This window comes from Jaculus jaculus, chromosome 5 (genome assembly GCF_020740685.1).
Source record: "Jaculus jaculus isolate mJacJac1 chromosome 5, mJacJac1.mat.Y.cur, whole genome shotgun sequence".
Taxonomy (NCBI): Eukaryota; Metazoa; Chordata; class Mammalia; order Rodentia; family Dipodidae; genus Jaculus; species Jaculus jaculus.
In genome coordinates this window covers 23,685,042-23,973,399 of record NC_059106.1, presented here as the reverse complement: position 1 = coordinate 23,973,399, position 288,358 = coordinate 23,685,042, and the positions used below count along the sequence as shown (strand labels likewise).

Sequence of the window (288,358 nt, the reverse complement as noted above, 5' to 3'; positions counted from 1 at the left end):
GAGAGAGAGAGAGAGAGAGAGAGAATGGGTGCATAGGAACTCTAGCCACTGCAAACGAACTCCAGACACGTGTGCCCCCTTGTGCACAGGACCTGGCTAACGTTGGTCCTGGGGAATTGAGCCTCAAACTGGGGTCCTTAGGCTTCACAGGCAAGCGCTTAACTGCTAAGCCACCTCTCCAGTCCTGTCCCTGATCCTCAAAGGTCTTCAAAGTCATTTCATAATCCAAAATACATTTAGTTTAACTTCAAAAGTTTCTATAGTCTTTTTTTCTAAGATTTATTTATTTAATTTATTTATTTATTAGAGATAGAATGAGAATGGGTGCGCCAGGGCCTCTAGCTACTGCAAATGAACTCCAGATCCATGCACCACCATGTGCACCTGGCTTACGTGGTACCTGGAGAATCGAACCTGGGTCTTTTAAGCTTTGCAGGCATGTGCCTTAACTGCTAAGCCATCTCACCAGCCCTCCTATAGTCTTTATATAGTCCCAGTACTGTTCAAAAATCCAAAGGCTCTGAGACTCAAGTGCTTAACCGCTAAGCCACCTTTCCAGGCACTCAAGACCAACTCTTAACCATGAGCCCATATAAAATGAAAAAAACAAGTTCCACACTTCCAGTACACAATGGCACACAGCCACTCCAAAAGGGAAGATTGTTCATAGCAAGGAAAGATCAGAGCAGCACAAGACCAAAACACAGGAGGGCAAACAACAAACCCTGTAGCTCCATGTTCATCATGTGGGCTCTTGGTGGCTTCGGTGGTTTGATTCAGGTGTCCCCCATAAACTTAGGTGTTCTGAATGCTAGGTTCCCAGCTGATAGAGATTTGGGAATTAACATTTCCAGGAGGCAGTGTATTCTTGGGGGCAGGCTTATGGGTGTTATAGCCAGTTTCCCCATGCCAGTGTTTGGCACATTCTCCCGTTCCTGTTGTCCCCCTTATGTTGACCAGAGGGTGACATCCACCCTCTGCTCATACCATCGTTTTCCCCTGGCACCATGGAGCTTTCCCTTGAGCCTGTAAGCCAAAATAAACCTCTTTTTCCTACAGGTTGCTCTTGGCTGGGTGATTCCTACCAGCAATGTGAACCTGACTGCAACAGTGGCACATCTCAGTTCCAACAGCCTTAAGTATGCATGCCCTTCCAGCTATGCCACCTGCTGCGCATGCAACTTCTCTCAGGCCAGCTTGGTTCTATACCTGCAGCTTTCTTTGGCATATATCTCATGGTCCAGGCATCTCCAACATCCTGGAGTCTCCAGTGCAACTAATGCTTCAGCCTTCCAATTTCATGCAGTGGCCTCTCAGGGCTTCCTTGCAGGGAATCTGTCCCTGCCACACACTGCCTCTCTCTCATATTTTGCATGACTGTAAAGTTAGGACCATGTGGACAATGATAACAAGTTCTGCTGCCATCTTGGTATGCAAGCTTGCCCCCTTTTACTACATCTGTTGTGGCTTCTGTGTGCCCTAGTGCCTTAATTTGGGAAAATATTACCCTAGGTGGTTGTTTTCACCAAGGAATAGCTTCAGCTGTGTTTTCAGTTTAGTCTCCTTTCAAATGAATTAGAATCTTTTCAAGCTGTCAGGCTTTAAAGCAAGAGCTTTTAACTGCTGAGCCATCTCTCTAGCCCTAAATACTAAATTTATAAACTAGTTCCTTTTCTTGTTACTGTGGCCAACCTAAGGGAGGAGGGTTTATTTCAGCTCACAGTTTAAGTAGCGCCCATCATGGCATGACAAGCATGGCGGCAAAAGTGTAAGGAGAAAGCCACCCCATCATACCTCAAAAGGGCCCCAGCTGAAACTAAGGAAAATTGTTGAAACAAGCAAGGGTGCTGTTTTCCTGATGAACCGGATACCAGCACAAGGGGGAAGGAGACCAACACAGAGAAAAATCAACTCCTACCAAATCAGAGAGCCAGAGCCTCAGAGGCCCCCAATACCTCATCACTGAAGCAGACCAAAAATGAACCCAACATGGCTCAGGGAAATTTTGTGGAAGAGGGAGTGGAAAGAATGTCAGAGCCACATGTTGGGTCATGATATGCAGAGACATTTATCTTACCAGTAACTGTGGACTAACTCCACAATGCATGACCCATATATCTCAACAAGGAGGGGGCAATGGGGAAGAGGTAGATCACAGATGAGCCTAATAATGGTACCAAAATGACTGTATTTGCTGAATCAAAACTAATTAATAAAAAAAAATTAAAAAAAGAAGTGTGAGGTTGCTGGTCATAGATTGCATGTGCAGTCAAGAAGCAGAGAGAGATGAACACTGTCAATCAAGATTCTTCTGATAAGGATAATTAGCATAGTGGTTTTGCTCTTCTAGAAAGACATCATTTTATATAAATGCTTATTCTGGGCTTTACTGCTGAACACAACTTCTCTAAAGCATGTTTTTCTTGCAAGTGTCTCTTAACTTTTTTGTTATAACTAGCCTTTCTCCTCAGCCAAAACTAAAAATGTTGAGGAAACCAGTAATGATGGCTTTTATAGTCTTTTTCTTGCCTTTTCATGCACTAAATTAAGTATGTTACTATCTAAATGGTAGCTTTAGTACAATGGGAAGCAAGGGGATACCCTCAGGCTGTTTTCATGCTATTAGCAAAGATAGGCAGCTACCTTTCTTAAAATTTCTCTCTCTCTCTCTCTCTCTCTCTCTCTCTCTTTTTGATTTTTCAAGGTAGGGTATCACTCTAGTCCAGGCTGACCTGGAATTCACTATGGAGTCTCAGGGTGGCCTCAAACTCATGGTGATCCTCCTACCTCTGCCTCCCGAGTGCTGGGTTTCTCAAAATTTCTATAGAGCCTGACATAGCATACCCTCTAAAGGATTTTAAAGATATGAACCAAAAACCGGGGGTGGGGGGGAGGAGAAGGGAGAGGAGCACAAGACTGAATAAACTGCAGGAAAGGGGAAGTCCCAAGAAATAAGGAAAAGTCCCAATGACTCTTAGAAACATGGTATATGAGCATTGGAAGAAGCAACCTATCAACCCATCCAACCACCAAAAGCCTCTAAGAAGTGGCTGATTTTCATCTCAGCCTGAGGTAGCTCCATATAGACCAGTCCACCCTTAAGGGTCACCAAGCTTTAGTCTCCACCCCCCCTCAAGGTAGGGTCTCATTCTAGCTCAGACTGACCTAGAATTCATGATGCAATCACAGGGTGGCCTTGAATTCATGGTGATCTTCCTATCTCCGCCTCATGAGTGCTGGGATTACAGGCATACACCACCATACCTGGTTTTACTCTTCTTCAAATTCATTCCAACCCTCCATTAAATTATGTTAAAATAACATTAACCATCTAAAGCTTTCAATTTATGTTGTGTTTCTGCCTCTGCAATCCCCTGCCTCACAACAATAGTAAACAAGCCAACACTGTGAAAGTAGAGACAAACAGAATAGAAAAATACTGAAGAGGGACCAGGAAGATGGCTTAGTGGGCAAGAGTGCTTACTGTGCAAGCATAAGGTCCTGAGTTTGAGCACTTAGCACTACTACAAAAAGTCAAGAATAGTCATGCATTACTGTGACCCCAGTGCTGAGTGGGGGCAGAGACAAGAGGGTCACTGGTCAGTCAGTCCAGTTGAAAAGTGGGAGGCCAAAGATTTTGTAGAAGATGATACCACACATAGGTAATTGAAAATACGGCCTGCTGTTATGGAAGATGTGAATAGTTATGTGGTTCTCATATCCAAGAACTGTAAATTTTAAACCTAAATATTTGGTCATTATTAAGTTTTTGGATTTAAAACACACAGTCCTTTTATACTTCTGTCTTTGTATTTTGTAAGATACTCTGTAATGTTACATTTCTACTTATAGTTTAGGAGTTTTATTTCCCATACAGCTTTTTCGTAAAGTGTCCTCCTGTTTCAAATCTACAGAAATAGTCTTCCAAATTATTTGCTCAATTATACTGCCTCTTTTTTATAGCTTCAATTAAATAATTGTTTGTGACTAAAAAAAAGTGAGAGGCTTCCAGTTCAGTGAGAGATTCTGTTTTAGGGAAGTAAGGTGGAAGAGTAGCAGGGGTCATCTGATATCTTCTTATGGCCTATACAATCATACACATGGGGCATGCATGTGCATACTGAACATATACACATAACATACTAAACACACACACATACACACAGACACAAGAGGACTGGAGAGATGGCTTAGCAGTTAAGGCACCTGCTTGCAAAGCCTAATGACTCATATTTGACACTTCAGGTCCCATGAAAGCCAGACCCACAAGTGCCACAAGTGCATAAGCTCACACATGCACACAAGGTGGCACATGTCTGGAGTTTGATTATAGTGGCTGGAAGTTCTGGCATGCCAATTTTCTCTCTCTCTCTTGCACAAACTCTCTCACATAATAGTAACAGTAAAAAAGGCCAGTCTATTGGGTTTGCCTCAAAAAAAAAAAAAATTAAAGGTTGAGAAAATGGAAGGCCTGCCTGAAATCTAATCAGCTACTAAAAGGTTTCTAAAAAAACATATTAGACAGTGTGATAGTTTGAATGGATGTTCTCCCAATAGATTCAGGAGTTTTATTCAACTTATAACTTGGTGTCACTATGGGTGGATCCTACGGTCCATCCCTAGGGTGTGGGCAGATCTGAATTCCAGTCTAAGATAAGCAGAGTACTTGAGTTCTGCTAGGCTTCCTGGAGAGAGCTTGCTTTTCTCTTTTTGCATGGACCTGTGAAAGGTGACCAGCTTTTTTCGTCATTGTGGAACTTCACCTGGAGATATAAGCTTCAAATAAATTCCCTTCTTCCCATAACTGTGTCTGGTCTGGAGGTTCATCCCAGGAATATGAAGCTGACTGTGATAGACAGGAACAAAAATGTTGGATCTATAAGGTTTGTTTTAATGACAATGCATGAAAGAAAATTCACTTTCTATTCTATACTGGTTTTTGAAGAAATTCCAGGTATCTAAGGATGACAGAGAACCACAAATTAGCTAATCTCTTTTCCTCTTTAAAACAATAATATAGTGTGCCTGCCTAGAACGCACAAACCCTAGTTTCAATCCCTAATGTCAGCACCATTAAAAAAAAAACAAAAAAACAAAAAATAGTTGTTACTGTAAGGCCAAGTGTGGTCAGTTGCACATGCCTTAGTCGAGGTAGAGGCAGAAGGATCAGGAATTCAATGTTACCTTCAGCTACATATTAAGTTTGTGGCCCGCTTGGGCTGCACTATCTCAAGTCACCTGGCCTTGTTACTGTTTACAGATAGGAAAAAAGAAAGTATCTCCAGGTCATTATTTAAGATTCACTTATTCTGGGCTGGAGAGATTGTTTAGTGGTTAAGGCATTTGCCTGAAAAGCCAAAGGATCCCAGTTCGATTATCCAGGACCCACATAAGCCAGATGCACAAGGGGGCACATGCATCTAGAGTTTGTTTGTAGTGGCTGGAGACCCTGGTGTGCCTATTCTCTCTTTCATAGATAAATAAATAAAATTTTTAAAAAAGATTCACTTATTCTATTTAAGGGGCACATAACTATAAAATTTCTATCTAATTCAATTTATTTTAGTCACCCCTCTAAGTTATTTAATGTAGAAATAAGAAAAAAAATGAAGATAAGAGCCTCACTGCATAGCCTAGACTGGTTTCTAATTTGAGGCAATCCTCCTGCTTCATGCTTCCAAGTGCTGAGATTATAGGTATAGGCCACCACACTAGCTTAAAGAAAAAAACAATTAAATTATGAACAATTAACCAAGTTGAATTGGTATGGATCCCTGAAACCACGTCAAAAAAATCTCAAGAATGGGAGATAGAAAGAAATAAAAGATGACGTTGACCATATGAGAGTCTAATTTCTTCCTTGTTCATATCTCAGAGCAGTTCTCATTCAAGTAAATCCTCTATATTTTCAGAAGGCTTTTAGCTAGAGGCTTGATGCACTTAATCAAAATATCAGGTTTAAAAGCAACAATGTTTCTTTCACCGTGTGTTTAAAAAACTATTATGAGATGAACTTCAAGTTCTTAATATTGCAGTGTAAATTTTCTTCTCTCATACATATCCACACATCTCACAGCGTGTAAGAGCACAGACCATTTTCTACCCAGTGAAATGAGAACATATCCCTGGAGTTCTGGAGATGGTAACAGGCAGAAGTAGGAAAGATCTACATACCTGGCTGTTGACATTAATGTCAATGGTGGGCCTAGGAGATGGCAAAGGATTGCACTCTGTCTCAAGCTTCTTAAGCTTCTCTGTAGCATCTTTAAATGCTGGGGAGGGGGCGGGAAGGGGCAAAATTGTCAATCAGTCAGCTAGGCTGTCACAGCTACATGAGGGTAACACTTAAGCTTTTTTTTTTTTTTTTCGGTTTTTCGAGGTAGGGTCTCACTCTGGCTCAGGCTGACCTGGAATTCACTATGTAGTCTCAGGGTGGCCTCGAACTCTCGGCGATCCTCCTACCTCTGCCTCCCGAGTGCTGGGATTAAAGGGGTGCGCCAGCACGCCCGGCTAACACTTAAGCTTTGATCTTCCTCAAAATCAGCTACCATCATTAACAAGAAAGAATTCAGATGAATACTAACATTCTGAGTGAGCACTGTCACGTATCTACTGCCAACAGCATGTGTGCTTAGAGACTTGGATTCTCACCTCAACACTTTATCACCTTCACTCTTAGTCCTGACTATACATTGCCTAAAACTAAACTTATCTGGACAGACTATGAAAGGGCATATGTTTATTCATTTACTAATTCAACATTTTATATATGCTATATTATATAACTATCAGATGTGAGGCAGAACAAGCATGTTGTCTTCAAAATGTTCTTCCTAGCTGCAAAATACATTACAAACAGTTCCTTAAGTACTGAAAAATGCAATTCATTTTAAAATGAGCTCTCTGTAAGTGAAGTGCCCTGAAATAATCTTACATTTTAGGGACTAATTTAATAGAATGCCTCTGATTTTTATATAATCAGGTAGAAGGAGGGGGAAACTATGAGGGATCAAAGGTACTATCTAAAAGTGCCCAACTGGGCCTGCAATGGAACATTTATTTAGCAGGACATTTGTAGTATTTTTGAGAACTTCAGCCCAGTTACCAGAAGTACTTTAGTGTGTTCTACTAGCCTGAAGCACTGATGCTACTTATCCTAAATTATTAAATACTACTCCTGTACTCTATCTATGGCCTCCAGACAACAGTAAAGTTTCTGTAAGTTGTTTAAAGTTGGCATCTAATTTTAGCACACGACAGAATCAGAGGCACATAAATACAAGCTGTTTTAAAACGAGTCCCCATTACACTGAATTCAACAGGAAATTTCTGTTTCAAAATATTTTGTATTACTATCAAACCAAACTTTTGAATATATAGACATTTTCAATGAGCAATTTACTTTCTCTTTTTAGTCTCTGAAAAAATTAAGGAAGGCAGTATTCATTATGTATTACTTCTTTTTTATGCATTATTATTATTAACAAAATATTTCATATGGATATATCATATGTTAGTACTCTCTTTTCCCTCGTCCCTGCCCCAATTCTGCTGGGGACACTCCTGAGTGGGTTTGCAGATATTCCCCATGGGGTTGTGGGTTATGCACTGTAGGAACAGCAATCAGTTATTTTGGGGGGAGGGAATGCCTTTGGGCATGATGTCTCAACCTGTGGATCTTACAATCTTTCTGCCCCCTCTTCACAAAATTCCCTGAGCCATGGTGGGTGAGTTTTAAGTCTACTTCAGTGATGAGCTCTTAGGAGCCTCTGGGTGTCTACTTTGGTAGGTGTTGAGTATCCTCAGGGTCTGTCTCCTATGCCCTGGCACTGATTATCATTTTCAGCAGGGAAGCAGCGCTCTTGCTTGTCTCCTCACTTCCCCTGTGGATTCAGCTGTGGCTTGACTGAAGTAGGTAGACATCTCCTCTGTTCTCACAGAGGGACTGCACCTCTGTGTGCATACCCTCCGGAGCAGGGTATCCAGGAATTGGGAGCCCCAGGGCACCTCAATCAGGAAGGTGGAGCAAGGGTCCTGCTTCTGCAGGGTCCCCATTTTGTATTTCTTTTTAAGGACTAGGCATTAGTAACAAAATGCTTTCTAGGAGGTAATGGAATGTTCAAAAAATTTATTCAATACCATTCCCTACAAAAATCTTTTTTTTTTTAATTATTTTAAAATTTTTATTAACATTTTCCATGAGCCTACAAAAATCTTTAAGGAAACTTTTTTTGAGGAGACAGGGTCTCAATATATATATGCATATTCAGGATGATCCGGAACTTATAATTCTTGTGCCTCCACTTCCATTACCTTTCTGTGTATATATATGTGTGTGTGTGTGTGTGTGTGTGTGTGTGTGTGTGTGTGTGTGTGTGTAGTATGTGTGGTATGGCATGTGCAGCGTATGTACATGTATGCTGATGCAGCACCTTGTGCATGCAGCTTTGGAGACCAGAGGAGAAAGTCATGTATCGCACTCCATTACTCACCAGACTGTTTCCTTGATACAGCGTCTTAACTGATTCTAGAGCTTGCCATTTTTTTGCAAGCCTGTGTGATCTTCCAGGCTTAGCTCCTTACAGGACTGGGGTTACAGATGTGTGGCCATACCCAGCTGCTTATGTGGGTTCTGGGAGACTCAAACTCAGGCTGTCTCAGGGCCTACATGCTTGCACAGGAAGCACACTTAACTGCTGAGCCATCCCTTTATCCTCTCTATTACCTTTTTAATTTGTACCCAAAGAGCAAGTACAATCCAAGAAACATACAGTCATTCATACATGATACGTAGGTTTAATGTTACATTATCTTGAATTTTTTTGTGTGTGTGTTCTCTAAAGCTAAGAAAAAGTAGGATGCACTGGAGAGAGATGACTCAGTGGTTAAGTACACTTCCTGTGTAAGCATGAGAGCCTGAGGGGACCTAAATTGTCCAAGTCTCTAGAGCTTATGTAAACATCTGGGAGTAGTCACATGCACTTTAACTCCAGCTCTGCAAAGGAGAAAAGAGACCACAGAACTGCCTGGGCTTAAGAAAATAGCAGGATCCAATATCAGTAAGAAATAGACCCAGGCTCATATAAGAATTGGCAGGCCAGGCATGGTGGCGCACGCCTTTAATCCCAGCATTCGGAAGGCAGAGATAGGAGGATCACTGTGGGTATGAGGACTCCCTGAGACTACACAGTGAAATCTAGGTCAGCCTGGCCTAGAGCAAAACTCTACCTCAAAAAGGGGGGGTTTGCAGAAAAACCATGATGTCGGACACCCAACATTCCACTCTAGCCATGCCAGCTCAGCACTCCCTGCTGCAGGCGAGTGCCTGGGGTGCTGCAAGGGGACATACACATGCAACCCCATCCTTACCCCACATACATACATACAACAAAGAAGGGCAGGAAGGCATAGCTTTTGAATTATGATACCACATAAAATATTCCTTGAGGAACTGGTTTAAATGTATCAAAGGGAGATATGATAAAATGTCTCACTGATAAATTATAGAACATTTACTTACTTCCACATTCAATTTTGGTCTCCTCTAATCCAGTTGGCTTGGTTGCTACATTAATGTCATCCAGTGCTGGTAATGACTCCATCATATCTGATGCCACAGTTACATTACCAATAGTTGTTTCCAATAAGTCTGGGCTGTTTAGCAAATCCATACTCAGAGGCAAGCTATAAAGGTAACAGAAAACTTACTTAAACAACACATTTATCATAAAAAATACTTAAAATAGTAACAAAATAATCTTAGAAAAATATTCATGTGGACTGGAGAGGTGGATTAGCACTTCAGGTGCTTGCCTGCAAAGCCAAAGGACCTGGGTTTGTTTCCCTAAGACTCATTTAAGCCAGATGCACAAGGAGGCACATGCGTGTGGAGTTCATTTGTGGTGGCTGGAGGCCCTGGCATGCCCATTCTCTCTGTCTTCCAAATATATAAATAATATATATACATATATATATATATTTGATTTTTTAAGGTAGGGTCTCACTCTAGCCCAGGCTGACCTGGAATTCACTATGTAGGCTCAGGGTGGCCTTGAACTCACAGCATTCCTCCTACCTCTGCCTCCTGAGTGCTGGAATTAAAGGCGTGTGCCACCATGCCCAGCAAAAATATTTTTAAAATCATTCCTAAAAATATCATATTTAATTGGCTTCATTCATCTCTCAAAACCTTTGGGTAGACTTCTAGCTAGGATGCAGTAAAAGGGAATGGGATAGTCAGGAAACATAAAAAATGTGCCTTATGCTGCCTTGAGAAACTTTCCAAGCTGCCACAGCACCAAGGTAGGCTCAGGAGGCACAGCAAAGCACTTTGCATTGGAGCTGACAGGGAGGTCAAGGTAGCTTGAGGTCTGTGATGGTTTAATTTGAACTGTTCACTTGGTTAAGAAACACCTAGTACTTTAGGAAAATCCTTGGTTGTGTTTTTGATGATGTTTACAGACAGATGTGAGGAGGGAAGACCCCCTGTTCCCCAGAATGTAAACATCATCATCTCATGGGCTGGGTCCCAGAAGGAATAAAAAGAAAGAAAAAAAGAAAAAGAAAAAGCCACCTGGGCATTGGCATTCCTTACCCTGCTTCTCGTTTAGTGTCAAGGATCAAACTGTTCCTGCCACCCTGCCTTCACCACCATAGACCTGTTTCTCTGAACTGTGAGTTCAATTAACTCCTTCTCCCCTTAGATTGCTTCTGTCAGGTGTTTTGTCACAGTAATGAGAAAAGTAGCTAATGTAAGATCAGATAACAGAATATCAGAGCAGGAATTCAGAGAGCACCCTAGAGAGGCCCTCATCAAGTGGGTAAAGTGCTTACTGCTCAAGTTTGAATATCCAAGTTCAGATCCCCAGATCCCATGCAAAAGCCAGAAGCCATGGCAGACGTCTGTAATCCCAACATGCAGATGACAAGATGGAAGACACAGACAGGAAAATTTCTAAGAAGCTCACACACCAGTTAGCCTGGTAAGTACAGGAATGAACAAAAATAACAATAGACTCCACCTCAAACAAGGTAGAAAGTAAAGACTAAAAAGTTGTGCTCTGACTTCTACATGTGCACATAATGTGTGAGCCTACACCATACCCAAGAACCTACACACAGCCGTGTGTGTTACCAATCTTCAATAAAATGTTTCAGAAAAAGAAGAGGCAACACCTATCACATTCATTCTATGAGGAAATTATTTCTATGATACCAGAGACATACCAAAGACATAGCAAGAAATGAAGCAGGAGGGGTCAGGAGATGGCACAGTGGTTAAAGGCACTTGCTTGCAAAGCCTGACAGCCTGGATTCAATTGCTTAGTACCCATGTAAAGCCAGATGCACAATGTGGCACTGTACCTGGAATTTGTCTGCAATGGCAAGAGGCCCCAGTGTAACCATACATTCTCTTAAAATAAAATTAAACAAATACATAATTATATATGCACACATATACAATGAAGCAAGAAACAAAAAGGACTATCTGTCATCACCAAGTAAGACTTATCCTAGGAATGTAGTTAGTGTAAAACCCCAAATCAATTAGCACATCCCATTAATAAGAACAAGAACACCAAGATCACCTCAGTAGACACTGAAAAGACAATTGACAAAGCTCAGCAGGATTCATAACCGAACACACTAGGACTAGAAAAGAAAGTCCTCCATGAAGTGGCTGTTGCATTCATGACCTCATAGCAGCTGTTGTTACCTGCACAATACTGGCTCCATCAACATGATCTCATTGATGATGGAGGGCAAAAAAAAAAAACAAAAAAAAAAACCTTTAAAATAGAAGAAGGACTAGTTGGTTCAGTGGAAGTTGAGTGGGGGAGGGGAACAAAATAAACGAATGGGAGTGAATTATAATGCATTATATACATATATGAAAATGGTGAATAAACAGCTAACTAGAGCAGAAAGTGCTTATAGGGGCAGTATTGCTTCTGTATGTCAAAAGGTGTTTCACTTCATGCAAGATAACAAAGGATCCTGCTATTACCCCTTTAAATAAAGCTTTATTTTTAAAGTGGAAAAAAAAAGAAAATGGTAAATAAAAATATGTCCTCAATCTAATAACAGCATTTCAAAATTCAACAAGAACAAGCTGAGGAAATGACAAAAGACACCTTCTGCACATGCAGGGCCTGCAAGTTCAATTCATCAGCACTCACATGACAAGCCGGGCATGGCCACACGTACCTATAACCCCAGTGCTGTGGGAACAGAGACCCGAGAATCACTGGGACTTGCTGGTCAGAGTCTGACTGACAATGGCAGCTCCAGGTTCAGTGGGAGACTCATTTCAAGGATACACACAAATAAACAACAGAGGAGGACACCTGCTACCATTCTTTTCTAGCCTCCGTAAGTTCAGGCATGAGGCATGTGCACTACACATACATCACACACACACACACACACACACACACACACACACACACACACAGAACTAGTGCCATATTTACTGAAAGACAAATGCTTTATAGTATTAGAAACAAGCCAAAGATACCCATTCTTTTCACGTGTACTCAATATTGTACTGGAGGTGATAACTACTGAAATAATGGTTAGGGAGCAAAAGGCTAGAAAAAAATGGTAAATCAAAGATATCCAAATTGAAAAGGAAATTGCAGATGACTGAATTGTATATGTAGAAAATCAAATGAGAATATGTAAACAGTTCGGCAACATTTCAGGGTATAAGCTCAATATGAAAAGCCATTGTAACCAAACATGGTGGCACATACCTTCAATTCCATCACTTGGGAGGCTGAGGTAGGAGGATTGCTGTGAGTTTGAGGACAGCCTGAGACTACACAGTGAATTACAGGTCAGCCTGAGTTAGAGCAAGAACCTACCTCGAAAAAAAACAAAAGCCATTGTATAATATATTTACACATTAGTAATGAACAACAGGAAAGTGAAATGAAAACAAATGCATTCAGGATAGCATTAAAAGGATTACAAGCTTTCTTTGGAATAAATTTAATAAAGAACGTGTAAAATCACAATAAAGAATTTTATACTATAACTATTGTTTCTCAAAAGATCTAAATAAATGGAAAACATGTTCACAGATGGGAACATTTAATGTTGTCATTCAATGGACATCAATGGACATTCAATGTACATGATCAAAATACCACAGTACTGTTGTAGAACTGATTCATCTTAAAATTGATACGGAAATTTAAAGGAACTAGAATAGTGAAAAACAATTTCAAAAAAAGAGTAATATTTAAGGATATATACTACTTAATATGAAAATTTGCTACAGAACAGTAATCAGAACAGTGTGGAACTGGTATAAAGATAATCATGGCTTTCAACTCGACTGAAGTGAACCACCTAGGAGATTAGCATGTTTATGTCAGTGTTGCAGAGACTATTTGATCTTGAGGGCTCTGAACTAATCAATGGTTTAATCCATTAATGGACTCAAAATGTGAATAGAAGAGTTGGAGCGATGGCTCAGCAGTTATGGCGCTTGCTTGCAAAACCTAAGGACTCAGGTCCAGTTCCCCAGTACCAATGTAAAGCCAGATGCATAAAGTAGCAGATGCATCTGGTGTTTGTTTGCAGTGGCTAGAGGCCCTGCTGCGTCTATATTTTCATTCTCTTCGTGCATCTGGCTTTACAGAAGTAATAGGAATCAAAGTCAGACCATCAGGCTCTGAAATCAAGTGCCTGCACTGAGCCATCTCTCTAGAAACAAAGATGATATTGCTTTAAACAAGTTTTTATTTAAAAAATTTTTTTTAGCCAGGCGTGGTGGCCCACACCTCTAATCCCAGCACTCGGGAGTCAGAGGTGGGAGGATAGCCATGAGTTAGAGGCCAGCCTGAGACTCCACAGTGAATTCCAGGTGAGCCTGAGCTAGAGCGAGACCCTACCTGAAAAACCAAAAAAAGAAAAAAAAAATTTTTTTTTAGGGCTGGGGGGATAACTTAGCAGTTAAGGTATTTGCCCTGCAAAGTCAAAGGACCCAGGTTTGATTCCGCAGGACCCACATTAGCCAGATGCAACACATGCGTCTGGAGTTAGTTTGCAGTGGCTGGAGGCCTTGGCGTGCCCATCCTCTCTCTCCCTCCCTCTTTCCCTGTCTAAGAAATAAATAATAAAATATTAATATTTTATTTGAAAGAGAGACACTGTGCATACATGTATTCACTCACATGCAGGGGGTCTCCAGCCACAACAAACAAATTCCAGATACATACACCACCTTGTGCATTTGGCTTACGTGGGCCTTGGGAAATCAAACTTGGGTCCTTAGGCTTTGTAAGCAAGTGCCTTAACTGCTAAACCATCTTTCCAGCCCTTTAACAAATTCTGTAAGGATAATACCATGGTTTTCAGAATATGTTCTTCAGGGCCCACAGGAATACATGAGATATATTTAAGTATGGACATGTGTAGCATTTAAATAGGGAAAAATATTTTTGTTTACTCTTTCCATTTTTTTTTTTGTTTTTTTTTTTGAGGTAGGGTCTCACTCTAGCCCAGGCTGACCTGGAATTCACTAAGTAGCCTCAGGGTGGCCACAAACTCACAGCAATCCTCTTAGCTCTGCCTCCCAAGTGCTGGGATTAAAGGCATGCGCCACCATGCCCAGCTTCCATTTTGACTTTTAAAAAATATTATTTAGGGCTGGAGAGATGGATTAGCGGTTAAGCGCTTGCCTGTGAAGCCTAAGGACCCCAGTTTGAGGCTCGGTTCCCCAGGTCCCACGTTAGCCAGATGCACAAGGGGGCACACGTGTCTGGAGTTCGTTTGCAGTGGCTGGAAGCCCTGGCACACCATTCTCTCTCTCTCTCTCTATCTGTCTTTCTTTCTGTGTCTGTCGCTCTCAAATAAATAAATTTAAAAAGTGGGTAAGAAATATTTGGAAAAAAAAATATTTACTGGGCTGGAGAGATGGCTTAGCAGTTAGGTGCTTGCCTGTGAAGCCTATGGACCCTGGTTCGAGGCTCGATTTCCCAGGACCCACGTTAGCCAGATGCACAAGGGGGCACATGCATCTGGAGTTCGTTTGCAGTGCCTGGATGCCCTGGTGCGCCAATTCCCTTTCTCTCTCTCTCTTTGCCTCTTTCTTTGTCACTTTCAAATAATTAAACATAAAATAAGAAAAAAATTTTTTAAATATATTATTTACTTATTTGAGAGAGTGTATGTGTGTGTGTCAGGGACAGACACAGAGCGAATGGGTATGCCAAGTTCTCCAACCACTGCAAAAGAACTCCAGATGCATGTGCCACCTTGTGCACCTGGCTGACATAGGTGCTGGGGAAATTGAATTTGGGTCCTTTGGCTTTGCAGGCAAGCACCTTAACCGCTAAGCCATCTCTTCAGCCCTCATGTTTACTTTTTTATGGGTCTTTAATTGGATTTGCCAAGTAATTTGATTCATAAAGCTTACTGGCTAAAACATTTGGAAACCATTGTCAGAAAATACAACAGGTCTATTCCATCTTTAATACTTGAGGGGGAAGCTCCACGATGGCAGGGAAACCGACGACATGAACAAAGGGTGGACGTCATCCCTGGCCAACATCAGGTAAACAACAGGAACAGGACAGTGTGTCAAACACTGGTATGGGGAAACTAGCTATAACACCCATACGCCCACCCCCAACAATATACCACCTCCAGAAGGCATTAATGCCCAAATCTCCATCCGCTGGGAACCTAGCATTCAGAACACCTAAGTTTATGGGGAACATCTGGATCAAACCACCACACATTCCATTAACTTTTCTGTAGATTAAAAGGAGAAAGTGAAAATGAGGTGAAGGAAAACACCCACCTCCATTTCTCATCACAAGTTTGGAGGAGAAAGGGACAGTCTAGAAGTTGGATGTACTCTCAGACCTCAACCAACTTGTAACTTAAAAGTGTGTATGATAACCCCTGGCTGTTAACTTGAGAGACTTCAGAATTGCTGCGGAAACAAGCCTCTTGGCATATGTACTACGGATTTTCTAGATTAGGCTGAGGTGGGAGGACCCACCCTAACCGTGGGCAGCACCACTCTATGACCTGGAGGGCTCTCAGGACTGTGCAAAAAGGAGAAAACTAGCTAAGGAACTGCATTCATCATTCTGTTTCCTGACTGTGGATAGGATGTGATCATCTCTGCTTCATGTTCCTGTTGGCATGTCTTCCCTGCCATCATGGACTGTTACCTTGAGCTGTAAGTTAAACCTAAGTTGCTTTTGCCAGGGTGAAAACTAACTAGTAAAGAAAAACCAAAAAGTGGGGCTATTGCTCTGATAAACCTATTTGATTCATAAAGCTTACTGGCTAAAACATTTGGAAACCATTGTCAGAAAATACAACAGGTCTATTCCATCTTTAATACTTGAGGGGGAAGCTCCACGATGGCAGGGAAAACGACGACATGAACAAAGGGTGGACGTCATCCCTGGCCAACATCAGGTGAACAACAGGAACAGGACAGTGTGTCAAACACTGGTATGGGGAAACTAGCTATAACACCCATACGCCCACCCCCAACAATATATACAAACTATATGGTCCATAGATCTTTGGAACTGGTTTGTAGGAGGAATCTGCAAGAGTTTGGAACTGTGGGCTAAAAAAGTCCTTCAATACCATAAGTGAAAGTTAATGGGCCATTCGGTAGAAGCTTAGAAGGCTGAGAGAAACACAGAAACTGGAGGCCTAGCTCATGATGTTTCAAAGGAGAGCAAGGACTCTATCAGGAAGTGGGCTAGAAGCAGTTTGTGTGATATGTTTTTGACAAAACTGGCTGTGGTGTGCCTGTGTCCTAAGAGCTTCAATGACACAGAACTCAAAGTAATGGACTAACTTTTCTTGGCAGAGGAAATCTCAAGACGGAGTAGTACTCAGGCTGGTGCTATGAAAGCAGCTGTACCTGTTAAAAAATGTGTTTGTGGGCTGGAGGGATGGCTTAGTGATTAAGGTATTTGCCTGCAAAGCCAAGGGACCCAGGTTTGATTCCCCAGGACCCACGTTAGCCAGATGCACAAGGGGGTCCACACATCTGTAGTTCGTTTGCAGTGGCTGGAGGCCCTGGCGCACCCATTCTCGCTCTTTCTCTGCCAAATAAATAAATAAATAAAAATGAATTTTTTTTAAGTTTTAAAAAAAATGGTTTGTCCTATGGAATACCTAGAAGCCATAGATTGTTATTAAAAAAAAATTTCAGAGCCAGGGATAAGATACTTTCCAGTGAGTTGGTAGCCAGGGAGGGCACTGATGCTCCCAAAACATTACAAGCCATTGCTGAGACTTTTGGTTTTCCACCAGAAATTGATGGTTTCACATTGATTCCACATATATGGGCTGCAAGGTCACAAAAAAAAAAACGGTGGGAAAAAAAAACTCCCAAAGCAAAATGATGACAGTGAAGTGAAAATATATTTGCAACTTACATAGTCTAAAAAGATTAAAAACAAAGAAAAAGGCTAGCAGCTATTTCTGAAAGTGAGCAGGGCTACAGACAGGAATAGGTAATTTATAAGAGAAAATGCAAATGTCTCTTACACAAAAATGTTCAAAAGAGGAATTTAAATTCTAGCTACACTAACATATCCATCATGAATCTTGATTATGGTATTAGATTCATAGATTTATTATGTGTCAAAGCTTATCAAACACTATTATTTGTTTGGGAGTAGAACCCAGGGCCTCAGGCACACTAAGCACATATGTACTACTGAGCCACACTTCTTGCCCTCATTAAGTACTCCAAAGAAGTGTACTTTATTGTCCATCAAGCAGACTTCAATAAAAATATAACAAAGCCAATGAAATATTACTCTGCTTTGCATTTCAAATCCCCAGACTTTTTTTTTTTTTCTTTTTTGAGGTAGGGTCTCACTCTACCCCAGGCTGACCTGGAATTACTCTGTAGTCCCAGGGTGGTGTCAAACTCATGGTGATTCTCGTACTTTTGTCTCACAGTGCTGGGATTAAAGATGTGCACCACCATGCCATGGAATCTCAAGATTTGATGACAGTTTGGTAAGTCTATGAGAGATAAAAGCATCCTGATGCTGTGTGGTCAAATGTAGAATCCTAAATGAAGAAGGTGCTGGTAATATCTAAACAAATTAAAATGTAGTTGTACCAAATCAATCCTATAATCACAGAGAGAAAAAGCAAAGTAAACTGAAACACAGTACTGCCATCTTTCCTCTTAGTCTAAGAAAAAAACTGTGAGGAAAATGGAATTTAGGATCTGATGTTCAAAGTGGTATGGGTATAGCAATTTGAAACTATTTAGTGTATACTGTCCCAGAGTGCAAATATAGAAATACTGATGTTGTTGGAAATGAGGATTTTTGCTAGGAAAGATGGGAAGGAGGAGTGAGGAATCCAGGTTAGCAAACAAGCCCATGTATCAGCTTGGAATTAGAAATCTCAGCACGTGCTCTCAAACCTTAGTTACAGAAGCTTATTTTTGCAGTGGCAGCAGTCAGTGCAGACTCCTGACTTGTCAAAGTGCTGTGAGTAAGTGACTGATGAATGCTCAGCCCTAAGTAGGGCATCTTATCACCCTCTCCAAGGCTCAGGGGATACCAAAGGAAAGGGGACAGAAAGAATGTAAGAATTGGAGGATGGGGAGGAGTGCTGTGGAAATGTATCTTCTGGACATAGCTGTTGCACTCATGAACTCAATAGCAGCTGTGGTTCCCTACAAGGCTTGGCCTATCAACATTCTGTCCTGAATGAAGGAGTGGCTCATGAAGCCCCACCCCTTCCTGACAAGCCGGTAATGGTTGCAGGGGAAGGGAACAGTTTTTGTTTTGTTTTGTTTTTTTGAGGTAGTCTCACTCTAGCCCAGGCTGACCTGGAATTACTATGTAGTCTCAGGGTGGCATCAAACACATGGTGATCCTCCTGCCTCTGCCTCCCAAGTGCTGGGATTAAAGGTGTGTGCCACCATGCCTGGCCCAAGGGAAGAGTTTTGTTTTAGTGGTGTAGTCAATGGAAGTTATCCATGTTCTCGTAAATAATCTCTCATCCATGCTCATGTAAGCAACCCCAATTAAAGTCAGTAGATTACACACACATACACACAAAAGTAGGAGGACAACTATTTGGGAAGAGAAAGAGGTTTAGTAGGAGTGGGAGGGGTGATGAAAAGACAATGGTGATGAAAATAATAAAAACTCATTATATGCATGTAAGAAATTGTCTAAAAGTATATAAAACTAGCAAGCAGGGCTAGAGCGATGGCTCAGTGGGTAAGAGTGATTGCTATGCAAACATGAGGACCTGAGTTCAATCCCAGCACTCACATTTTTCTAAACAAAAGGCAAAAACAGGACTATAACTGACTAATCATTTGTGACTCAAACATACTTGTCTGTCCACTAGTCTGCAATAAAAGTGGCATTAACAAAGGATATAACATGGTGAGAAAAATATGGTTCTAAAGTACTATATTCCACAATTAGGGTTCTTAAAGAAATAGCTAATCTCAGGACTAAGCACAAAATTTCTGGTACCAAAAGAGAGTATCCAAAAATATGGGGGATGGATTAAGTGATATAGGTCTGAAAAGGCTCCTACAAGTCAAACCTGGGACAATGTGCCAAAATAATGATAATCATAGACTACAAAACATATCAAATAAAGGAAACCATGAATTCATATTTAAGTAGATAGGTTTTTCAAAGTTTTTCTAGTAGAATACTAACCTAGCAGTTTGGAATTATAATTGGCCAATCAACATTTTGCTACCAAAAGTGATAGCTCATTTTTACTATTAAATGACATTATATAACCCTTTGAGATGGAATATTTGCACAAAGCATTTGGTGACTTATTAGAACAGGTAACTTTAGACTAGAAAACTTTGTAGATATAACCTTAACTATCACAAACAGTTCTTTTACACCACCAGCTAATGGGACAGACAGACATCAAGTATCCTGAGATCTGATGTATCATAGATATCTCGTTTCCTGTCAATAATGCATAGCTGTATTGGATCATGAGGACATAATCAGGCAAGTCCAAACTAGTCTGTAAAACAAACTTATACTATTCAAAAATGAAAATATGATAAGAGATTGCAGAGACTAAGGCACTACTGCCAATTAAGAGACTAAATGTAACTCCAAATTGATAAAAGATGTTACAAATGAAAGTATGGGAACAAAGTGAAAATTGAACTAACATATAGTATCTATTATTGAATAGAAGTATGGACATGGAAGGGAATACCTTTTTCTTAAAAGGCATCAGCTGAAGAACTGAACATGAAAGCTCATGAGCTCTGCCAACTACTATCAACTAGTTCAGAAAATGAAACCACCTTTGCCTTATAATTCCTATAACATGGTCATCTTTTGAAAGCAAGGATCAGTCTTCTTTAAAACCCACTCTAGGCTCCCAACTGTGCTGGACATAAAGTCCAAATTCTTTTCCCTGTCAAAGAAGGTCCTCTGTGATAGGGCCTTGCTTAGCTCCCTCAGATTCCACATACCATTATCACTGTGCAGTATACTACATGATCCATGTCTGCACAGGCATCTTTTTAAAGTAGAACTGTGATTACCTTCCTTTCTACTTGGCTCACTGGGCCCCAAGCTTTACACTGTAATGGGGGCAGAGTATAGCTCAGTTGGGGGTCTCAGGCTATTGGAGTGAGAACTCTAAATAATTGTTTGGATAAGTTACAGAGGCTTTCACTTTGCATGTGTATATGCATGTTCATATGAATATTGGCACACAAGGGTGCACATGCATGTGTATACCTGTGCGTGTAGAGGGAGAGATCAATGCTGGGTGTCTCCTTAAACTGTTCTCCATCACATTTATTGAGGCCGGGTCTCTCACTGAACCCAGAGTTCACTGATTCAGCTAGTCTTACTAATCAGCTTGCTTCTTTCTCGGCCTCCCAAGTGCTAGGATGACAGGCATAGACCACCGCATACAGCACTGATGTGGGTCTACTCTGATCAAATGAGTATCATTATTCTTCAACTAGACACCTTGCATTCATCCATTCAAAGATTATGTACAGGGTACTGTTCTGACAAAAAAAAATTCCCTCCTTTGCTAGAGCCTACAATATGTTGGAGAATACAGCAATGACAATTTTGTACACACACAATATGTAAGATGAAGGGAGCTGAGAAGGGAAGTTGAGCATGCCAAGATGAAGGAGCACAGAATTATGTTTACAGGTGGTCAGGAAAGGATTTTTTCATAAGAAACCTGAAGGTGTTAGAATGACTGGTGAAAAATTCAAGAGAATAGCAGTGAATGTATTTGCCATGTTTGAGGAGTCTCTAGTGAACAAGGTGAAGGCTGGTAAAAATAAAGGTTGGGGAAAATCTTGTTAAGTCAATGTGAGGACTTGTGTTGACAATACTAGAAGGCCTGAGCTGAGGAATTACGATGTGATGGAAGTTACAGTCCATATGGCTGCTGAGGGGAAGACCAGATAGTAAAGGAACAAAGACAATGGCCAAAGGACTAGGTAGGATAGGAGCTGGCAGAAAATTTCAAACTGGCAGCAGCAGTACAGCTGGTAACCAGTGGGGGACTTTGGAGAATTCTGCACAACTGAAATAAGTTACTGATTGATAAACAGAGACAGAGGAGTGAAGATGACTAATATAAGGTACCTTGGTCTAAATCAGTGTTTCCCAAGCTTTGATATGCATGGAATCTGTAGTAGGGAGTCCCCTCCAATGTTTTTGATCAAGTAGGCCTAGAGTAGCCAAGCCACAGGAAAACCAGAACTGCCACCTATTAATTTAGGAAAACTACAGCAGTAGGAAAGCCAGAGGTCTAAAGATCAAGTAATTAATTCAGATGCATTAAATGTGGGACACTGCAGTATTACCTCAACAGCATTCCCCAGCCTCCAAATCTATGGCTTCAATCTAATTATATGAAAGCATCACACAAACCCTGTGGACCAAGATACCTGACCAGTACTCTACAGTATGTTAAAGACATGGAATGATTGAGCATCACAGACAGGCTCAACAAAACTAAATGCAACATGGGACCATTGCCTAGATCTTGAATATGGTCCACAGTTCAATTAACGGTACTGTACCAAAGTCATTTGTATCTTTTTTATGATATAAAGACCATTGCAACTGTTCTGTAAGCCCTACATCATTTCAAAATAAACCTTTATTAGATGCTTACAACAGATACCCAAATAAAAATGTCAAATAGGTAGTGAGGTGTGCAAATCTGTAAAGAAAGAGGCCCAAGCTAATGATGTAAGAAACTGCTGGCACAGCCTTTAAAATCATAACACTTGAGCTAGGGGTGTAGCTAGTGAAAGCACTAAGCATAGACAAAGCCCTGGTGTGGTGGTTTGACTGTAAAATGTCCCTGTATAGCCTCCGGTGTTTATGATTACTTCCTACTTAGTCACTAGCTGGTGAAACCTTGCTGGAGGAGGTGTCACTGGGGGTGGGCCTTGAGGTTTGTTAGTCTAGGCCACTGGCTGTTCAAAGCAAGCTTGCTCTTGCTCTCTTTGCTGCTTATAGAAAAATGTGAACTTTCTGCTCTGCCATGCTTTTCTCCACGAGTGAACTTCCCCCTCAAACTGTATGTCTGAAAAAACCCTTTATTCCCATCCTCCCTAAACTGCTTCGGGTTGGGTGTCCTGTTGCAGCAACGAGAAGGTAACTGCTACACTTGGGTTTGATCCCCAACACCACAAAAACAAACAAAATCATAACCCTACATAAGAATACAGAGTGAGTTGTTACAGAAAATGTACAGTTCATGTGGTCAGGCACAGGAGGAACTAGTAAAAGGAACTAAAAATACTAAAGAGGTTAGATAGCAACAAAAGTGTTGTCCCTAAGAAAGGTTTCATAAAGAAAGCCAGCAACTGCTGTTGATGCTAATAAATTCACTGAACGTCGACTGAGGACATCTGTGGCTGACCAAAGCTAGTTCAGCAAAGAGGCAGCACTAGCTCTATTAGCCCATGCAGCTAACAATGTACCTCCACGTCTGGCAAAGTTGACACAAGATACTTAGTGCCACCTGCTGGAAAGCCACTGTCAAACATGCAATGTGAATGTGTTCTCTGCAATGTGGTGCTCTGGGGAATCTGCACAATTGTAACTCAGGCCCTTTGTGCCACTGAGATTGAGAGGAGGTAGCATACGTTTTTCTTTCAAGGTGAAGTTCTATTTGTGGAACAAGTGCCAAGAGCAGGTAAACCCAGGAGGTTTGTTTTTTTTTTTTCCTTAAATATTTTATGGAGAAGGGCAGATAGAGAGAATGGGCACACCAGGGCCTGCTAGCCACTGTAAACTAACTCCAGACGCATGCACCACCTTGTGCATTTGGCTTACGTGGGTACTAGGGAATCGAACCTGGGTCTTTAGGCTTCGCAGGAAAGTGCCTTAACTGCTAAGTCATCTCTTCAGACCTGAGGTTTCTTTTTAGAATTTTTTAAAATGTACATTTTTCTACAAATGATTTAAATCATTTGCTATATATTTTTAAAAATAATTAATTCATTTATTTATATGTGTATGTGAGAGAGAGAGAGAAAGAGAGAGAGAGAGAGTGGCTGTCAGGGCTTCCAGCCACTGCAAATGAACTCCAGATGCATGCGCCCGCTTGTGCATCTGACTTACTACGTGGGTCCTGGAGAATTGAACCAGGATCCTTTGGCTTTGCAGGCAAACACCTTAATGGCTAAGCCATCTCTCCAGCCCAGGTTTCTTTTTTTTATGTGAGACATCACAGCTTATTTTTGTGCTAATGAAAATATTCCAATAGAGAGGAAAAATTGATGATACAGAAGAGGTGATAGAATTGCTGAACTGTTGGTTCTTGAGTCACTCTGCTGAGTGGGAAGGTTGACCTGAAATACTATGGTTGGTTCACTAGAACAGTAAGTAGCAGGAACAGCAAAGGGTAGATTGGATGCCCAAAGACAAGCACATCACTGGTAGGACTGAGAGGGTAAAGAAAACCTCAACTTGCTCATTTTCTCAATAAAATGAAGCTAGTAGTAAAACATGAGAAACAGGAGGCTGATGTGCTTGGAAAGAGGAGCAATACTGCCCAGCACAATGGGAGAATGCACAAAGGAAATGTGATGAAAACTAGGCAGTGTTGTGTCAAAACTTACACCACCCAACAATGGTGTTTCACATTTCCCACCTACAGGAGTATGGTGTGGTGTAATGTAGCACAGCACTCAAGAGTTGGATCTAGGGCTGGAGAGATGGCTTAGCGGTTAAGCGTTTGCCTGTGAAGCCTAAGGACCCCGGTTCGAGGCTCGGTTCCCCAGGTCCCACGTTAGCCAGATGCACAAGGGGGCGCACACGTCTGGAGTTCGTTTGCAGAGGCTGGAAGCCCTGGCGCGCCCATTCTCTCTCTCCCTCTATCTGTCTTTCTCTCTGTGTCTGTCACTCTCAAATAAATAAATAAAATTAAAAAAAAAAAAAAAGAGTTGGATCTAACCAGAAGTCAACAATAGGAGAAAGCCAACAAATTTAAGGGAACACCAAAGGGAGTAATTTTAAGTGAGTATGTGTAATGAAGTAAGGACAAAGGAGATACTATAACAAATAAAGCCAAACATAACTTTACTAACAGGGGTTGGGAACATCGCTGGGTCAGTAAAGAACTTACTCTCCAAGTGTCAAGACCAGAGTTCAGATTCTTAGCACTCATATAAATGTTAGGTGGGCATGGTGTCTTCTATAATCTCATAGGTCAGAGGTGAAGCCGGAGGATCAAGGTAAACTGACAAGCTAGACTAGCCAAATAGGCAAGCTCTAGGTTAAAGTGAGATACCCCATTGCAATACATAAGATGGATAGAGGAAAATAACTCATATCAACCTCTGATTTCCACATGCATATATGTGCATATACACCACACAGATACATACAAAAAATTAAAAATTAATAAAGAATGCAAAAATATTTCACTTAAGAACCTGAAATGGTGGCACAGGCAGAGGCAGGAGGATCACTGTGAGTTCGAGGCCAACCTAAGACTATGTAGTGAATTCCAGGTCACCGTGGGCTAGAGCAAGATCCTACCTCAAAAAAAAGGGGGGGGTGCTGGAGACGTGGCTTAGCAGTTAATCACTTGCCTGTGAAGCCTAAGGACCCTGGTTCGAGGCTTGATTCCCCAGGACCCACGTTAGCCAGATGCACAAGGGGGCGCACGCACCTGGAGTTCATTTGCAGTGGCCCTGGAGGCCCTGACGCGCCCATTCTCTCTCTCTATCTGCCTCTTTGTTTCTCTGTCTGTTGCTCTCAAAAAAAAAAAAAAAAAAAAACTTGAAATGAGTGCTGGAGAGAGCACAGTGGTTAAGGTTTGCTTGTGAAGCCTAATGACCTGGGTTTGGCTCCCCAGTACCCACATAGCCTGATGCACAAAGCGGCACATGCATCTGGAGTTCATTTGCAGTGGCAGGAGGCCCTGGCGTGCCCCATTTCTCAGTATTTTTCTCTCTGCATACAAATAATTAAAAAAAAAAAAACACCTTGAATTCCCTAGAACTCTTTAGTAGATCCATCTCTAGGCTGATGATTAATGCCTTCCCATTCTACTTAAATGTTTTTGCTTTTTGAGACAAGGTCTTATACAGCTCAGGCTGGTCCCAAAATCTCTATGTAGCCAAGGATGACCATAAACTCCTGGTCCCCCTCTTTCCACCTCCTGACTCCTGGGAATACAGTTGTGCACCACCACACTAGGCTTCTACTCAAATATTGGTTGGTCTTGCTCTAGCCCAGGCTGACCTGGAATTCACTCACTAGTCTTGGTGGCCTCAGACTCACGGCAATCCCTCCTACTTCTGCCTCCTGACTGCTGGGATTAAAGGCTTGCGCCACCACTCCCAGCTTCAAAATTTACTTGTAACTGTTACTGCTCCATCAAAATTGTGAAACCCAAGAGTATCCAAATCTTCTGCTGATAGTATCCCCAGGAAGAATTAATGCAACTTGGCAAACTTAGGTATTGAAACTCTTAGAAATTCTACAATTAAACATGCAATTCTTGAAGCAAACAGACTTGACTACAGAGGTATTTTTGTTAAAATAAATTTGTTCATGAGATTCTGGGAATTGTTTGTTTGTTTTTTTTTTTTGAGACAGGCAGTCTCACATAGCCCAGGCTAGCCTCCAATTTACTATGCTAGCTATGGATGACCTTGAACTTCTGATCCTTTCACCTCCAGCTCCCCAGTGCTGATAGGTGTGTGCTATCATGTCATGTTCATGTAGTGTTGGGTCTCACACCCAAAGCTTCATACATGCTAGACAACCAATCTTCCAACTGAGCTACATCCCCAGCCCCTATTCTGGGATGTTCTACATCATTTCTCTGAATGCTACTCTACTAGTTCCACAAGACAGATGAAACCAGCAACCACCCTCCTATTATCTCTTACTGTATTAATATTTGGCATGTATATGCAATTGCTCTATTAAAGAATACCCAATTTTCTTATAAATCTTAGCCACAAACTGACATACCTAAATTTTTCTTTATTAAAAATAATAAAATCAGAACTAAAAACTTTACAACAACAACAAAAAAACCCAAAAACCATTAAGAACTCTAGCTGTTGAACTTATTTTAAACAGGAGGAAGGAGAAGTTTATTATACCAACAGGGAGTCTTCAGACATAATCCTTGGAGAATGTTGTTCTCTGTGTCAGGTATTTTTTTCCCACCAATATAAACAGAATGCTGGCCAGCTGTCAGGAATATACTGTAACACACCACCTATAACTGAGTCCATAGCTGCTTCCTAGAAACCTTACATAATAATGAAACATTTATGAGAACAATTTCCCCAGGAAAGAACAGAAATTCTTGTTTGAAATTATCAATGAAAAGGTCCACAGAATTTTTTTTAACCAAAATTGTTTAGGAAAGCTAATATGTATCTACTTCTCCATTAGCCCAAATAATTTAAAGAAGCTAAGATGGAAATGGACAAGAAATGATGAAAGAAATGAAGTTTCAGATATTTAACATTGAAAACGACACACCACAACGATTACATTACTGTTTCAAATTCAAGACTTTATGTACAAGCATCGTATATGTAAGCATTCACAACAATTCTAGAAACAAGATGTAAAGGGAAACATTAAGTGTTAGTGGCATCAAGATTTTTATTTTCCGAAATCCATATAATAAACCTAATACTAAGGATCAAATATAAAGTAACTACTTGGTGTAATTTTCAAACCCAATATTCATTCAGTGCCTAACACATACACATCAACAATGACAGAAGTGAAGACTTTGCTGTATTGTTTTCCATTATTGGAGTGCACTGAACTAATATAGAACAACCACTTCCCAACCTTCCCCGTGTACATCTGTGAATACAAATTGTTGTAATAGACACCACAGCTGAAGAAACAGTTGTCTTCTGCCCACAGACCCAGTTACCTCTGCAATATTCTTCTTGAAACTCAAAGACTGGTCTCTCTCTACTCTTTTGGCAAAATAGGAAAATAAAATTGTGGCATCAGAGCAAGCAAAAATGATCTAGCAAGATTAAGAAAACAAGCTGAGCATGGTGGCGCACATCTTTAATCCCAGCACTCAGGAGACAGAGGTAGGAGGAATGCTGTGAGTTCAAGGTCAGCCTGAGACTACATACTGAATTCCAGGTCAGCCTGGGCTAGAGCCAGACCCTACCTCAGAAAACAAAAACCACCACCACCACCAATTACCAAATCAAAACCATTACCACATCAATTTAAGTACATATGTAAAAATCTAGTAAACAAACACACCGAAGATGTGGCTTAGTGGTGGAGCACTTGCTTACCCCCATGTGCAAGGCCCTAGCTCTGATCCCCAGCACTGGGGTGGAGAATATAATTGTATTACCCTATGAAACATGCTTTCTCTTTGTCCTCTACTTAGGAGACGCTTTTTAAAATACTTATTTGCAAGGAGGGGGAGAGAATAAATGGGCACACTTGGGCCTATAGCCGCTGCAAACAAACTTCAGGTGCATCCATCACTTTGTGCATCTGGCTTTGTATGGTTACTGGGGAATTAAACTCAGGATATCAGGCATTGTGGACAAGCGCCTTAGCTGTTGAGCCAGACCTCCAGCCCATGAGATACTTTTGTTTTGTATCTTGACACATTTATGCAGTACCTTCACAACCTGGACAATTTTAATAGTGAAGAGTTCCACAAAACAGTTATAATTATTTCTGGTGGCCTACCACTTTAACCACGGCTGGCATGGAAGCTTCTATTGTAGCCAAGGATTACCTTTAACTTTGGATCTTCAGGCTTCTATCTCCTAAGTGCTGGGATTATAGGCATGAACCACTACACCCAGGTAGCAATGTTTTTAACTATAAAAAGAATGCTCTTTAGAGCTCATTTATTTTCATGTGTTAAAAGAGTGGAGAATCATTAGCATTGTTGTATCTCTAAAATATCCAACTATAGCCAAATAAATTAGCATTAGCAAATAACTACGGAATTCTATGCTAATGATTTCCTTTGATCAAATGGACAGTGACCCAAGAGGATGCTTCTGGAGGATTCTTTTTTGTTTGCTTTGTCTGTTTCTTTCCAAACAGGGTCTTAGTTTAGCCCAGGTTGACCTGGAACTCACCCCAAGCCCCAGGCTGGCCTCAAACTCACACTGATATTTCTACCTCAGCATCCCCAGTTCTGGGATTAAAGGCATGTCCCACTATGCCTGGTTTAGGAGTGATTATTTCTATCTGGACTTTTGTGGGTTTTGTTTTGTTTTGTTTTTCAGTGTTGAAGATATGAACTCAGGACCTCACACATGCTGGGAACGTGCTCCATCACAAAATTACACCCTCAGCATTGTTTTATTTTTTTGTGACAGAGGTCTCACTATACATCGCTCAAGTTGGGTTTGAACTTCTGGGCTCAGGCTACAAGTGCAGGACAGTTTCCAAATCTAGAATTTATGATCATTGGGAATAAAATGTAGAGCAGAAGTATGTTCAGGCTTTTCAGTTTAGGCTGAGCTACTTACAAATTCCTCCTAGTTCTGCAACCTGTCTAGCTCTCTTGAAAATATCAATAGTAACAACAAATATCCACAAGATAAACTGAATATTCCTTAAATACTTCAAACTAGAAATATTATGAATTTCAGTTTGGATTATGATATATCTACTTACATGTTAAGTATCTGTGAGATGGAACCCAAGTTTAAACATGAAATTCAGAGTCCAGAGTGCTAACCATTATTACAGTATGGAACCTTAAACATGAAATTCATTTATGGTTCTTATACATATAGCTTGAAGGTCATTTTATACAATATTTTTAGTTAGGTTGCCTTTTGACTACAATCATTAACACATGAGGTCAGGTGTGGAATTTTTATCATGTAAACTATCAAAAAAGTTTAGGTTTAGAAGTATTCTAGATCAAGAATGCTCAATCTGTATTGATATAAAATCTTAAAGCATATGTGAACATATATAAAATAGATGATCTACCACGATTCAGCCTTAGCACTGTACTGCCTCTCTTCCAGTCTCATTAGGAATGTACAATGAATCATTTTGTAACAAGCATTTCAAAGAAAGAAAATCCAGATATGATTCATCACTTAAATGTAACATTATTTCTTTTAAAATATTTTTTTATTTTTATTTAGTTATTTGACGGGGGAGACAGACAGACAGACAGACAATGGGTTCGCCAGGGCCACCAGCCACTGCAAATGAACTCCAGATGCATGCACCCCTTTGTGCATCTGGCTAACCTGGGTCCTGGGGAATAGAACCTGAGTCTTTTGGCTTTGAAGGCAAAATACCTTAACCGCTGTGCCATCCCCCCAACCCCATTGTTTCTTTTTTAAAGTATTTTGTTTATTTATTTATTTACTTACAAGTGGAGCAAACAGGCCAGAGCCTCTAGCTGCTGAAAACGAACTCCAGACGCATGTACTACTTTGTGCATCTGCCCTTACGAACCCAGGCTGTTAGGCTTTACGGGCAAGTACTTTCACTCCTATGCCATCTCGCCAGCCCAAATGTAACATTACTTCTAAGTATACAAATGGTCACTTCCAATATAAACTGAAGATCTTAATCCTTCTGTTACAAGCTTTCCATACTTCTGAAATTAAGATTCTATGAAGTTATATACAAGGCATTCATTCACTGTATCAGTATCTGACATAGGATTTCAAATTTAATGTGGCAGAGTTGAGATTTTCTAAATGAGTAGAAGTCTTGTTACTTATTGTGCTTCTTTAGTTTCTATTAAAGAAGTGGAGCCAGGTGTGGTGGCACACCTTTAATCCCAGCACTCGGAAGGCAGAGGTAGAAGGATCACTGGGAGTTCAAGGCCACCCTAGGACTACATAGTGAATTCCAGGTCAGCCTGAGCTAGAGTGAGACCCTACCCTGAAAAACCAAAAAATAAAAAAAATTTAAAAAAAGGTAGCATCTTTAATCATATTTGTACCCATTAAATCTTGAATGGTACAACACAGAGCTTCTGTACTTAAAATGTTATGACCCAAAATACATTTAAAAGAAAATCACTATGGATGGCTTAGCAGTTATAATCTGATGAGAGCCATACATTGGTGCCTTTTTAGGTATTCTAAAAAACTGGTTTAAAGGTCAAGAGCTGAGCTATTTAAGATATGAAGCTGCTCATATTTAGGATGTGCTGAATACTACTTTAAACATCCATCCTTTATCTGTGAGAAAAAAATATATTATGATAAACTCAGACTGAACCTGCCTACAAATCACATCTTTCATGCTTAACTATAATTTGTTGTGTCTAGGGAGATGACTTGGAGTTTAAAGGTGTTTGTTTGCAAAGCCAGTTGACCCAGGTTCAATCCTCCTCACGTATGTAAAAAGCCAGAGGCAAATTATGTCCAAACATACAGCCAAATAAATGAATACAAATACTATTTTTGTTCTACTTATTTCTTCTATTGACAAGCTGCATTATACTTGCAACCAGTAGTCTAATACTAAAACCCTCAGAAGTCTTTATCATTGCCTAGCTAATTGGACGTACAGGATAAAACAACCTCTGAGGTAAACAGGATGGGTTAAATTGATTAGATTACTTTTAATGAAGTTTCATTACCTTGAAGCATTATGAATTCTCAAAAACTATCCTTAAACTGCTACTTGTGTAGTTTACAAGTTCAAAAAATTTTCTAAAAACTGAAAAAACTGTTAAAGAGAGGATATACTTCAATCATGTCTCATCCCATAAGAAATGTTCTTTCCCAGCTAATTCATCTCTATGAACTTAAACCAAAAAGCTTGAATAATTATACTCCACAGTTCAAAGGGACCAGAAGTGGTAACAAATATCCATGTAGAAATGATATGATTTGACATAATAATTTTATTTTAAAGGTTTACAAGGCCAGATTATGAGGTTGTGGCAGACCTGGGAGAGCCTCTGGTCAAGGCTTTGCAATGAAAGAGAAAAAGGAGGAATGTGAAAAGACAAAAGTGAAACTACTTGGGAGTTAACATTTAGTTAATGGTCAGTTAGGCCATCAAAGTAACCACTCAGATTTAGCTCTCTACATGAGCCAAACTACTATTGTGTTTGTTAGACATAAAAATCAAAGTATATTAAATTTTTGTTAATTAAAACCTCAGGCACTTAAGTATAAGTAAGGCACAGATCTCACTTTTGACATTACAATAGCACACAAAAGCAACATTACCTTAATATCAGAAAAGGCTGATACATCACGACTAAAATCCTTCCTTTTGGGTGTGTACTTGCACTGTCTAAGTCTTTACACTTCCATCTATTTGGGAGGCATTTGGCTGGATGACATCTGGCAGTTGGCCACAAACACATACTTTCTCTTAGTGATAGTCTGAGAGGTGTATTAAAATGCTAAAATCATGAAAACCTGTCCCAGAGTCCCAATGGTACACACACTTTCAAGCTAGCATGCTGCCATGGTCACTGAAGGCTTACAGCTCCTAAAGACCCTCTTCCCTGCCACACAGAGATCAATTGCAAGCAGTGCTCAATAGTAGTGACTGGGTATAAAACAAATTCTCCAAATTACTCCTAATGTGCTCAATCCTTTATAAGCACCAGAAAATATATACCATCAATGTGGATGACAGAGTCTCAAGGCCTAAGAGGCTTAACAACTCATATCTCAGTCATAGCTGCATGGCCTGAAAAATGACCATCATGATGAGCTCCTGCATTCTTCACATTGTGCTCATGTACAAAGTCAGTGTAGTTCCTATGTGCAGTCTGGGGTGGGGGCAAGGCTCTTGTGTTCCACTGGTTTCCACCACGCTGACAGCAGTCACTGGTAGCAGAGGGCCTGGATGGTTGGGGAGTGGGGAGTACAGTTAGTCAATAGAAGTAAGAGAACATGGATGTGCAGAGGAGAAAGGCAATGTGACTGGCATGCACCACTGCTCAGTAGTTATCATCTACTCCATGCACTGATAACATTCAAGAACAGCAAAGCTATATGTAATAGAAGATAGCAATTTAGAAATATAGGTTATCAGAGTTAATGAAGAAATGTCTCAGAGCAAGCACTGTATCTGTCCCTGATGCTGGCAGAAAATCAAAGACAAAAATGTTATTTGAGGTTTTATAAGAAGGAAAACAATCTATTTAATTCAAATATTTGAAAGGAGAATTCTATGTAAGGACAAAACACATATGGAAAGGGCAACTGTGAAAATCATCTTCCAATTAAGTGATTTCAAAAAATTAAAATCCAGAAAACAAAATTCAGAAAATGCATTAAGCAATGTTTTGCCCTCAGTGGCCAAGCAATTTTATATCAATGATCTCAACACTAGAGAATTATTATAACTTCTATAATCAAAGTTTATGGAGCTCAAAATGGAATTCAAAGGGTACAGATAATGTGAAGAGCTCCAAAGTCCTCACAAGGAAGCAGTTTAGGAAGCATGTTAGCTGCCTATTATAGCATGAGAACTAGAATAGAAAACATGCAGGTTCCAGTTTGAAATGATGAGTCCTCCAGTAGAAAGAAAATATCTGCTAAAGTTCAGCAAATCTAACTTTTGTGATATAGCAAAAATGCACAGCACTTACTTCACATAACTAGGAAGAAAAAACATCACTGTAAATATAAAAGATGTCCAAAAAAATCAATTTTAAACACAGTGTATTTTTTCTAATTCAAAGTATTAATTTTTAACTTTTTTTTTTTCCTTAGTAAAACTAAGAAGGACTTTTTTGAACAAAATTAGAAGGCATACCTTGTTTATCAGATCTAACCAACAAAATTCATGACCCTCAAACTTATAATCTCTGAAAATTTAGAAAATTATACTAGGCTTATGTTCTTGTCTACAGATCCAAGATTTTTTTTTTTTTTCAGATCCAAAATTTTTCTGGTATGTGTGAGTGTATATATATGAGAGAGAAAAAGAGAGGGTCTTAATATGTAACTCAGGCTAGTCTGGAACTCATGATCCACCTGCCTCTGCCTCCCCAGTGGTGGGATTTCAGGCATACCCTGCTTAGTTGAGACAAGGTCTCATGATGTTGCTCAGGTGGCCTCAAGTTCCTGGGACTCAGTAGATCCATCAGCCCCTCAAGCACATACCACAGCTTATTGTTATCTGGAAAAATTTTATGTTATTTAAAATGATGTCAACTGTTCTCAAAGGTATTATTGAATAAATTCTGTTACTGACATATAAGACCATTTACCTAACTAATGGTTTCATTTAAAAGATGCCAGTAAGAAAAACCTGAAGACTTGAGTAGGGCAAAGGTAGGGTTAAATTAAGCTGGTAAACACTATCTGTCAAAAATAACATAGCCAGGCCTGGAGGGATGGCTTAGTGGTTAAGGCATTTGCCTGCAAAGCCAAAGGTCGTATGTTTGAATCTCCAGAACCCATGTCAGCCAGATACACAAGGAGGTGCACATGTATGGAGTTCATTTACAGTGGCTGGAGGCCCCGGTGTGCCCATATTCTCTTTCCTCCTTATCTGTCAAATAAATAAATAAGATTAAAATATTAAAAAAATAAGATTGCCCATTATTCTGATCTGATCAACCTAGGACTTATTTCCAAATTTTATTGACACTTTCTAAAGGAGGACTTTTATATTCTTTTCAACCTAATCATGCAGAAACAAAGAATGAGAGGCAGAATGCATTTTAAATTAAGGCTAGTAAATCTGTTAGTTCTAGACCTGCCCACTGTGGGTTCAGTTCCATGCCCTGCTGGCATACTCAGGAGGCTCATCAGAAAAGGGTCATTACTCCATTCAGCAAAGGAGGTCTCAACACAACCATATAAAGGATGGATAACACATAGCTCCAAATTTTTAATTTTTCTTGAAACTCAGTCAAATTCTATACTTTTTCTAAGGCGTAACCAAGGAACTGAGTAGTATCTAACAAATCAAACTGAACAGATTTAAATATATAGCTCATGTGTTATAGCCATATTTTCATACTGTATTAAAATAAATAATTGGCATATGTTAAGGAAGTTCTTTTACAGTTAAGTCTTAAACATTTTTTTGTGCCAAAAGGTCTTGCTGGTTAACAGTAAGAAATATAGCTGTTTACTGGAGCTGGGTTTTCAGTAGGAAATTTAAACATTTAATGGCTTAAAGACTAAAAGTTGACATTTAGAGACCTCATTTGCTATACTTTAAGTGTGTGTCCACATAAACGCCCACAGAAAGTACCTTCATCACATTCCCAAGCAGAGGCATTTTACAGAAGGACAAAATGGGGGAGGAGATGCCCTCAGATCTTAATTGCAAGTTATCTGGAACTGGAATAAAGACATTTCCAGCCATCACAAGCAAAGCATCCTATAGTTAGTTAAGCCAACAGTAACAGTGAAAAGGACCAGAAATAATCACCAACCACTGTTGGACCCACCACCATGAAGAAGAACGGGCTACACAGAAAGAAAGCTGACCAAAACCTTGAAGTCACCACAGAAACTCATCAGATTTCAGGTATTATACAAACTAAGAGCAAGAGAAAAAGAAAAGTCCTAAGAATCATCCAAGTGCATTTAATAAATAGAAACAAAGCTTGAACAGATAATAAACCCATGATTATTCGATTATAGTAATTTCCAAGGAACCCCTCCCCAAACCATATTCATTTTTCTAGGAAAGGATAAAGCCAGCCAATTAAATCCAATTATCCACAAAGTATCCATATTTGTGTATTTACCATTTATATACACATCTTTACTCTTATCAGATATCTCTTAAAACCGGAGTATTCCTTGCTTGATTAGACTTCCGTCATGTTTCTCTTTTGACCTCATATCCAGTTTTTAATGAAGAATGTATATCTGAAGTACTATCATCATACTGTAGAGAATCAATATAACAAACACATTTTTCCTCATGGATCTGGGAGACTCCTGCTCACCAGCAAGGGAGACTTGTCAACAGAGAGCCACATACCAGTCTCGGATAATGCTAATCAAAACAAAGACAGCTGTCTCATGTTCTCCATTCAGACAACTGTACTCCCTTCTTCATCCCTCTGACTGCCCAATAGGCTCCCTTTCAGCTCACAAATATGAATAATTTGTTTGCAATCATAGTTAAAGTACTCAAGACTATAGCTTAAATTTAGATCCCAATTAAGTAAGCAGTATTTTAGCTTAAGACATTAACAAACCATTTTCTGTCATGTGAGTCTGCCGCAGAACTCTGTGGAAGATTGTCTATCTCCACCAGAACAGGACCAGAGGATGAGGAGGGACTTAGAGGAACAGGCAATCTCACATTCCAAGCCTTTGGGGGGAAAAATGACAAAATTCATCGTCTTGCTTATACAAAAGGTCAAATACTAATAAATAGAAAAACTAAACACCAACAGAATGCTACAATGGAATACCATCTATATAGTGAACAAATGGGATGTAAATAAATGTTTGAATTTCACATACTACTTTAGATAGATAATAACAACTGAGATTAACATCTTATTCATTTTCCTGGATTTACAGGAACAAAAAGTAGGTTTTTTTCATGTTTAAAGGTCATTTCTTCTATTTACAACATCTTAAAGATAGAGGCAGACATTACTCAGACACTTAAGGAATAAGAATAAAATGAACAAAATGTACAATATAGACCTATTAAACTCCAATTAATACTATAATTTTCTATAATTAACTAATTATTATAATTATTATAACTAGCTAATATAGTATCTTAGTATTTTAGAAACTTAATAATGTCTTACCTGTTGGGAGTCATTACTCTGGGTTGAAACATTATTGTGAACACTGTAATGAGGAAAATAATCTATTTAAAAGCTTCATTCTGTAAGATTATAAAAACAATGAAAGCAGGGCACTCTGTTTCAAATGAAAGAAAGAATTCTTCTGGTGTATCTAAAACTACAAAAGTCACTTTACTCTAATTAAACACTGCTTTTCTACGGCTGCCTACTTGATATATTTATTTTTTAACCTCGAGCATCTCCAATCTCAAAAAACCAAAAGGACACACTAATAGCTATTGAAGTTAAATTTAATTCTAGGAAGGAGACAAAAGGACTTGCTATTTAGGCTTTTGTTTTTTTCTGTTTTGACTTTTGGATCCTATTATTTTATTATACACATATAAATATTACACAATTTGAAAAGACTGAAAATACAAATTAGTTCTTGTTCTAAGTATTGTGGACACGGGACATACAACTTTATTGTTAGCTGTTCTGAAAATTCATTGTAGGGCTCCACAGTACTAATGTTTATTGTTTTTCAATAAAAGTCATTCACAGTAGGGCAGTGTATCTTCATTGTCTTCTTTTTATAATTTTATTTTATATATTATAAAATATATATTATATATATTTTACCTTCCTCCTCGCTCCTGTCTCCCTAGGGCCCTCCTCAGTGGGGCCCTTCTCAGTGTGGGGTCATGAAGCCCCTGCCAATCTCTGTGGGGCATGGGTAAGCTCAATTTTTGATCAAAAATGTGTACTTCAGAGCATCTTACGAGCCTTTTCTGAACCACATACACAAAATGACCCTTTTGCTCTTATATCACTTCCATTTAATTTCCTTCACCTAGTAGTCAGTCAGGTGTAGTACCATTTGCCAGTGGTCCCAACCACTCAGTGGGAAGCTGAGATAGGAACATGGCTTGGAGCCAGCCCCTGCAACACAACAAGATCCTGCTCATGCCAGGCACGCGTGATGGTGCACGCCTTTAATCCCAGCACTCGGAAGGGAGAGGTAGGAGGATCGCCACGAGTTCGAGGCCACCCTGAGAATACAGTGTGAATTCCAGGTCAGCCTGGGGTAGAGTGAGACCCTACCTCGAAAACCCAAAAATGAAAAAAAAAAAAAAAAAAGATCCTGCTCATATAAGAAAAACAAACAACAAAGAAAAACACTAGTGCTTAAAATGTCACCTCTCCCACTTCTTAATATCCTTCTTATTAGTCAAGGCTCACAAGGAAGTAGTCAGGATATAAATTTTTTTTTAAATTTTTTATTTATTTATTTGAGAGCGACAGACACAGAGAGAAAGACAGATAGAGGGAGAGAGGGAATGGGCGCGCCAGGGCTTCCAGCCTCTGCAAACGAACTCCAGACGCGTGCGCCCCCTTGTGCATCTGGCTAACGTGGGTCCTGGGGAACCGAGCCTCGAACCGGGGTCCTTAGGCTTCACAGGCAAGCGCTTAACCGCTAAGCCATCTCTCCAGCCCAGGATACAAATTATGAAAAGGAAAATGACCTACAGCAGCCAACTTAAAAACCTGTTATTCAAATAGGCATTGTATAAAACAACTAGGAGCAAGGACAAGGCATGTTTTAGGTCAAGTAGTTGTATGCTTTTAGAAAGTACTGCTCTCCATGGTCAACTGGAGCATAACTATTCATGCACAGAGAACTGGAGAGGCAAGAGGGACATGGGATGCAGCACATACTAAGAGACATGACTACATCAAACTTTTTTTGGCATGTGTGTGTTGGGGGGAAGGGTGGTGTATGCACATATATGTACAGATGCAATGCCCCATGTGGGTGCCTATGGTGGCTAGCTAGAGGAGAACATTGGGTGTCCCCCTCCATAACTCAACTGTCTGCTTTTCCTTGAGACAGCATCTCTTTTCTAAAATTTCTTTATTTGTACATGTGTACATATGTATGGGTATGCCAGGGTCTCTTGTTGTTGAAAACAAAAACCAGATGAGTATACTACTTTTTGTGGCCAGCTTTATTTGGGAGGCTGAGGAATTGGACCTTGGCTGGTAGGCTTTGCACAGAAGTGCCTTTAGCCTTTGAGCCCTTTTCTCCAAGACAAAGTCTCTTACTGATTCTGGAGCTTGGTATTTTCATGAACTCCAGTAATCCTCCATCTCTGCTCCCCACAGGACAGGGTTCAGTTATGTGTGGCCATACCAGCTATTTTTCCTTGGGTACTACAGAGTCTAACTCAAGCAGTCTCAAGGTCCCTTAGGCCCTCATGTTTGTGTAAAAAGCACTCTTAACTGCTGAGCCATCTCTGTAACCCCACACACAGAACTTTTGAAGAAGCTATATTACTATCCATTGTAATACACACTGTTAAAATTAACAGTTCAGCTGGGGAGATGGCTCAGTGGTTGATGGTGCTTGCGGGCAAAGTCTGCAGCCCAGATTTAATTCCAGTAAGCCAGATACACAAAGTATTGCATGCATCTGAATTTGTTTGCAGTGGTAAGAGGCCCTGGTGCACCTGTTCTCTCTGAATCTTTCTTTGTCTCTGTCTGCTTGCAAATAAATAAAAATGAATATAAAAATATGAATCAACAAAATACTAGTAATCTAAATCTAGTAACAAATGATGGGTCATGCACCATAACTAAGTGCAACTTAGTCTCAGAATAAAATTGTATCAGTTCAAATCATCAACCTTTCTTCTTCCGGTGTCTTGTGCAGAACAATCATAATGTTATATCCTCATCTCCTTGCTTAGTTGCCAGCAACAAAGGTCATTTTCATTATGAATACTACCTATTCCCTCTCTACTCTAGTTCTTTAAACTGCTTTATTTTTCCTAATGACAATTTTATCTGGTATTATATGTTTATTTGTTCCCTACTACCCTCTAAATGCCTAGAGACCACTTCACACTTGGATAGACCTTCAACAAATATTAAGACAGCAACTACATAAATTGCAAAACAAATCTGTCTCAGTTCCTAAGGTGCCAGACATGACTCACCCAAGTTCTCCAGGTTTTGCTGTGTTTGCTGAAAGAAGGAAGAACAGATAACATCTCATTAGTCTCATCCTACATGACACACTACTTCACCATTTATCAAAGTAAAACCTTTAAAAAAACCACACCTCCCAACCAGAGATTTTAAGTGTTCTGTGGCTCATACCAGTAAAATCAATGACAAAAGTTATTTCTATTTTTCAAATAAAACAATAACAAAATTATTATTGTTATCTTTTCTTTTAAAATATAACATTCTATCCGGGCTTGTTGGCACATGCCTTTAATCCCAGCACTCGGGAGGCAGAGGTTAGGAGGATCAGCGTGAGTTCAAGGTGACCCTGAAACTACATAATGAGTTCCAGGTCATCTTGAACTAGAGTGAGACCTTACCTCGACAAACCAAAATAAATAAATAACATTCTATAAACCTACTAGACACCACTGATTCTGAATCTCTGTCAAGAAAAAGAAGTAACAGAGTTTTAAACCATCTCAAATGTATAGCCATGTAGTTTACAGTCACACCACTTGGGAGGCTAAGGTAGGGTGATTACTGCTAGTAATCATTCTGTAGCCATTCTGGGCTACAGAGTAAGTTCTAGGTCAGCCTGACCTATAGTGAGACCCAGCTTCAAAACAAGAAAAAAAAAAATGAGGGGACTGGGGAAATAATTATGTTAATAAAGTGCCTGCCACACAAGTTTGAGAACCTCAGTTTGATCCCCAGTAGCCACATAAAATGCCAGGCCTGGTACCATGTGTTTGTAATCCCAGCAATGGGGAGGTGGGGACAGGAGGATTGCTAGGGCTCATTGGCCGGCTAGTCTACCTTACTTAATGAGCTCCAGGACAATGAGAGACCTTGTCTCAAAAAAAAAAAAAAAAAAAAAAAAAAAAGGACAGTGGACAGCATTCCTGAGGATTCAGCTCCCACTTCCACACACATGTGCATGTGTACCCATACACATGAACATGCATACATACACAAAATACATCAAAGTGTTTGCCTTGCAAGCATGAAGACTTGCATTTAATCCCAGGACCCACATGAAAATTTTGGGCATAGTGGCACACACTTGTAATTCTAGTGCTGGGGAGACAGTACCTCTAGTCTAGCCGACTTGGTGAGCTGTAGGCACATGAGAAACCCTGTCTCAAAAAAGGTGGAAGGCCCCTAAGTAATCACATCCAATGCTTTCTCTGATCTACACACACACGCACACACACACACACACACTCGCATGCACCTGCACACATGTAATACACACTAAAATTAACACTACTACACACCTGATTATGGCAATTGTTTTTGGACACTTGGTGATGACCCTAACATTGGCATATATAAGATTAAATGTTTTAATACAAATTCAAACTTGAAACCAAACACAAGTTTTAACTTAATTGTCAGAGGAAGTCACACTTTTCTCATATATTGAAGTACCCATTTAAAAAATAATATTTTATGTTTATTTATTTATTTGTGTGAGAAAAAGAGGCAGAGAGAGAAAGAGAATGGACATACTAGGGCCTCCAGCCACTGAAAACCAACTCCAGACGCATGTTCCACTTGTGCATCCTTTGTGGGTCCTGGAATATTGAACCTGTGTCCTTTGGCTTCACAGGAAAGTGCCTTAATCACTAAGCTATCTCTTCAGCCTTACTAAAGTATCTTAAGCACCAAGCACCATTTACTAATTTGGAAAAGCTATGAATTATATATATATTGATGATTAAATTCAAAAACTGTATCTGGTAGAATTCCTAATAATATTAAGACATAGTAAGAAGGGTTGGGAATGTAGAGTGCTTGCCTAGCATGCATGAAACCCTGAGTTCAATCCCCAGCAGCTCATAAACTGGGTGTGTTGACACACACCTGTAACTCTATCACTAGGGAGGTAGAGGCAGAAGGATCAAATTTGAAGGTCATCCTAGCTACACAGTGAGTTTGAGGCCAGTCTGGGCTACATGAGATACTTTTACCAGAAAAAAAAGAGAAACAATTTTTACTTAAAATTTACTTTCTATATGCTAAAAGAGTAAGTTATTTCATTCTAAGAGAAAATGTTCCTCTATAGAAACACTAAAGCAATTAGTGCAAATAAAGAACTGTCCAGAATACCTTATAAATTCAGATTATGTTTACTCTTGGATGATAATGTGGGTAATTTTCCCATGTGTATTTTATAAAATTTGTAGTAGTCCTATGGAGATTCAGATAACTTCCTCTCAGTAAATAACAAATAGCAGCATATAATTAACTGGTAAACCGGGCATGGTGGTGCATGCCTTTAATCCCAGTACTCAGGAGGCAGAGGTAGGAGGATTGCTGGGAGTTCAAGGCCACCATGAGACTACATAGCGAATTCCAGGTCAGCCTGAGCTATAGTGAAACCCTACCTAGAGGGAAAAAAAATCTGGTAAAGAAAACAGTCACTCCAACAGGATTGCACTGTACCTTTCATTTGTAGAGTCCGACGAGAATATCGTTTGCTGGGCCTTCTTTCAAAGGATGTTGACCTTCTTGCTTTGTTAGTTTTTGTGGTCTGATACTCAGTTTTCCCGCTAAAATAAATGAGACTTATCAACAAGAATCAGAGAATTAATTAAAAACAAAAATAAATTTCTCTCTCTCTCTCTCTACCTATTTCTGTATCTCTCTCTCAAATAAATAAATTTTTTTAAAAATGGGTTGGAGAGATGGCTTAGTGGTTAAGCGCTTGCCTGTGAAGCCTAAAAACCCTGATTCGAGGCTCAATTCCCCAGGACCCACATTAGCCAGATGCACAAGGGGGCGCACGCACCTGGAGTTATTTGCAATGGCTGGAGGCCCTGGTGCGCCCATTCTCTCTCTCTCCCTCTCTCTGTCTCTACCTGCCTATTTCTGTATCTCTTTCTCTCAAGTACATAAAAAAATAAATTAGAAGATGCTTACATTTAGACTGTTGTTCAAAGTAGTACCCTGAACTTCATCTCAAGGCCATTCTAACCAGCCTTTGCTTTCTAGGCTTTGGGGGAGCTGTGGATTTTTCTTAAATATGCATACTGCCTACAAATATGAAATTAGTGTGGACTGCCCCTGCATCCAGGCAGATTCTTTCCAATTCCTATATAACTAAGACTTCAGCTTTTCCTTAAAGACCTTCAGACTGAGGCCAGGGCTTGAGCACACTAGGCACACACTAAGCTACATCCTCAATCTAACTCCAGTTCCTTTTTCTAACTATTTTTTTTTCCAGAGCAGTTTTCCAGAAATGTGTTTAAAAACTAACTTGCTTTGGTTCCCATCTAAGTTTTCAGCACATGCCTCCTCACTACACAGGTAGAAGAAGTTTTCTTATGGGTTACCCATGGGTGACTTGCCACATCATCGATCCTATCCATTCCTTCTTTAATGGAGTCCCACAACATGGTAAAAACTCAAAACTTTTCATCCACTGGAACATAGTGTAAACTGAAACATTTCTAGCTCATGACAATCATGGAGTCTATTACAGCAATGGGATGTTAGGGTTATCAAGGACCACAAGTATTATTCACATCCAACTCAGTGAAAGATATCCTTTTCCTGATATAGCACCTAGCTGTTGGGGTGGGGAACCCACAGAACCCTTGATAAGTAGATTTAAGCAAGGGTTTGTTAATTATATAAAATACATTGAGGGATTATAAATCACTAACACAAATACTATGATTTCCTGTCTATTCAAATAATTAATAATATCACGTTTTACTTTGGCCAATGAAAGACTTTGGCAATGCACTTTCTCAACACCTTAGTTTCCACCTTAGTAAAATTAGAGGGCTGGCTTAACTTCTTTTGGCCTGTATTCAAGAATGGAATCAGTTATTAATCAGTTATTAAAATTAACCTGTATCTCTGTGAGAGAAGGAAAATACTTGGTAGCAGAGGCCAGTAAGTTAAAAAGGAGATATAAAAGGAAGAGAAAGGAAGGGAGGATACTTAATAGGTTGATATTGCATATATGTAAGTACAATGATTGTAATGTGGAGGTAATATGATGGAGAATGGAATTTCAAATGGGAAAGTGTGGGGGTGGGGAGGGTGGGAATTACCATGGGATATTTTTTTATAATCATGGAAAATGTTAATAAAAATTTTTTAAAAAATTAACCTATATCTAAATCGTGATCCTAGTCGAATAAATCCTGAACGATTTGAACTCTTTTGGACAGGTCCTCGGAGGCGGAAAAAGGCATGGTGTTCCACAGCACATTTCCATAAATGTTTGCATGCTTTTGGATGATCCAGTCTGAAAACAAATGTATGCTCCTGCTCTTTACCCTGAAAAAGAATTAATTATTAGGTCAAACAGTCATGTCGCCCGTTTCTGCAATACAAATATAACTAGTGCAATATCAAAGAGTAACTGGGGGACTGGAAAGACGGCTTAATGGCTAAGGTGCATGCCTGCAAAGCTTAGGAACCCAGGATCAATTCACCAGTACCCAAATAAGCCAGATGCACAAAGTGGCCTATGAATCTGGAGTTCATTCGCAGTGGCTGGAGTCCCTGGCATGCTCATTCTCTCTACCTCTCTATCTTCCTCTTTGTGTCTCTCTCTCAAATAAATAAACAAAATAAAATATTGAAAAAATAACAAGAAGTAGCTGTGCATGATGGTGCATGCCTACAATCCTAGCTCTGGGGAGGCAGAGCCAGAGGATTAAAGTCAAGGCCAATATGATCTACATAGTAAGTTCCAGGCCAGCTGGATTACAGTGTGAGACTGTATCTCAAATAAAATAAAATCAAAAGCTTGTCAAAACACAACTTGGTTGCTCTCTGAAACACTGGGGGGTTGTGTGTTGAAATGCATCAAGGCAAGTGCTCTACCACCCAACTCCACCTCTAGCCCAAAACTTTTCTTTACAGTTACCTGTACTTTAAAAGCAGAGTTGAGATCAAGCTATTTTCCAAGCCAGTAACATTATTCCTATGAGTGTTCTACTTATATCATCTTGTTAGAGAAAGAACTGAGAAAACATCTACCAGTCTTTGGAGTAAGTACATAATAAATCGAGGGGCTAGAAATAGAACTCAGGGGTACAGTGCTACATGGGGTTGTTTTTGGTAACAAACAAGAATCAAATTATAATCATTAATATTTATAGGCATTTTTCTAAGGATCTCACCTAAATAACCCAATCAGTAGATAGTATCATTAGTCCACTTACTACATAAGGAAACTGAGGCTAAAACGAAATTATAGCCCAAGTTCACGAAACTAGGGAGAGAGGATACTAAAATTTTAATATAGTCAGGTCTATGGTTTTTACTTATAACTTATACAACTTTCTAGGGGAAATTATTTTCGATAGTAAAAATTGAACACTTCTACTCACACTAAAGTTACTATTAAGAAACCAAAAGGTAAGCCAAAGAGAAGAATCTGGCAGAAGATAGTTGGAACACATGTATCTGTCAAAGATGGAATTCTGAGGAAAAAGTATGGCTTCACAGAAAAAATGAACAAAGTAGGTATTGCATGGGGGCTGGGGATATGGCTCAGCATTTAAAGGCATTTGCTTGTAAAACCTGCCAAGCCAAATTCAATGTTCTCCAGTACCCATATAAAGCCATACAAGTGGCATATACATATGGGATTACAACACACCTATGTCAATGGAACCAGAAGAATCTAAAGCAACGAAGGCGGAAGAGCAGACACTGAAAGATGTTCTCTGTCCTCCACACACGTGCACATGCACACATGCACACACACAAATTCACTATGTAGTTTAGGCTAGCCGTTAAATTATGGCAATCCACCTGCCTCAGTCTCCTGAATGCTGAGATTACAGGCATGAGTACCACACCTGGCTTAGAAGAGGACTCTTTTTTTTTTTTTTTTTTTGCTTTTTCGAGGTAAGGTCTCACTCTAGCCCAGGCTGACCTGGAATTCACTATGGTGTCTCAGGGTGGCCTCGAACTCACGGCAATCCTCCTACCTCTGCCTCCCAAGTGCTGGGATTAACGGCATGCATCACCATGCCCAGCAAAAGGACTCTTAATAGCCTAAAACTAAAAGCAATTCACATATCCAGAAATAATGGAAGGGTAAGTAATTATGGTCTACTCATAATAGGAAACTATATCATATAGTCATAAGAAGGAGCACAATACAGCTACCAGCCATGACACAGCTGGAGCTCACAAATGCAATGTTGAAATGAACCACATACAAAGAAAGTCTGTTCATGGAAAGTTCGAAATATAGGCAAAAACTAAGAGGCTAGGTAAATTGTTAGCACTTGGAGGGACTATATCTGATTGGGAGGCAAAAAGAAATTTCCAGCATTCTGGAAGGATTCTATTTCTTGATCGAGGTATTATGCAAATAGATGTATGTAAATGGAGCCAGCTGTATAAGTAATTGTGTGCTTATTTGAATGACCATTGTACTCCAGTGAAACCAACCAATAAAAACTATACATTGTGGGCTGGAGAGATAGCTTAGTGGTTACGGTGCTTGCCTGTGACGCCTAGGGACTCATTTGACTCCCCAGGTCCCATGTAAGCCAGCTGTACAGTGACATAAGCGTGGGAAGTTGCACATGTGCACTAGGTGGCACACACATCTAGAGTTTCATTGCAGTGGCTAGAGGCCCTGGCATGACAATTCTCTCTCAAATACTCTCTCACATAAAGAAAAAAGCCAGTGGGCTGGAGAGATGGCTTAGCGGTTAAGCGCTTGCCTGTGAAGCCTAAGGACCCTGGTTCAAGGCTCGGTTCCCCAGGTCCCACGTTAGCCAGATGCACAAGGAGGCGCATGTGTCTGGAGTTCGTTTGCAGAGGCTGGAAACTCTGGTGCGCCCATTCTCTCTCTCTCCCTTTATCTGTCTTTCTCTCTGTGTCTGTCGCTCTCAAATAAATAAAAAATTAAAAAAAAAAAAAAAGAGAAAGAAAAAAGCCAGTCTGTTGGGCTTGTCTCAAAAAATAAAAAGCTAAAAGAACTACACATTGCAAAATGCACTGAAAGAGGCTGGAGAGATGTCTTAGTGGTTAAGGCGCTTGCTTACAAAGCCAAAGGACCTCATTTCGATTTCCCAGACCCACGTACGCCAGATGCAAAATATCCTTGGGCTGGAGGGATGTCTTAGTGGTTAAGGCATTTGCTTGAAAAGCGAAAGGACCGAGGTTCAATTCCCCAGGACCCACATTAGCCAGATGCACAAGGGGCACATGCATCTGGAGTTCATTTGCAGTGGATGGAGGCCTTTGCGTGCCCATTCTCTCTCTTTCTCTGTCAAATAAATAAAAAGATTCAAGACAGAGGTTGCAAAAGCTGACACTTCTGTCTAACATAAGGAACCAAAAAAAACAAACAAACAAAAAAAAGAATATCCTTAAGTGTCTCTTTGGGTTTTTTCTGATCCAGTACTAAAGAGCTAAAGTCACTTAAATGTAACTTTCTATACACCTTACATATTTTATCAATGAACAAATAAGAATATCTGTAATGTCCTCCTACCTCTGCCTCCCAAGTACTGGAATTAAAGGCGTGTACCACCACACTCAGCTAAAGAAAAGCATATTTTTGATATAGTGTAACCCCATGAGAAAAGTACTTCAGTAATACTACTACCAATAATCATCATCGTAATATTATTATTATTTTGTTCTATGGCTCTCTATAAGAATGAGATACATTCCTCCTTGAAGTAACCATACAACATAGTCACTGTTAGATAAGTAATGCAATATAATTCCTACCTGGTCATCATCTTCTACAACCACTAAGGTTAATTTATTCTTCTTAAAATCCAATCTGGTTATCTTGGGCCTATAGTAATGAAACCAATAGCCAGATAAGGAAAAAAACATGTAGTTCAAAAGCAAAACCTCTGACAAAATTGATGTTGCATATATATCAGAAATTACAAATAATTAAGAAAAAAATAAGACATCTTTGTACTTCAAAGACCTCAATTATGGTGTAAGAGTGTCTCCAGGAAAAAGAAATACCAAAACTAGTGAGAGGGAGTATCCATGTGAGAACATTTAAGGAATGGAGGAACAGATAATATTTATGCTATCATATAGTGATACACCATGAAACTAATGAAAACTATAGCTAGAAGACTATACTTTGCCTCTGGGGAATGAGAATAAAATGAATTACTATGGCAGGAGATAATTACTTTTCAATGTTAAACTACTCAGAAGTATTGGATTTTTAAACTATTTTATGCTAATGGTATAGGTCCTTTAGCTCTCATTAAAGACAAAACAGAAAGTATCTGACATCACCCTGCTTACCAAAAAAACAAGCCAATTTTGGTCTCTCCTTCAAAAACAAGAACTCCTGTTGGGGTTAATCCCAAACTATAGTCATTTCCATCTCTAGCCTATTGTAAGAGAAAAAAATGCATTAGCTTTACTGACATGAAACAGAATCCCTATTTTCATTTAACTACTTCATTTTATTTTACACTAAATAAATCAAAGACTAATATTAATATTCAAAACATGGCATATCCCAAATTATATTGCCTCATAAACTCATGCATATATTATTTGTCAATGAAACATTATCCAGTAATGCCTACCCTTTGATTCACTGGGTACATGTTCCAAAATGCCCAGTGGGTACCTAAAATCATGTAGTACTGAACCTTGACTTTTTTTATAGTTACCTCTTATTGTGACTAATGAAATAAACGATACAGCATAATAAAAATTATATGAATGTGGCCTCTCTCTCAAAATAACTTATAGTTCATTTCTGGGATTTCCTCCTTGTTTAGACACTGGTTGACTATAGGTAACTGCAGCCGTGAAAAGCAAAACCACAGACAAGGGGACTCCTATAGTGAGGTAAGCCTTCAGTGAACATGGAGAATTATAAAGAAAGCTCTTCTCAGGTTCTTCCCATACTCTGTTTTCTGTTTAAATTACAAGTTGGAGAAAAAAATGACTTCCTTAGAAAATATGGTCGCTTAAACTAGAAGTAAGCCAGATGTGGTGGCTCATGTCTGTAACCCTAGTACTTGGAAGGCTGAGGCAGGACTGCCATTAGTTCAAGTCCAACATGAAATATATAGAGAATTCTAGACCAACCTGGGCTACTGGGTGAGAATCTGTTTTCAAAAAGCTAGAAGTGGGCTGTAGAGAGGCTTAGCGGTTAAGCGCTTGCCTGTGAAGCCTAAGGACCCCGGTTCGAGGCTCGGTTCCCCAGGTCCCACGTTAGCCAGATGCACAAGGGGGCGCACGTGTCTGGAGTTCGTTTGCAGAGGCTGGAAGCCCTGGCGCACCCATTCTCTCTTTCTCCCTTTATCTGTCTTTCTCTCTGTGTCTGTCACTCTCAAATAAATAAAATTTTTAAAAAAATAAAAAATAAAAAGCTAGAAGTAAGTCAGGCATGGTGGCACACACCTTTAATCCTAGCACTTGGGAGGCAGACATAGGAGGGCTGTCTTGAGTTCGAGGCCACCCTGAGTGAATTCCAGGTCAGCCTGGACTAGAGTGAGACTCTACCTCAAAAAACAATTAAAAAAAAAAAAAAAAGCTAGAAGTGCCTGAAGTAGTAGCACACGCCTTTAATCCCAGCACTTGGGAGGCAGAGATAAGAGAATCACTGTGAATCGAGGCTACACTGGGACTAGAGTAAGTACCTGGTCAGCCTGGTCAAGAATAAGACAAAACCTCAAAAAAAGTAAGAAGTAACTCAAATTACTACCCACATGTGTTATAGTTTACTAAAGCCCTGATCAAGCTATGAAGTTTCAATTTTGCTTCCTAAACCATTTAACAAAGCTTACTATATATTGATCTTAAATGATAAACATGAATTAACAATTACAGATAGTTTAAGATGGGAGCAAAGGTAATTTTTCACAGCTCAAAAAAAAAACCTAGCTAGGTATGGTGGCTCAGGCCTTTAATTCTAGCACTTGGGAGCCAAAGGTAGGAGGATTACTGTGAGTTCGAAGACAGTTAGGGATTACAGAGTGAGTTCCAGGTCATTATGGCCTAGAGTGAGACCGTACTTTAAAAACAAACAAAACACAAAACCCACTAACATTTACATACCTTTTTGGGAATTTTGGTTGCTTCTTGTCTTTTCTAAGTGTATATTTCCATAAAATCTAGTCTTTTAAATTTTAATCTCAATCTTTTTTTTTTTTGAACTAACATATCCAAAGTACTATGCTGGCCTATACAAATTCCATGCCTTTTCTCTTACAGCAAAATTCATAGTCATCTTACAAGTACCAAAAAAATGAATTTTTGTATAAGTTCTCCAATCAGGGCTTACCTTGACTATATGCATATCAACTCCGTACATTTCCAGCCATTTGGCTTTATTGAGATAATTGGTTTCCGCTTGTGCCGGTGTCTGACCTCTGAAATTTAAAATACAATAGTTTTATGATGATAAGAAGCATAAAATGAATTCCATATAAAAGACAGAAACAGAAGAAAATACAAAATAACTATGTGGTGATGTTTAAAATACACATGGTCAGGGCTGGAAGGATGGCTTAGCAGTTAAGCACTTGCTTGTGAAGCCTAAGGACACCAGTTTGAGGCTCGATTCCCCAGTACCCATGTAAGCCAGATGTGCAAAGTGGAGCATGCATCTGGAGTTCCTTGCATGCATCTGTAGATCCTTTGCAGTGGCTGGAGGTCCTGGTGCACCCATTCGCGGGCTTGCTCTTGTGCTCGCTCTCTCTCTCTGCCTCTTTGTCTGTCTGTCGCTCTCAAATAAATAAATAAAAACAAAAAAAATACACATGGTCAATGATTATTACCTGTATTCTTTCCATTTCTCAAAAATAGCCAGTTCCATCTCTTCAGTCTGAACGGGCACAAATCTGAACTCAGTGACAACTTCAGGACTATGCTCAGCAAGGTCACAGTCTCCAAGTTCCGCTACAGAGAAAAGTTTAACAATACTGTGTTAATGTTAATTAGAATCATTCCTCAAAAACCATTTTGTTAAAAAAAAAAAAAAAGATGATTAGTTTGTTTTTTGAGTTAGGGTGTCACTGTAGCCCAAGCTCACCTGGAATTCAATATGTAGTCTCAAACTGGTCTTGAATTCACAGCAATCAACCTACCTTGGCCTCCCAAGTGCTGGGATTAAAGGCATGAGCCACCATGCCCGACAGAATCTTTTTTAAACTACCAGGAGTCCATAATGCCTATTCATCCACATAAAACTGGCTTAGGAGTTACCAGTATGTACACAGAAAGTGTTTTGTTTTGTTTTGTTTTTTGTTTCATGTTGTTTTTTTCCAAGGTTGGCTCTTACCTTGGCCAACATGGAAATCATTCCGTAGTCCCAAGCTGGCTTCAAATTCATATTGATCCTCATACCTCAGTATCCCAAGTGCTAGTATTAAAGGTATGTGCCACCAAGTCCGGCTTAAAGTCCTGTTTTTAAATTTTTTTGTTGTTGTTGTTTTTTTTGTTTTTTTTTCGAGGTAGGGTCTCACTCTGGTTCAGGCTGACCTGGAATTCACTATGTAGTCTTAGGGTGGGCTCGAACTCACAGCGATCCTCCTACCTCTGCCTCCCGAGTGCTGGGATTAAAGGCGTGCGCCACCACGCCCGGCTAAAAAATTTTTAATGTTTACTTTTAATCTTTGGGTGTTTCCATGCCTGGGCCATGGTGAAAATGTGTTAGTTTGAAGGCAATCTTGGATGCTGATTCTGGCCTTCCACGTTACTCAGAGGAGAGGTTTCTTGTTTGCCATTGCATAAACCAGGCAAGTTGACCCCCAAGCTTCTGAGAATCCTTGTCTTCAATCACTGTTTTGCTGTAGGAGTGCTGGGGTTACAGATATGTACTATGATATCTGGCATGACAAAATCTGGAGAATTGGAACACAGGTTGTCATGCTGTGCAGCAAGTACATTTATTTACAACCGAGCCACCCACTATGCAGGTATTGTTTTGTTTTGTTTTTCGAGGTAAAGTTTCACTCTAGCCCAGGCTGACCTGGAATTCACTATGTAATATCAGGGTGGCCCTGAACTCATGACAATCTTCCTATGTCTACCTCCCAAATGCTAGGAATACAGGTATTTCATTTTTAATTACACCTAATTTAGTCAGGACTCAATCCTTAGCTTTTGAAAATTAATTTCTATAGCTCCATAGGGAAGAATCTTTACCCCTTGTTATTCTTTTTATTATTATTAATCTTTTGGCTTTTCTGAGTTAGGGTCTCACTCTAGCTCAGGATAACCTGGAATTTACTATGGATGGCCTCAGCTGGACTCCTGTTATTCTTTTTTATGTTTTGTTTTTTTTTTTTGAGTTAGGGTTTCACTCTAGTTCAGGCTTACCTGGAATTCACTTTGTAGACTCAGAATGGCCTCAAAGTCATGGCGATCCTCCTACCTCTACCTCCCAAGTGTTGGGATTAAAGATGTGCGCCACCATGCTCGGCTTCCTGTTATTCTTCTTCTTCTTCTTCTTTTTTTTTTTTTTTGGTGTTTCAAGGTAGGGTCTCACTCTAGCCCAGGCTGACCTGGAATTCACTATGGAGTCTCAGGGTGGCCTCAAACTCACGGCAATCCTCCTACCTCTGGCTCCTGAGTGCTGGGATTAAAGGCATGCACCACCACGCCCAGCTCTAAAAAGTATTTTTTAGGGCTGGAGAGATGGCCTAGCGGTTAAGCGCTTGCCTGTGAAGCCTAAGGACCCCGGTTCCAGGCTCGATTCCCCAGGACCCACGTTAGCCAGATGCACAAGGGGGCGCATGCATCTGGAGTTCGTTTGCAGTGGCTGGAGGCCCTGGTGCGCTCATTCTCTCTCTCTCTCTCTCTGTCAGTTTCAAACAAATACATAAAAATAAACCAAAAATTAAAAAAAATTGGACAATCAGCTCGTATGGATAGAGGGTCTAAATACTATGCATAGAACATGATGTCATACAGTAAGACATATTCCTTATCTAGAATACAAAATTATTGATACTAAAGTAAAACCAACAGGGCTGGAGACATGGTTCAGCAGCTAAGGTGCTTTCCTGCAAAGCCTAAAATCTGATTAAATTCCCCAGTACCCACATAAAGCCAGATGTACACAGTGGTGCATGTATCTAGAGTTTGCAAAAATGGGCCCTGACATGTCCATTTTCTCCATTTGTCTCCCCCCCCCTTTCTCTCTCTCTCTCTCTGCTTGCAAATAAATAAATAAATAACTTGGAGGGGGGCTGGAGAGATGGCTTAGCAGATAAGGCACCTGCCTGCAAAGCCTAAAGATTCATGTTCTACTCTTCAGATCCTACATAAGCTTGATGCACAAGTTGATGCAAGTGCGCAAGGTTGCACATGCCCACAAGATAGAGAAAGTGTCAAGTTCGATTACAGTGGCTTGAGGCCCTGGTGCACCAATTCTCTTTCCCCCTCCCTCTTGATTTCTTGCATTAAATAAAAGGGTAATCAGCCAGGAATGGTGGCTCACGCCTTTAATTCCAGCATTCAGGAGGCAGAGGTAGAAGGACTGTCATGAGTTCGAGGCTAGCCTGGGACTACTCAGTCTGGGCTAGATTGAGACTTTAACCTCAAAAAACCAAAAAGAAAAGAGAAAATTAACAAAGGGAAAAAGGAGGAGAGAACAGAGAAATGCACAAGCATATACAAACTCATCTGTGCCTATTTCTTTACTATGGATTTGGAAATAAAAGATAGTATATGTCAAATTTTCTACATTGCTGAATTTTTCTTTTAAAATAATATTTTACGTGTACTAAAAATTATTTTCATTTTGCTAAAAATTCTACATGAGAGAAATAAATACATGGGAATCATTTTGGCAAAACAATATTACCTATTCACTTACAGAGCTCCTAATCCACTCTATATGTATTTCTGAGCACTAAAGAGTCAAGCTTATGTTAAAATAAATAAAGAGGTATAAATTCTGTTTTTAAGAAGCATATTTTTAAGGCGGGCATGGTGGTACATGCCTTTAATCCCAGCACTCGGGAGGCAGAGGTAAGATCGCCATGAGTTCAAGGCCTCCCTGAGACTACATAGTGAATTCCAGGTCACTATGAGACCCTGCCTTGAAAAATCAAAAAAAAAAAAAAAATATATATATATTTTTCACTACCGTTAGGCACAAACAGAATATATATGACAACAAATAAGTGCTTTACACATACTGATGATAGCAGCTTTATAGTACATGTAAGAGATTATATTGTACTTTGCAAGATAGCATGTAGGACATAATAAAAAATGAGTGGGCTTTCAAAAGCATTTGTGGACTAAGAGTGTATTTCAGTAGTAGAGTAATTGCCTAGCATGTATAGGGCCCTGGCTTCCATTACTAGCACTTCCCCCAAAAAATAAAATACGTAACTACATATTTCTGGACCATAACAGTACTAGGACACACATTCCAAATCAGATGTGCATCTAACATTATGCAGATAAGGAAAAAAGCTTTAATTTGGAAAGACTAGGACCGTAAGTGAAAGCAAGCAGTTAAAAAATTTACCTTAAAAGAAAAATGAAGTTATGAAATTTGCAGAAAAATGGATGGACCTGGAAAGGATTATACTAAGTGAGGTAACCCAGGCCCAGAAAGCCAAGCGCCACATGTTCTCTCTCATATGTGGATCCTAGCTACAGATGATTGGGCTTCTGCGTGAGAATGAAAATACTTAGTAGCAGAGGCCAGTAAGTTAAAAAGGAGACATAAAGGGAAAAGAAAGGAAGGGAGGAGGGTACTTAATAAGTTGATATTGATATGTAAGTACAATGATTGTGATGGGAGGTAATATGATGGAGAATAGAATTTCAAAGGCGAAAGTGTGGGGGGGGAGGGAGGGGAATTAACATGGGATTTTTTTTATAATCATGGAAATGCTAATAAAAATTTTAAAAATACAAAAATAAATAAAAATAAAAAATTTACCTTAGTGGAAAATTTCTGAAGTACAGAAATTTGCTCATTACCAGACCACACGTCAATGGGAAAATATACTTTTTTCAATAACGAACATGTAAAATGGATAAAAATATTAGGTTTACCCTGTACCATAAAATTTAGTCTATTAAGAGCCAGGCGTGGTGGTGCATGCCTTTAATACCAGCACGTGGGAGGCAGAAGTAGGAGGACCTTGGTGAGTTCAAGGCCACCCTGAGACTACAGAGTGAATTCCAGGTCAGCCTGGGCTACAGCGAGACCCTTCCTCGAAAAACCAAGAAAGTACTAATGTCTTAAGCATTATTATTTTCATTCTGGCATGTTTACATATATTCTTAACAAAATACATCCATTTTGTTAAAAAGGACTGAAATTATTATAGTTTTCCTTTAAAATAAACATCAACTTTTAAAAGTCGTGTGTGGCGGTGCACGCCTTTAATCCCAGCACTCAGGAGGCAGAGGCAATTCCAGGTCAGCCTGAGCTAGGGTGAAACCCTACTTTGAAACCCCCCCCACACCACCAAAAAAAAATTTTTTATAAGAAAATTCTTAGGTTTAAGAGTATGGAAGGGCTGGAGAGATGGCTTAGCAGTTAAGGTACTTGCCTGCAAAGCCAAAGGACCTTGGTTCAATTCTCCAGGACCCGCAAGGTGGAGTATGCTTCTGGAGTTCATTTATAGTGGCTAGAGACCCTGGCACATCCACTGTCTCTGTCTCTGTCTCTCTCTCAAATTAAAAAAAAAAAAAAAAAAAGAGTACTGGAGTAACTTAACAAGGTTTAAGGGTGTTTTTCATTCATCTTATTTAGTAGGGAACACTTTAAAGTAGCCATCAGGAGCTTTTCCACGTGCTCTAAAAATTCTCTAGTTCAGTTACGAACAAGACTAAAGAACACTCACCCGGCCACAGCAGCAATAACTTACTTGTGCATCACTGTGGTTTTTCTTTGTTGTTTTTTTTTTTGTTTTTGTTTTTTTAACTTTTTATTTTTTTGAGGCAAGGTATTGTTCTACCACAAACTGGCCTCGAACTCACAGCAAGCCTCCTACCTCTACCTCCCGAGTACTGGGATTAAAGGCATGTGGCATCACACCTGGCAACTGTATTCTTTTTTAAAGAAATTATCATCCAAGGCCCAACTACATCAAATATCCAGTAGTATTCAATTCTTGTTTGAAAACACTCCAGATGGGAAAGGGACAAAGAAATGGGAGGAAAAGACTATCCTAAAACAAATCAGAGTTGGATACTGTGGATACTGATGCAATTTTACAGAAAAACTAAAAAACTATTGTTTTCTTGTATAATGTCTTCTGAAATTCTTTAAAACACACAAGACAGATTACTCTCTAGTCTTAACAGTCACACAAGAATTTCTTACCTTGCAGATTATAAGCTGCCAACTGCACTGCTGTTTCAAAGGGACACTCTAATCTGAGATCAAAACACAAATTTGTTAAGCTAGTTTCATAATCTTCAATTTTAAAATGAATGAAAATAATAGTTCATTTGACTGCTTGTTTTTCTTAACTCAACTTATTTTCAATTTTTTTAACTACCCCAAAAAACATGCAGTTATGTACTAAATAATACTCACTTCCCACTGAGAATATCTTGCTTTAACTGAAGAACAAATAAATACCTAAGAAAAACAAAAGGCACAAATTTAACTAAATGAAACAATCTACTGTGAAAAAATTTCTATCCTTATACTTGGAGAACATTCTTAATTATAGCATTTTGCTGCAATCCATCATGTAAATGAAAAACAATACAGAAAAAGAGGGCAGTAAGCATGACAAGGTAATAGGACAATAGCAGACCACAGGTATACAGCATAGCAACTTAAGTGAAAATGGAGAGATGGCTCAGCAGGTAAAGGCTTTTACTTGCAAGGCCTGAAGGCCTGGATTCAATTCCCCATTACCTAAGTATAAAGAATGGCATATGCATCTGGAATTCATTTGCAGTGACTAGAGGCCCTGACACACCCATACTCACTCATTCTCTCTCTGTCTCTCTTTCTCTCCCTCAAATAAATAATTTTTTAAAAACCCTCTGGTAATTATAACCTCAGGGTTATAATTATAAAAGACCTATAACTCAACTTTTTCATTTAATAAAGACCATGTATAGGGCTGGGGAGATAGCTTAGCAGTTAAAAGCACTTGCTTGCAAAGCCTGCTGATCTGGGTTCAATTCCCCATTACCCACATAAAGCCAGATGCACAATGTGGCACATGTGTCTGGAGTTTGTTTGCAGTCACAAGAGGCCCGGTGTGTCCATACTCTCTTTTCAATTAAATAAATAAGTTTTTTTAAAGACTATGAATACATGGGGTCATCCCTATGTAATGCAGTTGATGAACGAGAATCAAGGAAGCAGGTTAAAATGTTGAGAACATGTATAAACTAAAGTTCAGTTAAAACTACTAAAACCAGGGCTGGGGAAATGGCTTTGTGTTTAAGGTGTTTGCCTGCAAAGCCTAAGGACCACGGTTCAATTCCCTAGGACCCAAGTAAGCCAGATGCACAAGGGGGCACATGCATCTGGAGTTCATTTGCAATGGCTGGAGGCCCTGGTGTATCCATTTTCTCTTTCTTTCTATCTGCCTCTTTCTCTCTCTCTCTCAAATAAATAAATAATACATTTAAAAAAACTACTAGAATCATATCAGGATGTAGCAATTTCATTCATCAATGGCATTTCAATGAGTAAAGAGTCAAGAACCAACTTGAATGAAGTTGGTAACAAAAGACATTCTAATGAATGCTAATGAAACACATCAATCCTGTTTAAAACTCCCTGAATTAGACACACACACACACACACACACACACACACACACACACACACACACGTCCCTCATTAGCCACCTTTAGAAAATGAGAGGAAATCAGGTATTTTAAAGACACCAAATAAAGGGGGATAGCTCTCATTCATTCTCCCCGCCCCTCCCCCAGCTCTCACTTTTGTGTGTGTGTGTGTTTTATCATGCTATGGCAGCTCCAGGTTCAGTGCAAAATTCCATTTCAATGAAGAAAAGCAGGGTGATAGAGATGACACTTCATGTTCTGCTCTGGTCTCACACATGCACATGGGATATGAGCATCTGTACACATGTCACACAGTATACATACTTGCATGTACACATATGGCAAAAAAAAAAAAAAAAAAGATACCTTCAGGTATCAGACCTTGCCTTCCACTTTGTTTGAGACAGGTATCTCACTGTTCACAGTGCTGAGTCTGCCAGTATAGCTGGCCCACAGGCTTCCATGGGATTCTCTGTCTCCACTTCCTTTCTCACTCTGGGTTACCTGGTATAAAAGCAGCTAGTGCTACAGCGTTTGGCTTTGATGTGGGTCTGGAGATTTGGACTCAGGTACTCGTGCTTTGTCCACTGAGCTATCTCCCCAGCCCCTATTTGTTTATTTTTAGTATTTTGAGACAGGGTCTCACATTGGAGCTCAGGCTGGCCTAAAACTCACTGTGGCCTAGGTTGGCCTTGAATTCACAGTAATGTTCCTGCCTCAGCTTCCTGAGGGCTGGATTACAGGTATCAACTAGAATCATATACTCTGGAACTCCCGCTCTAAATTAAAAACCTATTGTTTTGAGATCCTACTATGACTTAGGGAATCTATTAGCTGTCGATACACTGTAAACAACCCTGAAGACAATCTTCTAAAAAGTACCACAACACCCCTACACAACTCTGAAGAGTCCTCTTACCGGGTTAGCTCTTCACGAAGGTTATTTGGTTCCGAAGAATAAAACTTAACACGTAGATGCAGACAATAGGGCGAACCAACTGCCATTAAAAAAGATAGCTTTAATTTCTACTTAACTACTTACTAATAATTTTTCAGCCAGTAAATTTATTGAAAATTACTGAAGTGTGACAGAAAATTAGAGAATATTGTGGTGTTATTTCAGGGCAGATCATAGGTTTAAATGTGACACAAAAAACGAAAGTTTTAAAATGTACCAACCATAATAAAGGACTATCTCATTTGTCTGTCAAATCAAGGACAGCTCTAGATTAATTCTAACAGTTCAAGGTCAAATGCATATCTTAACTGTGTAATCAAACAGCCCTGAAAACCTGCTGAGCTGTTTCTTGAGAACAGTGAGGAGTGCCCATGTTAATAACTGCTCAAGGCCAGGCATCCCACGCTTTCAAATTCACTTCAGCTCACTCACTAACTTCTGTGTTCTCAGCAGTCCCATCCCCAAGATTTCAAGTGCCCTGACAACCTGCCCCTACAGAGAACAAGCTGGACTGCAGGACTGGATGCTGGCACTGTTCCTGGAGTACTGCTAGGAATAATACTGATGCTTTAGGTGAATGATTTCATTTTAATATTTTTGTTAAGACTATTTCAACACAAGCAATTCCTAAGTTAATCATTTTGTGGGAAGTCAAGCTAATTTGTAAGCTGCAATGCTTCCATAAAATTTTAAAATTGTAAGACTGCTGAGTTTCAAGTAATGTCAAATGTACATAAATTGAACAGAGACACTGTATACCACAGTGAAATGATTTTTAGAAAGAGGAGATGGACAGCCAGGCATGGTAGAACACATCAAAAATCAGGAGGCTGGGGCAGATTTTTTTTTTTTAGTTTGAGGCCAGCCTGGGTTCTTAAGACCTGAGTGAACCTCTCCTCCACCCCCCACCCAAAAATGAGAAAGCAAAAAAATTTTTTTCATCTGAAACAGCTTTGTAAAATGGCCTTACTATTAGGAACCAGAACTTTTAACTTATTTGATTTCTATCTTTTCCACAAATAATTTTTCACCACTTACTTTTTACTTGCTTCTTGATGCTTTTTGTACCATCCAACCAATGCTAAAAGCGAAAAAATAAAGTTCAGTACTTAAGCAAATGGCAGAACTTATGTTTTTAATTACTAAAAGTTATTCTTATGTCTTTGTTGATAACCACAGTACAATATTTCACAAAGGAAATCCAAACTGGGTGATTATGAGAAAAGATGTTGATACCTGAAATTCTTACCTTGATTTTCACTGGTTCCCAAATAAATGACTCTTTCAAACCTGGTACATTAGAGAGGAGAGAGCTGGATACAGCCCTCACTGGTACAGCACTTGCTCAGCTAAGCCATCTCTCCAGCTCTCATTCTTATAACAGAAATGTAAGACTTACTAGCAGATCTTAATTAGATGAAATAGCAATGCTAGCTAAATTTTGTGTCAGCAGATGCTACTCAAAAAGTGTTCTCTGAAAGAGCTTTCAGACTAGTGACCAGTGAAGCAGTGCCTTTCCTACACACATAAGAAAATGTAAGCACTGTGACTCACAGATTTCTGGTTTCAACAGTAACAGCTTTTTAATTTACATAACCTCTTCAATGTGAAATGCCTGTAACACTAACAGACCTTAAAAAAAAATAATTCTAGGGCTGGAGAGATGGCTTAGCAATTAAGGCATTTGCCTACAAAGCCAAAGGACCTTGGTTCAATCTCCAGGACCCACATAAGCCAGATACACAAGGTGGCACATATTTCTGGAGCTTGTTTGTAGTGGCTACAGGCCCTGGTGTGCCCATATTTTCGCTCTCTCAAAAAAAAGTGTATATATATATTTCAATCAAACAATCCTACTGACCAACCATTCCTAGCTCAATTCTCATTATGAATCTCTTCCTGCCATCAGGTCCTGACAGTGACAGGATGCATTCATGCAGCAAGACATACACGACTGAGTTCACTTTAGCATGCTTTCAATTCCAAGCTCCCCAAAGGAAAGGAGGCTCTTGTGCTAACTAGTTCACAGAGCCAAGGAATCCGGTTTCAGAGATCCTGATACACAAAGAGTAAATAAGGCTGCATTGTTAACAGAGTTGTAACTGTTTGCGTTCCTTGCCAGTTATTTGCCTCTCCTCTCCTCTCCTCTCCATTCCTCTATTTTCTCTATTCTCTCTCTAGATTGAAAAGTGAAATTCACAGAACTATTATTGTGCCAGCAGAGTCCTTTTCTACCTTGGAAAGGGATACTCAGTAAATATTTCAAAAGAAAACTAAATACTGTACAGTGCTTTGTGTTTTTATTTTGGTGGTGCTGAAAAATGAACCCAGTGTACCACATGTTAGGCAAGAGTTCTATCACTGTGCCACACCCTAGCTCTATGCCATGTGCCCTCTGGACTCCAAGTTGTGTATGTTCCTACTCATCTCTCATATTTAAATGAATTCTGCTGGACATCCCCCTTTAAATATACTTCAATCTAGCAAATGTTCAGCTTTACACATTCCTTCCAGATTAACAGGTCTATGGCAGGTCCCCAATGTATTGTCTCATGTAGTCATCAGTGTATACTGTAACAGTACAAGTGAACACATCCCTTCCAGGAAGCAGTTTTCACGAGACAGGCCTCAAAAATAACATGTGCCATTGACCCAGAAATTCTACATCTGCCAATTATGTGCACAAAAGCTGATATACACAGATTTATTGGCAAAGAATTGCATCCTATGTATCTATCAATAATGAACTGGCTAAAATGAAATATTTAATTACGTAGATAGGGATGCATCAATTAAAAAGAATGAGAAAAATACCTAAGGATCTGAAAGATTAGTTAAAATATAGTTACATATATTTGTTAATTGTTTTGTTGCCAGATGCAGGAGGATCCTTGTAAGTTCAAGGCCACCCTCAGAGCACATAGTGAATTCCAGATCAGCCTGGGCTAGAGCAAGACCCTACCTCAGACCCTCCCCCGCCCCAAAAAAAAGGTGATGCAGGGTGTGATGGCACACACTAATCCCAGCACTTGAGAGAAAAAGGTAGGAGGATCATTGAGTTCAAGGCCAGCCACGACTATAGAGTGACTGAACTGCAGTGAGATCCTACCTGGAAAAACAAAACAAAAAAAATTGTTTTGTCAAAATGTACAAATTTGTATATATATAAGTATGCATATTCTTTTTAAATAAGACAATCTACAACAAAATAGTAAGATAGTATGTCTAGGTGTTTGCAGATTACTGGTGGTATTTTTCTTTTCTTTTAAAAATATTTTAATTTATTTATTTGCAAGCTTAGAAAGAAAGAGAAAAGATGAATGAGGATGGGTGTGCCGGGGTCTCTTGTTGCTGCAAAATTAACTTCAGATGCATGCGCCACCTTATGCATCTGGCTGTATGTGGGTCCTGGGAAATTAAACCCAGGCCATCAGTCTTTGCAAGCAAGTGTCATTAACCACCGAGCCATCTCCCAGTCCACTGATGGTATTTTTCTGCTTTTTTTCCTACTTACTCTACCATGAAAATATTTTATTGAAAACAATAACAAGGATTCTCATATTTTAACATGTTATATAGTTGTTTATATGGCTTTTTTTTGGGTAATTAAAAAAGTTGGTCAACAGACTTCTTATCCCAACACACCACAAGCACCTCCCTAAAATGTGATTGCCTTTTCTTTATTCCCTTCTAAGTTTCTTCAAAGAGGGAAATAATTTTTGATCTGTTTTACTACATAACAGTGAGCTAAAAATCAGTAAAAACCTATAAATGTTGACAGAGCTGAGGAATACAAAGAAACATAAGATACAGTACTTCTTAAAATCTTCCTTGGTCCTAACAAATTTCTCCTTGGTTAGATGTATTCAAGATTAGTCTCACCTTTCTACTCTTATGCATACCCTCCTTTTCTACCAAGTATTCAACATGAAAGCATCCAGTGAGAACAAGGATCTAAGGTGCACACTAAACAAGGATTTTCATGTCATTTCTACCTATTGTAACAGCTTCTAATATCTACACTCCATTAAGAGGACCCACAACTCAGATAAAGTATCACATCTGAAAATGAGATTTAAGAGCTGGGGAGCTCTGGTTGACAGTTTTCTGTGGAAGGGCTGAGTTCATGTTTGCATATTGTTAAGTCTGTTTTCTTTCATCTCCTCCACATTCCAAGACCAGGGACTGGAAATTCAGAGCCCAGAGACAGGCACTGAATGTTCTTTCCTTGAATCAGGGTCTTTAGGAGTTGTGTTTAAGTTTCATGAGAAGATAAAGGTAAAAGAATGCAGATAAGAGTCTTGGGGTGCTTCATGTCAAACTTGTAATGTTCCTTTCCCTTACTGTACCTTCAAAAGAAAATGAATTCCCTTATAACTTCCTATTTTTAATGTTTAGTTGGTAAATTTAGAAATTAAATATATTACAGATAACTATATTTCTTTCCCATCCTATTCAGATGGGTTAGAAGAACAATTATTTACTTGTCCATCTTAAAATATGAGTAATAACTAATCACACACACTATATGTAACTAAACCAAAGAATTGCCTAGGATGCTTTTAAAATACAACCTTCCCTTACCCTTGGACCTCCAGCCTTGTGAACTACTCAACTCACTAAAGAAATCACTACTACCCTTGCTCAAAGGCCAAAGAACAGAAATGCTAATTATCTTTCAAAACAATGCCTCTTCGGGAAACATTTCTTCCGTTAGTGAAGCTCTATAATCTGCATTGATTATTTAAAAGAAATGTTAACAATTTTATAAAACTTTAAGAAATGTAAACAATTTTAGAAAATGTTGAAAAGATATGCTAAGAAAAGAGGGCTTGGGGCTGGAGAGATGGCTTAGTGGTTAAGTGCTTGCCTGTGAAGCCTAAGGACCCCAGTTCGAGGCTCAATTGCCCAGGACCCTTGTCTGCAGTGGCTGGGAGCCTGGCGTGCCCATTCTCTCCACCCCTCCCCCCCCCGCCTCTTTCTCTCTGTGTCACTCTAAAATAAATAAATTAAAAAATATTTTTTAAAAAAGAGGGCCTGTAATCTAATCAAAAACTTTCCAGTTTAAAAAAAAAAAAAAACTTTCCAGTTTGGTCTAGACTCTAAAATAAATTCTTCCAGAGAGTGATTACTGCTTTAGAGTTAGCCATCTGCCATAAAACATTTCAAAAAGCTGGGCATGGTGGTGCACGCATTTAATCCCAGCACTCAGGAGACAGAAGTAGGAGGATTGCTGTAAGTTTGAGGCCACCCTGGACCAGAGTGAGACCCTACCTCGAAAAACCAAAATAATAATAATAATAATAATAATAATAAAATAATTTCAAAAAGGAGTCTTAGCCATGACAATGTGTTTTCCACTGTATCTTTCTATGTACTGCTAGTATGCTTCTTTTAATTAAAAAGTGAAAGTCAAGCCAGGCATGGTGGCGCACACCTTTAATCCCAGCACTTGGGAGGCAGAGGTAGAAGGATCTCCATGAATTCAAGGCTACCCTTAGACTATGTAGTAAATTCCAGTTCAGCATAAGCTACAGTAAAACCCTACCTTGAGAAAGACAAAAAAAAAAAAAAAAAAGCCATAAAAATATGTAGGTGATTTAAGTAGGTTATAAATTGACTCTTCATCAAAACAGAACATACACAAAAGGACAGCTTGATATGAAATTGCATAGTATTTCACTGGCTTTTTAAGGTTACTTTTTAAATTTTTACTTAAGGGGAAGAAGGAGAGAGAAAGAAAATGGGCATGCCATGTGAATCTGGCTTACATGGGTACTGGAGAGTTGAACCTCGGTCTTTAGGCTCCACAGGCAAGTGCCTTAATTGCTAAGCCATCTCTCCAGCCGTTAAGGTTATTTTTATACTTAATTTTTTATTATCATTTACCATCTGACAATCTTAAATCACTTTTTTAATTAGTTATGTACACAGTATGTATACAACCATGATAGTACCATCTTTAGCCTCCTCCCTGCCCTCCCCCTTAAAATACTCTTCACCTTCAAAGAGCAAGTATATTTTTTGAGCCCACTAAAATCTGCTATTGTCATACACTGTCCTAATTTATTTCTCATGACTCCTCATTGCTTTTCCTCAGAATACTGTGTGGCATTCAGTCAATATTTTCGTGGTACTTGAGGTCTATTCTTGTTGAGTTTTAATATCAGTCAACAATCAATAATCCATTACTGGTGAAACCATTACAAAGCACAAAAGTCTATGATCAAAATAGCACTACTCAGAGGGATCAAAATATCTAACACTAAATCAAATTTAAAAATCACTAGACCTCACTTAACAAATTTTTCCTCTTTATAGACTATTCTTCAGGATGAAAATTTAAAAGTATTATCCCCAAGCCCAAATTAGTAAACAACATAAGCAAACTATCACATCTTTTTCCTTGAATTCTTCAGAATATGTATTAATAAGACATATTACATACATCAATAAAAGTCAAAAAAATTAGTGAAACATACTGTCACTCTCATATGTTTACAGTAGTTTAATTTGGTAAAATCTGAAAAGGCTTAAAAACCTTTCAAAGAGCACAGAGAGGTAGGAGGATCACTGTGAGTATGCAGCCAACCTGATGTGTGTGTGCGCGTGTGCACGCGCGCACACACACACACACACACACACACACACACACACACACGAGAGATGGAGGGAAGGAAAGAAGGAGAGACACTTTTCTATCTTTAATAATTCCACAGGATGTATTTCAAGACAATTTAAAATATTCAGAGTACTGAAAAGATTTACAAATATGACCTACTTCAGAAAATTACTAGACATGAATTATAAACAATGACCAATGGACAGCAAGATTATTCCCATTAGACTTAATCCTTCACCTTTTTACAGATTTCCTTTGCCAATAAATAAGTTGCACAATCATATATCATACATTTGACATGTTCCATTTATTTCTATGTCATTTTACTCTCTTCACTGCCTTACTGAATCCTGTTTGTGTTCTCAGTTGAATTCTACAACACAATCAAATCATGTGGCAACAGTGGTAATGTTACCTCCTTTCTAACTTTGGTAACTTCCTTTCCATACTACATTTACTGGTACTTCCATTATAAAATTAGGTAGCAATGGCAATGATGGATGCCCAAGTCATATTCCTATCTTTAGTAAGAGTATTTTTATTGCTCCCTATAGGACATAGGAGTACCTTTTAATGCGTGTATGCATGTGTATGTATGTGTTTGGATGCTAGAGAACAACCTTGAGTGTTGTGCTCAGGAACCCCATCCACTTCCTTTGAAATGGGGCGGGGGGGGGGGGAATCATTGGCTTGGAGCTTACTAATTAGGCTAGACTGGCTGATCAGTGAGCCCCAGAGAGCTTCCTGTTTCTTGTGCCTCCCCAGCACTGACTGGTATTAAGGATGTGTGTCACCACACTCAACATCTTTACACATCCTAGTACTTTTGCTGATGAACTATCTCCACAGTCCTTGAGGTAACTTTTAAAAACATTACAAGTTCAATGTAGGTAAAGAGTAAAAGCCTAAGCAACCACCAGATCTGTTCCCAGGTGCTGTGAGGCCATTTGTTTACTAGGCATACTCTCTGTGCTGAGATGGACATACCTTCTAGAAACAATAAGAAGATGGGCATGGTGGGCATGATGGTTTACGCCTTTAATCCTAGTTCTCAGTAGGCAGAGGTAGGAGGTTACCATGAGTTGAAGGCCACCATGAGACTACATAGTGAATTCCAGGTCAGCCTGGACTAGAGGGAGACACTACCTTGAAAAATCAAACAAACTAACAAAAGCAATAAGAAAAGTTGGTTCCCTGTTGGCAAAACTCCTCTGAATTTTTTTTATCCAAGGCATTCTGGAGGTTGGGCTAAAGAGACCAATAAAAAGATCACCCGAGCAGGGTGTGGTGATGCATGCCTTTAATCCCAGAACTCAGGAGGCAGAGGTAGAAGGATCACAGTGAATTCAAGGCCATCCTGAGACTACACAGTGAATTCCAGGTCAGCCTGGGCTAGAGGGAGACCCTACCTTGAAAAACCAAAAAAAAAAAAAAAAAAAAACCAAACCAAAACATCACCTGGGGCTGAAAAGATGCCTCAGTGGTTAAAGACGCTTGATTGCAAATCCTGATGACCCAGGTTTGATTCCTTGGTACCGACATAAAGCCAGATGTAAAAATTGGCCCAGTTTCTGAAGTTTTGCAGTGGCAAGAGGCCCTGATGCACACATTCATTCCTTCTCTCACATTCTCTCTTTCTGCTTGCAAATGTAACCTAGATACACAAAGTGGTATATGAGTCTGGAGTTTGTTTGCAGTGATAAGAGGCCCTGGCTCACCTAGTCTCTGTCTCTCAAATTAATGAATTAATTAAAATAAAAATTTTAAATACTCCTATAAAGTAAATGAAACAGCTAACAGTCACGAGATAGTACAGAATGGTGGAACATTTTGCCAACTTATCATCTAAAAGGGAGTTAATATTCAGAACATAAAAGTTTAAGCACCTGAAGACAAACAATAAATGAGTCAGTGAACTGAAAAGGCACTTTCCAAATAATGTACAAATGGCCAGTAAATAAGTGAAAAACTATTCAACATCTTTAGCTATCAGAAAAATGCCAATCATAACTACAAATTCTATTTTACCCCAGTCAGAATGGCTACCACCAAGAAACCAAACACAACAATACTGATGAGATGTGGGGGGAAAGGCCCCCTTCTCTACTGCTGGCAGGAATGTACATTAGTATTGCCACTACGGAACACTGGAATCTCATGTACTGCAGAACGTTGTACCTGATAAAGAAAATAGTTTAGCCAGTCCTCAAAATGTGAAACACAGTTAACACATAATACAGTAATTTGCACTGTAACTATATACCCAAGAAGTGAAATGTTCTGCCCCCTCCCCTGCAAAAAGAACAGCAAAAACCATTGAAATATCCACCAATTGTTGAATAAACAAAATGTGACATAGCCAAACAATTCTTCAGCCCTATGAAGGAAATTAAATACTGAAATATTTACATGCAATAACACTCTAAGAAGTGCATTTCTGGATTCAAAAAGTTGGGAAGGCTGGGCATGGTGGCTCACGCCTTTAATCCCAGCACTTGGGAGGCAGAGGTAGGAGGACTGCCGTGAGCTCGAGGCCACCCTGAGACTACATAGTGAATTCCAGGTCAGCCTGGGCTAGAGTGAGACCCTACCTCAAAAAACCAAAAAACAAAACAAACAAACAAAAGGTTGGGAAGTAACTGACAAATGTTGGGCCCTAAAAGGCCCAGGCGTGAGGCCTAGTGGAACTTCCTGAGCCTAGCTAAAGTATGGCGACCTGTCTCTGGCCAGCTATGACTCAGCAAGATGCCTAATGGCTTCTGGCCTGCTACCTCCGCATGGCAATTGTAGTTACCATTTCAATTACTATTGGCCCTTACCTCTTCCCCCATCCTAAAATCCCTGCCTTCGTCCCCAACATGATATAGGCAACTGCTCAGAGTAATAAAGTGAGTTGTTTCTGCAGGGAAAAGACTCCCGACTCAGTGTGATTTTTCTCTGGTGGCCAGGAGAGGTTTCTGAGTTGTCCAACGCTCATCATCCTCCTCAACCCCTAGGGAGGAACCAGCAGGCCTGGTCCTTCCCTCGGCACTACCTGAGCGGGAAGAAGCCCCGCAATAAATATGTATACAGAGTGTCTTTTGGGAGCAACACAATGTTCTGATATTAGATGGGCATGACAGCTATATAATTCCAAATATAAATAATACTTCAATTTTTTCATTTTTTTTATTTCAGAGCAAGCGAGCAAGTGAGAGAGAATGGGTGCGCCAGGGCCTCCACCCACTGCAAACGAACTCCAAATGCGTGCGCCCCCTTGTGCATCTGGCTAACATGAGTCCTAGGGAACAGTAGCAGACAGCTTCAGGTTCGCTGAGATGAACTTCCAGACCAGGCACAGTTATGGAGGAAGGGATATTTATTGAAGCTTACAGATCCAGGGGAAGTTCCATAAATGGCAGAAGAAGCTAGCCTGCCTTCACAGGCCCAAGCAGACAGAGAGAGAAGCACACAAGCCTAAAAAAATCAAAAGCTACACAGCACACTTTAGGAACTCCAACTAGGCACATTTGCATATCTTTGATTGAAATCTGAAACCCACCACCACACCTAAAGATCTACCCAGTGACACTGCCTACAGGTGGCTACAGAATGCAAACTACAAACAATAAAGGACTGTATATATTGGAGGCCATCTATTCAACCACCACAGGAACCAAGCCTCAAACTGGGGTCCTTAGGCTTCACAGGCAAGCACTTAACCACTAAGCCATCTCTCCAGCCCAATACTTCAACTTTTTAAGTTGTCTAATTAACAAAGAAGATATTTATGGTTATCGTAACAAAACTAAACTGAAAACAGTCAGGTATGCCTTTTCTCTTTTCTCTAATACTACACCAAACCACATCTTAGAATCACTCAACAGCATTTCACAGATCCAGGGGAAGTCCCATAATGCTGGCAGAGGCTGGCTCCCTTTCAGATCCAAGCAGACAAAAACCACCAAAAACCAGCACCACCATAAGAAAGCACAAACAATTGAGATTCCATCTCATTCCTGTCAGATTGGCTACCATCATGAAAACAAATGATCATAAATGTTGGCGGGGATGTGGAAAAAGAGGAACCCTTCTACACTGCTGGTGGGAATGCAATCTGATCCAGCCATTGTGGAAAACAGTGTGGAGGTTCCTAAAACAGCTAAAGATTGATCTACCATATGACCAAGCTATAGCACTCCTAGGCATATATCCTAAGGACTCATCTCACTTCCTTAGAAGTACATGCTCAACCATGTTTGTTGCTGCTCAATTTATAATAGCTGGGAAATGGAACCAGCCTACATGTTCCTCAACTGATGAGTGGATAATGAAGATATGGCACATTTATACAATGGAGTTCTACTCAGCGGTAAAGAAAAATGAAGTTATGAAATTTGCAGAAAAATGGATGGACCTGGAAAGTATTATACTAAGTGAGGTAACCCAGACCCAAAAAGCCAAGCGCCACATGTTCTCTCTCATATGTGGATCCTAGCTACAGTTGATTGGGCTTCTGCGTGAGAAGGAAAAAACGCAGTAGCAGAGGCCAGTAAATTAAAAAGAAGATATAAAGGGAAGAGAAAGGAAGGGAGGAGGGTACTTAATAAGTTGGTATTTTATATATATGTAAGTAGAATGATTGAGATGGGGAGGAGATATGATGGAGAATGGAATTTCAAAGGGGAAAGCGGGGGTGTGGGGGAAGGGGTAGGGAGGGTACTACCATGGGATATTTTTATAATCATGGAAAATGTTAATAAAAATTGAGAAAAAAATATTAAAAAAAAAAAAGAAAGAAAGAAAGCACAAACAGAACCCAGAACCCCACTGACATCTTAGGGCTGGATTCCACAATTTGCCCCCCAGTGACACCTCCCCCAGCCAGACAGCTGGAAATCCTAGTTAATACTTGAGTCTATTGGGGTTATACATTTAAATTACCACAGATACTCTGCAGTAAACATAGTTTTCTCTCATCTATATGCTCATGTAATAGTTACTTTTTGGCACAGAATCACAAACCAAAAGACACTTAAGGAGATGTGCTAGTTTCCTCACATCACTTATCCAAGATACACAAAACTTCTGGTGGGTCATGGTGGCACACACCTTTAATCCCAGCACTCAGGAGGCTCAGGTAGAAGAATTGATATAAATTCAAGGCCACTCTAGGCTATAGAGTGAATTCCAGGTTACCCTGGACTACAGTGGGACCCTGTGCTTCAAAAGACTAGACTGACCTTAAAAACAAAACAAAAAAAAAACCCTCTCCTGTTCTAGCATTCTTTCTAATACACAGTGGTTCATAAACTCTACTATGCCCAACAATATAGAGTCGTTATTAAAAGCACAGATTTCTGGGCTGGGAAGATGGTTTACTGGTTGAAGGTACATGCCTTCAGTCCCAGGTTTGATTCCCCAGTACCTATGTAAAGCCAACTGCACAAAGTGGCACATGGCATTTGAAGTTCGTTTATAGTGGCAGGAGGCCTTGCCACACCCATTCTCTCCCTCAAATAAGTATTAAAACAACAACAAAACCCAGATTTTCAAGCCTCATTCTCAAAAGCGATGCTCTTTGCTAATTCAGGTTAGGTCCAGAATGTACTTTTTTTGTTTGTTTGTTTGTTTTTCGAGGTAGGGTCTCACTCTGGCTCAGAGTTGACCTGGAATTCACTATGTAGTCTCAAGGTGGCCTTGAACTCAAGGTAATCCTTCTATCTCTGCTTCCCAAGTGCTGGGATTAAAGGCATGCACCACCACACCAGGCTCAGAATTTACATTTTTAAACAAGTATTTTAAGTGCTTCTGAAACAAGGGGTTGCTAGGAATAGTGGTACATGCCTACAATCCTTGTATTTAGGAGGCTGAGGCAGGAGAAGCTTGAGTTTTAGGCCAGCCCAGGCTACATAGTGAGATCTAATCCTAACAAAACAAACAAAAATAAATAGTAATAAAGAACTCAAAGTTTCAGGCCACCGAAAGTAATGCAAAATCAAGAAGAAATTCATTATCTTTCAGCCTAACACTTAGGCCACCACCTGCAATTTCCATTACTACTAGTATAACCTCCAAAAGATATCCCAAATACTCACAGCTACTTGGGCTGAATCCATAAATCTCAAACCAAAATAGTCACTTTCAATCAGGTCCAGGTGGTACATGATCTGATCAAAGAGCTCTTGTCCTTTGGCTTTTTTCTGAAACAGCAAGAAAATAAAGAATTAATGGAAGAATTAAATTAATTAAAAAAATTAAAGAATGGCTTTTAGACAACAATGAACCTGAACAGAAGGTGAGTTCAGTTGTACAAGATATTTAAAATATTACCTGTCATATGAAAATATTACTGTACAGTAGATGAGTAACATGGATAGTTTTCCAATCAATCATGCTAGGCCAAAAGCAATTTTGTGATCTAGATATATTTTCCTGGAGAGTTTTCTATCAATCAATATGCATTACCTATTTTATGTACAAATATTTGTACCTAATGCTATATAGAACAAGAAAAATTATTTTTAAAAATATTTTATTTATTTAGGAGCTGCAGAGATGGCTTAGTGGTTAAGGCACTTGCCTATGAACCCTAAGGACCTAGGTTTGATTCCCCAGGACCCATGTAAGCTAGATGCACAAGGTAGCTCATGTGTCTGGAGTTCACTGGCAGTGGCTGGAGACCACGGCATGCCCATTCTACCTGCTTCTCTGTCTGTCTGTCTCTCACTAATAAATAAAATATTTTTTCAAAAAAATATTTTACTTATTTAGTTGCAAGCAGGGAGAGAGAGAGAGAAAGGGAGAGCAGACAGGCACAGAATGGGCACACCAGGGTCTCCAGCCACTGAAAACAACCTCCAGATGAATGTGCCACTTTGTGCATCTGGCTTTGTGTGGGTACTGGGGAATTGAACCCAGGTTGTTAAGACTTTGCAAGCTAGTGCTTTAACTGCTGAGCCATTTCTCTGGCCCAAGAAATCCTTTTAACTTCATAATTGCTTGGTGTGAATGGTGGAGGTCATCATCAGGTGTCTTCTCCAACCACTTTCCACTGTATTGTTTTGAGACAGGGACCCTCACTGAACCTGGAAGTAGCCAATTAGGCTAGACTAGTTGGTCAAAGAATCTCAGGGATCCTATCTCTGTGCCATCAGTGCTGAGATTACAGGAGCCACCATACCCAGCTTTTACTTGGGTATGAGTATCTCCAGCCTTCATGCATGCACAGCAATCATTTTACTGATTGAGCCATCTCCCAAGCTCCCTACCTTTTGGTTTAAAACCATCTGATCTGGGTCTATAACAAAGAGTGAAATGGCTCAGTCATAAAAGTCGGTGTTTTACTTTCTCAGAAACTGCTAAGCTGTTTTCTACATGAAGTTTGGTGTGGGTGTGCCTGAGACTGAACCCAGGACTTTGCAAATGTAAAACATGAGCTCTGCCACTAAGCTATAACCAACTCTTTACATTCCAAGTTTCAATTTCTTCTTATACTCATCAACGTTTTTGTTTTGATTACAGGTAGGGTCTTAACCTGGCCCAGGCTGACCTGGACCTTACTCTGAAATACCAGGCTAGCCTCGAACTCACAGCAATCCTCCTAGCTCTGACTCCTGACTGAATGCACCACCACACCTCGTACATCAACTTTTTCTTTTTTTCCCTTCCTTTTCTTTTTTGCTTTTTTGAGGTAACATCTCACTTTAGCTCAGGCTCACCTGGAATTCACTATGTACTCTCAGGGTTGCCTCAAACTCATGGCGATCCTCCGACCTCTGCCTGGGATTAAAGGCGTATGCCACCACACCTGGCTCCTTCAACACTTTTTAAAATAGCCACTCCAATGTTGAGCCTCTGACTTGTATTTTCACAGTAATGAGTGATGTTGAAAATCCTTTCATGTGCTTATTGACTATTTGTATATCTTTAGAGATGTGTCTATTTAAATATTCATCAATTTTCAACTTGCTTGGTTATTTTGGTAGTGAGTGATAGTTACATATACACATGAATACATATGTTAACCCCATATCATATCTGATTTATAAACATGCCCTCTCAGCTATGGGTTGTCTTTTTGTCAATGTCTTTTAATGCATAAAGGTTTTTAATTTTGATAAAGCCCAACTTACTGTGTTGCCTGTACTTTCAGTGTCATATCCCCATCCCCCAAGAATCATGTAAAATCTAATAGCATAAAAATTTTCTCCAATTTTATAGTTTTAGCTTGCAAACATAGGTGTCTGGCCCATTTTTAAAATATCTTATTTTATTTATTTGAGAGAGAGAGAGAGAGAGAAGAGGCAGATAGAAAGAATGGGTGTGTCAGGGCCTCCAAGCTCTGCAAATGAACTCTAGATGCACGTGCCACCATGTGCATGGGGCTTACGTGGGTCCTGGGGAACTGAATCTGAGTCCTTAGGCTTCACAGGCAAGCACTTTAACTGCTAAGCCATCTCTCTAGTCCTAGCCCACTTTTGAGTTCCCACTGAACGTTCTCTCTGTACCTTGTGGAAAATCCAAGTAGATGTGCAAAGGTTTAGTATAGGCTCCCTATTCTATTCCACTGGCCTACTTCTATTTTTAGTCTAGTTCTACATTAATCTTGTTTAACAAAAATTTTCAATTAAATTTTCTGACCGCCTTCTTTTTCAAGATTGTTTGTGCTACTAGGAGTCTCTACAGATGCTATATGAATTTCAAAATTTCTATTCCTGAAAAAAATTTCCTAGGACTTTAGTAGAAATAGTTTCAATCAGTGAATCACACTGAACAGTGCTGTTTTCTATATGCTTTGCAGTCCTTTAACATGGAGCACCTTCTTTACTTAGGCATGGTTCCAGTTCACCAATGTTTTTCAGTGTTCTGTGTGCATCTTGGCTAAATTTACTTCTGTTTTGCTGATGCTAGTAAATTTGAATGTGGGGCTGGAGAGATTGCTTAGTGGTTAAGGTGCTTGTCTGCAAGGCCTAAGGACCCATGTTCAACTCTCCAGATCCCACATAAACCAGATGCACAAAGGTGAGGTTAAGTGCAAGGTCACATTTTTCCACTAGGAGGCACAAGCATCTGGAGTTCCACTGCAGGGTCTGAGGCCTGGTGTGCCAATTCTCTCTCTCTCTCTCTCTCTCTCTCTCTCTCTCTGGTTCTCTCTAAAAGTTAAAAAAAAAAAAATTGTGGGCTGGAGAGATGGCTTAGTGGTTAAGACACTTGCCTTGGAAGCCTAAGGACCCAGGTTTGATTCCCCAATACCCACATAAAGCCAGATGCACAAGGTGACGCATGTGTCTGTAGTTTGTTTGCAGTGGCCCTGGTGGGTGTACCCATTCTATCTGCCTCTTTCTCTCTCTCAAATAAATAAACAAATATTGAATTGCTGCTGGACATGGTGGCACATCAGCAGCACTTTAGAGGCTCAATAAGAAGAACTGCTGTGAGTTCTGAGGCCAGCTTGGGCTAGAGTGGTACCCTGCCTTAAGAAAACCAAAACAGGGCTAGAGGGATGGCTCAGTGGTTAAAGGTGCTTGCTTATAATGCCTGATGGCCCAGGGTTGAATTCCCCAATACCCACATAAAGCCAGGCACTCAAAGTAGCACATGTGTCTGGAGTTTGTATGCAGTAGCAGAAGACCTTGGCAAGCCTATCCTCACTCTTTCTCAAATAAATAATCTACAAAACTGAATTGCTTCCTTGTTTTCACCTTACTACTGGGTTTCCTGTGTATAGGCAAGACAATTGATTTTTGTTTATCTTACAATGCTGCTGAATTTATTAGCTCTAAAATTTTTCTTTTTTCTAAAAATTTTCTTGTTTTGTAAAATCACCATGGCTTTCTACATAGATGAAGATATTACCTTAAAAAGAAGTAATTTTAAGCCGGGCATGGTGGCACACACCTTTAATCCCAGCACTCGGGAGGCAGAGGTAGGAGGATCGCCATTGAGTTCGAGGCCACCCTGAGACCCTAGTGAATTCCAGGTCAGCCTGGACCAGTGAGACCCTACCTCCAAAAACAAAACAAAACAAAACAAAAAAGTAATTTTACCTTTCTCCATTTATTTTTGTGTCTAAAAGTTCTGGCCAAAACTTTTAATACAGTGCTGAATGAAAGTTACAAAAACAGTGGGCTGGAGAGATGGCTTAGCGGTTAAGCGCTCGCCTGTGAAGCCTATGGACCCCGGTTCGAGGCTCGGTTCCCCAGGTCCCACGTTAGCCAGATGCACAAGGGGGCGCACGCGTCTGGAGTTCGTTTGCAGAGGCTGGAGGCCCTGGCGCGCTCATTCTCTCTCTCTCCCTCCATCTGTCTTTCTCTCTGTGTCTGTTCCTCTCAAATAAATAAATAAAAAATGAACAAAAAAAATATTTAAAAAAAAAGAAAGTTACAAAAACAGGATTTCTTACTCTGTTACTATTAGTAAAAAGCACTTGTTTTGATTTTCTAGTTACTTCTTCATTTTTCTTTTATGCTTCCTATTGTTTCATTTCCAATGGGAAGATTCCTAAATATGGCCTACCAGTTCACTAATTTTTCCTTCAAGTTAATTTATCCTAATTTCTTCCCATCAACTGTTTTTAATTTATAATATTTTTCATACCTAATACTTCCACTGGGTCCTTTAATGTAAACTTTTGAACTTTTTTCATATTGCTGATCTTTCTATAGCTTTAGAAAACTTGTTAAGTGGGATTTTCTTTTTGTTTCACCCGTCTTTGCTTTAGTATTGTCAACTATAATGCAGTTTATTATCTTCCTTGACTAGTGAGATTTGTTCATTCACCTTCATATTTTGGGATATAAACCAGTTTCTCTGGATTACAGATAAAAGAAAGCCTGAAAAAAAGACTCTAAAATCTAACAGCTTTAAATATTTTATGTTTAAATATATGTATGTATTTAACTATAAAAAACTTTTTAATTGATAATTTTTATACATGTATAAATGTATTTTGATCATAATCCCCTCATACCTCTTCCATTGAACCCCTTCCTTCCAATCAGTTCCTCTTTTACTTTAATGTTTTGTGCACTTTGTGACCCACTGAGTTTAATTAGAGTTGCTTATATGAGCATGGGTGGGGGATTATTTACCAGAACATGTGCAATTTACCCAGTGACTACAATACTGCAGAAATTCCAACCCCCCACCTGCAAGCAACCATCAACTACTAATAATAATTCCTCAGAGAGGAATCAGGGGTCTCATGCCCTCCCCTCCATTAATCATAATAGAATACTGTGCAAGTAACAACCGTTACTGTGGGATCAGGAATGAAATGGTCATGTCATGCTTGGAAGGTAGCATTCAACCGCACTCTTGACCTCAACCCTATCTCTCTTACATTCTTTCTGTTCCCTCTTCCACAATGTTCCTTGAGTTTCATAGAGATGTCTCATTTACTGCTGAGTCATTATTCTCAAAGACACTTTCACCCAATGCCTAAGCCATTGCTCTCACACCTGTGAGAGGGATATCCTAATTATCAAACAAAAATGCGGAGTAGAAGGGTGAGGACAAACCTGTATTCAAATTGCCACCCTCACATCCCACACACAAGTAATGGCACTTCTTCCACTGGACCTTCTAATTTGTCTATTTCTTAAGTTTTATGGATGTTTTCTCAGGAGTAAATCTTTAGGAGGAAGCCAGAAGACCTTATTTATTATCTTGTCCCAAAGGGGTCACAGACTCATTAAGGAATTTGGACTGCAGAATGAATTTTAACTTCCTTGGAGGATGAATTTATTCTAAATTAAAGATCTATTTCAAATACTATTCCTAAATTCTTTGATTTATTTAATAAGTTATCAGCAGACCACTTACAATGTGCCAGGTACTGTTCTAACTAGCCATACTAGAAAACAAAACATGTAAGAGCTCCTGTCTTCTGGAGGCTTCCTTTCTAGCAAAGGAAGAAAATAATGATACTTATAAAGAACAAGATAAAGGGATAAAAGATAGGAAATAAAAGGATAGAAAATAGGGGAAGAGAGATGGGTCAGCAGTGAAAAAACACTGGCTTGCAAAGACTGAGGGCACTAGTTGGATTTCCCCAGTACTAATGTAAAGTCAGATGCACAAGTGGTACATGCATCTGGGGTTTGCAGTGGCAGAAATCCCTGGCACACCCATACTCACTCTCTGTATCTCTCTCAAACAAATAAATAAAAATATTTTTTTAAAAGAAAATAATATTTAAATAGGAAATCCATCTTAAGGAAGGAAAACTGAATGAAATAAAGAGTCAACTATGCAATAATCTGCAGAAGTGAAAAGTCTTACTGGGCATGGTGGCACACCATAATCCCACCACTTGGAAGGCAGAGGTAGGAAGATCGCCATGAGTTGAAGTCCACCCTGAGACTACACAGTGAATTCCAGGTCAGCATGAGCTAGAGTGAAACCCTATCTTGTAAAAAAAAAAAATTAAACAAAGAAAAAGAAAGAAATGAAAAGTCTCTTATCAGTTCCTTTCCCACTACATACACGAAATACATGACCAGAGGAGCTTGGGGACAGAAAAGGGCGTATTCTGGGTTACAGTAACAGTGGGTAGAATCCATCATGAAAGGGAAAGCATGGCAAGAGCAGGAAGCCAGGTGTCACATCAGCAAGAAAGAAGTGCAGACAGCAGATGGGCCTGCATTATAAAATCGCAAGACCTAACCCCCGCGACACACTTCCCCAGCAAAGCTCCAACTCCTACAGGTGCCACAACCTTTCCAAACAGAACCGTTCACACAAGGCTACAGGGGTCATTATATATTCAAATCACCACATTCCATCCCTGATCCCCATAAATTCTATGACCATCTCATCATGCAAAATGTATTCAGTCGAACTTTAAAAGTCTACAGTTCTTGGGCTAGAGAATTGGTTCAGCAGTTAAAGCATTGCCTACAAAGCCTAACAACATGGGTTCAATTCCCAATATCTATGTAAAGCAAGATGTACAAAGTAGTGCATGCATCTGGAGTTAACTTTGCCACAGCTAGAGGTCCTGGTCCACCCCTTCTTTCTTTCTTTCTCTCCTTGAAAATAAATAAATAGTGCCAGGCATGGTGGCACACACCTTTAATCCCAGCACTCAGGAAGCAGAGGTAGGAGGATCACTGTGAGTAAGGCCACCCTGAGACTACATAGTGAATTCCAGGTCAGCCTGGACTAGAGTGAAACCCTACCTTGAAAAACAAAAACAAAATAATAAATTAATAAATAAATATTTTTATATAAAAAGTCTAAGGTCTCATCTGAGACTCAAGGCAGTGGCTTAACTGTAAGCCCTACAGGTTACATACAACCAACATATAATGGCACAGAATAAATATTCCTATTCCAAAAGGAAAAAATGGGAGAAAAACAAGGAAAGACTGGACCAAAATAAAAATGAAACTTGGGGCTGGAGGGATGGCTCAGTGGTTAAGGTTTTTGTCCAGAAAGTCTAACAACCCAGGTTTGATTCCCCAGTACCCATGTAAAACCAGGTACACAAAGTGGCACATGCATCTGGAGTTCGTTTGCAATGGCTAAAGTCCTGGCACTCCCATTCTCTCTCTCACTGTGCTTGCAAATAAACAAACATATTTAAAAAGAAAAAAAAAAAAACCCTTGAAACGCTGCCAAGCAAACACCAAATCCTGCAGTTCCATGTCCAGTATCTGGTACTCATGATGAAACCATCTGGACTACTAAAGGCTTGGGTAGCTCTGCCCCTCAGCTGTGTTGGCTGTAGCCTGCGTCCAAACCAAGCCTGCAGCTTTTCCTGGCAGATATCCCATGATCCTGGCAATTCTAACATCTTTGTTGCTACTGTAACTTTAGAGACCACCTTCACAGCTTATAAAATGGCCTCACAGGGTCTCCTTGTAGGGAGTTTAACCCTATTTCACACTGTTTAGCTCTCTGGAACTGTAGTACAATATTCCATGACCACCTCAATCTTTTATCTTTCATTCTTTCAAAAATACCACCACTTGGGTGGTGCTGCCAAGTTCTGCTGTCAGGTCAGGATGAAAGTTGGCATCCAAGGAACAGTTATGGTAGGGTCTCTCTATACTGACCTTGAGGAGCAGAGACCTCCTTCAGCATTCTTCTTCAGGCCTTTCCCTTTCAAAAGAAGTTGCATTCTTTTTCTCTTAACAATTCAATGGGTTGAGCCTCATATTCAGAGCATTTTTTCTACTGCCCTAGTGCAAAGAAGTAGATTTTTCTTTAACAGTCAGAATCTCTTGAAAAAAATTACATCCAGAAGCAGCTACAGTCTCTGGGCCTAGAATTTTAAATTTGCCCACTTTTCTTTCTGTGTCACACTTTATATATTTTATATCCTTCGGCTCTGTATTTTGCACTCTTTCACTGTAGATCTGAATTACAGCACCTAACAGAATTCACACCATACACTCAATGTTTTTCTGGCTTGAACTTTCCACTGCCAAACACATTAGTCTATAACTTTTAAATTCAACTCTGCTCAAGTTCTCAGGACACAAGAAAAATGTAGCTAATTCCTTTGCCTCTAGCAGTTCTCCCACAGTCCTTATTTCCTCTGAATCTCATTATGAGGCTGGCCTCCACAGTCCCCATTTCTCTCATCCACTGGTCTTTCAAACTCCCACCAGAATGGTCCATTAAGCTCTGCTTACAGCACTGTAAGACTTCTCTAGTCCAAAGTTCCAAATCCTTCCACATTCCTCCTGCAACCAATTCCAGAAGACTAAAAGCTATGTAGTCAGGCTTATCAGCAACAACCCCACTTTTCTGTATGTCAACTTCTCATTGCTAGGACAAAATACTTGACAAAAACCAGCCAAAGGGTTTCTTTCTGCTCACCATTCCAGGTTACAGTCTATCATGGTGTGAAGGCATGGCAGTAAGAGCTTGAAGGAACTTTTCACCTTTGGTCCCAGAGAGGAAACAAGCAGAACCAAGTGATGGATGCTGATGCCCAGCCAGCTCTCATTATTAGTATGTCATTCAGAATCCCAGCCCAGGGAATAGGGCTGCCCATAGTTAAATGGGTATTCCTATCTTAATTAACTTAGTTAAGATCATCCCTTACAGACATGCAGAGGCTAACCTAATCTAGATAATCCCTTACAGGTGATTCCAGGTCCTATCCAGTGAACAGTCAATATAAACTATCTCCAAGGAGTAGAGAGGGGCTTGCATATATCAGGAATAAATCAAGTATAACTAAAGCAAAATAAACACAGGAAGAATGATCAATCATGTGACAGGAATTTGTAAAACATCATGAAAACTTAAATCTACACAGGTAAGTAATAAAACTAACTGAATGCCTGAATGTGTTCTATCAACAAAAGTAGATAGTAACACTGGGCATGGTGATGCACATCTTTAATCCTAGCACTCAGGAGGCAGAGAGAGGAGGATCACCACGAGTTCAAGGCCACCCTGAGAATACATAGTGAATTTCAGGTCAGCCTGGACTAGAGCGACACCCTACTCCAAAAAAAAGAAAAAAAAAGTAGGCAGTAAGGAATGAAACAAGGAATGACAAAAACTGTTGGTTTTAGACCATACTCAAGGAGCAATTCTAACACACTGAAATAAAAAGTAGCAATTAGACTGAAATGTGTTAATGGTCATCACCCTAAGTACCATATAAAATACTAAAAGTTTTAAACACAATACAGATATACTTCTAAAGTTCTGATCCTCCTGCCCCCACCTCTCAAATTCTTGAATTACAGACATGTAGCAACATGTTTAGCCTCTATGATTATCCCCCCCCCCCCCCGAGGTAGGATCTCACTCTAGCTCAGGCTGACCAGTAATTCACTATGGGGTCTCAGGGTAGCCTCAAACTCATGGCGATCCTACCTCTGCCTCCCAAGTGCTGGGATTAAAGGCCTGCACCACCACGCTCAGCTCTCTATGACTTTTTTTTTTTAACCACAGATGTGCTACAAGTGCTGTCTGTCTATCTATCTAATCCATCCATCCATCCTCTGAGGATGGAACCCAGGACACCTTGTGCATGGTAGGCAAGCCTTCTTTCTGTTTCTGAGTTGTATCTTCAACCTCTTTAAGTGTAACATCTGTAACATAAAGAAATGATAATGAGTTGTTATTTCTGCCTAAAAGTACTGATGGTTTCAGAGGATTTTACATTTTAAACTGGGCCTACAAGGGTAAAAAGAACTCTGAAACCTAAGTAAAATAAATACAAGTATGAAGTCATGGGCTTGGGATGTAGCACAGTTGGTAGAGTGCTCCGCCTAGAAAGCATGAAGCCCAGGGTTTGATACCCAGAACTGCATAAAAGCAGGCATAGTAGAATATATCAGTAATCCTTGCACTGAAGTGGAGACAGGAACGAGTTCAAGGTCATCCTTGGCTACAAAGTGAGTTTGAGGCCAGCCTGTTTTACATGAGACCCTGTCTCAAAAACAAAATAGACAACAAAAAAATAATAAAACTCACGAACAAAAGATGGTTTTCATTCACAGTAGTTCCTGCGTATTCTCAAGGCATAAGACCCTAGAAGATGCCTATAATCAGTGATAGTACAAAACAAATCCTAAATTACTAAGTTTTTTCTTACACATACAAACCTATGATAAAAATTCTAAGCTAGCTGGGCATGGTGGCACATACCTTTAATCCCAGCACTCGGGAGGCAGAGGTAGGAAGATTACCGTGAGTTTGGAAGATTACCGTGAGTTCAAGGCCACCCTGAGACTCCATAGTGAATTCCAGGTCAGCCTAGGCTAGATAGAGTGAGACCCTACCTCGAAAAAACCAAAACACAAACAAAAAATTCTAAGCTTAAGGCGAGTAAGAGAATAAAACAGTAACTCATAATAAAAAGAGACCAATCAACCTATTTTTTTTTGTTTTTTTTTTTTCAGATGGCAGAGAATACTGGGGAAAACCAGGATCCATCAATAGGAAAGAAAAGATAGTCAAATGCCTACCATGAGATGTGTCGCTTCTATCTACCATGGGGCTCAGCAGTCATTGTAAAGGAAGCGGCGGTCATATTATTGTTCTCACAGCTAGAGGGACAACCAGGTCCAGGGAGATGATAGCAGACACCGTGGTCATTCAAAACTCATCAAAGCAGAAATCCAGAAGGTACACAGAACTCAACACTAAATCAGATATCTAGCATGCCCAGCAAGGCTCTGGGAATATTATGGAAGAAGAAGCAAAAGACTGTAAGAGCCACAGGGTGGACAGAAATATCCCAAGGCATGGTCATTCCCTGCACCACCCCTCCTCCCACCACTGAGACTGACTGAGGCCACAACCCCACTGAGGAGGGTCCTCAGTAGAATAGGGGCAGAGAATAGGAGATACAAGTATAACCTCTTGAAACCACATATAGTGGTGCACATCTTTAATCCTAGCACTTGGGAGGCAGAGGTAGGAGGATCACTGAGTCTGAGGACACCCTGAGACTACACAGTGAATTCCAGGTTGTCCTCACCTACAGTGAGACCCTACCTTGAAAAAAAAGAGTATAACCTTTTTTTTTTTTTTGGTATTTCAAGGTTGGGTCTCACTCTAGCCCAAGATGACCTGCAATTCACTCTTGTCTCAGGGTGACCTCAAACTCAGGGATCCTCCTACCTTTGCCTCCCAAGTGCTAGGATTAAAGACATGCACCACCACGCCCTGCTTAGAGTATAACCTTTTAAAAAATAAAAATTTAATTAAAAATAGAACAATTATAACAATATACTCTAATAAGGGTTGTAATTTATTTTTTGAAATTTCCATTTAATATTTTTGGACTGTGATGACCATCAAAAAAGTGTGTAATAAAAATTAACTAAAATGAAAAAACTTATCTACAAAGTGATACAAGCATGCAAGGTAGCACATACATGCAACATAGCATGTGTCTGGAGTTCAACTACAGTGGCTGCAGGCCCTAGCATGCCAATTCTCTTTCTCTCACATTAAAAAAATGGGGGGCTGGAGAGATGGCTTAGCAGTTAAGCGCTTGCCTGTGAAGCCTAAGGACCCCAACTGGAGGCTCGATTCCCCAGGACCCATGTAAGCCAGATGCACAAGGTGGCGCATCCATCTGGAGTTCGTTTGCAGTGGCTGGAGACTATGAAGTGCCCATTCTCTCTGTCTCTTTCTCTCTCTCTCTCTGTTGCTCTCAAATACATAAAAATATATTTTTTTAAAAAAAGGGCTGGAGAGATGGTTTAAGTAGTTAAGGTGTTTACCTGCAAACACAAAGGACCCAGGTTCAATTCTCCAGGACCCACATAAAGCTAGATGCACCAGGAGGCACATGCAACTGCATTAACAGTGGCTAGAAGCTGTGCACACCCATATCCATTCATTCATTTTCTGTCTCCTACAAAAATAAAATATTTTTTTTAAAGCCAGTTTGTTGGGCTTGCTTCACAAAAAAAAAAAAAAAAAAAAATCTAAAAGAAAACCTACCCCGGTCTGGAGAGATGCCTTAGTGGTTAAGCACTGCTTACCTATGAAGCCCAAGAACCTAGGTTCAATTCCCCAGTACCCATGTAAGCCAGGTGTACAAGGTGGCATGTGTCCAGAATTCATGTGTACTGCCTACAGGCTCTGGCATGCCCATTCTCTTTATCTCTTTCTCAAATAAATAAATGAATAAATAAAATATTTTTTAAAAGCCTACCCATTGGTCAAATATTTCCTATTAAATTGAAACACAGAAGATGCCTTGTTTTAGATGCTAAGCTATTTACTAAGTAAAACCAAATTCTCAAATCCATCCAAAGAGTTTATGACGGCATTTCTTAGAGTGAAAATTGAGGAGTCATAGGTAAAAAATTTTATGTTTGTCATTCACTGAAAGGCATTCTCACTTTATTTTGTTTGAGAGGAAAGGAGAACAGGAGTAAGAAAGTTATCGTTACTGTTGGTATGTATTAATTTATATAGCAAGTATCTGGAATAGGTTATTAACTCCAAGATTTTACCAGCAGGGCTAAAAGGGCAAATGTTCCCTCACAAGTCAAACTGAAATTCTGGCTGTGGGGTATAGAGATGGCTTAGCAGTTAAAGCACTTGCCTTTCCTGAGGACCCAGATTCGATTCCCTAGTACCCACACAAGCCAAAACAGATGCACAAGGTGGCATTTGAGTCTGGAGTTCATGTGCAGTAGCTAGAGGCCCTGGAGTACCCATTTTTTCCCTCCCCACCCCCAATCCTGCTTCCCTTTCTCTCTCTCTCTGATAAATAAGACATTAAAAAATTTTTTTTTATACTCTACAACTCTGGCTACATCATTACAGTTGTCTCCATGACAGGCCAGTTAGCATTTCTAGATCCAATTAAGGCATCATAGAGTTTCCTACTAAGAAAAACATTCTAGAGCAGCTACTAAACATTAGTTTTGCTTAACACTCTTACTCTTCCACACCACAGTACTTTTCATAAAGCTTCTTCACCCATTCTCTTAGTATAGGTCAGTCTATCCATCAACAACCCAAAGAGTTCATACTTCAAACATTAGGCTATAAGAAACTTTTTTTCCAGCCTCTCACACAGCAATCTCAAGATTTTTACTACGTATCTAATGACATTTTAATGGGCTAGTACACAAAGCTCTTAAGATTCTTATCAAATGAGGGATAAATATGAAAACTTCCAAAATATCTCATGCTGGAATGTCCTACAAACCCTCAAAAGCCCATTCAGGAAGAAAATTCAGATGCCATACACTTTTACAGAATCAAAATCCCTGAAAAATGTACAGTCTAATGCACCAAGGAAACACACATATATAATGATGACTTTAAAATACACCAAGAGAGCTGGGTGTGGTGGCACATGCTTGTAATCACCACATCCAGGCGTCTGGGACAGGAGGATCAGGAGTTTCAGGCAGCCTAGACTATACAGTGAGTTCCTGGCCAGTGTGATACATAGTGAGATCTGTCTTCAACAACAACAAACCCATACACATCAAGAAATCCTGAATCTGGGCTGGAGGGATGGCTTAGCGGTTAAGGCATTTGCCTGTGAAGCCAAAGGACCCAAGTTCAATCCCCCAGGACCCATGTTAGCCAGATGCAGTGGCTGATTCACTTTCTCCCACTCCCTCTCTTCCTCTATCTCTCTCTGCTTGCAAATCAATCAATCAATTAATTTTTTAAAAAAGAAAGAAATCCTGAATCTTAAGCCGGACTGGTGGCACACTTTAATCTCAGTACTCAGGAGGCAGAGGTCGGAGGATCACCATGAGTTCGAGGGCACCCTGAGACTACATAATGAATTCCAGGTCAGCCTGAGCTAGAGTGAGACTCTACCTCGAAAAACCAAAAAAAAAGAAAGAAAGAAAGAAAGAAAGAAAGAAATCCTGAATCTAAGCCAATGATTCAAGTCCTTAAACTCTTGTTTAAAGCCTTCTACAGTTTATTTAAATATGTCTTGTAGCAACATCTAGGCTATCAGCTTCCCAAAGACTTCAAATTGAAGTAAATGAATAGGTTCCAAAAAAGTTTACTGGAAGGAAAGACATCAACAAACATCCAAGCTTGTGTCAAATCATACCATTTTTAATACGCCTCTGAAAGCACAATACAATTATGAGTCTTGGTATTAGCAGATAGCAGAGAAACTCAAACCTGGCACAGTGGCACACACCTGCAATCCCAGCCCTTGGAGAGGCTAAGAGGGTAGAGTCACGAGCATGAGGACAGCTTGGGCTACATATCAAGACCCTGTGTATAAGTAATTACACACACAGTTAATTCATGGCAGTAACTGCTCTATCATTTACATGTTTTGGGTAACTGCCACTAATTCCAGGGAGAAATACAATCATCCCAGGTCCTTTTGGTATAAGGTTACCTGATCCACGTACTTGATGCTACAGTACTTGATGCATATGAGGCCTTACATTAACTAGTCTCCTGGAGGATTCACCATCAGTAGAAAGCTCAAAGACAGTAATCTCACAAAGAATTTTCAGCAAAACAAGACCTACATACCGGCAAGTCCACACTAACATCAGTCCCATCCAGAAGGGATACCCGGCATGTGATAATGGACTTAGAATCTCCAGCAGCAGGAATGTGTGTGGCGGCTCGCTGTGCCTCTCGGAGTCTCTCCTTCTCAGCATGTTTACGCATTGACCGGCGACCCAGAGTTCTACGGAGAAAGCTCAGCATTTTTGCCACTATAAAACCAGGAAGGAGAAATGACATCAGAGAAAACGCTTACAACTTGCAGGCAAATAGATGAAATTATTACTCAGTAAAGTCCCATAGATTTTTCAAGCTGGTTACTTTTTATACCTATTTCAAAATACATTGTATACAACATACAATTTTCATTTTTCAACTATATATTATATATATAATATTTTTGTTTTGTTTTTCAAGATATGGACTCGCTATAGCCTAGGCTGACCTGGAAGTCACCATGTAGTCTCAGGGTAGCCTTGAACCCTACCTCTGCCTTCCCAGCACTAGGATTAAAGGCGTGTGCCCCTAGAGTAATTTTAAAAACTGGCTATTTAATGTAAAATTTTTGAAGACTTTTTTTTTTGAGGTAGGGTCTCACTCTAGCCCAGGCTGACCTGGAACTCACTATGGAGTTTCAGGGTGGCCTTGAACTCACAGCGATCCTCCTACCTCTGCCTCCCGAGTGCTGGGATTAAAGGCATGAACCACCACGCCTGAATCTGAAGACTTTTTATATACAGAGTATGGGAACAGCCCATTCCAGGTTTCCCTAGCACTGTGCTATTCAGTCTCATTGCAGCTAGCAACAGCAACAAAGAAAATTCAATTATATATAAATAAATAAATAAAATATATTAAAAATGTAAGCCAGGAATATCCTGAAATCCCAGCATATGGGGAGTAGAAGCAGGAGGATCAGGAATTCAAGATCACCTTTAATATTTACATATCAAGTACTAAGCCAACCTGGTCTAAATAAGAGCCTGTCTCAAAAATGCAAAAATATAAACAAAAGTTAGACTGGGGATGTAGCTCAGTAGTAGAATGCCTGCCTAACATGTCTAAGGCCCTAGCTCAGAACCCTAGCACTGCCAAAACATAAAGCCCAGAAAACTTTATGTGAGTATATTCCCAACAAGTGGAGATGCTTAGGCAGGAAAATGGCTTGAACTTAGGACTTGGAGACTACACAGGAGGACCCTGTTACACATACCCACTCAAGACAGAAAATGTTGAAAAGGCTATGAGGGCCTACCATGGGTGATGCTGTTGGTTGGATTTCCATTGTGGTTGGGGGGTGGGGAGCAGAGGGAATTCATATACTGTCCTCTTTGAACAAGCTATTGAAATCACATAGCCTTTCACTCAACAATTCACACATGCACTCTAAATTGTAGGTACAGTATTTCTCTGTAAGAAAATTTTAAAGATGTTCATCACCACATAGAGTAAGCAAGCTACAGTGCATACAACGTCATAACATACAGTAGTTTCCCAGACCTCAGGTGAAGGCCAGAGCTGTGGTGGGTATCTATAATTCTGGCCTAGAATTTCCTAGAAACTCTCAGGCTAGCTAGTCTGTCTAACAAACAGGGAACCAGAGAAAGATCGACCACACCTCTAATGAGGTAGGTGGATACCCAAGACCAATCAACAAGACCTGTGTCCTTTCACACTGTGGCACATACCCACCCACACTCACACATGCCCACATACATATTATACATACATATACATGCACACCAACAAATAACTGGTTTAGACAAAAATTTTATGTAAAAAAAGTCACAGAAAATGAAAGCAGAATCACCCCACCTTGAATTGGAATGCACACATGCATGCAAACACACATACACAGACAGGAAAATACAAACTATTAAGACAAGTTCTCTGGAGAGGGATAATCTAAGTCATAAGAATTTATGAGCCAGATGTGGTGGCACACACCTTTATCCCAGTACTCGGGAGGTAGGAGGATTGTCATGAGTTCAAGGCCACCCTGAGACTACAGAGTGAATTCCAGGTCAGCCTGAGCTAGAGACCCTGCCTTGAAAAACCAGAAATAAATAAATTAAAAATAAAAAGAATTTATGTTGCTGGGTTTTTGTAAAGATTATTTCTAAAACTTTTGGAAGATGAGGCAAATGATCCCCCTACATTGCCTATTTCTCTCCCAGCTTACTCCTCAACTCTATTCTTCGTGCTGAAGTCAGTAGATCACTAGCCCCACAAATCTGATTCCAGTTTTAAAATCTTTTTTTTTCTTTCTCTTTTTTTTTCTTCTTCTTCAAGTTGGGTCTCACTCCAGCCTAGGCTGACCTGGGATTCACTAGGTACTCTCAGGGTGGCCTTGAACTCACAGCTAGCCTCTACCTCTGCCTTCTGAATGCTGGGATTAAAGGCATGTGTCACCACACCCAGTTTAACAGCCCTGTCTCCTTCCTGACAGTTTAGGCTGCCCACTCCAGCTGCCTACTGTCTGCTCAACCCAAGAATCTTCCTAATTTTCACCTTTCTTCATTGAAGGTTGGCTCTTTCTGAACAATCTGTCTACTACACCTCTTCCCCACATCTTCTTCCCCTTTGTATGGTTAACTTTAGAAATACTTGAAAGGTTTTCCTCAGAAAAGTACTTCCAGACTAAGTCTTAATCAGGTATCTCTGTTAGAACTCAGGCTTTTCTTTAGAACAGAGAAAGAAACTGTAATTAAATATCTAATATTTTACTTAAAAAAAAACTTTTTTTGCTACCAACTTCTCCCACTGACAAGTGACAAGGACATAATCTGATTTGTTCACTAGAACATATGCCCCAACAGGTATCATGACAGCCTGCATATTAATCAGTAAAGAACTCCTGTGACATGCTAAAATGATACAGTAGAATCTGAGGATGGTAGTTATGTGGTTACACACACACAGCATAATCTACTTTTCAACAGTGAACTAAGAACAAGGGTTTCCTTTTGAATCACAGAAATTCAAACTGAAGTAATATTTCCTAGTTAAACAGTAGCTGCTGGGGAAAAAAAAATCCCAAACCTCAAAGTTTGTCATGAAATATGCATAATTTCACACATGACTGGAGGCCAATCACCCCCTCCTGGTGTTTTTTCCCCTCCTTTGCAGTCCAGCATGCTAGACAAGCGCTCTACTGCTCAGCTATACTTCTGTTGGTCTTTTTTTGTTTTTTTTTTGTTTTGTTTTTTCGAGGTGGGGTCTTTCTCTGGCCCAGGCTGACCTGGAATTCTCTCTGTAGTCTTGGGTGGCCTTGAACTCACAGCAATCCTCCTATCTGTGCCTCCCAAATGCTGAGATTAAAGGCGTTCGCCACCATGCCAGGCTTGATTTATTATTTTTTTAAGTAAAGCAATATTGTCAATAGGTAGAACATGCTATAAAGTTATCAGAATTTTTTTGTTACAGTTAATCACAAAGAAAATGCAGCCAAGGGAATGAGGAGATGGCCAAGTGGGTAAGAGCCTTTGCCTTGCAAACATGAGGGCCTGAGTTCCATCCTCAGCACCCATGTAAAAAGCTTAGCTTGATCCCAGCACTGGGGAGGTAGAGATAGGAGGATCCCCATGAGTTCGAGGCTACCCTGAGACTACATACTGAATTCCAGGTTAGCCTGAGCTAGAGTGAAACCCTACCTCGAAAAACAAAACAAAACAAAACAAAACAAAACAAAAAAAAATCTAAAAAGAAAGAAAAAAGTTGAGCTTGGCCACAACCACCCTATAACTTCAGTTCAAAGGAGGCGATGGGAGCCTGGAGCCCAGAGCCTTTGTGGGGACTTGTGGTCATCCAGAAAAGCAGCAGAACCAGGTTTAGTGAGGGACTCCATCTGAAGGAAATCAAGCTGTCAGAAAAGCGAGAGCATGCAAGGCTCTGCTCTAGCCTTCCAGGTGTGAACAGAGGGCATGTGCATCAGTACGTGCAAATATTATACACATAACACACACACACGCACGCACGCACGCAAAAAAAAAAAAAAAATCGGAGCTGCCAGTCTGCAAATCATAATAAAATCTGCCACTTTAGAACAAAAAAGAAAATGTAACCGAGTAGCTCAAAAGAAGGGACACTATTGTTCACATTTCCTAATAAAGTCATCTTACCAAAAAAAAATCATATAGATAAGCCACAATCCCGAAACTATATTATCGATACCAATAACCCGCTATGATAAGCAGAGCTCAGCAACAGGTTGGCTGTGCTACAGTCAGTGGATTGTAAATTATGTTACAAATGTATACATGGGAAATACGTACAAAATTAAACGAACTGATTTGTGGGGTCATCTCTCCCAATTCTTTGAACACCTGATACTGTTTTCAATTCGGAGAGCTGGGCCTTCTCGCTCTTCCAGCAGGAATGCGGGCGTCGAGGCTAACCCTCAAGGTAGTGACAGACACACAGACAGACGCCCGGAACGCTCCCCGCCCCCGCCCACGAAAGCCAGCGTGCGGGGACCCGCGCCGCGGGTGGGGTCGGGTGGGGGCGGGGAGAGCGCGCGGCCACCCCGGAACGTACCTGCCTCCGAGTCCGCCCAGGCGGGAGGGAGTCCTCGGGCCGAGCCGGGCACGCCAGACGCTCGTCGCCACCGTCCCCGGCGCCCCGGTGCCCGGCGCAGCCCACGACCGCCGGGGGAGCGCTCGCCGACGGCCGGGATCGGCAAACATTAACCCCGCGGCGCCCCGGGCCTCCCTTGGCGGCGGCCGCGCGGTATCGCCCGAAACTCTGCCGCCGGGCCCCATTGGCCGCCGCCGCCCCGCCCCGCCCCTCCCCTCGGGCCCGGCGGGCTCCACGGGGTCCGCGGCTTCTCCCCGGGACGCGGCCGGCCGGCCGTGGAGGGAAGTGGGCTAGGCACCCGCGGCCGACCACCCGCCCGCCCCGTCGGTCACGCTTTTACCTGGACTGGAGAACTGAGTAGAGACCCGGGCTGAGAAGGCCAGAGGGGGACGCGGCGGCTCAAAGACGCCGAGCAATGGCGGCCCGTGGAGCGCGCCCACCCCGAGCTAATCCCCCGACGACCCCGGCCGCTCGCAGGCCCGCCCCTTAAAACCCCACTTCAAGACACGCCCACTGTGGGCGGGGCGCTCCGCTCTTAAATGGGCAACGACACCGCCCCGGAAATCAGCCTACTGGATCAGCCTGCTGGGAGACTTGGTTTAAGCTGGCGTCGCCAGGTGGGGCAGCAAGCCTCCAGCAGCCCAAGAGGCTGTGGCTAGGCTTGGCCTAAAGGGGCTGTCACTGACCCTTGTGACACCTCTCGGTGGCATGCATTCATTCATTCTGTATTTTTTAAAATTTTATTTAATTACTTATTTACGTGTGTGTGTGTGTGTGTGTGTGTGTGTGTGTACCCGCCAGGGTCTCTCTCACCACTGCAAACGCTGTATGGGGCAGCTGGGGAATTGAACCTGGGCCTCCAGGCTTGGCAAGCAAGTGCCTTTAACTGCTGAGCCATCTCACTAGCCCCTGTAAATATTGATTTACATGTCTCCTCACTCCCAAGTCTTAAGATCAAAATATCTAGAACTAGATATAAAATATCAAGATCTCTACTGTTAAAGTACTTGCACTCTATATGGAATAGAGGCAGTAAGCAATGTGTCAAGTGGTGATAAGAGTCACAAAGCCCAGGAAAGGGAAATAACAGATGGCTGTTTAACATAGGGTAGTCAAAGCAGTCCAGAGTGGCGAGGTGGCATTCCATCCATTCATTCTTCAGATAACTTATCGAAATACCTACTGTGTTGTAGGCACTGGAGATAGTGCAGATAAACAAGACTCAACTAGGGGCAAATTAGACAAGGTGCAAGCCTGTAGCACCAGCATTTGGTAGGCTAAAGCAAGGAATTGTGAGTTCAAGGCCATCTTGAGCTACATGATGAGATCCTGTCATAAATAAGTACATCTCATGGCCAGCCCTATGTCCTGGCACTCACCTGTGGTCCTGTGGAGTCTGGGCCTGGGTATTCCAGACTAACCTGGGCAACCCTGTCTCAACAAGCAAAAACAAGGACTGGGGATTTGGCAGAGCTCTAGTTTAATCCCAGTTGCTGCATAAACTGAGCATGGTGCCATACACCCATTACGCCAATACTCAGGAGGTGGAGAAGCAGGAGGATTGTCATGAGTTGTAGGCCAGCAAGATCATGTCTCCTCAATGGGAAAGAAATGTAATGGCTTGGATTGTAACTAAGTTTATAGAGTGCTTGCTTACTATGCATGAGGCCCTGGGTTTCATTTCCTTCATCCTGTAAACTGGGCACGGTGGTACACACTTATAACCTCAGTCCTCAGGAGGTGGAGGCAGGTAGATCAGCTGTTCAGGAGACCCTACTTTAATTAATAAATCATCATCATCATCATCATCACCTCTCATGGTGTTAAGTTCTTTCGGGAGAGACAGAAAGATAAATGATATAAATTAGGAAAATTAAGTACTTTCTTAGAAACTGATAAATGCTGAAAAGAAAAGTAATAGTAGGGAGTAGGGGCAGGGAACAAGGGCTTGGGATTTCAGATAGAATAGCTAGGAAGGAGAAAGGTTTTTAAAAGAAACTACCATTTGAGTCCACATCTAAAGTAGGTGAAGAAGTGGCCCTGTGGCCATTCTGGAAGAACAGGAGCAAGAGCAAGGACAAAGGCCAGAGTTACCTGCCCAAGGAAGGCTAGTGTGAGTAGAGGGAGCATGAAGAAAGGAGGAGGTGACATCAAAAAAGGAAGGGATATAGAGGTGGTGGAGGGCCTTCCAGACCTTTGCCAGAGCACTGGGGTTGAGGTACTGTCACTCCACCACCCCAGCACTGAGTGGCCAGGCTTGGCAAGAGCGACTCTCTTCTCTGGCGGTGGTGACTTAGGCAGCTTGACAGGAGCTCAGCTGGTGGGGCTGGAGCAATAGCTCAACTTCACCTGTGACTCTTTCTCTCTCCCTCTCTCTCTCTCTGGCTAGGCAATTGGGATGGTCAAGGACTGAAGTAGTTCCCTGGCTAATGAGGGGCAATGCCTGGAAGTCACAGTGTCTTTTCTGCTGCCAGTTTAAACAAGGCACAGAGATAGATTATCTTAAAAAAAAAAGACTTCATCTCTTTTTTCAATATTAAGTAGAGAAAACTCTCTTCTCCATTCTTTTTTTAAAATATATTATTTATTTACTTGTTTTCTGGAGAAAGAGAGAAAGACAGAGAAAATGAATATGGGCATGCCTGGGCCTCCTCCCACTGCAAATGAACTCCAGATGCATGCACCACTTTGTGCATCTGGCTTTTCATAAGTATTAAGAGATTGAGCTCAGACCATCAGGCTTTGCAATCAAGTACTTTTAATGGCTGAGCTATCTTTCCACCCCTCTTCTCCATTCTTAAAAAGTAAAAAAAAAAAAAAAACCTGGTGTAGTGTGCTCAAGTGTGTAAGTGTGGTGCATGTGTGTCATGGCACGTGTGTACAGGTTAGAGACAACTTTGAGTGTCAGTCATTGCCTTTCATTTTGTTTGAGACAGCTTTTGGGGATTCTCTTGTCTTCACTTCCTGTCGTGCTATAGGAACACTGGCATTATAGGTGGTGGTGTTACTGCATCTGGATTTTTAAATTAATTTTTAATATTTTATTTTTATTTATTTGAAAGAGAGAGAGAGAGAGAGAGAGGCAGGTAGAGAGGAAAAGAGACAAGTGGCATGCCAGGGCACCCAGCCACTGCAAATGAACTCCAGATGCATGGGCCACCTTGTGCATCTGTCTCAAATGGGTCCTAGGGAATTGAACCTGGGTCCTTTGGCTTTGCACACAAGTGCCTTAATCACTAAGCCATCTCTCCAGCCCTATTTATTCATTTGAAAGAAAGTGAAAGAGAGAAAGAGGCAGATAAAGAGAATGGGCATGTCAGGACCTCTAGCCACTGGAAACAAACTCCAGACACATGTGCCACTTCGTGCATCTGGCATTACAGTACTGGGGAAATGAACTAGAGTCCTTAGGCTTTGGAGACAAGCACATTAACCACTGAGCCATCTCTCCAGTCCTGCATCTGGCTTTATGTGAATCATGGCAATCCATGTCTTCAAGCTTGTGTGGCAAGTGCTTTACCCACTTAGCCATCTCCCCAGCCCCACACTTGGTATGTTTTCACATGATTGTGCAACCATGGCTAATCCCTATTTGTAAAATGTTTTCATTACACCTTCATGGAAGCTGCAGCATGGGCATGCAAGGATGGAAGGAGTTGATGGTCACAGTGGCAATTTGGTGGTGAGGGATTGAGACAGGGTCTCATGTAGCTCTAATTGATTTTGAACATATTGGCATCTTTATCTCCTGTTGCCTTTTCTTATTTTGGACAGGGTTTAATGTAGCCCAGACACTATGTAGTCAAGGTTGACTTTGAATACCTGATTCTCCTACCTTCACCTCCAGAGTGATGGGATCACAGACATTTACTGTGCTCAATTTATGTCAGTTTAGGATCCAACCCAGGTCTTGATGCATGCTAGGCAAACTCTGCTGACAAGCTACATCCTCAGCCCCCACCTATATCTTAATTTAAAAAGCACTGAAGGCTGGGCACAGTGACACACACATGTAGCCCAGCTACTCAAGGAGCTAAAGCAGGAAGATCATTTGAGCCTAGGAGTTCAGAGCCAGCCTGGACAACATAGTGAGACCTGTCTCAAAAATTAAAAATAGCACCTGCAGAGTTGGTTAAACAGTTGAGGCACTTGACTCTGAAGCCTAAGGACCCAGGTTCAATTCCCCAATACCCACATAAGCCAGATGCACAGGGTGGTGCATATGTCTGGAGTTTGTTTATAGTGGCTAGAGGCCCTGGCTTGCCAATTCTCTCTCTCTCTCAAATAGATAAATAAAATATTTAAAAAATAAAAGTAATAAAAGAGGAAGAGTTTGGCATTGCAGCTAAGTGGCAGTGTGTTTACCTAGCATGGACAAGACCTTGAATTCCATCCTTGGTATTGGGAGTGTAGTGCATCCTTCTCCTCTTTGCAAGTACTTGTGGGATAGTTCATATTACAGTATCAGCCACACCAACTAACTGAAAAACTCACAAATGATCACTATGGAATGATGCAAAGTTCAGAAGGGTAAATTGAAACTATGTCTGAGTAGAGTGTGCATCTACCTCAGCGGTGGGACACTCGCCTGGAATGATCATCCGAGTATAGTGTGTTTCTACCTCAGCGTTAGGACACTTGCCTAGCATGATCAGACCCCCGTTTCCATCTCCAGCACCTCATTATAAAAGAAAGAAGCCACAGATGAAATTCCAGGAGGATGAGGTAGGAGAATCACCTTAGGTTTGTGGCTCACCTAGGTTCCAGAGTAAGTTCCATGTCAGGCCAGGTTAGACTAAGAACCTGACAAAAAAAAGAATAAGAAAAAAAAAAAAAAAAAAAACTAGAACAAATACCATGAGTTTGAGGCCAGCCTGGGGCTACAGAATGACTTCCAGGTCAGCCTGGGCTAGAGAGAGATTCTGCATCAAAAAAGAGGGCTAGAGAAGATGGCTTAGCGGTTAATGTATTTCCCTCAAAGCCAAAGGATCTTGGTTTGATTCCCTAGGACCCATGTAAACCAGATGCACAAGGGGGCACATGCATCTGGAGTTCATTTGCACTGGCTGGAGGCTCTGGTGCGCCCTTTCTCTCTCTCTCTCTGCCTCTTTCTCTCTATCAAATCCATAAATAATGAAATACATTTTTTTAAAAGGAGGAAGGTTAATCAAAATTAAAGATGTTATAAGCAATCCATACGAAAACCTACTTCGTTACTAGCTAAAACATATATATGTTTAAAAATGAGAATTTGGGACTTTTCTTCCTCCCTCTGCTTGGACTTGTGAAAGCAGGCCAACTTCTTCTGCCATTATGGAACTTCCCCTCTATCTTCAATAAATCCCTTCTTCCATTAAAAAAAAAAAAAAAAGAGACAAGCCGGGCATGGTGGCACACACCTTTAATCCCAGCATTTGGGAGGGAGAGGTAGGAGGATCGCCATAAGTTCAAGACCACCCTGAGAATACAGAGTGAATTCCAGGTCATCCTGGACTAGAGTGAAACCCTACCTCAAAAAAGAAAGTTTGGGCAGAAGTATGCTGTGGGGCACATAATGCTGTACCCAGAAGCCACAGATTGTGCCAAAAGTGAAATAATCCCCAGTAAATTGTAGATCAGGAAGGCTCCTGATGCCCCCCGAAATAATACAGATTATTGTCAAGGCTCCTGGTTGCCCACTACAATTAGATGCTGAAGACATCACATGCTTTGGGCTAGAATGCTGAGAAACCAAGAAGGCACTGGAGCTGGTGCCTCCTCCCTATTGACTAGTAGTCATAGCACTGGAAAGTGTTATGTCGGCTTTTGGAGGAGAAAAGTCATCAATGGGCTTAGTAGACTGCAAGCTACACAGCTGACCAGCTAAGCAAAATGGGCCAACTGGTGCAATGATGGCATGTCTGTATGGAGAGAAACAACTGCTCTCTGATTGGATTTGAGGGAATTCATGCCTGGTACCGAAAACCTAATCAAAAGCCTATGGTTGGGGAGATCTTAAGCCCTATGGAAGAAGCTACTACTTCTGTTGTTTGCCTAAGCATCTCTGTTCCATGAATCCATCCATATTCCATCTTTCATTACTCTGTTCAAGTTCCCTGAAACTGATCCAGACCATCAATTTACCCTCTAAATATTTATGTTTATGCCCATATTAATGCTACACTTACTTTTGGTTAGAGAAGCTTCTTTTGTTCTCTCTCTCTGCTTTTTTCAAGATAGGGTCTCATTCTAGCCCAGGCTGACCTGGAATTCACTATGCAGTCTCAGGGTGGCCTTGGACTCACTGTGATCCTCCTACCTCTACCTCCCAAGTGTTGGGATTAAAAGCATGCACCACCATACCTGGCTAAAAGCTTCTCTTTTCAGATGGTGGTGTTTCTGGGGTGACACAAAAGTCACCATAGTGCTAAGTGACACTGGAGTATTCAGCACTGAGTCATCTCTATCCCACCTTCCAAGGCTCAGGGACCATTGTGGAAGAGGTTGCGGAAAGAATGTAGGCACCAAAGAATGGGGAGGAGGGTTTTGGAGTGCTTTGGAATGTTACCTTCTATACATAATGGGTTCCTTTAATTCATTACCTTACAGTGGGTAATGTGACCTACACCAGATAAGTATAACATGAGCAAACAAAAAAGGCTGCCATCAAAATAGAAGAAGGACTAGTTGGAAAGAAGGGATTCAGTGAAGGGGAGATATGAGAGGAAGATAAAAGAGGGTGGTGGGAGATGACTAAAATCAGGATATATTATGTATGGAGGTTTCTAATGAAAGGTTTTTAAAAAGAAGAAAAGAAAAACAGCCTTTTTCTTTCTCTAAAGCCCCAAGGCACTCCCCTTGTGTCTAAAGATTCACAGCTAATGACCCGAACATCTGTTCCATGAATCCATATTCCATCTTTCACCACTCTGTTCAGTTTTCTGAAGCCAATCCAGACTTACCTGGGGCCCATCTCAGTTATACAAATAAGAAGGAAGGAAGGGCCAGAAAGCCTTTGAGTGCTCCAGGCAAGTTCATATCATTGGGCAATGGGGAGACGAAGTAAAAATAGTTTTTGCCATTAGGTCTATACCCTAATGGTGAAACCCAAGGTGAGACTGAGAAAGTCAAGGGAAGTAAAAAGGAAGAGCCAAGCTCACTGCCTCTGGAAGCTAATGTGCAAATGAGTCATGGGGCTGGGGCATGTGTGTGGGGGGATGTCATTAAAATGTTGACACTTGGGGTAGGGCCTGCCTGGGATTCTGCATTCCAAGCAAGCTTGCAGTTTGTACTGTTCATTGCTGAGTAACAAGGACTTTGAAGAAGTGTTCCCACACTTGGGACAAGTACTCAGCAACAAAGCCTGCAAAGGGATGAGGAGAACCTACAGTAAAAAGATCTGCTTGGCCACTCCCCTGCTAACCCTCTTGCACAAGGGTTCATCTCTCTTGGCCTTAATTTTCTCATCTCTCAAATGAAGTCATTAGAAGAGAGGATTTTTGGTTTAGGGGTGTAGCTCAGTTGGTAGAGTGTTTGCCTAACATGCATGAAGGTCTGGGTTCCATCCTCAGCACCACATTAACAACCCAGCATGGTGCCACACACCTTCAGTAGTAGCACTCCAGAGGGACAGGCAGGAAGGTCAAGTGTTCAAGGTTACTGTCAGCTAGACAGCAAGTGTGAGGCAAACCTGGGAAGCATAAGACCCTGTCTCAAAAGTGAGAATTTCCAATATCTCTTCTAGGTCTGATTCCTGTGTGTGTGTGTGTGTTTGTGTGTGTAAGTTCTCGTGCACATGTGGAGGTAAGAGCACAATACTGGATGTCGGTCCCCACCTTCCATCTTGTTTGAAGCAGGGTCACATTGCCCACCTCTGCTTTCTCCAGCCTAGCTGGCCTGTGAGTTTCCAGAGACACCTGCCTCCAGTTCCCATTTTATAATCTGGGATAGAGTTGCTCATGCTGCAGTATATAGCTTTATGTGGGTTCGGGGGACCCAAACTCAGGTCCTTACACTAGCTCAGCAAGCACTTTATTCATTGGGCCATCTCCCCAGCTCCTATTTTCTGATTTTTACAGGGCCTCACAGTAGTTTTTGCCTCTAGTCTTACAGGAGACTCTGGGCTTAGGCTTTTGAGTGGTGCTGGAATGTTTAAAGACCTTTGGGGGCAGGGGTGGAATGATGGCCCTCAAAGGTCAATGTGTTAAGCCTTGGTGACCACTGTACCACACTTGGGGACTCAAATGATCTTTCTGCTTCAGCATCCTAAGAAGCTGAGTGTACAGGCTCACAACACAACACCCAGCTTCTTCAAGTTTTGTGGGCAGAAGGTGCTGGGGCTGGAACCCAGCACCTCGTGGGCATCATGGAAACTTAGCAAGTGCTTAACTATTGAACATCTCTTTTAATTAAAAAAATTTATTTTTTGTTTCTTGAGGTAGGGTCTCAGTCTAGCTCAGGCTGACCTGGAATTCACTGAGTCTCAGAGTGGCCTTGAGCTCATGGTAATCCTCCTACCTCTACTGGGATTAAAGGCATGTGCCACCACACCTGGCAACTTAAAACGTATGTGTGTGTGCATGTGCATGCCAGGATCTCTTACCACTGCAAACAGAACTCCAGACTCTTGTACCACTTTTGTGTCAGGCTTTATGTAGGTACCTGGGGAATTGAACATGGGCCAATAGGTTTTACAAGCAAGTCCTGTAAAAAATATATTTATTTGATAGAGAACAGCAGAGAGAAAGAGGAAGGGAGAGGATGGGCATGCCAGGGCCTCCAGCCACTGCAAACTAACTCCAGATGCATGCACCACCTTGTGCATCTGGCTTACGTGGGTCCTGGAGAATCAAACCAGGATCCTTTGGCTTTGCAGGCAAATGCCTTAACCTCTGAGGCATCTCTCCACCTCCTACTTTTAATTTTTTTTTGATAGAAAAACTTCATGTCTTCTACTAAATGAAAAACACAAGACCACTGTTGAGTTTCTTATTGTTGGATATTTTCAACTTAGTAATTTTTTTTTTAAAGGTAGGTCTCATTCTAGCCCAGGTTGACCTGTTTTTCACTATGTAGTCTCAGAGTGGCTTTGAACTCATGGCGATCCTCTTAACCCTGCCTCCCAAGTGCTGGGATTAAAGGTGAGTGACATCATGCCTGACTTAGTAGTTTTTAAAAATATTTGTTCTTTGACAATTTCCTGTAGTTATAATTTGGTCATATATATCCATTATCCTCTCTTGTCCCCTTCTCAATCCCACTGCACCCCTTCTTCTCTTCCCCACCTTAGTGGATACATCATTGAAGAAAATGAGTCCTCCATCCTCACCAACCACTGACAACCAGTAGCTCCTCAAGGAGGGGTAGGGACTCAAGTTCCTCTCCCCTGTTCAAGGCAGAATGCTGTCTCGTCTTGTCTTGCCTGTGCAGGTCTTCACAGCTATGGAGTTCAGGGTTCAGGAATGCAATGGCCATGTTGTATCCACTCGTATTAATTCCTGGGACCGTTTTATTCCTATCCATGTATTTTTGTGCTCTTGTGCCTATCTCATTCTCCCTTCTAGCTTCTTTCCTCTGTCCTTCCCATGTCAGTCAATCTTTAATTTCATGGGGCTTTGGTTTTTAGGAAAGAATATATAGAAATGCCTTTTTTCTTTTTTTTTTTAAGGTAAGATCTTGGTGTAGCTCAGGCTGACCTGGAATTCACTATGTAGTCTCAGGATGGCCTCAAACTCATGGTGATCCTCCTACCTCTAGCTCCTGAGTGTAGGATTAAAGGCATGCACCATCACACTGCAAAAAGAAAGAGAAGGGGGTTGGGAGAGAAGAGAAAATGTGTGCACCGGGACATTCAGCAGCTGTAAAGGAACTTCAGATGTACGTGCCACTTTGTGCATCTGGCTTTTCTATAGGTACTGGGGAATCAAACTCTGGTTGTTAGGCTTTGCAGGCAAATGCCTTAACTGCTGAGCCATCTCTCCAGACCCTGCCCATCCATTTTTATCTGATTGTAGTGGGCTGAAGAGATGGCTTAACATTTAAGGCACTTGCCTGTGAAGCCTAAGCACCCAGGTTCAACTCCCTAGTACCCACATAAGCCAGATCCACAAGGTGGCACATGTGTCTGGAGATTGTTTGTAGTGGCTGGAGGCCCTGTTGTGCCCATTCTCTCTAATAAATAAAACATTAAAAAACATTTTAGGGCCGGAGAGATGGCTTAGTGGTTAAGCGTTTGCCTATGAAGCCTAAGGACCCCGGTTCGAGGCTCGGTTCCCCAGGTCCCACGTTAGCCAGATGTACAAGGGGGCGCATGCGTCTGGAGTTCGTTTGCAGAGGCTGGAAGCCCTGGCGCGCCCATTCTCTCTCTTTCCCTCTATCTGTCTTTCTCTCTGTGTCTGTCGCTCTCAAATAAATAAAGGAAATGAAAAAATTAAAAAAAGAAAAAAAATATTAAAAAAAACTGACACTTAAGTCCAGAAACAAAGTTGCATAAAATAATCTTGACAACATATAATTCTTTAGATTATTAAAGCACATCTTTATTTTGAATTGAACATTAAGAGTAACAACTAGAGTTGTTTCTTCTTCACATTTGTACCTGAACAACAACTACTGGATCACAATGAAATATGGCCAACAAAATATGTGTAACAGCATTTTGCATAATATAAATTGTTCTTAGGACTAAAACAATTTTCATGTGAACCAGTTTTTATCCTGCTTCTTGTTGGTACTTGTAGATTCTTTATAAGACATGAATTGCAGGAATTCTAATGGTTCACTGAAATTAAGACAAATACACAAGATCTTTCAAGCACACAGTAAGTTGCAGTGACAAACACACAGTGATCATTTCAAATAATCCAGTGTTGACCAAATTCAAGCTTACATATCTTAAGTTAACCCTTAGCTTCTTTGCCTCTTAATTAGGAGGGCAAACCATATGGTTTTTTTTTTTTTTTTTTTTTAAGTAGAGAGAAAAAGCAGTCTACAAAATTAAGGGACTAATTCCATTCTGCTATTAGTTCAGTACAAAACATGAAATGACAACAGAAATGTAAAATAGTTTAATTAGGAAATAAATCAGACCTTTAGCCAAACAATTTTCTCCCTCTGTATTTACATGTAGCACCTATTACAAGGAAAAAAAAAATCCCAAATTAAAATGCCTTCTACATAGAAATAATTTTTTAAGCTGTTTAAAAATATTTCTGATGGATATAAACTATCAGTCCTAAAATGAAACCCACATTGTAGAAAATAAGGACAAGCTTTTCTTACTTGAAAAGATTACGATATAGTTCAGAATTGTGATGTCCTGATGCTGGAGAACACTGGATAGACAGTTTTTATTTTTCAAAGCAGATATATTATACTGGCAGAAAATAAAAACAGCTTAATGTAAACTGTTTTAACATCTTAAATCCTGCCCTTTGTTGTGTGTGTGTGTATATACATATAAACTGTCAGGACTTTTGTCCCCTTAAATGTATTTATGGTGCAGAATCTATTTAATTCCTAGGTACTCCACTGAAAATAAATGCATTTCCAAGAATTTATGTCTAAAAAATGCAAAGCAGAAATTATTTTAGTAAACCAAACTGGCTGAAACTAGCTGAGCGAACTCAGAGTCCGGTGGGACAGTCAACTGGGTAGCCTTTACTGTATTTTATAAATTGCAGAAAATAGCAAAACTAAAATCACACAGGTTATCTCTTAAATATCAAATAAGCTATCAAGAGATCATTGTAAAGCATTTAAACTTGGGTCCAATCTAATGAGTTCTAATACTAATTATTTTCTGTATTTACAAGATTCCTAGGATAGATTATGTTTTCAAATGTATAAATTATGTCAGTAGTAAGCATGAAATAAAGTGCTATTTGAAGTAGAAATCAATTTTAGCACTGAAATATGACCTACTCTACAGAGTACAAGAATGAATAATCTTGCTAACTTACAGAAGGATTGGAGAAGATGGAAATCGGAGAATCACAGTAAGACTGAAATTTTCTTGCCACGGAAGGCAAATGGCTGGAACATAAGAATGTGAGAGTAGAACCCAAAAGGCTTCTTTTAATAAAGGGTGAAATAGGCCATTTGTGACTATGGTGGATGTATTGAAACCACAAAGCAGCAACTGTCTGGGACAAAGGGTTGAGCAGGGCTATCCTTCTTTATGGCTTCTTGGCAGTCATGCTACTAGCAATTTGGCATTTATGATTATCAGAAGTAATAGTTCTTAAATTTGTTAATTCTTGGAGTTAGGGGAATTTGACACTAACCCTTTAACTGCTGGAGCAAATGTTATTGAGGAGGGAGATTACCTTTAGTTATTTAGGATATTTGCTTTATGAAGAATATATTTTAATTGTGACTTAAAAAAAAAAGATGAAGGGTTGGAAGCAGTAATCAAAATAATGAAGCCCTTATTGAATGAAATTTAATGAATGATGATAAATACCACCTTGCATATGAGCTACTTAACAATAGTGCTTCCAGCTGCTGATTTAGAATGAAAGGTTTTCATTCAACTGTATAAGCAAGCTGGTAGGCATATGAGCCATCGCTGCTCCAAGTTGGAGTTAGGCCTAGTGAGCTCACAGTCCAGGTCAGCTGATAAAATAAAACCATGAACTGGGTCATGGACCTCTGCATATGGTTAGGTGGTGAATCTCAGGCATGGTTTTCTGGCTTCACTAAAGTCACACCATCACAATTATGTCTTCACTATGGGCTGGTCACAGTGTCAGAGCTTGGGAGCTTTCTTCCATGGAGGACATATGAAGCAACATTTTAATTCTCATATGCAAACACTCTTCCAAACCCCAGAAGTTTAGAATCCAAATATTTTACTTGTAAAACTACTATGTGTAAAATTTCCAGGAAAATTTCTATTGTAAAGCCAAACAATGGAAACAAATATACACTGTATCTGAGACCTGCTTCACAAGTGATAACTCTCACATAAGGAAAATTATTTTTCTTCTAAAATTGCATTTTTCATATGACTTGTAATATACTCTCTCCCTCTTCCTTCTAATCCTTTGCAGGTTTTTCTTTAACAAACATACTTAGAATCAAGTCTAACTACAATAACATCTGAAAGATACATTCATTTTCTATACAGCACAAAAGACATACAGGTATCATTTTATCCTGTTTAAGCAATGAAATTAAAGTTAACACTTTCAACCTTTTTTCCATAGAAAAATATTTTCTATATATCATGTACATAATAATAGGAAAACTCTACAGTGTTTAAATGAAACTTTTATGAACAAGGCTTTCATTTTCCTTCTGGTACTGGGAATTTGAAAAGGCTTCAGGATGTTAAAGGTTTAAACTCTTCCCTAATATTATGGTCTCTAAGTTGCAATAATATTTATAACTTTCATTCACAAACATAAAACTTGTTTATTTATGCACAGAATCATGTGTAAACAATGCTGATGGATTATACTCCAGCAGATATTACTTTTGGCTGTTCATTTAGATTGGATGCAAAAGTAAAAACAATGGTGACTTCAGAATAATCAACAGTATACTGTAGTAGAAAGGCCTACAGAACAAGTAGCAGCAAATTTATATGTAAAAACAGTAACCTTTTGGGATCTACCCAAAACACATTCACCATGACTATGAAAATAAAATAAATGCCTATTTGTTTTTGCCCACAATTGGTGTTGCTATTTGTTTCTTATAACACTGGGAAGCTTATTGTAATTGTTACTAAAAGTAAAGGAAGTCTATATCATAAGAATTATGTTGATAATACTTATAGACATGGTAAAGAAATTGAATCCAAAACACAATTTTGGGATTGATTTCTTGAACTCTTAAGATAGAAATTAGCCCTCAAAAATATTTTAGTATCAGGGCTGGAGAGATGGCTTAGCCATTAAGGTGCCTGCCGGCAAAGCCTAAAGACCCAGGTTTGACTCTCCAGGTCTCACATAAGCCATATGCACAAGGTGGTGCATGCAGTTTGTTTACAGTGGCTACAGGCTCTGTCACACTCATTCTTTCTCTGTCTCAAATAAAAATCAATTTAAAAAAGAAAAAAATTAGAATCATGTAGATTCCTTTGTATCCATACAATTCTCTAAGAATCTCATAAAACAGTTGCTATAATTTGTGATCACACCAAGACACAAGTATTTTGTCAGCAGTTCAGGAATTCTAATATCTGATAATGCTAATCCACTGACTTATAGTAACGCAGCTGTCTTACCTGGAGGATGCACCACGACAAATAGGCGCAGGAACTATGTGTGGTTCGGTAGCTGAAGCAACTATGAGGAGTGAACTGTGCCAATAAAAGCAAGGTGTTGATGCAGCACCTTGCACAGAAGCAGGCTGTGGCAGCCTTCATTTATACTGTCAGATTACTGAGATGTTTGTTTCAACAAATACTTATACTGTATTTACTATGAATGACTTAAATACAAATTTACCTGGATTATAAATAAGATCCTGTAAACATACCCCACATTATTGTGGTATAAATAATTTTTAGAAATTCAAAACTACTTTGGCAACTTTACCACCAGCATATTTTAAATATTCAAAACATAAGACAGTAAGTAGCACATTTCTATAAATTCATGTTTCCTTCACTTTCTGATAAGTCATGCTTTAATTTTCATCACATGTTCACATTATGATCACAAGTTATTTCATAAGTGGATATCTATTCTAAGTATTAGCTCTAGGTTTTAAGTGCTTTAAAAATTGGTTTCTCCTTGCAGTTCAGAGTTTTCACACTGCATTTGGCCCAGCTAAAGTCCTTCACAAAAGCTTATGCTGCACACCCATCAGGCAAGCAGGACTAGCAAACTGGGTTGGAGTCCCAATTAGGATCACTTCTGAAGTCTACCTACTTCTTCAGTAGAATCCAGGGTTGCCACAGCTATGAAATGGAAACACTGTCTGAGTATGCTTCCCAAGTAGAAATACACTAAAATTTCCAAGACTCTGATACTCACACATTACACTTAACTCCAGTTATAATACAAGACAGAGAACACTAGGTTGAGAATTAGCAAGCTAAGGGATTTTAGAAGACCAGATTCTGCTGATCAATTACCAACGCTACATGTTTCCTTCCTTTGGTAATACAGAAATTGAATAAAACCTTTTAACTTCTTTTAGCCCTCTCAAGTTATATTATTTCTAGTGAGAAGGAAACTTATGCTCAGATGTCTAATCAGAGGCGGTCAGACCTGCCAAGAACAAATGATAAGCAACGTGTAGTTAAAATAGTCCAGTGGGTTGCAGATGTAGTTCAGCCATAGCGTGCTTGCCTAACATGTGGAAGGCCCCAGGTTCAATAGTCAGTACTATAAAATCAATCAACCAACCAATCAGTCAAACAACCACCACCCATTCTATCTGTAGGCATCAGTCTTTATGAAATACCTATGTAAATAAATGCACTCAGTTCTCTGTGAATACATGTATATACCTAAAATCTTCAAGTAACTGTATTAATGGCTTATAACTTTATGCATTTAAAGTGCATGTAGTGTGCAGCATGTACACATGCTTACAGATGTGTTGGGGCATGAATGCATGTGTGATCATGTGTGGAGGCTAGAGACTGAAATCTGCTAGGGAGAGCGTTGCTAACCAAACTTGAGGCTCACCAATGGGCTATAACAGCTAGTCAGCAAGCCCTAGGGATTCTCCTGTCTCTGCCTCCCCAGACTGGGATAACAGGTGTGCACCACTACACCTGGCTTCTTTACATGGGTGCTGGGACCGAACTCAAGTCCTCACACTTGTGTAGCAAGTACTTTACTGAATAAGCTATGGCCTTCAGCCATGTTACCTTTATTGGGAAGTCAAAGTGATCAGTCATTTCCCTTTCCTCTTAATTGTCCTAGCAAGCCACACAAAGGTATTTTTTAGGCTGTTTATTTTGCTTTGAAGTTAAACGGATGTATCAGTTTATCAAATGCAATCAATTCTTGTGAATGCAGTCTATTCCAAAATGCCACCACACATTATCTAGACAGTGCCAGCATGGATGAGATGATGAATAAAATACTTAACAAAGGGCTGAAGAGATGACTTAGCGGTTAAGTGCTTGCCTGTAAAGCCTAAGGACCTCGGTTCGAGGCTTGATTCCCCAGGACCCACGTTAGCCAGATGCACAAGGGGGCGCATGTGTCTAGAGTTAGTTTGCAGTGGCTAGAGGCCCTGGCATGGCCCATTTTCTATCTGCTTCTTTCTCTCTAATAAATAAATTTAAAAAATCTTTTCTGTATGTAAAAATACTGATAGACGGTGGCTTCCAGATGCAAAATTCATATGAGAAATTTAAATGAAATTCTACTTTTCTAATACATCATCACTGGAAGCAAGCATTAATGATTTTAAAAGGCAACAATGCTCACTGCTCACAGCAGCTGACTATAGAAGTGTAAACAAAATTAAAGAACAAGTGAACTGTGACATTTGCAGGTTAACATCTACACAACTCTTCTTTTTTTTTGCCTTATGTGCCATACCTGTACCTGCCTAAAAGTGAGAATAGACTTTTTAAATTCAGGTAAAAACAACCACCTAAAGTATAGTAATTTTTTAATGTGTAACTCTCCGACATGATTTTCCTTTTTTACTTTTCAACTTGTAATTTATCAGCTTAAATTATATTTTCCTTTGGCAAAAAACTGGAATGCTCAACTAAGACAAACATTAATTTATATTTTATATTGCCTTTGTTTTGTTTTGGCACTGTGGGTTGAACCTAGGGCCTCATGCATGCTAAGCAATCACTCTACCACTGGGCTATATTCCCAGTCCCTTACATTGTCTTGACTGTGAAATCAGGAAAGGTTTTCCTCTGACATAAAGGCTATGTTTACTTTTCTTAAAAAAAAGATTAGAAATATTTCAATATGAAAATTTATTTAGCAAGTTGACTATTAACATTTAGGAGCTTTAATCCTGAAATTTGTTATTATGAATTTTGAATCTATGAAATGACATAATTCAGATTTTACTAAAGATCTTTAAATATATACCACCTCATACTAAATGGCATTCCAAAATAGCTATCAGTGGACCTTGTACTTTATTAAGACTATACAGAAGTATTTTGAAACCACTAGGAAATAAACCTACTTTAATCTCATCCATATGAAATAATTATGTAAAGCAACATTTGAGTAGGTGAGCAAATTTTCACTTATGCTATACTGGACAATTTTAAAGTTCTATCTCTGTCAACTTAAAAACAAATGAGCCTGAACAGGAAAATATACACACCCCTAATGGGGTTGAGACCCTCAGTTAGGCTGGACAATCAAGTCTCCTCACTGGCATGCCTATAACATAATAGGTATATATAAACTGAAGTAATGTACCTGTACACAAAAATGACAAGACAACCCTCATTTACTTGAGGGGTTGCATTTAGAAATAAGCCAATAGTATTTAATTTCTTGTTTGAAGAATTCCAACCAAAAGACCAGTGTGAGAAAGCTCAGCATGAGCCGAGAGCAGTGCTAGAGGGTAAGAGAGTCTCAGACAGGAAGAAGTCACAACTGCTTTCTAACTGTAGCTTGGAGTATCAAGGTTTACCTTTCATGTGCACATTACACAACACTTTTAAAGTTAGGGAGACAGTAAATATGGAATATGAAGAACAAAGCCTCTGTTTAGTTACGCTGCTAGACTATAACCCTGTCCTTAAGTTAAGGAATGTACAGACTTTGAACAATCCCATAGCAGCAGAGCATACGCTCAAGAGAACACAACTATCTTGGCTTTTTATGGCAAAGTACTAGAATTGAGTAAGAAAAAGAATTTCTTTACTCATCTTTGACTGCATAACTTTCAATGTAAGAAGCTGTTTTTTAAAATGTGAACTTATTCAAAATGCATAAAAATGTAAGAATGAACAATATACATACATACCTCCTAGTGGGGTCAAATGAGTGCCTTTTCATTAAACATACAAAGATGTCTCAAGGCACTTAAGGGGTTAAGACACAATGCATGCATTTCTTTACATCAAGTATGTGAAATCACATGATTTGGAATAAGCCAACCGTATGATAGATAAATGCTATATATTATTCAATCCAAGAAAAGGTGTAGACTCCTAGTTACACTTTCTAGAAGATGCTGGTAAATGGATAATGTGCAGCATTTCCTGGGAACGGCAAATCTGCCCTTCTCTTGAACAGCAGGTCTCTATGGGGCATGTTGGGGAGATGTGCTGCATCCATAGGCAGTGTATTGGCTAATATTGAGAATGGTATTGCTAACAGTTTAAAGAAAATTTGCTCATCAGTAGAGTAAGTACATGAACCACTGGAAATGCCCAGCGCCGACTCCTGACGTTTACTTCTTTTTGCTTTTTTTGAAAATAAGGTGTCTAACAGAGATGGTGAGAACTCTAAGCCTTGTTTGTGGCAATTCTACCAAAAGGAGACTATATGGCACCACCTCAAAAATTCATAATCACCATGAACATATGCAGTGATTCACTATTTGTTCAGAGCAAAGCATGAAATAGTCTTCAAACACATGAGTTATAGATTTTGAGTGACTTTTTTAAAATCATAAAGTGCAAAAGTGCTGAAGTTTTCTTTTTTGAGTTCTTCATCTTGTGTGAGATGCCATTTCCTGTGACCAGTATTATGGCACAGTAAATATAACGAAAAGCAGTTTTCCAACACATATTCCAGGCATTTTTTTTTTCTTATTTATTTGATGATGTTGTTAAGGGTTTAACAAAGCCTTCTTCATAAACTCTCAAAATCGCTTCACATACAAATCTGTATTGACTCTGGAAAATAAAATCGAAAAAGAAACCAGAATCTATCAGAAAACCAGACAGTGGACAAATATCTCACCTTGTTTATAAAAAGAAATATAAAGAAAGACAGCACACCAATGAATGGGCAAAAAGTAAAGAATTCTGGCACAAATTGTTTGAAAAGCTCAGACATTGCTGGTAGGCATGGTAAACCAGTGAAACTATCAAGAGGATGTTGAAGACCATCTTAAAAATTGTAAGTTAGTTTTGGACCAGCAATTCCACTTTTAGGAAAGCTACTCAAAAGATGATCTGGTAAAAGAATAGAAAGTATACATTTATTTATTTATAATGACAACAATGTAGAAAAAAATCAACCTGCCATCAGTAAAGTGAGTAACTGAGTAATCTATCGTATGTCCTCACAATGGAATGCTATACAGCTGAGAAAGAAATGCATTTACAGAATACTACAGTGTGATTCCAGTATATCTGGATAAGCTAAAAACAAAAGCAAGACAGACAAGGCATGCTGTCTTACACTTATAATCACAGTATTTGCGAGGCTGAAGCCAGAGGACTGTCATGAGTTAGAGGCTAGCCTAGGTTACACAGGAAGTACTAGACCAGCCAAGGCTACACAGCAAGACCTTGTTTAAAACAAAACATAAGGGTTGGAGAGATGGCTTAGTAGTTAGGGTGCTTGCCTGAAAAGCCCAAGGACCCAGGTTCGACTCCCCAGAACCCACATAAGCCAGATGTACACAGGTGGTGCATGCACACAAGGCGGCACACACATCTGGAGTTTGTATGCAGTGGCTAAGATCCTAGCATGCCACACAAGAAAAGTAAAAGCAAGGTAAAGTATATATAACATGTTGATCTTTGTAACATTAAACATAAATAGGTATCTTAGCATATACTTTTAAAAACGCAATAAGAAATATACCTTTAAAAAGTATTTTCCCTCCAAAAATGTCTTTCCATGAAAAAATAGAGAAAAAAAGGGAGGAGAAAAGATAAACTGAACTTCATTAAGTATATCTTTCTTCTGTTATAGGTCTAAGTAAGGTTAATTTCAAAAATCCATGAAAATTGAAAATATGCTAAAACAAATCAATGTGTATATATGTACACATTGATGACATAATCACACCAATGAGAGTTCTTCCAAGGGACTTTAAGATAGGAACTTGACAATGTCTTACAGACACACCCAGAGGTCACAAAGAACTATGGAAATATGGAAAACTCTCATACTGGTATGGGATAATGTTAGTGTGTTATTATGAAACTGTAGCTGTGAAACAAAACAATAGACACTTGTGATAACCCTAGTCTTTTATTGTTGGTATTATAGAGAACAGGTATTCTCCCTAAACAGGAGATAAAAAATGTAAGATATGGCTGGAGAGATGGCTCAACGGTTAAGGCGCTTGCCTGCAAAGCCTAAAGACCCAAGTTCAATTCACCAGTACCCACATATAGCCAGATGCACAAGACGGTGCACCTATCTGGAGTTTGTTTGTAGTGGCTAGATGCCCTGGCGTGTCCATTCTCGCTATCTCTATTTCAAATAAATAAAATATTTTTAAAAAATATATAAGATAAACAGGTTAAGTTAAAAAAAAAAAAAAGACCATGTTGGGTTGGAAAGATTTCTTAGTGGTTAAGGCTCTTGCCTGCAAAGCCCAAGGACCCAAGTTCAATTCACCAGTACCCACATAAAGACAGATGTACAAGATAGTTGTGGGAGGAAAAAGCAGCAAAATATACTCTTTTACTGAAAAGTAAAGGTGTATAAGGAATTATCAACCACAGCAGAGAAGCAGGAGAGACCCAGAGCTTCTAGAAAGCAGGCACCCAGCCAGAATTGGCTCCGCCTGTGGTGCTGGTCCACCTGGCTGCCTGGCTCTGCCTGAACTGCAGAAGCCAGGTGAAGGGATTTTCCACTCACACCAGGCTCCTCACAAAATCAAGAAACCTGAAGGAGAAAACAGGGACTAGGTGAGCAGCTTGTGAAGGAAAGGATAACAGGGACCAGCCACGCAGCTCTAGTACAACTTCAGGCACTCTTCACAGTCCCCCTCCCCCAACTGCCAGTGCCAACAACCACTGGATACCTGGGGAAGGGAACTCAGCTACACAGCACAGGCTGTCAGAGGAGCAGACCCACTTACCCAGCCTGCCTAGCCAGCCCACAGTGCAGTAAAGAGGCACCCAAGCAGGCATGAAGCATAGGTGAGACCGAAGCCATCCCTAAAGGTAACAGGGACTACTTACACCTGGTATGTAGGCCTGCATTGTGCTAATCGCACCTTCCATGTAAGGCAGGTTATGTGTTATATGACTGATGGTGGGCTTTGTCATTCTTAAATATGCTATATTTTGGAGCTGTCCTTTGTTCATCCTGATTTATGGTGCCTTTGTCATCTGTCATTCTTGGGGACAGGGTCTCACTCGGACCCAGGCTGACCTGGAACTCTTTAGACCAAAAATCTTAGCCTCACAATTGACAGAAATAAGGGTGTGGGGCAACATACACCCTTAGGGACTTTGACTTTATTAGATTATCTGTTTGTTTTAATTGCCACCCTTGCATAAATACTCTCTACTGGTTTTGATTGAATGTGTATACTGCTCAGTTGAATTTAGAAACAGCCAGTAATTTGCTCCAGCCAGCCTACTAGACTACTTGCATAGCAGGCAAACTCAACACCTAGGGTAACTTCTGCTGTTACTCTGGGAGTTATATAAGAGCCAAACTTGGCACTTTAAGCTCCTAACCTGAAGATATTTAACGTCAGATTTACACATCTAAGGATACTGCAAGAAAATTAGAAAACCCAAGAGCTACCCTCTCCATAAAAGACAGACACTATCTTAAGAGTAAAAGGATGGAAAATGGTATTATAAGCAAATGAACCAGAAAGCAAGCCGATGTTGCTATTCTAATATCTGACAGGATAGACTTTAAACCAACGTTAGCAAAGATAAATATACAACGTTAGGAAGATACATATATGCATGTAACATGGGGGCTCCCACTTTCATCAAACAAAACTACTAGACTGAAGGTCACATATAACACCAAGCACAATTGTAGCTAGTGACTTTAATACTCCACTCTCATCAATTGACAAGTCATCCCAGCAAAAAACAGAGGGACATCTGGATTAAAAGAGGTCATTGAACAAATGGACCTAATAGACATCTACAGAACATTCCACCCCAAAACTGCAGAATACACATTCTTGTTAGCAGCCCATGGGAAATTCTCTAAAATACACCATGTACTAAAACACAAAGCAAATCTTAACAAATATAGGAAAACTGAAATAATTCCTTGTACTATATCTGATCATAATGGGATTACAAACCTACAACAAGAAAAACCATAGAGCATAAACAAAATTATAGAAACTAAACAGTACACTACTAAATGATCAATGGGCCACTGAAATAAAAAAAAAAAAGATTCACAGAATCAAATGACAATGAGACCACAACATACCAAAGCCTTTGGGACACAATAAAATCAGTCCTAAGAGGAAAATTTATAGCTCTTAGTGCCTATACTAAGAAATTAGAAAGGTTGAAAGTAAACAACTTAATGTTGTACTTTAGGGCTTTGAAAAAAGAAGAACAAGGCAAACCAAAATAAGTATATGGGAAGAAATAATAAAGATTAGAGAAGGTATTAACAATATATTAAAAAAGATACAAAGAATCAATGATTTTTAGAGCATAATCAAGAGTCAGTGGAGAGTAAATATGTACTCAGTTTCTAAAAGTTTGTGTTGTTAATTCAATTTAAGTTGTCAGGAAAAGAAAAAGGGATCACACCCAGCTGTCCCACTGAAAGCAGCCTATGGGATCCTCCTGTCCAGGGATGCTGTCACCATCAACACTCCACTTGACTAAGGAATGCAACACAAGTTCCTCTGCCTCTGCTGAAGCACTCAAGATTCAACGTGCAAGACCACTTGCGTATTGGCAAAATTTTCTGCAAAAGGCTAGAGTTAAATATTTTAGACATCACAGGCCATAAGGTATTTGCTCTGTTTTATGAGAGAAGGTCACCTCATGTACCCAGGTTGGCTTCAAACTTACTACACAGCTGAGGATAACCTTGAACGCCTCCACATTTTCCTGCCTCTACCTCCCAAGTTCTGTGATTATAGGCTTGGGCCACTATGCCTGTTTTATGTGGTGCTAGAGATGGAACCCAGGGCTTCATGCATGCTAGACAATCTACCAACTATGCTAGATCTCTACAGCTTTACTCTGCTGCAGTGTGAAAGCAGGTAAGAACAATGCCTAAGGAATGAATGAGGATGGATTCTACTAACAAGCTTAGTTACAGAAACAAAAAGTATGTCAGAAATGGCTCACAGGGTTAATACTAGGTGGTAATAATTCCTGACAAGGAATACTCACAGGTGTTTGGATCATCATGGCTCTTTGATCTCTCATTGTTCTTACAATGTCTAGTGGATATACTGGTTGATTGCATTCAATGAGACACATGGCTGTTTCCATAGTAATAAGAACCCCGGTCCTTCCAATCCCAGCACTAAAAAACATATTAGTAGGAAAAGACTTTACTCAATCAATTCTGTTAAATTATGGCTTTTTTTTTTTACAGAAATATCAACGTACTGAGTTATAATAAAGAAGACTAATTTAAAGGTTTTATTTCACAGAAGTAGCAAGTCAACTTTTAAGTATGATATAAAAGCTTATTGGAACAACTTCCCTTAAAATGAAAAATGAAAGCTTAACAATAATAAATCATTAACAAATGCATGAAAGACAATGGTATTTTATACTTTAAATAAGTTAGTGTTTCAAGTAAAATTAATTTTAATTAAACTTACCACTGATAGTCAAGAAGAACTCTCAGGAATAAAATATATGAGCATGAATGCAGTAGCTACTGAAACTTTTGCAATACAAAATGGCCCCATTAAAAGACAATGGTCTTTAAACATTTTTTCTTTTACTTAGTATACAAAATGATGGACTTCATTGATATTTTCATATATATTATTGATTATTGTACTTTGCTCATATTTAACTCCTCCACTAGCCCTCCTCACTGGTCTCCTCCTGTACATTCATGTCATATGTATGCATATATACTTAAATCTAAATTCTACACATGAAAGAAAACATGACATTTTGTCTTTCTTTGCCATTACTTTCTCTTGTTCCATCCTCTCCCCTCCCTTTAGAGCTGTTCTCCCACCTCCTGTTGCTTTCATACTGTTTCATTATGTCATTTCCCCAACAGATATATCAGTGTCTCTTATTAAAACTCACAACTGGATATGAGGCTTGTAAGACCTATTGCTGGATTTTCCTCTAAGTAGGACTGTCAGTTTCTTTTCACCAGGATCACCTTTTGGGTGAGGCTTCTGCTTCCCCTCCCTTCCCTCTCCTTTTCTCCCCTCCCTTCCCTTTCCTCCAACTGGAGAGCCGCTGTGGGTTGGCTCACTTTTTTTTTTAATATTTATTTATTTATGAGGGGGGGAGGGAGGGAAAGAATATGAATGGGTGTACCAGGGTCTTCCAAATGAACTGCAGACACATGCACCACCATGTGTCTTATGTGGGACCTGGAGAATTGAACTTGGGTCCTTAGGCTTCACAGGCATGTGCCTTAACCGCTAAGCCATCTCTTCAGCCCTCCTTTTCTTTTTGCTGAGTCCTGTTTCTGTGCACTTTTTGGCTATCTTATTACTGCCCTTATGATTTTCAATGCCCTTCCTCTCTTTAGAATCTATGAAAAAAAAATTTCCTGGGTGGTTGGGTAATTACACAGAGGCAGGCAGACTTTGCAAGCAAGTGCCTTTAAATGCACCATCTCCCCAGCTCCTAGAGTCCATTTGGTTATCTCGACTCTTCTCTTTTACCATGTCACAGGGAGGCAGCTTCTCATCTGGATGTCCTTAATACTTTGCCTCTTAAGTATTTGGTCTACAGTATATTTTAATGATGTGAACACCTATTCTGTTCTTAGTCTTGCTCTATCTGAAAGTCTACTCTTAAAACTACTGAATGTATCACTTAAAAATGTGGTCATGGAGCTGGCAAAATGGCTTAGAGGTTAAGGCGCTTACCTGTGAAGCCTAAGGACCCATTTTCAACTCTCCAGGTCCCACATAAACCAGACACACAAAGATGAGGCATGTGCAATGTGGTTACACATGCCTACTAGGTGGTGCAAGCATCTGGAATTCCAATGCAGTGGTTGAGGCCCTGGAGAACCAATTTTCTCTCTCCATCCCTCTCTGTCTCTAAAATAAACAATAAAAATTTAAAAAATGTAGATATAGTAGGGACGTCATCATTTTTGACTCTTACTCTCTAGGCAATTGGCAGTGAAGGCTGGAGTCACTATTAATCACTCTCTGACAGGAGAAGAACTGGACTTGAAGTAAGGGTAGCCTGCTAATGTTTTACCTAGAGCTCTTGAAAGTGCCATCTTCTTCAGTGACATTTGGCACTTGGTCCAATGAAAGATGGGAACACTCAATGAATGTTCTCAGCAGGGCCTCAAGTAAGGAAACAGTGCTTTGTCAAGAAGTAGGAATTTAAACTTCAGATTGTGTCCTAATACCTATGTTCTAATCTGAACATATTGGAACTGATTAATTCATGAGGGCAGAGCCCTTTCAAAGGAGCTTGAGGAAATGTGTTCATACTTGTGTCTTTTCTATCCCTCTGCCACATGAGAACATACCATTTATATAAAACCCCTGGAGCATGAGAAATTTGCAGATGTACTGATCTTACATTTCCAAGTCTCCAAAATGATGAAACATAATTTTCTGATTTTATAAATAAGCTGGTCTCAAGTATTTCGTTATAGCAACACAAATATGAACCATGAGCCTACAATACTTCATCAATTATTTCATCAAATCTAAGTTACAATTTTATTTACAATTATTGCAAAAGACATTCCAAATTTACAAAATACAAAAAAAATCAGTACAATAGCTATTATTTTCATCTTTATCATAGAATTGTTGCATTATAACATAGCTTTGATTTCTAATGATCACATATCAATTGCAATAGGCTAAAATAAAGTATGTACTTGCTTAAAAAAATGACAATATGTAGTCATTCATTCATTCATTCAAAAAGGGAAATAAAATACCTGCAATGAACAACAATAGGTTCTTCCTTTCCAGCCCTTTTATTTCGTACATGACAAACAAAATCCAAGAAGTCACTTGAATCATCAGGGACTCCATGGTCAGGCCAGGCAATGTATTGGATCTGAGTGAGTTGACGACTCTCATTTTTCTAAGTGGAAAAGAAATGAAATGCACTTTGATTTAGGAATCATCTTTAAAATATAATCATTCATGTCATTTGAATTTTAGAAAAAACAACTTCCCTTTCACCCACTAAAGTAATGCATATTTCACAGCAACATTCGTATCCTTTTAAGCACTGGATACCTGCAGCACTATATTTCAGTAACCCAGTGTCTATAATTGTGAAGTATTTTAACACAATAATGAAATAAACAGGCAGAAATCAATTAGGATCAGAGAAATGCTTAAAGGTATAAGAATTTTAGGTGAGCAAAAATAGTAAAGTATAAACCCTTCATATATACATATTTTAATTTTGTGAACCACCATGGACTGATCCTTAAATGACACAAATGAGATTTTGGAAATTAGAAAAAATACCCATAGTTTAAAAATTGGAGGCCATTAATTATATTTGGGCAACCTATGGTTAATATGAGTTAGAACACTGGCTCAACTTGGCCAGATATGGCAATTAATATTTCAGAGCCTCATTCTATCACTTAAAGGATGAAATTAAGGGGTCAAGAGATGATTCAGTGGGTAAGAGTACTTGTACTACAAGCATGAAGACTCGAGTTCAAACTCTAGCACTCACGAAAAAAGCTAGGTATTGGGCTGGAGAGATGTTTTAGCAGTTAAGGCACTTGCCTGTTAAGCCCATGTTCATCTCACCAGATCCTACAAAAGCCAGATGCACAAAGGTAAGGCAAGTGCAAGGTCGCACATGCCCACTAGATGGCACAAGTGTCTGGAGTTTGAATTCAGAGGCTGAGGCCCTGGAGTGCCACTTCTCTCTCTCTCTCTCTCTGGCTCTCTATCTCTCTCTAAAACAAAAACAGCTGGCCATGGCTACAAATGCTTGTAACCCTAGTCCTGGGGCATGGGGTGGAGACTGGAAAATCACTGGGCTCAGAGGTCAGCCAGATTGTCCAAAAATGGCAGCTATAGGCTCCATGAGAGACTATCTCAAGGAAACAATGCAGAAGTACACTTGATGTTCTTCTCTGGCCTCCACATGTGTGTTCTGGGGGCACGTTCACCTGCACATACATGTCCAAACACTACACACACAAACACACACACTCTAAAAACAAAAACAAACAAATAAACAGATGAAATAACATCTCCATCTCTATAGGACAATCTTCAGGTTAACACGCCTGCAAATCACCCAGGTACTTGGATTCAGATGCTCTCAGTAACAGGTAGCTACTCTGTCAACATTATTCAATGGGCAATTATTTACTTTAAAGGGGACCATAAAAGTAAAAGGTAATCAAGACTTGAAGTAGTATCTGTCTGTCCAATGTCTTATCAATGCATCTATGTGTAATAGCAAAATTATGTTCTCATTAGATATGGTGCAAAGTTTAGAAATTAGTTTGTCTTAAAACAGTTCTAAGGTACTTGGGATACATAAAGAAAAGCCACTACAGTGTAAAAAACTGCCATGGGTAATCTACAGGTGGAGTAACTAAAAGACTGTTGTAGACCGAAATTATATGCATGTATATATTTATACACATATATACTTACTTATCTATTTGGGAAATAAAGAACTATCTTATTGGCTTGATTTACAAATCAATATAATATACCATGAGCTATATACAGTATATGACTCAAATCCTGAATTTATTCTACTTTGAAAGAATTTTAACTTTTTATATCCTGTAACTTTCATTTCATTAAGTGCCAGGCTCCTTTTATATATGTTAGCAAAACACCTGGCTATTTCCCTATTGGTCAGAAGAAAAGGTCTATCTCATTCATCTCCTTTAATCTTATTATTATTTTAAACTTTATTTTTATTTATTTATTTGAGAGAAAAGGAGAAAGAAAGAGGCAGTGAGGGGGAGAGAATGGGTGTGCCAGAGTCTCCATGCACTGCAAATGAACTCCAGACACATGTGCCTCCTTGTGCCTAATAGTCTAAAGCACCCCATTAAAACACACAAATAGTTCAGTAAATTTTATTTATTTATTTATTTATTTTTAATTTGAGAGCAAAAGACAGAGAGAGAAAGAGGCAGATAGAGAAAGAGACAGAGATTGGGCACACCAGGGCCTCCAGCCACTGCAAACGAACTCCAGATGCATGCGCCCCCTTGTGTATCTGGCTAATGTGGGTTCTGGGGAATTGAGCCTCGAACCGGGGTCCTTAGGCTTCAAAGGCAAGTGCTTAACTGCTAAACCATTTCTCCAGCCCATAGTTCAGTAAATTTTATGTTCCCTAGTAAGTTCTTTACAAAAGTTACTATGAATGGACACCCTGCCTTTTTACCTCTTGGTTGAACAGTGTCATCTTCCTGAAGATATAGGCAGGATTTCCTTCTTCAGAGTGGCAGGTGACTTGGTAGCATCCATAGGATGAACTTCCTGTGGGTTCTGGCCAATACTGGTGACATTTAACCTAAGATCAACAAAAATGCACACACAATAACAATCTAAGTTTTCCAGTTTTTAAGATGTTTTAAGAACTTTCAATCTTACAGAAAAGGAAGAATAATAATTCTATTAACTCTCAGACATTCTTCAGCCAGATCTAACTATCAGCATTTTTTCTTTGTCATTTTTTAAAATATTTTTATTTTTATTTATTTATTTGAGAGCAACAGACACAGACAGAAAGACAGATAGAGGGAGAGAGAGAGAATGGGCACGCCAGGGCTTCCAGCCTCTGCAAACAACTCCAGACGCGTGCGCCCCCCTTGTGCATCTGGCTAACGTGGACCTGGGGAACCAAGCCTCGAACCGGGGTCCTTAGGCTTCACAGGCAAGTGCTTAACCGCTAAGCCATCTCTCCAGCCCTCTTTGTCATTTTTTTAATTTTTGTTTTGCATTGTAGGAATTGATCCCAAGCCTTGGAACCTAATCTCACTCAGTATATATACTAACGTATATGTAAGGTACAATTGCTTTGAATACATTCATAGAACTATTCATCCATCATCACAGCCACTTTTAGGATGGTTTCATTATACCCTGAAGATCCTACACTAATTAGTAGTCACTGCTGCACATTCTTCCCTGTTCCATTTTTTTCCCAACCTTGACCTAGGCACCCACTAATCTGCTCTCTATCCCCATGAATTCCCAACTCTGGACATTTCATAAAATTGGAAAAATATAGCATCCCGTTTTGTTGTTGCTGGACTTCTTTCCCTATAATTTTTCTAGGCTCAGCCATGGTTAGTTTTGAATCAGTGGTTCTTTTTAGTGCTATATATTACTCAAAAATCTGAGTATGTTACATCTTGTTTGGTACAGGTGAGTTATTTGCACTATGTGCCTATTATGAATAATGCTATTATGAATGTGTGCTCATATTTTCAATTTACATGGGTATATTCAGGAAGAAAATTGCTGAATATTATAACCTTGCATTTACCCTTCTGAGAAAAGTATCATACTTTTCCAAAGTAATTGCACAATTTTACAAATTCCTAAGAAGTTTATTGAGGACTGTTTTCTCCATAGTGTTACCAACGTGTGATACCTGCCCTGTTTTTGAAACTAGCTATTCTACTCAGTATGGGAATGACATTTCATTCTGACTTGGACTTCATTGATGACTAATGAGATCCACCACCATACATCATGCTTATTTAGGCATTATCATGTCTCCCCTCGATAACTAACTGTCCATTCAGATATTTTTATCCTATTTTTAAAAAAGTACTTGTGCTGGGTGTGCTGGCACACGCCTTTAATCCCAACACTTGGGAGGCAGAGGTAGGAGAATCGCCTTGAGTTCAAGGCTACCCTCAGATTACAGAGTAAATTCCAGGTCAGCCTGAGCTAGAGTGAGATCCTACCTTGAAACCCACACCTCCCTGCCAAAAAAAAAAAAACCAACTTGTAATTTTATTGTTAAACAGTAAAAATTTTTTACATATTCCAATTACAAGCCACTTAGAGATATATTATTTTAAATAACAATGATAACCCAGATACAAGCCCCTTAGAGGTACATTATTTTTAATAAAGAATAATTATAATAGTGGCTAATACATCCCATTTATCATGTGTTAGTCAGTTTTAAGTACTTAATCATAATTAACCAAGTTATAAAACCCCAAGAATGAAGAGCAATATGAATGTTTTGAGTACATATATACAAAGTATCTTGAAAAAAGCTCAGGCAATGTGTAAGGTACTACTATGACTTACTCTGCCACGTTCCACTTGTGTGGTCAGCATTACAACCATGGAGGAGCCTTGTTCCCAAGTCATTTGCCAAAAATCTTTACAAGTGTGCGGTAGTGGCCCTTGACAAGCAATGTACTGATTTATAATGCTTGAAGAAGGAATTTCCATCTAAAAGGACATTAAGATAAAATTCTTTTATTATATATTTAAATTTTTTTAATTTATTTGAGAAAGAGATAGAGAAAGAATGGTCATGACAGGGCCTCCGGCCATTGCAAACAAACAAATGCATGCGCTACTTTGTGCATCTGGCTTACGTGGATACTGGGGAATTGAACTTGGGTCCTTAGGCTTTGCAGGCAAGTGCCTTAATCGCTAAACCATCTCTCCAGCCCAGAATCCTTTTATTACCACCATTTCCTATGCTTTGAATGATGAAAACCAACCAATAGTAGTTAAATTGAACCCAACTAATCCCAACATAAACTGTAATTAGTACAGCAATATTTATCAGTAATTTTAATTATTTATTTGCAATGAGAGAAGAAAAGGAAAAAAGAGGAAGAGAGGAGAGAATGGGCCCTCCAGGTCTCCTACCACTAAACAAACTGCAGATGCATGTGTTACTTTGTGCATCTGGATTTACATGAGTTCTGGGGAAACTGAACCCAGACAGGCTTTGCAAGCAAGTGCCTTTAGTGGTTAAGCCATCTCTCCAGCCCAGTAATTTCTTATTTTATTTGTAGAAAAAACTGTTGGAGGGCTGGAGAGATGGCTTAGTGGTTAAGGCATTTGCCTGCAAAGCCAAAGGATCCCAGTTCAATTCCCCAGGACCCACATAAGCCAGCTGTACAAGGGGGCACATGCATCTGGAGTTTGTTTGCAGTGGCTGGAGGCCCTGGCATGCCCATTCTCTCTCTGCCTCTTTCTCTCTATTAAATGAATAAAAAATTATTGGAAATGTTAAAATTATGAGTATTTATCTTTCAATTCATGGAAAGAGGGATTTAAATACAAATATTTCCCAAACGTCATTTGTTTTTTATTTTATTCTAGTTTTGAGACAGTGTGTCATTGTGTAGCTCACACTGGACTTGAACTCATGTTTGGTTTCTCAAGTGCTGGGATTACAGGCATACACCATCACATCTGACCCTATCATTTTTAAAAAAAATTTTGTTTATTTTATTTGTTTATTTGACAGCGACAGAGCGAGAAAGAGGCAGAGAGAAAGACACAGAGAGAATGGGCGAGCCAGGGCCTCCAGCCACTGCAAACGAACTCCAGATGCGTGCACCCCCTTGTGCATCTGGCTAATGTGGGTCCTGGGGAATCGAGCCTCGAACCAGATCCTTATGCTTCACAGGCAAGTGCTTAACCGCTAAGCCATCTCCTCCAGCCCCCCATCATGTTTTAAGAATAGCTTTTAAAATGCTGTTTCAGAGGTATAGAGTAAAATATTTTTGAAACAATTTTTTGTTCTATAAATAACTTACTAGTAAAACCCTGTTTCTGAGGTATAAAGTATTTTTGAAACAATTTTTTTGTCCAAAAATAACTCACTTGTAGACTGTAAGGAAAAAAAATTCTACCACTTATTTTTAATTTGGATTTTGTACATAAAACAATTTTAAGAGATATCAGAATGACATTAAAATTGTTTCCAAAAAGGTGGGTGAGGTGGCATACACAATTAATCCCAGTAGTCAGGAGGCAAAGGTAGAAGGATTGCCATGAGTTTGAGGCCACCCTGAGACTACAAAGTGAATTTCAGGTCAGCTTGGGCTAGAGTAGACCCTACCTCGAAAAAAAAAAAAAAAAATTCCAAAATAAGGTAAGACAGTAAATTTTTGAAGAGGATGAGTAGATGAGTGACCATCTTTTGAGGATGGAAAAAGGTGATCTATGCACAAAAAATGCTAAACAAGTTTCCCTTCCAACCAGCCTCTAGTTAATACCAGAAGACCAATCCTGTTTTTCCAGTTTCTAATAAATGTTTTCACAGAGATATTCTTACTATATGGAAGAATTGTCTTCTTATTTTCTATAAAACTATTTTAAAATGTTGGCATATTATACTGTTTTTCTGAATCTGACCCTTCTGAGAAAATGTTGTTACTCATTTAACAGACATTTAAGTTACTGTTAATCTATGAGTTACCAATAACAAAGCTTAAGTGAATATTCTTGAAAGCTTAATATTTTGGGGCAACTGTAAACAATACATTTAGATGGGCAACAGGAAAAAATAAGAATGTTGTATTTAAAATTGTGCCAATGCCAAACTACTCTCTATAGACATTTTTACCAACTAATGCTTCTACCAATAATGTATGAGAAATATATTTCTGTACATACTCAATATGTCCAAAAGCCTTCTCCACAACTCTGAAACTACTCAACGAATACATACAATGCAAAGTTTGTTTGTGTGTTCACTTAACCTGACCTAGAGATATTTTCTTGCAGTCATTTTATGGCAAAATCTGACCTTGAATGATCTAAAAATATTTATATTCTACTAGTCCCTCTTAGTAGAAATATCCATATACTACTATTATAGTAATTATAGGGTACTTGTCCAATATATAACTTGCTAGGATATTACTTATAGTATTGGAGCATACAGTGAATAACCTTTCAAAATGGTCTAAAAATTCTGAGTTTGAAAGTATACTAGGCCCTAAAGTTTCAGATAAAAGATTTAACCTGTATATGGTATCATCAATTTTTTGGTCTTTGAATTGCATAGGGAAATAATAATAATACCTTGCCCATTTCAATTTGTACCTGTCTTTTTAAAAAAAATTATTTATTTGCAAGCAGAGAGAGACAGAGAAGAGAGAAGAGAGAAGAGGGGAGGGGAGGGGAAGGGGGAAGAGAGATAGAGAATGATAGTTCCAGGGCTTCCAGTCACTGCAAATGATCCTGAGATGCATGTGCCATCTTGTGCATCTGGCATTACGTGGGCACTGTGAAATCAAACCAGGGTCCGTAGGCATTGTAGGCAAGAGCCTTAATCACTGAGCCATCTCTCCAGCCCTGTACTTGTCGTTTTAAAAAGTATTTTATTTATTTATTTGAGAGAGAAAAAGGAAGAGGAAGGGAGAGAAGAGGAGGAAGGCAAGGGGAGATAGAGAGAGAGAGAGAGAATGGGTGCACCAGGGCCTCTAGCCAATGCAAACAAACTTCAGACGCATGTACCACCTTGTGTATCAGGCTTTGCAAGGGTACTAGGGAATCAAACTTAGGTCCTTAGGCATTGCAAAGCAAGTGGCTTAACTGCTAAGCTATCTCTCTAGCTGTGTAGTTTTCTTGTTTTGTAAATTTAGTGCAGTTTGTATTTAAACGTGTTTGATAGTTATTTTTGCTCTAAGTGTTATAATTGCATTGTGGTTTCACTAAAAACAACAGAACAGTCGTTATCTGAGGTAATATATTCAAATAGCCAATCCTGTTACAGATTCTGTATTTGAAAATTTGACAACTTCTTAAAGTTTATATGTAACCTCAAACAGCAGCAGAGGCTTCTTGGTCATCTCTAATCCTCTTCAGAGCACCAAAGAATTTGAGTTATCAGACAAGCATGTTTCCAGTTGACATGAGACAAGGAAATTTTGTGCTTTGCTTTCCTGTTCGGCACACGAGCAGCCTTCGGGACTTTATGGAGTGCCATATTTTTCACACTTTTGCGCTGTTGTTGCTGACTATGCTATTTACAAGTGTAGCAAAGAAGTGCTATCTCACGTTCTTAAGTGCAATTAGGCTATGCTATGCCTCATGGAGGAAATAAAGATGAACTTCCTTCAGGTACAAGTTATAATGCTGTTGCTGTGCACTCAAATTGTTAATAAATCAACATTTATTTTTTATTTTTTGAGGCAGGGTCTCACTCTAGCTCAGGATGACTGGAATTCATTATTTATTCTCAGGGTGGCCTTGAACTCACATCAGTCCTCCTACCTCTGCCTCCCGAGTGCTGGGATTAAAGGCATGTGCAACGATGCCTGCTTTAAATCACAATTATCAAGTCTTTAAAGAAAGTTATATGTTAATTGGCAAAAAGGTGGTTTATAGTAACCGAACCTTGCATTTGCCCTAAAAACAATGATTCAAATTTCAACACTCCATAGCTGCAAAGCCTTTATAGAATATAACCACTTCAAATAATGAGAATTGATAGTATTTGTAAGTAACATGACATATTTGGGTTTAAAAGATAATTCAGCGGCTAGAAAGATGACTTAGCAGTTAAGCGCTTGCCTGTGAAGCCTAAGGACCCCAGTTCGAGGCTCGATTCCCCAGGACCCACGTTAGCCAGATGCACAAGGGGGCGCACGCATCTGGAGTTAGTTTGCAGTGGCTGGAAGCCCTGGTGTGCCCATTCTCTCTCTCTGTCATTCTCAAATAAATAAATAAATTTTTTTTTAAAAAAAGATAATTCAGGGGGCTGGAGAGATGGCTTCACAGTTAAGGCACTTGCCTGAGATGCTTAAGGACCCATGTTCAAGTCTCCAAGCCCCATGTAAGCCAGACACACAAGGTGATACAAGCATGCAAGGCTGCATATGCATAAAAGGTGGCATGAGTCTGGAATTTAATTGCTGGAGGCCTTGGTGCACCAATTCTCTCTCTCTCTCTCTCTCTCTCTCTCAAAAAAAGCCAGTTTATTAGACTTGCCTCAAAAAGTATTAAAAAAATAATTCAGGAGACAGAACTTGATGAGTATTGTCCATTTGTTGCTCTTAAAGCTAGGTAGCAGAGTTGAGATTCTTCATACTATTCTAACTTTCATATATAGTTGAAAATGCCATCTAGTTTACAGTACTATCTGTATTTCCTTTCTTCTTATAGCCTACATCCATTTTTTGTTTGTTTTGAGGCAGGATCTTCCTATGTAGTCCAGGCTGACTGCAAATGCTACATCCTACTGCCTCAGCCTCCTAGTGCTGGTGTAATATATATACATACATACGTGTGTGTGTGTGTGTGTGTGTGTGTGCGTGCGCGCGCACGCACATCAGGCCTATGTTCATGATTTTAACTGCAGTATACTTTTATTCATCATTTATATAGCTTTCTGTATACTAAATAAGTCTTCTTAGTATTTTTAAAATTCAGACTGTCATTTGATCTTGGTACTTTTAAGTGTCACTAAAATTTAAATATTTAACATTGCCAAATTAATACATCCTTTTTGGTGACTTGTTTATTTATGTGGTTTATCTGTATGTGTAAAGTACAGCATGTGTGGCAGTAAACAACAACCTTTGGGCCCCTTGTTCACCATTCCCAGTGCAAGCTTCTGGGAAATTCTCCTGATTGACTTCTTTTTCACTGTGGGTGAACTGCAATTTCTTCTTTTTTAAAAATATTTTTTGCTGCTGTTGTTCATTTTTATTTGTTTATTTGAGAGTGACAGACAGAGAGAGAAAGAAGCAGATAGAGAGAAAATGGGTGTGCCAGGGCCTCCAGCCACTGCAAACAAGCTCCAGACGCATGTGGCCCTTTGTGCATCTGGCTAATGTGGGTCCTGGAGAATGGAGCCTCGAACTGGGGTCCTTAGGCTTCATAGGCAAGTGCTTATCCACTAAGCCATCTCTCCAGCCCTGAACTGCAATTTCTAAAGCCTATCACAGCTTCTCACTGTTATGCATGGTCTGGGGAACTCAAGCCCAGGTGCTTATGGAGAGTTGCTTCATCTATTGAGCCATGTCCGTACTTCCTCATCTATCTTAATTTAAAAAAAAAAAAAAGTTTTTTTATTTGTTTTTCAGGGTAGGGTCTCACTCTAGCTCAGGCTGACCTGGAATTCACTATGTAGTCTCAGGGTGGCCTTGAACTCATGGCGATCCTCCTACCTCTGCCTCCTGAATGCTGGGATTAAAGGCATGCACCACCACGCCCAGCTAACTTTTTAAATTTTAGTTTAATCTCAAGAAAGATAGAAGGAAAGGATAAACACCTCAAGGTGGACTTTAAATCTCCACATGCATGGTGTTACATATGTATGTATGTGTATACACACACACACAAACTCAAAACAAGAATTAAAGGCATAATAACCACAACACTTACATTTATATAGTTTGCATTGATGTAGTCTTCATTACCTTTTAAAAGAACCCGTGTAGCATCATCTGAAAAAAAATTCAAGAAATACTTTTTAAAAAAAAAAAATTTATTAGCATTTTCCATGATTATAGAAAAAATGCCATGGTAATCCCCCCCGCAACTTTCCCCTTTGAAATTCCATTTTCCATCATATTACCTCCCCATCACAATCATTGTACTTACATATATACAATATATATTCAAGAAACACTGTTTTTTTTTTTTGTGGCTGTTTTGGTACTGGGGACTGAATCACTGAGCTATAGCTAGGCACAGTAATAGCGTTTTGTTTTTTTTAAATGTTTTATTTATTTGAGAGAGAGGGAGGGAGGGAGAAAGAGAGAGCGAGAGAAAAAAAGGGCACAAGAGGGCCTCTATTCACCGCAAAAGAACGCCAGACGCATGTGCCCCCTTGTGCATCTAGCTTACATGGGTCCTGGGGAATAGAACTGGGGTCCTTAGGCTTCACAGGCAAATGCCTTAATTGCTAAGCCATTTCTCCAGCCCAGTTAACAGTGTTTTAATAATGTTACGTTAAATAGACTAAATTTGTGATCATAAGGGATGGTACTTACAAGGCGAAATATCTCTGTATCTATTTTTGGAAATGTTCTGAGGTAATTTGGCACAAGACATAGTCATCCCAGGTTTTTTCCGATATAGTTGCTTAAAAGAAAAAAAAAAAATCAGTCCAATCAGCCATCAACAATTCTGCTTTTTCAGAGTTGCCTATTCTAACAAGGAGCAAGCATTTTTCCTGGAGTAGTTCATCAGTAATATGAACATTCCTTACACTAGTAGATGGGAAAATCAGAATTTCAAAGCTGAAGCCTATGGTTTCTAATATGACTTATGAATCACATTCTGAAAAATGTGAAAACAACTTTGCTCAGTGAAGTAACCTAACATTCTCAATAGCAGATCTGCAGAGAACATTTGGGTTTCATTTACTTTGGAAGTGTTCACATTATATGAACTGATAAATTTTTAGATAGAAAACTAGCATGCCCTAAATGTCTTATAAATCTAAACACTCATCTACAATATAGAACACAGAAAAACACATAAAAATGATGGCCACATTTATAAACACATTAAAACCTCCCCATTTTATTAAAACAAATGAATTACATAGTATAAATTAAGCCTTTCAAAATCCACGATCTAATCATTAATTAAAATACTGATCACAGGCTTTCAAGAAGTATTCTTGTTCTTCTGATGAGACCTTAAGACCACATGGATAAAAATCAGAGAAAGAATAACTATAGCAGGGTGTAAAGCTCAAATACAAAAACACATCCTTTAACTATGGATGTTTATTTGGTTATTTGTTTATTTATAAAATTTTGCTATATGCAGTGCAGGCTGACAGCAATCCTCCTGTCCTAGTCTCTTGAGAGCTGAGTCTATGGGCATGTGTCACCAAACCCAGCTTCACGGAGGATTTACTATGTGTATAAATACTATCATTACCTTCCACCTTCTATAAAAATAGCTGCTTGGTTACAGAAAAAAATTGATGACAAACATAAAACTTCTTTATTCATTTTTTTTGGGGGGAAGGGTAAACACTAAATTTCACTACATAGCCTAGACTGGCTTTAAAACTCATGGAAATCCTCCTGCATCAGCCTCCTAAGCACTACAATTTAGGCATGAACCACATGTCTAGCTCTTCTCCTTCTTTTGAAAAGACAGCTATTTATATAGTCATAACTATGAAACACATTGGTGTCAAACACCTCTAAGTCTATGATTTTACTTTACAAATCACAATACACAGTAGATTAAGTTGTTATGACATATGAAACTAAGTAGCAAAAACTTGTCCTAAAAAGTGGTATTACTCACATCAAACTGTGCCAGGACTGTTCCAGTGATAAGCCCCTCAGCCAGCTGGATCATTGACTCTCGCAAGGAATGGTCATCTTGATGACCACTATCTAGTGGGGCTTTCTCAGGAATGTATTGGAAGTCTGGCTCACTTTCTAGCTTTTCTTCCACTACATCATACACAGCTAAAGAAAAACAAAAACACACAGACAGATGTATTAATAGAACTCATAAGAAGTTACCAGAATTGTTTTGCTTTTTTTGAGGAAGGGTCTTGCTCTAGCCCAGGCTGACCTAAAATTCATTATATAGTCTCAGGGTAGCCTCAAACTCAAAGAGATTCTCCTACATCTGCCTCCTGGGATTAAAGGCATGCACCACCATGTCTGGCCAAGATAGCTTTTTTTTTCTTTTGGCGTGTGTGTGCCAACACATGTATAGGTGTGTGCACGTGCATAGGGAGGCCAGTTTTCAAATGAGAATTCCAAGACATAATTAATGGTCATAGTCATAGTCAAGACAAGATCTTGGTTTGGCCTATAGCCCAACATTAGCTTTATTCTTTTTCACATTTTTAATATTTATTTATTGGGGGAGGGCAGATAGAGAAAATGGGCGTGCCAGGGCATCTAGCCACTGCAAACAAACTCCAGATGCATGTGCCACCTTGTGCATCTGGCTTACATGGGTCCTGGGGAATCACATCTGGGTCCTTGGGCTTTATAGGCAAGCATATTAATCGCTAAGTCATATCTCCAGCCTTACCTTCATGTTTATTCTCACTCTCAGCTCTACTCTTTAATATAGGATCTATAAACATACACACAATGGTCAAACCATGTGTAAAGTTGTATATACCTTTTAGCCACCTAGCTGGCCCAGGGAACATAATATGATCCATTCTTAGGAAGAACCAACCTGTGGAAAATGCCCACAAAGGCCTAGGAAGTGGATTCAGGGATATCTGGATACAGAACTGACACCTGACATTTCCCTCCAGCCACTGCAGGTGAGTACACTGGGCTCTGCATGGGTACATGTATGTGCATATATCACACATACACCCCATCACCATTACACACACATGCGTGTGCACACATACATACCCCAAAAAGAAAGAGAGGAAGGAAGGAAAGCAGGGAGGGAGGGAAGGAAAAAAATAAAGGGAGACCATGTTACTAACAGAACGTCCTCTTGGTCCTTCAAAATCCTAACCCCATTGAAAGGAACAGAGCTGAAGAAGTGGCAAGGAGGAACCTTTTAAAATATAGAGGCAAGGCAGGGGCTTTCTGACCCTTGTTTAGAGGTCTAGATCCTACTCAGATATATTTACATTTTTGTGAAAAATAAATTTGTGAATTAAAGAATAAAAAGACAAAAGGTATGACTATATTTGTCCAGAAAGAAATAAAAATTAAAGATCAGAAAATCGAACACATATTCTTAGCAAACAACATAACTTAAGTAAAAAAGGTCACGGTAGGGGGTTCACCTCCCTCGCAGGCTCGATGCTCTGCGCTCTCGGGGCTGGGTAAAGCTCCCATGTGGATCCGGAGCCGCTGACTTTGCAGGGAACCACTCACAGCCAAAAGGAGTGGAAGAGCCTGTCTTGGAGATCTTCCCGGAGAAAGCCTGAGGTCATTCATGATGAGGTGCACGGCCCGGGAGTGGCTCAGGGTGACCACAGTGCTCTTCATGGCCAGATCAGTTCCAGCCATGGTGGTTCCTAATGCCACTTTGTTCGAGAAACTTTTGGAAAAGTACATGGATGAGGACGGGGATTGGTGGGTCGCCAAGCAACGAGGGAAAAGAGCCATCACAGACAATGACATGCAGAGCATCTTGGACCTTCACAATAAGTTGCGAAGTCAGGTGTACCCTACAGCTTCTAATATGGAGTATATGACATGGGATGTGGAACTGGACAGGTCTGCAGAATCCTGGGCTGAAACATGTTTGTGGGAGCATGGACCTTCAAGTCTGCTACCGTCCATTGGACAGAATTTGGGAGCACATTGGGGAAGATACAGGCCCCCAACATTCCATGTACAAGCATGGTATGATGAAGTGAGAGACTTTAGCTACCCATATGAGCATGAGTGCAACCCGTATTGTCCATTCAGATGCTCTGGTCCTGTATGTACCCACTATACACAGGTAGTGTGGGCAACGAGTAGCAGGATAGGCTGTGCCATTAATCTGTGCCACAACATGAACATCTGGGGGCAGATATGGCCCAAAGCTGTCTACTTGGTGTGCAATTATTCCCCAAAGGGAAACTGGTGGGGACATGCTCCTTACAAACATGGACAGCCTTGTTCTGCTTGCCCGCCTAGTTTTGGAGGTGGCTGTAGAGAAAATTTGTGCTACAAGGAAGGGTCAGACAGGTACACTCCTCGAGAAGAAGAAACAAATGAAATCGAACGACAGCAGACTCAGGTCCATGGCACACACGTTCGGACAAGATCGGATGATAGTGACAGAAATGAAGTCATCAGCACACAGCAAATGTCCCAAATAGTTTCCTGTGAAGTAAGATTGCAAGACCAGTGCAAGGGGACCACCTGCAACAGGTATGAGTGCCCTGCTGGCTGTTTGGATAGTAAAGCTAAAGTAATTGGCAGTGTACATTATGAAATGCAATCCAGCATCTGCAGGGCTGCGATTCATTATGGGATAATAGACAATGAAGGAGGATGGGTGGACGTCACTAGGCAAGGAAGAAAACATTATTTCATCAAATCCAATAGAAACGGTGTTCAGACAATTGGCAAGTATCATTCTACTAATTCCTTCACAGTTTCTAAAGTAACAGTTCAGGCTGTGACTTGTGAAACTACTGTGGAACAGCTCTGTCCATTTCATAAACCTGCTTCGCATTGCCCAAGAGTATACTGTCCTCGCAACTGTATGCAAGCCAATCCCCATTATGCTCGTGTAATTGGATCTCGAGTATATTCCGATATGTCTAGTATCTGCCGAGCAGCAGTGCATGCTGAGGTGGTTCGAAATCATGGTGGTTACGTTGATGTCATGCCTGTGGACAAAAGAAGGATGTACACTGCCTCTTTTCAGAATGGCATCTCCTCTGAGAGTTTACAGAATCCTGCAGGAGGAAAGGCATTCCGAGTATTTGCTGTGGTGTGAAATGGAACACTTGGACGGGGATTGTAAAGATTATTCCAAATGCCATAATTCAGAAATTTGTATAAAACTGTAACATTACTGTACAGAAGATAACAACTATATTCAGCCTACCCCAAAGTGCCAAATGCATGTAAATCTTGATAATAGACAAAATCTTATAAAATAAAACATGGGACATTAGCTTTGGGAAAAGTAATGAATATGTAATGGTTTTAGAAATACTGTGTTAAATATTGCTATATTTTCTTAGCAGTTATTTCTACAGTTACTTATATAGTCATGATTGTTCTACATTTCATGTATTATATTATATGGTGCTTTGTATATGCCACTAATAAAAATAAACCTAAACACTGAATGTGAATGGCCCTAAGAAAATTATCTGGTGCATTTAGAAATAATCAACCCTAAAATTGAATGAAACTTTGATCACATTTTTGTCAGTTCAATGCTAGGATATTAGCCACTCACTTTTTGATTTTTTTTTTCCACTTAGTATCTGTACAGGTTTTCTCTTCCATTAAATTTATGTATGTAGAATACTAGGTCCTTATATTGCACTTATTATTTTGTATAAAATAATCACTTAATGTCCAAGTGAATCTGCTACATGTTTGGTTCTTTAGAATGGCCTCAGTAGTAAAATGGAATAAAGTCAAAGTAATGGTAGAAGACATTGCTAGGACTCATGTAGTAACAACTATTGGGTGAAACAACCAGAGATTTTTATGTATTGTTAAAGTTGAGTTCACACATTTTCTTTGGTATCCTGGCAAATACTCCTGCAGGCCAGGAAGTATAATAACAATAGTCCAACAGAGATGAACTAAGATATTGTATTTCCATTGCCACTGATTTTCATAATGGTAAGTGGCTTTGGGTATAAATGTTCTCATATTGTGATACCTATAGTGGTGATATATTTGTTTCTATGAAAATGTACTATGCTTTGAGACTTAATATGTGTAAATGTTACTTTTGGTACTTTTTACTGCTGGTGAATTTATTCATTTCCTATAAACATTAAAATTAATTGTATTTCACAAGAAAAAAAAAAAAGGTCATGGTAGACCTACATGAAAATGAACAGTTCCCACTCTAGCAGGCTGAAGAGATGGCTTGGCAGTTAAGGTGTGAAAGATCTTCTGTAAGGTCCTAGCTGGGTTCTTCTTATGTAAAGCATTAAAAAAAAAAATCCAAACTTGGTAATAGGCTATACCTTTGCTGTATCATGGGACTTTTATTTATATTTTGCCTCTGTTTCAGTCTTTTTTGGGGGGGGGTCAAGTTCATAGTTGTTTTCATTTTTTTCATATATATATATATATATATATATATATATATATATATATATATATTTACTTTTTTTTTAAATTAGTTTTCTATTCAGCAAATACAGGCAGTTTGGTACCATTATTAGGCTCATCCATGACCTACCCCTCCCCACAGGCCTCTCCCTGTTGAGGTATGTGGGTCGTGCATTGTGGAGTTAGCCCACAGTTATTAGTACGATAAATGTCTCTGCATATCCTGACCCAACATGTGGCTCTGACAGTCTTTCTGCCCCCTCTTCTGCAAAACTTCCCTGAGCCATGTTGGGTTCATTTTTGGTCTGCTTCAGTGATGAGGTGTTGGGGGCTGTCTTGAATTGACTGACTTTGTTCATCTGCTAATTTAAGTAGCATGTTATGGCCTTTTCTAGAAGTGAACAGAGGCCACAACTTATTTATTTATTCACTCAATAAGTATTTATTGATTACATAATACTACTTCTGGAGCAACTGATAGAAAGGGAAAAAGGCTATTGTAACCATGACAGAATAAGAAGAGAAAACCTTTCTGGGATGACCCAATAAATTACATAAAAATTAAGATGAGTTTGTTAGGCAGAAGAAATATCAAGTATATGACCCTAAAGTAGATCAGACTGGACCATGTGAGGAATAAGAAGAAAGCCAGTGTAGAAGACAGGTGAGTTCAAGGCTAAATGGGAGGTGAGGGAGCAGGAATTTTGACTTTTCTCAAAGTATGAATGGAAGCCATCGCCCTATAAGCAGGAAGGCCACATGACTTCTGTTGTCAAAAGCCTACTCTAAAGTTGGGCGTGGTGGTGCATACCTTTAATCTCAGCACTCGTGAGGCAGAGGTAGGATGATTGCTATGAGTTTGATGCCAACCTGAGACTACAGAGTGAATTCCAGGTCAGCCTGAGCTAGAGTGAGACCCTACATTGAAAAACAAAAAACAAAACAAAACAAAATAAGCAGCCTACTCTAGTTACCATATACAGTAACAGACAGTAACAAATGACAGCCCATACTCAGTGCTTAAGAAAGCACTTACCATTAGGTCGAACTAGAAGCACAAGTTCCCCAGAATGTTTCTCGCAGCTAGCTTTAATAAACAGAACAACTTGATCATGGGTATGTTCTGCAATGTCCCGACCATTAATCAGTACAACTTGGTCTCCTTCATTCAACCGAGGGACACAGAGGTCAGCCTGTGATACAATGTAGACAAGGTTTCAATTTGTATGTGGCATTCTGAAAAGACAGGAATATGTTTCTATAGGCTCTATAGTAGGAGAACTAAAACTACATATACAAAACATTAATTCATTTATTTGGAAGAGCAGAGATCTAGGCTTTTTAAAAGATATTATTTCCCAGCTTCATTTAACAAATTTCTTCCTTCATTTCAAAATGTGTAAATATAGGCAGCCCAAACTTTGTTCTTAGTATGTCCACTTGCAGTTAGCATAGCATAAATAGCATTGGTTCCCCAACTGCATGGCTCACATTTAGTTATCAATAACTGAGTAACAGCATAAAGCAGACTTCATTACTAGTTTCCTCAGCATACAAATCACTAGTAAGACACACATTATGATGAATGAATAAATGAATGGCCAATCAATTGTATTTGTTAAAGCATATTATTGAGTCCATGGCCAGAAAGCAAAGTGGTTTTTCCTTTCCTCCCAGTGGTAAAAACATACAATAATCAAAAAGGAAAACTGACCAAAATGGATGAAAGCTTAGTAAAGAAGAAACATGACTGACTCTAGACATGAAATTCAAACTGAACATCATTGGAGTTAGAGAACATAATCAGGAAAAAGTATACAACACTTCTGTTTGATTCTAGAAAGGCAGACAAGGAACTGTTAGTTACTTTACAACACTGAAGGACAAAATATTGGAGGTTAAGTCCAAATTTAAAGAGGACATGACAAGATAAGATGCTCTTTGTACTGTATGTTTTATGACAAGAAGGAGGCAAGCTATTCAAACTTCTTGTGATAAGTTTTCACAAAGAAATAGAGCAGTGTTTCAATTGTTTTGGCTTATAAAGCCCTATTTTTCATTTCTTTATTTGCTTTTCTATGACACAGTACAAAAGATTTTAATGCCTGGGAACAAAATTGAAAAGTCATGAGAACAACTATAATTTCTCTAGCTGGTCTTTAGCTTACTGCATGACTTCATCTTGCATGGTTGTTTGTATTGTCATGCTTTACTGTGTAAAGACAGCACTGCCTAAATATTGAGAAAACCACCATGTAATGCGGAGACAGGAGAACTGGAACTACAGACAGCATATACCAAAAGAAAGCATGAGAAAACATGAAGATGACAGGCTAGCTAGTGAAATAAATGTTGGATTAGGGCTGAGAATGAGGCCCAGTTGGTAGAGGGCTTGCCCCGCACAAAGCCCTGGGTTTGATCCCCATGACCACATACCCTGGGTGTGGTGGTGTACACCAGCAATCAATAGGACCAAGAATTTCATGGTCATCCTTGGCTACACAGTGAGGTCAAGGCCAGCCTGGGATACCTGAGACTTTCTCAAAAAACCAACAACAAAAACCAAACCAAGCAAAGAGTAGAAATAAATGCAAGGGTAGAATCCTAACAAAAATGGAGCCTGCTGTGGCAAAGGCACTAAAGAAATCAAAACACAGCTATCCCAATTTTCTGTGAACAAAATAGTGTAATTACTGGAACAAGCACTGCCTTAAAAGCTAAGCTCTTCCTCTGTTGCTTATGAAATGTGTGATCATAGACAGAACTCTCAGAGATGTGAAGAGAAAGAGATAACTCAATCCAAAGTGTTAAAATCTTGAATATTTTATTAGCTATTTCCTACTTCTTCAATGAAGTCAATGATAAATGTACATATATTCTCCAGTGAAATGCATTTGTACACTATCTTGATTCTACATTTTTGTGAATGTGTGTCTGGGACACCTGATACAAGTGGAATAGAACAAATGGTCCTGGGAGAAATGTAATGGGTGGCAGCAGAAAGAGCTGTTTTCTCACATTACTCTGTGGGTAGTGGAGCTGGCAGGAAAGAGGAAGTGGTCAATGTGTTAGAGAGGACAGCTACAATTCTCTTATTATACCTGTTACCACTGAAGGGAACTTGCCCACACTTAACCAGCCTTTTTTCAGATATAATCTGAAAAGTCAAGATAAACTGCATATAATTTTGTTGTAGGAAAAGCTACTGGGTACAAGATTATCTCAAACATAGAAAAATGACTTTGACCTGGAAGTAATTCTGCCTCAGTTAATTCTCAGAGTTAAAATAACATTAAAATACTTAAATTCTATTTCCTTCAATTTCCCCCAAAATGTGGTCTCCAACTGGAAGAATATACATGGTCTTGAAATTCATGAAATAATATCAAAATTGTAAAATCCTATTGTTCCAAATTCAACCAATATTTATGAACATAGTTCTATGTGGTGGAAGAGGAAAATAACCAATAAGGTATGTAGCTTATAAGAGAAATACATGCTCATGTCAATGATTCAGACAACAAGCAAGATAGAAGTGAAAAATATCATAATTCCACTATCCAGGTGAAACACTGTTAATATTTTTAGTATGATTCTATGTATACAAGTTACATTTCTGAAACTTGTATCAAACATATCTATGGAATCATAAAAAGTATTTTCAAGAACACCATTTCATGTACCTATATCCATAAATCCACACCATCATTTCCCCAGCTAAAAGAGCTTGAATTTGCCACATCTAATGATACACATTTTGATTCTTCTAGTTTTACAGCAGAATTCACATTCTAAATAACCTCTGGTCCTAAAATTCAATTATTTTAAGAGCAAATTATAAAAGTAGAAGTATTAGATCAAAAGACATATAATTGATAAAGTTTTAATTCTAATTTATTTTTATAACTTGTAAATCACAGTTTAAAGAAGTGATGATGTTTGTAAGATTTTGTTTTGTTTTGGAAGTAGGGTCTCACTCTATCCCAGGCTTTGTAGTCTCAGGCGAGCCTTGAACTCATGGAGATCCTGCTGCTATGTCATCTTCTCAAGTGCTGGGATTAAAGGCGTGCCCAGCATAAGACTGTGTACTGTTGTTGTTTTTTTTTTTTTTTGGTTGTTTTCTTGAGGGTCTCACTCTAGCCCAGGCTGACCTGTAATTCACTACATAGTCTCAGGTTGGCCTTGAACTCATGTCCTCCTAACTCTGCCTCCTGAATGCTAGGATTAAAGGCATGAGCCACCACAACCAGCTTGCTTGTTTTATTTTTCAAACAATTCTTGTGTTCTTCTCTACCATCTCCCACTCTCTATAGGCAACAACAACTTGTTTCAACACTTTGATTATATCCCTTTGGGTTGACCTCTGTATTTCTAAACAGCATCTTCTTTTTGTTTTCCTTTTCTATTTTAGACATATATTATGTTTTCTTTTGAGAGATGAGACTTTCATCAATATTTATTTCCTAACCTGTAGTCCCAAACATACACATTTCCCATTAAATAAATAATTTTAGATTATCTTCCCTGTAATGGTTAATTTCTGGTTGTCAATTTGACAGGATTCATAATCACCATAGAAACAAATCTCTTGGCATGCTTGTTATGGATTTTCTAGATGACTCAAGATTAGTAGAAGGCAGCTGTATAATTTCTATTAAGTGGAGACAATAAGGTTTGTGTACATGAGGTGATGGCAATTTAGGATTTGGCTTTAAGCTACTACTTTAAGTATACTGCTTTTATTTGGACTATATATTTATCTGCAGTGATCTGAAAGATGAAGCTGAATCAGGGTACAAACTGGTTTACACCTAAAATGAAGTACCAACCACATAAAAAATACAGATGACAGAGAGTCTTGAAGAGTTTTAAAGTTCTGTCTGGAGGTCTGACTACATTCCTGTCCATGGGAGTATGTGTGACACCTCTATGGTTTTGTATTTATGCTTATGCCAGAGACACTGGATCCTGTTATTTACAACCCACAGAATCCTTGAAAATCAGAACCAAACCCACATGATCAGAGTATGTCCTTGATCAATTTTGACTGATTTTTTAAAACCAGTTTTGAGGTTGTTACAAAGTAACAAAACAAGGGCTGGAAAGATGGCTTAGCGGTTAAGCTCTTGCCTGTGAAGCCTAAGGACCCTGGCTTGAGGTTTGATTCCCCAGGACCCACATTAAGCCAGATGCACAAGGTAGCACATGCATCTGGAATCCGTTTGCAGTTGCGCCCATTCTCTCCCTCCCTCTCTCTCTGTCTCTCCCTCTCTCTCTCTCTCTGTTGCTCTCCAATAAATAAACATAAAAATAAACAAAATTTTTTAAAGTAACAAAGTAAGCTGCAAACTTTCGGTTCAATTGTTGGTTCACACCCTCCTCAGGACAGAGACAGTTAAAACCATAAAGGATACTTGAGGTCCATTTAGATCACAAAAATAAAATTAAACAGAATAAATAAATAAATAAAACATGATTGGGAATTTGAGGGTAGTATTTGTTACACACCAATAATAAGAATTGTCCTATGATAGATAGAAAGTCCATGACTGTTTAAGCTTAATGATAAGGAGTAGAGGATTTGTCAGAATAGGTACAATATTTTAAAAATATGTACATTAAAGTTTTAAAAATTATTCCTACATTATCATTTCCATTCGAAGTAATATTTAATACAGAAGCTGTGCAAGTAATGTAATAAAAACTAAAGACAGAAAGAGTAACCAACACAACCATAAAATTACACCTTTTCCTATATCTGTTATACATGGAAGTTCTTATTTGTTGTTGTTAAATTTATTTGAGAGAGAGAGAAAAAGAGAGAGGGAGGTAGAGAGAGAATGTGTGTGTTAAGGCCGCCAGCTGCTGCAAACTCCAGATGCAAGCACCATCTTGTGCATCTGGCTTACATGGGTCCTCAGGAATCAAATCTGGGTCCTGTGGCTTTGCAGGCAAGTGTTTTAACCCCAAAGCCATCTCTCCAGTCCAGAAAATCTTTTGATAGAACCTGGTAAGCAGGTTGGGAGAATTCAAGGTAATAAATAACTTCTTTGTAAGACAGAATAAATAAAAACTACTTTCTCGGTAACTCTGAGATTTAGTCAACAACTTTTATACTTGCTAAATAAAAAAAATAGTAACTAAATTTCATCTTATACTTAAACTAATAAAAATGATTAAGTACATTGTTTTTGTCTGTTTTGCTGAGGTAGGGTCTCGGTCTAGCCCAGGCTGACCTGTAATCACTATGTAGTCCCAGGCTGGCCTGGACTCATGGTGATCCTTCTACCTCTGTCTTCTGAGTGCTAAGATTAAAGGTGTGCACCACCACACCTGGCTTTAAGCACATATTCTTGGAAACATGATTGACTTGGAAATTTTGGATAACTCACAGGTGTTCCTGGTGCTACTCGAGATACAATTACAGGCATCTTCTGATCATATCCTCCCTTGAAAAGAGAAAAATTCATATTAGCAAAGAAGAACATCTTAATATAAAAAATAACCACAACATAAATTCCAGATTACCTTTACATTGAATCCAAATCTTCCATTTTCATCAGGTTTCATTCTGATTAGAACAAGATTATCATGTGGAATACCACCATTAGGCTTGAAAAAACAAAAATAGGTAATATAATTTTCAGGTGTATATAAAGCCTGCCATTTGTTTGAATGCATGATATACAATATGAACAATCAATATTCTAATCAAAATGTTAGTTCAAGAAAGCAAATTAGTTTGTCCAATGATTTCCAGATACAATTTCTCATGTCTCCCAATTGGCAAAATTTATTTGCAGTCATTTTGGGGGGGGGGGTTGAGCTGGGGTCTCACTATAGGCTGACCTGGAATTCACTATGTAGTCTCAGGGTGGCCTTGAACTTAAGGCGATCCTCTTCTACCTCTGCCTCCCACATGCTGGGATTGAAGGCATGCACCACCACACCTGGCTCTGTAGTCTCTCTTTTGACCCTATCCTGAGAGGCAGGATAGAGAGGGTTTTCATCCCATCATTCCATAAGTGCTACTTAAGGATACCCAAGTTTCTCACATTGCTAAATCCAGTGCTCAATTCCCAATCTTTATTTTACTTGACTTACCTATAGCATTTGATAAAGGTGGACACTGAATCCATGAGTTTCTTTGTAAAACTCTTTTGCCTATTCTTCCTTTTGCCTTTCTTCTGCATTATTTTCAGACTCCTTTACAGGCTTCTTTCATCTCCCTTATTTTTATAATTTGGAGTACCAAGGGCTCATTTTCTAGCTTTTTATTTTTTTGTTCATTTTTATTTATTTATTTGAGAGCGACAGAGAAAGAGGCAGATAGAGAATGGGTGTGCCAGGGCCTCCAGCCACTGCAAACGAACTCCAGACGTGTGTGCCCCCTTGTGCATCTGGCTAAAGTGGGTCCTGGGGAATCAAGCCTTGAACCGGGGTCCTTAGGCTTCACAGGCAATCGCTTAACCACTAAGCCATCTCTCCAGCCCAGTTTCTAACTTCTTATTTAGTTAACTACATATAATTTTCTTGGTGATTTCTCTGCTTTGTTGTTTACAGTATTATCATATACCAATGTTTAACTCTAGCTCAGCCTTCTCCATCTGTCTTTATTTCTAACTTGGATTCACTTACTCACTTATTTATTTACTGTGTCTGTCTGTGCAGGTGGAGGCCAGAAGACAACCTCAGAGGGTTCTGGCACTACATGCTGATCAGTACTGTATACTCTCTTCTCTTTGCATCTTAACTTCATTTCCTAATGTCTTGTATCCTGAAACATATCTATATTTATTTATGTTTTGAGAAATATTTTTATTTATTTGTTTCATAGAGAGACAGAGATAAAGAGGCAGAGTATGGGTACAACAGGGCCTCTAGCTACTGCAAATGAACTCTAGACATAATGTGCCATTTTGTGCATCTGGCTCTATGTGGGTACTGGAGAATCCAACCTGGACCATCAGGCTTTGCAAACAAGCACCTTTCATCACTGAGCCATCACTCTAGGCCTGTTTTTGTATTTTTTCAGAAATACAATATATCTTTAAAATAGACAATCTCATGGTTTATTTAATGTGCTTGAGAAAGCAATGGAAATTCATAAAACACAGGATTCTAATAGCAGAGCATTTTATTGTGTAAAAGCGTATTCTTTGAGTAAAAAAAAAAACCTCAAAATAATTCATACGTTATTTTGTAAAGAGTAAAAAAATATCTTAAGAACTTGTACTGAATTTTAAAGGGTTAGAGAAAAAAAATCTCTAAGGAATTATATAGCAAAATCAAGTTAGTAGAGTACTAGAACTTTTTCTGGAAGAGTTTTTCTGGAAGTATAGAGTTGCATACTGAAACTAACGTTAACTTTCAAAGTAATCGTCATTTACAAATGATGAAAGGAAATCCCATAAGTGAATTACGTCATGATACAAATCTTCACCAAAGAATATGGAGAAAAACAGGAAGCATGATAATTTACAAATATGCTATAGTACAAAAGAAACTGCAATCAGGGGCAGGAGAGATGGCTTAGCAGTTAAGGCATTGCCTGCGAAGTCTAAGGACCCTGATTCAATTCCCCAAGACTCACTTTAGCCAGATACACAAGGGGGCATGTGCATCTGGAGTTCATTTATAGTAGCTAGAAAAATCAAGAGGCCCTGGCACAACTATTCTCTCTCTATCTGCCCCCCTCTTCTCAACCAAATAAATAATTTTTTTTTAAGCAGGATCCTTTTATAATTAAAAAAAGAGAGAAAAAGAAAAAGGAAAAAAGAAACTGCAATCAGGCCAGGCATGGTGGCATACACCTTTAACCCGAGCACTCAGGAGGCAGAGGTAGGAGGATGGCTGTGAGTTCAAGGCCAGCCTGAGACTACATAGTGAATTCCAGGTCAGCCTGGACTAGAGGGAGACCCTTGCTCAAAAACCAAAGAAAGAAATTACAAGCAGCTTTTAACGAACGAAAGTAAGACTATCCCAAGGAGCTATACTTACAGTAGACCTTTCAGGAGAAGATGGAACATCAAAGGTTTCATTAGTGTGGTTTACCAGATCTTGTTGAGAATGTGAATAATGAATTTGGTTCCAACTGCTTTTCTTAGATTGTTTGGGTGGTAAAGCTGGAGGCTGCCCATCTTCAGGGGTCTCTTGTGATCTAGGTAAGAAAAATAGGTGGGGAATTTTTTAAAAGTTGTTTGATAGATCTATTTTAGAATCAAGCAACCCAGATACGAACAATGTCTACTGCAGACAGAATTTAGATACTGCATTTATTTATTTGCAAGTGCTACCTTTTAATAAAAACTTTAAAGTAGTAAATCTGTTTCTTTATAAACCTATAAACCATTATATGTTAGTGCTTGAAAGGTATTCTTATGAAGCTATCTATTAACTTGCTATAGTACTAACTATGCCATTTCAAGAAAACAATTTTTTTTTTGAGGTTTCTGATAGAGGCATGGGTTGCCAGGGAATATAGTAGGCAATGAGAAGTCAAAACTTAGAAATTAATTGACTGACAAAAATAAATATCCAGGAGTGGAGTGTTGGCTTAGAGCGCTAGTTAAGGAGTTTGCCTGCAAAGCCAAAGGACCCTAGTTCGATTCCCCTGGACCCACGTTAGCCAGATGCACAATGGGTGCACGCTTCTGTAGTTCATTTGCAAGTGGCTGGAGGCCCTGGCGCACCCAGTCTCTCTCTCTCCCTCTTTCTGTCAAATAAATAAATAATATTAAAAAATAAGTTAACTTTATAAAAATATAAACATCCAGTGTATACATTCTAAAAAATTTAGGTGACTGGCCTTTTTTACATGACTCTTGTGAACAATAAACTCAACTGTGACAAAGATTAGCCGAATGTTGAGATTGTTACTTAGCAGAGAATCTGCATGAAATAATGTAAGGTTTCACTTGAGGTGAGAGAACAAAAACCCAATTAACATTTAACAGTATAACCCTCTCTCATTGTGGCAAAGGTAACTGATGAAGAGAGCTAGGCATTACAGGAGAATTTCAACGAAGTGTCAACTTTTAAGAGCAAGCATATAGTATATATAATCTTCCTTGTGAATTTTTCACAGCCACTCGGGGGAATAGTGGTTCAATTAGGAACCTATACTAGAAAGCTAACAAGTACCCAGGAAACTGAGTTTGGGAGAAAAGAGAACAGGAATAAAAATTTTCCCCCTTTAAAAAAAATCAGCATATACTGGGCTGAAAAGATGGCTTAGCAGTTAAAGGCACTTGTTTGTAAAGCCTGCTGGCCTGGAGTTCAATTCCAAAGTACCCACATAAAGCCAGATGCCCAAAGTGAAACATACATCTAGAGCTTGTCTGCAGCAGCAAGAGACCCTGGCACACACCCATTCTCATTCTCTCTCTTGCTTCACAAATAAATGAAAATGTATTTTAAAAAATTTTAAACTTAAAAAATACTTTTTTTTTCATTTTATTCATCTGGCCCAGGGTGGGGGGGAGAACGGGCATGCCAGGGCCTCCAGCCATGGTAAACAAACTCCAGACACATATGCCTCCTTATGTGTCTGTCTTATGTGGATCCTGAAGACTCAAACTTGGGCCCTTTGGCTTTGCAGACAAATGCCTTAACTGCGAAGCCATCCCTTCAGCCCTATTTTTAATTTTTATTTATTTATTTATATGTTTTTTATATTCTTTTTTTTTTTTATTAGTTTTCTATTCTGCAAGTACAGGCAGTTTGGTACCATTATTAGGCTCATCCATGACCTACCCCCTCCCCATTGGCCCCTCCTTGCTGAGGTGTATGGGTCATGCATTGTGGGTATTTTTAAATTTTTTTAAGATTTTTATTTATTAGACATGAGAGAGAGAGAGAGAGAGAGAGAGAGAGAGAGAGAGAGAGGGAGGGAGAGAATGAGAGTGAGAATGGGCGTGCCAGGGCCACTAGCCACTGCAAATAAACCCCAGACACATGCAACATATGCATCTAGCTTACATGGGAATTGGAGAATCAAACATGAGTCCTTAGGCTTCACAGGCAAGTACCTTAACTACTAAGCCATCTCTCTAGCCAACAAAAATATTTTTAACAAAAAATCAGCATATGATATAAGCATAAAATGCATTTTCATAGAGACAATGTATACAATGTACTTTGATCTCCTCTAATCTCCACGTTCCATTATCTTTCTTCACATTGGTTCCCTTCCTCTTCCCTATAGCCCTATCTACCATTCTTCTTGTCTTTTTTTCATTTCATTTCATTTATTTTATTTTATTTTTGAGGTAGGGTTTCACTCTATCCCAGGCTGACCTGGAATTCACTATGTAGTCTCAGGGCGGCCTTGAACTCACTTGATTCTCCTTACCTCTGCCTCCCGAGTGCTAGGATTAAAGGCGTGTGCCACCACGCCCAGCTTCTTTTTTCTTTTAAATCTAAATTTTGCACAAGACAGAAAACATTTAAGTTTGTCTTTCTGAGTCTGGCTTATTTCACATGATGATCTCTATTTCTATCCACTTCTCTGAAAATGACATGATTTCCTTCTTTATAGGTGGAAAATACTGTATTGTGGGTACACACCATGTTTCCTTTATCCATTCATCTGCTGATGGGCAACTGACTGACTCCATAACTTGCTATTGAGAACAGTGTCCAACGAGTAAGCATGTATCCTAGTGTATGATGACTCTGACTCCTTCATGTGTATACTTAGGAGTATCAAGACATAAGGTAGCTTGATTTTTAGATTTTTTTTTTCCTTGGTTTTTCAAGGTAGGGTCTTACTCTAGCCCAGGCTGACCTGCATTTCACTATGTAGTCTCAGGGCATTGAATTCACAGCGATCTTCCTACCTCTGCCTCCTGAGTGCAGGGATTAAAGGCATGCACCACCATACCTGGTTTTATTTTTAGATATTTTTGTGGGTACTACTATACTAATTTCCATAGCAGCCACACTAACGTACATTCTCACCCACAATGTGTAAGGGTTTACCCCCCTCCCTGCATTTTCACTAGCATTTCCTTTTTTTAGATAGGGTCTCATGGAGATCAGACTGGCCTTAAACTTTAAATTTATTATTTATTTGCACGTGTGTACAGGTGCCAGGGTCGCTTGTCCTACAAAGGAATGCCTGTCTATCCAGGCAGACAGGATTTGCAAACAAGCACTTTTAACTGGTGAGCCATTTTCCCAGCCCCTTATTTTTTGTACTAACTGAAAATTTTAACACATGTACATATAGTAATTTGTCAGTAATATCCTCCCATTATCCTATTTTGCCCCAGTTCTGGTCTTATACCTTCTAAGTAAGTAAGGATGACCTTGAATTCCTGATCCTGCTGCCTCTACCTCTGTGCCACCACACCTACTTTATGGCGTGTTGGGCAACTAACCCAGGGACTTGTGCATAGTAGACAAGGACTCTACCAACTGAGTTATAGTCCCAGTCTTCTTGTTGATTTTTAAAATATTTTTATTTATTTATTTGTGTGTGTGTGCAAGAGAGATACAGAAACAGGCAGGGAGAGAGAGAGATCGAGATAGATAGATAGGGAATAGGTATGCCAGGGTTTCTAGCCACTGCAAACAAACTACAGGTGAGTGCACTCCCTTGTACATCTGGCTTACGTGGGTCCAGGGGAACTGAACCTGGGTCCTTTGGCTTTGCAGGCAAGTGCCTTATCCGCTAAGTCATCTCTCCAGCTCCTCCTTGTTGATTTTTGAAATTAATTTTATTTATTCATGTATATATGGACACACATGCCACAGCACACATGTAGGTCAGAGGACAACTTTGAGGTATCTTTCTTTCACCTTCAGAGGCAGGGTATACACCACCATGCTCCAGTTAAGCTCTAAAAATATAGAACTGCTGAAGGTGGCGTAATATTTTGAATATAGCTTTTTGGAATAATTCTGGGGCTGGAGATATAGCTCAGTGGCAGAGTGAAGCAAGCCTGGGTTCAATCCCTTACACACTCAATCAATCATGCTTTTTTATTGTTAATGGAAATACCTTAAATTCTAATAAAAACCGACCACATTTTAATAAGCAGAAAGCAGGATTAATAGAGATCAGTGCTTTAGTTATCCATATTTACTTTAATTGGTAACATTTCTAATTCAATAGCTCCCCCCCCCACACCAATGGTTTTAATATACGTTGTTGTTGGTTTTTCAAGGTCAGGTCTCATTCTAGTCCAGGCTGACCTAGAACTCACTCTAGTTCCAGGCTGCCCTCAAACACACAGTGATTCTCCTACCTCTGCTTGCTGGGATTAAAGGTGTGTGCCAACATGCCCAGCTTGGTTTCAATGTGTTTTAAACAAAGAATTTGTCGAAAATTATCCAAGGAGGGATGGGGAGATGGCTAAGCCCTTAAGGCACTTCCCTGTGAAGCCTAAGGACCCAGGTTGGATTCCCCAATACTCACGTAAACCAGATACAAATGGTGGTGCATTGCTCTGGAGTTTGTTTGCAGGGTTAGAAGCCCTGGAGCACCCATTCTTTCTCCCTCTCTCTTTGGTTTTTGGAGGTAGGGTTTCACTATAGCCCAGGCTGAGCTGGGATTCACTATGTAGTCTCAGGTGGCCTTGAATTTACAACAATCCTCCTACCTCTGCCCCCCAAGTGCTGGGATTAAATGCGTGTGCCACCACGACCAGCTCTCTCTTTCTTAAAGATTTTTTATTTCTTATTTGAGAGACAGAGGCAGTTAGAGAGAGAGAATGGGTATACCAGGGCTTCCAGTTGCTGCAAATGAACTCTAGATGCATGAGCCACCTTGTGCATCTTGGTTACATGGGCCTGAGGAATTGAAACTGGGTTCTTTGGCTTTGCAGGCAAGCACCTTAACTGCTAAGCCATTTCTCCAGCTCTGCACCCATTCTCTCTCTAATAAGTAAAAATAAAATACTTTGTTTGCAGTGGCTGGAGGCCCATTCTCTCTCTCTCTCTCTGCCTCTCTCTCAAATAATAAAAATAAAATAAAAATTTAAAAAAGTATCCAAGGGATTGGGGCTCAAAATATATACTCTACAACATTCACCCGCATAAATAATTTTGTGGATGAAGTACAGTGCTAACTTTTGGATGCCAAAAGAAGATAATGGGAATATAATCCTAAAAGTACTCCAAATGCTCAACTTTCATATTAGATTTTTTTTAAGATTTATTTATTTATGGGGGGGGGATAAGAATAGGAGTGCCAGGGTCTCCAACACTGCAAACAAACTCCAAACGCATGCACCCTCTTGTGCATCTGGCTTACATGGGACCTGAATAGTTGAACCTGGGTCCTTAGGCTTTTCAGGCATGTGCTTTAACTAAGCCATCTCTCCAGCCCTCATATTAGATTTTCTTAAACCATAAATAACACACTTGATTGTTTTAAGTTTGAGATACTATATAGAGAAAATATGAGAGCATTATTTTAAAAGCGTGCTGTTCTGGTAATAAGACAAACATTTTGTCACATAGTAGCAAAAGATTTGTCAGAACTATCAGTCAAGGTGTGGGTCAAAACTCTCTATTTCAGTCTATTCAGCTTCAACACCTCATGAGTGCTTCAACACCAGCAGGGAATCCAGTTTATTTTGAAACCAAGAAATTCTTTGTTGCTATCTTCAGCAAATTTGTATCCAAATAAAAACAAAATTTTAATGAACCAGTTCACATGTTCTGTGATTATTTTTGCACAAACAACTTGATTTCATTGTTATATATTCAAAGTACATTACTATTTGCGATATGAATTCACTGTAAGAAATACTTGCTTTATTTTTAAAGTTTATTCAAGACCATTGTTCTTCTACTAAGATTACAAACTAATTTTGTTTGAAGCACTTAAAGAGATGTGAATAGTTGACTATAGTCTCAGTTACCCCTGTGTATGCATTGGTACCTTATTCTAAATAGTACAAGCTCTTGTACTCACAAATAGAGAAGTGCTAAGATGATTTTAAGATCTATTTCACTATATGTTATCTGTCAATTAAAAATATGTGAAAGACTTGAAATGCTCTGTTTAATTCAATATTAACATTTCATTTCTTTCCACATTTAGCCAGTAACAAAACTAAAATACATGGATTCCATATTATCAAGTAGTTTCTCTAACCTGCAAATTAACAGAGTCTTGACTGAGAGATAAAGTTCTTCCAGATGGTTCAGGTAGGAAAGGCTTGAGTTTCTGTTTTATAAACAAGGACAAGGCCTAAGTGTGGTTTTCTCATCTATAATCTTGATATTAAATTATCTTTCACATTACATTGAGTTCTCCTAAATATAAGAGATTATTTATCTGAAAGCTTTTCATAAGCAAGTAATATAAGTTATTAGAGTTAATTTTATCATTAAGCTTATCTTTTCACATGTATATTTACTTATATATTTTTAAGTGTTGGAAATTGAACCTAGGGCCTTATCATGTAGGACAAACTGAGCAAACTCAAGACCTCACAAATGCTAGGCAAGTGCTCTACCACTGGTCTATTCCCCAAACCCATCTCTGTTATATCTGAGATTAAAACTAGCTCAAACTCAAATACAATATTATAGATTCAAAATTGAATACATATATATGCTTTATAAGATATACATCCAAAGGAAAAAAACAAGCATTTAAAATGCTTATTAACCAAGAAAAGGAAGCATGAACACCCCACTCTTTCACTCTATCTAAACTTGCTTCTCTAGTTCAGGCCAAGAAAGCAGAAAAAGGGTATTTTGCAAAGGCAAGTGACCTTTGGGGTCTACAAATCTATACAGGTGGAAATATTCAACTGTATGTATTTCCTTGAAAAAGGTCTTTCAACAAAAGATAATTTGGTTAATTTCAAGAGTTACTTTATACTTTTAGAGTTTTTAAGGTAATAAACTGCTAAATTCCCATTAATTCCATCTCATTAAGTCATTCTTTATTGGCAATACTGCACTGTCCAACTTTTCCATTTCTTATAATGTAGTTACATAATCTAATTATTTTAACTTTTTTAAAATGTAAGTTACCAAGGCTAAACTGCTAAATGACTGGAGGGCTTAGCTGCTAATCTTTGGTTGGTACAGACAAGCACTGTTCAACTATCTTGGCATGATTTTCTAGGGTGCCAACTGCTTTGATGACCCTTTCATCCTTATTTTATTCATTACTCTAAAACTCATTCCTTAAGACTGATCACATTCCTTGTATCTTGTCTTTTCTTTATCTACGTATCTTGCAGATATTTTACTTTCCACCTAATTCTCTCAAGTGAATATGAATGATCTGTATTATAAAAGCCAGTATTAATAAAGACATTGCCTATTAATGTGAGACTATGCAGATTATACATTAAAATGATGGCACATAAATACTGAATTAAGAAACTGAATTTATTTATCAAATAGTATGCAGTAAGATGGTAGGAATAGACTTCATAAGTATCTGTTCATGCTTTCTATGACTTTGTATGATGATCATATTACTTTCCCTTGATAGTTACTCAATACAATCTGTTCATCCTTATGCTTTTTTTTTTTCCTTGTAAAAACATTAGGAAGGCTCTACTTTTCACTATCCTACTTCCTGACAACAGGGCTACATTATCTGCAAAAGTATCTAAAAATTAAGAGATCAGTCAGCAACACAGTAAAGGGAACACATAAATACATTTACAAGTACGTATTTAAGAACAGTATCTTGGGTCTGGGGAATTGGCTTAGTGGTTACAAGAGCTTTCTTGCAAAGCCTAAAGGCCTGGGCTCATTCCCCCAGTATCCACATAAAATTGGATGCACAAAGTGTTACATGTGTCTGGAGTTTGTTTGCACTGGCAGCAGAAGAGGTCCTGATGCACACAAATTCATTCTTTCTCAAATAAATACATAAAATTATTTTTAAAAAGGATATTTAGTATCAAATATCCCAATTCCCCAATCCCTCAGATTATTTCAAATGAAACAGTGAGACATTTAAAAATAAAGAATCAGGAAGCAAAATGAAATATGGGATTGCATTCCCGACTTCCTGCTGGGCACCGGCTGCCGCAGGGTGGGCTTCTCAGAGGTGTTCTCGCTGCTGAATCCCTGTCCCAGCTCAGAGCAGTTTTAAGATTTAATCAGGTAAAGAAGGAAACTAAAATCAAGAACAGTAGAGATTTTCACCTGACTTCATGCACGAGCATCACGCCTCATTTGTACCCATAGGAGTTTCCCGTGTAAAACTGTTTTCCAGAGAGGCCAGAAGCCATGGAATGTACAGGAAGCAGTCAGTACTTCCATTGTCATTTGTACGCCATATGAAATCCTGATGAGGACCTGCGTTTTCATGTGCTTTCCTTTGAAGCCTCATCCTGTTGTATTTGTACTAAAGCTTTGTACACATTTGTATAATAATCTGTACCTTGGGGTATTTAGTACTATTTGGGGAAAATCTTTCGATTCAGCCTTCTTGCAGCTTTTATATTATTATTTTTTGTTTTTCAAAATAAATCCTGGTAGTTTAATTCAAATCCCATTACAGTTGTATAAAGAAGTAAGATTTTGTACTTAAAAAAAAAAGAAAGAAAGAAGGCCTTACGGTGATGACTCAAGAACGATGCTATTAGCTTGTGTTGATGATGGAGATCTCTGATTCACAAAAGCTTCACTGGGAGAAGTGTGAACCACATGGTCTACCAAATGACCAACTGATGAAGGTCGTAACCGGTTCCCCTCTTGTGTGAATGCAGAATTCCGACTAAATGAAGAAGAAGAAAAGCTGAACAAAAATATGTCCTAATTCAATTTTTCCAAACTTCTTAATTATATGGTTTCATGAGAAGGTGGGTGTGGTGGTTTGAATCAGCTGTTCCTCATAAACTTAGGTGTTCTAAACACTAAATAGCCAGCTGAGGGAGATTTGGGAATTAATGCCTCCTGGAGGGAGTGTATTGCTGGGGGTTGGCTTATGGGTGTTATAGCCAGTTTCCCCTTTCTAGTATTTGGCACACTCTCCTGTTGCTACGGTACACCTTATGTTGGTTAGGGGGTCATGTCCACCTTCTGCTCATGCCTTCATTTCCCCTGCCATTGTGGAGCTTCCCCTTGAGCCTGTAAACCAAAATAAACCTTTTATTCCCACAACCTGCTCTTGGTTGGGTAATTTCTACCAGCAATGTGGACCTGACTGCAACAGTGGGTATGTGTTTTTAAGACTCGTCATGTTGACCAACCTGTCTTTAATAGTGTGACATAGACAGAAAGACCACAAATAGGAAGCCAACATCTGATTGCAGTCAACAAGCACTGTACCCATGAATGTATTATTATTAGTATCCTATGTTTCTGGGTTTTAGTCACTATAAGTTTTATATCTTATACAATATTTATAATATTGATTAAAATAAATAATTTAGAAATATCATCTAATCTGAATTTATTTTTTATTTTTGGAATTTGAAGTCCTAAGAATAGATAATATATCCCTATTCTCATAATTAAGAATCATATTAAAAATTACCATTACCATTATTAGTTGCAATAAATAATGTTTGAACACTTGTTATGTGCAAAGACATTTTTGCATCTTACATATCACATCATTAAATCTTATGTTAAGATGGTAAGAGGACTGGAGTTATGTATGACTTAGTAGCTAAGGCACTTGCTTGCAAAGTCTGCTGGCCCGAATTTCTCAACACCCACATAAAGACAGATACAAAAAGTTCTGGGTTCAATTCTCCAGTACCCAGAAGCAAAAGGTGGCACTTGCCTCTGGAGTTCATTTGCAGTGACTAGACGCCCTGGCATTCCCATTCTCTCTATCTGCCATTTTCTCGCTCTGTTAAATAAATAAATAAATTTTTAAGTGGAACACATGGGCTGGAGAAATGGTTTAGCAGTTAAGGCGCTTGTCTGTGAAGCCTAAGAACTCCTGTTCAAATCCTCCAGATCCCATGTGTATTACCAGGTGAATTAGAGATGCAAGCGTGCAATGCTACGCATGTCCGCAAGGGGGCACATGCATTTGGAGTTCGTTCACAGCAGCTGAAAGGTCCTGGCATGCCCATTCTCTCTCTCTTTCAAAAAAAGGGGGGGGGGGGCCTCTGGTGTTCATTTGCAACCTGAATTTGTTTGCAGGGGTAAGAAAACTTAGTGGCACACATGCATGCATGTACATAAATAAATAAATAAATAAAGCAAAATTTTAAAGGATTTTAAGAAAGACACTTGTAAATAGAATTTTGTAGATGAGGAAAATGAGATTGAAATTGATTAACTTGTTCAAGGTTCAAACATATTATAGCTTCAGATCCAGTGCTCTTAACTAATACACTATACTGTCTCTTTAAAACTGACTCTTTTTTTCCAGATCAACCCCAAAACCCTTTCATTCCCCAGAACTTAATCAGAGCTACTACCAGTTAATTGCTTGAATCATTTGGCTTAAGTGTATAAAATGTCACACTGATACACGTAATTATGAAATATTATACTTTATGCCAAAATTCAAGTATTTATAAATGAACCTTTTGGGTTAACAGTGGTAGCAAATGTAACAAAGTAGACAACTGTTTACCATTATCCTTTTCTCAAAGCTCCATTATCTTAATTACATAAAGACCCTTGCTATTATAAAGTTAGGATAATCAGCATGTTTTGCTAGTACAAGTTTATTTCCTTATTATTAATTACACGAAAAAATATACAGCTTTTGTAACAAATGCTAAAGGACATACACCCTAAGTGCTTGACCACAGTTCTGTTTAGCATAGCTGTAGCTAAGCTTATGGAGATAACTGGTGCAAATCCCTTTTGCTACATCATAGAAGTGCTAGAGCTGTCAATCACAATCACTTACAAAGTATTTTCAAACAATTTATACTCCCTAAAAAAACCACGTTGGAGATCTACATGGAAATGGACTTAAAAAAAGCCATATGAGATTTAAAAGAAATTTTACATTTTTATTTTTGGTATTTCAACGTAGGGTCATGCTCTAACCCAGGCTGACCCAGAATTCACTATGTAGTCTCAGGCTGGCCTCAAACTCACAACAATCCTTCTACCTAAGCCTCCTGAGTGCTGGGATTAAAGGCAGGTGCCACCACACCCACCAGATTTTATTTTTACTTTATTATTTGTGTGTGTGCACATCACTGTAGATGCCCATGTGTAAATGTGCAGGTCAAAGTATAACTTTCAGGTTGGCCCTTGCCTGCCTACTTCATCTGAGGCAAGGTTTTCACCCTGGATTCTCACTTGGCCTCCCCTTCCTGTACTGCAGTCAACATCAACGTGACAGTGCTGGGATAACAGACGCCTTCCACAACTTCCCGACTGTTCTTCAAATTTTTGTTCCCTCACTGCAAGTCTATTTTAGATCACTTTTTCAATATGCATCCAGGAAAGAACATTTTACAGCAACAAAAATCATGTAAAATCAAGAGACTTAAATTTTTATGTACTTTGAATTTTAGGCAAAAGAAATATATAGTCAATGATTTTAAAATGAGCAAAATGCAAATTTCGTGTTGGTTTATACTTACTGATTAGGAGTTCCTGGTGGAGACCTTGATGGAAGGCTTTGTGTTTCTAACCTATCATCGGATAAGGAATTTCTGCTTACTACTTCCCAGTCCATTAATTTCCGTGCCAATGGCTTACTTGGGGATCTGCAGAAATAATTTAATATGAAAAGCTTTTTTAAGTTTCGTTTTTATATCAAAACTGTGAATCAAATCCTAAAATTTGCTTTAGCACATTTTCTGTATCAGTTAACATGGTTTTCATATAAAAATTTTTATTAGGGCTGGAGAGATGGCTTAGAGGTTAAGCGCTTGCCTGTGAAGCCTACGGACCCCGGTTCGAGGCTCGGTTCCCCAGGTCCCATGTTAGCCAGATGCACAAGGGGGCGCACGCGTCTGGAGTTCGTTTGCAGAGGCTGGAAGCCCTGGTGCGCCCATTCTCTCTCTCTCCCTCTATCTGTCTTTCTCTCTGTGTCTGTCACTCTCAAATAAATAAATAAATAAATAAAAATTAAAAAAAATTTTTATTAGATACTAGTTGTCAAATAACTCCATGCAAAAAGGTTATTAGCATTAGATAACAAAAAAGAGGCTATGAAGAAGAGTAAGAAGAAAATAGAAAAAGAAATAAGAAAAAAGAAAAAAAACACAAAGGAGTAGTTTGCTACCAAATGTTTTCTCATATTAATAATCTATTACATAATGTCCCATTCTGGAGTACCTTGAACTATGCCTATCATGAGACCAACTGAATAATATAATATTATCAACAGAATGACTTCTATACCCAAGCATTCCCTTTACTAAGGACAGGACAATAAATAATTATGCACATGATTTAAATTTTTTTGTAGAATACACTAGGCCAGTATATGTTTTCCTTTTTGCAAAAACATTCTGGAAAATGAACTATTCTGTCTTGTGGTGGGAAGTAAGAGGACATGTTTAATTATCTATTGTCAACTACCAAGACAACTAAATATCATGAGAATTAAGTGATCTAAGATAAAGCTTTTGATTTTAGTTTCCCCCAATTAAAAAAAAAAAGTGGGGGGGGGGCTGGAGAGATGGCTTAGCAGTTAAGGTGCTTGCCTGCAAAGCCAGAGGACCTCGGTTCAATTCCCCAGTATCCATATAAGCCAGATACACAAGGTGGTGTATGCATCCAGAGTTTGTCTGCAGTGGCTGGAAGCCCTAATGTGTCCATTCTCTCTCTCTCTCTCTCTCATCCTCTCTCAAATAAATAAAAATAAAATATTTTTTTAAAAAAAAGACATTACTCTATGTAGAGACAAAAGTATTTGGAATGTTAGTGATTAAAGTCTTTAATACGTAAATTCAAAAACTGGCCACAATTCCTTGAAAATATATGGCATCTACTTAAGCCTGTTTGTTTGACATGCAGAATTAATATGGGTGCTAGTACAATGAATTAAGCTAATTACATAAATCACCCTATTTAGTTTGTTATTTCAACAGTAAGTTCACTGGTACCTATCAAAGTCATATATGTTATTTTTCATCATATCACAATGAAATAATTAGCTGATATGCTAGTATTACTGCAAAACAAGACCATAAAAATTTAGAGGCACTTATCTGCAAAACTTTAAAAAAGCAAGACTATTTTCAGTCTGGATTCATAAGATTCAAAGATCTTCACAATGTAAATTTTGCTTTACTTTCATATTTTCCAGTAATAATGAAGATCATACTTAGCACTGTATTTTCTTTTTAGCTTATCAGGATCCCTCCCCTTTTACAGTGGTCCATCTTTATTCCTCTCATCACATACTATGTATGTCCTCTCTCTCTCTTTCCCTCCTTCCTTCCTTCCTTCCTTTCTTCTCCCTGTCCCTGTCCCTGTCCCTCTCCCTCTCTCTCTCTCTTTTTTTTTTTCCCGAGGTAGAGTCTCACTCTAACCAAGGCTGACCTGGAATTCACTATGTTAGTATCAGGTAGCCTTGAACTCATGGCAATGCTCCTACCTCTGCATCCTGAGTACTTGGATAAAAGGCATGTGCCACCACGTCTGGCTTGCCCTTTTATATCAATTTAAGAAAACTGTCAGACAAGGCACAAAACAAATGTAACATTAAGCCATTCAAATACATTCAAACAGTAAGATCATTATATACCAAAATCTAATGTGTTTGTATTAACATTTTTAGGCTAAAATTTCCTTTCAAATATGGTAAATATAAAAATAAAATGGTCCGAAGAATGGCACGGCTTACCAAACAGTACTCCATTGAGTATTATGTCCATAGTAGAAAGCATTAAAATTATAGTTAGTATAACCCTAACAATATATTATTTAAGTGTCTACATCTAAATACCCAAATTCATTAGTGCAGTATGATCTGCAAGCTCTTCCTTGCCTCATGAATTCTATAACTTACGATTATCTACATTTTCTGTATAATATTTTAGTCTATAAATAGTTATTAAACCATGAATGACTTAAGTACTTATTAATCTACACCACACACTTTTCTATCATCTCAGGAATTGTATAGCCAAACACTTTTTAATTTGTTCTAACAAGTTCTCCTTAATTCTAAAACCAAAAAACATTTGTTAAAAAGAAAAGTAATATTACTGGTAAACAAATCTAAACCAAGAGTCATATTTCATTTTCCGTAAGTTCAAAGTAATTTAAGTATGAACACCTCCCATTAATATGAGTTTAAATTATAAGACCTTTTGATTTGAAGACATCAGAACACCATCAGGTTAAGCTACAACAAATGAAACTATATTATGTCATGTCTTTAATTATTTTTTTCTTCTTGTTTTTCGAGGTAAGGTCTCACTCTAGCCCAGGCTGACCTGGAATTCACTATGGAGTCTCAGGGTGGCCACGAACAAACGGCGATCCTCCTACCTCTGCCTCCCGGGTGCTGGGATTAAAGGCGTGCACCACCACGCCTGGTTATGTCTTTAATTTTTAAGTTAAAATCTGAAATCTTCATCTATTAGTGCTAGTCCTTTATGTTTACAAACTATCCTTTACTCACATATTAGACTGTGTAGAGAGTTCACTAAGTGTAGTTTGGAGGCTAACAACTGTCATTTTCTAAGGGAAAGGGAAAAAAGAAACATTTTAAGCAAGAAAAAAAAATTCAGCATACTCACCTAGTAAAAACTTTCAGAATACTTGGTTCTGGTAAATGAAACAAACATGTCTGCAATGTCCTGAATTTAAAACTGATTTCAGGTATTTACTTTATTAACAGTTTTAACCTCAGAGATCCACCCACTCAAGCTGCTGTCTATGTTTCCTGTTGAGTGTGGAAATTTCAGAGAAAAAAATACCATACAGTTGTAATGTGGTGAGTTTCTTTTCTAACCATGGCACCTCACTTTTCTATTGTATGAGAACACTGCTTTGCTCTCTTCTTAGGTATTATTACGTAACTAAAAAAGTTCAAAAACTATTTAAAAATTGATATATAAGAAAAAATATTTTAAAAATCTCATTACATAAAAATACAAGGATAAATCTTTTCTAACTATACCGTCAACTAAAATTCCGAGAAAGGCAAGAATTCTGGAATTCTCTAACAGTTTACAAAACAACTTAATAATTGCTAAAATCATTAAAAAAATGTGCATAGATATATACCAGATCATCCTAGTAAGGCTTTTACATAAACAATCCCAGAAAAGTGTAGTCTTACAGACACAGAGGATATATTAGGTCATTGAAATTATTAAAATACCTCCCTAAGACTGGTTATGTAACTCAGAGTTAGAATGCTTACCTAACCCTAGGTTTGAGCCTACCTCAAAAACAAACAAACAAACAAAACCCTGCATCCTGCTACACAAAAAAATGGAAAACTCCCCAGCTGATGACTTATTTTGAGAAAAATTCATTTAATTTAAGGAAAGCAAAAGAAATGAGTGATTTGAAGATCATAACAATACTGAAATTCTAAATCTAATATTTAATAATGTAAATTTATAAAATACTCTGTTAACATCTTAATATACAAAGTGAACAATGAAGATACCATTGTATTAATAGCCCATTTCTAAAATTTGATGCTCAAAAACATTACAATAACATTTAAAAGTCAGAGGCTCATGTTGGCCAACCTCTTTGATCACTCTCCACCTTATTTACTCAGACAAGGTCTCTCATTTGGATCCAGGGCTTGCTAACTCAGCTAATCTAATTAATTAGTAGGCTCCAGAGGGCTAGGATTACAAGTGTGCAGTCACACCCACCGGGCATTCAGGTGCTGGGGATCTGAACTCTAGTCCTCAAGTTTGTGTGGGCAAGCACTTTATCCACTGAACTATCTCCCTACTCCCAGAAAACTTTTTTTTTTTTTCTTTTTGGAAGTAGGGTCTCACTCTAGCCCAGGCTGACTTGGAATTTACTATGTAGTCTCACAGTGGCCTCAAACTCATGATGATCCTCCTACCTGTACCTCCCCAGTGCTAGGATTAAAGGCATGTGGCACCACTCCCAGCTCAGAAAACATTTTAATAGTAGAATTTGTGTAAAACTGTACTGTGTTCTAACTGGACACAGTGGTATCTAACACTGTTAAAAGGGAGTGTTTTCAGAAATTTCACTAGTCATGTCTATAAGGATTAGTAAGTATTTCTATGTTTTCTTTTCTTCCTTTTCCAAATTAAGCACTAATATGGCACTTATATTTAATAGAGAAAAAGGTAATTCCCCTCTCATAAATCTAATATCAAGATATAATAAATTGATATCAATTTTTTGAACAGATGTGGATATCACATTTAAATTCAGGCAAATTTATCAAAGCAAGATTCTATCTATAGTCCCAAATAGCTGAATCTTTCCCACAAAGCTTTTTCATAGACTGATTTCCTGGTGAATAGATTATTCATAGACAAATTACTATTATTCATAGACAAATCAGCATAAAAAATAACTCTAGAAGAATCTTGTTCAAATAAAAAAAATGAGTAACTTCATTTCAAAGCTCCTTGCTTCAAGAAACTCATAGTACTATCATTTATTTTTATTAATTTTTTTCTGAAAGTATTTTATTTCTTTAATTTATTTGAAAGAGAGAAAGGAAGATAGATAGGGAGAAAGAAAAAGACAGAAAGAGATTGGGCATTCCAGGGCCTCTAGCCGCTCTAAACAAACTCCAGACACATACACCATTTTGTTTATCTGGCTTTATGTGGGTACTGGGGAAATCAAACCTGGGTCTTTACACTTTGTGGACAAGTGCCCTAACTGTTAAGCTATCTACCAAGACCTTATTATTTACTTTTACAAGTACTCAGTACGTATTACTATAACATCTTCAAATAGTGTTAGCAATAGCTGCTTCTCTGGAGGCAGGAAAAAGAAATAGGAGGTATTCTGCAGTTCAATCATTTTATGTAAAATATAATTTTATGAAGACTGCTCACAATTTTGACTAGTTTTTTCAATATTAAAGGAAAGATGCATAAGTGATAAAACAAACAATAAAATATATGAAATAATTTTGAAGTAAATATACACATACACATAAAAAATTCCATAAGAGTGCATTGCAAAATCTTGAACAAGTATCACAAAGCTGATAAGTGATTGTTTTGGGATGATAATTACTTTTCAAGTAATTTGACATGATTAGAGTTTTGAAATACAATGAACTATCAGCTAGAAAAAAGATTCAATTCTTACTTTTGGAGGGAAGAAAAATCAAACAGTAAACCCACATACTTATTTTTCTAAAAATATAAAGCAGGACACAGTGAAATTAAAAGCACATCTTTAATTCCTTTATGAACACTCAAGACTCTAATCACAGTAGAAGCCAAACATAGTTCTTGAGGGCTTTAGTGTCTCTTAAGTAATTTTTGCTAAGAAACTCTTGCATGTATTATATATACTGTATGCAGTTAGTCATAAGTTTCTGCCAGTCTCTTCATCTTTGTCCCAGACTCCACCCATCAAGAATCCTAGTTCAGGTTATTATCATTTGTGCCCACATTGCAACAGTTCCCTTCTAGCTGGTCACTAGTTTCTCAGTCCTCAATCATTAATTCATTCTCTAACCTTAAGCATTTTTCTAAAAATCTGATTGTCATTTCTCTCACTTAAAACTGGCTCTAACAAATTCTAGAACAATAAAGATAATGGCAAACAAATCAAAGGCAACATATACATCTCTTCATATAATTTAAATAAATATAGACATGGGCTAGGTCATGTATGAAATATTGTATTTCTCAAAAATTTTTAACAAAAGGCAATCTTTCAATAAAATATATTGATACTTGATTTAATCTATTTAAAGCTATAGTGATTGATACATAACTAATACCCATAAATATGTAAAAAGAATCAATAAACCAGCTCACAATTAATTTAATAATTAAAATAGATAATTTAGATAACATTACTAGAAATTTTAATTGTTAAAAAAAATCACAACACTAAAAACAAAATGACTCACCTTGCAAATACCCTGTCTTTATTTGCCTTTTCTTTGCCATACTGAACAGACTGGACTTCGGTTCTCCCACTGAAATACATAAACATGCATAATACTATTTAAAAAAAGAATGGTCAGTACAATGACAACCAGTAACATGACCGTATTACAATTTGGTAAGAGAAAAGATGTTTTTGATGACAACAATAAACAAAGACTTGTCCCACAGACACATCTTTATTGAGAGCAGGAAAAAAAATAATCTTGCATAACAGGAATTTCTTCCCTATAATGCCCTACTAAGGTAATATCTGTAGATAAGAGTTACAGATGGGTTTCCATGAGCCACATCAAATAAATTCCACCAGCCTTGACTTCTCCAGCAGGACTGAGGTTTAGCTAGTGTTTCCATTAATAAAGGGGCAAAAATACATGGGATCTTGGAGAACTATTTATTCCTTTTCTACAGCTAGCTATCGTGGATACAAAAACTAGTACTTCCTTCTTCCACATAGAGGTGAAGGGAGTTTCTGATACATGGATATAAGAAATATTAAGGTCAGAAATAGCGTAGGTATTGGGATGATTTATCTAGCAAGCACATCGGATATGAAAGGGATTAGATCTCCTTCCTGTGACACCAGTGTGTTCTAACTAACTTTGTGAATTTTAATCCTTTGGATATGTTAAAAGAGTGCAAGATATTTCTATGCTTCTAATAATATTTGTAATATTCTCAGTTCCATTTCCTAGTAATAATATTTCAACATTTTATATGACAAGTGTCGTCAATATTCTTATTTATCAGTATGGGGAAAGCCAATCTTTATTTAAGTGCATACATATTAAGGATAGACTGTGATCAGCTAAATATTTGCCATACTGTCATTCTTACCTTATCTATAAGACAATTCATCATGTTTCTAAATTTCTTAACTCAAACACAGAACTTAACTTTTGAAGTTATTAATATATATGGCTTGTGTCACTAGTTTAATGTGAACTGAGTTTTCATGGGCCCCAATTTTGTCCTACTGTATTCTGCCACATTTAGAATAGAGGGCTGTGAATGAACACATTCCACTTTGCAGTGAACACTCTCCACTTTGCAGATCCCTTTCCCACTTGGCTTTCTGTCAGGTTTTGTTCCTTGGCTGCTTTTTTTTTCTTTTTATTTTTATTTTATTTTATTTTATTATTTTTGTTGTTGTTCATTTTTATTTATTTGAAAGTGACAGAGACAGAAAGAGGCAGATAGAAAGAAAGAAAGAGAATGGGCGCGCCAGGGCTTCCAGTCATTGCAAACGAACTCCAGACGTGTGCAACCCCTTGTGCATCTGGCTAATGTGGGTCCTGGAGAATCGAGCCTCGAACCGGGGTCCTTAGACTTCATAGGCAAGCACTTAACCACTAAACCATCTCTCCAGCCCTCTTTTTTCTTTTTAAAAATTTTTTCAGGGTAGGGTCTCACTCTAGCCCAGATTTACTTGGAATTCACTATGTAGTTTCAGGGTGGCCATGAACTCAGAGATCCTCCTACTACCTCGGTCTCTTGAGTGCTGGGATTAAAGGTATGTGCCATCACGCCTGACTCAGGCTTTTACCATGTGTAGGGAGATGGAAAAGGAATAAGAAGTGAAAAGCAAAAAAGGTGAGAAAAAGAGCAGGCTGGAAGAGGCAGGTAGCTCTCTGGAAGTCCCAGGAACAAAGGATGCTGAGAAACACTAACAGCACTTCTCTGAGAGATCCAGGACCAAATGTGGTAGCAGCTCTCAAGTGCTGTAGTGGATGCACATATGGGGACTACAGCTCAGAAGTGACCACCATTTGGCATTTTGGTTCTCCACAGTATTTCCCTGCCCACGCCTTGTTTTCCCAATCTCTCTCAACTTGTGCAACCAATTCTATGAATGAATTGGTTTTTGCTTGACATACCAAAAGGGCTTTCAGTTTGCCTAACTCAGCTCAGACAGTTACATCAATAACCAGTGAAGCGGATTTGAATGAACACTTTACTCAAGGGGCTATACTAACAACCTGAACTTCTAATAAAGCAGAAATAATGAATGCCTAATGAGTTTATACTGCATGGTGGTACTTATATATAATCTTTAGGGATCAGAATAAAATGAAAAAGTATAACCACCACAGAATACCAAATTCTGACAGTATATAATAATCTTTTGGGCAATAAGAAAATCCCAACTCTTAAGACACATACACAGATATTTACTGTAATTGATTCAAGTAACAGAGAAAAGCATAACAAAAACAAGATAAAGTTTTAAGCAATAACCCTAACTAATATATCAGCACTACAAGAAGGTAGAAATAGTTCAGAATTCCTTGTGTATGCATACAGAAATAGCTAGATCTTACCATAACATGATTATAGCAGATATGCTTAGGGCACTGTTATTCTTTTTAAAAAATATTTTATTTTTATTTATTTGAGAGAGAAAAGAGGAAGGAGAGAGGGAGACACACACAAAGGGGGGGGGGAGAGGGAGGGAGGAAGAATATATGCATGCACCAGGGTCTCCAGCCACTACAAATTCCAGATATATGAACCACCTTGTGCACCTGGCTTATATGGGTCTTAGGGAATCAAACCAAGATCCTTTGGCTTTGCAGGCAAGTGCCTTAACCACTATTAAGAAGTTAGCCAACTAACAAATAACATCATATATTCTGCATTTTGTCCAAAGGGAATCAAATATTTCCTCCTCTTTAAGTGTTATTTATTTCACTTTGTAAAAGCTTATGCCATTTGAAGTCTAGTACCTGGTTATCATTCTCACAGTTGTCAAAAATTAATTATTTAAAGGACTTAATTTTGTATTCTCATGCTTTTACCAAGATTATTCTTGATTTATTGTGGCCCGAACTCTTGGCTAGCTTAATTTTGCTATTAATGCATGTATTTGTCAAGGGTTCAGAGATGTAGTACCTGAAGTTTTGTGCCCTGAATAATGTCTATTATGCCGACTTTGGACTTCAATGGCAAGCTGACTGCACTTAATATTTTTCAGCTACCTCCTTCAACATCAGAACTTAGTAGACAAAGGCTAGTCCACAAGTTATGTAAGCCCAAAGAAAAGTTTTATATGGCATATACACTGTTTAAAAATAATTAATCCAGGGCTGGAGAGATGGCTTAGCGGTTAAGTGCTTGCCTGTGAAGCCTAAGGACCCCGGTTCGAGGCTCGGTTCCCCAGGTCCCACGTTAGCCAGATGCACAAGGGGGCGCATGCGTCTGGAGTTCATTTGCAGAGGCTGGAAGCCCTGGCGCGCCTACTCTCTCGCTCTCCCTCTCTGTCTTTCTCTCTGTGTCTATTGCTCTCAAATAAATAAATTTAAAAAAAATAATAATAATAATTAATCCAGCTGGCCATGATGGCACACACCTTTAATCCCAGCACTTGGTAGACATAGGTAGGAGGATGGCTTTGAGTCTGAGGCCAGCCTGAGACTACATAGTGAATTCCAGATTAGCCTGGGCTACAGTGAGACCCTACCTTGGGAACAAAAAAAAGAAAACAATCAGATATAATTCTAGCAGGAGTTATCAGGGTAAAGAGAAGACACAAATTCTCAATATCAAGAATGAAAAGTGATATTACTATAGATACTAAAGATATTAACAAGATAATGGAGAAGATTAGGAACTTTATGATAATAAAGTCAACATCTTATGTGAAATGTAAAAGCTCTTTGAAAGACACAATCAGTGCCTGCTCAGAAACAAAGGAAAACTGAATTGGCTTATCCATTGAATAGTTTGAGTGTAGTGTTCAAAATCTTCCTATAAATGGGGTTGGAAAGATGGCTTAGCGGTTAAGGCGCAAGCCAAAGGACCCATGTTCAACTCTCCAGATCCCATGTTAACCAGGTGAACAAAGGTGAGGCAAGCGCAAGGCCACACATTCCCACTAGGTGGCGCAAGGCACACCCAATTCTCTCAAAAAAGAAAAAAAATGCCAAAAAATTCTTCCTATAAATAAAAATGCCACAGAAGGAACAAATGATAAATTCTACCGAACATTTAAAGAATAAGTAATACCTTGACTATGCAAACTCTTCCAGATAATATTGGTACAAGATTTTGGGGTTCAGGATGAACCCAAAGTTTTGGACCTGCCCTACCTTTAACAAAGAATTGATAGAGACAGACTCAAGAAAGATAAATTCTGAATTATTAAGTGTACTTAGGGAGAAATCACAAATTGTGGGATTTAGGAAACATGCTCTCATGTGATAACACTGCATAGTTTAGAAGGTTCATTTAAGAGCAATTGAGGTTTTCTTGGGAAAGACGAGTACAACCGCAAGGACTATATTTTAAACTGTAAATTAAATGGAGGCTTTGAAGGAAGAATAAGTGAGAAAATATCAAAGCAGAGGTCAAGAAACTCAGTGGAGAAATGAGTAATAGAGAGAGTTATAGTCATGGCTACCCCAAGTTTAAAGAAATTACACAGGTAGCAGGCCTCCAGTTAGTGAGAGCTCCCATGTGGTAAATCTGAGTGTAAATAGCTCTGGGGGCTGGAAAGGTGGCCCTATAGTTAAAGGTGCTTGCTTACAAATCCTGTCAGCCTAAGTTTGAGTCCCCCACCCCCATGTAACACCAAACTGGCGCATGTGTCTTTGTCTGTTTATAGTGGTAAGAGACTCTGATGTACCTGTACACACACATGTGCAACTATATACTTTTTAAAAAGCAGCTTTTATGTGCCTTTAGAAATTGTATAGCTAAAACAGAGTTTCTTCATATTTTGTTGCCTCTTCAAAAATAGTTGCATTTAGAATAAAAATGAAAAATATCAATAAACCTAAGTCAAAGGGTATAGCAGATTAGGAAGAATAATTTCTAATGCACAGTAGACAGTAGGGTAGCTATGACTGACAACAATAAAATGTAAAATTCAAAATAACCAATAGAGAGAAACATCAAGGAAGGATGGATATACCAATATGCTGGTCTGATAGTTACATGCTACATACAATTAAGAAGCCAGTGTTCTTCAATATGTGTCAACCAAAAAATTATTTTAAAGGAAAAATAAATAAAATAATACTAGGCAAAAAAAACCCTGAGATTTTTTTAATGGGTTTTTAAAAATTTCTTTATAATAAAGGGTTTGATAGCTCAAGATATGCAAAATTCCAAATTAAAAAGAAAAACCAAAGTAATTATAGACTTAAATAGAATATAGATTAGGTTTTGCAAACAAAATAAATGTGTCCTAAAGAAAGTTTCATATAAGTAATTATAAATCCAGTAGAAATTACAAGTTTCCCAAGCCTCATGTGTACCACCAGAAACTACTGATCCAGACATACTGGCTGGACTCCATGAGGATTTGGACTCCATAAAATTTTATGACTATAACTATACCTTTAGTTTAAAGGGAAGCAAACACATCCAACAGTAAAGGCTTAATACAAAAGTAATACTTAGGGCTGGAGAAATGGCTTAGCGGTTAGGTGCTTGCCTGTGAAGCCTAAGGACCCTGGTTCGAGGCTTGATTCCTGAGGACCCATGTTAGCCAGATGCACAAGGGGGCGCACACATCTGGAGTTCGTCTGCAGTGGCTGGAGGTCCTGGCGTGCTCATTCTCTCTCTCTCTGTTGCTCTCAAATAAGTAAATAAAAATTTTTTAAAAAGTAATACTTACCAGTACCGGAATTTTGAACCTAATGTAAAATAATGTGCAAAAAAGTTCTTCTGAGGTGGAAGTGGTCTGTCCAAGCGGAAAAATGTGTGATGTTCTACACATGCTTTCCACAGATTTTTACATGCTCTGTAGTTCACCATATTAAATCCCAATAATGTTTCTCTAGACTCGTGCTGTATTAAAAGACAAAATGCAGAGAATATCAGGAAAATATCAATCTTTATACTCCATGTAATTTACTTTTGACTAACTAATCTAGCTTTGTAAGTACCTTCTGGATCTCTTTGATTCAACAAAAAAGCAGAGAAATAAATGAAAAGACCTACAAAATGCAGACATCGTTCAGTAATTATATAACTTCTATGCTTGATCATAGCTAGAAATAAATTTAAGACTTGACTGTTTTCACAGCATATTAGTTAGGATATTGATTTAAAATATAATTCTGAGAGAAAGGAAGGGAGGAGGATACTTAATAGGTTGATATTGTATATATGTAAGTACAATGATTGTAATGGGGAGGTAATAGATGGAGAATGTAATTTCAAAGGGGAAAGTGTGGGGGTGGGGAGGGAGGGAATTACCATGGGATTTTTTTTTTTTATAATCATGGAAAATGTTAGTAAAAATTAAAAAATAAAAAAATAAGAATATATATATATAATTCTTGCCCATAAGTTAATCATAGATCTATGAATTTGTAAATGTCTCAATTGTAAATAGGAATATTTACCACTTTTAAACAGTATTACAGAAATAAAATCTTAAATTAATTTATGCTAGATTAATTTCTTTAGTTTTTCTTTTAGCATGTATTGCTAAATAATTTATCTAAGTAAACCACATATACAGTGAAGTAAATATCCTGTAAGCACATAGCTCTGATTTTCACTTAATGAATGTAACCATTCAATCTCAACTCAGATTAGGAACAGATCACTATACAACCACCCCAGAAATAGCCTTCGTCCCTGCTTCTACCAGATAACTTTCAAAGATAACAACTCTTCTGACTATCATGACCACAATTCATTTAACACTTGTTGAACCTTGTCTACATAGGGTTACACATATGTGTCTTCATGCTGGCCTTCTTTTTGTTCATTATGTTTCTGATATATATCCACACAGCTGTGGTACAGTGATTCATTCATGTACTGGCTGGTTGGCTGTGTCCTGGGATTTCAGGCATGTATCACCACACTTGGTTATAAATCTGGATATTTAGAAACAAGGATGTATTTCACATAGAAAACATCAGCAGTGTGACTTTCTGCAGAATCCCCCTGTAGACTGTCTTTATATTTACCCTATGTTGTTGCTATTGCTACTGAAGGTAAACAGTGCTAATAGATGTACTACCTCGGAAGACAAGTGTGAAGATTAAACATTAAAAACTTGTTGACAAATATTTGATATTGTAAGTATTATTTCTATTAACACTAGTACCATAATGATAGTTAAGTTAGAAAAATTCATTTCTACAACATTATTATTATTATTATTATTATTATTTGTGTACACACACAGGAGCAGGTCAGGAAGGATGTCAGATGTCTTCCTCTACTGCTCTTATGAAACAGGGTCTCTAATTAAACCTGGAGCTTACAGCTTCTCACAGATACTGGCTTACAGTGAGCCCTTGTGGTCCTCCTGTATCTACCCTCCTTAGCACCGGGGTTATAGGCCTGTGAGGCCATTCCTTGTTTTTTATGTGTTTTTATGTGAAGCTCAAACTCAGATTCTCATGCTTGTGCAGCAAGCACTCTTTTTTTATTTTTTGAGGTAGGGTCTTACTCTAGCCCAGGCTGACCTGGAATTCACTATGTAGTCTTCAGGGTAGCCTCCAACTAAGGGCAATCCTCCTACCTCTGCCTCCAAAGTGCTGGGATTAAAGGTGTGTGCTACCACACCCAGCACAGCAAGCACTCTTAACCACTGAGCCTAGTTAGTCATGCATGTTAAAGCTTGGCATAGTAGCTCACATCTATAATCCCAGCACTTGGGAGGCTGAGGTTGGAAGATTGCTGTGAGTTTCAGACCAGTCTGGGGCTACAGAATGAGTTCCATCTCAGCCTAGGCTACAATGAGACCCTGCCTCAACACCTCCCCCTAAAAGGGAAAATATCTGTCTTCTTGTTTTCAGATAACAAGATTTACTTACTTTATTTCTCTGAATATTTACTGAACCATGTATAAGAATGTTCATTAGCAAAATTATTCATAATATTCCCAAGTGGGAAATGGCAAAGTATTCACTAACTGAAGAAGAATGAATGATATTAGCATTCAGTGAATGTAATGGAACAAACCAAGTCCAATAACTAAGACCAATAAGCATGTACGTCACTGTAAAAATATAAATTTCAAACTCAGTGTTAAGGAAAAGAACGCAAGTATAAATGTGAATATGCTATTATGGTTTAATTTTCACAAATATGCAAACTAATCTATGGTAGTACAAATGAGAATATTTATCTTTTGGATGGTTAATTGCTAGAAGTAAGCATTGCTCTAGTAGCAACATTATTAGGTAATATTTTCTAAATTAACCTGAGAGATGATAATATACAGATATGCACAGCTGTATATCAAAGGTCTAAGTACTTTTTTGTACTGTTTATTTTAATAAAAATTCTATTTAAAATATCCTCCATAGTTTGTGAACATAAATGACAAGCCATGGCCATAGTAGGACAATATCCTTTTTATTAAAATATTTATTTATTTATCTGACAGAGAAAGAAGGAGGGAGAGAAGAAGAGAGAGAATGGGTGCAACAAGCCTCCAGCCACTGCAAACGAACTCTACATGTGTGCACCCCCTTGTGCATCTGGCTAACGTGGGTCCTGGGGAATTGAACCTAGGTCCTTTGGCTTTACAGGCAAATACCTTAACCACTAAGCCATCCCTTCAGCCCAACAATATCCTTTGATAAAATGCAACTGACTCAACTACATTTTCTAAATTTTAAGTATTAAAAACATATTATCTTGAAAGGTTACTTTGTTTTCGTATGTATGTATGTACATATGTACATGTGTATCATTTTGTGACAGGATCTGGCCTCAAATGTTTGGTACTCCTGTGTGGTTGGGATTTTAGCATGTATTACACATCAGGCAATGTTACTTTAATTTGATCAAACAGATAAAATCATTCACAAGATGAAGGTATTTCCATGACAACTCAATTTGTTGTACTTAACATTAAAAAGGCCATTACTGTTGCAACACAAGGGGGAGATGTCTGATTAAGTTCAGGAACTAGAAGCTAAATAAATACTTAAAAGAGTTCTTAAATGAAATGAGCTCATCTATGAAAGAAAGTACTATTTAGGATAAAAAAGAAATTGCCCTTTTGAATAGATCCTGAGTTTAATAATGAATATTGTTTGTAAGAAAAATCATTTGTAAGTTCAAGTAATAAAGTAATTTAAAAAATCATTTCTAAGTTCAAGTAATAAAGGAGATGTCTAGAACTTTAAACCGGAACCACAGACATACTAGATACACAAATATACGTAGGGTAAAAAATGAATGCATTGCCAGTAGGTAACAACTAGGAGTATCTGCTGCTGCTTCACTTGTAGTGGTAGAAAAGGTCTGACAGGAATGACGAGACCTCTTAAAAGACTTCATTTATATCACCAATTAGATCAATTAATACTCACCAATTCTTTTCTAAGTTGAATGAAAAATTGTTTGCATTTAAAAGAAATTTTTACAATCTTCAACCTGAACAAAGAAGAATTAGATATTTTAAGATGCAGACTAAAGACAAAAATATTAATGGATCAGAAAATTTTACAGAAATAATCATTTAAGTATATGTTTACTTCATATATTCTACATATATGTATCAATGATATAAAGGTTATGATGCTTCATGAAAAATTAAAATCTATGTGATAAGAGAAAATTTATCAGCATATAAATTTCAAAACTTTCTATCTAAAATATACATGCAATAAAACTTACTTTAATTTTCTTTTTTTTTTTAAGAGAGCTAACTTTTTGTTATTGTTGTTTATTTATTATTTATTTATTTGAGAGCAATAGACAGAGCGAGAAAGAGGCAGAGAGAGACACACAGAGAGAATGGGTGCGCCAGGGCCTCCAGCCACTGCAAACGTACTCCAGACGTGTGCACCCCCTTATGCATCTGGCTAACATGGGTCCTGGGGAGTTGAGCCTCGAACCAGGGTATTTAGGCTTCACAGGCAAGCGCTTAATCACTAAGCTATCTCTCCATCCCCCAAATTTACTTTAAAATAAAATTAAACCTTAATTAAAATTTTAAGAGAAGTAATAACACAGTTGTTTAGTCTTCAATACAAATCATAAGTAAAAAAAAAACCCAAAACCCCCCTGTGTTAAAAATTTACTTATTTTATGTCCTTTAGTGTAAGACTGCTGTGTATAAAACTTGTGTTTTCTTATAAATATATTCTACATGACTTTATTCAGTATCTATAGCTATTATAATTTTTTAGAAAAATAACCAGCTCTGAATAAAATCTATTTTGTATAAGCTAACTATAATAGTTTTCCTTTGGTCTTTATATGCTTGGTTTATCTTTTTCATGCATTGACCTTCATCTGTTATATATCACATGTAACAGTACATACATTATTTTTTTAATCCCATTTGAGTAATTCAAAGAAGATAAAATAATAATAAGCATATGGAAACATATTCAACATTGTTAGTTATAGAGGAAATTCTAACACAATCTACAATGAGATTAAGTGGGAAAATTTACATAGCATATATCACCAGCAACAGGTATGAAAAGGGATGTAGCTGAATATGAAAAAAGTCTGGCAAACCCAGAAATTCCATTATTTTGTATATGCCTGAAAGAAATGAAAATATAACTCCAAACAAGTTTATACACAAATATTGAGGGTCATTAATGTAATTACCTCTGTGTTGCTGGGACAAAACACCCAACCAAAAGCAGCAAATGGGAGGAAAGTTTATTTCAGCTTGCAAGCTTGCAGCAGTATGATAGCAGGGAAAGGATGGTAGAGCATAGGCTGGATATAATGTCTTGCCACAACAAATGCTGTTGAATGACAGCATCTAGACTGAGCCGAGCTCTGGCAAGGGGGAGCTGGCTATAACACCTCAAAGTCTGCCCCCAGCAACACACCTCCTTGCAGCAAGGCTCCACCTTCCCAATAGATACTAGCTAGGGACCAAGCATTCAAAACACATGAGCCTCCAAGGGACATCTGTCTTAATCTATCACATTTAGTCTTAATAGCCAAAAGGCATATCTTGTGAATTGATAAATGTGGTGTAACCACAGATCAAACTTTATTGAGCAATAAAAAGGAATGCAATACTGGCACATGCTACAACAGAAGTGAACCACAAAAGACATGCTAAATGAGACACTCATAAACAATTACATGGTTTATGAACTCACTTGGGAATAACCAGAATCAATGCCATCTTACAGAGAAAGAAAATAATTAGTGACTACCTAGGCCTAGGGGTGAGCAGGAAACAAAGGAGTGATTCATAACAATTAAAAACTTTCTTTTCAGGTTGGGCGTGGTGGTGCACACCTTTAATTCCAGCACTAGGGAGGCAGAGGAGGAGGATCGCCATTAGCTCAAGGCCACCCTGAGACTACATAGGGAATTCCATGTCAGCCTGAGCTAGAGGGAGATCCTACCTCAAAAAACAAACAACAAAAAAGAACTAAAAAAACTTTCTTTTTTGGGAATTATGAAGATGATTCAAAATTATGAAGATGTTGCATACCATAAAAATCTAACAAAACACTGACTTATATGTCATTTGATAAAAATTACTTATTTGCAGGCAGAGACAGTGAGAAAATGAGAGTAAGAATAGGAGTGGGTGTACCAGGGCCTTCAGCCACTGCAAGTGAATTTCAGATGCATGTGCCACTTTGTGTATCTAGCTTCACATGGTTACTGGGGAATCAAACCTGGGTCATTATGCCTTGCAGGTAAGTGACTAAACAGCTAAGCCATCTCTCCAACCCCTGAATTGTCTTTATTTTTCTTTCTTTTTTTGGTTCCTGGAGGTAGGGTCTTGCCCAGGCTGACCTGAAATTCACTATGTAGACTCAGGGTAGCCTCGAACTCACAGTGATCCTCCTACCTCTACCTCCTAAGTGCTGAGATTAAAGGCAAGTGCCACCACACCTGGCTTTGAATTGTATATCTTAATAAGTGAATTTATAGCGTATATAAATTATACGGCCAAAATTGTTTCAAATATCCATTTGGGGGCTGGAGAGATGGTTAAGTGGTTAAGCCTGCAAAGTTTAAGGACCCAGGTTCAATTTCCCAATACCCACATAAGCCAGATGCAGAAGGTGGTGTATGTGTCTGGAGTTCATTTGCAATGGCTAGAGGCTCTGGTGTGCCAACTGCCCCCCATATATATACATATATACGTGTGTGTGTGTGTGTCTCCCTCTCAAAAAATAAATAAATATTTAAAAAATATTCAACTTAATTTTTTTTCCTCTGAGGAATTTTTTAATTTTTTTTATGTGTGTGTATGTGTTTGCATGTGCGGGCACAAGTGTATATGTAGATGATTATGCATGTGAGCATGTGTATGTGGAAGGCAGGGGTTGGCCTCAGGTGTTTTTTTCAGTCTCTCTTCACATGTTTGAGACAGCATCTCTTGCTGAATTGATAGCTGACCAATGCTGCTAAGACTACCACATCAGCATGCCATAGGGATCCTCCTCTGCCCACTTCCCCAGGACTGGCATCACAGTCAAGCACCACTGTGCTCATGATTTTTCATGAATTCTGAGGATCCAAACTCAAGTTATCATGCTTGCATACCAAACATTTTACCCACTAAGCCATTTCTCCAGCCCCTCTAAGAAACCTTTTTTTTGTTTGTTTGTTTTTGTTTTTTTGAGGTAGGGTCTCACTCTAGCTGAGGCTGACCTGGAATTCATTATGTAGTCTCAGGGTGGCCTTGAACTTACGGTGATCCTCCGACCTCTGCCTCCCTAGTGCTGGGATTAAAGGCGTGTGCCACCAAGCCTGGCATTTAAGGAACTTTAACATTTCTCCTAAGGAAGGTCTACAGTCAACAAATTCCCTTAACTCCTGCTTGCCTCTTAAGGGCAAATGTAAGGTTCTAGGTTGTTGAGATTTTTCATCTGAACACTTTTCAATACTTCTGGCTTCACGATTTCTGAAAAGAGTCCATTTTTACCTATTTGGGGGGTGGGGGAGAAGGAGTTTAGACAGAATGTTTCTTTGAAGATTTTCTTTGCCTCTGATTTTATTTTGCCTTTCAACATGCTTTGTAATTTGCTGTTGAGTAAATACCAGATATGACTTATGGATAAAAGGAACTGGGATTTTTGTACCTTTAGTTGAAGTTTTATGTTTTTCTGGCAAGACCAGAAGCAGCTTTCTTTACTGTATGTTATAAACAAATTGTAGGTATGAGAAGCTGTAATATTCCTAAGCACACTTATTTTGTCTTTCCTATTGTTTTACAGTTTTGCTAGACTTTAAATAGCCTGAACCTTGCTGCTTTTCAGCAGCAATTCTGTTATTATGTAAGAGGCCTTATTGGTAGGGCCATAAGGTGTGGGGTGGAAAAGATTATCAGTTCCATCCTATGGAACTTATTTTGTTATGAATACTGTAGCTGTGACTTCACAGGCCAGCACATTAACCACTAAGCCATTTCTCTAGCCCTTTTTTTCAAAAGCATTTTTTAAAATTTGTTGCATTTTAAAAACTTTTATTTATTTATTTATTTGAAAGCAATAGAAAGAGAACAAGGGAGAGAGAGAATGGGCACCTCAGGGCCTTCAGTCACTGCAAAGGAACTCCAGACGCATGTGTCATCATCATGTGCATGTGGCCTATGTAGGTCCTGGGGAATCGAGCCTCAAACCAGGATCCTTAGGCTTCACAGGCAAGCGCTTAACCACTAAGCCATCTCTCCAGCCCTTTTTACAAATTAAAAAAAAAAAATTTCCACTTGTGTATGTGATGTAGGGTGTGTGTGTATGTGTGTGTGTGGTGTAGGCAAGTATATATGCCTTTATGGTACCATGGGAGCAGGGATGGGGACAGGCAGAAACCACCTGCAGGAGGCAGTGATTGCCTGTGGTGGCCACAGAAGAAGTTGCTCCAGCCCTCTTCTGCCCATTCTTACTTGAGCCAGTCTTTTACTGACACCAGATTTTCTGTTTTTCAAGAGCCCTAGCAATTTCTGGGTTTCTGTTCCTTACTGTGGGAATGGGGTTCCAGGCATGTATGGCCATGCTCAGTTTTTTATGTAAGATTTAGAGATTTAAACTCAGGTGGTTTCATTCTATAATTTTCTTAGAGGAGAGGAGAGGGGAGGGGAGAGGGGAGAGGAAGGGAGGGGAGGAGAAGAGAGGAGAGAAGAGGAGAGAAGGGGTTGCTAGAGCCTCTAGCCACTGCAAACAAACATGTGCCACCTTGTGCATCTGGCTTACATGTGTACTGGGGAATCGAACCTGGGTCCTTAGGCTTTGCAGGCAAGTGCCTTAACCATTAAGCCATTTCTCCAGGCCCATTTTATAATTACTTATGCACTGTTCATATTTTGGTGACTTTAAAAGCTTTATCTTTTTTCAGCAAAGTTTTTATGGGGGGGGGGGCTTATGGTCTTAAATGGCCCAAGTTGTCTTTGAAATATACTCCTCCTTACTCCACCTCTGAAGTGCTGGGATTATGGACATGTACCACCATGCTCAGCTTTTGTGTGTGTGCACACATCTGTATTTGTATGTGTGTTTGTTTGTACAGGGCAGAGGTCAACATTGACTATCTTCCTCAACTGTTCTTCAAGCTATTTTTCTGAAATAGGGTCTTGGGAGCTGGAGAGGTTAAAGGAACTTGCTTGCAATAGGGTTTCTCAATTAACCTAGAGTTTACCCATTAGCAAGCAAGACGAGCGTGTCAGTGAGCTCCTGTGAACCTGTCTCCACATCCCCAGTTCTGGGATCACAGGTGTGTGTTGAACTCAGGTTCTCATGCTTGCACAGCAAACACCCACTAATCCATCTCGAGCTCTTTTTGTTTTTCTGAAGTAGGATCTCACTCTAGCCCAGGCTGACCTGGAATTCATTATGGAGTCTCAGGGTGGCCTTGAACTCATGGCAATCCTCCTACCTCTGCCTCCCGAGTGCTGGGATTAAAGGCACGTGCCACCACATCTGGCTTGAGCTCCTTTTTTTTTTTATTAAATTTTTTAAAAATTTATTTTTTATTTATTTGAGAGCGACAGGCACAGAGAGAAAGACAGATAGAGGGAGAGAGAGAGAATGGGCGTGCCAGGGCTTCCAGCCTCTGCAAACGAACTCCAGACGCGTGCGCCCCCTTGTGCATCTGGCTAACGTGGGACCTGGGGAACCGAGCCTTGAACCGTGGTCCTTAGGCTTCACAGGCAAGCGCTTAACCGCTAAGCCATCTCTCTAGCCCTTGAGCTCCTTTTTTAAAGCAAAGTTGTAGTTTCCTAAGATAATTACTTGTTAGCTATCATAGCTGTACTAAAGTGTTATGAAATTAACTAGTTTTAAAAGCTCATAAAAATAATGGGTGATAGGAGCCTGGGAAGATGGCTCAAAGATGCTTGCTCACCAAGCCTGCCAACCCAAGTTCAATTCCCAAGCTACCCATGTAAGAGGAATGTAAAAAGTATCACGAGTGTCTGGCATTTCTTTTCAGTGAAAAGAAGCCAAGAAGCCCTGGCATGTGCATGTGTGTGTGTGCACACACACATAAATTAAATAAAAATTTAAAAATAATTGATATTGAAAGATCAGGATCAAATCTTTTAGGAGCTATATAAAAGAAACGGATTGATATAATGTATTGATTGTTTTTGTTTCTTCACCTAAAGAAATTCACTGTATTTAAAAAACAAAAATAAATCCTTGAATAATATTAACTACATAAAGCACAAAAATCAAGCTAGATAAGCAAGTGATATGATCAACATGATTTTTAGACTTTTGAAGTTATCCAATTAAAGGGAAGTGGAAGATGCTTTCCCTTTTTCCCTGTTTTGGGATACACAAGAGATAATGGTGACCCATCCAGATAGCGAGGGCAAGGACAACCAGCACAGCAATAAGACAGAAGAAACAAGAGGGTTATTCTTTATTGACCCAGCATACACCTGTACTAATTTAAACAACAGCAACACTGGGTTAATAGATTAGTAGCTGTGTCCATATTTCAGCTAATATACTAGCATTCCAATCAATGTATTTAAATAAAATATAATATGGACAGTAATTAATATGGTAGCAAACACAACGTAAATACTATAATTTTATTATGGCATACATTTAGAGATTTTATAAGAGAAAAATTCATAGTTAATATTTTTAAGAAGTAGCTTTGATATAAGTTGTCTCAGTATCTTCTTATAGGTTCCTAAGAAAAGGTATAAATTGTGCCACAAAGGTAAGCTAACAACATTAAAATGCCTCAAAAACTATTTAAAGTATTATACCTGCTAACACAATGGTAAAAAGCGTAAATACTGACAGGATTCTTACCATGGAAAGGTATTCATTCGAACCCTATTCTTATAAATCAGAATTCCTCCTGACATCACTCCAATCATAATTTCATTGTTACTTTGATCCTTCAAAATAAATAAATAAATAAATACATAAGTAAATACATGACAAATCTAAAATAATATTAAAAATTATTTTTACACATCTTCAAAAATAGCATAGACTTGCAGTGTAATTACAAACCTAAGTAGTAATTGTTACTTCAAAAAGATTTAACTTAAAAAAATTAAATACTGCATTATTAAAATGTATTACTCTTAAGCAAAAATAATCCCAGAATTTATCATAACTTATGACTAGGACTGATTATGGTGATTAGGAATCTGTTTCTTTCATTCATTCATTCATTCATTCATACATACATACATACATACACATATATATATATATATATATATATATATATACACACACACACACACACATATATATATGTATTTTTTTTTTTTTTTGAGGTAGGGTCTCACTCTGGCCCAGGCTGACCTGGAATTCTCAGCATGGCCTCGAACTCACGGCAACCCTCCTACCTCTGCCTCCCGAGTACTGGGATTAAAAGTGTGCACCAACACACCCAGTGGAAAAAGTAATATTTACAACATGATGAGAAATCCCATAACTAATCTAATGCATTAAAAACAATATAGAAGAATAGAATGAGGAACAATTCTTGGAGAGTTTCAAAGGCCCAAGAGAAAATAAATTATGTCTTGAGGTATGGGTAAGAGTTATCATACTAAATGAATCCAATGTGAATTAACTACTCTCTAGATTACTGAAAGAATGAGTAATACTTCTATTACATGTTAATTAATTTTGAGACAGCTTGGTATTTTACTTAAAATAATTCTACAGAAAACCTCATACAGCAGTCATTTGCTCATAACCTTGAATTAATTAATTAAACAAATCCTTTAAATTATAGTTTGAATAATTTCTACATAATGAAACCATATTAACTTGTAAGGTAAATAATACAATAGTAATAACAAGAACTACTGCACATTAGCATCAGAGTCTTAAATTATTTTATAACCAATGTTAATTAAAGGTTTGGATCAGGTTACTAGGAAGACTGAGAGGCTAGGGAGTTGGTTCAGTGGGCAAAGTGCCTGATGTACAAGCATGAAGACCTGAGTGTGGCACCCCAGAGCCCACATAAAATGCAGGTAATGGAAGTGCACACTTGTACTCCTAGCGCTGGGGACGTGGAGACAGATGGATCCTTGGGTTTGCTGGCTAGCCAGTCTAGCCAAATTGGTAAACTCTGGGCTCAGGAAGAGATTCCGTCTCAGAAAATAAAGTGAAGCATGACTGATGCCCAACACTGAGTTCTGGCTTCCTTGAACATCCACACACATATTCATCCACACACATATATACACACACGACTTAAGCCTAAACAATGGGAGGTTTAAATATATGTTTCTCTAACCACATCTACTCTAATATCAGAAAATATATATGCAAAAAGAAATGATAATGGGTGTAAATGAACTATAATAAACTTAAAAATGTTATCGATGGACTAGACAATTTGAGAAAACTTTAAAGACATAATCAAGTAATGGACAATTTACAGAGAGAAAAGTCCAGTGACAATGAAAAAGAGAAATAAAGAGGGAGCTAAAATTATTGTCAGTTTATCAGCTAGGGAACCACTTAAGGCAACTAGTTCCTGTCTCTCTCACTGCTGCAACCTGTCAGGACTGGACTATAGGAAATAGTTATGTGAACAGTCTGCCTAAAATAGCAACTGTAGACAACAGGGGTGAGGACTTAAAATTATGTGTGATTGCCAGAAGGAAAGGATGGAGAACTTCAAGATGAAAGGGCAAATTACTGGTCTGCTGTCCTTGCTCCTCCACAATCAATGACAGGGTAAAGAAGCAGTAGCAGCACTCACAAATGGACTGGGGATCACACAAGAAGGACGGAAGGAGGAAGGGAGGGAGGAAGCCCCTAGTGAGGACACCAGGCATGTAAGAACTAATACCATTATGAGATGTCTGAAATTCAATGAAAATATATATCAATCAAGATGCTACACTGACAGAAAACATTTCAAAAACATGTTAAGAAATATGTACAATCTCAAATTTTAGATTATCAATATACAGACAGAAGCATCTGTCCATAGCATATTGCCAGAAATAAGAAGCAATGGAAACCAAAGGAAGTTTTATGGCCTTCATGTACAAAATAACCCAGAAAAATGAAATGACCATACATTTAAAATACCTTTATTTGCTTTTCTTCACAACATGACTACCTGTTAATAAGCCACAAATGTACTTGTTTAATGTTCTATTTTCCTTTCTTTTTCACTAGAACCTACATAATAAAGAGTTGAACCTTTGTTCTGTAAAGTATTCACTACTAAGGCAGAGTACAGTTCCTCAAACTCATTTGTAGAATGAATGACTATCATCTGTCTAAAAATGTCTTAGCTATTTAGCTTGGCATGCAAATCATTTGAACAATGATCACACCCCATCTTACTCTCTTTCTTCTAACTAGTAAAAATCTACTAGTTAGGCCACATCAGTTTGATGATAGGTTTCCTTCTTGTTGTTTCTTTTTATTAGTGTTGCCTTCTTTCTCTGCCTAAACAAATGAATCCAAGTCTAGATCACATAAAACTTTTCTATGAAAACTTCATTAGTTTAACCTACATATATTTATCTCTTTTAAATCACCTATTTCAAATATCTAATTGCTGTCAGTTGTATGACAAAGGCTGGGATTGTGTATAACTGTACTTTTCAGAGTGTATTGATAAGGAAATCATTTTGTTTTTGTATAAAATTCCAATCTGTCAGATATAGATACAATTATAAAATATGCTAATTACATGTACTATATTGGACTGCTATAGATGTTTCTAAATATTTACACTTTGTGCTTAACTTGCATGGACCAGTGTAAAACAATTCACAGTTCATTATCACACTCTGTACATAATGCTTTCATCAGCATCAGTGAATGGTTTTATCATTTCATATTTGTCTACAAAACATAGTTCTCAGATTACTTAATTGATTTCTGGTGATAACATTATGCTTATACTTAATCAGTCATACTAGTACAAAGTAAGTTCAACAAAATCTCATACTATGAACATTTTGACTATATAGTTTTGAAATAAAGATTAAGTGATAATTAAATACTAAGAATTATAACGTGCAATGAGTACATGATATAACCATCATAAAATGAGAGGAAAAAATAAAAATTTTAAATGTTTCAGTAATAACTGATATGTTGATAATTACAATATTAAGTATAATGCAGGATAAAGCAAATGAATTACTATAGTACATTTAAGTTCTAGAATCCCTTGATTACTCAAGAGCCAAGATAATCTGTTCTTTCAATATACATAATACAGGAAAAAAAAATACAGATAGATATAAATTCTGAGCAATTAAAATGCTGAACCCAGTAGTCAAATCCAGTAGGAATAAAGATCCTTAGTTCTTAGATCAGGCTGTGATTAATTAAAATACACCAAAACTTCTTGGAAAAAATGTCTAATTGCATATCTATGGCAGAAAATGGACAGGGTAAGTCTAACCTGTCTTCAAATACTCATGTTAAACAGACTGAAGAACTACAGTAAGAGTTTCTCTAGTATGCAGAAATAACACAGCCTCAGCTTTAATAGGACTATAGGATTCTGGAGATCAAACACAGAATCCATGTAAAAACACTGGGCATGGCAGTGCATGCCTGTAATGTCAGCACTGGGAAGATGGAGACAGGAATATCCCTAGAGGTAAGGTCCAGGCCAGTGAAATACCCAGTCTCACAAAGAGTTAGGGATAAACCCGAAGTTGTCCTCACTTGCACCTGAAACACACGTGTAACCACACACATGTAAATATACACACACACTACACACAGGGGAAATTTTTGGTACAACTCTACCAACAACCACCACAAATTACTTTATTAGAATATATCACAATCCAAGAGTGCTTTATGAGGTCCTGGTTTAATCCCCAGCACTGTACATACACACTTAAAAACACTTAATACTGAAAAATGAAGTCAAATACAACATAAAAGTAAGTTTTCTTCACCTTACCCTTGCATAGTGGAATTCAACTCCATAGAGTTCTAAGGTACGTGCTGTGTTCAGGTAATTAAATTCTGCTTCTGCAGGAGATAAACCTCTGTAAAGACAGTATCAGATCAAAAACTAGATACACTGTAAGTATGACCAAATTGGAAAATGGTTACATGGAGAAAGAAACAATCTAAACAAATCTTTAACAAAATACTACACAGTAATACTCTAAGAAGGCACACTTTTAGTAATCCATTAACACTATTTTCTAGGAATATAAAAATACAAAAAGTTTTAAAAGCTTTTAATTGGTCTTGTGTCTAGTAAAAGGACACTTGCTTTTAGCTACAACTTAAGAACATAACTTTACATGGCTCAAAGACCATGGCTTCCTTTAAATCATGCAGCATGCTTAAACATATAATACTGTTGAAGACAGGGTGTGATAGTTAAGGTATCAACTTGATCTGGCTCAACTAAAGGAAGAAGTCTTTCCCCCAGGGTGAGCCCTTCCCCCAGAGTGGGCGGCCCACTCAGAGGGTGACTTGATATAAGGAAGCTCTGGGTAAAAGAGTTCCTTCCTTCCTTCCTCCCTTCCACTAGGCTGCTGGAGCTGCTCGCTACCTTTCAGCGTGGATTGAAGACCAGTGAGGACTGAACACCAGCATCAACTGACGACCCATGTGGATCGAAACCCAGCGGCTCCTCAGAAAGCAACCAGGCTTCCCCGCACCATCTGCAGTGCCGGGTCAGGACTGCTGAGGCTTTTGGACACGAGGACTGAGCAGCTTTCAGGTTCGGTGATTCTCGGGCCTGCAACTGCTATTGGACTACTGTAAGCTTATCCAATAAATCCCCTTTTTAAATAATTCATTCTAGCAGTTCTGTTCCTCTAGAGAACCCTGACTAATACAGAGGTATTGATTCAAAACACGCAGAGGAGGGAGAATTAATAGATTCGTCTAGCAATCTTGTATTTTTAAGTGTCTTTTTTTCATTTTGCCAATAAATCATTTTTAGTATATATTTCAAAATCAATCACAAATGACAGTTTATTTTAAAAGATCACAGTTCTATAGATAGGCTGAGGTCCACACTGCTGCTACTTAATAATTATACCTAGTGGTTCTAATGAACCAAAGTTTAAGAGCTGTCCTAATAGAAAGTCTTTAAAAACAGATTTACTTCTACAACCTTAGTTATCTGATATCATCAAACTACATAGAAGCAAATTATATGGGAGAAATTACAAAAGCAAAGATATAAACCTTTGGTCACTAATGACACTGGGAAAGGAAGTCAATGACCTGTCAATGTATGATCATGACAAATGTGACTTCTCAAAAAAAAAAAGCAAGGATGGAGACCACCCAGTGGTTGAGTGCTTCCTGCGCAAGAATGAGGGCCTGAGGGAGGCTAACACTGTTGGGGTTTAATTCCTCAGCACCCATGTCAACAGCTGGGCATAGAGACCAAAACCTGTAACCCACGTCTAGTGGAAAGCAAAGACTAGAGAATCTCTGGGTCTCACAAAACTGGCAAAATAGCAAACTTTGGAATCAGTAAGAAACTCTGTCTTAAAGAGAAACAGATGGTTAATTGATGGAGGAAGAGACCTGATGTACTTTTCTGGCCTTTCATAGACTTGCACATAGGACTGACACATACACATGTATAAACCACACACACGCACACCACTCTATGTACATGCAAAAAAAAAGCGGGTATTTTCCTTTTCTATAAAATTCAATTAGGCTAAATAATAGTTGCCCCAATTAAACAGGGTAAACTATTCTTTTGCTTACAGATCTGACAAATTAATTCTTTAAACAGAAATATGTAATCAATATCTTATTAAATGTACAAACCCTTTCCTTATGAGAGACTCTTTATTAGTAGTATATTTAAAAAGTATAATTTACCTTCAGACTACTAATTCAAATGTACTATATTCAGAATGTTCATTATACAGGGATTTATTTTTGGAGCACAACAGCATCCTTACCACTCTACTAACATTCTCAACTCACTACAGTCTACATTAGATCCAAGGTCAGAAAAGTATTTACTAGAAAGTGCTCAAGAGTATTATCTTAAGCCTTCAGCACAGAAGGTTTCTGTAGCAACTCCTTCACTCTGTCATTGTATGAAAGCAGTCACAGCAACATACAAACAATTAAGTTCCCATGAGTGCTCATTTATGGAGAAGGAATTTCATAAAATCTCATACAACACAAAATTTTATTCTCCTTTTGAATCTTTCAACCATTTAAAAAATATATATGCGCTGGGAGTGTTGCAAAAGTAGAGCACCTGTCTACTATGAGCAAAGCCCTGGGTTTCATCCCTAGAACCAGGAAGAAAAAGGAACTAAAAAATTTTTTAAAGACATAGTATTATATAGTTAGGGCTGTTAGATTTACAATATAAATATATTGTGTTAAACACTGGAATATATATTTACTATTTTACCTACACAAAATTAGGCAGAACCAATTTCTTTTATAGACACTTGGGCTATTACAAATTAAAGTAAGTTTCTCTTATTTTATGTATTTATTTTGTGTGTGTCCTGCGGTATAATATAGAGGCCAGAGAACACTGGGTATCCTCTTATCACTCATTAATGTATTGCTTTGAGACTGGGTCTCTCCCTCAACCCAGTGCTGCTGGGCTGTGAACCACAGCAACTTTCTGGTCTCCACTCCCCTCTACCAGCCACCCCACTTCCAAAAAGACTGGGTTACAAGCATGCATGGCCATGCACAGATTTTATGTGGCTCCTGGAGAGTCAAACTGGGCAGGCTTTGGCTTAAGAAGCCTTAATTGCTGAGCCATTTCCTTAATTCTCAAAGTAAGTTTTCTTAATAAAAGCAATTTTTTGTGTTTCTACCATGTGTTAGGTACCATGACTCAATAAACAATATTATTTCTTATTCAAACAACAAATCCCTTCTTGAAAAAAAAGCAACAAAAGATTAGAATAAAAACATTCAAAGTTGAATACTACTGCAAATGAAAAAAGTCAACTCCTTTTAAGGATACATTAAAAATGTTTGTATTATAAAAATTTACATATCCTCTTTTGATGACTTTAGTTAGTTAAATATTTTAAGAGATGGGGAGGTAGACAGAGAGACAGAGAGACAGAGAGAGAACAAGTGTGCCAGGGCCTCTACCCACTGCAAATGAACTCTAGAAGTATGTGCCACCTTGTGCGTCTGGCTTATGTGGGTACTTGGGAATTGAACCTGGGCCCCCAGGCTTCACAGGCAAATGCCTTAATAACTAATCTATCTCTCAAGCTCTCCTTTTGATTATTAACAAACAGAATCTCCTTCTTTAATACAGTGGAAAACTGAGAAAAATGATTACCGAGTGGATTGATCTGTATATTTTAACATTAATATTCTATAGTTCTTTCTTAAATAACTGACAATTGTGTATATTAGCAAATAAACTTCTGTTTACACATATCTTTACAGTTTTCAGCAGAAATAAAAATATATTATATAGCCAGGTGTGATGGTACATGCCATTAATTCCAGAACTTGGGAGGTGGAAGTAGGAGGATCACCAGGAGTTTGAGGACACCCTGAAACTACATAGTGAATTCCAGGTCAGCCTGGGCTACAGTGAAATCCTACCTCAAAAAACAAAACAAAACAAAACAAAACAAAAAACCAAAAAACAACAAAAAAATCTTATATATTTAAGGTAGGAGGATCACCAAGAGTTTGAGGCCATCCTGAGATGACATAGTGAATTCCAGGTCAACTTGGACTACAGTAAACCCTACCTTGGAAAATAAATAAATTAATTAATTAATTAAAAATTTAAAAAAATATATATCTTATACACTTAATGAAATAAGCTGTGAAATATTTTGAGTATAAATCACACTTTATAATAATCTTATATATAAGTAATTATTCTGTATTAAATAAATACAATAACAAAATAAAGGAATACTGTGAAATACTTTTTCTACCAAGGATGCCAATAAATTTATCAAATAAGCAGAATAGCTTACATATGTTGCTGATGTAATTTTGCAACTTCTTTTTCAAAATCTTGAGGTTGATTAGGAATGAAAGAATAATCTGAGAGGTAGCCTGGCAAGCTTTCTGACTGATTGTAGTCTCCAAGTTCAGCTAATAAGGAAAAGAAAATATTCACACTTTATATATTTCCATAAGTAAAATGTTTCTAATGTAATCAACTTCATAAAAATAATTTTTATTTGAGAGACAGTGACAGAAAGAAAGAGGCAGAGAGGGGGGATATGAGGATGCTAGGGCCTCTAGCCACTTCAAACAAACTCTAGACATATGTACCACCTTGTACATCTGGCTTATGTGGGTACTGGAGAATCAAACTTCAGTCCTTAAGATTTGTAAGCAAGCACCTTAACCACTGAGCAATCTCTACAGCCTGTAACCCACTTTTCCCAATTTAGAAAAAAGTTTTAAGAATCAAGGTAATTGCTAACTAAATGGATAGTTCACTGAACTTCCTCTAGTTTTTATTTTATACACAGCAGCATGTCTAAAAAAAAATCCCTCTATCAAAGGCAATGTACTAGGAACACAGACTACAACATTGTATGTTTTATGAGGTGAATGTAGGATGATACTTACACTGAACAGCAAATGAAGCTAAAAGGGCAGCAGTATTATAAGGACAGGGCAACCTAATAAATCAAAACAGAAAATACAAAACCCAAGGTTAAACATAATTTCAGGAGATGTAGCTTATGCTGTATTACTGACACCTGAAGCTTTTTGTCTGATTTTATTTTTAAATTTTTTGAGAGAAAGAGGTATGTGTGTGTGTGTGTATATATAGATACATATATATAATATATATATACACATACACACACACACACACACACATACACACACACACACACGGGGGGGAGAGAGAGAGAGAGAGAGAGAGAGAGAGAGAGAGAGTAAGGGCAAGCCAGGGCCTCCAGCCATTGCAAACGAACTCCAGATGCATATGACACCTTGTTCATCTGGCTTACATGGGTCCTGGGGAGTCAAACGTGGGTCCCTTGGACTTTGCAGGCAAGCATCTTAACCTCTAAGCCATCTCTCCAGCCCTGATTTTATTTTTATTATTAAAAAATGAACTTTAACTGGGCTTGGTGGCACACATCAATAATCCTAACACTTAGAGATTAAAAGGACAGGAATGCTAGTTTGAGGCAAGCCTGGGCTATATCATTATACCCTGTCTGAAAACATAAACAAATAGCCCAACATCCTCATAAAAGCAATTCATACTACACATAACCATTCTTTGATATTTGTTTGCAATAATGAGCTACTTTACTAATACAGAATTTCAGTATATTATAAAAAATTTTAAATATCCCACCTTGCAGTAAGAATGTCTTGCTTAATTTGCAAAAAATACTGGTACCTTTAAAAAAAAAAGACACAATTTACTGGAATGATATCCTTTTTATATCTAAGAAATTATAGCTACATTAACAAAAAAATTATTCCTTTTAATTCTTTTTTTTTAATTTTTATTTATTTATTTATTTGAGAGCGACAGACACAGAGAGAAAGACAGATAGAGGGAGAGAGAGAGAATGGACGCACCAGGGCTTCCAGCCTCTGCAAACGAACTCCAGATGCGTGTGCCCCTATGTGCATCTGGCTAACGTGGGACCTGGGGAACCGAGCCTCGAACCGGGGTCCTTAGGCTTCACAGGCAAGCGCTTAACTGCTAAGCCATCTCTCCAGCCCCCTTTTAATTCTTTATATAATCTAAACTCATTACACATTAGCACATACTTCAAATATAACTTTCATAAATTTAACTATGTATCTTTAAGATGATTAACATGTGAAATTTTGTACTATGGACATATTGTTTCTATTATAAAACTATTCAAGATGTTTAAGAGTTACACAACCAAGACAGATGATTAAGGAGAAGCATTCTGAGTCTTATATGTGCAGAAAGTACAGCTGAGAGGCACAGCAAGCTTGAGCAGCAGTCACAGGGAAGAGCTTACAGCAACACATGAGAAACCATTATAGAAACCGTTCCTTCTCCTGAAATAGTAAGTCAGCTCCAAGGTCAGGTCATGTGTTGATCTGTTTACCTTCAATCAAAAAAAAAACTAAATTCTTTTTCCACTAGTGATCTAGTAGGATGAGAAAATTTCCTTTAAAACTAAAGTATCCTGTAACAAGACTGCTGAGGTTGCTCACAAGATAACATTATTCTGTCTCTGATAATGGGTAAATCATTGACCACATCAATATCTGGGCAAAGCCACTAGCATAAAAATTTTGTGGTTTTACATGGTAAAATACTGAGCCTTACGTCTTTTATTTTACCCAATACCAAAAGAGTCAAAACTCATTAAAATTTTTGGTTTGGTTTATCATTAACTAGCTCTATGGCAATATCCAAATTATATAAGAATGTAAGTAAGATTTTCAGAAGATCAGATATTCATCACCCCCCAAAACTAGGACCAACTCAAAAAACCTAACAATGGGGCTGGAGAGATGGCTTAGAGGTTAAGTGCTTGCCTGTGAAGCCTAAGGACCCCGGTTCAAGGCTCGGTTCCCCAGGTCCCACATTAGCCAGATGCACAAGGGGGCGCACGCGTCTGGAGTTTGTTTGCAGAGGCTGGAAGCCCTGGCGCGCCCATTCTTTCTCTCTCCCTGTCTCTTTCTCTATGTGTCTGTCGCTCTCAAATAAATAAATAAATAAATTAAAAAAAAACCTAACAATGAAAACACCACCACCTGAATCCTGATGCAAATATCCTGGCTTCATATACTAACGAAATACATAAACTCCTTCTGACACTTAATGCATAACATTATGAATATCATTTCCTCAACTCAGGACACTTGATTTTATAACTAGAAGTTACAGATGAAATAGTGACATAAGTAACTGGCAGAGCATGTGCTTAGCATTTATAAGGCCCTGTCCTCTGGCTTCCTCAACACCACCAAAACAGAACAAAAAATTAAAACTGTTTTTGGTAGAGACAATTTTATACATAGGATTTAAAGGTCATGCATATTCATCCTTGACAGAATACTACTTAACACTTGCAGAACTTTATTTACCCATTTATTTAACAAAGAGGAGTTATTAGAGTAGACACCAAAATCCAAGTAGCTAAACTAACCCGTAACTTTGGGCAATTATTTAAAATGTCACTAACCCTTAGCTGCTACATTTGTAAAAGGGAAATATCATTTGTCTAGTGTATTTATTTTAGGAATTACAAAATCCAATTCTAATACTGCGAGAGCTTGCCAATACTCAATAATATTTAACCTGATGGAAGCTCTCTGACACCATTCTTTTTTTCCACTAATTCAAAATAGTATCTTGAAGCAAGTAAGTAATGTGCTGTGGGGTCTAAACTAGTCCTGACAACTGACCTGCAGCTAAGGGTGCTCTACCATCATTTTAAGGCTACCCAAACACGAATTATTTCTTAACCCTGGCTATAGTACTAGAACTACCTGAGGAACTTATACATGCCTATGCTCAGGTCTCATCAAGATCTATTAAATCAGAATACTTAGGGGTGTGGCTAACTAGTATGATTTCAACTTTAGCTTTAAAAATCTTTCAAGATATAAAGTGTTTTAAAAGGAAAACATTATTCCTTATAAAAACAAAGATAATCTTCAAGATTGATGGTTTCAATACACATGAATTCTCAATTAGTCACACTTAATTTCAGAAGTTATTTTGACTTATCAGTGAACACACTTATTCCCTAATTGTATACATATAAGCTATACGAAAATCTACACAAAATGTGTTCCACTGGGAAATTCAATAGTCAATTTGGCTTATTATATGGTTTGAATGTGAAATGTCTTCATAAGATCATGTGTTTCAACACTTGGTCTTCAACTCATGGTGCTGCCTTAGAAGGTTGTAGAACCTTCAGGAGCCTTGCTAAAAGAGTGACACTAGGGCAGGCCTTGAGGCATTTTTTTCTGCTGTCTAATTTCTAAATGCCTGTGGATGAAACATAATCAGCCGCCTCATGCTTTTGCTGCCATGGCCTCCCTGCTGTAACTGCATGCCTTCTAAATCTGTAAGCCAAAATAAATCCTTGCTCCCTTGCGTCGCTAATGTCAGATATTCAATCACAGTAATGAGAGAAGGAACTAATATATAAACATTAAAGATGTTTGAAATTAAATTATGAATTGATGGTATTTTAATTTTAATATTTCTTATACATTTAAAAATCTGGTGACCTAAAACACACACTTGTAGAATATTTTGTGACTTAATTTAAATTTATTACATATAGATAAAATAAAATGAACTTAATATTGCTTTATAACGCAAATTTTTCATTAATTCAGACTATATTCCTTACAGTTCATGCAAAATTAGGATGGTTTTTATTACACGGATAATTATTTATGATGATGAAATATCTGTTATTTTATACATTTATTAGCAACAAGAAAACACAAGGGCTATAATGGTATATTAAATGGCAATCATATAATACAACTTTTTTTTCAAGATAAATTAGCTTGGATTCTTCTACTGGTTACAAATGCTATGACCACTTACTTAATCCAACACCTATATTTCTGAGTTTTGTCATTATGAAAAAGTAACAGCCAGCTATCTCCCAATACATAAAAATTGACTCTCAAGATTTTGTTTTTCTTTTATATTTTATTTTATTTATGAGAGGAGGGGAGAAGGGGGGAAGAGAGGGGAGGGGAGGGGAGGGGAGGGGAGGGGAAGAGAATGGGCATGACAGAGCTTCCAGCCACTGAAAACAAACTCCAGACACATGTGCCACCTTGTGCATCTGGCTTATAAGGACACAGGAGAATTGAACCTGGGTCCTTAGGCTTCACATGCAAGTGTCTTAACCACCAACCCATCTCTCCAGCCCATGATCTATCTTTTTTAACTTGGTTAAGTATTGAAAATACTAAAGATTACAAAGAAATGGCATCTTTGACTAATTAAATATCTACCCTTTTGTTTCTCTACTCCTAACACATCAATGAAATAATTCTGAATACAATCACTGATCTATATGTTTTTATGTCTGAGAATTACATAGAGGGCATAATATTCTAATTTTTAATTCTTTTATTTAAACTCTAATTCTGTTTTTCAAATAATGCACAGGGCTATCCTATCATTCAGGTTATATTACTACTCTAACTTTTGGTTAGGAAATCTTCTCTTTTCAGATAGCAGTGACAACTGGGGTGACTCAAAAGTCACCATAGTGCTGAGAAGTGGTGACCGTAGAGAATTCAGTATTGAGATATCTCTATGACATCTTCTAAGGCTCAAGGTCCACTGTGGAAAAGGTGGTGGAAAGAATGAAAGAGCCAAAGGAAGGGTAAGACTGCTTATAACACAATCTTCTAAACACAAAATGGCCTTGATATTCATGACCTTGCAGTGCCTGAAACTATCTACACAAGACCTGCACAATAGGAGGAAAAGATGATGACATCAAAATATAAGAGACTCATTGGAAGGGGAAGGGATTTGATGTAAGTTGGAGTTGACAGTGGGGGAATGGGAGTGGAGAGAAGGAAGTATCATGGTTAACAGTCTATACTTACAGAAGCTCTCAATAAAAAGATTTAAAAAAATAAAGAAAATATTGCCAGCTCTCACTGTGACTCTCCCTTGGACACAATTCAGTGTCATCTGATTGTCTCATTTCATCACAATAGTACAGCACTAAAATGTAACATTCTGAAGAAGCTTCTTGTGGCTGAAGTGGCTCTGAGGTTCTAATCCCTGAAAATCTTCCCAAGTTATCCAAATATGGAGGAAAAAATTGTCCTGGAATGTTTATAATTACTCTGCATGCTGGTTGGAAGTTCAAAATCTCAGCATGGTCATCTATTTTTGTTTATTTAATTGAAAATTTTCATATTACAGCTTTGACAATGTTTTCAAGAGAAGTATGCTCCATAAACCCACCTCGTATACTCTTCTTGTAACTTGTTAGGGTCACTTACAAAAAATTTGACTCTGAAGTTCAAACTGTACGGAGATCCTCCTAGAATTAATAAAAGCAGTTCTATTAATGAGGCGATATGAATCCTCCATCTTTACAAGGTGTGTTTGCAAAGCATCAAGTAAAGGGTATGCTCACTCTTCAGCTGCTTCCTTATGGGCTTGTTTGGGTCCAGCCACCTCTGAAAAATAAAGAAGAAAGTTATGTTTTCCCTGGAGAACTAATATATCAATTCATCCAAATCTGTTCCATGTGCAGTTTGACACGAAAAATTTCATCTTGGAATAAGGCATAGGTAGAAAAAAATCATGAAGTTACAGGCATTATTTTCCATATCAACTATAACAAAATTATGCTAGAAATTAATGTGTATTTGTGATTGCTCTAACTTCTTCATTTCCAATCAAACTATATAATGAACACTTGCATCACTTTGTGCATCTGGCTTACGTTGGTCCTAGAAATAAAACATGAGTTCTTAGGCTTTGTAGGCAAGTGCCTTAACTGGTAAGCCATCTCTCCGCCCTGTTTTTCACTTTTGTTGTTGACCCTATCTTCCCATCCATTTATCTACCTCCTTACCCATTTGTCCATGAAGCTTTTGAAGGAAAAGTTAAAACTAGATTTACTCCAATGGTTATTCAGATATAAAAATAGAAATGCATTTCAATCTTCAAGTAGATGTACTCAGAATAGCTTATAAGGATGCAGCAACCATCATGAATGATGCCAATGAGATAGAACTTGTGCTCCTGATTTCACCATGCTATGGAGCTATGCTGCAACAGTGCTGCACTGTAAAAACAGCACTAACAGTTAATATAGATCTGTCAGTCAAAATAGAAACTACTAAAATAATAAGGACTATGCAGCAATAAGAAAAAGATGATGGATAACATAAAGTATAAGATGTAAAGTTGGGAACTGGGAGGGCTGTTTGTGCTTTCTCCTGGTGTTTTCCTCTCTCTACCCTCTTTATCTGCTTTCTGGTTCACCATTCTGTGAACTGCTCTGCTTTGCTCTGCTATGACAAAATGACACCTCTGGAACTGTGAGCCAAAATAAATCTCCCTCCACTGGGTATTTCTGTTAGGCATTTTCTCACATCAATGCAAACGTAACTAATGTAATGGGTTAGCAAGGCTCTTCCTTACTGTCTTGCATCTTTTCATTTCAATTTAAAGAATTTACCTTAGTTGTTACTTATCTGATGCTTTTTTGTGAGACTGAATTTGTATAGCCCAACCTGACCTTGCACTTGCAATCCTCTTGCTTCAGCCTCCCATGTGCTGAAATAATAGATGAGCACTACCATAGCACACCTAGCATTCCTGTGTATTTAAAACAGGCTGTCTGTGTGTACATTTGGTATCTTTGCATATGTATTTGTGTGGTATGCACCTATTTTTGTGGGGACTACAGAGATCAATGTCAGGTATCTTCCTCAATCACTTTCCAACTTATTTTTTCAGACAATATCTCTCACAAAACGTGGAGCTCACCAATGTGGCTACACTAGCTGTTCCATAAGCCCTAGAGGATCTTCCTGTCTGCCTCACTAGTATTGGGATTACAGGCTCACATCTCCATGTTGGCTTTGTTACAAAGATGCTGGGAATCTGAACTCAGGTCCTCATGTTTTCATGGCAAGCACTTTACTAACTGAGCCATCTCTAGTTCTCTCCCACATTTATAAAGGACAGTTTTGCTGGATATAGAATTTTCAGTTGACTTTTTTCTTTTAGTATTTTATTATTCCACAGTCTCTGGCCTGCATGGTTTCTAAGCAATCACCTATTTGACTAAGGACTCCTAGTACGTGACAGTTCACCTTTTTCTTGCTGCTTTTAAGATTTTTGCTTTGTTTTCCAATTTTTACCCACTCAGAATTTGGTGGATTTCTTACTTATATATCCATGTTTTCTCAAATTTGGGAAGCTTTCAATTATTAACATAGTCAATAATCTCTTTTGTCCTTTCTTCCCTCCTCCCTCTAGTAGGTATTCTTTTGTTTTGATTCTTCCACCAATCTTTCTCAAGATTCAATTTTCTTAAATTTTTTTGTGTTCTAGTAGCATATGTGTGGGCATGTGTGTATGTGTATGGACACTGCCTGACATCAGAAAATAACCAAGAGCAAGAAGAAACAGGAGCAGAGTCTACTAAAAAAACGACAACAACAAAAAAAAACCCCAAAAAACAGGAAAACTGCAATGGTTAAGTAAGATATACATATCACCAGTTTTTTTTGTTTGTTTGTTTTTTGGGTTTTTTTTTTTTTTTCTGAGGACAAGCTAAAATCACTTACAAGACATAGAACAGCCCTACTGACTACATTTTTCAGGAAAGAGAGGTTAAGATTGGCAGAATTACAGAAAATTAAAGATGAGATACTCAAAGGGAGAACTCAGCAGAGATGACAAGCTCCAAAATAACATGTATATATAAGCTATCTCAATTATGGTTGACAGGTAAATAGAGCCCTAAGAGTCATTTGAAAAAGAATCAACTGGAACGTTAAAGCAATGAGTAGAGATCTTGTTCCAAAAAGGTAAGTAAAATATAGATTGTGGGCTCAGCTGACTTAATTATACCTACTTTTTAAAACTTCATTTTTATTTATTTATTTATTAGAGACAGAAAGGGTGGAGGAAAGAGAGAGAAAGAAAGAAAAAGAGTATGGGCACGCCAGGGCCTCTAGTCAATGCAAAGAACTCCAGACACATGTGCCACCATGTACATCTGGCTTACATGGGACCTGGAGAATCAAACCTGGGTCCTTAGGCTTTGCAGGCATGTGCTAATCTTTTTCTTACATTGTGTTTTGAGCATTTTTTCTTAAATACTATTTATTTCTAGGTTTAAGGATATCCAGTTTTCTATGATTTAAAATAATTCTTCTAAGAAAGTTAGAATCATAGAATTTTTATATCCTTTTAAAAAAAAGCTTTTGAAATTAGTCTTTACACTTAGTTTTCATGAGCCATCATTTCCATCCAAGGCAGTAAAACCAGATATACTTTGTAGCATCAATTAAACCAAGAACTTGGTTCTCCTTTCTATGCCAGTTTTCTCTACTAGACAGTTACTTCTACCACTGGACTTGGTATTTTAGTATTCTGGTTTCTAATATTCCCCCTGTGTAATAAGGTTTACAATAGAAATGTCTTCTTGTATATGATTTTGCTGATAGAAATTTTATCTCCTGTAGTACTTACTCAGGATTTCACTCTTAGTCATCCTAGACTTACTTTCTCATGAATGCTGGTTTTCATGCTCATGGTAGTGACTATAACAGTGAAAAGTCCTCCAATCAGTCTAAAGCTATATATATACTAAGGCTGATAGTATGACACAATAGATTAAGCAAGATGATCTGAAGGAGAGGGAGGGAGAGAGAATGAATGGGCACACCATGGCTTCTTTCCACTGCAAATGAAATCCAGATGCATGTACCACTTTATGCATCTGGCTTTAAATGGGTACCAGGGATTTTTACCAGGGTCTGCAGACTTTGCAAACAAGTACCATCAACTGCTAAGCTGTCTCCCTGATCTTATTTTTTCATTCTCTTTAATAGTATTTTTATTTATTTATGTGCAAACAGACAGGAGAGAGGAAATAGGGAGGGAAAAAGGGAGAATAGGTGCACTGGGTCTCCAGCTGCTGCAAATGAACTCCAGATGCATGTGCCACTCTGCACCTGGCTTTACACAGGTACTGGGGAATTGAACATGGGTCATTAGGCTTCACAGGAAAGTGCCTTAACTGCTAAGTCATCTCTCCAGCCTCCTGTATTTTCTCTTAATTGAGCTCATCATGAAGCTTAGCACACACCTCTCAAGTGGCTCACAACTATGTCTGGGAAAGGTTATTGACTTTTTAAATCCATTTTTATACTGGTTGACTTAACAAGAAATAACAAATTCTGGGCAGGTGGAGAAACTCAAGTCATGTGATGAACACATTAAAGAATGAAGTTGGTTTCTGTTTTAGTTCAGTATAGAAACATTTGTTTTCACTAAGACTACCTATCCTCGTTTGCTTTTATTATTATTTTATATTACCTTGTGTTTTTTTGTAATTGTTTTTTAAATTTTTATTTATTTATTTGAGAGCGACAGACAGTGAAAGAGGCAGAGAGAGAGAGAATGGGTGCACCAGGGCTACCAGCCACTGTAGACGAATTCCAGATGCGTACGCCCCCTTGTGCATCTGGCTAACATGGGCCCCGGGGAATCGAGCCTCGAACCGGGGTCCTTAGGCTTCACAGGCAAGCACTTAACCACTAAGCCATCTCTCCAGCTCTTACCTTGTGTTTTATCTTGGTTGGCTTATAATACAAAATCGGCAAGTAATGCCAAGAAAATCAGTGGGCGTATATAACATTTTGTACTTACTACCCAGTAATGACTTATTCAGAGACCCATAAAGAAGAAAAATAAAATAAAATTTGTTTCTCCTAAACGTTACTTGTTTTTTCTATAGTCACTCTATGAAAATAGCATTAGGAATTTAAAAGCCCTGATACAAAGACCCCTTTCATTAACCTCCAAATTTTTTGAAATAAATCAAAGTATTTTCTTCAAACTGAACTGTTCTTGACCAGGTATGGTTTCCACACACCTATAATCTCAGCATTTGAGAGACTAAAGCAGGTGGACTGAGAATGTGAGGGCAGCCTAGACTATGTAACAAAACCTCCCCTTTGAGTGGGGGAGGAAGACCATTCCTCTTACACTAATCAAAAGGTCAACACATTTTTCTAAGTCTCTCACCTACGTTCACAAAGAATTTAGCCAGAATAAACTAGGACAGCCTTCATCTAGGTTCATATATGTATTTCCTTAGTTCTATTTTTAATGCTTAATTGTAAAATGGACATTTCCATTATTTGCCATATCTTATCTTCTATTTATATGACCTGAAGTTTCTAATCAAAAGAATCATGAATGGGATTACTGAAAAATAAGTAAAAACCCAAGAAACATAATGTCAGGGCTTTGTGCAGCTCTGGAGCTGAAGATCTCATTTGGTGGGGAGGGGTCTTTTTTGAATTTCTATTTGGAACAAATTAAGACTTTTGTTAGACTATGTATCCATGAATATCACAAAAAATGCATTTTTTTTATTTTAGTAAAGATTAATTTATATAAGTCTCAAGATATTTTAACCTTTTTGCTAGTGACCTCTTTTTAGTTCATAGTTGAATTAGATTTACTTGTGAGTTGTCTGAGACACACAATGAAATGGGCACTAGAAAGATAGGTTGATTTTAGTGGTAATTATCTTTTTTTTTTTTGCTTTGTCTGAGTATATGTATGTGCATGTTATATATGCAAGTGGAGGTCAGAGGAAAACCTATGGATGCTGGTTCTCTCCTACCATCTTTGAATCAGGGCCTTGCTTATTACTGTTTTGTCACTGGGAAGACCAGTCTACTTGGTCCATGAGTCTCATAAAACTTCACCTGGTTCTGCCTCCCACTAACAAAGGCACACTGGAATGAGACAGATGGGTCACTTTGCATACAACTTTACACAGGTGCTAGGGATTGAACTTGGGTCAATAGGCTGGTGGGGCAAGTACCTCTAACTGCTAAACCATCTCTCCAGACCCAATTTTTATGAATATATTTTATTTGTTTGGCATGTATGGTGTATGATGTATGGCGTATCATGTGGATGCATATGTGTGTGCATACAGACCAGAGGATAATGCCCACTGTCCTCCTCTTATTACTGCTCATCTATTTCCTTGAGATAACATGTCTCCCTAAACCAGGAGCCACTGTCAGGGAGCCCCAGCAATTCTTCTGTCTTTGCCCCTTGTGGACTAAGGTTACAAAAGTACATGGCCACAGTCCATTTTTTTTCCCCCCCTAACATTTTATTTAAGGAGAGATGCACCAGGGAGTGCATATGTATGAAGGTTGTTCACACTCAGCTTTTTGCATGGGTTCTGGGGAGTCAAATTTGGCAGACTACAGACTGAGAGGCCTTCATGCTTAAGTTGCAAAATAAGCCATCTCTCCAGACCAGTCACGTGTATTTCAAAGCCTTGGATTCAAACGTTAAGAAAAGAAAAACAAAGACAAAAGAATGAACTCTAATTATTCAATTATTATATATTATCTAATTATTCAATTATTATTATTATGTGTGTGTGTGTGTGTGTGTGTGTGTGTGTGTGTGTGTGGCAGGAACTTGCTATGTAGCCCTGGAACTTGCTATGGAGACCAGGTTGGCCTTGAACTTTTAGCAGAGACACTCCTGTCTCTGTCTTCTGAGTGCTTGAATTATAAACATGAGCCAAAACACCTAATTAAAAAATTTATAAACACATTAAGTTAATGAACACGGTAAGCCAGAAAAGACTTTTATTTTCAATACAAGGGAGAACTAAAGTCAAAGTGAAAAGCAAAGCTTACACTTACTGGGTTATCTGTGGAATCATCACCCAACTGCAAACCAAAATAGTCTCGCTCAGTCAAATCAAGATGCTTGAAGACTACATCCAAGAGAACTTGCCCTTGGTCATGTTTCTAGAAGAAAAATAAAATGAAATCATTGTCAATTGGCTTCATGATTTTTAATCTGCATGACTTTTTTTGTCCTCTTTTGTTACAATGATAATTGTTTCTATTCCAAAGATTTGGTTGATAATAATAACTTCACATATTACATAATACTTAAGCCCAAAAGGTTATATATAAGTATTTTGTTTGAAAATGCCTGCTGCCTACAGGCTATTACCATAGTATATTTTGCTACTGCAAGTTGTTGCCATATAAAATTGTTTATGTATCCATGTTAATTCTCCATGCTTCTTATTCTTACATTGAAATATTGATTAAAAAGTAGCATATTTAAGTAAATACAGCTTAAATATAATTTTGGAGATGTCACAAAAAGGGGAAAGTGGGTAAAAATTGTAGGAAACTTGCATTTCTCAGAACAGAATTTTAAAAGTACCTATAAAACTTTAGAAAAACATTTCATTTTAATCTCACCAGTTTAATCATGTCAATATTATTTATTATTGCCTTTCTTTATTAAAAGTAACTGTAACTTCCCCAAGTTCTACAACTATTAAGTAATGGCATAAAAGATATGATTGAAAGCTTTCTTTAATACGAAAAGATAATAGGTAAAAACACAGAGAAATGATTAACGTGTTCAGTAATAAATAAAAAACAGAAGTCCTATTATATTACTAACCTATAAGTTAAAAAATAAAATGTGATGAATAAGATGAAAATTAATTATTACTGCAAACACTGCAGATAAACACATCTGTTGGGAAACAATCCAGAATTTTTTATTTTTCATTTTTTGTTTTTTCAAGGTAGAGTCTCACTCTAGCCCAGGCTGACCTGGAATTCACTATGTAGTCTCAGGGTAGCCTCGAACTCACAGCAATCCTCCTACCTCTGCTTCCCGAGTGCTGGAATTAAAGGCATGCACCATGCCTGGCCAGAAATTTTTTTATGAGAGGGAGAAGGAATTGGCATGCCAGGGCCAACAGCCACTGCAATCAAACTTCAGATGTATGTACCACATTTTGCACATGCATGACCTGTCACATTGTGCAAAAATGTCACATTGTGCATCTGGCTTACATAGGATCTGGAGAGTCAATACTGATCTTTAGGCTTTGCAGGAAGCAACTTAACTACTAAGCCATTTCTCTAGCCCTAATTCAGAAATATTTCACAAGAAAAATAACTATACTGACAACTTCTAACATGCTAATATGAGTGGCAAAAAAAAATTCAAGATTTTGGGAAATCATTAACCATACCAATAAATTCACTGCAATATTACTTACGGCAAATATCAGGACAAACAGTAGTGATACATTTTTCCATGAATTTCCTCCCTCATTGGCTATAGTAATCTGGAAGTTTCCAGGTGCAATTCAAGCTGAAAGGACGACCAACGCCCCCCACATAACAGTAGGTAAAGGTGCAACACATTCCAATTGGCAAATTCATCAAAAGACAGATAATCAAAGACCAGATTTCTTTAGCTCTTTCAACTGCATTCAAGTGCTGGCTGTATTTATGGGTCTTTTGCAAGATTATCAGCAATTCCAAGATTCATACCCTTATATGATAACGTTTGAAAGAATGAACCCTTGGACAGTTACCACGTTTCCTGGCCAGACCCAGGTAGAATGACTGGAAATCAATGGCAGAAGCATGTGCTTCAAACAGGACTTCTCGATGCTGATGTCCATTTGATTACCTGCAATTTTTAACCTACCATTGCCACCTTGTTCCTATTTTGGTTGAAACTAGTTAAAGAAAAAAAAAACAAACATTATTTTTTAAAAGCAACTAAAGTGAATCTAGTATACTCTTAAATTGACAGAGAATGCTCATTTCTTGCAGTATCTCCTGATGAGTTTAAGTAATGGACATATTAAAACAGATAAAGTCCTTAAAATTCTGAAACATGACAAGGCAGCAAAGCGACCTGTCTAGAGATGCTGATGAGAAAAAAGAGCAATCAAGAGTCTACTACACCAATGGTACCAAGTATTAAAAGTGGCCTAAATCACAGTGGTATCAAGAGGATGAAGTAAATGGACCTATTCAAAAAAAGGCAGAATTAACTGACCATAGGTAAGGGGAAAAGGGAAAAAAGTAGCTGTAGAAAGTTCCTTAGTAACAGAGTTTTATTATCAGATTACTAAAATCTGGAATACTAACATGCATATTTGAGTCATTCCATAAATGTCTGTTAATGCAGAAAAACTGAGTAAATGACTTACTGTTCAAGTGAAGAAATAAAGGATTAGAAGGTATCAGTCTGATAAGTGAAGCATGTGAAATTGTCCAAAATCAGATAAAGAAAGAGGAAAGGAGGAAAGAAGGAAGGAAGGAAGGAATGAAGGGATGGATGGATATGGGTATCTAGATAAAAAAAAGGAAAAAAAATTGCACCCCACCTGACATCACATGAAACTTATAGACCAGACAATTGTTTTAGATAAGACAAAATGAAATTCATCAAATGTTTCAACTTCCACATTTCAAAGGATACCAACAACTAAGACAACTAATGGAAAGGAAGAAAATATTTGTAAGTCCCACACAGAGTAAGTGGCTTGTGTCCAGAACATAAAATGACACCAAAACAGGCAAGAAATATGAATAGGCATTTTCTACATATACACATAAAATAATAATACAAAAGCACTCCCCAATCTGGGTTGCTTGTGTGGACACTGGTGCGGTGGGGTGTGGAGTAAGTAGGCCAGATCCCTGTTTATGGGCTCCTCCCACCTCCCTGGTCTGGGTTACCTGCTCTAGTCTTTGTGCTGGAAGTAGGCCAGATCCCTATTCCCTTGGTCCTCCCAGACCCCTGGTCCTTGCAGGTACCCACTGTGCCTTGCTTGGGGAGGCCTGGTCCCTGTGGGAGCTCTGCGATCAGACCTTTTGCTCTATTATCTTTACTGGCCACTGGGTACCAACACCCCTAGTCATCTGAGTCAGAGGGTGCAAGGGCCAAAGGACAAAAATTTGCTTCCACCTCAATAAAATAAAGAGTCTTCCAAAAATGGATAGACAACAATGCAAAAAAAGCCAATGAAAGTCAGAAAACTCAGAGATTTCCACAAAGGATGCCTAATCCTACAATGGAAGCCTCCAATGAAATCATAGAGAAATCAACAGAAATTCATTCCCCAAATGAAAACACACCAACCAATGAGACCATGATCAAAAAAAAAAAAAAAAAAAAATTGCTGAGCTGCCAGGCATGGTGGTACACACCTTTAATCCCAGCACTCAAGAGGCAGAAGTAGGAGGATCTCAATGAGTTCAAAGCCACCCCGAGACTACATAGTTAATTTCAGGTCAGCCTGAGCTAGAGTGAGGCCCTACCTTTAAAAAAAAAAAATCGCTGAATTAGAAGCAAACTATCAAAGAACCAACAATCGTTATCAATGTAATTGAATAGAATCATCTCCTCAAGTGTTCAGCTTTTGATTGTAGCATTAACTTGACTGAAGAAAACATCAGAACCCTCCAAAGAGGTATAAATAAATTGTAGGTAAGTCAAGAAATGGAAGATCTCAATAACTGGTTGATAAATATTAATGAGTACTTGATCAAATGCAAGAATGATCTACAGGAAACATCAAGAAAATCAGAACTTGTAATGAAATCATTCCTCAAGAAAAGAGATGGCCACAATGCAAAATAACACAACAGAAAACAAAAATCAAATAGAAATTATAAAAACCTCTCTAGAACACCTCACCAACAGAGTTACTCATGTGGAAGACAGAACCTCTGACCTGGAAGATAGGACAGAAGAAATTGATCGGGAGGCCAAAAACTTTGTTAAGTTCAAAAAATCAACTGAACAGAATACAAGGGAACTGTGGGGCAAAACGATTAAACATCCAGATCATTGGTGTACCAGAAGGACAGGAAATCCAGGCCAGAAGCATAAAAAACATATTCAACAAAATTACTGAAATTTTCTCAATCTCTCAAAAGAGAGGCCCATCCAGATATAAGAAGCCCACAGAAAATCAAAAAGATAGGATCAGAGAAGAAACTCCCAAGACACGTGACAATTAAACCTCTTGACAATGAAAACAAAGAGAGTCTTAAAAGCAGGAAAACAGAAATAATTCACAACATACAAAGGCAATCCCATCAGAATTATATCAGACCACTCAATGGAAACCCTGAAAGTCAGAAGGGATGGAATGGAACACTTCAAAGTCTGAAAAACTGTGGCTTCCAACACTAGCTACTGTACCCAGCAAAAATATCCCTCATAATAGATGGTGAAAGAAAAACTTCCCATGAAAAAAGTCAACTCTATGATTACATGAACACAAAGCAATCACAGAGAAGGCTTGAGGGAATAATCCACACAGAACAGTCAAACAACCAATCTCAAGGGCTATCAGGAAGATCACAATAACAAAAACTAGACCAGGCTCAAAAAGGTACAAAACACAAGAAAGCACCAAACCCCATAAAGGACCACATCCCGGCAAAGATTAAATTGAACTTCAAAGTTATAACCTTAAACATTAATGGTCTAACTTGCACATCAAAAGATAAAAGTTAACAGGGTAGCAGGGATTAATTTAAACCTCACAGCAATAACCTTAAATATCAATGGTCATAACTCACCCATCAAAAGACAGATGATCAGCATGGATCAAAAAACTGGACCCTTCTATCTGCTGTCTTCAAAAAACCCACCTCACCACTAAAAACAGACACCTCCTCAGGGTGAAAGGTTGGAAAATGATATTCCAAGCAAACAGAAATAAAAAACAAGTGGGTATTGCTATTTTTATGTTTGATAAAATAGACTTCAAAAGGAATCAAAAAGGACAAAGAAGGCCACTTCTTACTCATCAAGGGAATATTCTAACATGAGCATATCACAATCATAGACATATGCGTAAAACACAGGTACACCACAATTTATAAAACAAAATCTACTCGAAAATAAAATAGAAATAAATACCAACACCATCACAGAGACTTCAATACTCCACTATCATCAATAGATTATCCGAGCAGAAAAACAACAGGGAACTTTCCACCCCAATTCTACAGAATGCACATTCATCTCAGCAGCCCATGGAACCTTCTCCAAAATTGACCATATATTAGGACATAAAGCGTGTCTTCATAAAAGTCAGGAAAATTGAAGTAACTTCCTGCATCATGTCAAATCACAAAGCTTTAAAGCTAGAAATTAACAAGAGACACATCAAAAAATCCACCAGCTCCTGGAGACTAAACAACATACTTTTAAACAATGAATGAATCACAGAAGAAATCAAAAAAGAAAATTTAAAATTCCCAGATTTGAATTATAATAAAAACACAACCTAGCAAAACTTATGGGATGCCCATTCTCTTCCTGTCTCTCTGCTTCTTTTTCTCTTTCAAATAAATAAATAAATAAGTTTTTAAAAGAGCTGGAGAGATGGTTTAGCAGATAAGGCATTTGCCTGCAAAGCCAAAGGACCCTGGGTCAATTTTCTGGGACCCACGTAAGCCACATGCACAAGGGGATGCACGCATTTGGAGTTCATTTGCAGTGTATGGAGGTCCTGGTATGCCCATTATCTCCCTCAATCTCTCTGTGTCTCTTTTTCTGTCTCTAATAAATAAATAAACAAAATATGTTTAAAAAAAACTTATGGGACACAGTAAAGGCAGTCCTAAGGGGATAATTCATAGCCCTAAATGCCTTTATTACAAAGACAGAGAGATGATCCCAAATCAACCACCTGACTGTCCACCTAAAGGCGCTGCAAAAACAAGAAGAGTCCAACCCAAAGAGCTTCAGATAGAAAGAAATAATCAAGATTAGAGCTGAAATTAATAAAATGGAAAATAAGAAAACGATTTAAAAAAAAATCAATGAAACAAAGAGCTGATTCTTTAAAATATAAACATGATTGATAAACCTCTGCCCAAATTGATCAAGGGAAAAAAAAAGTCTCCCAAAAACAAAACAAACAAAATAAATCCAGGCATGGTAGTGCATGCCTTTAATCCCAGCACTCCAGAGGTAGGAGGATCAGCGTGAATTTGGGGCCATTCTGAGACTATATAGTTCCAGGTCAACCTGGACCAGAGTAAGACCCTACCTTGAAAAACAAAAAAAAAAAACAAACAATAAAAGAGAAATCTCAAATTAACAAAATCAGAATTGAAAAAGGAGAAATCACAACAGATATCAATGAAATTGAAAGATTTATCAGGACATACTTATAAAACCTCTACTCCACAAAATTAAATAATCTGAAAGAAATGGATGAATTTCTAGACACATACCACCTACCACAACTAAACTCAAAGCAGATTAATCTCCTAAACAAACCTATCACATCCATGGAGATTGAAATGGTAATCAAAACCTCCCCAAAAAGAAAAGTCCAGGACTGGATAGCTTCTCAGCTGAATTCTATCAAACCTTCATTGAAGAACTGAAACCAATTTTTCTGAAATTGTTCTGCATAATGAGACACCAGGGAATTCTCCCCAACTCCTAATACCAAAACCAAACAGAGATGCAACAAGGAAAAGAAAATTATAGGCCTATATCCCTAATGAACTTAGGTGCAAAAATCCCGAACAAAATCCTTGCAAACAGAATTCAACAACACAACAAAAGCAGTATCCACCTTGATCAAGCAGGCTTCATTCCAGGGATGCAAGATGGCTTAACATACAGAAATCAGTCAACACACCACATAAATAAACTGAACCATATGATCCATATGACCATCTCAATTGATGCAGAGAAGGCCTTTGACAAAATACAACACCACTTATTGATCAAAACACTGTAGAGAATAGGCATGGAGGGCTTATATCTCAACACAGTAAAAGTTATATATAAAGCTCCTAAAGCCCAAATAATAATTAATGGGGAAAAACTCAAGGAGTTCCCACTGAGATTGGGAACAAGACAGGGTGCATTCTCTCAACAGCACTCTTCAACATAGCACTAGAAGTACTAGACCTAAGCAATAGGACAGGAGAAAGAAATAAAAGGGATTCAAATTACAAAGGAAGAAGTCAAGTTAGCCCTATCTGCAGATGACATGATTCTACATATAGGTGCCCCGAAAGTCTCCATCTCAAAACTTCTAAAGGTGATCAATTCCTTCAGCAAAGTGGCAGGATACAATATCAACACAAAAAATCAATAGCTTTTCTAGATGCAAAGCACAAATATACAAAGAAAAGAAATCAGTGAGGCTGTCCCATGTTCAATAGCAAACAACAAACAAAAAAATTAAATACCTTGGAATAACATTAACCAAGGATGTGAAAGACCTATATAATGAAAACATAAAACACTCAAGAAAGAAAGAGAGGAGGACTGGAAAAAAGGCCTCCAATGCTTCTAGACAGGTAGAATTAACATTGTAAAAATGGCAATTTCACCAAAAGCAACATACAAATTTAATGCATTACCAATAAAAAATACAAGCATCATAGTAAGTCCCTATGATTTTTTTGAATTTTTCTGGTATCTGCTGTGATAGTGCCTTTTTCATCTCTAATTTTATTAAATTGTGTCTCTTCTTTCTTTTGGTCAGATTTGCTAAAAGTTTATCAATCTTGTTTATCCTTTCAAAGAACCAACTCTTTGTTTCATTGATTCTTAGGTTTTTTTTGTTTTATTTCACAAATTTCTGACCTAATCTTTATGATTTCTTCCTGTCTACTAATTTTCGGTTTGCCTTGTTCTTTTTTCCAAAGCTTTAAGGTGAAGCATTAAATTGTTTACATACAACCTTTCTATTTTCTTAATATAGGCACTTAAAGCTATAAATTTCCCTCTTAAGACTGCCTTCATTGTGTCCCAAAGGTTTGGTTATGTTGTATTCTCATTATCATTTGATTCTATGAAATTTTTGATTTCGTCTTTGATTTCTTCATTGACCCATTCATTCCTTAGTAGTGTACTGTTTAGTTTCCATGATGTTGTGTATGCTCTACAGCTTTTCTTGCTATTGATTTGTAGTTTGATCCCACTGTGATCTAATAGGAGTGCAAAGAATTATTTCAATTTTCCTGTATTTGTTAAGATTTATTTTATGTACTAATTTATGGACTATTTTAGAGAAGGTTCCACATGCTGCTGAAAAGAATATGTAATCTGAAGCATTTTGATGAAATGTCCTGTAAATATCTGTTAGGTCCATTTGCTCTATGATATCTTTTAATCCAGATGCATCTCTGTTTATTTTTTGCCAGGATGACCTGTCAATTGATGAGAGTGCAGTGTTGAAGTCACCCACTACAACTGTGTTTGGTGTTATTTGTGACCTTAGTTCTAATAGTGTTTGCTTGATGAAGTTGGGAGCCCCAGTGTTAGGTGCATATATGTTTAGGATTGTAATGTCCTCCTGCTGAAGTGTGCCTTTAATCAATATAAAGTGATCTTCCTTATATTTCCTAAGTAATGTTGGACTGAAGTCTACTTTGTCAGATATTAGGATAGCAACCCCTGCTTGTTTTCTAGGCCCACTTACTTGAAACACTGTTTTCCAACCTTTCACCCTTACATAGTGTTCATCTATTGTAGAAAGGATGAGTTTCTTGGAGGCAACAAATTGAAGAATCCTGCTGCTTAACCCAGTCTGCAAACCTATGGCTTTTGGTTGGGGTATTGAGGCAGTTGATAGTAAGAGTTATTATTGAAAGGTGTGTATTTATTTTTGCCACTTTTCTTGTTTTGTTGTTCTTCTGGTTTTACTTTTGCTTACTTGTATTAACTAGTATTTGAGTATGGTCCCCACCCCCATCCTGTCCAGGTTCCTTATGTGTGTTTTTCTTTCTCTTCAACATGGAGGATCCTTTCAAGTATTTTCTGTAGAGCTGGTTTTGTCTTCAAATATTCCTTTAGATTGCTTTTGTTGTGGAATGTCCTTAATTCTTTGTCTATTTGAATGGATATCTTTGCAGGATAAAGTAACCTTGGTTGAAATTTGTTATCTTTCATAACTTTGTATATACCATTTGAAGCCCTTCTGGCCTTGAAAGTTTGTGTTGAGTAATCTGCTGTGATCCTGATGGGCTTGCTTGTGTATGTGACTTGATTTTTCTAACTGCTTTCAATATTTTCCTTTGGTTTGTACGTTTGATAGTTTAATTATAATGTGGTAAGGAGAGTTTCTTTCCAAGGTTTTGTCTTTTTGGTGACCTAAAGGCTTCCTGTATTTGCATTAGCATCTCTTTCCCAATTTGGGGAAAGTTTTCTTCTATGATTTTGTTGAAAACGCCTACTATGCCTTTGGAGTGAAATAGGTGTTCTACTATATACAGAATTCTTATGTATGAACTTTTCATAGTGTCTTAAATATCTTTTTCTTAAAATAATATGAAGATATTTTTTTAATTTTTTATTTATTTATTTGAGAGCGACAGACACAGAGAGAAAGACAGATAGAGGGGGAGAGAGAGAATGGGCGTGCCAGGGCTTCCAGCCTCTGCAAACGAACTCCAGACGCGTGTGCCCCCTTGTGCATCTGGCTAACATGGGACCTGGGGAGCCGAGCCTCGAACCAGGGTCCTTAGGCTTCACAGGCAAGCGCTTAACCACTAAGCCATCTCTCCAGCACAGTGTCTTGAATATCTTGAAATTCCCATTCATATTTTTTTATTAGTTTGTCTTTCTCTTTGTTGTACTGTATTAGATCTGCCACCTGGTCTTCTACTTTAGATAGTCTCTCCTCCATCAATTCTTTTGGTGAGATCTTCTACAAAATTTTTCATTTCATTGACTATGTTCTTCATGGTTAGTAATTCTGACTGGCTTTTCCATTTCCTTATTTATGTCTTTAATTAACCTTCACATTTCATTAAATTGGTTTCCTGTGTCTTCTTTGATTTCCCATTCATTCCTTTGATTTCCTATTTCTTTGAACATATTTATAATCATTCTTTTGAAATCTTTCTCAGGCATTAGCTCTAAATCAATCTCTCTGGAGAGCATTTCTGATGCATTAATACTTTTTGGTGGATTTATATTATCTTGATTGTGTTTCTTGTGTTATAATATACATATTTTTACATCTTGGATTAATTTAACATTTGGATTTTCTAATTAGCTGCAGTATTATTAGATGTATCAATCCATCTGATGTTATATGTATTCAGGGTAGGAGCTTAAGATTCTAGGTATGGCTCTTCAGACACTCAAGAGTATCTGCAAAAATGACACAAGATGTTGGGTTTGCCTGCTATGAGAGTATTCAAGAAGGATGAGTGGAACAAAATACAGGCAGATTCTAAAATTTAACTAAACAATGTACACATTCAATGAAAATAGCACAGAGTATTTATACAAAAGTAGGTATTATGATTACCAGATCCTTAAACAAAATCACAGTCCTAATGATGTGTGTTGCCCCACACCCTTAATCCTATCAACTAGGAGGCTAAGATTTCTGGTCTGTTTAAGGTTCCAAGTCAGTTTGTGACCATGTGATACCATTCCCTGGTGTAATCCCAGTTATCTTTTGGGATGATTTTGGTCTCAATTAGGCTGTGCTCCTGCTTGGGTCCCTCATTGTTGTGCTGTGGGTTCAGGTAGGCCGGCTGGATCTCTGCTCTGATCGCCTGTTGGGTGCTGTGTAGGTGAGGTCCTTTCCCCAGGTATCTGGTGCTTGCTGGCGCTTTCGCTGGTGGTGGGGGAGAGGAGGCTATGGATGGTGGCTCTTTTTCCACTGGTCCTCGCAGTCATCTTCCTCACGAGCTGTCCCTTCGTTCTACCCTGCCATTCTCCCTTCATGTTTCTTGAGTTTGTGAGGAGCTCCGGTTGTGAGTGTAAAGCCTCCTTACCTGGCTTTTCCTGCAGCTCAGGCTGAGCCTTACAGATGGTGCCACGTGGACTTGGTGCTGCTGCTGCTGCTTCTGTGGGCTCTAGATGCTCTGGATCTCTCCTACTTCTAGGCTGCCACTGGTAATTTCTTATATACCTCACTTTTTATTAGAATAGTGTATTTTGCTGGGTTTGTTTAGCTTTTACACCCCTAGGTTGCTTTGGTGTGGTTCCTATGCCATCATCTTATCCACTAAATTTGAAAATCTGAAATGGCTGATTTCCTTGACTTATATGACCTAATTATATGACCTCAATTAAATCAAGATGAGATTAACCACCTAAATAGACCTATAACAAGTACGGAGAGCCAAGCAGTTATCAAAAAACTCCCAACTAAAAAAAGTCCAAGCCCAGATGGATTCACTGGTGAATTTTACCAGACCTTCATGGAAGAATTAACACCAATGCTTCCTAAACATTTCCATAAAATAGAAAAAGAAGGGATCGTACCAAACTCCTTCTACAAAGCCAGCATCACCCTGATACCAAAACAAAGAGAGAAAAAAACAAAAAAATAAAATTGCAGACCAATCTCCTTCATGAAACATAAATGCAAAAATTCTCCACAAAATATTGGCAAACACAATACAAGAATGTATCAGAAAGATCACTCATCCTGACCAAATAGGCTTTATCCCAGAGATGCAGGGATGGTTCAACATACGCAAATCAAAAAATGTAATACATTATATAAATAGAGTGAAGGACAAAAATCACATGATCATATCATTAGATGCAGAAAAAGCATATGACAAAATCTAACATGCTTCATGATAAAAGTCCTACAGAGTCTGGGAGTAGAAGGAACATATCTCAATATAATAAAGGCTACTTATGACAAGCCTACAGCCAACATTAATACTAAATGGAAAAAAACTGAAGCTTTTCTTTCCATAAATTCAGGAACAAGACAAAGGTGTCCATTGTCCCCACTTTTACTAGAAGTCTTAGCTATAGCAATAAGGCAAGAGACACACATAAAAGGGATACAAAATGGAAAGGAAGAGATCAAGTTATCATTATTTGCAGATGACAAGATTCTATACATAAAGGACCCTAAAGACTACCAGCAAACTGTTAGTTAGACTGTTAGTTAAACACCTATAGCCATGTAGAAGGACACAAAATAAACACACAGAAATCAGTAGCCTTCCTATATGCTAATAACAAACACACAGAGAATCACTCCCATACATAAGTACATCAAACAAACAAAAAAAGAAAAGTACCTTGGAATAAACCTAACCAAGGAAGTGAAGGATCTCTACAATGAAAACTTTAAAATACTCAGGCAAGAAATTGCAGAAGACACTACAAAATGGAAAGACATCCCTTGTTCTTGGATTGGAAAATTGTGCAAATGGCAATCTTACCAAAAGCAATCTACACATTTAATGCAATCTCCATCAAAATTCCAATGGCATTCTTCACAGAAATAGACAAAAAAACCCAAAAAATTTATTTGGAAGCATAAAAAACCTTGAATATCTAAAATAATTATGAGCAAAAAAATAAATAAATAAAGCTGGTAGTATCACCATACCTAATTTTAACCTATACTACAGAGCCATAGTAACAAAAACAGCATGGTACTGGCACAAAAGCAGATATGTAGATCAATGGCACAGAACAGAATACCTAGATATAAGCCCGGGTACCTATAGCTACCTGATCTTTGAAAAAAATGCCAAAAATATTCACTGGAGAAAAGACAGCCTCTTCAGCAAATGGTGCTTGGGAAACTAGATATATATCTGTAGAAGGATGAAAATAGATCCGTATCTCTCTCCATGTACAAGAATTAAGTCCACATGGATCAAAGACTTTAATATCAGATCTGAAACTCTAAAACAGCTAGAAGAAAAAGTAGGGGAAACCCTTCAACATATTGTTTTTGGCAAGAACTTTCTGAATATAACCCCAATTGCTCAGGCAATAACACCACAGTTTAACCTCTGGGGCCTAAAGAAATTACAAGCCTTTTATATGGCAAAAGACACTGAGTAGAGCAAAGAGGCAACCTACCAAATGGGAGAAAATCTTTGCCAAATAGACATCTGATAGAGGATTAATATCTAGGATATACAAAGAACTCAAAAAATTATATAATAAGAAGTCAAACCCAATTAAAAAATGGGCTATGGAATTAAATAGAGGGTTCTCAAAAGAAGAAACACAGATGGCACATAAACATCTAAAAAAAAAGTAGGACACCATAATCATCAAGGAAATGCAGATTAAAACTACATTGAGATTCCATTTCACTCCTGTCAGACTGGCTACCATTATGAAAACAAATCAACATAACTGCTGGCGAGGATGCAAAAAAAGAGGAACCCTTCTATACCATTGGTGAGAATGCAATCTGGTCCAGCAATTATGGAAATCAGTGTGGAGGTTCCTAAGACAGCTAAAAGCAGATCTACAATATGACCCAGCTATAGCCCTCCAAGGCACATATCCTAAGGACTCCTCTCACTACCTTAGAGATACTTGCTCAGCCATGTTTACTGCTGCTCTATTCACAATAGCTAGGAAATGGAACCAGCCTAGATGTCCTTCAACTGATGAGTGGATAATGAAGATGTGGCATATTTATATAATGGAGTCCTACTCAGCAGTAAAGAAAAATGAAGTTATGAAATTTGCAGGAAAACAGATGGATCTGGAAGAGATTATACTAAGTGAGGTAACCCAGGCCCAGAAAATGAAACACCACATGTTCTCTCTCATATGTGGATCCTAGCTACAAATAAATGGACTTCTAAGTAGAAGAAAACTCAGTAGCGTAGTCCAGTAAGCTAGAAAGGAGATATAAAGGGAATAGAAGGGGAGGAGGGCTAATAGGATGGTAAGCAGAAGGACAGATTAATGGGGTGAAAAAGATACGACATCAAAATAAAAGAGACTGACTAAGAGGGGAAGGAAATATGATGGAGAGTGAAGTTTTAAAGGAGAAAGTATGGGAAGGGAGGCAATTACCATGGGATATTGTTTAGAATTATGGAAGTTGTTAATAAAAAATATTTTAAAAAATACAAGCATCATTCTTCAAAGAGATTGAAAAAATGATCTCAAAATTCATATGGAATGACAAAAGGCCTCAGATATCCAAACATATCCTCAGCATAAAACCCCACCTCTGGTGGTATCACCATTCCTGATCTAAAGCTGTATTACAAAACCATACTGACAAAAACAGCAGGTACTTGAATAAAAACAGAGACATACAGTAATGGAATAGAACTGAAGAACCAGACCTTAGGTCAAGTAACTACAGCTGCTTGATCACTGACAAAGATGCCAATAATGCAGACAACAAATGGTGTTGGACAAATTAGATGATCATATGTAGAAAAATCCACTCATTGCTCCATACAAAAAATAAATCCAAATGGATTAAAGCCCACAATATAAATTCTGAAACTCTTCAAGTACTGGAAGAAAAAATAAGAGACACTCTCCATGATATAAGACTGGGAAAAGACTTTTGAACAAACCCCCAGTAGTCCAGGGAATTAAAAAAGCACTCAACCAAGGGGATCTCATGAAGCTAAAAAGCTTTTGCACAGACAAACATACCATAAGCAGAGCCAGTAGATTACCCAATATATGGAAGAAAATCTTTGCCAGCTATACCACTGACAGAAGCATAATATCTAGCATCTACAAAGAACTCAAAAAACTAAACAATAAAAAAAAATCAGGGCTGGAGAGATGGCTAAGGGGTTAAGCACTTGCCTGTGAAGCCTAAGGACCCCAGATTGAGGCCTGCTTCCCCAGAACCCACGTTAGCCAGATGCACAAGGTGGCACATACATCTTTAGTTTGTTAGCAATGGCTGGAGGCCCTGGTGTGCCCATTCTCTCTCTCTGCCTCTTTCTTTCTCTGTCTGTCGCCCTCAAATAAATAAATAAATAAATAAATAAATAAATAAATAAATAAATAAATATCAAACAACCCACTCTAAAACTGGGACAGAGAACTGAATAGGGAGTTCTCAGAGGAAGAATTACAAATGACTAACACACACTTAAAAAAATGTTCAACTAGGGCTGGAGAGATGACTTAGTGGTTAAGCGCTTGCCTGTGTAGCCTAAGGACCCTGGTTCGAGGCTCGATTCCCCAGGACCCACGTTTGCCAGATGCACAAGGGGGTACACCCATCTGGAGTTTGTTTGCAGTGGCTGGAAGCCCTGGCATGTCCATTCTCTCCCTCCCTCCCTTTCTCTCCCCCCTCCCTCTGCCTCTTTCTCTATGTCACTCTCAAATAAGTAAATAAAAATGGAAAAAAAAATATTCAACTTCCCTAACGATTAGGGAAATGGAAATTAAAACAACTATGAGATTCCATCTTACCCCAGTAAGAACAACAAACATTAAAAAATCAATGAAAACAAATGTTGGTGAAGCTGTGGAGAAATAGGAACCCCTATTCACTGTTAGTGGGAAATGAAGGCTGGTATAACCACTATGGAAATCAATATGGAGACTTCTGTAAAGGATGAATATAGTGTTACCAATAGACCCTGTTATTTCTTTACTGGGCATTTATCCTAAAAGCTCTACATCTCAGTTCAGAGATGTTTCCTCAACAATGTTTATAGCTGCTCAATTCATAATAGCTAAAAACTGGAATCAACCCAGGTGCCTATCATTGGATGAATGGATAACGAAGATGTGGTACATGATGGAATTCTACTCAGTAGTAACAAAAAATGACACATTGAAATTTGTAGAAAAATGGTTGAACTTGGAACAGATCATTCTAAGTGAACTCACACAATCACAGAAAAGTAACTGTCACATCATCTTACTCATCTGTAGTTCCTAACCTGGATCACCTGAGTTAGTGACATAACTGAATACCATCTTGAAGCTTGGACTATGGGGAGGGCAGGGTTTGGAGAAGGGGAAAGAGTGGAGGGGGGACACAAAACTGAACCCAAATTGAACTGGTACCATAGAATCCTATATCCTAGAAGTAAGACTAAAAGGTGAAACCCTCAAGAGGACTTTAGGGGGAGCACCTGAATTGATGGGCCCTGGAAAGAGAGAGACAACACCTAACCTCAAATTTCTCGTTTCTCTGTCTTTTTATTCTTTTCCCTTGGTGCTGGTCTATAATTCACTGTACCAGGATGTGTTCTACATCCACAAAGAGCTGTTGATCAGAGAGACCTACTAGATCTCTCAAAACGAGCAAGACAGACTTCTGTCAGAGCACTTGATTACCCACCAGAGGATAATGGTAAGATCCTACTGCTGAAGACACCATATGCTGTCAGCATGGACCAAGGAGAGACCTGGTTGAATCCAGAGGAGAGCCAACCAGCAATTAGCCCATCTAGCACTGGAAGGCACTACATGAGCTACCTTGGAAAGTGGCCAACATGTCAAACTAGCAATTCTGAAGTTTGTCATAAACAAATAGGGAACATCAAAATGTAATGTCTCACAATAAGGAAAAATGTCATAACACTATTACCAACTCCTCATATCTAAGCAGCTGTTGCTTTTCTGTGTGGTTAACTAAACAAGCTAATACATTAAAAACTTCTCTACCCCAGCTGGGAAATGATGGGCACTACCATCACACCTCAAGTCCAATCAAAGGCAGCTGTTAAACTATCATCCCCACAGCTTTCACAGAAATCCCAAGAACTTTCAACCTGCGGTCATTACTTCACTTCATGGTCTGGCCAAGCTGTCAACAGCTCCAACCATTTCACATATCCAGCAATGGCTTCAGGAGACTTCGTTTATGCTTACAACAGCTTTGGAAGTCTCCTGACCATCCCATAACACTTCCCTTTGCCTATAGCTGTCACAGTTGCAAAACAGGCTTAACTGAACCCACACAGCAATCATTTTAGATATCCCCACTCAGACACAAGTAGCATTCTTGCAGTCAGGACAGACTAGGAGACATAAACATGCAAATGTGTGAGCCTGCCATTTTTATGGCATATAAGCAGCACATAATGCCTCACCCTCACTGGGCCAGGCTAGGACCTTCACCTTGGCTCTGCCCTGCTATGTTTAGTATAGGCCCCTATAAAGCCTCACTAACATAATTTTATTACTTATTTGTAATTTCTATTGCAGTGCGCTTCAATGGTTGCACTAAGCTGTTAATACTAGGACTGATATTAACACCAAAGGGCTCAGGGAGAATGCCAGAGAGCTGTCTCGAGCTACTAGGAGAGCTGGAAAAGCTATGAACACTGCCCACTGAAAGCTGATGATACCAAGAGCTCAAAGGTGCTAACCTAAGAACTGAGAGCTGGTAGTACTCAAAGCAGAGCTGTAACACTAAGAAAGCTGTATTTTGCCTTTTGGTGATTGCTATCTGAATTGCACAAGAGAATCTTGTTTATTTGGTAAAAGAAACACTTATTTCAAGTCTCACTAATGGAAAAAAATGTTTAATATTGACAAAAGGTTATAATTAAGGCTAAAGGTATACTGCCTTTACAAAACCAAATTATTTTGTTATTTTTTCTATACTGGCACAAAGATGAGACCCCAAACAGCCACAATTCATAGAGTAATAGACATACCTTAACAAAACCTAAAACTAAGCTTGTGTTAAGACCAAAGCAATCCACTGGCAATTTAAATGTCTGCCATAATCAAATTCAATACTACTTAGAGGGAGATGAGAATCTCATCTTCTATAATAGGAATTGGCACACCTTGCCTGTAAAGGATCAGAGAGGTAATATTTTTAGGCTTTAAGTGATACAGTCTCATATGTTCTTTAAAACCAAACAAGGGTGTGGTGGTATACACCTTTAACCCCAGCACTTGGAAGGCAGAGGTAGGAGGACTGTTGGGGTTTTGAGAGGCCATCCTGGAACTATATCAAGGTCAGTCTGGGCTACAGTGAGACTCTACCTCAAAAAAAAACCAATCTTTTAAACATGTAAAACCCATTCTTAGCTACTGATCATAGAAAAATAGCCAACAGGCTGAATTAGGCCATGGGCCATAGCCACTATCCACTGCCATACAGTTCATTTATAGATATCCATTATACAATGCAAAGGTAGTAGACAATTGCATCAAAAAAAATAAAGTACCTTGGAATAAACCTAACCAAGGAAGTAAAGAATCTCTACAATGAGAACTTTAAAACACTCATGCGAGAAATTACAGAAGACACTAGAAAGTGGAGAAACATCCCTTGTTCCTGGATTGGAAGAATCAATATTGTGAAAATGGCAATCTTACCTAAAGCAATCTACACATTTAATGCAATCCCTATCAAAATTCCAAAGGCTTTCTTCATGGAAATAGAAAAAACAATCCAAAAATTCATTTGGAATCACAAAAAACCTTGAATATCTAAAATAATACTGAGCAACATTTTAACAGACTGAAAACAAGAAAAGTCAACTAAAATAATTCATTAATCCAAGCTCTGGCATTGCTATACTACATACTAACTGATATATTACTTGAATTTCATGAAGAAAGAAAGCTGTGATGACTTTTACTAACTAAAGTATTAATAATGCCAGAAAACCAAGTGTGTATGTGTGTCTATCAGTTATTCTTTTTTTTGGGGGGGGGGGTTGAGGTAGGGTCTCACTCTAGCTTAGGCTGACCTGGAATTTACTCTGTAGTCTCAGGGTGGCCTTGAACTCATGGCGATCCTCCTACCTTTACCTCCTGAGTGCTGGTATTAAAGGTATGAACCACCACGCCTGGCTTTTAGTTATTCTTTTATCAGGGATAGAAAGACACAGAAAAGAAAAAACAAAAACTAATTAAAACATTTAAGACAATTTTATTTTTAAGAAGTAATTTGAGAGAAAAATGCAAAAACCAAAGAGAAAAAAAAAAAAGCCTTAATCCACAAGTTTTGTTCTCTTTTCTTTAAATACTAAAGCCTGCCAAGTATGGTAGCTCTTGTATATAATCTGAGTACTCAGGAGGCTGAAGCAGCAGGAACAATGTGATTTTTCTAACTCGCTTGGGCTACAATGTGAGACCCCATCTCAAAAGGCCAAAAGATAATAAGTAGACAGAGCAAAAGATAAATAAAATACTAGAATATAAGCTTCTCTGAATTGTGCACTGAATAATATGTGCTGAATAAATTATATTTTCACAAGTTTTGCATGTTCCTTCAGCTTTTCCAAATATGAATACACTTATTATTATTTACACATATTCAACACATAAAACATATAAATCCAATTTTACATATATTTACATATGTTTTAAAGTAAGACAGCCACATAAACAAACAACACAAAATGCAAACAAAAAATGCAAGACAATTCTGGAAAGAAATTACTACATAACATGGAGGTAGAAGACAGGTGCCATAGATACCTCAGCCTATGGACTATATGGCACAATACATTTTCCCATTAAGTCCACAGCAGTATTTCTGAACCCACATGATTGTTCAGAATCTTGTTTTTAGTCACAATTTTATTTTGAAAAGGATTTTCTTATATCCTGTCAAGAACGAGTTCACGCGCATACATACTCCCACACACCCTACTCATCCTATATCAAGTTCTGAAAGTTTAACTAAAACATAAGAATATCATGACTTGTTAAAAGTCAGCAAATACCTTAAGATACAAGCTCAAGTATTAGTGCAATAAGGATCTGTGTAACAGAGGGAGGAAGGATCTCAAAGTTTGCAAGGTATCTTCCTTAAAATGCACTGATTGGGGAAAGGAGTGAGGAGGGCTAACCCAAACTAAGAATGCACGAAAATGTCACATCGCCTTCAAATCTTGCTACTTATTATCAAGAGTCAATCTACTTACCATTCTTTCTTTCTTTTTCCTTTTTCTCTCCCCCAACCCCTCTCCTGTAGGTAGTGTTCTTGCTCTAGCCCAGACGGATCTAGAATTCACTATGTAGTCTCAGGGTGGCATCAAACTCTCGACAATACTACTTCTGCCTCCCAAGTGCTGAGATTAAAGGCATGCGCCACCATGCCCAGTTACTTACCATTCTTGACTCTTCGGTGTAAGAATACAGTGAAAATAATTAGTGGATTCAGAGGCCAGCTTGGATAAAGTAGTGACTACAATCTGACACCTACTCTGAGAAAGCTCACTCTCTGTTACCCTCTGTGCTATGAAGAAGTACATAAAGAGGTCATATATTGCTGCTTTAGTCCCAACTGAAATTTCAGGTAATGTTTATGCAAGAATAACCCTTCAAATGAATATAACCTCCAGCCTTACACAGTCTTCCAGTTGATATAGAGGGAAGCAGATATAAAGAATTATCTCTGAACATAATTAAAAGCTGTTTTATACCACTAAGTTTTAGAGCAATTTCTTATGTAATCATAGTAGTACCAGGTCAGTTGTCATTAGCCCTTCCTTGTCACACAGGTTACTATTAAAGAGCTGTACCAAAGGAAAATAGAAACATACAGCACAAAAATCTTTCTAGGCTAAAGAAATCAGCCTATATAGTATGGATACACACATTTTAAAGTATTTAATGGGAATTTTTTAAAATAATTTTTTATCTATTTGCACTCAGAGAGAGATAGAAGAGAGACTATTTGTCCCAGGGTCTCTAGCCACCACAAATAAACTCCAGATGCATGGGCTACTTTGTGCATCTGGCTTTACATGAGCACCGAGGGATCATCATCAGGTGGTTAAACTCTGCAGGCAAGAGCCTTGACTGCTGACCCATCTCTCCAGCCCTAAGAGAAAAAAAATCTGGGCGGGGGGCATTGGTATCCGAGGTAGGGTCTCACTCTAGTCCAGGCTGACATGGAATTCACTATGTAGTCAGGGTGGCCTTGAACTCATGGCATTCCTCTTGAATGCTGGGATTAAAGGTGTGTACCACCATGCCTGGCTTAAAAATATTTTTTTTTTTTTAGTTTTTTTAATGTTATGTTTTATTTATTTATTTATTTGGGATGGGGGAGAATGGGCACAACAGGGCCTATAGCCACTGCAAACGAACTCCAAACACATGTGCCACCTTGTGCATCTGGCTTATGTGGGTCCTGGGGAATCAAACCAAGGTACTATGGCTTTGCAGACAAGCGCCTTAACTGCTAAGCTATCTCTCTAGCCCCAAATAAAAATATTTTAAATAAAGTTTTTATGCAGAAATTTCTACATGACAAGTTATAATCCACTTATAATTGGTGACAGAGTACAAGACAAACAGAGGTTTTAACATTTTAGAAAAGTACACTGAGTTGCTGGGATAATGTTCTCAAAGGTACTTTTATTAATGACTTTCATGATTCTGAAGTCTATTTTCCAGTGTTAAATGTCTTGGAATTGGTATTTAATGAAAAAGAGATGAGGGCTGGGGATGGCTTAATGGTAAAGGCGTGTGCCTGGGAAGCCTAAGAACTCCTGTTCAAATATTTCCACCAGATCCTATAGCCAGATGCAACAGTGACACAAGCATGCAGTGCCACGTATGCCCACAAGGGGTGCATGCATCTGGAGTTTGCTCACAGCAACTTACAGGCCCTGGTGCACACATTCTCTCTCTCTGTCAATCTCTCAAAAAAAGAGATACAGTGCTGGAGAGATGACTTAATGGTTAAAGTGCTTGCCTGTGAAGCCTAAGGACCAATGTTCGACTCTCCAAATCCCACATAAGCCACACAAAGGTGAGGCAAGTGCAAGGCTGCACATGCCCACTAGGTGGCGCAAGCACCTGGATTTGGTTGGCAGTGGCTGACATCATGGCACGCCAATTCTCTCTCACACACTCTCTAAAAAATAAAGTAAGATGGGTGTGGTGGCACATGCCTTTAATCCTAGCACTCGCAAGGCAGAGGTAGGAAGATGGCTGTGAGTTCGAGGCCACCCTGAGACTACATTCCAGGTCAGCTTGAGCTAGAGACCTTACTTGGAAAAACCAAAATAAATAAATAAAATATATAAAAATAAAAAGGTGATAAATCTCATGATCCTGCTGTTTATTAACATACAGAAAAATGAAAGCTTGAGAAATTGATAAATAAACATTAATATGTTAATTATTTAATGATTTTCAAAATTTACAACTATTGGGATGATAAAGCAGAGAACAGATGACCTGTCACAGCAGAGGCTTAGAATGAATATGAACTACATATTATATACTATTTATTTCTGTCATGTTAAATTGGGATATATGAGATATGACATAATTAGCTGAGGAGATTCTTAGTATGCTAAAGTACTTATGAGTGAAGTCTATCTACCACTTTCAAAAAGTTCAGGCTAAAAGAACACAGACAGAAAGATAAAGCAAATGTATAAAATATTGACACTAGGGGTTAGAGAGAGATGGCTCAGTAATTAAGGCGCTTGCCTACAAAAGCCTAATGACCCAGGTTCAATTCCTCAGTACTCACATAAAGCCAGATGCACAAAATGGCCCATGCATCTGGTGTTCATTTGTAGCATCTGGAGGCCCTGCCGCACCCATTCTCATATTCTCTCTCTCTCTCTTTGCAAAAAAATAATTTATAATATATGTATATATTACATATAAATAAATATTTTTTTAAAGATTTTAAAATGTTAACACTATCTTGGTTTGGGTAGATGGCCAGTGGTTATTCATCACAGTATTCTTTCACTTCTCCTTTAGGTTTGAAACTTTTAAAACAACAAAGGGATGTTCATCCCTGCATGTGTACCAACACATGTGTAAGAATATAGGAACTCAAAGTAGAAGTAATCCAAACATAAGCTAGCAGAGAATTAAACAAGTAACAAAAATTGATAAATGGATACACTGCGGTATGTTTATAAAAGAGACATTTCATTGTAAGGAAAGTGAATAATGACTATTAACACACCACATGGGGGTAAATTCAAATAACAGCAAACAAAGGAAGCTAGGCACTAGTAGGATGAACAAATTATTTGTTGAATAAATGTTTCCAACAATACCTGCATAAGATCAGGCCTGTCACTTCCTTGGTTTAGCAATAGTTTTATTCATAGATAGTACAAGATTTCAATGAAAACGTATAAAGTATTTAAGAGAAGAAATTCTTTGTTTTTTTTTTTCATTGACATACCATTGATCTGCTCTCATAGTTACAATACACTACTGGTTTGTCAACAGTGTCCAGTGGGCTGCACTTTTTGAAAGATGCAGTTTGAATGAGACCACATACTTAATAAAAAGTTGCATCAAAAAGTCTTTCTTGGGAGACTAGCTGGAAAAAAGGAATTTAGTGGGGGGGGGGATAGGGGAAGGATAAAGAAGAGTGGTAGAACTGATTATGATTATGGATGGAAATTGTCAAGAAAAAGTTTTTTAAGTCATTCTTGGGGTAAAGAAATGGCTTAGCTGTGAAGGTGCTTGCCTGCAAAGCTTATGGTCCTATGTTTGATTCTCCAGTTCCCATATAAGCCAGAAGCACAAGATGACACAAGTGTGCAAGGGTTGCACATGTACACAAGTGGTGCACACATGTGGAGCTCGAATGCAGTGGCTGGAGGCCCTGGCATGCCAATTCTCTCTTCCTCTCTTCTTATAAAAAAAAAAAAGTAAAAGGCCAGTTAGGCTTGCCTTTAAAAAAAAATACTTCTTAAGCAAGACTTTCAAACTTTACTACAATGTAATGGTTCTAGTTTTAAACTATATTTCAATTCAGACTAATATGCAGAGATGATGATGGAGGTGATGACAGTAAGATACTTACATTAACTTTGAAAGCTTGTACAGTGTTATCCAGAAGAAGAACGTTGCAAACCACCCGTGTATGCTGTCTGTCTCGGGCCAACTCTGATGCTCGCACATTGTAGGTTCTGCCAGCAGGCAATCGGAAACGTGCGGTCATTACTGTCCACACAAGATCTAGGTTTAAAAAAAAAATCACTAAATGAAAGGATAGTGGAAGGGCTGGAGAGCTGGCTCAGCAGTCAAGGTGCTTGCCTGCCAAGCCTAAGGGCCCAAGTTCAATTCCCCAGTACCCACATAAAGCCAGAAGTACAAGGTGGCATAGGCATCTGGTGTTCATTTGCAATGGGTAGAGGCCTGGAGCACCCATTTCCCTCTCTCTCTCACTCTACCTGCCTCTTTTTCTCTCTTAAGAAAATAAATGAAAAGGATAGTGGAAAATACAATGTACTCCAATATATAAAGCCATTACATATTTTAAATTAAACCTTGGGCAAAAAAACAATTATAAAATTTGAAACACCAGGATAAGAAAATTAGGTATAAAATAGACAAATATGGTTTATCATGTGAACTAAAATTACAAACCTCTCTGAAGATCTTTATTTTGAAATGCTCTACTAAGCGGACTTAGTACACAAAATTTTCAGTAAGTCATATTTTAATTCAAAATGTGTAAACTTAATGGGAGGGAGGAATACTTGAGCTCAGGAAGTTTTATATTACTCAGTGACGCAAATATTTTTAAAACACTACAGAATGATAAGAGGAGGGATGAACATGGGTCTACAAGCAGCCTCCATCATGTTCTTGTAAAAGTCAATTTAGATAGTCTTACTATGTAGCCTTTGCTTACCTGGGACTCAGTAATAAACCCGGCTGGCCTAGAACTTGCAGCAATCCTCCTACATTTGCATTCAATTACAGGTGTGCACTACCACACCTGGCTTGCCTTGATAGGGAAGTTTTCCCTTTTTTGTTTTGTGAGGTAGGATCTCACTCAAGCCCAGGCTGGCCTCAAACTCACAGCAATTCCCCTATCTCTGCCTCCTGACTGCTGGAATTAAAGCATGCACCATCAATGCCTGGCCCTTTTCTTTTTTAAAAAGACAGTAGCTCTAATTTTTAACAACCTTCAAATTCAGTCTTTGATTCCTAACAAAATAAACCAAGAAAGGCTTAGAGAGTTGACTCATTGGGCATATGGTGTCTGCTGTGCCTAAGGACTTGCGTGGGGATCCCAGCATCCACATAAAAGTCAGGTGTGGTGACGCACACTGTGGGAGGTGTAAGCAAGAGATCTCTCTGATTGCTGGCTAATCTAGCCAAATCACTGGATCTCTGGTTTTAGTGACAGGCCACTCTCAAAAAAAAAATAAGGAAGAGAGGACTGAGGAAGACATCCAATGCTGAACTCTAGCTTCCACACACATGGACAGGTGCATCCACATAAATACACACACACACATACAAAAAATGTTTTAAAATACTTGAAAACTTGAGGTATTAATTTTTGCTTCTGAGGTTTTTTGTTCTTTTATGAGACAGGGTCTTGTAATATTATGTAGCCCAAGCTGACCAGAAACTTGCTAAGTAACCTAGGTTGGCCTGGAACTTCTGCCTCAGTCTCCTGAATTGCAAAATTTATAGGTGTGTGCCACCATGCCTGTCTCTCTGCTGCTAATTTTTGTTGTTGTTGTTGTTGTTGTTTTTCAAGGTAGGGTCTCTCTAGCACAGGCTGACCTGGAATTTACTATGTCGTCTCAAGGTGGCCTTGAACTCGGGCAATCCTCCTACCTCTGCCTCCTAAATGCTGGGATTACAGGCATGTGCCACCACATCTGGCATCTCTGCTGCTACATTTTTAACATGAGAGAGGAAAAACTGCCTACAAAAGAACAACTGGGCTGGAAAGATGATTTTGCAGTTAAGATACTTGTCTGCAAAGCCAAAGGATCCAAGTTTAATTCCCCAGGACCCATGTAAGACAGATGCACAAGGTAGCGATTGCGTCTGGGGTTCATTTGCAGTGGCTGGATGCTCTGGCATGCCCATTCATTTTCTCTCTCTCTCTCCCCCTCAATCAAATAAATAAATAAAAATATTTTTAAATGCTCTTAAAAGAACAAAAATTATACCACTATCAATGCTACCTATTAAAAGACAATGAAGCTATAGTTTCAAAGTTCTGAAAGAAAATTATTTGAAACACGGAGCTTATATAGCCAGAAAGTTAGCATTTTTGCTGGAGAAAAGAAACAAAAACATTTTCAGACACGCCATGATTCAAAGTTTAAAATGCATAATACTTCTACCTTAAAGTAATTTAGATAGGGCTGGAGAGATGGCTTAGCCATTAAGCATTTGCCTGTGAAGCCTAAGGACCCCAGTTCACAGCTCGATTCCTCAATACCCACGTAAGCCAGATGCACAAGGTGGTGTGTGTATCTGGAGTTCATTTGCAGTGGCTGAAGGCCCTGGTGCATCCGTTCTCTCTCAAATAAATACATAAAAATTTTAAAACAGAAATTAAGATAAAAGAAACTAAACAAAGGCTGGAGAGATGACAGCTCAGTCAGTAAAGTGCTTGCCTCACAAGCATGAGGATCCAGTTCAATCCCAAATATGCATGGAAAACTGCTGTCATGGTGGTGCATACTAGTAATTCCAACACTGGAGAGGTGAAGACAGTAGGATCCCTGGAACTCACTGGCTAGCCAGTCTAGCCTAAAGGGAAAGAGCTTCAAGCTAATGAGTGATCCTATCTTAAAAAAGGTAGTGTCCTCAAAGATGACTACTGAAGTTGTCCTCTGGCATACACACATTCACATGCACATGTACACACGAGTACCCACATATTATTTTAAAAAAGGACAAGTAAACAAGGAGAAACACAAGTGTTTATTTTCTGAATATGTGTAAAGGTCAACTAGCAAATCATACGAATAAGTAAATAAAACAGTAATAAAAAGTAACAGAATTTCATATCTGTGGTATTCATTAACAGGCATTAATCTCTCACAGGCTATTTGGGTCAATAGATTAGAACTGAAAAAAAGTCAACATTACATTAACTATAAAATTCATTGAAAATTATTTTAAAATTTTTTATTTATTTATGAGAGAGAGAGAGAACAGGTGCAACATGGCCTCCAGACACCGCAAACGAACTCCAGACGCATGCACCAGCTTGTGCATCTAGCTTGCATGGGTCCTGGGGAATCAAACCTGAGTCCTCTGGCTTTATAGGCAAGAGCCTTAACCTCCAACCCATTCCTCCAGGCCTGAAAATCACTGTATTATGTTGACAAGGAGGGGCTAGTCAAATAAGATTCAACAATTAAAAGAGAAGCCACTGGCAGAGCAGAAGTAATAGGTCAATAGCTCATATCCAAGCGCCTCCTCAAACCACCACAGGCAGGTAAGAAGCATATGAGAAAAAAATATCTCGGAGACAATCAGTAGGAGGAGGAGTAATTATACTAATAACCAGATAAAGTAGATTTCAGATCAAAGAAAATTGGGGGAAGCAAGAGGAATAGTACACCAATCCACAAATAAACACAGAAATTCTCAGTATGAAAGTACCAACCAACATAACTGAAATATATGAATCAAAATTGTACAATTGAAATAAAAACAGACAAATCCAAAATGGAGAACTCAATATTCCTTTCTCAGCAAGTTGTAGAACTAAATAAAGAAATTAGCAAGAATATAGGAGACCAGGATAGTAACAACAATCAATAGCATCTAATGAACATTTATAAAACAGTTTATCAATGATAAGAGACTGCATTTTATTCTTTTCTAAAACCTTCTTAACATTTATCAAAAAAGACCATATCCTGGGACACAAACTAAACATATTCCAGGAACTGAATGATGCCAAGTATGTCTCCTGGGAACAGAATTAAACTAGAATTTAACAGAAAGGTAACAGGAAAACCTCCAAACACAGAAACATTAAATAAATAATATGCTTCTAAGTAACATATGGTAAAAAAGAGAAAATCTCATGAAAAACCAAAACAATTCAGAGAATTAAGTATATTTTACTACAACATAGATAAATTTGTGGGACACACTAAAGCAACACTAATAAATTTATAACACCACACGCATACAAAAGAAAATAGAACATGCCCCAAATCAATAATCTAACCTTCTTCCTCAAGGACATGGGCAAAGAAAAGCCAAATAAAACTATAGCAAACAGAAGGAAGAAATAATGAAGAAAAAGCAGGTTGGGGGGCTTAGTTGCCTGTGAAGCCTAAGAACCCCGGTTTCAGGCTCGATTCCCCAGGACCCACGTTAGCCAGATGCACAAGGGGGCGCATGCATCTGGAGTTCATTTGCAGTGGCCAGAGGCCCTGGCACACCCATCCTCTCTCTTGCTCTCTGCCTCTTTCTCTCTCTCTCTCTGCCGCTCTCAAATAAATAAAAAATAAACAAACAAATTTTTTTAAAAAAAAATCAGGTTGGTGTGATAGGTCAGTGGTTAAGGTGCTTGCTTGCAAAGCCTAGGGACCCAGGTTCAATTCTCCAGTTCCCAAGAAAACCAGATGCACAAGGTGGCATACATGTCTGGAGTTTGGTTTCAGTGGTTGGAGGTCCTAGCGAGTCCATTCTCTCTACTTCCCTCCCTCTCTCTCTCTCTCTCTTTCTCTCAAATAAATAAAATAAAATAAAGAAAAGTCAAACTAAAGACCTCTATACTTCCCTCCAAAAAAAAAAAAGAAAGAAAAGAAAAGCAAGGAAATCAAAACTTAATCCTTTGGGGGAAAAAAAAATCAATGTACATAATAAATCTCTACCAAGGGGAAAGGGTAAGGAATAGTAACATTAGGAATGAAACAGAGGACAGCCCACAGCCCCCGCAGACATCAAAATCATACAAGACAGCTTACACACAGATGCAATAACTTGACACATATTAATTCCTCAAAAGGCATAAAATACCAGAATTTAATAAGATAATTCAAATATCCCTGCAGCTATTTTAAATTTTTCATTCATAATCTTAAAGCCCCAATAAGATATTTAGTCTCTAATGGCTTTAGTAAAGAATTCTATCAACTATTTTAAGAATTAACACTGCTTCTGCATACATAATCTCTCTCTGAAAGCATGAGAAGAGGCAATACTTCTCAACTCACTTTATAAATTCAGTATTCTATTTGAAAAACCCAAAAGCACTAAAAAAAAAAAAAAAAAACTACAAACAAAATTCCTCATGCAGTGAACACAAAAATCTGTAACTAACACATGTAAGAAAGAAGAGCTCATCACTACATAAAGTGGTCATATGGCCACGTAGGGATTTCTCAGATGCAGGAAGGCTTGGTCAGTCATTCAGCAACTGAGCAATACATCAACCACATTAACAGGGTAAGGAGGAAAAATTACACAACCTTTTCAATCAATGCAAAAAGCATCTGACAAAATCTACCATCCATTTGTGACAAAAAAAAAAATTCTCAAACACTACAAATAAAGATCTTCTTCATGATGATGAAGGGTATCCACCAAAAAAAAAAAAAACAAAAAAAACTCTACAACTACTATCCTAAATAATGGTAAGATGTTTCCCCACTAATATCAAAAACAAAGATGTATGCCTGCTTTCACCACTTAACACAGTGCTGGAAGTCTTAACCAGACAAGTCAGTGTAAAAAGGGAAGGCGCAGGTGGGAAGGCATACGGGAAGAAACAAAATTGGCTCTGTTTGCAAATTACATGATGTCTACGAAGAATATGTGGAGTTAAACTTAAAATACAATCCCATTTGCAAGTGCTTAACAGAAAATTTAAAAATGGAGCAGGGCGTGGTAGTGCGCGCCTTTAATCCCAGCACTCGGGAGGCAGAGGTAGGAGGATCACCATGGGATTGAGGCCACCCTGAGACTACAGAGTGAAATCTAGGTGAGCCTGAGCTACAGAGACCCTACCTCAAAAACAAACAAACATAAAATAAATAAAAAGTGTAAGTTTAACAAAATGGAATTTCTAGGCTAAAAACCACAAATGAGGGCTGGAGAGATGGCTTAGCGGTTAAGTATTTGCATGTGAAGCCTAAGGACCCCAGTTCTCGGCTCGATTCCCCAGGACCCACATTAGCTAGATGCACAAGGGGCGCACGCGTCTGGAGTTTGTTCACAGTGGCTGGAGGTCCTGGCGCGTTCATTCTCTCTCTTCCTCTCTGCCTCTTTTTCGGTCACTCTCAAATAAATAAACAAATAAAAATACAAATAAACCCACAAATGATAAGAAATAAAAGACAGACTCAAGTTCACTAATTTTATCCTAAAATTTGTACGTAAAAGAACTTAGAACAGTAAGAACAATTTTGAAAATAGGAAAGTACTGTAGGGAAAAACTACGCCTCTTCCTTAAGAACAAAGCAGGCGTCCCAGTCTTCGAGTTTATGATTTACTAGATAGCTACAGTAACCAGGATGTTTGTGAGGTAACAGCAGAAAAGATACACTTCAAGGTTAAACCAAAACTCAAGTCAACTGACTTTTAACAAAAGTACAAACACAGATCAAGAAAGATGGTATTTTCATCAAGTAGTGGTAGAAGAGTTGGACATACAAAAATTAAAAACCTTAACCTAAACCACTGCTTATTTTGTATTAAAAAGTATTCAATGAATCAGATTAAAATGTAAAATGTAAAATTTTCAAAAGAAAACATATGAGAAGAAAAGCTTTAGGACCTAAGCTTGGCTCTTAGATGTGATACCAAAAGTATGACTTATAAAAGAATATTGGTATATTGACTGCTTTATCAAAACTTAAATTTGCTGTGCAAGGCTGGGTGTGGTGGTGCACACTTTTAATCCCAGAATTCAGGAGGCAGATGTAGGAGGATCGCCATGAGTTCAAGGCCACCCTGAGACTACATAGTGAATTCTAGGTCAGTCTGAGCTAGCGTGAGACCTTACCTTGAAAAACAAAACAAACAAAATTGCTGTGCAAGACAATAAGAAAATGCAATTTACAAACTATAAAAAAAAGTTCAGGGGCTGAAGAGATAGCTAAGCAGTTAAGTGCTTTCTTGTGAAGCCTAAGGACCCCAGTTTGAGGCTCGATTCCCCAGTACCCACCTAAGCCAGGGGCACAAGGCAGCACATGCATCTGGAGTTCGTTTGCAGTGGCTGGAGGCCCTGGTGCGCCCATTCTCATTCTCATTCTCTCTCAGTCTCTCTCTCTCATTCTGTCACTCTCAAATAAATTTAAAAAGTTTGTAAATAAAATAAAATGTTCAAAACCACTTGTCTTAAAAGGGAATGTAACAAACTCTCAGAAGTTGAAAAACAATCAAATAATCTAATTAAAATATGGGCAAAAGACATGAAAATTTCAACATTTTAGGATATTCAGATGACAATTAAGTACATGAAAGATCTGTAACAGCATTAGAGAGGATGAACTATAACTGTTACCTATCACTTGCTTGTGATAGTTCAGTTCCCCAGTCAATATCAATATAAAACCAGAAGCACAAAGTGGAGCACATTAACTTACTCTCCGTTGGAGAATCTGCTTCTCTTTTCAGATAGATCCTAAGGAGAGAGCCACCCCATCATACCTCACAAGGGCCCTGACTGAAACTAAGGAAAATTGGCGAAACAAGCAAGGGTGCTGTTTTCCTGATGAACTGGATACCAACACAAGGGGGAAGGAGACCAACACAGAGAAAAATCAACGCCTACCAAATCAGAGAGCCAGAGCCCCAGAGGCTCCCAACACCTCATCACTGAAACAGACCAAAAATGAACCCAACATGGCTCAGGGAAATTTTGCGGAAGAGGGGGCGGAAAGAATGTCAGAGCCACATGTTGGGTCATGATATACAGAGACATTTATCATACCAATAACTGTGGGCTAACCCCACAATGCACAACCCATATACCTCAACAAGGAGGGGCCAATGGGGAGGGGGTAGGTCATGGGTGAGCCTAATAATGGCACCAAACTGCTGTACTTGCAGAACAGAAAACTAGTAAAAAAAAAAAAAATTTATATATATATATATATATACACACACACACACACACACACACACACACACACACACACACACACATACATAAAAGAAAAAAAAGTTGTTTCTAAATAAATTAAATAAAAAGTTTAAAAAAAATGTGGAGCACATGTCTGGAATTTGTTTGTAGTGGCAAGAGGCCATAGTGCACCCATTCTCATTCTCTCTCTGTCTTTGTCTCTCCCTCTCTCTCAAATAGTATTAGAAAAAGGAAGGGAAGGGAAAGGAAAAGGGAAAGGAAAAGTAGTGACATTTCGGCAAAGGTGCAAAAAAAGCCAGATCTCACTGGCAAATACCTTGAAACACATAAGTTGATCTCATCCGATCTATGAGGTTTGAACTCATAGATTCAACCAACTGTGATCCAAAATATTCAAGGAAAAAAAATTTTGTACTAAACATGTTAGATGTTTTCTTATCATTATGTCCTACATATTATGCTATCAAACATATTTTCACATATATATTGTGCTAGGTATAAATGTTTAGAAAAGATTTAATAGTATATAAGAGAATATATACTCAGGCTTTAAAAAAATATTATAACATCTTTATAAAGGACTTGGACCCCAGATTTTAGTATCCTATGTAGACCTAGAATTACCAATGGATACTATAGGATCCAACATAGGCAATTCAAGTATCTTATGATAAATAAGAGAAAATATTAAGAATAATAACTGTATCCTCTTGAAATTAAATAAAAACAAAATAAAAGGCTTTAAAGCAATTTAGAAGAATGAAGTAACTATTTGCCATTCCATTAAAGTATAATCTCTCTCCCAAGAAAGTTTCAATGATGACTCATTATTTTTATTTTTTTTTCCTCCTAGGTACCTTAAGAGGCCCTTAGTTTAATTACTGATGGTCAAAGAATATATCTGTATTCTAAAAACTAGAACATTAGGCCAAATCTAAAAAATTTTCTGAATTCTATGATCAATCATAATAAAAGCATATGATCAACTTCTGATTAAGTTTTATGCAGACCAGAAAATTAGCCCTTAAGACAACCCACTTATTTACTTCTGGTTTCTTCTTCCTCTTGTTTTGTTTCTTAGGCCAATATTTCGGGATTATAAACTCTACTACATTCAGGTCTATTACACTGCCCTGCTAATAGCCAATCTTGAAACTAAAACATTGTCAACATACTTCTAAGAAATCTTAATTGAATTTATCATTAAAAAATGTTCTACTACCTAATTTGTTAGTATTTGACTTGATAATTTCTCATCAAAATATTTTCAAATACCAAAAAAGCAAAAGTCATTGTAATAATCATTCTTGTTAGTTACTTTTCTTGTTTCACTTAAGGAAGCAAAAACAGAAAAGTGCTATGACAGAAATTAGAAGCAGTAGCTTGAGATCTACTACTATCATTTCTGTAGACAGAGAAAGGAGTATTAAGAGACTAGTTTACAGTTATGTGAAGCTGGAAATAACAATCAAATATTCCTAATAAACTTATTTGTCAAAATAACTAATTGTGCACTTATGACTTTTTATTGTGAAGTTAAGATTTAATCGTATTCATTAATGTATTTAACTTTCACTTGACATTTGATTATACTTATCATCCTTAATTTTATACAAAAACAAACAAAAATCTTTAAACTGGGTGTGGGGCGCACGCCTTTAATCCCAGCACACGGGAGGCAGAGATAGGAGGATTGCCATGAGTTCAAGGCTACTCTGAGACTACATAGTGACTACCAGGTCAGCCTGGGCTACCTCGAAACAAACAAAAATTAATGGCTTAGCAGTTAAGCATTTGCCTGTGAAGCCTAAGGATCCTGGTTTGAAGCTCAATTTCCCAGTACCCACATAAGCCAGATGCACAAGGTGGCGCATGCATATGGAGTTTGTTTGCAGTGGCTGGAGGTCCATTCTCTCTCTCTCTCTCTCTCTCTTCCTCTTTCTCACTCTATTTGTCTGTCATTCTCAAGTAAATAAATAAAAATAAACAACTTTTTTTTTAAAGTTAGTGATTGGGCTGGAGAGATGGCTTAGCAGTTAAGGCATTTGCCTACAAAGCCTAAGAACCCAGGTTTGATTCTCCAGGTCCTATGTAAGCCAGATACACAAGGTGGTGCATGAATCTGGAGTTCGTTTGCAGGAGTTAGAGGCCTGGCATACCCATTCTCTCTCTCTCTCTCTAATAAATAAAAATAAAAACTTTTTTTAAAAAAGTTAATGATCAACATAATCATTATGCTATGATAGTCCTTCTATCACCAATTCAGATAATCTTTGTTTCAAAGTACCCAAAAAGAAAGGAGAAACTAGTTATTCAGAGCTTAGGATAGAAGGAGGTCAGGAGACTGAGGCCACTGGACAGTAGGCTCATGCCTCCTGCTGTCAGGCAGAGCCTGGAAAATGCACAATGTGGCTACTCAGGCAAAGGTGTGACAACATATATTTACCCTAGTGAATGCTTCTTTTTTAAAAACATTTTTAATATTTATTTATTTTTATTTATTTATTTGACAGAGAAAGATGGAGAAAGAAAGAATGGGCATGACAGGGCCTCCAACCACTGCAAATGAACTCCAGACTCATGTGCCCCCTTGTGCATCTGGCTAACATGGGTCCTGGGGAATTGAACCTGGGGCCTTTGGCTTTGCAGGCAAATGCCTTCTTTTAAAAAATGCTTCTTTTAAAAAAGAATTTCTCAAAGGGGAAAGTGTGGGGGGATACTATGGGATATTTTTTTTAATTTTTTTTTGTTCATTTTTATTTATTTATTTGAGAGTGACAGAGAGAGAAATAGGCAGAGAGAGAGAGAGAGAGAGAATGGGCACGCCAGGGCTTCCAGCCACTGCAAACGAACTCCAGACACGTGCGCCCCCTTGTGCATCTGGCTAACGTGGGACCTGGGGAACCGAGCCTTGAACCAGGGTCCTTAGGCTTCACAGGCAAGCGCTTAACCGCTAAGCCATCTCTCCAGCCCAGGGATATTTTTTTATAATCATGGAAAATGCTAATAAAAATTTTAAAAAAAAAGAATTTCTTAGCTGGGCGTGGTGGCACACCCTTTAATCCCAGCAGAGGTAGGAGGATCACTGTGAGTTCAAGGCCACCCTGAGATTACACAGAGAATCCAGGTCAGCCTGGGCTAGAGTGAGACCCTACCTTGAAAAACCAAAAAAATTAAAAAATTAAAATCTTGCTCTGAATAAGTGAAATCAAAGTTTCAATTTCAATCTGACTGAATTTGAAAATACCCAAAAGAAAAATGTGAAATCTTCTTTAATACTCTCCAGATTATAATTTTTTTTTTGGTTTTTCGAGGTAGGGTCTCACTCTAGCCCAGGCTGACCTGGAATACACTATGGAGTCTCAGGGTGGCCTCGAACTCATGGCAATCCTCCTACCTCTGCCTCCCCAGTGCTGGGATTAAAGGTGTGTGCCACCACGCCCGGCCCAGATTATAATTTTAACATCTCCTGGGTTTTACAAAGCTTATTTCTGGATCGGAGGAGCCATACAATACATCCAGTAAAACATTTACAACTATCAACAGTATCTTTTCACTGTTCTCATCCTTCTAGTCAACATTCTTCTCAATCTAACATTTTTATTTTCCATAATCATAGATCACAACCTTCTATTACTATCACCATAATTCACACTGGAGAAAAGCACTGAAAAGAACATACATTTGTATAAATAAAGTAACATAAAATTAATAAAAATTAAGTAGGAAGTAAATTTCTTGACTATTAAAGTACCAGCTTCTAGAAAAAGACTAACATTTTTTCAGGTTAATTTACATAACTGTTACTTACTCTGCTTATACTACTTATTAGTCTACATGAAATGCTCCTCCAATTAAGAAAGCACTGAATTCCATTCAGGTAAGTAAGTAATATGAAAAAAATTCTTACCACTTGAAAGTAATTAAACTACCTTTTGTTGAATTCCAATCTTAATTTCCAATATTCAAATACAAAAATCATTAACTAGTTGTTTGCTTATTTATAAGAGAAGGAGCACACCAGGGCCTCTAGCCACTGCAAACAAACTCCAGATGAATGTGCCACTTTGTACATCTGGCTTCATGTGGGTACTGGGGAACTAAACCAAGGTTGTTAGACTTTGGAGGCAAGCACCTAAACCACTGAGCCATCTCTTCAGGCCTTAACCATCTTTTAAATTCAACTTTCAAGTTTGGTATGAAGAAGGAAAAGATGGGAGAAGCACTTTCAAAAAGATAAAATAAGGACCCTAAAAATTCAGTCCATAAAATTAAAAGGATCACTGGCAACTTGTCAATATCAACACTTTAAAACTCTAGAAATTACAAAAGAAAACAAAACAGGCTTCAACACCCTGAAGAGCTTTGAATTCAAATAAATAGAAATGAACTTTGTAGCATTTTAATGACTTGTACATATCCCTTTAGTCCCAACAATGTGGTGGCTTTGACAATCAAATAACTAGTAATTATGATAGCTGGATGAAAAAGTATAATCATTGAGTTCCATTTCTGGAAAACTGTCATTATTTGACCATTTTAACAGACACCTGAAAATTCCTACCTACACACCTAAAAACTTACTGCCAACAATAAAAACCTCTTTTATCCAGAATGCTTTTCAAAGTCTCAATACAGCCAGAAGTAACAGTAACTGTTGTGATTAAAAAGAAGATGGCTAAAACAAACAAACAAAAGGTAGAGGGGGCTGGAAAGATGGCAGAGTGGTTAAGGTGATTGCCTGCAAAGCCAAAGGACCCAGGCTCAATTACCCAGTACCCACATAAAGCCAGATGCACAAAGTGGTGCATGCACCTGGAATTCTTGTGCAGTGGCTGAAACCCTGGTGTGCCCATTCATCTCACCTCACCTCTCTCTCTCTCTGCTTACAAATGAATAATTAAAAAAAAAAGTCGGGCTGGAGAGATGGCATAGTGGTTAAGCGCTTGCCTGTGAAGCCTAAGGACCCCGGTTCGAGGCTCGGTTCCCCAGGTCCCACGTTAGCCAGATGCACAAGGGGGCGCACGTGTCTGGAGTTCGTTTGCAGAGGCTGGAAGCCCTGGCTGCCCATTCTCTCTCTCTCCCTCTATCTGTCTTTCTCTCTGTGTCTGTCGCTCTCAAATAAATAAATAAATAAATAAAATTTAAAAAAAAAAGTCAGGCTTGGTCAGGCGCGCGCACACACACACACACACTCTCTCTCAAATAAAAATATAAAAAAGAAAATGACTTTTAAAAGCCAGGCTTTAAAAAAAAGAAGTGGAGGGAATTGGAGAATGTGAAGTATCTATAAAAGGCTGAAAAGTTCTAACATATTCCTGGGAACTTAGGAAGCCATGAACAACTGTGTGCAGACCAAGAAGGGCTGAAACACCCAAATCTCTCACCTCCTACTGAACTTGAGCTCTTCAAAACCAGGAAGTGAAAGCAGGGTTGTAAAATGGGCAATGAAACTCCCTTAGCACAGATTGGAAAACTTATCCTTTAAAGATGTTTAAGGAGATCTCTGTCTAATCATTGGCTAACACCTAATTTAATTATGCAAAGATGACAGTGAGCACACATGACAAATATATAGACTATAAAATCAGTTCAAGATGGTCTCTAAAGAGGAGAGGTAATCAAAACTAAAGATGTTATGAATAAGTCATACGGAAACCTACTTTGTTAGATAATGAGTATATATGATATTTAAAAAGTGAGTATCTGAGCAGGAGTACCCTGTAGGGGTAGATATTGTTACATTCTGAAGCTATAGGTTGTTATAGAAAAATCCCAGTACCAGCCATAAGGTATTTCCCAGTGAGTTCTTGGTCAAGTAAGCCTCTGGTGCCCCCAAAATATACAGTCTATTGACATGGCTCTTGGTTGCCCACCAGAACTAGATAGGAAAACCCTATTGCTAATGACACCACATGTTTCAGTTGCAGGATACAGAAATCAAGCTAGAAATGAGCTGGAAGCTTCCTCTCTGCTGATTAGCCATCTGTCAGTGCTGGCAAAGTGCTATACAAGCTGCTTGAGAAGTCATCAACAATCTTAGCCAGCAGTGGACCTTGTAAGCTATACAATTTGCCAAAAAGGCAAGATGCGCCCACTAGTACAATAGTGGCCTGTGTGTTATGGAGTTAATCAACTGTTCTCGGATTGGATTTTAGGCCTGCTCCATGGAAAGAAATTCATGCCTGATACTGAAAAGCTAATCAAGTCTATGGCTGGAAAGTCTTAAGCCCTAGCCAAGAAGCTACTACTTGCTGTTTTTGGTTAAGTAGCTATCATATTATGCCCACCAAATTACCCTCTAAATATTTACTTTTAAGTCCAAAGTATGCTTTGGTATGCTGTCTTCCAGACATAAAGTAGCCAGTACATTCATGACCTCAGCAGCTGTTATTACCTGCAAAAGAACTACAAAATATTGTACCCACCAACAGGGTGTCATGGATAATGACTGAGGGCATTAAAAAAAATGCATCAAAATAAAATAGAGACTAGCCGAGTGTAGTGGTGCACGAATTTAATCCCAGCATGCGGGAGGCAGAGGTAGGAGGATCACCATGAGTTCAAGGCCACCCTGAGACTACATAGTGACATCCAGGTCAGCCTGACCTAGAATGAGACCCTACCTAGAAAAAGAAAGAAGAGAGATGGTGGGCTGGAGAGATGGCTTAGCGGTTAAGTGCTTGCCTGTGAAGCCTAAGGACCCCGGTTCGAGGCTCGGTTCCCCAGGTCCCACGTTAGCCAGATGCACAAGGGGGCGCACGCGTCTGGAGTTCGTTTGCAGAGGCTGGAAGCCCTGGCGCGCCCATTCTCTCTCTCTCCCTCTATCTGTCTTTCTCTCTGTGTCTGTCTCTCTCAAATAAATAAATAAATAATTAAAAAAAAAAAGAAGAAGAGAGATGGCTTAGTGGTTAATATACTTGCCTACAAAGCCAAAGGACCCAGGTTAGATTCCCCAGGACCCACTTAAGCCAGATGCACAAGGTGGTGCATGCATTTGAAGTTTGTTTGCAGTGGCTGGAGGCCCTGGTGCACCCTTTCTTTCTTTCTTCCCCCCCCCACACACACACAAATAAATAAATAAATAAATAAATAAATAAATAAAGTTTTTAAAAAATAGAGACTAATTAGAAAGAAAAAAGGGTTCAGTGAAAGGGGTGAGGAAAGGGGACCAAGAAGGATGGTGGGAGAAGATTATGGTTAGGGTACACTGTATGTATTATGGAAATATCAATAAATTTATTTTTTAAAAGGTCCCTAAACAAATGGAAACAACAACAAAAGGAGCAGCAATAAAAGACCCATCAAGGAAGGAATCTTATTTACAGAAATGCTAACAAGTAGTATGTTAAAAGTACAGAATCTAATGCACAAAAAAAGAAACTGCCAAATGGCAAACACAAAAAGCATGAAAATAAGATGCAGACATGGAGCGAATACAAAGGCAAACAGAACATAAATTAAAAGCTAGAAATTAGCCAGGCATGGTGGCACGCGCCTTTAATCCCAGCACTTGGGAGGCAGAAGTAGGAGGATCGCTGAGAGTTCGAGGGCACCCTGAGACTACATAGTGAATTCCAGGTCCGCCTGAGCCAGAGTGAGAAAACAAAAAAGCCTCAAAAAACAACAAACAAACAAAAAGCTAGAAATTGCTTTTTAAACACAAAGTTTAATATACTAAAGGTAAGAGACAATTTTAATAAAATTCAACAAAAGGGCTAAAAAGTATTTTTATGTAAACAGCAGAATTGGTTGACCTGAAGATAAGTTAACAGACAATATTAGGCTCAGGACAGAAGGAATAATGAATGAAGAAACATAAGCCCAGCTTGAGACCTAAGAGAAACCATCAAGAGCCCCAACATAATCATTGTAGAAGAACCAGAAAAACAAGGAACAGAAAAGGGGGCAGTTGGGTATTTGAAGTAATAATAGAATATAGTTCCCAAGTTTGGTTTGAAAAAAATTATTTTGCTTATTTATTTATGAACGAGAGAGAAAGAGAGATAGTGATAAGACAATGGGCAGACCAGGGCCTCTAGGCACTGCAAATGAATTTCAGACAAATGCACATGAATTTCAGACACATGCACCACCTTGTGCATCTGGCTTTATGTGGGTACTGGGGAACTGAACCTGGGTCCTCTTGCTTTGCCTGTGAGCACATTAACTGCTAAGCCATCCCTCCAGTCCCATAGAAAAATTAAACTACAAACCTAGGCAGTTAAATGAACTCCAACTAGGATAAACACAAAAGACATTCTCCTACATACACTGTAGCACAGGCACATCAGAATTGAATTGTTGAATTTGTTTTCCACTTCTCTGTATGTTCTTTTTCAGTTTGACAGTTCTAGGCCTGCCTTAATTACTGTCACTTTGTAGCAAATTTTGAAATCAAAACTGTGAGTCTTCTAAATTCTAAAAACATCATTGATGATTGTTATGGTTATTCTAGATCTCTTGCACTTCAATGTAGCTTTTTCAACAGCTTTAAGTTTTCTCCCAAAAGAAAAATGCAACTATAGTTTATTTGTATTGCTATAACTGAGCCTGAATGGACACTCTGTCAAGGGATTTATTTTACCTTACAGTTTTAGAGGGAAAGAAATTCAAGGGCATGTATTAGAATGTGATCATTTTCTGAAGGGTCTCTTTCTGTGTGAACATAGTATAACCAGTGCAAGAGAGGCACAAAGGGGAGCCTGGTCTGCTTTATAGCAATCCACTATCATGTTGATTATTCCAGTCTTGCAAAACCTCACTCATCTGAGAAGACCTAAGTCTTGAGAAAGCTAACCAAAATGACATCAATCCATTCATAAGAGTGCTGTACCAAGGACCTAATTATTTCCCAACAGACCTTCTCCCTTAAAGGTCCAAACACTTCTCCATCCCATTATGCTGGAGACCATGCTTCTAGCACATGACTTCTGAAGAACAAACATCAGCAGGTACCAAGATTACTCAGTGGGGAGAGTACTGTAGTAGACAACAGCTGTGCTGGGATGAACTTCCAACCAGACAGTGTTTATGGAGGAAGGAATTTATTTCAAGCTTATAGATCGAGAGGAAGTTCCTTCAATGAAGGAAACTGCTTCTATACATCCAAGAAGAGAGAACCAACCAAATAGCCAGCAAAAAACAAAAAGCAGCAAGCACAAAAGTCCACCAGAGCTCAAGCTGCTCTGCATACCTTTGGGTTGGAATCAGATCCACCACCAGTGACACCTTGGAGACCCAAGTTAATAAAACACCTGAGTCTATGGGAGACTGTTGCAGTCAGGTTCGTATTGCTGGTAGAAATCACCCAACCAAGAGCAGCTTGTGGGGAACAAAAAAAAAAGGTTCATTTTGGCTTACAGGCTTGAGGGGGGAGCTCCATGAGCAGGGAAAATGATGGCATGAGCAGAGGGTGGACATCACCCCCTGCCAACATATGGTGGACCACAGCAACAGGAGAGTGTGCCAAACACTGGCATGGGGAAACTGGCTATAATACCCACAAGCCCACCCCCAACAATACACTGCCTCCAGGAGGTGTTAATTCCCAAACCTCCATGAGCTGGGAACCTAGCATTCAAAACACCTAAATTTATGGGGGACACCTGAATCAAACCACCACATGGGCATACATTCAAACCACAAGGATCTTTTCATCAAATGGCTTTGGAAACCTGAATATCCATTTGTAAAAGAAAAAGAAGGGCTGGAGAGATGGCTTAGTGGTTAAGCGCTTGCCTGTGAAACCTAAGGACCCCGGTTCGAGGCTCGGTTCCCCAGGTCCCACGTTAGCCAGATGCACAAGTGGGTTCACGCGTCTGGAGTTCGTTTGCAGTGGCTGGAAGCCCTGGCGTGTCCATTCTCTCTCTCTCCCTCTATCTGTCTTTCTCTCTGTCTGTCGCTCTCAAATAAATAAAATAAAATAAAATGACACACACACAAAAAAAGAAAAAGAAGCTGTATCCTTACCTTAAACCACATGCAAAACTTAAACAGAACTAAAACTATCATAGGAAAAAATTTAACAACAATAGATTTAGCAATGGTTTCTTAGATATGACACCAAAATCAAAGGCAACATAAGATTTTTTTCAAAACTGAAATCTTTTTGTCCACCAAAGTACAAAAACAGATAAGTACAAAAAGCACAGTACAGGACAAAATATTTGCCAAATCATTATCTCTGGTAGGTCTCTTGTTTAATGTAGAAAGTACTCCTACAGGGAAAAAAGAAGAGGAGGAGGCAGTGACTGTAGCTGGGCATGCAGCTTAGTGGTAGGTAGTATATTAAGCATGCAGGAAGTAATAACTTCCAGCCCCAGTAGAAAAAAAAAAGGAAAGAAAAAGAAAGAAAGAAAAAAGGAAAGAAAGAAAGAAGAAGAAAAAAGAACCCTAAATATCCAATTTAAAGTTGGGCATGATGGGTCACAACTTTAATCCCAGCATTCAGGATGCAGAAGTAGGAGGATCGCTGTGAGTTCAAAACCAGCCTGGGACTACAGAGTGAGTGCCAGAGCAGCCGGCACTACAGTGAGACCCTACCTTGGAGGGAAAAATCCAATTTAAATGTAAAATGGCCACAGAACTTGGATGGGCATTTCTTCAAAGATATTCAAGTGGCCAATAAGCACATAAAAACATGCTCAGAACCACTACTCATAAGGGAAATGTTCAAGATCAAAACAAGATGCTACCTTATAAAACATTATGGCTACTATTTAAGAAAACAAAGGCTGGAGATGTAGCTCAGTGGCATGAGCAAATCCCTGGTTTTGATCTTCAGCACTGAAAAATAATGGAAAATGGACATATGCATCAGAATTAAAATCTGGGTCTCAAAGAGATGTTTGTACACCCATGTTCACAGTGGCACTATATTCAATAATCAAATAACTGGATGGCTTTGATCCCAGCACTTAGGAGGCAGAGGTAGGAGAAAGGCTGTGAGTCTGTGGCCAGCCTGGGATTACAGAGTGAATTATAGGTCAGCCTGGGCTAGAGCAAGACCCTACCTCAAACAAAACAAACAAAAACACAATGACAGATTGCTGCTCTCACAACTCATAACCCACAACTCCACGGTGCATACCAGCAATCCCACTAAGGAGGGCCTTGAGTGGAGGGAGGGCACAGAGGAGAGAAATGGTGGTACCAATATATGATGTGTTCATATGAAGTTTCTACTTAATAATAAAAAATAAGCTGGAAAAAAATAAAGAAACAGGGCTGGAAAGATAGCTCAGTGGTTAAAGCACTTGCCTGCAAGGCCTAACCCAGGTTTCATTCCCCAGTAGTCACATAAAGCCAGATGCACAAAGTGGCACATATGTCTAAAGTTCATTTGCAGCAGCTAGAGGCCCTGGCAAGCCTATTCATTCATTCATTCATTTTCTCTTTCTCTTCTTCCCTCTTCCCCAGTCTGTCTCTGCTTGCAAATAATTTTTTTTTTTTTCAAGGTAGGGTCTCACTCTGGCCCAGGCTGACCTGGAATTCACTATCCATCTCAGGGTGGCCTTGAACTCATGGCAATCCTCCTACCTTTGCCTCCCGAGTGCTGGGATTAAAGGCGTGTGCCACCATGACCAGCAATAAAAATAATTCTGCCGGGCGTGGTGGCACACACCTTTAATCCCAGCACTCGAGAGGCAGAGGTAGGAGGATTGCCATGAGTTCAAGGCCACTCTGAGATGACAGAGTTAATTCCAGGTCAGCCTGGACCAGAGTGAGACCCTACCTCACGAAAAAAAAAAAAAAAAAAATTTAATGAAAGAAACAAAGAAAGGAATGTTCCCTTAAGGTATATCAGCCAGACTGTGAAAATGCTGTATCTTCTAATTTAGTAGTATTTGTGGTACTTTTTATCATTTGTGACCTAAATTCTTTATCAATATGCTCAGTTGGAGTTCTTGTCTCTTTTAATGAGTATGTAGCTATTTTTTAAAGTTGTAGAAAAATTTTAGAAGGAGCAATATAAAGTAACCAAGTTAATTTGTAGAAAAGAAAAAGAAATCCTAAATTTTCTTACAAACATGCCAGTACAAGTATAATAAAAAACCAAAAAAGGGAAATCAAAACAGGCTAAAATAAACTCAAATGCTACTGGGCATGTCATAATCATTTCAAATAAAAGTTTATATTGCAAGAAGGATAAAAATTTCAAAAATAAAATCAATGCTGTACTGCCCCTAGAGGGCAGCATGCTACTTTTAAAACTTCATATGGAAACTAGGAGCCAGGCATGGTAGGTAACACAGCAGGTGGAAAGGTAAGATCAGTAGTTCAAGTTCTTCCCTGGATAAATAGGGAGTTCAAGGCCAGCTTGCACTATATGACAATCTTTCTCAAAAAGCCTAATTAATTAATTAATTAAATGAAATACCTAATACTAGTTTTCAACACCAACAGTTTCTTCTTCTACACAGTGGACATTAAAACTAGAGGTAAAAAACACATACATTAACTTAAGAGCACACACTCAGTGCTCCCAACCCCTTTTTATAAATGGTGCATAAAGAGATACTAACTTTATTTCAACAGATAAAGACACAGGCTTACCAAGGTGACATAACTCCCTCAATGATACAGTGCTAGAAAATATAAGATCTAGTGTGTCAGGCATTAGAGGCTGAAATCAGTCTTCCAGAACTCAAAGATTCATTTATCAATTAAACATCCACTGAGTCCCAGAACTATGCAGAGCCCAGATATTAGCTAATGAAATAGTAAAGTGTTTTGTTGGTGGGCAGAGGGGGGCTGGAGAAATGGCTCAGCAGTTAAAGCATGTGGCTGCAAAGCTTAAGGACCCAGGTTCAATTTCCCAGTACTCAAGTAAAGGCAGCTGCACAAGGTGGCACGTGTGTCTAGAGTTCATTTGCAGTGGCTAGAGGCCCTAGAATACCTATATTCTCTCCCTCATAAATAAATAAAGAAAATATTTTTTAAACTGTTTTGTTGAGGAAAAATGTGAAGGGCTGGGGCTATAGCTTGCTGTGTGTTTAATCCCCAGCATTGAAAAAATAAAAGTTTGGGATTTTTTAAGTAGTATATAAACATCAAACAATACAATAGGAGTAGTAGTATTGAGAGTACTACCAATATACAAATCTTGACCTAGGGTAGTGCTTTAGCATTCAAGTTTATCAAATGTATTTTTCCTTTATAAAACCATAATATCCTTAAAGTCAGAAGCCATATAAATAAATACCTTTATATTGTCTTAACATTTAAGATTGAGATTTGTGTAACAAAGTCACTGAAAACACACTCATGCACCAGCAATTTCCTATTATTTTGGTATCTCTCACACCACTGAGCTATACTATATCTGCCACATAAAGGTATAATCAGGGATCCTCTAAATGTATACAAGTTGTGCTAACACTATAATACACAACAAAATGTAGTCTAGGAGTAGGTGAGCAGTCCTTTTTAAGGTGGCTGTTGGAAAAGCCGTTTTGTCTGTTTTTGCAGTACTGGGGAAAGAACCCAGGGTCTTACCCAAAAAAAGCAAACACTCGGTCACCGAGCTTCACCTATACCTAGGCCAGTTTTCTCCAATTTTCAATCTATCACAGACGGTGGCAACAATAACAACATAACAACAATGCTATTTCTAGAATTCTGCCATTACATGAAGAGGTAGAATGTATGTTCTTTCCTCTGTGGCTACATAGGAACTGGCACAGTGACTTCTGAGGTGAGGTCATAAAAAGGGATTTATCCTTTGCCTGAGGACAATTATCTCTGGAATCAACACATACAGGTCCCCAGCATTTGGCCTTGGGGAAGTTGCAGCTGACAACACCAAGTTGCCAACTCTGTGTGAGCCAACTTAAGCTGACTCACCCCAGTTGATTCTGTATAAAGAGATGTCTTCCCTGCCCAGTTCTGTGCAAACTGCAGATTCAGAAACACAGAAATGACTTAGTGTTTTAAATTCCAAAGTGTCTGATGATTTGTTACACAGAAATATTAACTAGAAGGCAAACTGATATAGTACTTTGCAACTACAATAAAAATGACTAGAAAACAAAATTTAAAAAAAAAACAACACAGGCTCCAATATTCTACTACATTTAACAGAAAGCAAAGTCTGTCAACTGTTATGAAATTTTTCTGTACTTACTCTCAATTACTACATTCATTTTCTCACAAGCAATGGGCTGGTACCAATTCACAGGTAATCATTTAAATAGCACTGCTCTACATTACATTAAGGAATGAAACGTAAAATTTGACTGGAGTGGTATTAAAATATCTAATATAGCAAGGAAAGAAAGATGCTTTAAAAGGGATGTGGGATGTGGGTGGAGTACTTTCTAGTAGGTTCAAGACCTAAGAGTTGATCCCTAATACAGCGGGGTGGGAGGGAGGTATTCTGTTTTTTTGTTTGTTTGTTTTAAAAGAGAGAGAGAAAAAGACGAGACTTGGCATGCCAGGGCCTCTAGCCACTGCAATCAAACTCTAATGCATGTGCCATCTTGTGCACATGTGCAACCTTGTATCATCTTGTATGTCGGACTTATGTAGGACCTGCAGAGTTAAACTTGGGTTCTTAGGCTTTGCAGGCAAGAGTCTTAACTGCTAAGCCAACTCCCCAGCCCAGAGGTATCTTTTAAGCAAGCATTTAAAAAACTTTGGAATCCATTACATAAAAATTACTGCAAAAATAAAAGTGCCATGATTAGATATCATAAAGACGGATGAAGGGGCTACATCTACCTCCTACTTATTAGATTTCATGAAAGCTCCTCTCCCTTCCCCACTTCACACATGCACACAAAAGTAAATATGGAAAATATACAAATATTATTGTATTTGCCATTATTTTCATTTGTGTGTTTGAAAGTTTTCAAAAGAAGGTAAGCTGGAAAAAAAATTTCGCTGGACACAGTGGCTCAAACCTGTAATTCCAGCACTTGGGAAGCTGAGGGAGGAAAGCAGCCTGAGCTACAATGAGAGTTCACTGCTTTTATCACCTTAGAAAGAACTGGTGGCTTGCTGTGGTAGTTTGAATGTACAGTGTCTCATGTATTTGAATACTTGATCCCCAGTTCCTGGTGCTATTTGGGAAGTTTGTGGAGCCTTGCTGAAGGATGAGTGTCACTACAGGTGGGCCTTGGCACGCATGATATGGTCCAGTCCCACTTGGTGCTTTAGGCTTCCTATATTCTCCCTGCCCATTACAGACGGGGCACAGGCTTACTGCTCAAATTTGATATGCCTTCTCCTTAAAACAGTAAGCTGAAAATACACCTTTTCCTTCTTTAAACTGCTTCTGGTTGGGTGTTTTGTCCCAGCAACGACAAAGCTACTGATACACTTGCCTAAAGTTATACAAGCAAAACTGAGTAGCACTTGAATCTATTAAAGCACAAAAAGGATACTGTTTACACCATATCTTAATGACTTCTATTTCTTCATGCTAAAATCATTCTTATTATTCTTCTCTAAATCATCCATGGAAGAATCTAAATTCACTCAAGATTTCATTGATAAAAAGAAGACACCACTGGTTTCAATTATTTAATCTGATCCACTGCACACTTGACCTCAACATTACTCCTAAAAAACTTAAGACAAAAATAAAATCACATCCAAATCTACTAATACATATGTTAAACTAAGGTGAGAGAGCAGTGAGTTGCTCATTTGTACTGGTGATGTTAACAGAAAAAAAAGACAATGGGTACACTAACAATCAGTTATCAGAGTGTTGCTATTTTATTTAACACAGTCTATTTTTCCAACTCTCTCCCAATAGCTTCCTAAGTCACTATACAATGTAAAAATGTCCTTACTGCAAAAATCAATGACTGCAAATGAATGAACAAAGGAGTTAAAAAAAAGGATTCATTCCACCCATTATTACACTCTCAAAATAAATATTCTGTATTACTAAATTGTACTCATCTGGAATTTAGCAAGAAAGAGCTTTCAAAGCCCAAGGTGGACGTCATTCTTTTTAAATAACAACTGCTATTACATAATCCTGAATGTATCTAATCCCATATATACTATTATCCACTAAAAGAAATTAGAGCTCTGACTGAAAGAGCTGATTCCAGAGCTAGGACAAGAAAAATACAATATAATGCTAAATAATCGAAGGCCCTAAGTAAAGAAGCCTTCTAACTCTACTGGAGACAAGTCAAAGGACATGAGAACCATTTAAAACAACACTAGCTAAACATGACACAATCTAGCTCTCAAAATTCATGATGACAGATGTTTTGAATAAAAATAAGAATCCACAGGTACAACTTGATACTACGTTTTAAGTGAGGTAGAAGAATAAGTCTTTATAAAGTCAAACAATAAAATTCAAAAGGTATGATGAAAATAAAAACTGCCATTTTATAATTACCATAACTGATTCAGCAAGATGAATCATCAAATACTAAAATCACTGAACAAAAGTTTGATGGGAAACAAGATATACAATGTTAAAGTACCATCCCTTAGACTGCTTACTAGGCACAAAAAGGAAGAGATATTTTTACAATGGAGACAGGATATCTATCAGATCCCACCCCTTAACCAAATGACCAAATTTAACATCACCAAGATATCGTACACTAGGAACACTTACATGTTATTCTTGTCAAAAATGTGTAAGGGGGGATGTGTAATGGGGAACTAGTGATGAAACAAGTGAAACAATCAGACACTGTGCTAATTTAGCTTTGCTGCTATGCAGATAAAAATGGAGGCATATTCTATACAACTTGCCTAGAAAACATGTAGAAGGCTTACAAGGTATAGTAAATTAAAAAGACATAATAACCAAAGCAATATGTAACCTTTCAGTGAGATGTGGATGGGAAGAGGAATGAAGGAGTTATTTGGACAATTAAGAGAAATGTGGACATGGGTTGTATTTCACATAACAATACCAATACCACTGTGTCAGTGCCAATTTTCCTGAGGAGAATCATGTGTCTATAAAAAAGAATGCAGGGCTGGAGAAATGGCTTAGCGGTTAAGGCACTTGCTTATGAAGCCTAAGGATCCAGTTTGATTCTCCAGGTCCAACGTAAGCCAGATGCACATGGTGGCACATTCGTCTGTAGTTCATTTGCAGTGGCTAGAGGCCCTGGCACTCCCATTCTCTCTCACACACACTCTCTCCTCCTCTTCCTCTCTGTTTCTAACAAGTAAGTAAAAATAAATAAATCAGAATTTTTTTTTTTTAAAGAATGTGTTTAATCCTAGAAGATGCAAGTTTGCATGCCCTAACATTTGGGGAAAATGTTATGATCATGATACTACAATTCTCAAATAGAAAAAGCAAACTTATAGATGTGTGTGTATGTACACTTCACATTGCTTTTAGGCCTAACAAAAGAATATGTAATATAGTCATTATCCAAAATTATCAATCATTATTATCCAAAATCATCGTTAGTCACTCAAAATTTGTTTCCTACAACATTTTTAATAAATGGAGAAAATGGATAGATACATGCAGAAGAAAGTGAAGCTAAACTCCTTTTTCTTACCCTGTACAAAATGAATTCAAAATGGATGAAAGACCTTAATGTAAGACCCGAGACTGTTGGAGAAAACATACAAAAAAAACCCCTCAAAATACTGGCATAGGTGAGGCCTTTCTCAAAAGGACTCCAGTAGTTCAGGAAATTTAATACCCAGAAATGACAAAAGGGATGGATTACATGAAATTAAGAAGCTGGCTTACAATATATATGGTATCATTTAAAAAAATTTTTTTTGTTTATTTTTATTTATTTATTTGAAAGCAACAGATAGAATGGGCATGCCAGGGCCTCCACCCACTGCAAACGAACTCCAGATGTATGTAACCCCTTGTGCATCTACCTAGTGTGAGTCCTGGAGAATCAAGCCTCAAACCAGGGTCCTTAGGCTTCACAGGCAAGCGCCTAACCACTAAGCCATCTCTCCAGCCCTATGGGTATCATCTTTTGAGCTCCACCGAGCTGGCCTAAAGTACACACGATATCATCTTTTGAGCTCCACTGTTTCTTTTTAGCAAAAAGTATTTTCTTATTAGTCAGGGCTTAAAAATACCTTATATTGCTGGGCTTGGTGGTACATGCCCTTAACTACAGCACTCAAAAGGCTGAGGTAGGAGAATCACTATGAGTTCAAGGCCAGCCCGAGAGTACAGTAATGAATTCCAGGTCAGCCTGGGTTAAAGCAAGACCCTAGCGTGAAAATAAAAATGATAAAAACTTAAGTAATGTTCTTAGTTTTAGACAATGCTCTATATTCAATGATGTTGCAACTAAAAATTTCACTAGAGAACGTGAAGAAGGTGTTAAGCAGAATCAATGAAGACTAAAGACAGAGCCTCCTACCAGTTTAGGGAAGTTTGATTGCCAAATTAGCTATCAAGAAACTTTTTTCACCAGGCATAGTATCACATGCCCATAATCCCACCACATGGAAAGTGGAAGTACAAGAATCAGGAGTTCCAGGCCATCCTCGTCTATAAAGAGTTTGAGGGCTGGAGAGATGGCTTAGCGGTTAAGCGCTTGCCTGTGAAGCCTAAGGACCCCGGTTCGAGGCTCGGTTCCCCAGGTCCCACGTTAGCCAGATGCACAAGGGGGCGCACGCGTCTGGAGTTCGTTTGCAGTGGCTGGAAGCCCTGGCGCGCCCATTCTCTCTCTCTTCCTCTATCTGTCTTTCTCTCTGTGTCTGTCGCTCTCAAATAAATAAATAAATAATTTTTAAAAAAAGATTGTTTTATAAAGAGTTTGAGACCAGCCTGGACAATATAAGTTTCTGACTCAAAAGAAGTGAAAAGAAGCTGGGTGTGGTGGTACACCCTTTAATCCCAGCACTTAGAAGGCAGAGGTAGAAGGATTCCTGTGAGTTCAAGGCCACCCTGAGACAACATAGTGACTTCTAGGCCAGTCTGAGCCAGGGTGAAACCATATCTTGAAAAAACAAAAGAAAACAATTTAAAAAAAGTCCACAAATTTTAATTATTTGGAACTGTTGACTCCTATAGTTATTTCTGTAAACAATTATGCTAACAGATTTAAATACCACAAAAATACAGAGATGTGGGCTGGAGAGATGGCTTAGCGGTTAAGCACTTGCCTGTGAAGCCTAAGGACCCCAGTTCGAGGCTCAGTTCCCCAGGTCCCACGTTAGCCAGATGCACAGGGGGTGCACGCGTCTGGAGTTCGTTTGCAGAGGCTGGAAGCCCTGGCGCACCCATTCTCTCTCTCTCCCTCTATCTGTCTTTCTGTGTCTGTCGCTCTCAAATAAATAAATAAATAAATATTTTTTTCTTCTTTTTTTTTGGTTTTTCAAGGTAGGGTCTCACTCTGGTCCAGGCTGACCTGGAATTAACTCTGTAGTCTCAGGGTGGCCTTGAACTCACAGCGATCCTCCTACCTCTGCCTCCCGAGTGCTGGGATTAAAGGCGTGCGCCACCACACCCGGCAATAAAAAATTAAAAAAAAAAAATACAGAGATGTAAGGTTGATCACAATTATCAAAATCACCTGGAAGAATTTTTCCAAACTGCAAAACCCTTCCCTATGAAGACACATTATTTCCTAGAAACTCTTGTAATATTCCACTGTAAAGCACTACAATATATAATGGATTAGAAAATAAGAAGTTGGAAATGTAAATAAACCACAAATGGAGGTTTTATTACAATGGAAATAATTAAGAAATCGTTGAGGTAAGGTATCTCATGACATGTGCTTCCATGTAATAAGAATTACTTTAAAAAGAGTATCACTATTGGGCTTGAGGGCTGGCTTAGCAATTAAGGTGTTTGCCTCCAAAGCCTAAAGACTCAGGTTTGATTCCCCAGGACCCATGTTAGCCAGATGCACAAGGGGGCACACATGTCTGGAGTTCCTTTGCATTGGCTGGAGGCCCAGCCGTGCCCATTCTCTCTCCCACTTTCTCTGTCAAATAAATAAATTAAGTTAAAGAATATCAATATTATTTTGAAAGGTGGTATTTCTGAAATAGTTTTAATTTCCTTGGAAAATTCCTTCATTTGATTTTATAGCAGAATGCAAACATTTGATCAAATATATATATGTATAGTGGGAATTAAAAAGGGACAAAACCAAGCAGGAAAGATGGCTCAGTGATTAAAGGCACTTGCTTTCAAAGCCTGCCAATGTAAGTTTAATTCCCCAGTCTCCAAGCAAGCAAAGTAGCATCTGAAGTTTGTCTATAGTGGCAAGAGATCCTGGTGTGCCTCCCTGCCCCTCTTTCTCTCTCAATCTTTCCTGGTAAATAAAAATATGTATTTTAAAAGCAGGAAAATGGCTAAAGAAATTGCCCAGTGGTTAAGGCACTTACCTGCAAAGCCTAATGACCCAGGCTTGATTCCCTAGTACCCATGTAAAGTCAGATGCACAAAGTAGCACATGTATCTGGAGTTTGTTTCCAGTATGGCAAGAGGCCCCAACGTGCCCATTCATTCTCATTTGCTTTCTCTTTCTCTCCTCTGCTTATAAATAAATACGCAAATAAAATATTTAAATTTAAGCTGCTCTCACTCTTGGTTGGAAAATGTTTTATTTTACAGATGGCAGAGAAAATGGTGGAAAGCCAAGATTCATCATAAAGACCAGAAGATAGTCAACTGCCCAACAAAGAATTGTCACCTCTACCACATCTGCCAGGGCCCAGAAGTTATAGAGGAAGCAACAACAGTAATATGGCTCTCAGTGCTAGCCTAACAATCAGCTCCAGGGTGATGGTGATAGACATGGTGGTCAATCAAAAGCTATCAAAGCAGAAATCCAGAAGCTACAAAGAACTCAACACTAAACTGCCAATAAGCCTGCCATGGCTCAGGGAACACTGTAAGGGGGTGGGGAGGGTTAAGAGCCAAAGAGTAGGTAGGAATACCCTGAAGCACCATCCCCTGCTGCCCCATAGGGACTGACTGAGGCATTCATGGCCCCACAGTGAATACTATAACCCCACTGAGGAGGGCCCCCAGGGTACTGGAGCTGGGGCAAGGGGATATGAGAGTATATCCTGTTATACAAAAGAATATAAAATTTTTTTTGAAAAGCAGGAAAAAAGGACAAAACTAATGGCAGAATGTACTTTAAGGAGACTACTATAAAACTCCTGACAAGACATGTCAGATTTTTTAAAAGTATTGTTTATTTGCAAGCAGAGAGAAAGGAGACAGAGAAAATGGACACACGCCAAAGCTCCAGCCAGTGCAAAAGAACTCCAGACACATGTGCTGCTGCACATCTGGCTTTACAAGGGTACTGCAGAATCGAACCTGGATCATTAAGCTTGGCAGGCAAGCACCTTAATGCTGAGCCTTCTCTCTAGCCCCAACATGTTAGATTTTTGACAATTAACATATAAAATGTTTTAAGCCATTCCAAATAACTTCAGAAGTTTGTCTAAGCTTTACACTTACAAAACAATGATGACATGGTGACAGGACTATCACAAAAAAAATTAGGGAAGAAACCAATAGTAATTCTAAGCAGCTATCCAGATTATCAGTAAGAAAATGGTGTCTAGAGCTCACAATAGTAACTGAGCCAGGAAAACAGGGCCTTGGTGTCCTAGAAGTCACATCAGCAGGTAGCATCCAATAATGAAGAACAGCACAATAGGGAAACAGAGCAGCAGCCAACGTGCAGCAGAGTGGAGAGCTCCAGCTCTCACACAGGAGCTCAGGAATTCAAAACTAGGACATCACACAGAAAACTAGGACAAAAGAACAGCTACAGATTCTGAATCAACCCTCAACCTGCCATTTCCTAGCTGTCAAAGTCTAGACGACTCTTCTTTTTTTTCCAAGGTAGGGTCTCATTCTAGTCCAAGATGACCTAGAATTCACTCTATAGTCTCAATTTGGCCTTAATCTCACAGCAATCCTCCTACGTCTGCCTCCCAAATGCTGGGATTAAAGGTGTGTGCCACAACGCCCAGTTTAACTCCACTTTTTGAACCTCAGTTTCTTCATCTATAAGAAGGGAATAATACTACCTATCCCACAGGGTAGAGATGAAATGAGATAACATACTTTAAAGCACAAAGTAGAATTCAACAAATACTAGTTTCACATTTCTTTTGTCCTTGTCCTTCTAGTTTTCACAGAAGCCAAGGAAAGGAAGAGGGTTGAGTCTGTGGACTGGCCACAGAGTTTGAAAGGCTGGTCTAAGTAGGCATTAGAGGATTTCAGATACAGAAAGTCAGTTAGTTCAAAGTGCAAAATGACTTATGGGAACATTAGGACATACAGAAAAGAGATGACAGAGAATGACACTAGTAAAAGGGCCTAAAAACTGAAGTATTAGCAAGCTTAACCAACCAGAAATAGCTAACTTATTACTATACTGCACAGTAGAATATGTCACTATGTGTCAGAAAGGGAGATGGAGCTCTCTGCATTTAGTCACATAATCTTCAGAGCTGGGGTGATAGTTCAGTCAGTAAAGTGTTTACCTTGCAAGCCTGAGTTTGATCCCCAGAACCTATGTAACAACGCTAGCCTGACAGTGGGTAGGAATACCCTGAAACACTTTCCCGTTATCCTACAGGGACTGAGTGATGCCTTCATAACCCCACAATGAATACCATAACCCCACGGAAGAGGGCCTCCAAGGTAATGGGAGCTGGGGCAAGAGGATAAAAAAGTATAGTGTAGTATGTATGTATGTATGTATGTATAGAAAATTTAAAAATTAAACTTTAAAAAATTGGGCCATTGGCACCCATCTATAATCCCAGTACTAGGGAGATGAGAGGGAGGTGTGTGGGGAGGGGGGTGGAGCTCACTAGCCAGCCAATCTAGCCTACCTGGAGAACTCCAAGACTATAAGAGACCTTGTCTCAAGAGGTGGATGATGTACCTAAGGAAGACACCAAGGTGTCATCTGGTCTCCACTTACATGTACACACACATACACACATGCACACCACATATACATGTAAGTAAAACAAAATCTGATACAATATAGAATGTTATTTTCTATGTAGAAAGGCAGAGGCAAACAGCAATCCATATTTATAATTGTTTCTATTTGCATATATGCTGTGGGATAGACAAAAAGTATAATGGTATACCTTTAAAAAGCAGGGAAGGTGGAAATTGAGTGGTACACAGCTTCTCCATATATACCTTTCTATGTTATTTTGAAATTTAAACCAACTAGCCATATTACCAACTCAAAAAAGGTGATATGGCTGGGGATGCAGCATACAAGTGGTAGAATGCTTGTCCAGTATGCATGTAGCCCAGGGTTCAATCCCTAGCACTACATTATTGGGGGTGTATGCCTGTAATCCGAGTACTTGGGAAGTAGGGGCAGTAAGATTGGAAGTTTGAAGTCATTCTAAAGAACATAGCAAGTTCAAGGCCTACCTGAGCTATATGAGACTTAATCTAAAAAATATTTTTAAAAAGGAAATAAAAGTTTGAAAGAATGAAGTTAGGCAAGGTTATACATGCCAGTAATCTCAGCATATGGGAAGCTGAGGCAAGAGATGAGAAATTAGAAGCCACCCTGAGCTACCCCGTCTAATTAAACAAATAAATTTTAAAAATGAGTAAAACTCAGAAGTCTTCAGATTCTGATAAGTGCATTGTTATACTTACAAACTATAATTTACCCATAGAGATTTCAGCTATATACTAACACATAGTTAACTATGACTGAATCATATCACTTCAAGCTGTACACTAGATTACAAATTCCTCTAAAGAAAGACAAAAAATTCCTTTAGAACAAAAATCCTGTTGGGGGGCTCGAGAGATAACTTAGCTGTTAAGCGCTTGCCTGTGAAGCTTAAGGACTCTGGTTCCAGGCTCAATTCCCCAGGACCCACGTTAGCCAGATGCACAAGGGGGCGCACCCATCTGGAGTTCCTCTGCAGTGGCTGGAGGTCCTGGTGCGCCCATTCTCTCTCTATCTGTTATATCTCTCTATCTCTATCTCTCTTTCTGTCTGTCGCTCTCAAATAAATAAACAAAAATAATTTTAAAAAAAATCCTGTTGGGCTAGAGAGATGGGTTAGCAGTCAAGTTGTGAAGTCTATAGACCCAGGTTCAATTTTCCAGGTCCTATGTAAGCCAGATGCACAAGGTGCCACATGCATCTGGAGTTCCTTTGCAGTGGCTCAAGGCCCTGGCATGCCCATTTTCTCTCTCTCTCTCTCTCTCTCTCTCTCTCTCTCCCTCCCTCCCTCCCTCCCTCCCTCCCTCCCTCTCTCCTTTTATCTTTGTCTCAAATGAAAATAAATTAAAAAAAAATCCTGTCTTTAGCTGGGCATGGTGGCATATGCCTTTAATCCCAGCACTCAGGAGGCAGAGGAGGTAGGAAGATCGCCGTTAGTTCGAGGCCACCCTGAGAGTACATAGTGAATTCCAGGTCAGCCTGAACTAGAGTGAGACCCTACCTCGGAAAACCAAAATAAATAAATAAATCCTGTCTTTATTCAATTCTGTCTCTATGCTGTCAAACACAATATCCTTAGTTACTAAGGAATACATTAAACTCTCACTGCCAAGAATGTAGCTCAGTGGGGCCTTGCACATGCCAGTTTGACCCCAAGAGCTACAAAAAGAAGAGTGGTGACTTCCGCTCAAGATGGCAACCGCCTAGCTGCACTACAAACAACAAGGGAAAAAAAAGATAGATGCAGATCCTAAGAAGAGGGCTGCCCCAACATACCTCAAAAGGGGCCCAACTGAAACTAAGGACAACTGGCGAAATAAGCAAGGGTGAAGTTTTCCTGTAAACCGGATACCAGCACAAAGGGGAAGGAGATCAACGCAGAGAAAAATCAACTCCCACCAGATCAGAGAGGCAGAGCCTCAGAGGCCCCCAACACCTCAGCACTGAAGCAGACCAAAAATGAACCCAACATGGCTCAGGGAAATCTTACGGAAGAGGGGGCGGAAAGAATGTCAGAGTTACATGTTGGGTCATGATTTGCAGAGACATTTATCATACTAATAACTGGGGGCTAACTCCACAATGCACGACCCATTTTCATTAACAAGGAGGGTCTAATGGGAGGTGGTAGATCACAGATGAGCCTAAATAATGGTACCAAACTGCCTGTATTTACTGAAAAGAAAACTAATAAATTAAATTAAAAAAAAAAAAAAGAAGAGTGGTGGAGGGGATTTAGTTCAATGAAGAACACTTGCCTAACAAGAATAAGACCCTAGAACAAGGCACGGTAACATGCGCCTTTAGTCCCAGCACTTGGGAAGGAGGCAGAGATAGGATCATCGATCACTGTGAGTTCGAGGCCAGTCTGAGACTACATAGTGAATTCCAAGTCAGTTTGAGGACTAGAGAGAGACTCTACCTCCAAAAAAAAACGAAAGAATAAAACCTTGGGTTGAGTCTCCAACATGAGGAAAACAACAAAAATGCAAAACAATACAAAAAAAAAAAAACAGGGCTGGGGAGATGGCTCAGTGGATAAAATGCTTGCCACATAAGCATGAGGACTAGAGTTCAAATATCCAACATGCATGTAAATCTGGGCAGGAGTAGCTGCTCACATAAGGACTCATGAGGCAGAGACAGAATTCCTGGAACAAGCTGGCTAGCTAGACTAGCCAAATAAGCAAACTTTAGGTTCAAGTGAGAGAATTTGCCTCAGTAAATAAGGGGAAGAGACTGAGGAAGAAACCCTCAATCTCTCTGGCTTCTATGTACATAAGTACTTCACACATGGGCACCAACCCAAACAAACATGCATACTCACATATGCACACCACATTCACATATACATGCAAAAGAAAAAGAAAAAAGAAAGGTGAAAATAATGATTAAAGTAGTACTCAGCAAACATGAACGTGTTGAGGGTTAAATACCACCAGTGGGAGACAATACTAATGCATCTCCTAGAGATGTACTATGAATGGGCATCATTCCTGTGGTACTCCTGCCAACAATATACTCAGCCTCCAAGGGTGTATGGGAATAACCACTGCATGGGCCTACCAAGCTAAAGGACTGTACTGTTAAATTAATCAAGTCAGAAAAGACAAGAATACTGAGGAACTGTCTCAAACTAAAGAAGACTAAAGAGATGTTACAATTAAATGCAATTATGTTCCTTAAAAATTGGCTAATGGACTAAAAAGGTGAAAGAGAAACTGTTAGGATCCTTCAAAAAATGAGAATAGCATCTAAGGATCTGAAGTTAGTGTTGTAGAAATGTTGATTTCCTGATCTGATAGTTATGGTGCCTGTGTGTTGATCAATACTCAGTAGTTATCTTGTCTGCAAATTGTTCTCAAATGGTTCAGAAAGTCTTAGGAGATTACAAATGGTGCAATCTCCAGAAATGGGGAAGGGGGGATGAAAGGCAGGACCAGAAAAAGTGATGACCAGGTAGTTCCACCAAAATTTGAGAATCCAATTAGAGATAACAGAAGAGGAAAAGGTCAATGATAATGCCAAGAGAACTTCTAGACTGAAAAGTAAGGCCTCGTTGAGCCCACCTTAGGAAGTCAGGCACAAAATGTTTCAAGTAAACTTGCACCTTGTGTATGGGTAGTTCAATGTTAACAAGTGGTTGAAGAGTGTTGCAGTCCAGCTCGCATTGCTGGTAGAAATCATTCAACCAAGAGCAGCTTCTGGGAAAAAGATTTATTTTGGCTTACACACTCAAAGTGAAGCTCCACGATGGCAGGGGAAAACGATGGAGAGGGTGGACATAACCCCCTGGCCAACATAAGGTGGACAACAGCAACAGGAGGGTGTGCCAAACACTGGCAAGGGGAAACTGGCTATAATACCCATAAGCCCGCCCCCAACAATACACTCCCTCCAGGAGGCATTAATTCCCAAATCTCCATCAGCTGGGAACCTAGCATTCAGAACACCTAAGTTTATGGGGGACACCTGAATCAAACCACCACAAAGGGGATTCAGGTATTTGGTAGGCCCCATGACTCCCTAAAGATGCGTTAAAAATATTTGGTCTTATAAAGGGAAGAGAAAGGAAGGGAGGAGGATACCTAATAGGTTGATATTGTATATATGTAAGTACAATGGTTGTAATGGGGAGGTAATATGATGGAGAATGGAATTTCAAAGGGGAAAGTGTGGGGGTGGGGAGGGAGGGAATTACCATGGGAAATTTTTTTATAATCATGGAAAAAGTTAATAAAAATTTAAAAATTAAAAAAATAAATAAATAAAAATAAAATATTTGGTCTTCCCTTCCTGTGGCAGGAGAGTTGCCAGAGGACAAATCTCGGCACCAACTGTGATTTTTTTTTTTCTCCATTTCTCATATTCAAAAGGACTTTCAGTTCTAATGAAAGTACCTAACACTATTTTAGCAAGTCTAGGTCAGTGGTAGAGTGCTTGTGTAACATGCATGAGACTCTGGCTTCCATCCACAGCACTGCACAAAATGGATATTTGGGAGGTGGAGGGAAGAATCAGAAGTCCAAGGTAATCCCTCAGCTACAGAGTCCAAAACATGCATGAAACTCTATGCAACTGAGAGTCCTTTTAATTGCTCTATAATGTAAATGCTGATTTTACAGTTTGCATACACACAGAGAGAAAACAATCAATCAGTAAGTACTAGGTGGGTAGGAGTTGAGATGGGGAAATAAGAAGGAACCTATGAGCTGGGCTTAGTGGCTCACACCTAAAATCCCAGGCATCTAGGAGTCTGAGGCAGGAGAACTGCTGTGAGCTCAAGACCAGCCTGGGTTACATAATGAGTTCCAAACTAGTCTGGGCTCTCTTTAAAAAATAATTTTAAGGGCTGGAGGGATGGCTTAGCGGTTAAGGTATATGCCTGCAAAGCCAAAAGACCCTGGTTCAATTTCCCAGGACCCACATAAGCCACATGCACAAGGTGGCCCACACGTCTGTAATTCAGTTGTAGTGGCTAGAGGCCCTAGCATGCCCATTCTGTCTGTCTATCTGTCTGTCTGTCTCTCTCCCTCTCTCCCTTCCTCCCTCCCTCCCTCTCTCTCTCTCTGACTCTCTTGAATAATTTTTTTTTAAATCTTAAAGAATTTTAATATTTTATTTTATATATTTATGGGAGAGAGAGAAAATGGGTGCCCTAGGGCCTCTAGCCATTGTAAACAAATTCCAGACGCATGTGCCACTACGCTCAACTAGAAGTTCTGTTCTAAGGGTCTTATTACATACAACCCCACTCACTGACCAACACAAGAATTCTTTCGCCAGGCTTCATCTCCCCACAAAGTCCACATATCCACACACAGGCACAAATGTCCACACCTACCCAGAGATGGACATATATACAAGACTTGCATTTCTCCAAGCACACTATGCACCCTTTCACAATTCTGACTTTATGCACATGCTGTTCATTCTACCCATATCAGTTCCAACTCATCCTTCAAGATCACATTCAAATGCCACCTCTCATTTCCCACAGATCTTATTACACTGCCACCCTGAATTGTGTTTGTGAATGTGTAGCCAGCCTAGAACTTGGAACTCCAGTACAAGTATCATACTGTATTTATCTTTATGCCCTTACTCCCACTATAACAGAGATTCAAATGCTTATTTAATTAACATGGAAAGAAACATTTGCTACATCATTCCCCCCAAAAAAACAAAATTTTAGGAATGGGGTGAAGGCTCAATGTTTAGTATCTGTTGCACAAGTGTAAGGATCTGAGTTTGTATATCCAGAACCCACAGAAAAGTAGGACGAGGTACATACATCTATAATCCCAGCACTCCTATGGAGAGATGGAGAAAGAAGAAACCCAGGAGTTTCTCGCAGAAAACAAAGATTTGGTCTCAAATAAAGTGGAAGGTGAGGACCAACACTCAAAGTTCTCTGACCTCTGTACCCATGCTGTGGCACATGCATTCCCTCACACACATACATACTCCTATTTTTTTTTTAGTTTAAGATAAATTAATTCAAACAAGTAGGTACGCTTATATAATCAAATCAGTGTTTTTTCCAAAACACTCACAGTAGGTGCTTTTTTTAAGAGCAGTTTGTCATAAGCCTAGACTATTACCCCAGTCCTCTAGTTTTAGACTGAAAAAAAAAAAACACATGTTTAACAGGTAAATGACTATATTATGAGAGGTTATCTGAATGCTTAAGCAAACTTCTTAACCATATTAATGGAAATAGGAAAAAAATAGTAATACCAACTACCACTTGTACAGCATCCCTTCTATTTAAAGCAGTCTTATACTTTACATATATAGACACGTGTGTATATACATATACATGTGTGTGTATATATAAATATATACATAAAATCTTAGTACTCACAACAATTCAAGGTCATCCCAATACTCAGGAGGCTGAGGCAGAAAGACTTCAATGAGTTTGAGGCTACCTAGAGAGCCAAAGACCTGAGCTACAATGTAAGATTGTCTCAAAAAAAAAAAACAACTAACTGGCTCCAAGGTCACATAATTTGCCCATTGTTTGTGAGAACAAATTTTAGACCCATCTGCCTGACTCCAAAGTCTGTAATCCTCCCCTATACTGAAAGGCCTCTACCTTACAATGTTTCCAATATATTGGACTCAAAAACACATCCTTTTCACAAACTTAAGCACATGGAGTGCGTGAGCGTGCGCACCCACACCCATGCACTCTTGTCTGGGAAGAAATAAAATATCTATTAGAACTGTGACAGATAAATCTTGTTATTTAAATTGTTTTAATTAGTAACTTTTTGCTGCTCTATAGGCTGAATTTATGAAGCAATACAAAAGAAACATGCCTTGTTTTTCTTAATTTTTGTATATTTTGTAGGTAAGGTAAATAAAAATAAAATAATTAAAAAACTTATAAATCTGCAGTCTTCCAGAAAAAGGTGAATTCTGATGAGGAACATGAACTGGAGAAGAGTCAGAAATTTTTAAACTGAGGAAACAAAGGAATGTTTTCTTTTTAAGGAAGAGTAAGAAAGACAGTTACATGAATTTGAAAGTCTTTAAAGTCTTTAAGACCTAGTACATGCATGCCAGCAACCCAGCCCTGGATGGGGAGAAGGGGAGGGGAGGCAGAGATTCTAGGTTCAGTGGGAGACTGTCTCAAGAAAACCATCTGGAAGCGTGCTGGAAGGCCTTCTCATATTCTCCTCTGGGGCCCATACATCTGCAAACATATGTGCATGTACCACACACACATATATGCACAAACACTCAAAAGAACATTTCAAGGGGCCGGAGAGATGGCTTAGCGGTTAAGGCACTTGCCTGTGAAGCCTAAAGACTCAGGTTCGATTCCCCAGTACCCAAATAAGCCAGATGCACAAGATGACACAAGCTTCTGGAGTTCATTTGCAGTGGCTACAGGCCCAGGTGCACCTATTCTCTCTCTCTCTCTCTCAAATAAAAAAAAGAGGGCTGGAGAGATGGCTTAATGGTTAAGCGCTTGCCTGTGAAGCCTAAGGACCCCGGTTGGAGGCTCGGTTCCCCAGGTCCCACGTTAGCCAGATGCACAAGGGGGCGCACGCGTCTGGAGTTCGTTTGCAGAGGCTGGAAGCCCTGGCGCGCCCATTCTCTCTCTCTCCCTCTACCTGTCTTTCTGTGTCTGTCGCTCTCAAATAAATAAATAAAAGATTTAAAAAAAAAGAAATATTAAAAATTCAAAATGGGGGTGGTGTAGTTCAGTTAATAGAGTTGCAGAGTTTGCCTAGCATGCATGAAGGCCTGGGTTCCATTTCCAGCACCTCATGAAACCAGGCATGGTGACACATGCCTGTAATTCCAGCACAGGAAAGAGGATAAGAAGTGTCCTCAGCAACATGGAGAGTTGAGGACAGTCTGGGATAAATAAGACCTTGTCTCAAAAAAAAAAAAAAAAAGATTCAAATTTTGTTCCAACATAAAATATTGCCTTAGGCTGGGGCTGTAGCTCAATAGGAGTGTATTTGCCAAGCATCCTCCACACCCACTGTTGAAGCCTCCAAACAGCAAAAAAACTGCATATTGTCTTGGCTTAGGCAAGTGTTTTCACCAAACAATTGTGGAATGGGGAAGAGGGGAAATCCATTATCCACTACATTGTGTTTGATATATATTCTCCTAAAAACAACAACTGACAGAAAAACCCTTACATGAGAGATGAACATACTTCAGACTGGGAGACACTCTCAGAAGTAGTACTTGTGAATATGAAATGTCACCATATATTTCAGTAAGAACTACACAACTTTAAAGCAAGATGGGACCTTGAAAGTAATCTTTCAGCCGCAATCCCTGCATTTTCACAATAGGTAATACTGAATTTCAACAACTCAATACAAATGCTTTGATGTTACAAGTAAACCTATAGCAGATTAAACAACACTGGTACTCAGATCTAAAGCTATATATACAGCACTCAGGACATAGAGATAGGAAGATCACCATGAGTTCAAGGCCAGCCTGAGTCTACATAGTGAATTCCAGGCCAGCTTGGGCTAGAGCAAGACTCTACCTCGAAAAACCAAAAAACAAACAAAAAAAAAAGTGTAATCTTAAACTCAGTTTCTCACACTAAGTGACATTTCCAAGTGCTCCATACCCACATATGGTTAATGGCTACTATCTGTGTCAAGTTTTATATTCTTTTGTAATTTTTATATTCTTTAATTCTTTTCTGTCAATTGTCACCTTATTTCTGCTATATCTTTGTCAATTATACCTCAGTAAAGCGGGCAAAGGAGGAAGAATATTTCTGCCCCAGCAGAAAGTTTAGATAGCCTTGTTCTAAAGAATAACCCTCTGAGTCAGCCTGGTGTGGCTGAATCCTACCGTCTGGGGAAGCAGCAGTGGTATATTAATGATACATACACCTCACAAATATCCTCAATGATTAAGAGAAATAACCTGAAAAAAAATCTTATATACATGATCTGCCACTTAACAGATAACAAATATAAACATTTGTCTCTTCTGGTCCTTTTTTACTTTCTATAAAATCTGTTAGAAGACACAAATGAAGTCGGGCATGGTGGCACACGCCTTTAATCCCAGCACTCCGGAGGTAGAGGTAGAAGGATCGCTGTGAGTTCCAGGCCACCCTGAGACTCCATAGTGAATTCCAGGTCAACCTGGGCTAAAGTGAGACACTACCTCGAAAAAACAAAACAAAACAAAACAAAAAAAGACATAAATGACACCCATTCCTCTCAATATAGTCCATATCATATACTTCCATTCTATTCTTACCAATTTTTTCAAAAACTTGCATGTCTTTTCCAATGTTTCTAGTTCAGAATGAAATGAAAAATGAAAACAAGATGCTTTTACTCAAGAATATAATAAGTTTCCCCTTCTCTTTTCTCTGAGTTTATATGTGATTGCCAATTTCTCCTGCTAGAGACATGAAATACTTGCACTGCTCCCAGGCCATAAGGAAGATTCTACAATGCTTCTACATCCCTGCTCACCGTCTGTACTAACTGAGCATTACATAAAGACATAACACCTTCCTCTACTATATTTTCCAGGCAAAAGAAAACAAAAAGAATTTCCAGAATGCTATGCCAACCTCTAAAGCTGCACAGCTTACTCTAGTGAGCAGGTAAATATAACACATCTGGACTACAGCATTAAGAAAGCTTCATAACATGCAATAACCCAGAAAAACAACATAATTCAACTCAGTTTGTAAACTAGGGCATTACTACCAATAATCAAATTTTATTTAAAAGCCGCAATTTATATTTAGCTACACTGCCACACACTTGCATCCCTAATGAATTCACCAATCTTGCATTCCTAAAACAAAGCATTCAAGCAGAACTTTTAACTATTTGCCTTTAAATATCCACCAAACAAGTTAAGACTCCTAATATCTTTAAAAACATGTTCTTGCTTTTTAAACATATTAACTTTAGGATGAAAAAGTACTCTCAGTAAGTGGCTCTTTGAAATTACCTAGTAGTCTCTTACTCAGTACCTTAAAGGTAATTTACTCAAAAATATGATCACTGACCCCCTTTTAGAGCTTTATAAGCTATAAATGCTAAATGAATAACAATGCACATTATACAGTCACTTTACAACTTTATGGGTCGTAGGTAATATTAAAACATTTGAAGTGTACAAACAAGATTACTTAATAACAGTCAATAGGGGTCATGTAAGTTTGTTTAAAAAGCTGAAAAAAGTTTATATTCTTATCCCATATAAATTAATTATTATCCTACCTTAAATATTTTTTAAAAAGGCATCTATGCTTGAATTGATCACATCTAACCTATAGTATTCTGTAGCTTTTTTGACGTCCTTCAAAAATAATGAAGTGTACATTGGTCACAGTAAAACAGTTCAACTGAATTTTCCTTAGGCTGCACTCTAAGTACATCCGACCCAGAAAGTATTTTTAGCAAGTGGGTTCAATTGATGCTGGTTTTATGCCTAGCCTAAATTAGAAATTAGGTGTCTTAAATTTAAAGCAACAATGTTACTAGGGACATTTAAAAGATACTCATTTTGGTCACTAAGGGGTGGGGAGACTTGACATAATTTACCCATACCCCAGAAGCTAAGATATTAAAAATAGGCAATAATAAAGTCACATATTCATCTACTGGTATTCTTTAGGAATCTGTGATTCCTTAATAAATAATAACCTACTCAAAAATCAAGAAAAAAAAGTAATGCCTCCTTGTGGTTTAAAATCTTCTTGGCAAATATTTAAAACAAATTCACTCAATCACAAATGATCCAGTGTACCAAAAGAAAAAAAAAAAAGACTATGTTGCTCTTATAAATCACTCAAGATCACTTTGAGGCCACGCACAGCACATGTGTCAATACAAATGTAACAAAGACGTGTGTGCTATTTAAAAAAAAAAGTGAAGAAACACAAAAATAGCTTTGTGGTAATTGGAGCAGAAATGTATTCTGACAAAAAATGGTAGTGTTCATAAGAAGATCAATTATTTTATTATGAGTAAATAAACCTGTTCTATGCAATACACAAACTTGCTTTCAAAACGTTTATTTTTTCTTTAGGAGTGTTGAATTTGTAATCCTCAAACTCAAAATTCAAATGATATATCCAGCTCTATTAAGTACACTGTAAATAATTATTTTTAAGGTCACTCCCTACCCCCTTTGAAAAATAATTTATCCTCCCTCTGACACAGGAGTAAAAAAAAAAAAAAAAAAAAAAAAAAGTCTGGCTTCTTTCTATAAACCTGACACAATGGCTTTTGGGCTACTTGTTTTTGTTTTATTTTGTTTTTTTTTTTCCTTTCCTCCATAGCTATGTTTAAAATGTGGCCAATGAGCTGTTCTATTTCAGCTGGGCCCAAGATCTGTTTGTTCACATAAGCAATTACTTAAATTTCCTATTCAAAAAGTGGCTAGAAAATATGACAGGTCTTCCCAGAACAAAGGTTAAAAAAAATCCTTAAAATCGTCCTTGAATACACTGATATCACCCTAAGATGCAAGCCCAGACATAAAGTCTCTTAACGTAAGTTTCGCAAAAACATCCATTTACCTACACAAGACAAGTGTACACTGTCTCATTTTATAAGGAAACCCCGGGAAATGGATCAGGACATCTATTTAGCTACAACTCAACTTTTATTTGGGGGGGGGGGTGCAACTACAGGTTCCTAAGTATAAATGTATACTGGTAGAAATCCTAAAAAGCTTAAAACTTCCATTGTCAGGCTAGATGCTCATGCAGCACGGAAGAAATGCTCCCAGGAATCAATTTCAAAAAGAACGATTCACCAGCAAGGAGCAACTTCAGCTTGTCCAGCCTTAGCTGGAGCCGAGGTACCCAGGACCGAGCTTTACTCGCACCTTCCCATCCCCGGTCCCTTCCTTCACCCCCGACAGACTTCAACTCCAATCCCCCCGGGGAGCTCCGAGAGCAGAGGACCCGGGAAGAAAACGGGGCAAGCGTATGTTTGCCTTTCCCCTTTCCTTAGACTTCCTTGAGAGGATCCTGGCAAGGCTAGCTACCCGGCTATCCTCGGGGGAGCCCGCGCGGCCCCGGGTCCCAGATGGCTCGCGTGCATCCCCCGTACGAAGCGGGCCAGGACGGAGGCCAGCGCGGGCGGCCGCGCGCGCGTCTTACCTTCGTAGCACAGCCGCGTCTTCTCGGCTGGAGAAAAAAAAACAACACCACCACCAACAACAACAAAAAAAAAACCCAAAAATCAAAAAAATCTTCCCCTAAAAAAAAAAAAAAACCCGCGGAGGCCAGGGCGCCCCGTGGACGGGAGCAGCGCCGTGTTCCCGCGCCCACCGGGTTCCGTCAGCGGCCCGCCAGCAGCCGCCGCCGCCACAGCGGCCGCAGCACGGCCGCCCGCCGCCCGCACCCCGTCATGCTGCGGGGCCGCCGCGGGGCCGCCCGCGAGCCGGGCAGCCGGCGCGCGCGCACCTCCCTGCCGGCTGGATGAGATAATCCACCCGAAACACACACACCCCCCGCAACAGAGCGTGCTGCGGGAGGAAGGGCCCCCGAGCCTGTGATCCTGCCCCGAGCGGGGTTCAGGCCGAGTCGCTCAAAGCCCCCACGGAGGGACCCAGGAGTCCGGAGAGAACAATGTCCGGCGGGGAGGCGGGAGGGACGGCGCGGCGAGGTGCAGAAGAGCGCGCGGCGTGAGGCGACGCGTAATCCGCGGGCAGCGTCGGTGAGCGAGAGTGCAAGAGCAGCTCGGTCACCCCCCTCCGCCTCCTCCGCCCCCTCCGCCTCCTCCTCTCCTTCTCCTCCTCCGCCGTCTCCTCCTTCTCCTCCTCCCTCAAGCACACCCAGTCTCCTAGGCCGCAGCATAGCAACCGGACATGGCGGCTGCGCAAGCTCGAGCCAGTCAGCGTCCAGGAGCGGCGGCGCGGCAGCCACAGGAGGCGGTCTCGCGAGAGGCTAGGCCACGCCCCCCCGTTAGCGCTAGGAGAGAGCTCACCAGCCCTGGAGCGAAACCCGCGCAGGTGCGAGGGAGGCGGGGCTTGGGAAGGTGAGGTGGGAGGGGAGGGCGGGGCTACCCCCGCGCCACAGTCAAGCCCTGATTGGTTATTTCAGTTGCTTGGGCGTGACCTAAGCCATTCCCCGCCCTCTCTCCCCTCCCTCTGGTGACCCTATCGACTCCTGGAACGGACACCAAGGAGGCGAAAATAAAATGAAGTGGCAAACTTGAACTCCTTGGCACCTGGCTGTCCCAACTCATTACGTTAGAGAGTATAGGCTTTGAGGCCGCGGTTTTGAATCACTTCCCTTTCTAAATGCAGGCTGTAAAACAAAGCCACGGCAAACGGCATTCATTTATTAAACGAACGTGGAAGTGCTTTTCCCAATCTGTGCCATGAACATTGTGCTTTTAAAATTGACTTCAGGGCTGGAGATATGGCTTAGCGGTTGAGGAGCTTGCCTGAAAAGCTAAAGGACCCAGGTTTGATTCCCCATAACCCATGTAAGTCAGATGCACAAGGTGGCTCGTTGTGTCTGGAGTTTTTCAGTGGCTGGAGGCCCTGACACATCCATTCTCTCTGCCTCTCTAATAAATAAATAAAAATAATATCTAAAAAATAACATAAAATTGATTTCATGCATTCCAAAAATGCAGATTTGTTGTTATTATGCCAAAGTTTTTAGCTGTTTGTATGCTAATGGTGATAGGATATAGCTATCCTATGGGGAAGGATGGGTTAGGGGCACTCACATTTCCTTTTTGCCTCATTTTGTCATTGCCCTTTTCATGTGGCCAGGCACCTTCTTGTTAATTTTTTATTCTAACCTGTGCACCCCACCAAATCTAGCCTTTATAAAAATGTCCTTACAGTCGGTTGGGGGAGGAACTCCGTCATAGTGTTTGTGCTAGCAAGCAACAGGTCCTGGGTTCCATCCCCAGCACTCCTTCAAGCCCTGCAAAGATTATTTTCCTTCTGAGCCAAGAAAATAACTGTGCTGGTAAGGCGCTTGCTGCAAAGCCTACGGCCTGAGTTCAATTCCCCAGATGCACCAAGTGGCACATGCATCTGGAGTTTATTTGCAGTGTCTAGAGGCTGGGGTGCCCATTTTCTCTCTCTCCCTCTCTCCCTCTCTCCCTCTCTCCCTCTCTCCCTCTCTCCCTCTCTCCCTCTCTCCCTCCCTCCCTCCCTCCCTCCCTCCTGCAACAGGAGACCAAAGGAATCCCACCCAAGGAAAGAAGTAATTTCTTCTTGCTTTGGCATTGATTGCTCTAGATTTTAACCCCTCTTTAGCTCTTCTTACAGTGTTCATCTTACTACACAATACTTATTGCTGGGCAGGTCTTACTGCTTCTCAACTATCTGATATCTACTACCATCTGATGGAAAGAAACTTTTCTTGGTCATCTTTGTATAATGCCTGTGGACACTGCTTGCCCCTTCCCCACCCCAAATAGTTGGCATAATGAAATACTTGAATTTCTCCTGTGTAAGATTTCAAGAAGATATTTAGCAAGTTCTTTTCAGTTTCCAAATCTGGTTGTTCACAATGTCTCTGAATGATATTAGTCAAGTCTAGATTGCTAGATTGTCATTACTGATGTGCCCTAAAGCCTTGTGACTAGTCTCCCAATTAATTTTCCTTCCTTTAGACTCTCCCCCTTCCTCCAAGTCCTCCCACTCCTATTCATAAACCTTTATGAAATGTAAATCTGACTTGTAACATAAATATATTTGGAGTTTCAACACTGGTGAGAGCTGGAAGGAGACATCCTTTGTTTTGGGAAACTTCTCAGGATGAACTCTTTAAATAAACAAATATAAACCTCAGTGCCATCCACTGTTCCCTCAGAAAACTGTAAAAAAATGATATGCAAGCCAGTACCTGGCGGTCTGAGGCAGGAGGATCACTGTGAGTTTGAGGCCACTCTGAGCTACAGAATAAATTCCAGGTCAGCCTGGACCAGAATGAGACCCTACAGAGAGAGGAGGAGGGTGGGGAGAGAGAACAGAGAAAGATCACAGTTCATCTTTTGAAATGGATGCTTCAGTGCTTTTAGATTACTCACAAAGTTGTGAGACCATCACCATTGGCTCTGCTGTAAAACTGCCACTACTCACTATCACTACCCCCCAAGACCTCACATGCCTGCTAGTCACTCTGTGTTTCTCCTCCCCAAGCCCTTGTGAGCCATGACTAGTGGTTACTATCTCTATGTATCTGCCTACTCAATATTGCACATAAATGGAATAAGTGCCTGACTAGAACATCCTTTGTAGAAGTCACCAGAATTGACCCTTCAGAGTTATTCCTTGAGAATTCTAATTCCATCTTAAATCTACCCTCCTGGAACCCTGAAAAGGAAGGAATAAATAATTGTCCACACACATACAGCTTTAGACTGTGTTCATACTAGTTCACTTAAGACTGGATGTTATCTTGTTAAAAATTCAGGTTCTGGGCTGGAGAGATGGCTTGGCAGTTAAGGTGCTTGCCTGTGAAGCCAAAGGACCCAGGTTCAATTCTCCAGGACCCATGTAAGCCAGATACACAAGGTGGCACATGCATCTGGAGTTCATTTGCAGTGGCAAGATGCCCTGACACACCTATTCCATCTCTCTGTTTCTGTGTGTCTCTCTCTACTTGCATATGAAAGAATGGAAATTTTTTTTTAAAAAACAATGTTTAAAAAATACAGGTTCTTAGGCCACAGATGAGCCTAATAATGGTACCAAACTGCCTGTATTTGCTGAATACAAAACTAACAAAAAAGGAAAATACAGGTTCTGCCAGGTATGGTGGCATACACCTTTAATCTCAGCACTGGGAAGGCAGAGATAGGAGGATTACCATGAGTTTGAGTCTAGCCTGGGATAGAGTGAGGAAAAAAAAATGCACCAATTCTAATTCACTAAGTCCAGGGTGGGCCTTGAAACTCTACATTTCTTTTTTGTTGTTGTTGTTGTTTTTTCAAGGTAGGGTCTCACTCTAGCCCAGGCTAACCTGGAATTTACTATAGAGTCTCAGGGTGGCCTCGAACTCACAGCAATCCTCCTACCTCTACCTCCCGAGTGCTGGGATTAAAGGTGTGCACCACCACGCCCGGCTTGAAACTCTACATTTCTAACAGGCTTCCCTGGATCAAGTTGGAATAACCAAGGGTATAGTTCTATAAACTGAAGTCAAAGAAAATGTGTTTAAAAATTATATAAAATAATGCAAATATTTTGCTCTTTATTATGTTCTTTGGGGATGGAAATATGGCTTAGTTTGGAAAAGGCTTATCTTGTAAGCATGAAGTTCTGAGTTCAGTTTCCAATATTCACATAACAATGGCAAGTGTGCATATTTACCTAGAACTAGCACTGGTGAGCTGAGGACGGGATGATCCTTGAGGCTGTTGACTAGCCAGTCTAGCCTAATTGGTGAACTACAGGCCAGTGAGAGGCCCTTTCTTAAAAAGAAGTGGATAGCATTTCTGACGATAATACCTGAGGTTGGCCTGAACACATACAGGTATACACATGTACACACCAACACACAGACATGTACCCACACCACATACATGCAAACATATATAATAAACTGTGTTCTTTTAAAAAACATATGTGTGTGTGTGGTATGTGTAGGCAGATGTGTGCATCTTGTATGCACAAGTGCACAGAAGAGAATATCGGTTGCCTTCCTCTGTCACTCTTTTGCTTTATTTACTTGAGATCCTGTAGCTGACATATTTCAGTCAGACTGGCTAGCCTGAGAGTCCCAGTGATTCTTCTATATCTGTCCCCATCGAGCAATAGGATTGTAGGCATGCGTGTTTACACATGGCTTTTTACATGGGTGCTGGGGATCAAACGCATGTCCTTATGCTTGGACAGCAAGTGCCTTTACCCACTGAGCAATCTTCCCAACAAAAATTAACATATGTTAAGCCGGGTGTGGTGGTGCATGCCTTTAATCCCAGCACTAGGGAGGCAGAGGTAAGAGGATCGCCATGAGTTCAAAGCCACCCAGAAACTCCATAGTGAATTCCAGGTCAGCCTGGGCTAGAGTGAGACCCTACCTCAAAAAAACAACAAAAAATTAACATATGTTAATACCTATTTTGAATTATCTGATGAACAATTTACAACCAAGCACTGCACATGACTTTAGATTTGGCCTCAGTTGTAACCACAGCATTGAGTTCCATACTTTCATCTCATGACACAATTCAATTTTGAAATGATATCATCTGCTACATTACATACATAATATCAATTGAATTATACATTTTGTTAGTTCAGTTTACATAATTGTTTTTATTTTATCTGTGTAGGAAGCTGTGAAATAAGGAATTTGAACCTAGTCTAATGTTTGTACCTAATAAATATAATTAAGATAATTAAACAGTTGGGAGTTAACAAGACTGTTTTTTTTTTCCAACTTCGCACTGGCAAACATTACTGGATATTGGCAGACACTGCTATTGACTGACTTTTTTCCTGTGTCTGCAGTCTGCCCTTGACTGTGAGAGATTAAGAGCGAGAGCTATGTCCATACTTGGAGAGGTTTGGCAGGCAAGGACTGGCCCTTTTGCACTGTGTGGCTGATGGTAAGACCTCTCCTCACCCTTGGTAGTGAGGGCCTGAAGGGAATAGGCATTTGTTCTGTCCTGTCCAGCCAAGCCCAGCTGCCTGGGCCTTGGCAGTGACCCTAGGCATCAGCAGTGGGAGAGAAGATTTGGCTGGCATTGTGTGTGACACTGTGGCTGACTCATGAGCAACACTACCATCGCTGACTTGAGAAGACCCTTCTGGAAGAAATGAGTAACCCCAGAACCTGGCCTATTGGCTCAGGCATGTTCTCAGGTGCTCTAGTGAACATGTTCATGAACTGGGGAGATGGCTCAGTCAACAAAGCACTTGCCACACAAGCAGGCTAGCTGAATCTGCTAGCTCGCTGAGCTCAAAGTAGAGGTTTTGCCTCAGTAAAATAAAGAGGAAATAGATCAAAGAAGACACTCCACTTCAGGATTTGTCCTCCATATACACGTGCGTTGTATACCCCCATATGCATATGCACTACACACACACACACACACACACACACACACACAAAATAAACTAACAGTTTTTTTTACTATATATTTTTGTACCTATAAGAAGTATCTCTTGGGCTGAAGAGATGGCTCAGTGGTTAAGTGCACTTCTTGTCCAAGTATGAGGGCCTGAGGGGGCCTGAGGCCACCCAGGTTCAAACCCCTAGGACCCACATCATCAGCTGGGCATGGCTGCCTGTAATCCCAGTTCCATAGGGGAACAGAGACTCAAGAAGTGCTGGAACTCATCTAAAAAATAAAATAAAATAAAAACAGTAGCCAGGTGTGGTGGCACACGCCTTTAATCCCAGCATTTAGGAGGCAGAGATAGGAGGATCTTTGTGAGTTTGTGGCCACCCTGAGACTACATAGTGAATTCCAGGTCAGCCTGGACTAGAGTGAAACCCTACCTTGAAAAACCAAAAATAAAATAAAAACAGTAAGCTCTGATATCAGTAAGAGACCATGGACCAAAACAAAAATGGGTAGAAAAATGACATAACTGGAGCAGGGACCCTGATTTTCTGTTCTGGTCACCACACAGAAGCACATCCCACCAAGGCGAGCATAAGGGATGCCTCACATAGATGTCTACACACACACACATGCACACACACAAGCAAAAAAATTCAAGGTAAGGCTGGAGATATGGCTTAGCAGTTAAGACACTTGCCTGTGAAGCCAAGGACCCGGGTTCAATTCCCGAGGACCCACATTAGCCAGATGCACAAGATGGTGCAGGCATCTGGCATTCGTTTGTAGTGGTTAGAGACCCTGGTGCACCCATTATCTCTCCTAAAAAAAAATACAATGTAAAAAATGTTTAAAAAAGAAGTATCACTAAGCATGGTGGCGCCCACCTTTAACCCCAGCACTTGGAGACAGAGGTAGGAGGATCACTGTGAGTTCGAGACCACCCTGAGGCTACTTAGTGAATTCCAGATCAGCCTGGGCTAGAATGAGACTACCTCGAAAAAATAAAAAAGGATCACTTTAAGATAAATTTCTGGGAATTCAGTTGCTGTGTTGAAGTGTATGGTTTTGTTTACTTTTGATAAATGTAGCCAAATTACACCCACCAATTTCAGTGGCCAATTACACCCACTAACTAGATGTCCACTCTTCCTTGCCATTTCAGAGTTACGTGTTTTCCTCAATCAAAATAAAATTTCACATTTTCTTCTAGTACTTGTTTTGATTTGTTTTGTTTATTTTTATTTTACTAAAATCTACAACCCATCTGGAAATAATTCTGGTGTAAGGAGCTAGCCATCCAACTTTACATTGGTTTTAACTTAGTTACTTAGTTGTCTAAATATCACTTTATTGAATAATGCATTGTAAAAATACAGAGACCTATTTTTTGAATCTATTTTTAATATTTATTTATTTGAGAAAGAGAGAAAGGGAGAGAGAAATGGGTATGCAGGGCTGTACCACTGCAAATGAACTCCAGATTCATGTACCACCTCATTCATCTGGCTTAACGTAGGTAATGGGGAATTGAATATGGCTCCTTAGGCTTTGCAGACAAGCATTTTAACTGCTGAGCCATCTTTCCAGCCCAAGATATATATTTTTTAATTTCTTTAGTCATATACTAAATCCTCAACTTAAAAAAATTATTTATTTATTTGCAAGCAGGGAACGGGGAAGAATGGGTATGCTAGGACCTCCTACCATTTGCAAACCAACTCCAGACACATGCACCACTTTGTGCATCTGGATTTATGTGGTACTGGGAAATATAACCCAGGCTGTCAGACTTTGCAAGTAAGCACCCTAACCACTGAGACTTCTCTCCGACCTCTAAATTCTCAACTTTAATGGCAGGCTGTGCTGGATATTGAACCCTGGACTTTGTGCATGCTGGGCAAACATTGTACTGCTAAGCTCCACCTTCAGCCCTCTCAGAGTAATTTTTGACTTGTGAAATATTTTTTCACTTCCTCTTATTGAGTTATCTATAACATCACTGTATTAGTTTTCTATTGCTGCTATAATACATTACTATACCAGTGGTTTAAAACAACACAAATATATTATCTTACAGTTCTAGACATCAGAAATCCAAAAATGGCCTGATGGGCTGTGTTCTCTATGGAGTCTGTAGAAAAGTCTCCTAGAGCTTCTAGAGAAGGTCCCATGGTTCATGTCCCTTCCCCATCTTCAGATGCAGTACCTTCTTCAAGTCGTTCACTAGTCATCTTCTCTGCCCTCCTTGACCCTTGTGTCTATGTTATGAGAATCTTATTGAGGGGCTTGGGAGAGACAGCGCCATGAGCAATGTGCTTGCCTTGCAAACATGAGGACCTGAGTTTGATCTATAGTAGTACTCATAATTGTTTTTGTTCTTTTTCTTCCCTTCCTTCCTTCCTTCCTTCCTTCCTTCCTTCCTTCCTTCCTTCCTTTCTTTCTTTTTTTGTTTTTTTGAGGCAGGGCCTCACTCTAGCTCAGGCTGACCTGGAATTCACTATGTAGTCTCAGGGTGGCCTTGAACTCGTGGCAATCCTCCTACTTCTGCCTCCCAAGTGCTAGGATTAAAGCCATGTTCCACCACACCTGGCTTTTAAAATAAAGTTTTTAAAAATACTTTAAAAAAAATGGGCTGGAGAGATGGTTTTGTGGGTAAGGAGCTTGCCTATGAAACCTAAGGACCCAGGTTTGATTCCCCAGAACACATGTAAGCCAGATATACATGATGGTGCATGCATCTGGAATTTGTGTGTAGTAGCCAGATGCCCTGGTGCACCTATTCTCTTTCTCTCTCTCTCTATCTAATAAATAAATAAAAATAAAATATTTTTGAAAAGAAGCCTTATTCTTAGGACACTGATATGCATATGACAAGCTACTTAATCTATAATCATGTCTTAATTTATATATTAATGCAAATTAGTCCTCATAATACTTATTCATTAAAAAGGCATTACTTGATAGGCCCTGTAAGAGATGGCTCTTGTCCTCAGGTCAAGTACTTTTCATTTTTAGGATTGTGACTTTTTAGTGGATTGTGGGACCAACATGGTGAATCATGACCAGCATTTAAAAAAAATAGAGTGAACTACAGTAGATGAGAAAATATTAGACTTAACTGAATAAAAATAAGTATTGTTCTGTGTAACCTTAACTGTGTATTTGGGTTGTGAAATAATGTGTCCTTCTTTCTTTACTTTGGGTGTGGTACTCAAAAGAGTGTGAGAGCTTCCCACCTGAAGAGAAACTAGAATGCTAAGAGTGTTCACAGACGACACTATAAACTTCATGAGAACAGTGCCATGGTGTTTCACAAGCCATGATTTCGTCACAGTCTACACTCATATCTGAGGTAAAAATCCATAGTCAGTTATTCTTGAGTCATTGGATGAATGGGATGGACCTAGGAACAGTAGCAGAGGGAGGGCAAATGGCTAGTAGGGTCTGTGCCCTGGGTTCTGTGGTGCTGGCTATGACTCTCAGGGATTTGCGCAAGGCAAGGACTCTACCATTGAGCTGTATCCCCAGTCCGTGTACATGAGCCTGGATTGACTGGGCTGTATCCCTCAGCAGTACCATTCCCAGAGCCTCAAAGTAGGTGATGAAGATAAGGACCAACACTAGAGGTTGTCCTCTAGCCTCCTACATGCACGATGGCACAATGCACACACACACACACACACACACACATACATGCACACACAAAGATTTTTTTCATGTATATGATCCATTTTAGTGTGTTGTTTACTGATATTGGTATAGTAAAATATATTGTACATAAGACAACATCTCCACCGATGATGTCACTCCAGCTTGGGCCCTCCCAATCTTCCAGCTGTTGACCACCATCATCAGTCTGGCAGGCCTTCTACTTCTATTCAAACACCATATCACCTTCCCCCAGTCCTCCCAATCTCCATCAGGTCTTTTTGTGTGGGGAAGAGGAACGGCTGTTAGGCATGAAGCCTAGAATTACCCATGCTAAGTAGGTGCTTACCAGTGAGGTACATCCCTACATCAAATCTTAATATGTCAGGTGCGGTGTTGCACACCCTCAATCCCTGCTCTTGAGGCAGAGGTAAGAGGGTCATCATGAGTTTGAAGCCAGCCGGATGACAGAGTGAGTACCAGGTCTTCTGGGCTACAGTGAGATCCTACCTAGGGAAAAAAAAAAAAGCTTAATATGGCCTGCCAATTCAAACTCAACTCTTTTGACTAGGTACTGTGGTTAAAGCAGATCGATTGATCTGTCTGTCTGTCTGTCTATCTATCTATCTATCTATCTATCTATCTATCTATCTATCTATCTATCTATCTATCTATATATCTATCTATCTACCTATCATCTATCGTCAATCTGTCATTTACCTATCTAGCAGGGTCTCCTGTAGCCCAGGCAGGCCTCAAACTTGTTATGTAGGTGAAAATGACCTTGAACTTATGAGTCTCCTGTGTCTACCTCTCCAGTGTTGGGGTGTTATGTATGTGCCACCATGCCTGATTTTATAGGGTGCTAGAGATGGAACCCAGAGCTTCATGCACACTAAGTAAATTCTACCAATTGAGCAGCAACCCCAGGCCAGAGCAGGTTTTGAATCTGGTTTTCTTTCCTTATTGGATCAGGTCTCTTACCAGACTTCTATTAAGATAGTAAATGCTCCCCACCCCATCTTAGCCTGTATTTGGAGACTCCTTTTTTTTTTTTTTTTTTTTTTTTTACCTTGACAAACTAGGCTGTCATCCTTACTCTGGGCTGTGTCTAGTCTGTTTTCTGTTGCTATAACAGAATAATAAATGGAGATAAATTTATAAAGCAAAAGTGGTTTATTTTGACTCATTGTTCTGGAGGCTGGGAAGTCCAAAGGCATCTAGTGAGGGTTTTGTGCCCTTTCAATGCCAGGTGGAAAGTAGAAGGGCACATAGGTGCCTGAAGAAGGGGCAGGCTTACTGGTTGGGGAGCTGGCTCAATGGTTAAAGGCCCTTGTTTTCAAAGCCTGACAGCCTGGGTTCCATTCCTCAATACCCAAGTAAAGCCAGATACACAAAAGTGGTACAAGTATCTGGAGTTCATTTATAGTAGCAAGAGATCCTGGCATACTCATTCTCTCTCTCTCTTTCTCCCTGTCCTTGCAAATAAATAATAATAAAAATAAGAAGAGACAGACTTATATCACAGCAACTCCCTCTAGTAGTAACTAATCCAGTCCTGTGAGAACAAGAGCTACCTCAAGAAAGGCATTAATCCTTTTTAATGATCTCATTACCTTGCAAAGGCCCCACCTTCCAACACTGCCATAATGGCAACCACATTTCAGCATGAGTTTTGAGGAGACCGGTCATATTCAAATCAGCAGGGAAAGATTTGTATGACAGCAGCACTTACTGGGTGCTTGTCATGTGTGAGCAGAGCACTGTGCTGAGTTTTAAAAGTCTCAACCCCTTTGCTTCTCTCTCTTTTTAAAAAAATATACATATATATATATACAATTTATTTATTTGAGAGAGAGAAAGAGCATGGGCTCACCAGGGCCTCCAGCCACTGCAAACAAACTCCAAATGCATGTGCCCCCTTGTGCATCTGGCTTACATGAGTCCTGGAGAGTTGAACCAGGATCCTGCTTTGCAGGCAAACTCCTTAACCACTAAGACATCTCTCCACCTCCACCCCCATTTGTTTCTCTTAACCCCACAGCTAATAAGCACAGCTTTACTAACAGTGTTAGGCACAGTAGGGTCCTGTGGTCGAACTCTGGTTCCGTTGAAGGAAGATGGACTTGAAGTATAGTAAATTTAACCTGTATATTTAGCTAAATTCTCCAGTGTCTTTTTTTTTTTTCATTCCTCCCACTGTATTCTTTTTATTTATTTATTTAGAGAGAGGGAGAGGGAAAGAGGCAGATAGAAAGAATGGGTGCATCTGGCTAATGTGGGTACTGGGAAATCGAACCTGTGTCCTTAGGCTATGCAGGCAAGCGCCTTAAACACTAAGCCATCATCTCTGTAGCCCCCTTAACCTTTAAAATGGATTATTCATGCTGGAAAAGCATGGGTAACATGTAATGGCAACACATGGTTGGAGAGATGGCTTAACAGTTAAGGTGCTTGCCTGTGAAGCCTAGGTTTGATTCCCCAGTATCCAATGCACAAGGTGGCACATGTGTCTTTAGTTTGTTTGAAATTACTAGAGGCTCTGGTGTGCCCATTCTCTCTCTCTCTCTCTCTGTCTGTCTCTCTCTCTGCTTATCTGCCTCTCTCATAAATAAATAACTAAAATATCTAATAATAATAATAAAGGTAACACATACAGGGGGCTGAGAAGATGGTTCGATCGGGAAAGTACCTGCTGTACAAGCATGAGATTCTGAGCACCCACATGAAAGTCTGGGGTGGTGGGCTTGCCCCTGCATCTCAGGGATAGGTAGGTGTACACTGGGGGATCCCTAGGGCTTGAGGGGATGAGCTCGAGATTCAGTGAAAGTACTTAGCTCTGTGCTTGGCGTAGTGTTAACCATTAATGATCATACATCCCTATATAGATATATAGGTAATTCAGTTGTGTTGAATGGGGAGTAGATTATTTTAAGGTCCTGACCAATACTCAAAAGGAGACACCAGGGCTGGAGAGATGGCTTAGCAGTTACGGCGTTTGCCTGCAAAGCCAAAGGAGCCCAGTTCAATTCTCCAGGACCCACATAAGCCAGATGCACAAGGTGGTGCATGCATCTGGAGTTTGTTCTCTCCGTCTCTCTGTCTCCCTCTCTCTCTCTCTCAAATAAATAAATAAATAAAATTTTAAGAAAGGAGACAACAACCAGGCGTGGTGGCTCACACCTTTAATCCCAGCACTTGGGAGGCTGAGGAAGGAGGATCACTGTGAGTTCAAAGCCAGCCTGAGACTAATTCCAGATCAGCCTGGACTAGAACAAGACCCTACCTCAGAAAAAAAAGACACCCTTCCAGGTACTTGCCCTTCCACAGTTAGTTTTCCTTTTTTTTTTTAATATATTTTTTAAAATTTTTTATTTATTTATTTGAGAGTGACAGACACAGAGAGAAAGACAGATAGAGGGAGAGAGAGAGAATGGGCGCGCCAGGGCTTCCAGCCTCTGCAAACGAACTCCAGACGCGTGCGCCCCCTTGTGCATCTGGCTAACGTGGGACCTGGGGAGCCGAGCCTTGAACTGGGGTCCTTAGGCTTCACAGGCAAGCGCTTAACCGCTAAGCCATCTCTCCAGCCCTAGTTTTCCTTTTTTACTTGTTACTACAGCTGGGGCTTTGTCTCTGAGCCCTTCTTCTTTTCACCTCTTTCCCTTCATTGCCTTTTCTTTTCGTGCCTTAAGACATTCTTGGGGCTGAGGAAATGGCTCGGTGGTTAAACTTGCACAGCATGAGGGCCTGAGCTTCGGTCCACATTACCCACTTGACATGCTAGCCGCCTGTGACCTGAGCCCTGGGGAGGCAGAAACAGTTAAGATTGTTGGGGCCTCCTGACTAGCTAGTGTAGCCACATCTGTGAGCTCCAGCTAGGCTCACTGAGAGACACTGCCTCCAAAATAAGGTGGAGGATGATTGAGGAAGACACCCAAAGCTGATTTCTGACCTCCACATGCACCCACATGCATATGAACACATACACATGCACACCACACAAACACATGCACATGCAAAAAGAAAAAAAATTCTCAAATTAAGAATGTCCTAAATTGAGAATTTTTCCTAAGTGTGTTTGGGGCTTAAGACTATCAAACTGGGTGTGACGGTGCATGTCTGTAAACCCAGTACTTGGCAGGTGACGTCAGCAGAAGCCGAAGTGTGAGGTCATCCTCATTGTGAGTGTGTAGCCTGTCTGTGGTACATGAGACCCTGTCTCCAAAACAGGAAATGGAGCAAACAAGCAAACAAGCTTAAGAATCTATACAAGGGGGCTGGGGAGATGGCTCAAGGCACTGGCTTGCCACACCTGTCTGGCTTTGAGTCCCCAGCACCCACATAAGTCCAGATGCACAGAGTGGTGCATGTATCTGGAGCTCATTTGCAGCAGCAAGAGGTCCTGGTGCGCTGTATTCTCGCTTTCCCTCTCCCTTGTGCTCCTGGCAAATAAATAAGGGCCCAAGAATCCACATAAGCAGCGTGTATTTCCAACAACTTGACTAGTTCTCAAATACTTACTATTACTCCTCTATCTTATTTCCTCCATCACCGAGGTTGGAGGGTGCTGATGCCATCTGTCCTTTGTACGTATTCTGCAACCCCAGTCCCGGTTCTGCACTGATTGTCATTTAAGCAGGATGTAACCGGACCTCTAGCCCTACAGTGTTTGCCTCAGTTGAGTCTTCTCTGTGCCAGGTGCCATGCCAGGGTCTATGTTTGCAGAGGTGACAGTTATGCAGTTCTTACCCTAAAGGAGTTTGTAGATCTCAGAAGGGGTTCTTTACAAAGTCCATACAGCCATTCTTCAAGGGGTGAATTGCCAAGTGTTCTTTACAAGGGGTGAATTGCCAAGTGTTCATGGGTTGAGACCAAGTAGTAGAACCCCCGTGTGTGCTGACATGAAGAGCCCACTCCACTTCCTACAAGACACCTTTAAAGTTGTCTTCAAGTGCTTCTGAGAGTTGACAGGTTGGCTAAAATCCAACCCAAGGGGAAATGAGGTAAATGCTCTGAGTGTAGGGCACTTTGCTCTAGCTAAAAGTCAAGTTTACCTAGATGGGCAGCCAGCCATGAGTGATCTGGTTTTGAAGTCCCTAAAGAATGAAGGTGCTGTGACATGGCAATTTCAAATATGGTAAAAATGTCTGGCTCACTAGAGCAATTTCCAAACTCTATACTTTACAGAATGATAGACTTAATTCTGCTCTCAGTGATTCTGGTATTGGTGTCATCAAAGCAATTAGTTCCTGGGTCAATTCAGTGGAGAGAAAAAAAAAGGTGCATGGGTACTGGGGAATTGAACCCTGGTCCTTAGGCTTTGCAGGCAAGTGCTTTAACCACTGAACCATAATTTTCAGCCTCCCTAATTTTTTGTTATTTATTTTGTATATGTAAATTATGTGTACATGTGTATGTGTGGGGAACACATGTGTGGGTGCCCACACACATGTCTGTATGTGCATGTATGCATGTGCATGTAGAGGCCAGAGGTCCAGTGTCTTCCTCAATCACTCTCCACCTTATTTACTCAGGCAAGGTCTCTCACTAAACATGAAGCTTACTGATTTGGCTAGACTAGATAGTCAGCAGTACCCAGGGATCCTCCTGCCTCTGCCTCGCCAGTGCTTGGACTACAGGAATGTGCCATGATGCCCTGTGCTTACATGGGCATTGAGGATGTGAACTCGGGTCCTCATGCTTGCATGGCAAGCACTTTCCTCACTGAGTCATTTCTCCAGGCCCCTAATTTTTTTTTTATCACCTTAGGCATTGGCATATCCCATAGATCTGTAGTATCCCTAAATGTGATAACTTTGAAATGAACATGATCTGAACACGTTTGTGTTAAGAAAAGTGGGTGTCAGCCATTGAGAACCAGGCACATCATCTATCCTAAAATGGATGCTAAAGTAAATAACTTCAAAAAATTAGATGTCAATGCCAGGTTTGGTGGTGCACACCTTTAATCCCAGCACTCGGGAGGCAGAGGTAGGAGGATCGCCATGAGTTCGAGGCCACCCTGAGACTCCATAGTTAATTCCAGGTCAGCCTGGATGGCAGTGAGACCCTACCTCAGAAAACCAAAATAAATAAAAAATAAATAATAGATGTCAAAAGCTACAGATGGTGAAGTTTGAAGTTGCCATCAGTATGTCCATAATTCAAGCAGTTACTTTTTATGAAGCTCAATTAAAGGGCTGCAGGCTGATAGGACCACTGGCTGGATTTTCTATTCTTCCTAAAGGGCCAACTTGAAGAGAAAGCTTGACCTTCAGCTTTAGGGTAACTTTGGTGACTTTGATGGGCAGTGAAAGAATTACAATGTATTATATCCCTGAAATAAAACTTTTTAAAGTGGGCTGGAGAGATGGCTTAACAGTTAAGGCACTTGCCTGCAAAGCCAAAAGACCCAGGTTTGATTCCCCAGGACCCAGGTAAGCCAAATGCACAAGGTGGTGCACATGACTGGAATCCATTTACAATGGCTGAAGACCACACCCATTATTGCTCTCTGTGTCTCTTTCTCTAAAATAAATTAAAATTTTTTTAACACTACTTATAGTAATCATGCCCAATTTTTCACATTGAAAAATGTTTCCACAATTTTGTAGAATGTCACCATGTATTTTTGGCTCAAAGTTACTCTCTAGTGTTTTCTGTGGAGGGAATAAAACTTAAATTTAGCTGTGTGAGTTGCAGTATATCTTAGATGTGGAAAACTTGGGATAGGGAGAGAGGGCTATCCACCTTATAAAATTCTTTTGCCCTTGCTCTGTCTTGAATATAAGATTCTTTGCTTTCTCTTTTGTCTTACTTAAGCTAATTGATAGTTTGATCCATAGAAATTATGGAATTAAATACAAATACTAAAGAAAAGTAAACCACTAAAGTAAAGCAAATAACAGTTAAAAATGATCAAAGAGTCAGGGTTAGAAATCGAGCTCAGTGACAGATTATTTGCCTAGTATGCACAAAGCCCTCTACCCCAGAAAGGGAGAGTATGATGATGAAGATAGATAGATAGAAGTTAGTTAGTTAGTCAGTTAGGTAGATTTGTTACTTTTCTCATTTCTACCTACCAAGAAGAGAGAAAGAGCTTATTTAGGCTCCAGATTTTTAAAAAATGTTTTTAGTTATTTATGAAAGAGAGAGAGAGTGATGTCAGAAAGTATGGGCAGGACCTCCTGCTACTGCAAACGATCTCCAGATGCATGCACCACTTTGTGTGGTTGGTTTTATATGGGTATTGGAGAATTGAACCCAGACAGTCAGGCTTTATAAGCAAGAGCTTTTAACTGCTAAGCCATCTTTACAGCCCTGGCTCATGGTTTAAGAAGGGGTACAGTACATCGTGGTGAGGAAGGCACGGTGGCTGGAGCATTGGGCTGGCAGATCACATTGTGTTGATAGTCAGGAGGCAGAGAATGGACAGACAATGGGGCCAGGCTATCAAACCTCCAGGCCCATTCCCAGTGACTCACTTTTTCCTGCAAAGCTCCACCTACTAAAGTTTCACAACCTTATAAAACAGATCCTGCAGTTAAGGACCAAGTGTTCAAACACATAAACCTATGAAAGACATTCCACATTCAAACAACAAGAAGTAATTAATTATATAAAAAAAGTTACACCAATGAAAACAACTCAAGTTATTGAAAGTAATACAGTGTGATGACCTGTGTTATAGTTGATATTGATTATCAACGTGACAGGATCTAGAATCATCTAGGAGACACATCTCTAGACATGTCTGTGAGAAAGTTTCTAGATGAGGCTGAGATGGGAAGACCTACCATGCATAAGTGTGAACAGTATCATTCACTCCATGTGCTGGAGTCAGGGACTGAACCAAAAGGAGAAAGCTAGCTGAGCACTAGCCTTCATCTCTCTGCTTCCTGAATGTGGATGCATTATGAGCAGCTGCTTCATGTCCCTGCCACCATCCCTTCCCCACCACCATGACAGACTGTGCCATTGAAGTACAAGTCAAAAAAAATAAGTTGGTTCTTACCAGGTCTTTTGTCACAGCAACCAAGAAAGTAAGTAACATGCCCTGCCATTTTCTTTACAGCCACCAGGGAGCTACAGCATAGGTGAGGAAGGGCAGGGAAACTTGCACTGGCAGCGGAGACCATGGGAGGCTTTGGAGGAGGGAAGAGTGACCATCCAAAGATTCTGCCAATAGTGCTGTGATATGGTGGTCCACAGGCTGGGGAAGAGGGACAACAAAGGAGGTAGAACTTTGAGTTTACATGGAAATTGTGGTATAAAAGAGAATCAAGATGCATGGGACACTAATAAGTAAGAAAGTACGTCCTGATCCATTCACCACTTGGTGGGACTCAGGTTTCTGGCTTGGCCAAGTGGTAGGGTGGATATGCCAGTCAGCCAAATTTTGTAGGCAGTGCAGCATGAAAAGAGCTAGCTCTGGAAAGGAGCACGATGAGTCCCCCTGCCACCCCCCCACTCTGGTTTTCTCCACCTTCTCTTAAAGTCACTTAACATGTCTTTGCTTCCTTCTCTCATTCATGACTTTCCCAATACCTTTGAGAACAGTAGCATTGAAATGGTTTTCTTTTTTCTCTTTTGGGGTGTGTAAGTGCTTTACATTTCCAGATGTTTCTCTCCAAGTTGCTTTTTGAAAGGAATCTAGATTTATTTTTACACACAATTGAACAATAGAAGCCAATGATATTTTAGATAGAACCACTCTTACGTTGATTAAGCATGTATCTGCAGCTCATGTCTCCAGTCTGCACTGGAATTAGAGACTTAAGAAAGTACCACTGGTCATAAGAACATTGCCTGGAGAGAGGAGAAAGGAAACATTGCTCCCCTTACACCCATATCTAGGCACTTTTTTTTTTTAATTTTTTATTTATTTATTTGAGAGCGACAGACACAGAGAGAAAGACAGAGAGAGGGAGAGAGAGAGAATGGGTGCACCAGGGCTTCCAGCCTCTGCAAACGAACTCCAGATGCGTGCGCCCCCTTGTGCATCTGGCTAACGTGGGACCTGGGGAACTGAGCCTCGAACCGGGGTCCTTAGGCTTCACAGGCAAGCGCTTAACTGCTAAGCCATCTCTCCAGCCCTATCTAGGCACTTTTTAAAGCTTTCTGCAGTTTGATTTCTGGCTTTCAATTACCCAATACTAAGTGTACATTTGCAGAAATAATTTATAAGGTTGTTTCATAAAGCCCAAGTTGGCCTTGAACTCACCATGTAGCCAAAGTTGACTTTGAACTTCTGATCCTCCTGAAAGTCTTTGTTGGGCTTGGGATCCAACTATAAGTTTTGTTCATGCAATTCAATCTCTCTACCAATCACATCAGTTATTGGGGTTTTTTTTGTGTGTGTGTGTGTGATGTGCATGTGTGTATGCATGCTTGTATGTGTGTGTACATATGTGCATGCATGTGGAGGGCAGACCTTAAAGTTGGGTGTCTTACCGGATCACTTACCTTATTCTTTGAGACAGGGTCTCTCATTGAACCTAGAGCTCACTCACTGTTTTACCAGACTAGCTAGCTGGTGAGGCTCAGGAATTTCCTGTCTCCACCTACCTGGCACTGGAATGAAAGTTGTGCACTACCATGCCCAGCATTTACCTGGATCCTCATGCTGGGGCAGCAAATGCTTTACCTACTTGAGCCATCATTCCAGGCCCCTCACATCAGAATTTTTATTTATTTATTTTGTTTTTTCAAGGTAGGGTCTCACTCTAGCCCAGGCTGGCCTGGAATTCCCTATGTAGTCTCAGGGTGGCCTCAAACTCACAGTGATCCTCCTACCTCTGCCTCTTGAGTGCTGGGATTAAAGGCATGGGCCACCATGCCCGGCTCACATCAGTGTTTGTGAGATGGACTATCACTATGTTGCCAATGCTGGTTTTGAACTCCTAGGCTCACGTGAGCATTCACTTCACTTCCCAACCCCCCTCACACCAGTGGTTGGTATTCCAGGCACACCCAGAAACTGGCTGGAAAGAGGAAAGTTCAGCCGCTGATCTTATATGATGTTTCTTGGAGTTCATCTCAGTGTATAATTTAGAACTACACATAAGCATTGCTTTTTTGAGAAAGACCCACAATTACTGAAATGAAACTTCTTTCTTTCCAAAAATATGACAGTAAAGTGTTCCCAGACCCACCTACACTCTGGTTTTCTCCACCCTCTCTTAAAGTCATTTGAAAGTTTGGTTTTTCCTCTCTTCCCTCATTCATGTCATTCCTGGTACTTTAGGGAGCAGAGTCATTGGAGTAGGGTTTTATTTTTTTTAAGATTGTGTATGTGTATGTGTATGTGTGTGTGTGTGTGTGTGTGTGTGTGTGTGTGTGTGTGTAGTCCAGAGGACAACCTTAAGGTGTCAGTCCCCTCCTTCTACCTTCTTTGAGACAGGGTCTTTCTGGTTTGCCATTGGAAAGGCCAGTCCAGCTAGCCTGCAAGCTTAGAGATTCTCCTGGCTCCACCTCCCATTACCATAGACATGCAGGGGTTGTAGCTCTGTGCCACGATGCCCCTGGCGCTAAGTGAGCGCTGGGGCTTGAACTCGGGTTGGCAGCCTTGCAGAGCAAGCACCTTTAACTGTTGAGCTAACTCCTCGAGCCCCTGGAATGATTTTCTTTCTTTCTTTTTCTCTTTCAGGCTAAGTAGTCTATGAATTTACTTCATTCCAGATGTTTCTTCCTGATCTGACTTTAAAAAAAAACCTGGAATTATTTTTAAACATAAGTTGGAGATTTACAAATTGTTTTTAAAAATGTCCTAATGGCCTGTAGGTTATAAGAACTTGGTTGGTGATGGATGACAAGAGGCTATGTATGTGTGTGTGTGCATGTGGGGGTCGGGGAGAGGTCAATAGTCGACCCTGGGCATCTTCTTCAATCTCTCCTCATCCTCATCTTACATATGTTCACCTGATGGTATATTCCTGTACATTATTCTAATTTTTAAAAGTAATCTTTATTTGAAACTTTATATATGAACAGACTGGAAACTGGTACTATTTCCATGTGGTTATCCTCTTCTGTCCCCTCCTCTGCCTTCATTCCACTGAGGGTCCTCCTTAGTGGAGGGTATTGGTAATCACCATAGAGTTAGGACTGAATGCACCAATCAGTTCTCACCTTGTGGGTCTTACATCCTTTCTGCCTCCCTCCTCTTTCTCAATGTTCCCGGGGCCTTGGAGGGCGTGTTAGAAGTCGCCTTTTAGTGTTGAGCTCTCAGCAGCCTCTGAGTTTTTGCTTTGTTGGGTTTTGAGTCTGCTCAGTGTCCACTGCCATCTTCTAGCTTAGCAGAGAGAGCAGCACTCACATTTAATCCTCTGCAATGTTTCCTGGGCCCTGGGGGCGGGGTGTGTGCTAGAGACGACTTATCCCATGACAGGCATTTGGTTTTCTCTTCTTGTCATTTTTTCTCTCTCTCTTTTAGGTAGGGTCTCACTCTAGCTCAGGCTGACCTGGAATTCTCTTCTTGTCATTTTCATGGGTGTTGGGTTTCCCCTGTTTTCACTGACATCGGTAGAAAGCAGGTTCTTAAGCCAAGAATGAAAACAGCATTGATCAAAGGAGGTAGCCATACTCATTTGGAAGGCTTTTGGATGTGCACAACCTACCCACTCAGCCAAAGAACTTCCCTCTAGGAAGGAAGGAGCTTCCCTCTAGGGTCTATGCCTTCCAAACCATAGATTTCTGATTTAGTCCTCAGTACTAGGCATGAATTTCCTCCCACTGAGAGGGGAGGGCCTCATTCCTATCAGAGAGCAGCTGATTACCACCAAACTTATGTGCCACTGTTGTACTGTCTGGCTGGTTGCTTCTGTAAGTTGCATGATCCCCTCCTTGTTCACACTGCTGGAGACTTCACCCAGCAGCTGGCATAGCACTTCCCAGCACTCTGAGGGCTAGCGGGCAGGGGCCTGCCTTCCATCTCAGTGTCTTGTGACCCCAGCCTGTGGTGTCTTCAGCAATAGGGTCTTACATCTAGTTCTACCCACCTTATGTATTTAGATAGGGTATCACATTAAACCTAGAGCTCACTGGCTAGTTAGCCATCACATACAAGGGATCTTGCTTCCCCAGCACAGGACCATAGGCATATGCCACCAGACCTGAAATTTTTACATGGGTGCTGGGGATCTGAGCTGGGGTCCTCATGCTTGCAAGACAAGCTCTTCATTCATTGAGCCACCTCCCCAGCCCCACATTTCAAGTTCTATTCTGTTGAGCTTTATCAGTCTCTCCTTTTACCTAGGATCTGATCTTACAGAGTAATAACTCATATTAAGATAACTCTCGGGCTGGAGGGATGGCTCAGTAGTTAGGTGCTTGCCTGCAAAGCCAAAGGACCCAGTTCGATTCCCCAGGACCCATGTTAGCCAGATGTACAAGGTGGTGCATGCATCTGGAGTTTGCAGTGGCTGGAGGCCCTGGTGAGCCCATTCTCTCCCTCTTCCCCCTCTTTTTCTCTGTCAAATAAATAAATAAAAATAAAGTTTTCTTTTTTAAAAAAGACAACTCTCAGACCTTCCCTTCCAGCTAATTCACCAGCTCAGTGGTCTTCAACTCTGGCTGCACATCAGAATCATCTCGAGAATTTTGTATGATTTCCAAGCCCCATCCACCCCTGAAATGCGAGTAATACTCTGGAAACTATATCTTTAAAATATGTATTTATTTGTAGGCACACACGGACATGTACACACACACACACACACACACACACACACACACACACACACACACACACACCAGAGCCTCTTGCCACTGCAAACAAATAAATGCCAGATGCTTGTGTTCCTTTTTGTGTCTGGCTTATGTGACTGAATTGAACCCAAGCTGGCTGGCTTCACAAACAAGCCCCTTTGACTGCTGACCCTGGAAATTGAGTCTTTACAAGATTTCTTTTTCAGCCAAGTGGGCTCATGTCTATTATCCCAGAACTTGGGATGCTGAAGTTGGAGGATCACTGTGAGTTCCAGGCCAGCCTGGGATACAATGAAACCCTCATCAAAAAAGAAAAAAAGAAGCTGGGCGTGGTGATGCATGCCTTTAATCCTAGCACTCAGGAGGCAGAGGAAGGAGGATCACCATGAGTTCGAGGCCACCCTGAGACTACATAGTGCATTCCAGGTGAGATCCTACCTCAAGAAACAAAAAAAGACAGAATTTTACTTTCTTTTTCAGTTATAAAGGTAACATGCTCTCTTAGTTTTTGTTATTGTTGTTAATGTAAACATCTCAGAGATGTTATAAATGATAAGTGCATTAATTTTTTTTTCCTTTTTGCTATGACAAAAAACCTGACATGAAGCAATTGAAGGAAGGGTTTGTTTTGGCTTATAGTTCAAGAAGATACAGTCCATCTTGGTGGGGAAGGCATGGTAGCAGGGGCATGAAGTTAGTCACACTGCATCTTCAGTCAGGAAGAAAGAGAGATGAATGTTGATGCACAGCTAGCTTTCTCCCTTTCATTCAGTCTGAGGTCCCAGCCCATGGACCCCATCCACCACCCACCATCCATGGTCTAGGGTGGGTCTTCATTTCTCAAATAACCCAATCTAGCCGGGTGTGTTGGCACGCATCATTGATGCCAGCACCAGGAGGCAGAGGTAGGTGAATTGCTGTGAGTTTGAGGCCAGCTTGGGACGACTACAGAATGAGCGTCAGTTCAGCCTGGGCTAGAGTGAGACCCGATCTCAAAAACTTTTTTAAAAAAGCATCTAGAAACTCCCTAACAGACGTGTCTAAAGATTTGTCTCCTAGGTTATTTTGGATACTGTCAAGTAGATAATCAATCACCACCAAAAGCAAAAATTTCTTCTCCCTTCAATATCTCAATCACAACTCTCAGGAGCAAAAATCATCAATATTTATAATATTAATATAATGAAATATATAATTTAATATAATGAAACAATATGATTTCATGAGTCACATTGCAGAAGTTGTCTTGCTAAATCCTATGTGTGTTGATAGTTTATGTGTTTGTGACCAAATTATCATCCTTGCTTTTTGCATTCTTAATAAATCTTGGAGAACTTTCCACATCGCTACAAACCAAGCAACCCTTTTCTTCCTGAAATTGGCACTGCTTTGCACCTATGGGTGGGCCTCCACTCTCTGATTGGCTACAAAGCTCAGGCTATTGGGGTGCCCTCTGGGTGGGGTGGGATGGGGTCTCCATGGGGGAAAGTTGGTCAGGGTGCTCTTACTTTCAGACCTACTTAAGAAAGTTTAATCTGGAGAAAGATGTTCACAGGCTTCAGACACAAAGAAATAATACATGTTTAAGAATAGGGAACTGCTAGTTACTCTGATTTGACCATATATTATGTACATGTACCAAATTATCATACTATGCTTCATAATTATGGGTTAATTAAAATGTTTTTAAATGTACTCTGGAGAAGGAAAGCTTTCCCCTCAATTGTACTTGGAATGGTTGTATGAAAACATCTCGATAGATACTGAAGGCTTTCTGTTGGATTTCTTCAGCATCCTTTTTCTGTAGGAGCTAATCAGAATGACGGTCTGTAAGACAAGACTGCAACACCTTAATACCCAGATAATCCCTCAACATCTCTCCACCCAGAGAACAAAACTGAGAAAGCCTGGGTAAACAGTCGGCAAGCGTGCCCTTCAGAGAGGAACTCTGGTCCACTCTGAACTGCTCCGTCCACTGGAGTATGGCTCTAAGGACCATTCTGGGGGGAGGCCCTGGAGGTGTGGTTTACTGGCGGGTTCCTCAGCATAAACAGGAAAAGAATGGGAAAGAATGGGCATAACTCAGGAGGGTGGTTTGAAGAATGAATCCGTGATTTCAAAAGGACTAAAGTCATTATGTAATTTGACTTCCTTTTCTTTTTCTCTTCATTTCCTCTGCCCTCTTTTTGTCCTGCTAGGGTTTAACCCAGGGCTTCATGCTTGTTAGATAGCCACCATTGAGTTACATCCTCAGCCTTGACTTACTTCTTTTTCTATTCTTTTTATTTGTTTGTTTGTTTTCAAAGTAGAGTCTTACTCTAGCCCAGGCCAACCTGGCTTGATTTATTTCTTTTCTTTTCTCTTTTTTTTTTTTTTTTTTTTTTTTTTTGAGGTAGGACCTCACTTTAGCCCAGGCTGATCTAGAATTCACTACGTAGTCTCAGGCTGGCCTGAAACTCACAGCAATCCTCCTATCTCTGCCTCTCTAGTGCTGGGGATTAAAGGCGTGAGATACCACACCTGACTTAATTTATTTCTTTTCTTTTTTTTTGAGGTAGGGTCTCACTCTAGTCCAGGCTGACCTGGAATTAACTATGTAGTCTCAGGGTGGCCTTGAACTCTCAGCGATCCTCCTACCTCTGCCTCCTGAGTGCTGGGATTAAAGGCGTGCACTACCACGCCCGGCTTTAATTTATTTCTTAATTGAACTCTTATCTAGTTTGCCCTAGTGTAAGAGAGGTTCCCCTCTGACTTCTTGAACTTGTATGTGTGTGTGCACATTTGTGTGTGTGCAGGTGCATGTGTACATCTGATTGTGGAAGCCAGAGGACAACCTCAACAGTGGTTCCTCAGGAATGCCATCTACCTTCTTAGAGACAGGATCCCTCATCAGCCTGGAGCTCACTAATTGGGCTAAGCCTGCTGGTCAGCAAGCCCCAGGGATCTGCTTATCTCTACCTCCCAGTGCTGTGTTTACAAGTGTGTTCCACCATGCTCAGCTTTTTAACTTTTTGTATGTGGAGGTGTGTGTGTGCATGTGT

General features: G+C 39.1%; 3 protein-coding genes across 11 annotated transcripts in view; 1 reads left to right on the top strand and 2 right to left on the bottom strand.

The window, feature by feature from the left end:
* Epb41l5 (erythrocyte membrane protein band 4.1 like 5) overlaps positions 1–90,496 on the bottom strand; it is a 115,076-nt gene extending 24,580 nt beyond the window's left edge. For 4 of the 6 annotated variants that reach the window (XM_004659738.2, XM_045149035.1, XM_045149036.1 and 1 more), the window contains exons 1-18: positions 90,379–90,496; positions 85,488–85,675; positions 70,619–70,723; positions 58,958–59,000; positions 57,881–57,959; positions 55,742–55,786; positions 55,526–55,578; positions 50,004–50,124; positions 49,508–49,595; positions 47,509–47,597; positions 46,963–47,032; positions 43,361–43,530; positions 41,683–41,789; positions 39,222–39,249; positions 36,244–36,286; positions 35,674–35,789; positions 9,521–9,684; positions 6,175–6,272 (exon numbers count right to left, since the gene is read on the bottom strand). In XM_004659738.2, coding sequence (XP_004659795.2) covers positions 6,175–6,272; positions 9,521–9,684; positions 35,674–35,789; positions 36,244–36,286; positions 39,222–39,249; positions 41,683–41,789; positions 43,361–43,530; positions 46,963–47,032; positions 47,509–47,597; positions 49,508–49,595; positions 50,004–50,124; positions 55,526–55,578; positions 55,742–55,786; positions 57,881–57,959; positions 58,958–59,000; positions 70,619–70,723; positions 85,488–85,667 — 1,599 coding nt within the window. In that variant the 5' untranslated portion in view covers positions 85,668–85,675; positions 90,379–90,496. Of the gene's footprint in view, positions 1–6,174; positions 6,273–9,520; positions 9,685–31,365; positions 32,342–35,673; positions 35,790–36,243; positions 36,287–39,221; positions 39,250–41,682; positions 41,790–43,360; positions 43,531–46,962; positions 47,033–47,508; positions 47,598–49,507; positions 49,596–50,003; positions 50,125–55,525; positions 55,579–55,741; positions 55,787–57,880; positions 57,960–58,957; positions 59,001–70,618; positions 70,724–85,487; positions 85,676–89,999; positions 90,052–90,378 lie in introns of those variants that run through there. The other 2 variants (XM_045149034.1, XM_004659739.2) reach the window with 2 other exon arrangements.
* Positions 90,497–100,533: 10,037 nt separating this feature from the next.
* Positions 100,534–263,116, bottom strand: Ptpn4 (protein tyrosine phosphatase non-receptor type 4). 4 transcript variants are annotated; one of them, XM_045151248.1, is made up of 28 exons: positions 263,075–263,116; positions 220,025–220,179; positions 196,392–196,499; positions 190,094–190,136; positions 189,919–190,018; positions 185,314–185,358; positions 184,566–184,618; positions 183,959–184,079; positions 179,944–180,031; positions 175,833–175,921; positions 168,939–169,002; positions 165,266–165,438; positions 159,609–159,677; positions 153,181–153,306; positions 150,231–150,389; positions 147,792–147,863; positions 141,683–141,842; positions 139,211–139,294; positions 139,075–139,131; positions 133,719–133,875; positions 128,247–128,413; positions 126,968–127,058; positions 126,357–126,418; positions 120,300–120,446; positions 118,411–118,539; positions 115,961–116,109; positions 113,230–113,365; positions 100,534–108,819 (listed from the first exon to the last, which is right to left on the bottom strand). In XM_045151248.1, exons 2-28 carry the CDS (start codon positions 220,160–220,162, stop codon positions 108,733–108,735), a joined length of 2,874 nt encoding a protein of 957 aa, XP_045007183.1. In that variant the 5' UTR covers positions 220,163–220,179; positions 263,075–263,116; the 3' UTR covers positions 100,534–108,732. The 4 variants fall into 4 exon arrangements, with proteins under 4 accessions (XP_045007183.1, XP_045007184.1, XP_045007185.1 ...); XM_045151249.1 differs by having other exon boundaries at positions 189,919–189,997; XM_045151250.1 differs by lacking the exon at positions 147,792–147,863.
* Positions 129,795–132,231, top strand: LOC101598885 (cysteine-rich secretory protein LCCL domain-containing 1-like). Its single transcript, XM_045151251.1, has one exon. It carries the CDS (start codon positions 129,873–129,875, stop codon positions 131,373–131,375), a length of 1,503 nt encoding a protein of 500 aa, XP_045007186.1. The 5' UTR covers positions 129,795–129,872; the 3' UTR covers positions 131,376–132,231.
* Positions 263,117–288,358: the final 25,242 nt, after the last annotated feature.

Excerpts from the sequence above, each read along its gene's own strand:
- LOC101598885 (XM_045151251.1), top strand. The coding sequence starts at position 129,873 with ATGATGAGGTGCACGGCCCGGGAGTGGCTCAGGGTGACCACAGTGCTC.
- Ptpn4 (XM_045151248.1), bottom strand. The coding sequence starts at position 220,162 with ATGACCGCACGTTTCCGATTGCCTGCTGGCAGAACCTACAATGTGCGA. Across the intron at positions 180,032-183,958 it reads AAATTACATCAGCAACATAT|AGGTTTATCTCCTGCAGAAG; the intron begins GTAAGCTATTCT and ends CTGTCTTTACAG. Across the intron at positions 139,295-141,682 it reads CTTCTCCTGAAAGGTCTACT|CCTAATGGTGGTATTCCACA; the intron begins GTAAGTATAGCT and ends TGTTTTTTCAAG.